The sequence below is a fragment of the Dunckerocampus dactyliophorus genome, chromosome 13, assembly GCF_027744805.1.
Source record: "Dunckerocampus dactyliophorus isolate RoL2022-P2 chromosome 13, RoL_Ddac_1.1, whole genome shotgun sequence".
NCBI classification, from domain to species: domain Eukaryota; kingdom Metazoa; phylum Chordata; class Actinopteri; order Syngnathiformes; family Syngnathidae; genus Dunckerocampus; species Dunckerocampus dactyliophorus.
The window spans coordinates 20096200-20384557 of record NC_072831.1 but is presented as its reverse complement, the minus strand read 5'-3'; the positions used below and the strand labels follow the sequence as shown (position 1 = coordinate 20384557).

Sequence of the window (288358 nt, the reverse complement as noted above, 5' to 3'; positions counted from 1 at the left end):
CACCGGCTTTTGCCAATATCAAGCACAGATCGTTTCAACGCGTGCAAACAAAGACGGCGGAGAGAAAGACAACCCTCCAGAGGATCTTAGCAGCATTCTTCATAATCCATTGTTGACAGAACACATCCTGTCTTCCCCTGCTTTCGCCATCCCCACAAGTATACTGTCCCACGTCTCACGCACACACAAAAGCATAGGCGAAATCACAGTGTCAGGATGAGGTCATTGTCTTGAGAGCGGGTATTATTCTCGATACCCTAAAGGGAGAAACCCTGTAACCCCCATCCTTTCAATAAGCACAAAAGACTGCCTTTGAGGGAGGAGGCAGACACCACTGGAATGTGTTGCCAGGGTTTCTATAACTGCTGGCCTCTGAATGCACACTCATTTCATCAGCGTGCATGTCCGCCTTACATGTTAAAACCCCAAAATATGGTCCATGGATTCACTCCAGCATCATGTGTGTCCTTGTGTTGCTTGGGAATGAAGGTAGACCATGCTAGCTGATAGAAATGGACTTTGTGTTCAATGCCTGTGTACACAACCTTTCTTAAGTGCTGCTGACAATAGAAAATATCCTGAGGACTCTTGAGATGTCAGATTTTTCCATCACAAAACTTTGCCTTTCCCAATGTTTAGTGGTGGGAACTGGCCACTTTGTTTGGATGAAGAGTGTCTGGGAGGAATGTGGGGTTTAGCTGAGGAGGAGGGGGTGCAGGGGGGGAAAGTATGATAACTCCCACTCCATTCAGATTTATGGTCAAGACGAGGGGCTCCTCTGGGTGCATGTCCGGGGACGAACAGAATACTCTGCGGCGGCCAAAGCAAATGTTTAGTCACTCAGCCTTTCCTTATTCTTTACCTCTGCTTTTCTCCTCCGTGCCATCATATGGGAAAGCCAGCAGAAGTTCCCTGGTGACAGTCTTTGTGCAGCTCAACATGTTTTCACATTTCAATCTTGGACTGGTGTGAGAAGAGCAGCTGTACAAAAAAAGAAGGCAATTTCTCCCTACGGCAAGGGAGACCAAAGTGTGGCAGCGACATCAACACGGACACCATCTTCATGTTTTGGCATCTTGAATTCAATAGTGTTTCCCACCTCAGGTTTTTGATCACGGCTGCAAAATAACCCAAAATGGAGCCAAAGAAAGTTGCAAGTGCCAGCATTTGATGAAGAAGGTGAATTCAAGAAACAACTCATGGCAAAACACGAAGGTGGTGTCTGTGTTGATCTCGCTGCCAAATCGTGTCTTTGGCAACAGTCACGTCTTCAGTGAAGGCAAAAGTAGCCTCTGCTGTTCATTTATCCCTGTATTCGTCTTTTTTATGCATTTACTATAGTTTTATGCATAGTTTTATGCATATAAACTGTAAAAACGGGTTTTGTGTTAACATTTTTAAGACTTGTGGCGCAAAACCGTGTTAGTTGGCCAAGAACTCCAATGTCAACCACTGGTGACGTTATACATGGGTGACAGAGCTGACTCCAGCTTCCTGTTTCTACAGTATGTACAGTAGTAGCAAGCTAATAGGATGCTTTGTGATAAAACTACATTAACAACACAGCTGGACTCATGCAGTATATTAATAACGCGGCAAGATGCGCGCCATATTGTATGCCAGTGGTTCCCAAACTTTTTACAGTCGCGTACCCCTTCAGACATTTGACGATGGCACGCATGAGTTCCTGAGGACCAGGCAGCTCTTGATTTGACAGGAGCCAATAATGAATTATGAAAAAACTCTGTCAACCGATTGGAAATTGCAGAAGGTCACTACTCAATGTAACAGTCTGACTCACGGTTTCATCTTACAAACAACATTAAACTCATCACACAGCAACTTAACACTCAAAAGTTACCTAGGAAATATACTTTAAATGTACCAATACGAGTTTAAAATAACAAACAACAGCATTTCAACATCTACCTGTAATGCATTACTGCAAGAAAAGCAGTTCATTGCGGGACAAGCAACACAGATGGATAGCGCTGCAATGCTGCCTCTGTCCACCAGACAGAGCTAGAGGAGCCCGGAGCACAGAGCCCAGAGGGAGGTTATTGTAGCCCCAATCAATGCGTTGCTCAGACGCAAATTGGAAAACTTGAAAATATTGTGTTTTTTAAAATTTTATTTTAAACTAGGTACCTGTTTGTATATTTCAGAGGAATACTTTTGGAGTGTTAAGTTGCTGTGTGATGAATTTAGCGTTGTTCTCAGTAGGATGACTCCGTGAATCAGACTGTTATGTTGTAATACTATTATATACAATGACCTCCTGTGGTTTCCAATTGATTGACACGCTTGTTGTGAGTGCACCGATAGCTCGTGATTGTCTCTGCCAAAGAAAGAGCTGCAGTTTCCTCACTGGCTCGCGAGTGGCACAGAATCGAAGTAAAGGAGCTGCCATGAGGTTAGAATTTAACCACAGATTAGCCGCACCGCTGTAAATGCCGCAGGGTTCAAAGTTTACGAAAAAAGTAGTGGTTTATACACCGGAATCTCTGGTAATTTTGGTCCGTAAACACTGGACTCGCTCAAGAACAGCACACACACATGTGAGACATGGTGTGTGCCTCATTCACAGATACACCGAGTGGATGACATCGCTTACCAGTGACCTCTCTGCATTTCATAATACGATGGCATTACCCGTTCTTTTTATTGTTTTTAGCCGTGTTTCTTTTAACATTCTCGCTCAGTGTGACTCCTTTCACAGACACACCAACAGTGCTTTTCTCAATTCCTTCAGCAGCAAATCAAACCCAATGTTATGTTTCCTTCCGTTCCCTTACCTCCTCTTTTCATTACTGTCCCATTCATGTATTCATTTATCCTCAGGCTTCTCCAGGACACCAGCAGTCCCATTCATCTGTCCCTAAGACCCCCCCTTCCCCTCTTCCAATAAGAGGACCACACATGTTCCCTTACATCGTCTAACAACTGAAGATGAGATTGTGTTGGGTGAATTACTGTCCAAACTTTCTGAAGAATTCGGTTACTCTGTGAAAAATCTGCCTCGTGAACAGTCGTGCCAAAAATCACTTCAAGAATGCAACCTAGAGATGAGATAAAGGGTCTGGTGAGGACTACTGTTGAACTTAGAGTGGTTGTGTTAAAACAGAGCAGCCTGTCAACGTGCTGCCAGTGCGTGATTTAACATTTGTGCCTGCTTCCACTGTTTTTATTCATCCTATTCTGCTGGTCGGTTTCCAAGTGTGATTCAACACTTTTTTTTTTGGAGCTGAGCTGCTATGCAGCTATTAAATGGGTTGCTAAGGTGGTTTTCACTTTGTCACAGCTGCTCTTTTTTTTTTTTTTAAACAAATTGAACTTGGACTGCTTTCCCACTAACGACTTTAGGTCCAATTTAATCCAAATCGTTCCCCCCCCTTTGTGCCATTTGTTTTGGGCTGTTTGAACAAAGTAATCAAACTCGGATGCAAAACAAATCGACTGGAACAAGACCGCATAGACGGGAAGAGAAGAAAGAAAAGTGCGCTTGGATATTTCTGCCGGTGTCGTGTAGCCTGATAGCCGTGACGGTGACGTTCATAGCTAGCTGCTCATTGAGAAGATAACAGCAAAAATAAAGAACAATAAAATAAATAATAATACTTCTTAGTCCCGTGTAGTCTGGTCACCTTCCAGTGAGTTTGGATCTGTACTCCTCCATCTTGGCTGTCAAATCCATTCATTCAGAAATGCATCAAAATATATTCAATGCATTTCACTTGCTGCTCTCCAGCTGGTGCTGGTGCTGTCAAAGAAAAAAAAAACCTTTTCCTCTCTATGGAAGAACGGCAGTAACAAACCCCTTCCAGCTCATGCATGCCCTCGCCCCTTCAAGATGAGGCGGAGTACTGCAGTGCCTCCCCAAATGACATTTCTGTGTACTTGACTGTCTGATAGCAAGAACGATGATGTCACACTTCCATTAAAGACATTGCACAGGCTGTAGGAAGTCATGGTGTATAATAAATGTTCTGCAACATTATATTGTTGGCGACATGCTGACAAACACAAACTGGCAGGTGCCATGAGTGAGCTTAGACAGCCGGCTGGGCTTGGTTTTTGCCCTGCATTTGATCCGAAAACGTGCAAATTCAGTGATTTTTACTAAAGAAAATGTTAAAAACGGTGGGAATCATACAGAAAATAAATTTTATAATACACTCCAATGGCCAAACATTAATATTTACTGTATTTTATGTTATTATTCATTTTTTTCTGCCTCACCCAACCACATGCCACTGCCTTTTACTCCATCATATACAATAATAACTGTCAGGGGGGCATGGGGACAGGAAAACATGTAAAAACCAGTGTTGTAAAGGTAACGGGTTTTGAAAATGCTGGGTTTGTTGTTTCCGTCTGAATACTGATAAATGCAGCTTCTCTAAATGTTGTTAAATTGATTAAACTGTGTTGTTTTGGCTGCTTGTTTATACAAGTATTCCAGTCACAAATACATGGTTCTTAAAGCTGAAGTGTTCGAAAATGCCTGTGTCATTGTTTTTGTCTAAATACTGAAATCTTTAAAAACAGAGAAGAAACAGAAAGTTCTGAGTTTCACAACATCGTTCTTGTGTAAACGTACCATAAAGCTTTCAACGAGGCCAATTTAGCTTCATTTTCATGAGCGCTGTTTCACTCGCCATTCCGTAGCCTTTCTTCCTGTTAATATTCTTAACAATAAAACCACAGGAAGGATCCACGCTCTTTGCTGAGATGCGTTTTGTTTTTTTTGGGGCGAGCAAAAATCAATCCAAGGGAAAATGGACCAAGTTTACTCACCCATCAACCAGTTTGGACGAGAGAAAAATGTAATCACCATCCTTTCGCGTTCACATTGTCAGTTCATTTCAACGAGGGCATACATGGGTCTGCAGGTCTAATGGGGATTCAAACAACGGCAACAAAAAAAAGAACCCTGGACCGCTTTTTGTTCACGCTGTGAACCCGTGTGCTTCAGGCGGAGCGTTTTAATCATTAAGGCTGCTATGCAGAGGCAGGAATCCACACAACAGCAGTATGATGACAATGCTCCAACAAACTAACGGAGCACCGGAACTAAATAGAAGGGAAACAGAAAGCAGCAACAGGTGCTAGTGATTAACGCGACGCAGGAGAATACCAAACACGGCAACTACAAAATAAGAGTACACCAACAGGAACTAAGGGAGCATAAATGAGCTGTCACGCAGGCAATAACGCAGATCGTGACATTTTTGCCTCTGCTGTGCTGATGTTCCCTCTCCCCAGCCAAACCTGCTGATTCTGACGCGGCGGCCCTTGGAGAACTCCACCGTCCCAATCCAGGCGATCCGATCCCTCTGTGACTGTGCCATCTGCCCCTGGACAAGATTACAGAGTTACAGCACGAGGCCAAGATATCCTCAGGCAGAGCAGATTAAATATGAAATATAGGGCAGGAATATTTGTGCCACTGCATGTCTAGATTTGTTCCTACCACAGCAGCCTGCTTTATTTGTGTCACTAGAGCATTTTCCAGGTGTGCATCGGAAGTTTGAATCTTTTTTGTGTTTTATGTGCATTCTCTACACGACAGAAACAAATACACGCCCCCCTTTCAATCCGAATGAATCAACTGTGTACTTATTAGCGGCTATATCCACAAGAGACCATCCCTAGCATCTACGATCTTCCAAAAATACACAAACAAGTTAAGCAACATTAACTCTGCGACTTCCAATATTACTAAGTATATGGCAAACGTCATGGCACCTGCGGTTGGCAAAACACCCAATCACATCCAAAACTCAATTGATTTCGTTCAACTCCTTTGGGAACGCACCAAGTCATTGCAAGCTGTTACCGAGCACATCAACTCGGTATAACATAACATCAAGTTCACATGTGAGGATGTCAAAGACATTTGGGCTGTGATGTCCACATTGGAGATGACAGGGGCCTCCATGTTGGGGTTCACACACACACTGACAAACACCCACTGGAACACAAACTGAGCGTTATCAGAGCTGATAATGTTCCTACCAGCCCACAGACTACAGAGAAAGGGCATAGGCGCCTAAGAGTTGCTTGACCTGTCGTTGCCCCAGCTGGGCGGAACAAAGAAAGAAGAGCAAGCTGGATGAAGAAGAACAGAGTAGCAGACGCAACAACGTTGTCATTCCGAACGTGTCAGGTCTGTCTGAGAAAATCATTTTTAACCAGCACAACATTCCGGTACACTTCAAACCTGGTAACACCCTGAGACAAAGGCTGGTACACCCCAAAAACCGAACACCCCATATCCAGAAAAACAATCTGCTGTATGCGGTCCAGTGCAGTGGGAATTGCACTGATTTACACAGTACTGTATATTGGAGAGACCAGGCAGTCACTCAGGAGGCGCATGTCACAACACAGATGGGCTCAGTCTCCAGGTCAAGACTCAATTGTCTACCTGCACCTCAACGTGAAACATTAGTCTTTGGAGGATAAAAATGCACATGTTCTGGACAGAGAAAACAGATCTGAAGGAGGAGTGAGGGAAGGAATTTCTGAACAGACTGAAAGGTCTGAGACACCACCCATCTCCCACATATAATACTGTCCTTCCATCTCTTCCGAAAAGATTCAATAATTTAGTCTCCAATAAATAACAAACACGACAAAAAGAGTGAAACCATTGTTGGTTGGTGGGTTACCTCTACCTTGGAGGAGATGCTACACCACCCTCACACTAGAGCCGTCCCGTCTAGTCGTGACCATGAACTGATGATGCCTGCTGAGATGATAGGCGAGACATTTCCTCAGACAACCTGACCAGGCCGGTTGCAATGGATTCTATGCCCTGAGAGTACAATGGCCAGCATAAATGAGAATATTCGCTGGCATTTTGAATCAATGTTCCCATCTTGGTGCTGCTTGTTTACTAACCTCGCCGGTGGGTGATTTGCTCCAAAAATAGGAAACAGTAAAGATGGTCGCAATGCGTCTGTGTAGGCTCTCAGTCGTACAGGAGTTGTCCATCGAGGAAAAGGCTTCTTGAGACGTCATCTGTACTTCTGTGTAGAAGGTGTCGGACGTTTCGCTCCTCATCCGAAGAGCTTCGTCAGCAAACTAATAAGTGCTGGTAGCTTAGGCCTTAAATACAGTAAGAGTGGGCGGAATTGGTGTGCCAACACCCTCCTCCTATTGGTTCGTTACACTAAGCCTGCATTCCTCATCTTTACAGTGGTATAATCCTATCCTGTTATTCACACCTACGATAAAAGGGAAGTGTCGCTCCCTGAATTGGGTATGAACGACTCTGATACTGGCTAGTTAGCATCTATTGTTCTGGCTCGGCCCTGCCTTCACCTCATTTGCAAGACTAAGAGCTGTGGGTTTTGGTCTCAGTAACCTGCTGAACACAGGGTCCAAATTGAACCTCAAACCACCATTCCGATTCAATGATGGGTTCTGTTGTTTGACAAAAATAGCTTCCTTTACTCCTCTTTCAAACCATCTGTTTTCTTTGGCCAAAATCTTTACCTCGCTGTCCTGAAAAGAGTGATTGGTAGCTTTCAGGTGTAGATGTACTGCTGATTGAGGACCACTAGCATTGTCCCTGCGATGTTGATAAAGCCTTTTTTGGAGCATTTGCTTAGTTTCCCCAATGTAGTGCTCTTTGCATTCCTCATCTTTACAGTGGATGGAATAGACCACATTGCTCTGTTTCTGGTTTGGAGCCTTGTCTTTAGGATGCACTAATTTTTGTCTCAGGGTATTTACTGGTTTGAAATAGGTAGGAATTTTGTGTTGCCATAAGATCCTCTGGAGTTTTTCGGAGACCCCCGCTACATAAGGGACTACCACTCCTCTCCTTTTAGCTTCTGTGGGCTTTTGGGTTTCTTTCCCTACTCTCTTCTTTTGACATTTGTTAAAAGCCCACCGTGGGTACCCACAGGTTGAGAGCGCTCTCTGGACATGTTGTGTCTCCTTTTTCTTTCCCTCAGCACTAGTTGGTATTTGTTCCGCTCTATGTTGGAGGGTCCTAATAACCCCTAGTTTATGTTGTAGTGGATGGTTTGATTCAAAAAGCAGGTATTGGTCAGTGTGTGTGGCCTTTCTAAAGACCTCTGTAAGTAGCTGTCTGTCCTTTCCTATAATTACCTTGCAGTCTAAGAAGGCTAGTTGGTTTTCTTTAGTGTCCTCGCGAGTAAATTTGATATTGGTGTCCACCGCATTGATGTGATCTGTGAAAGACTGAATTTCTTGTTTTTTGATTATGACAAAGGTGTCATCCACGTATCTAAACCAGTGCCTTGGTTTTGTCCCTGAGAAGGATGTGTCTGTAAAGATTTTGGCCAAAGAAAACAGATGGTTTGAAAGAGGAGTAAAGGAAGCTATTTTTGTCAAACAACAGAACCCATCATTGAATCGGAATGGTGGTTTGAGGTTCAATTTGGACCCTGTGTTCAGCAGGTTACTGAGACCAAAACCCACAGCTCTTAGTCTTGCAAATGAGGTGAAGGCAGGGCCGAGCCAGAACAATAGATGCTAACTAGCCAGTATCAGGGTCGTTCATACCCAATTCAGGGAGCGACACTTCCCTTTTATCGTAGGTGTGAATAACAGGATAGGATTATACCACTGTAAAGATGAGGAATGCAGGCTTAGTGTAACGAACCAATAGGAGGAGGGTGTTGGCACACCAATTCCGCCCACTCTTACTGTATTTAAGGCCTAAGCTACCAGCACTTATTAGTTTGCTGACGAAGCTCTTCGGATGAGGAGCGAAACGTCCGACACCTTCTACACAGAAGTACAGATGACGTCTCAAGAAGCCTTTTCCTCGAAACAGTAAAGAGAACTAACAGAAAAGGAACAAAGACAACCACTTAGTCTGAAAATGGTTTCTATGGAAACGCTGCCCTTCTTTCCTCTCCTTGGGTCCATTTTGACATTGCGTATTTGTGGTGCTGTTGCAAATTGGTACTACACATCCCCAACTGTCCCCATATAACCCTGGAGGTATCATTGTGAACGTGTTTTTAGACTTTTATATGCTGCAGACGGATGAGTCTGACATGAAACCAGACTGACATTCCAAAATGAAGCATCTGACTGGAATTCCATCAGCCAATGTGCTTGTATGAATGAAAGTCCTTGAGACTCTTGAATATGTGCGTACAGGGGTCGGGTAAGGGGGGTGTCATCTCTTGGCTCCATCTAAAAGAACTTTTCTCACTTTGCTTGAAACAACCCAGAGCTCCACACTTGGCCGACATCCAAGCAGAGAAAGAGTGTGTGTGTGTGTGTGTGCATGGTTCTTGTCAGTTACCATTTCTTGCTTTGTGTGTCTATTGTGACGGGATCTTCAGTGCGTAAGTGTTACACACGTAGAGACAATGCCAAACATGGCACGTTTTGCTCCGACCAGCATCATAAAAGCGCTTGCGCGGTTCCCACTTCCTGGCTGCACTGTTCTTGACTCATCTGGTTTTTCACTTTCTTTTTGACCGTCGTTCACATTCTTTTCGCATTCAGCTTGCCGCGCATCACATTTCCATCAATCTTTCAACCCTTCCCCCCAGGTCCATCGACCCCCCCCCCAACACCCGCGCCCCCACCCGCTACCTCTGGCTCATTAGGCCTGGATTCCAAGCTGTTTTCACTGAGTGCCCATTTGTGGATTACTCACCAAGAAATCATGTGGGACAATTGAATTACTAGTGGTTACAGAGGCTTCACTTACTGCTGAGGCATCTGGAAAATGCTCCTTTGAAAAAGCCATTCCCAGCCAAAATGTCCATGATCCCAGCACACAAAGAGACCCCTTCTCCTGCCCTCGTAACCCCTGAGGCGCTACTGCTAATGCTGCCTTTTGTCTGGTGATGACCTTCCCAGACGAGATTGTATATAACATGTAGAATATAGTCCTAGAGGGAGCTCACAAAGACACGCTGTGGCCATGTTGCTTTTTATTTGGTTTTATGATTAAATATTCTCTTATTTGATTTGTCCCTGGCTTGATGGCAGATGTAATTTATGGGACTGTTCCTTGCTTTACAGTACAGGATGTAATGATTATTGACTGGCCCCGATCCACGGCCGAGCAGATGTTCAGTCTAAAGGAATTCCACAAAACAATTTATCATCCAACTATGTGTAACTCATAACTTATGTCTTTAGAGTGTCTCCGATACAACCCTGCGTACACTCAGTGACCACTTAAATCGGTGCAGAATCTAAAGCGTTTGAGAGTGGAACAATTGTATTTCTTCTTCAGAAAACTAGAGGTAAAAGAGGTATAACTTTAACAATATGTCAATTGTTGTAGTTTGTTGTGGCATAACACTGCATCATACTGAGAAGAGTTCCTAAATACTCTGAACCCCTTATTTAAACAGAGGAATTGTAAGCTTTTCATTCAGCTTTTCTATTTCATGTTGTTAGAGAAGTGTTTGTAACATTCACCGATATTGTGCTGTGGCATCTACACTACACACGTTTTTATAGTTTTACAATGATATTTTTACATGTTTTACATGCCGGAAAAAAATTGAAATGCATGACACAAAGTGGCAGCAAGACCAACCACCACCCTCTTCCTGTTTTGACATGAGTTTTTGTTTTTTTAATCCACTAGTGCTTCTCACCGGGACCCAAAATGGAGCCAAAGAAAGCAGCAAGTGCCAGCATTGTGATAAAGAAGGTGAGAAACACAAATGAATTCAATTAATAGCTCATGACAAAACAGGAAGGTTGTGTCCGTGTGGTGTCTCGCTACCACATCATGTCTTTGGGAACAGTGGTCTCCAGTGACGGTGAAAGTACAGTAGTACCTCGCATAACGTAAACCTCCTTTTATGTAAATTCCACTGAACGTAAAGAATTTATGTCAAGTTTTTGCGTCGTATTAGGAAAGGAATTCCATATAACGTAAAGCGTCAAGTCGGTGCAAGCGACAGAGAGACTAACAGAGTACACTTGGTGACGCCTTCTGACGCTTCACGCTCTCATTGGCTGATTATCGGGGCACCGCCTACGCTCTCATGTCATTGGCTGATGATCCGGGGCACCGCCTACGCTCTCATCTCATTGGCGTCCAAGTTTGTGTGTGATAAACAGGCTGCTCCCTTCAAGCTCCCTTTGTCTTCGTAGTCGCCCTTAAACTAACTTAAACAATTAAGTTAAGTTATAAATAAAAATTTTGCACACAGCATTATCGTGTAGTGTGTGTGCGTTTGTCTGTGAGACCAGCTGACTCTTAGACTCTTTGAGTCGCGTTTCGACTCAGGCTAGTCCTCCTCCTCCTCCTCCTCTCCACTTGCGTTCTCCTGAACGATAAGATTGTTTTTGTTTTTCAGTTTTATTCATTTACAGTAGTTATTTATTACCTTATTTTATATTGGAATGTTACTCTACTATGTTTTGCTAACGTTTTCTTATATTTTCCCACCATATTTGGTGGACTCTGAATATTTTGAAGGCCCAAAGGGGTGAGTTTGGGAAGATCTTGGAACGGATTAGGCTATTTATATGTATTTTACGCTTCGTATAACATAAAAACCCTATAACATAAAGGTTCTCGGAACGGATTATTTACGTTGTAGGGGCGTCTACTGTACCTTGAATGTAACCTTGAATGTTCATTTAGCCCTTTCATTCAAAATGAATCTTTTTGTAGGTCTGACGTATTTATTGTAATTGATATTCTGATGACATCATAGACGGGCGACATAGCTTCCGGAGGCTATTTTGTTTGCTAGCTAATAGGATGCTAACAATGAAGGATGTTTTCTGATTTAAAACAATATACTAAGAATACACACGGACTCACGCAGCGTATTAATAACATGACAAGACGTGCACCATATCCGAGGCAAAATTGTGGCATAAATCTTCCATGCTAACCGGGGTGGATGCTAACCAAGGTTCGGCTGTATAGGACTTTAGAGGCATCGCTGCATATAGTGACATGCAGTAGAGCCATACAGCCAACGTAGCAAAGACATGCAGAGAGGGATAACAACAGAGAGAGATTCATCACATTCTTTATTACCAGGACCATTTCCTTTTTATAAAATGACTAATTTATATTCATAGTGCTGCTACTGAAATAAATACCAAGTTATTTAAAGGTTAATGAAATAGCTGTGGTTTTATCTTCCTGACATTGCCAGCACTGGCTACCATGGCAACACACCCATCATTGATTTATGCTCGAGGTAATTAAGAGCTACAATGAGGGAGCTCACAGGTGTGAACCTCAAAAAACACGCACACACACACACGCACACACACTTTCAATTTGTCACATCCACGATGCCATAAAACCTCATTATCAAGCAAATGCGCTTTCTGGTTTTAGCAACCCTCGATATTTGGCAGGTTCAGTCCGTCATTCAGAGTGGTGACTTACGCTATGAGTGCAGTATTGTGAACTATTTTGTCTCATTAACAAACACACGTACACGCCAACGTGTCTGTCGCTTCCAAGCATTTGGCCCCGCCTCCTTTCTTTGTCGGAGCCTAAAGTTGGTGTTTTGTTCATCACCTCACTATCTGAAGCTCTTTGCAGCTCACTAATCCTGATTGGATGGTCCTTTCACCTCAGGGTCCCAGTGAGAGTGTGAAACTAATCCAAGCAAAAGGCTTTCACCTTGTGAAATGGTGAGGTAACTATACCTCTGTCTTCTCCATTCTACTCCCCCCCTTTTTTTTTAACTCCTGCTGCGTTTGGAGAGGTTTCAGGTTCCTTGTGAGCATGGGTGGGGTCTCGGTTTGATAAGTGCTTCTTTTTACAGTGCCCCAGTGCGTTCAATGTGTGCGCGTGAGCGTGCAAACCCTGACACAAACAGCTTTGGGGCGGACGAGAGCTGCACATGCATCATCCTTCCACCTGACAGCCATATCCAGCCTCCTCGCTTCCCAAAGGTCGGCAGGGTCACTTTATAGACTGAAATTCCACACACGAGCAGAAAAGCAAGCATGTACGCATACACTGTATCTGTGACACACAACTGCAGGTGACATCACCAGATGGATGATGAGGGCCACGGCAAGGCCGGAGGCTCCTATTTCATTGGGCCAGTTTATCTTAAAACTGCCCACTGTGACACACACTTCTCTGGCAGTCCCACCCACTACACATTGTTAAAGACACAAACTCTGCAACCTGAACTATAAAATTGATTGATGGCAAAATGAAACAGGATCTTTCTCTTTGCATTTACTCGTCAATCTCCTTGTCCTCCTTCTTGCACCGTTGTTATGTTTTCTTATGTGCTCATGTGTACTCAGTGGCTACATTCACTACACATCCATCGAGATACAGAGGAACATTTCAAATTGACCAAAATTGCCAAAAGAAACTTTCCTAATGCTTCTGATTTGCATGATTTGGCTCACCAGAGGCACTTCCTGGTTAGGAAGCCGTACCGAAACTCGTGAATGGACCAAAAAGCAAAGTAGCTAACAGAGCCTCAGTTGGAATTAAGTAGCAGTGGAAGGAAGCAAAAATGAGGTACAGTTGACTTAATTGTCCCCAGCAACTAAGCGGAACTGCGTTCTTCATCACCAAAATCCAACCAGAACTGGACTTAGGAGACCAAGTGGGAGGGAAGTCGCTGTTAATGGACTACACTGCTGATGGGGATGTAGAGGTGACTATATGGGTGTTATATTTCACGTCTAGAGGGTTCTAATAATGTTAAAAACCATACTTAGAAGGTTACAAACAGGTTTTCTTTGCCAAAACTACAAAAATCTTCCATTTATAAAGCAGGAATCCTACTTCATGGAAATTCACTTATCACGGTTGGGTCTGGAACCAGTTACCCACGAAAAAGGAGGCGGGCACCCTTTCAAAAGTACCAATTTGGCACCCAACCATCCTGATACCTTGGGATTACACATGAACTATATGCTATATTTCCATAAGACTTTGTCAGGGTTCTGTGGGCCAAAGGGGCCAGAGCAGGGGTCTCAAACTCAATTTCACTGGGGGCCAGTGGAGGTAGAGTCTGGGTGAGGCTGGGCCGCATCAAGTATTGGGAGTAGGGCTGGGAATCTCAGGGTACCTCACGATACGATACGATTCACAATACATCCATGTGATAACACCACTGTTAGTTCAGTGTTGGTGTTTACTTGCTCCTGGAAGTATGGAAGTAACACTGAGCTTGCCCGGGCGTTGTGGGTTGCAGTTACACTACTCTTTGATGTCCAGTCGCGGGCCGCAAGATACGATTTGGTGGGTCGAGGGTTTGAGACCCCTGATCTAGAGTGAATCAAAGAATTTACTGTATGTTACTACAGTGGTACAGACCCCCAAAGAATGAAAATAGCTCCATTACATTCATCAATCCAGTAGGCTGGAAGTATCAATAAGTAGCCTGCTAACAAACAAAAAGATGAACAAAAGTAACAAAAATATAGAATAAAAAAATAATCATTAAAAAAAAGATGGACAAACAAAAACTTCTGCGGGTTATTATGCATGTGATTGTACAGTTTTTGATACACCTGCAGCACTGGATCTCATCAGATAGTGCAGGTGTACCGAATGTTATGGTTGGAGGTTGCATGTGTGTAGCAAAGGGACAACAGAAGGAAGAACCGGATCTTTAAATTTGCAGAGAGTACCATGGGTCAGCCACTAAATGAAACCACGTTACATCCCAGATGGACAATGGTGTCATAAAATAGGTGTCATTCACTTGATGCATTAGGGGGCCACGTTGAGGGGGATTTGACCAGATGTCCACCTGAAGTGAAATATTCCTGCTGTGTATTTTTCCAACATGGTCAGAATTTCTCCAGGCGCCACTAATGCGAATGCTAAAATTTCATGGAAGCAGAGAAACTCAGAGACTCATGCTGAAGAGTGATGAGAGTCGGGGTCATGTGAACCCCCCCACCCCTACAAGCCCCACATACCATACCGTCACACACATGACAGACACATTATACACAAACACATGTTGCCTCACTGCCGCACAAACCCGATTGTTGGACAGTTTCTGATTTCCAGCCACCATCCTTCTTCAGACAAACAGAAGTGGCAACATAGTCACATCAGTCAAACAAAAAGGTCAATAATGAAGTCAGCTCAGACGTGCTTATCGGCCACTTCTCACTTGAGTTCTGTCAAAAAGGGCAGGAAGCTTATTCAGATATCTAGAACACTCGGTAAGCCCTAAAACACACAGTCGACCCATTCAAGATTATATCATAGCTATGCGGTTTTATTTCATTAGTACACGTCAATTTTCGTTATATCATCACATAACCGTTTGAAAAAAGAATAGCACTCGCACACGGTCTCTCTCCTCTCGAATGCACACGAACATCCAGCTGTTACAGCTTGCTGATTCTCAACTCTCTTAACTTCTTTCATGCGCTCATAATGATAACCAGTCAGTCATTGTTTTCAAATCCAAAATACTGAAATTTGCTTTTTTGTATGCAGATCTTGTCAACAAGTCTACGGATCAACAACCTCAAATGTTTGTCAGTGTGAGTATTTGAGCTACAAAAATGAGATGTTGCCATGTTAGGTTGTGATTTTGTCATCAGCTTAAAAGCCATCAGGTATCAGGAAATAGTTTGCACCGTCGGACTAAAGGCGGAATGGATCTCCCACACCTATGAAATGATAACATTGGCCATAGAAAAAAAATGTCCTTGTTTGAAATGGAATCGGACAAAATGTCAGATGATTGGCTTCAGACAAAAGAAATGGAAAATGAGTCATGCTGAGTCCACCTGTGGCTTAATTGAATTTGGCTTGATTAGATTTATTGATGAGCGCTCCAGCACCCTTCTGATAAGACTCCAAGAAGGCTGGGCACTCTGAACTGCCTTTTGGCACGTACGCACAAACGACAGGTAAGACCCTTTCCCCAACCCCAAGGCATAGGGAAGTGACCCTCTTGTTCACCAGGGATGACTCCAACACGGAGGCACCGAGCCGGGGGGCTATTGATAAGTCCACACCAGCTCGCAACCTCTCCCCTGGGGAAGCTCCAGAGTAGAACACGGTCCAGCCCCTCTCAAGGAGTTTGGTTCCAGAACCCAAACTGTGGGTCGAGATGAGTCCGACTATGTCTAGTCGGAATGTCTCAGCCTCTCGCACAAGCTTGGCTCCTTCCCAGAGAAGTGATATTCTGTGTCCCAAGGACCAGATTTGGCCACCGAAGACCAGGTCACCCAGGCGCCTGCTCTAGACCGCCAGCCAAAGCACACTGCACCAGAACCTTATGCTCGCCCACAGGTGGTGAGTCTATGGGAGCTCCCGTGTGGGTTCGGGCCAGGTGAAGGCCCGACCACCAGGCACTTGCCTGCGAGCCCCTCTCCCCAGGCCAGGCTCCAGAGTGAGGCCCCAGTGTCCCATGTCCAGGAGAGGTGCAGTCTCTCCTCTTGTTTTTGTTCATAGGGTCATGTGTTTGCCTTGGGAGACCCCACCAGGAGCATATAGCCCCGCACAGCATAGCTCCAAGGATCACTCGGGCACACAAACCCCTTCACCACGATAAAGTGGTGATTCAGGGAGGATTATTTATTTCATTTTATTTATTTGTGCAGTAAAACTTGAAAAGAGAGCTATTATTTTCCTACAGGACAATTTTTGTAATATAGAAGAGATTCCAGAGATTTTATAGTAATAGTCATTCTTTTAGGCATAACTAAACAAACAAACCTCAGACAAGGCTAACTGAATTTGTCTCTTTGGTTATAGGTAGTATTTTGAAATATAGCAATTTTCCATTCACACAGCGCAGGCAGGCTATAAATGTATTGGAATTTAAGGCAGCTTTGAGTAAACTTTGAGTATCATTTGAGTACCTCATTCCCAGGCTGGGTGTCCTGGTTTTTGGTAATTAAAATATGGTCACCCTAACAGAACGCACGCATTTCCAGACTTTTGGTTTTATATTACTTTCTGTAATTCATGGTCTGTTGTACAAACGCTTTTTTACTACAAAGGTGTGGAAACCTCAGAGTAGTGAAGCAGCTGTGCAACAATGCATATCCTGAAGGCCAAGATGTTATGATTTTAGCCTAAAAAACCCCGAAATGAACCACAAGGTCATTTGATGACAAGTGAGAGGAGAGGGGCGGAATAGAGGCCAAAAAAATAACAAACGTGAGCTGCTGTTCTTTTCTCTTGTAGAAATCACTATTGATGTATTTTTTAAATCAGGATCACAGTCCTTGTCTATTCCAGGCCAGTAGTAATCATCGCATAACCCTAACTAAAAAGATCAAGGTTCTAATCAACCCTTCCAAAGCAATAATCCAATTAATTCCGAATGGATGACGTTGCCTATTTATGCTGGCATCTGATCAGAAATGAGCTGGCTTTTGGAGAGCTTTTGAAAAAAAAGGTTGAATTCATTTGTCAGACGGCCCAGAGACAGGAAGAAGCGTTGAGAGATCCAGACTGCATCCTTCTTACTTCCTGTCTTCTACAGCTTTGAGTTCACAGTGACAGCCTCAGTTCACCAGACAAAATATGCAACTTAACATTCCCTCCTGCCATGTTCATTCCATACAGCAACCACAACACGAACACAAAATTAGATCTGAGGTTTTACATTTACTCCAGCTCATTCTTTAGGGTCACCCCCCCTAAACACTTCATGGTCTCTGCGTCTCTGACCAGCTCACACCCAAGAGTAAAAGAGGGAGCGCTGGTGCTCTAAAGCAAATAGTATCACAATAAACTTCCCCACCCACAACTCTGGTTCCGGGCCAAGCCTCAGATATTTCACTTTTGTCGACAAGACACATTTCATTCCAGCACTCCCCCACTTACTGCACCCCTCGTTTTCTGCCTCTCCTCACTTCCAAACTATCCATCCCCATGAGTAAAGTACTGCATGCATAATGAAGAATCACAGATGTTTTGGTGGATATTCATTCTTTGGAGAATTGTGATTGCTTATTAGCTCCACATATGGAAGCGTTTACATGCAAATACTGTAACTGTTTTGGGTGCTAAGGCACTTAAGGCCACATGCGGGATCCAACGAGGGCCATTGGAAAACCAGCATCGTTGCAACACTCTGGCCAAAAATGATGTGCTCGTAAATACTAAGTCCCCCTCTGACCTTCTTTGTCAACTTGCATGTGTTCTGCATTACAGTCCCCCTTAATTTCTGTCTTCCTCTGTTTTTGCTTGCATTGCTCGCCACCTGGTATGCTCTCATCGATCGGCGTCAGCGTTGTGATAACAAACTTGTCGAGATGTATATCTGCATTTGACTTTTTCATCACCTTATTTCTTTTGCCTCCTTCCACTCCCTTTTCTCGGTTTTTGTCACTCCCCACGATCCCCCAACAAAAATTTGTCAAACAGGTTGGAGATAAGAGTCTGCGTAGGCTTGCTGTCATGTTAGCCAGCTGTGCTGCGGTAACATGAACCATCTGTGCACATGTTGCGAGTTGAACCTGTTTGTTGTGCCTTCATTCATCCCAGGCTTGACTGAGCTTTGCATCCTTCACTGTGACTCTGTGTGATCTCATTGCACAACTGGGACAATGAGTTGGTTCACCACAGTGTGGTCATCTAATAAGGTTCCGTTGATCTGGCTTGAGCTCCACCAACATGTGCTTTTTCATCAACCAATCAGCTTTACCAGTCATATCTATCACTGCAGTCGATACCCCAACCTATGTATGACAGAAGCTGATTTGTTTGATTGGCGACCAGTCCAGGGTGTACAAGTCAGCTGGGCTAGGCTCCAGCATACTTAGGATAAGCGGCATAGAAAATGGATGAATGGATGGATTGGTGAACCCTAAAATGCCCCCGTTGCCGCACTTTGGACATCCCTGGGTTAGGATTGAGAACCACTGACCCATAGCATCAGCATTCGGGTGGATGGTTCACATTGTGCTCTGAGACTGATTTATTTTCTCTGACCTGAGATCAGACTTGAGTGGGTATGTTTGATTGAAAACCTTGTCTCTTAGTTTCAAATTGCCACTTTTTATGAGCACAATCTCTGAGCATATAACTAGTTTTGTGCTTCCAGAGGGAAGAATGAACATACCTGTAGATGAGTCTGTCCATTTCAGGTTGAAAACACTGTCCACTTTTCTCTTCCTAGAGCGCCATGTGTATTTATTTTTTGTATTTATTTCACTCAGGGCCAGGGATGGTGTGGGGTGGCAAATCTCTCTTCTTTCCCCGTAACTTGTACTCGTCTCTCTGTCCTCTTTACTTGTTTCTTGTGTCTCTTTGTGCCGCACTCGTTCTTCCATGTCACTCGCTTCGATTCTGTCCTCTTTCATCTTTATTTGTTGTGTTTAAAGTTGCAATGTAGCACCAGTGCACAGAGCATCACATGGGAGGGCTTAACTTGTGTGCCATTGGTCAGTGGATTTCCTGAGTTAATCAACCGGTAGTCTAAAAAAGATACGAGGGTCAAAATAGAAGTGCCCCATCAAAACCTTAAATGCTTAAATCATTTATTGACTATAGGTCTTGGACAGCGCCTGAGTCCAGGCTCGGACTGTGGACCGCAACTTAGTGATCCCTGCATCATAGTATCCTTGTCAAAGCAATGCCATATGGTGCCTCAACAGAATTGATACTAGTGAACTGTACCGTATTTCCCACAGAAGCGTGCTGAAAAGTGGGAAGATCATCATTGGAAACAAGACTAAAGCTACCAAACTGAAACATACTGCACTGTTTGGATGACATGGTGCTTTTGGTACCCTTTGCAAATTTTGCAAAGCAAAAAGACAACATGCCAAAGTGCACAACATGCTTGCGGGGCTTGGTGGAAATTGAGCTTATTTTGCCCTGCAGTATTGGAGAGCAGCACTGGGGAGAACATATGAGAAACCCTTGAGCCATATTGATCGACCTTCAGCCCTCTGGATTCACACAGCCTTTATGAATCAATGTGATCCTACAAATCTACACACATCGGACAATGTCAATTATTCACGTATGATTTTCAGTGCAGCTGTTTCCTGGATACTTTACTGGCAGAAAGAATAATAATTTGTCAAGCAAACTCGAGCCAAGCTGACATATTGTTATTGTATTATTCTCCAAAGACTCACCACACCCTTAGCGTGGGCCAACATATGGAGTGGAGCGAAGTGGGCGGGACAGTCCATGGAGAGGGCAGAGGGTGGCTAAGATTGCTTTATCAATTATGTGTGATGATTTCTGTGTATAGAAAAGATTTCTGGGAGCACATCAACCCATCTTCTTGTTCTGTAAACAATGGCCCCTGAACCAGCTGTTCCCTTTAACATGCAGCTATTTACACTACAGAATGTGGACAAACGTTTCACACAACCATTGGTGTTAGAGTTGCTGTTGGGGCTTTAGGGTTTGGCTCTCACTTCTATCCATCCATGTATCCATTTTCTATGCCGCTTACCCTCATTAGGGTCGCGGGGGTATGCTGGAGCCTATTCCAGCTGCCTTTGGGCGAGAGGTGGGGTACACCCTGGACTGGTCACCAGCCAATCGCAAGGCACCTACAGATACATACAATGGGTTTTCTCCGGGTACTTCGGTTTCCTCCCACATTCCAAAAACATGATGTTAGGTTAACTGGAGACTCTAAATTGTCTAAAATGTGAGTGTGAATGTTGTTATCTATATGTGCCCTGCCATTGGCTGGCAACCAGCCCAGGGTGTGCCCCGCCTCTCTCTCCTCAAGTCAGCTGGGATAGGCTCCAGCGTACCCACGACCCTAGTGAGGATAAGCGGCTTAGAAATGGATGGATGGAGATCACCAGGCTCAGAATTTGTCAGATCACTGTCTCCACTATAACGATTCATCAACAGGCTCATCAAAAGGTCTGATCCAGAGTGATACTCCTCTCAAGCAATCCCAGACATCATCATCGCTATTTACGGCGGGATCTTGAACACCACTGCTGCCTCAACGGCTGTTATTACTGCTATTATTACATAGACAGATATAAAGGATCATACCGCGAATGTCGCTATTTCCAAGTGGTTTTTTACATTCCTGCAACCAACCGCACATTAGCGTGTTTTGACAAACCTTCACATACCCTCCTGCCACCCCGGTTTAGCAAAGCATCGGCTCAAGTATGCTGTGTGTGGACTGTCATGGTCGACTCGCTGTTGCACGCACAAGGGGCTTCAAAGTCTATAAACTTTGCATAGAAACGCCCACAAATGTTGCTCAGATTGAAGTTACAGATGTCCGCCATCTCCTGGTGTCAAGTATTAACTACATGAGGCACCATATTAGCAGAAATGCCATCCATCCATTTTCTATACCGCTTCTCCTCTTTAGGGTCGCGGGGGCATGCTGGAGCCTATCCCAGCTGACTGGCAATGTTGCTTGTCGCAATTTTTAGACTTTGGCGTTTAAAAGGGTTGAAATAATTTATGAAACCAAGAAAGAGGGCTTTTAACGTATATTGACGTATATTGCACATACATAGTAGAAATTGTTGTCTGATGCATACGATCTGTAACTGCTGTAAAATAGATTGACGGATGACGTAGATTACACATGCATTGTACAAATCAAGTTCCCTAACACGTGACTGCCGAAAAATAGGCCAACCGGCTGTAGACGCATTCTGCAATGTACAGAACCGAACGTGTTTCCGGTATAGATTGTGTAGTGACATGGCCAGGTACAGCTTGGCAATGTTGTGTAAACAAAGAATAGGCGTGTAAAGATGACTGTAGGGGTGTTATGTCATGTCTATAGGGCTCTAATTATGGTAAATGTATTTAGAAAGTCATAAACGGGTTTTCCTGAATGCTATTTCTTCAGAAATTCACTTATCGCGGTCGGGTCTGGAACCAATTAACCACGATAAACGAGGGACGGCTGTATTCCAAACAGCTCTCGGTGTGATCCAGTGCAGTTACACACCAATGCACAGTAAAACCACAGCAAAAGAAACCTCAATCAAGACAGAACATTATTATACTGACTGGATACAAATGGACTGAGCAGGTGCTTCTAGTATCGATATATAGCAGTTGTGCTATCTCATATATGTGACTCGAAAAGTGTAAATAACGGACATTATTTTGCACAAGCGTTATTATGACAGAGGATGGAAATTTAATCCTTGACAACATAGAATTAATTTGGCAAAAATATGACCAGATGGCATGACTAGACATTACGGGTGGTGCAACAGATGCCTGGCTTCAAGCCAGAGGTGGGGCACAGTGTTCATGCTGGACTAGAGTGGCACCCCATGGAGCAGAGGAATTTAGTGGCCTTTCTGCAACGTGAATGACAGAGACGTGCTAGCTAGAAAAGCAGAAGTGACACTTTGTATGTCTCAGAGGAACATCCCCAGACACACAATGACAGTTTTGAATGACACCTACCACGACGGTAATGTCAGGCTTATTGCTGTTGCCGCTGCAGTATATCATATTATTTGAGGCGTTTTGGTGGGTTCCAAAGCTGCAGTTTCTTGTTATTATGCGAGTCCTGCCTTAGTAAAAGAAAAGATATTTGACACCTGACCCACAGGGTTGGAGGGAAAACAGCAACCGGCTTCTCTTTTAGGTCACCCTGAGCCAAACACTATGCATTGAGCAAAACGCAACTGTTCAAGCAATGATGCTATTAGTCAATTTACGGCAGTGACGAATAGGAATAAGCTGTTTTGGATTGTATCATCCTCACATTTTTTTCTGCTGAGTTGTTGATTTATTTCACAGCAGCACTCGCTAATCCATCTGCATCATAAATAAAGACATTTTGCAATGTTGGACAGAAAGCTGAATTTTCCTTAATATGGGAGGTGGCGCCGGGTGTCTAACTAACTAAGATGGAGTGAATGGTCACAGGCCTGTAAATCGCACAATTATGTCCTCTGCCATCTCTCTTGACACGTAGGCGCGCGACAATGGAAAATGGAGTGTATTACTTGTGTGTCATGTGTCACTTTGACAATGCTGTCTCTCCCGTCCATTTGTTTAAGAGGCTGTCACGTCCGCAAATAAAGAAATGGTATGCGGAAATATGACACTCTATAATTATGTTTACTTATGTTACATTAAGACATAGTTGTTCTAGGATCAGTTTATTCCTTATTTCCTCGCCACATAAATTCCCTTAATAAGACATCTTGTGTTGAATATGACAGCTCTTTTGTGCATGCAAAGCTCATTTATCCCATCCTCCACTGTAAATAATCCAGGGTTGCTGGATTTGCTGTAATTTAAGAGTAGATGCGGAGAAGGTATGGTATCTGAGGGCAGCAGGCATGAGGGAGACAGGACTTAAGAGAAAAAGAACGAAGCAAGAAGGACAAAGGAAGAAGAATGAAGACGGAAAAATTGATGGATGAAGAACTCCTGTTTCAGTACACAAAACGAATCAGATCAAGATGAAAGAGACGCAAGGAAGCACAGATGGCGAACACTTCCTCATTCACCCATGATGAAATGTTTCATTTCTCTTTTAAAGACTGTGTAAATTGGACCATTCATACATCGCGTTTCTCCCACATGCTACACATGCCCACGGTGGCATCATCACAATCATCATCAAGTTCTGCAGTGTCACTCATGATTTAAGCATGTGAATAGTGAGGTGGATCAAATCCTTCTCCTTCCGAGGGCGGACGACGATGATGTAGTGAGGCTGAAGAAGACTCCGCTGGCACGAGGTTGCTGAACAAAGAGAACTTTATTACAACTAGTGAGCATCAGAACCTTGTGAGAAGGCCAAGTGGAACGGTAGCGCTTCTGATGAGTCGCAGCCCAGCTCCCAGTTTTATAGCCGAACCCGAGGTCCACGTTATTCTGTCAAGCCTTTGTCGACAACATTGAACTGTCACATGCTTCCGGACACAAAATCATATGTCCTGAGACCTAAATGGGGTCCAGGTGACTAAACTCCTGATGCCATTCCCATTAATAGGGCAAGAATCTCCACTAAGTAACCCTGACAAGGCACACCTGTGAAGTGAAAATCATTTCAGGTGACTACTTCATGAAGCTCATTGAGAGAACACCAAGGGTTTGCAGCGCTATCAACAAAATGATAAGACATAAAATATATGTCTTATGTCTATATATGAGTTATTTCACACTTTTTTGTTAAGTACATAATTCCATGTGTTCACGTCCAATCACAAAGTGATCATAATGCCCAAAAGGTGGCGCCCCTTCCCTCCATCCTTCAGTGTCTGTCTGCTCTTCATGAAAGGGGGGCCCACACACCCCAGTAACAGGTTTGATTGGAAAGCATCTAGCCCCTGGCAACCAATCCACTAGCAGTATGCACACATAAACCCAGACAGAGTTACCATGGCAACTGCGGTGCAAAGGGTAGTCTAAATGATTTGGTCTATGAAGCGAGCCAGACCATGGCGATGAGGAGACAAGGTCTCCACCAGAGAGTGGGGTGCTGAACCGCTGGCCCATGTTGAAGGGAAAACAAAAAAAGCAACTAGAGGGCACAAGTGTTAGGACGTCTGTAAGTGAAATGGGACGGCATCATCGTGATGGTTGGAGTGAATATGGACTTAGCAGCTATAACAGCTTCGACCCTCCTGGGAAGATGTTCTACAAGATTTTAAAGTATCTATGGGAATACGGAAGAACATTTGTGAGGTCAGAGGTCGCTGTTAGAGTGAATAAATAAGGGGCTCAGTTTAAAGCACTTTGAAGCGATGTATAAATCCAGTCCGTGGTCATTATTCCATTATTAGACAAGATTTCCTGGCTCACAATTACTGTTCTAGTTCATTCCTACACCAAACCTATGCAAGCATGCCTTTATGGACCATGCTTGGTGCACTGGGCACGTTCATGCTAGAACTGAAATAAGGTCAAACTGTTCCCGCCAAGTTGGAAAGCATAGAATTGTCCAAAATAAAAACCTAAAGAGGAAAATAAATAATTAAGGTAACTAAAACATCGAGTCCAAATTAAAGACTTGTATTCCAATTATTTAATCAGTTTAGAGCAGGGGTATCCAAAGTGCGGTCCGGTAGCCATTTGCCTGTTTTTTTATTGGCCCGCGGCACAGTCTAAAATTGTAATTTAACTAGAAAACAAAAAAAAAGCCCAGCAAAAATGGAAAAATCAGTACTAATTTTACAAGCATAAATTCGAAAAATACATGTATTAGGAGAAAAAAGTTGTAATCTAACAAGAAAAAGTTGTAACTGTATGAGAAAAATGCTGTAATATTATGAGGAAAAATAATGTCATTTTTGTTGCATAAAGTTGCAACATTAAAGAAAAAAGGCGTAAACAAATCAACTGAAAAAATTTAAATAGTTGGTGGTTGGAAAATTTCAGGAAAAAATGGGGAAAAAACAGCTGTAGTTTTCCAAGAACAAAAATATGAGGGGAAAGAAGTCAAATTCTAACAAGGAAAAAAGTCCCAATTTTACGACAATAAACGGGTAATATTATGAGGAAAAATAATGTCATTTTAGTAGCAAAGAATTTAAATTTTAAAAAAGAATATGTTGTTCAGACCATAGCTGAAAATCCATCCCCATATCTGATCTCAATTGGACTGAGATCAGGGCAACATGGTGGATGATCGAAAAGAAGGACGTTATTCCTCTGGAAGAAGTCCTTTATCAGGGGGGCAACTGCAGCGCTGTCCTGTTGAAAAACCCAATCATTACCACACAGACGGGCCATTTTTTCTCATCATTAATTAAACTTTCTTCCACCTTTCAATGTCCCATGTTTGGTACTGTCGTGCAAATTCCAAACGGTCAATTTTGTAACGTTGAAGGTGACGGGGCCTTCGAAGACATCTTTTCTTCTTAAAAACCTTCTCTCGCAGATGCCGTCTGATGGTCATTGGACTGCACTCGGCACCAGTAACAAACTTCATTTGGGCCAAGGATGGTCTCGTGTCTTCACAGACTGACAATTGGACCCTCCAGCTCACGACCAGTGACATTTTTTTGGGTCTACTACTTTACTTTTTTCGTTCCATAACTCTAAAGATCTTTGACGCAGTTTCAAATGTCTGTCTTACTGCGTCCAACCTCAGCAGCAAGGGCGTGCTGCGAAAGCCCTTGTTTATGCAACTCAACAATCCGACCGCGTTCAAAGAGAGAAAGCTTTTTTGCCTTTGCCGTCAAGAGATCATGACAGTGTGAATACCCGAGGGAAAATGACATTGAATCCACATTTTCCCCAAAAGTTGGGCTTTTAAAGACTGTGGTCTTAAACTTTTCATCAGCTGATGAACAGCCTGTTTCACTTTAATGCTTGTTTGCAATAAATTGCTTGCTCAAAATGTTTTTTCTCTCACTCCCATTTCTTTTTTTTTTGCATTTTGAAGCTCTACTTAGGACCTCCTTAAGATCCAACAGTGCAAAATGTAAAGGTTTTGATCAGGAGTGTGTAACTTCTTAGCATATCTACTGTATATCTATATCTCTATCTATATCACATGTTGCTTTACAAAATATCAAACTGGCCCTTTCATTTTTCAGTATGGTGGAAAATGTTTGGACACCCCTGATTTAAAGCTACTGTATGCGTCATGTTGTTTGTGTTCGTTTTTGAAACTATGTTATCTCCTAGCTTTAACTAACTAGCCTGTCATCTGTGCTGCTCTACTTGGAGCAGGATATCACACAGCTTCCAAAAACTGGGTTTTTCAGAGATTACTGATGCTGAACCAATTCTCTCTGGTTACTGGAATGGGATTAAAGGCGGTGTGTGCATGCGTGCCCTCATGTGTATGTTTATGCATCCGTGCACATATGTCTACTGAGGAGAATGAGGAAACGGGAGAGAGAACCCGTGTGTGCTTTCCATTCATCCATTGTTGTCTGTCCTGATAGCTGCGGCTTGTTTAATCTAGACGCCATTTTGTTGTCTGGTGTCTGTGGCTCCTCTCTATCTCTTTTCTCATTGCAGTCACAGGCTTAACTTCCCAGAATGGTTACCATGGCAACACAGACAGAGGTTTATCTGTGACCATGGCGACGGCTGATGCGCTGAGATGTGGCTTGCCAAGGTCTAGGGATGGAGAGGAGCTGCAGGAGATGGTGGGGACGGCAGCGATGACAGCTACACATTGATGATGAGGGAAACGTTGCGTTTGTGTGTGTGTGTGTGTGTGTGTGTGTGTGTGTGTGTGTCTGCAGCCCATTCTGGTCCTGAAGGCGATCGATTCTTCTGTTATTTTATTTCCACGTTTAATGCCTTTGATTTGAACTTCCATCCTCCACAGCTGAATAGCAATTTAAAAAGTGTAAATACAGCTATTGTTGGAGGCGTAATCAAACATTCATGAGAGAGGGATCTAGGGAGAAGTGGAGAATCTAGATCACAGAAGCGTTGGCAAAGGGGGCTGCTTTGTTGAGCACACCGATCTCTTCCTCAACCTCTCTTCTTTGTCTTCTCAGCTATCCATGCTTCCACCCTCACTTCATTTGTCTCATCTTGCTTCTTTCATCTTGTCTTCTCCCCCTCTCCTTCATCCCTCCTCTCCTCTTCACCGACTCCTCACCTCTCATTTGTATTCCTCTTCTCTCCTCATCATCTCTCCAGAGCTCTTCTCCCCTCTTCCCTGTCTTCACTTAATTAAAGATGAAGTATTATTTCAACCGCAGTATTAAACTTTGCCATCAACATTTGGGCACATGGGCCGCATGGTGGCATAGTGGTTAGTAGGGATGCGCGGGTACACCACCATCTGTATCTGTATCTGTACTCTGAGTGGGCGGGGCATAGACTGGAACTGGGCGTGGTTTAACCAGAAATGGGCAGGGCTCAAATCATACATGGTTTGAAGTCTGAAATACATCGATTGATCAGAAGTTGCTATATTTTTTGTTTATTATTCATGAGCCTTTACAACTCTGTCTTGTCAAATGCACCGCGTACGGAACGAAACAAGGTTACCACATAACTTCATATACGAGCTGAGCTGAGGAAAACCTAAAAAAAAACCCGTCAGGAGTGGAGGCAGTGACCAACGCGACACGAGCCGTTCTTGTCAAATGCACCGCGTACACCTCTCTCTGGCTGGAGGGAGTCTGTCTCGGGAGGGGCGGTGTGACTGGCCAATCACAGAGCTTGAAGAGTAAATACATAAGTACTTACCCAATGAGGGTCTCGATTACGGATAATGATGAACTGCACTTGTTTCATGCTCGTACTCTGCAAAAATGCATTATCGGTAATGGATACGCATCTAAAACGAGTATCCGCTCATCCCTACTGGTTAGCATGTTGGCCACACAGTCAGGAGATCTGGCAGATCTAGGTTCGAATCTCAGTTGGACATCTCTGTGTGGAGTTTGCATGTTCTCCCCGTGTGTGCGTGGGTTTTCTCTGGGTACTCAGGCTTCCTCCCACACTTCCAAAAACATGCACGTTAGGTTAATTGGAGACTCTAAATTGGTATAAAAAGGAGTGTGTGTCAAGTGTTTTTGCTTTTCGCCGTGCTCCCCACACTTGGAGGGGTGTACCAACGCTGAACAATTAGGCAGGACTTCACTCAATAAGCCCAGACTGTTTCCTTTTTTCCTTTTATTTTTCAGTAGGTGAAAAACCTTAAAATGACAAACACCACATGATTAACATTTCATACCCAAGTACTCACAAATCAAATAATTATCAAAACCCACAATAATGAACAATTAATACAACACAATTAATTATCAAACCCTTAAATATTAGCCATTACACAAGTACATGAAAATAGATTAAATTCTCTCCTTTTAAGTTAAAACAGATTTTAAATGAATTATTTCAGTGAATGCATAAAAATACATTTTTAAACCACAGGAAACAATGAATTAATGGAACAAATTAAAGCCAACACAACTTAATAAATACCGAATTAATTAACCACAAATTTTACAGGCACATATTTACAATCCATATCTGATATAAAATGATTATCTAGCAGTGAACCAAGTGACTCATTTCCCCCACACGCAACCATTTACTCAGCCAACATTACACAAAGCACCTTGCCCCACATTCCAATGCCACAGCAGCGCAACAAGTGCCGCACATCCACAAAGAAAATAGAAAGTGATCTTACCGGCTGTCTGTTCAGCTCTTGTTGGTAGTATTCTCACAGCTCTGTGGAGGAACTAAAACCTTTGTTCTGCTATATAGTGGCGTCTCTTTACTCTGCTTAATTTGACACAGCTGCGTAATTAGCGCGCTCGCGCACCAGCCGATTAGACGGGAGCGCTCACCGCTGTACCTTTCCATGAAAGTAAATTGGCTTTGATCATGTGACTTAACTGGCCGAACTAACGCCGAATTGTATAAAACCCCTCTCTAGTAACCTGGTTAAATACGGGAGTGGATGTGCGCTACCAAGTGCTCTCTTAAAGAAACCTGCGCTAATCTAAACAGGGTTCAGCCTGTTGCCGAACGCGTCACAGGGCCGCTGCACGCGCGGGCTCGCGCATCAGCCGGCAAAACAGCTGATCGCCGTAACACCTCCCACTCAAGCTTTCTGGACTTAGTCAGAAAGGTTGCAAAACTGAAAAGGCGAACAACTTACCAAACACCTTCCCCACTAGGGGCACTGCTCCTCTACAGGTAAAAGAACTACAAGCCGCCTGACATCTCTGCGCAATACTACACCATTAGACCTCTCTCTCCGGTCACTCAGAGCTGTGGAGTAGATCACTGCCTGCTGATGGTGGACTGAGGCACAGTTGCCTGGAGTGACAAGAACCTCAACATCCCTAACAACGCCCTTTGAATCGGGAGCTACAGTGACGACTCTACCAAGTCTAAACTGCCCCCGCAAAGCATTTTGATCACAAAGCCAAACAACATCACCGACGGAGACATTTCTTTCTGTAGCATGCCATTTTGATCTAACAAAAAGGTTTGGGCCAGCAAGCTGGGACCATGCTTTCCAGAACTCGTTGACTTGGACTTGGATTTCTCTGAGCCGCTTGTAGGGATAGCCCTGGAAATCAAAAGACTTGGAGTCACCACTGTGAGAGGCTCGGCCCATGAGGAGTGAGTTTGGTGTCACGTACTCCACGCGGTCCTCCCGACTCTGGACTCTCGCATCAATAGGGCGCTCGTTTGCCAGGTTAGCTGCCATTTGGAGGGCTGTGAGGAACTCACTGAAGGTAAGATTAGGCGACTTGCTCAAACTTTGAAGAGCTCTCTTGGCAACCTTCACGGCAGCTTCAGCAGCTCCATTCCGATGTGGTGAGTCGGCAGGGTGTACTTTCCAGGTCCAGTCTGTCCCATTTGTCGCTGCATACTCCTCGAGGCTAGCTCTGTCTTGGCTCTTCAGGAAGGCATACAAATCCCCCAACAAGGACTTTGCACCAATGAAGTTGGTCCCAGGATCTGACCAAACCTTGAGGGGGTGGCCTCTGATGGCAATGAATCTTTGGTAGGCCATTAGGAAGCTCTCTGTGGACATACTGTTGACCAGGTCTATGTGCAGGGCCCCGCTCGCCATATAGCAGAAGATGACCCCCCAGACCTTCATGGATACTCTTCTTTTGACATCGTCCTTCACCAGGTAAGGTCCAAACAGGTCAACTGACATGAACTGGAATGGCGCAGCAGGTCTTGATCTTTCCCCTGGCAGGTCACCCATCACCTGTTGACAGACTTGAGCTCTGGCCTTCCTGCAGTGGACGCACTGGTTAACGGCTTTCTGGGCCAGCCTTCTGGCTTGCACAACCCAAGCCCTCTTTCGCATCTTGAGTAGAGTCCCGGCAACTCCTTCATGCCCTTCTTGGTGACTCTGGCGTGCAAGCAAAGTCCCCAGCCAGGTGTCAAAGGGGATCAGAGGAACAGCCAAGCCGTCTTCTTTGAAATGCTGGATTCTGCCTCCGCATACCAATAGCCCACTTGCCTCGTCCCTGTACACGACCAGCCGGTCCGTTGTGGTGCTGGGAAAAGTAGCTCCTACTTGTGCCGCTAGACAGAGGTCTCGGAAGGCATCCTCTCTTTCTGCCACGGTGACTGTGCCATTGAACGGGACTGCCTCCCACTTTGATCTTCCTGTGCCACGAAAAAACTTCTTTGCTGCCCTCCAGACCAGTGCGAGTGACTTTTCCAGTCTGGTTAGGCTGCTGAATCGCTGAATATCCATCAGACTTGTGACAGCATCTCCGGCAGGAGGCCGGTGCAGATCAGTGGGGCTTAAGATTAGTTCAGGCCTGGGCTCCGCCTTCTCTCCAGCTCGGGTCAGGGCAGCAACAAACGTCTTTCTCTGGATGCGCATGAGGTTCTCTTTGGCCTTGACAGCAACATCTTTGGCGGACTTCACTGGCCACTCTGTCTCTGGGAGACTTAGGAACTTAGGACCCTGCTGCCACTCTGTGCCTTCGTCCAGCTCCTTGGGGCTCGCCCCTCTTGAAATAATGTCTGCAATATTGAGGGGCCCAGGGATCCACCACCAGTCTTGGACATTTGTACTGCCTTGGATCTCCCCAATTCTGTTGGCAAAAAATGTTTGATAGCCGTAGTTTTCACGTTGGATGGCTCCAAGGACTGTCTGGCTGTCGACCAGGTGGTGCCACTTCTCCACATGGATGCTGCATTGTTTCTGGAAGTGCTTTTCCAGACGAGCTGCATAGACTGCTCCGCAGACCTCAGCCTTGACAGCGTCCCCCTTGTGATCTAATGGCGTCAGTCTGGCTTTCGCTTCGACTAGTCGTATGGTCACGTCTTCTGGTACCTGCCACCGAAGGTACAATACGGCACCATAAGAGCGTTCGCTACCATCAGAGAAGGTGATACCACAGGGCTTGGTACATGGGTCAGGTGGCGTCAAGGCTCTGATGAACCTCACCTGGCTGAGCTCAGCGTAGTCTTCCAAGAGGCAGATGGCATCTTCACGGAGGCCCTCAGACAAAGGCGCATCCCACGTGTCTACTGCTGGACTGTAGTTGACCTTTGCCTCCTGGAAAGCTCTCCTCACCAAGATGGCTCCCTTTTGTTTGACAGGAGTTGCAAGGCCTAGGGGGTCGTATAGCCCAGAGACTTGGCTGAGGAGCTCTCTTCGGGTGAGTGGATCTGGCGCGCGAGCCCTGACTTCCTCTCTTGACAGGTTTTCTTCGAGTCTCATTTTCCTTTTCTTTTTGGAGAAGTTCACAGCTACCATCAAGTGAAGCTTGTCGCTCTCAGGATCATACCCAAGGCCCAGGGCTTTATTGTTCTCCTCAGAGAGTTGGTTTGGGAGGACCATCACTGGGGGTGCTTCCTTCTTTAAGTGCCTTGACTCTGACCTCCCACTTTGGCCGGAGTAAACCCATGGCTTCATGTAGAATCCTCCGGCTTTCAGGATGCGCTCAACATTGGTCGTTATTTGCTTGAGCTGGCACAGGTCATCATGCGAGGTCAAGATGTCGTCCACATAAGCGTCTTGCTCCAACACTCGACGCTCTCCTTCAAGATGGCGAAACATTGGCAGGTTGGCTGTCTCCCGCATGGCAACTTGAGCGATACAGCCGGCTGGCTTATCGCCTATGTTAACTCTAGTGATGGCGTATTCCTGGACGTCCTCTTCCTCAGAGTCTCTCCACAGGAAGCGATGCAGGTGTACTTCCCGGTCCTCAAGCCATACAGAATTATACATTTTACTGATGTCCCCAAGTGCTGCGAAGACACCTTGACGAAACCGGGTGAGGACAGCACGGATGTCATTGAGGACGTCTGGACCCTTCATGAGCAGGTCGTTCAGGCTCTGGCCTCTGAATTTCTGGCTACTGTTCCAGACGAGGCGGACTGGCGTAGTCACAGAGCGGGGGTTTGGGGCAATCAAGTGGCTGATGTACCATACAGGTCCAGACCAGCTTGCCAACTCTTCTTTGGACAGCTTGACAGCAGCGTTCCGCTCGACCATCTCATGGACTTGAGCTCTGTAGGCCGCCTTCCATCTTGGCTCCTTTGCCAACTGCCTTTCAGTCCTCAGGAATGCTGCTTCGACTGCTCTCCTGTTGTTTGGCAATGTTGCTGGATCCTGCACCCAAGGGTACTTTGCATGCCAGTGTGGTTTCTCGCTGTGGCGATCTCCACTGATGTAGGTCAGTCCACACTTTATTTGCTCCAGCTCTCTCTCCTCAGAGATTGTCATCTCCTTCCCTCCAGGTTGGCAATTTCCACATCTGCAGCCGCCACACCTGGGCTCACACGCAGCCCCGATGCTGTCCCACCTCCACCAGTCTATGAAGTCTCGGTTGGCAGCAGACGTGACTGCTTGGGTGAGTTGAAGGTGATGAACTGGGCTCCTGCTAGTGACCTCCTGGTATGCAACAGCTGCTGTGCGCATGGAGCGGGCAAAGTGGGTTCTAGATCCATGGGCTATGACTTTAACATCTTCCATGAGATCTGGATGAGAGCCACCCACTGCTTTCCCAAGGGGACCATCCCACAGGACAAGGTCACCAACAGAGCGCACTTTTTGGGGGACGAGTCGGCCTTCCTTATGGCTGATGAGGAGCTTGATTTTAGTAGGACGGACCAGTTCATGAAGAGGGACATCCGGGAATATTTTTTGCAGTGTCTTGGGTGGTACGTGGCGATTGACCTCTGCAATGCTGTCCAGTCCGTAACACACAAGCTGGTGAGACCTCAGGGTTCCCTTTGCAGTTGTGACCCGGATCTTCAGGAAGTAACGCTTGGTATCCACTGTCACTTGCATCCCGCCGACTCCATGGACTATGAGCGTCACATCCTCACTCCTCAGGTTTAGCTCCCCTGCAGCCGCATGAGTGATGTAGTTCGTGTCAGACGCCAAGTCAATCAGGGTCCCAATCCTCTGTCCAGCATTTGCAGTAACTTCCAGGATCATCATTATGACAGGGAACTCTTCGAATCCACTCTCTGCCAGCAAACTCCTCTCAGATACGGCTGAACTGAATGTCTTTGAGACTGAGTTGCAGAAGACATCACGACACCGCTGGGCTGAGTCAGGGGGCAGGCTTGTCAGGAACTCTTCCTGGGCCTCTGTGTACTTTTTCCATCCCCCTTTTGCTGGACTGAGCTTTGGCTTCCTTGGCCCATCTCCCTTACTTGTAGCCTTGGGACAGAGGTAGTAGTGATGACCCAGGCCTTGAGCATCATTACACCCCTCGCTTTTGCACAGAAAGGTGGTCTTGCACTCTGCGTCATCATCGTGGACCTCCAGGCACCTCCCACAAGCGCCAATTTTTTTAACTGCTTCCTTTTTCTCTGCTATTTTGAGAGCTTTGAACTTCTTGCAGTAATAGAGTCTCTTTCTATGGCCCCTCTCTCCACAGACAACACAGGATGCTTGGGAGCTTGAGGAGTTGGTGGTTTTTGTTCGGGCATGTTTTTGTGGGACTCTTGACTCCCTCCTGCTAGGGTCATCATCCCTGAGCTGGTCCAGCTGCTCATAAATCTTTTCCTGACTTCTCAGAAACTTAAGGAGCATGTCAAACCTCTCCTCAGGTGATGAGGCTTCCTCTCCTTCCGACACATGGACCAGCCACTCCTTCTTTAAGCCGTCTGGCAGCTTACTCTCCAGGGACTTGGTAACGAGTGGATTTTTCAGGGCCCCAGTGTTTCCTAGTTCACTGAGGTCATACAGGGCCTTTTCCACGACCTGTATTAAATCGACAATCTTCCTGGGTTGGTAACTTTTTACTGGTGACAGCGCCTGCAGCTCTTCAATGATTTCCAGGGCTATTGCTGTTTTATTTCCAAACCGATTCCCCAGCACACGAAATATTTCATCCGCCGTCCCATATGTTGACAGGCGAAGGTCCCTCACTACTTTGTCCTCCAGGCTGTCCAACAGCTGGATTTTCCTGACCTCCTTGGAGCCAGTTGGCTCACCTTGCCTTTGTAGTGCCTCCCACTCTTTCCTCCAGAGGTAGAAGTTCCGCTTGTTGCCGTCGAACTGTGGGAGTGCCGTTGGTTTCAGCTTGATGGTAGGTGACTGGTGTGGTGTCTCCTCAGAGGGCCGCTTGCTTTCCAGCTTCACCTGCAGCAAGGTAGCCTTGTCAGAAATTAACTCTTGCAGCGAAGTCTCCACATTCCTGACACGCTGCCGGAAGTCAGGCTGCTCTCCTTCTGGGACCCACCGCGTCCATTGGCGCATGGTCTGTTTTGCCATCTTCACCAGCCCCTCAAGGTTGCTGAGCATGAGATCGTATACCTCCAGCTTCAGGCTAGGTTTGTTGGCCACCACCCGCTTGCACTCTTTTTCAGCTGCTTCCACTGCAAGGGAGAGTTCGGAGCAGCCAAAGTTTTGCCATAGGACCCTCTGGACGGTGCCCTCCACTTCTTCAAGCCTCTGTTCACAGTCCTCTGCTGTTTTTCTCACATCTGCATTGATGTACTCTTTAGCAGCAGGTTCGAGCTCCACCTCCTCAGTCAAGGTCTCCACCTCCTCATTTGCCTCCAGTACCTTTTCGACCTCAAGTGTGACCTTGCCGAAGGCATCCACCAGTTCTTCTGCCGACATTTTCTTGCAAGACTTTAACAATACGTTTGCTTGTCGGGTAAACCGCTGTTTGGCAGTCGTTCTCTCCCTCTTCAGCTGCTGCAGGGATTTTGACTCGGCCATTTTGGGCTTTACTGAGAACTTTGGGACACTGGACTTGGACGCAGCAGCGGGCGGGGCCTGGACGCAGCAACGGGCTGCAGCGGTTTTTCACTGTCAAGTGTTTTTGCTTTTCGCCGTGCTCCCCACACTTGGAGGGGTGTACCAACGCTGAACAATTAGGCAGGACTTCACTCAATAAGCCCAGACTGTTTCCTTTTTTCCTTTTATTTTTCAGTAGGTGAAAAACCTTAAAATGACAAACACCACATGATTAACATTTCATACCCAAGTACTCACAAATCAAATAATTATCAAAACCCACAATAATGAACAATTAATACAACACAATTAATTATCAAACCCTTAAATATTAGCCATTACACAAGTACATGAAAATAGATTAAATTCTCTCCTTTTAAGTTAAAACAGATTTTAAATGAATTATTTCAGTGAATGCATAAAAATACATTTTTAAACCACAGGAAACAATGAATTAATGGAACAAATTAAAGCCAACACAACTTAATAAATACCGAATTAATTAACCACAAATTTTACAGGCACATATTTACAATCCATATCTGATATAAAATGATTATCTAGCAGTGAACCAAGTGACTCATTTCCCCCACACGCAACCATTTACTCAGCCAACATTACACAAAGCACCTTGCCCCACATTCCAATGCCACAGCAGCGCAACAAGTGCCGCACATCCACAAAGAAAATAGAAAGTGATCTTACCGGCTGTCTGTTCAGCTCTTGTTGGTAGTATTCTCACAGCTCTGTGGAGGAACTAAAACCTTTGTTCTGCTATATAGTGGCGTCTCTTTACTCTGCTTAATTTGACACAGCTGCGTAATTAGCGCGCTCGCGCACCAGCCGATTAGACGGGAGCGCTCACCGCTGTACCTTTCCATGAAAGTAAATTGGCTTTGATCATGTGACTTAACTGGCCGAACTAACGCCGAATTGTATAAAACCCCTCTCTAGTAACCTGGTTAAATACGGGAGTGGATGTGCGCTACCAAGTGCTCTCTTAAAGAAACCTGCGCTAATCTAAACAGGGTTCAGCCTGTTGCCGAACGCGTCACAGGGCCGCTGCACGCGCGGGCTCGCGCATCAGCCGGCAAAACAGCTGATCGCCGTAACAGTGTGAATGGTTGTTATATGGTTGTCTATATGCGGCCAGTCCAGGGTGTACACCGCCTCTCGCCCAAAGGCAGCTGGGATAGGCTCCAGCATATCCCTGCAACCCTAACGAGGATTAAGCGCCGCAGAAAATGAATGAACATGCAGACGTCTCAGACGGTAGCTCATAGTAACGGCCCTCTTGACCATCATCAGTCAAGGAGAAGGTCATGTTGTCAGTGCCTTAACAATCATCTCCAAGCCAACTGTGAAGCACTGAGCAACATGTTAGGAGAAGCTGACCTTGAGTGTCAACCAGGACAAGACAGACGTAGCAAAATGAATTCAAGGAAATGAGCGATGCACGTAAAGGGTCAGTTTGGCAGGGTTCAAATGAATTGTAATGTATTGAAAACCTGTATTTTTTCTGCACAGAGCAAACGAAAATGTGCAGTGGACCATCCAATGTCGAGTGCCCATAAAATACAATACAACTTAGAGTTCAACCCACATTTTCCAAAATATATGCCTCACAAGTCAAACAAAACTTGAATACAATGTCGGCAAGTCTCGTGAGACTTCAGCTCTGTGAGCAGCTAAGGCATAAAGACGAGGAATGGGTACCAGTGATGGTAAGGGGGAAAAGTGTGATGATAACCACAGAACCAGAAATGGGAACTGATATCAACAGTCTGGTCGCTTGTTATGATAGGGTTGTCCAAACTCTCGTTCACTCGGTGTCTCGTTTACTATTGTTGATACTAATAATTAATAACACAAGTTTTGGCTTTAAATATATTTGAATAGGGTTTTTGTATTTGTACTTTATTTATCCCATTACTATTTTAAGCCTTTTTATAAAATAAAAAATACAAATATCAACGTAGTCCACCGGATCCTTTGATTTTTCTGTATGTGGCCTCTGTGGAAAAAGTTTGGGCACTCCTGGTTTACGGGATATGCCTTTCCTGACACACCCCTCCCATTTATCTGGACTTAAAAGCTCCAATGATGAGATATTGAACTCACACTGGCTGCACCAAATGCAGCTGCTTGTACCACGACACTACTAGCACTGGCTGCATGAATACACTTTTGTACCCTAAACAGGGGCCTCCCCTACTTCCCAAAAAACTGAAAAAAACTTTCATGGAGCGTGTTTTGAAGTGTTTTCTGCTCACCACAGATTCCCGTGGTTCTCACCACAGGAAAACCATGTCAATTTGCCTTTAAAGATAAATGAAGTGAGCTTAGCAGGTTTGAAAAATAAGTTTTTCTTGATTTTTCTCAAGCTGCTGCACCTCACCTGAAATCTGCACTAAACAACACCTTCCAGCCACACCTGTAAAACGCCTGCAGGTGACAGTATCACTGGGCACACACTTTTCTGTTCCGTCTGCATTAGAAGTTTGTCAAGCGGCTTACTTCATTTTAGTTTTATTACTCAGCGGTTAACTTCTCTCCATACTTGTGTGGCAGTTAGTAAGAATGTTAAAATGTCACTTTAAATGTCGCCTGTAAAAACAATAATGGTTTTATGGTGGCTATGCAAGAGACCAAACAAGCCTTGTACAAACGCAAGGCACAACATTGGAGGGCAATTTCTTCGGGCTTAGTCAGCAGTTCATTTGCATCTCAAAAAGAAGGGACATTCCTTTCAGCACAATGAGGTCCAAGTTCTGGATAACCTCCCTAAACAGAGGAGGTCTGCGCTATCACCTATGGTCCGCTTACAACAACGTCTCACTCAACGGGAAGAGGGGCCACCAACGAACGACCTATTGTTTTGCAGGACGGTTGTTCACCAGCCACGCTGGGCCACAAAAACAACAACAACCTTATTGTGACCACCCCCAAGGAACACACTCATCAGGTGACAGAAACAGGGAAACTCCTCAACTAAAATGTTTGAACCGAAGAAGCCTTTTGGACCAAAATGTCTTTAACAAACAAGAAGAGTCCATTTGCCTGAATTCAACTATTGCAGATTACCATGATGTGGATGACTGAATCTACAATGGAGTTTCAGGTTGTGCAGGGGCGTCAAACAGCGGATGACTACGTTGAGATCCCTCATGACCGAAGGCCCTCGTCTGTGTGGTAATGATTGGGTCTTTCAACAGGATAACGCTGCAGTTCATGATGTCCGCCTAACAAAGGACTTCTCCCAGAGGAACAACCTTATTCCTAATGACCATCCTGCATGATCTAAATCTAATTGAGAACATTTGGAGATGGATGGCAAGGGAAGTTTTAAAAAATGGACATCAGTTCCAGACAGTGGATGCCCTCCGTGAAGCCATCTTCACCACATGGAGCACCAGTCCCACTAGCCTCCTGGAAACACTGGCATCAAGCACACCCAAAACAATTTTTGAGGTGATAACAAGAATGGTGCAGCTACTCATTACAGAGTCCTTTTTTTAACTTTTTATTTATATTTTTGGGTGGCATTTGTTTTTGTTTTTTTAGCTTTAGCTTTTTTTCTAATGCTTCTTTGTAAAAAATTGCTTACTCAACATTTTTTTTTGTTCCTCTCCCATTTATTTTTTGGGATCTTGAAGCTCTACTTAGAACCTCCTCAAGATCCAACAGTGCAAAATGCTAATTCTTGCAATTTTTCAACTGGTCTTAAAATGTTGATCAGGAGTGCATTTGATCATGTTAGGCCATTTTTAACTTCCCAGGCCAACAATGTTTAACACAACAGGTTTTGACATCTTTTTCTAGTCAATATGTGTGTTATATTATGAAATGTCTTCACATACTGGCAAATAAAATCAAATTATGCAAAATTATTCACATAAGCAATTCCGTGTGCATTTTTACACCCTCTCTCCTTCTGTGTGTTTGCATGTTGTCTTCCGAGCGCATGTCAGTTTTAATACTGGCTTCACCATGTTCCAGCTGATCAAGAGCCTAAATCCCTGGAACTGTCCATCATCCTTCCCTCTCGTCGCTGTCTTCCCATTCTGTAGAGGGCCCAAATCCACTGGCCACCCCAGACCTGACATGACCAATTGCACTCAACTTTCTCTTCAGCTAATCCATGTGTATGTTTTCAATTACATATGAGGGTCTGGAGAGCAAGTGGACAGTAAGCTCTCTGGCCCTGCCTGGAAATCACGTTTCCCCCCTGACCTAAATATCAACTAAAGAAGAGGGAGGAAAGGGAGGAGGAAACTACTGTATAGGTTAGGACTGAAACAAAGCAAAATAACAACAAAAATAGGTCATATATTCCACTTTTAAAAGCCACACAAGTAGATTTTTCCCAGGAGAAATAATCACAGTCATGTTTGAATGAGATAGGCAGATTGCTGCGCCATCGGGGACAGGCCAACTGGCAGAGAGGATGGCTCTGTTGTCTATGCTGTCACACGCTCCATCTTGGCTCCAAGTAAGCACAGATGAGAAAACAATCTGACGTGTTCTACAGAGTCAGCTGTTATTAAATTATTTTCTAAAATTAAATATGTGTCATAAAAAAAAAAACACCTGATGCACAGATGTCACCTTACCGTGACATTTGGACAATGCAACCAACTTTGTTTGATATTTTCTTTCATTTTCACTTCCTGTAGCTGTGACTGCCAAGTGTCCAACTACCTTGGCTATACCATGTATTCTATAGCTGTCTTAAGCATGCAAATTGTTAAAAGACGTGAGGAGCGGCCACCGCATCCTTGTTTTCTTTGAAGCCCTTCTTCTCTGTTCATCACTCCTTTTCCATTCTGTCTCCAGTTTTTTTGGCATCTTACACTTCCCCTCCTCTCTGCCTGTGTTCATTATTCACTGTTATCCAGGAAGCTGCTTTTAGCCTCCGAAGACCTTCAGTCGAACCCATCCTTTCACCCAAACACTCCCTTATTGCATTTCTCTTCACTTCTCCTCTTCATCCCTCCACCCACATGCTTCCCACAACCTGATGAAGAGCTGCCTTGACAGGCTCATCAATAACGCAAAGAATCTTAAACCAACCGCTAGCATCAGCCGAGAGCTTTTCATATTTCAAATGCTGATCTCTCGCTTCTCCACTTGTCTTCCTCCAAATGATTTCAACCTTGGCACCACAAAGCTTTTGTCTCATCTCATCTTTTCCACTTGGCATGGTCTGACACCAGTGACACCAGTGATGCTCCTTTTTCTTTTGTCATTTTGTCTTTCTCTTCTTTAGCAGCTAAATAAGGCGGGGAGGACTGGCTTGGTTATCATCGTCTCCTTTTTACTTACACTTCCTCTTCCTTCTCCCACTGCTCTCCCATCAGCTTCTCCTTCCATCAAGACGCACGCACTTCAAAAAATGTCTCACCACATCAAGTGGAGCAGCATCTGTGGCGCAGAGAGACACAAAGGGAACGAAAAAGAAAGCGCTGACACTGCAAATAATCCCCCTTGCCTCCTGTATTAAGTAACATCAGATGTATGGAAGACTTGGATAAGAACTAAACAACCATTCATTCCCCCAATTTAGAGGCACTTTATCTGTGTGCCAGAATACTTTATTTATTTATTTATTTTTTTTTTTTTTTACAAAAGTACTCTTTTCATGTTTAAAACACAATTTGATATTACTTTTTGAAGTGACCTTACAGTCTTTCTCCTCGTTCTTCCTGTTTGAAGAAGCGAGTGATGATGCAAAGCAAGTGATTTTGGAGGAGGTGAGGACATAATTATGGCAAGGTGATGAAGAAATACTAGAGAGGCTAGTAAAGAGGAAATGTGACGTACAATATTTAAATGATTATTAGCGTAAGGGCAGCACGGTGGAAATGTGGTAGCCAATGCTCATACATCTCTGTGTGGCGTTATGCTCTCCCTGAGCTTGCATGGATATTCTCCCACCTCCCAAAAACATGTTTTGGCTTTTTGGAAGAATTATTGAGTGTGAATGGTTGCTTGTTTAAATGTGCCCTGGACTGGTGACCAGGCCAGGGTGTACTCCCCTCTCGCCCGAAGTCAATAGACTTGTATAGACGTAACCGTAACCCCAGTGAGGATGCCTTTTGTCCCCTATAGATCACCATATGTTTTTCTTCAGGCACATATAGGCCGAAATTTTAATTATTCATCAAAATTCTGAACCACAGATTATATGTATATACAGTAAACCCTCCTTTAGCGCGGTTAATTGGTTGGGCTTCTTTATAAATTGAATATTTTTGTGGTAATGGCATAGAAAACCTGATTACGATCTTTTAACTGTGGTTTTTAACATTATGAGACACTCTAAACATGATATAACACCCCTATATTCACCATTACACTCGTATTACCCAATATAGCAGATATAACCCAAGAAAATAAGCCATTTAAGACATAAGTAAGACTCGTGCTTGTGTGTGTCGCAGTAAATGTGTTCCAGATGTGTGGAGGACAGGAAGTGACGACAGAGGTTCAGAGTTTTAGTTTTAGTTATGGCCACAACAGTAGCACGTGTTATTATGATGATGATGTTGATGATGATTATTATTCCTATTATTATGGTATTATTATTGTGCTTCTTGTGAGATCATTTAAACCTGCAAAAAAAAGAATTTTGTTCCAATTTACAATTTATAATGGCTGTAGAGTGCTGCGAGGGGGGAGTAAGGTGTCTTCATTCAATACTTCTACTCTGATATCACACAGGGAACGGCAGCTCGCATTCATGTAGCAAAATAACAAGCGGCCAGAGACATGCTGAATGACTGATGAATGAATACTGATAGTATTGGTCCGGAGTTTCATAAGTTTTACTTGACCTCTTTTATTATAGCTTTCCAAATTGTGTCATTGCCAGCATTATTTGAGTAGATTCTTATTTGTGAATGACGGTACCAAACATCTAACCAACATGTAATGTTTACAGAACACAATACATTTCTACGGCAACCAAGGAGCAACCAAAACGTAACCAAAAGCTAACATAATAAAAACGTTCTACGTTATAGGGAAATCTAACCTGTCTTACTTGTTGATAATAGGGAACATGTTATTGTATTTGACTGTTGGTCATGATGTTTTCATGACCAGTGACCTGCGAGGCGAGGCAGAACCTCTCATGATGAAAAGTAAAAAAAAAAAAAAGAAAAGAAAAAAAGAATACAATTGTCTCTTGCCACTTCGCGCTTCGAATTACATGGCTTCATTCTATCAGCAGCAAGTTGAATGCATTAAAGATGCTCTCATGAATGAATGAATTCCACCACTAAGATGGAAGATTATACAGTATATCCAAGCTCACCAGATGGTGATCAGACTTTTACAACAAAGCAGCACGAAAAGAACACGGTGCATGTACTTCATATACAAAAGGTAAGACCTTAAATGCTTTTCAGTTGATACAAAAATAAATACACGCGACTAAAAAATATTCCAAACAAAATGACACATTTTTTTGAACAAACCCTTTGTTTTCATGTTATCCTCTTAATTAGCAACCTGTATTAACATAGAAAAAACAAATCCAAAAGGAGTCAGTGCCTCACCAGCCATGAACCTCACCGCATATCATTATTGTTGTTGAGACAAAAGGGCACTTTTTGTATTAATTACATTGCATACAGTATTGCAGTATTTGTCTTATTTTGTGGCATCACAGTAAAAGAAGCATCATGTGTTCATTACACAACATGTGACCTGACTTGGTTTGAGGACAGAGTTGCTGCCAATATCGGTATTGGTTGACATCAGTATCGGTAATGAAGTGCTGGACAATATTGATATATTGGATATCGGTAAAAAGCCAATATGGAGCATCTGTAATTATAGGGACTGCTGGTATTACGTTACTATGGTATTTTTAGGGTTACTGAGATGATATCTAAAAAGTGTCTAAATACGTCCACGCTCACATGCGTCAGCATTGTTAAACACATTCCTTTCAACTGAGTACGTTTGAAAGCAGGCGTGTATAGCATATACAGGAAGTGCATGTTGCAGCATTTACTCACAGCTGACTCGGAGTTACAGACAACTTCCACTTTTTGCGCCTCACACAGCCAACCGCCCCCCCACTCCCCCCCGCCCCCACCAAAAAAGACAAGTTTACATCACGCTTCAGTGCCACTGTATTGAGTGCACTCGACTGAGCAGGGGAAAGGTTTTCACGTTTGGCATTATTTCAAAGTGTTCTTTTCGAAATAGCTCATGCATCAGTAATAGGAGGTCTTCAGAGCACATCTCTATGGCAGCAGCTCGTTTGACCATCCGTGGCCTGTGTAAATATGGTGTCTGCCATCAGGGAATCAAAGCATTTAAAAACACAATGCCTCGAATTCTGCAGCCTCACTGGTGTGTCTGACTCAAGACCTTCATCTTCAGTGCTGTCTAATAGTTGGCAAAACTCACGTTCTCTGCCCTAAGTCCACATGGCATCATGAGAGTGTCAAAACAAATCAGATAATATGGTTGGCGGCAGGCGGCGAGCTGTTACACATGTTTTACTCACGGGGCAAGGCAGAAGGAGTTCCTAAATTCAGCGCAAAGTGAAGGAAGGATGAATGCTTATCACCTTGGAAGAGCTGAGGAGCATCAGGGAGCAGGTAAGTAAGCTGTATCAGCACATTTTAAACTGCATACTTTCAGATGGCTAAGAAAGGCTAAGTGCTGATTATGTGAACATATTTACATAACAAATGTGAAGCAAAAAAAACATTACAATTTCAGCATAAACAGTGAAATAATAACAAAAAAGTCTGAAAGGTAATTCATTTCTCATAGGGCTGTAACGGTATGGGTATTTGTATCACACTGTTCGGTAGATATGCGACTTTAGGTTCAGCAAGGCCCTGTACCGTATTATTGGGCGCAGGATATTATTTTATGTTCATTATTATTATTATTATATATTATAATATATTATATTATCACTCAATTATTATTGAGTGATGGACCGGCAGATGTAAAGGTGAATCTCCGCTTCCACTTTGTGCAGCGTCTCATTCGCAACATGGCAAGGGAGCCCGATGAGCTAGAAGACCCCCCCATAAAGCTTACGTCTTACATTTTTAGTGTAAAATACGTAGATGGACACCAACAAGTGGACAAGACAAAAGCAGTTTGAACTAGTGATGTGTCGGTCGGGAACGAATCGGCTCTCGAATCGGAACAAATGAACAAAAGAAATGGTTCTTGAACAAACCAAGAACCATTTCTCTTTGAAATGAAAGACAGGAGCCGGCTTGCGTCGTTGGGAGCCAACTGGGAGCTAACTCGTTTTTTCCTCGTCTTTTTTTTCTGTTAAAGGCGAATGTCAGCGGTCAAGGCGTGTGGCGGCGTCTGTGTGTCCACACGGAGCAGCAGAGTGGCGGGGTTAAACACGCACTGTGTTGCCAACTTGGCGGCTTTGTCGGTAAATCTGGCAACATTCCAACCCCTCTTGGCGACATATCAAACGTGACTAGTATTTGGATGAAGTCATGGCCAGTTTTAAACGAACAAACCAAGATTCAAGTTTATTTATAGCCCTAAACATAAGGCGTTCTAACGCACTTCACATCACAACAGAAGGGAGAAACAGCATCAGCCTCTCAAAGCTGGGGCACTTGGTTTTTTTGAATCTTCAGTAAAGACACAACTGTTACCCTGATGGTGCTTTTTCTGTTTGTTTTGCATGTTTTATATTGTGTCGTTGTTGATGTTACGTTGTTCGATTGTAAGTAGTTAGAAATTTGCCTGCATAGATTTGACCTTGTCTATTGAGATGGGTCTTTGCTTTTGCATTTTATAATATATTATTATAATATATTTTTTACAGCTGTTCATTGAGGATTTAAAAAAATCTATTTAAATAGTAAACATTTGATGTATTTATTTACATTGGTAATGCATTTTACATAATACACATAATACACATCATTTGCTAATAAATTAAGATAAAAAAATCTGAGGAGCCGCTTGGGAGCTGAAAGAGACAGCGCTTTTTAGTGAGCCGAGCCCAAAGAACCGGCTCTCTACAAAGAGCCGGAATTAACATCACTATTTTGAAGGTTACCGGCATGACTACAAAGAGCAATTTGGTGCAAGCTACGATATCGTTGTAGTATAGAAAGAGAGTTTTTCTTGACCTTTCTGCTCGTGCCAAAGCCATTGGAGTTTTCACAGCAGCCAATCTACGACCTTCCTGTGTCTGTAAATTATTTTTTTATGGCTAAAAATATGAAAGTTGTTAAATGCAACTCTTAAAACTCAAAGTATGAAAGTATGACACATAGGATTGTGCTTCCTCTATATTTGTTGGCACCCTGTGGTGTTTGTGTTAATTGTGGTCAGTGATGAAGTTGTGAGTTTGAATCAGCCATTTTGTATTATGCTACACACAGGGAAGATAGTTGCGCTCAATCTTCCTCCCTCCTTCTATGCTTTGCTCTTCAAGAAGCACAAACCTTTTATATGGCTTCCACTAAAGTACCTAAAGTCAACTCCCGTCTCTTGTGCTTTTTGGGAGACTGTTTAGCTCGCTGCATAGCTACTGTATGTATAGGAACGCACAGTGAGGGCAGAAGAATACTCTAAAATGACATTTTACACATACAGTGGTATCTCAATTTATGTTATTACAGGTTAAAGACGTTTTAGAATTGTGCTTATACAGTACTGGCAGAAAAGTCAAATGTTCACACTTTTTGACATAGATTTACATTCTTTTAATAGTTTCAGTTATTATTTATTGTTATTATTATTAGATACAGTAGTTTTTACCATTTGAGCCACTATACAATGGAACATTTCATCCCCCATCATCATGGTGGCATCATCCTCAATTAGCTTTAACTTCTTTTGTACCTGAAAAAAGATGATTTGGATCAGTGATAGTATTCCGCTGGACAGGTAGGACTGAGCTGTGCCTCTCGGGTGGTGTGAGGGGTGGTCGGACGCAGGCCAGCTGCTTCTAATTAGTCTATCTCTGTGACAAGTGTATCTACAACCTTTTCAGGCCATGCCACGATGTGCCGAGCGCAGCGGAGCGGGAAATGGCCGTCCGTAGAGAGCTGTGTGACCTCACAGGCCCTCCCCTCTGGCGATGTAGCCAATTAGATGAACTCTGGCTAATGACTGAGTGGATTTGTTTATCTCAGAGTATGTGTGCTTGTAAAAGATGAAGTGATTTCTATTATATCTGTGTGTATGAGTCTGTGTGCATGTATGTGTGCGTGTGTGTGGGACTGAGACCAAACCTCTGCACAGGAAACATTTTGAGGGCAGCATGTGTCAAATGATGACATTAGCGCCTCTAACGGACACTGGCTGACACAGGAGGAACACAGGGTCTACTGACAGCGGGTGTGAACCGACTGTGTCAGCGAAATCAAATTTGACACACTGGATGGATCCGATCCTACAACAGGCTGTTCAAATAAAACGCACCTCCCACTATGACCAGCACTTTTATTGCAATAAGTCGCTTATGCCAGTGCCATTGCCGATTGGTGGGAGACACATGAAATGTACACCCATTCATACACACACACAAAAGCCCTCCATGGCAGCAAAGTAGCTAAGCAGGGTGCTTAACTGAACCAACAGCAGGGGTAGAGAAAACAAACAGAGAGGCCAGCAGTAAATCACCTCCATCCGCAGCAGCTCACTGGGGATTGGATGGCACCAGGAGGCCCTATGAGAACTGCAGGGAGGACCAACAGTGGTGGCTATCACGCTGAGAATGCTAAAAGTAGGTAAAGCCAGTCAGAGATGAGGAGGTGACAAAAGGCAGAAAGAGGATCCTCACAATAAGCCTTTTAGCTCACTCATGGCTTTGCGCCCATTTTTAGGCAGAGAGGAGTTAGATGGGTGGAGAAGAGGGGAAGATAGGAGCAGATATGTAACCAGTGTCCCACCCTTTTACGTTGCTGACTGTCCCCCTGTTAACCTCTTCCACTGGCGTCAGCCGGAAAACAGGAAGTGAAGCATTTGCCCTTTCACCCATTAGGAATGTTTTCTCTTAATATCTCCCTATGACTGTTCATCCTGATTTACATTTATTCATGTGGATCCTCTTACGTATCCTCTCTGCTCTAAATGTACTGAACATGTGAGTGTAATGCTGCCTTCCACCAAAATTGGGAGGATGCCATATCCAGCCCTCAGGCTAAGAAACATGCAATAAAAGTGAAGAAGAGCTGGAGCAAAAAGAGTGCAAGCGAAAGCCATCGGACATCACACAACAATGGCAGTGCCCACAGAGGTATGTTAAAAGACTACATTGTCCAGCTTTTCCACTGCATAGTACTGTCCTGGCTCAGCTCAACACCTACGATCAGCTTCAGCACATCTGCATTCACCGTCGCTCACGCAAACACTCATGCAACGCTCCTGACTTTATTTCAAATTGTTCTATTTATTTCTACTGTGCAAGGTGGCAAATATCATTGATAATTATTGGGAGGTATGACTGCATTAATTATATAACATGTTGAAGCCACTGATGAAGCCTGCTTGGATGAGAGGCGAAACGTCTTCTAAGACAACCTGAACAGTCCAGCTGTGATCAATTTAATGCCCTGAGAATACAATGCTGTATGCACGCAAGTGTGCCTGTGCATGAGCAAGCATACCTATATGGCTTATTTTTTATCTTTCCGTGTATTTTCATTATGGTGGTCTATGGTGGTCTAGTGGTTAGCATGTTGGCCACACAGTAACAGTCTGAAGATCGAGAAGACCTGTGTTCGATTCTCCCTTGGGCATTTCAATGTGGAGTTTGTGCACGTGCGTGTGTGGGTTTTCTCCGGGTACTCCGGTTTCCTCCCACATTCCAAAAACATGCATGTTAGGTTAATTGGATACTCTAAATTGTCCATAGGTATGAATGTGAGTGTGAATGGTTGTTTGTCTATATGTGCCCTGCTATTGGCTGGCGGCTCCAGCATGCCCCCGCGACCCTAATGAGGAGAAGCGGCATAGAAAATGGATGGATGGATGGTTCATTATGCAAAGTAGCTATTATCATGAATAGCTCATTTTATGACATGCACACATATAGCTGGATCATAAACAATAAATATAGCAACTTCTGATGAATCCATGTCAATTTCAGACTTAAAATAATGTACCAATTTCAGCCCCAGTTAAACCACGCCCATGTTTATGTGCTTTGATTACAGATACGGATCATTTAGATGGGTGAACAGATACAGATAGTGGTGTACTCGCTCATCCCTAGTGTTGTTGGCATTCCTAGTTGTGAATCTTTACTCATACTAATAAATCTAGCTCATAGTTCCTGGTTTTACCAGTGGGAAAGTGTCAACAACGAGTCTCGTTGATTTAACCCCCGTAGATAGCATGCAGTGGCTGTTTCAAATGAGTACATTTTACAAATAAATGTATAAATAAATGAATAATTTCGAGTGTATCCGTACATCCCAGTTTTCTTGAATGCAGCCTGAGATGGAGGATTCCTCTGCTATCATGTGACAACCAACGTGACAGTATCAGATAATAATAATTTGTCTCCCTTGCCAGTTACAGAGCGGGGTATGGCAACCTTGCTCCTAGAAGAGCTGCTGCTGATAATGACTGAGAATGGGCTTTAACTATGGGCCATTAATCTATGGACTCAGCTGAGGCAGCAGGGTAATACTAACAAATGGAGAGGAACTTTCCATGTGATTAATAGAATGCTCCGCTGATGAAGTGTTGCAATGGAACTTCTTCTGATTCACTGTTTTACATGTTCGTTCTTTTCCAATGCAATGATCAGTAAAAAAGTAATTTTCTCTGTAAAAAAGGTGATGTGAAGCTCAGGGTAACCAAAGCCATCATTTTGGTGAATGTAATCCACTGTAAATGTAAATGTTATTTCATTTGGAAGTCCAAGACAATACGATGCACAGATCAAAGTGTCTCCTTTTAATTACACTGACGTGCATCAAAGTAAACACTACCGCTACAATACCGAATGTGACTCTCTATTGTTTAATTTAGTTGTTGTAAAACTACCCTGTCCTCCCTCCTTGACCGTTTCTGGCATGAAGCCCTCAGGCACCCTCAGGACGGCTCAGCTTCCTCTTATCACATATTAGATCCAGATGAGACCTGAGTCTCTCCTTGAGACTGTGTCCAAAACTATTGGCGATTAGAAGCAGATGGCTGACACAAGCCCACTAAAGTTGCCGCTGGGTGTGCCAGAACATGATAGGGCAGTCACAAAAGTCTCTTAAATAGAGAGTCAATAAAAACAAAGTTGTTAGGGGCAGCAGAAGTTTTTAGAAGAGATTATTGGTCTGATATGAAGACAGTCGCTTCGAAGTAATAAATGTAGAACTGTAAGAGAGAAGCTTGGGAACATTCTGTATTATTAAACATCACTTAAAGCAGTAGGGACATGTACAACAAGTTAAGTATTATTGTATCTTTTCACTAGATTATTTCCCAACAATAAGACAATGTCACTGACCGTGCCATACAGGTGGTCCTCGGCTTACGGCGTTCCATGTTACGATGCTTCGTGGTTATTAATTAAAAATGTCATTTTGGTACGTAAATAGACTTGCTTGAGAACTGCTGTGATAGAGGCGGAAGAATTCACTATGTACGACGTACGTGCAGCTCCCAAACGCAAAGCAGGTGCTTCTGGTGGCAGTGTGCCGAAGAAAAGCAAAGCCTTTACCATGGAAGGGAAAATGAACATCATAAAAAGATCCAAGAGAGGAGAAATGCCCAGCAATACTCGACTGTCGTGAACCATCATTAAGGGCAAAGATCATATTGTAACATCTTCCTGGACATTGTAAGGATGAAGCTCAACAATCTCTTTATCGCCAAAACAAAACAGACTGCTGTTGGCTGCCACGGGCGCCAAAACAACCTCGGCAAACTCAACATTCCTCTCTGCATGCAGCCATGCTCCTCGGGCCGCACCCGCTCACACACAGTCAGGACTCAGCCTGTTACATTCAAGGCCTCACAGACAGTCCTAAATTACAGAACTCTTTAACACTACACATACAGGTACAGTAACTGCCAGGTTGCTACAGTATACTTGAGCGTGGGTCAAATGGATTAAAGGATCTGCTCCTATGAAAGCGACGGTAATAACTACGCAGCATAGTAGTGTTATTGAGATGGAAATGTTGCTAATGCTTTGACTGGAAGACAACAATCAACGCTTCTCCTGCAGTTTCTCCTGTCTCTTCTACGTCTTCAGACTTCAAGTGTGAAAGCACACTTAAACAGGTAAGCGGGGGAGAGCGAAGTGGAGCAGAGTCTGGTTAAAGACGGCTTCATCACGGTCGATGCATGGCTCAACAGTTCATCGTACAGAGCACATAAGAATGCTGTTTATTTCCTCTGTCCAAACACAGGTCCATCCACCCATCCTGTTGCTGTACAACACTCATGCTGCACAGGCCTGCACTGAGCTGGGAGCCATCCCAGTTGACTTTTGCACAGTACCGACCACTTCTATGTTTCCATTGGCAACACTCGGTACTGTTTCTACAGTTTGGTATGCCAGGGTGTGCCACGACAACATTGTCACATTAGAGAATGCTGCCTTATTATTATATAGTCTTCATGTCTTTTTTTCTTGGTGCCCTCAGTCTCCTCTTGTCTGAATGTGTCTCCTAATTGTGGCCAAATCTACAAATAGAGACGCTTCTTCTCCTCCATCGTCACAGTCAATGTACGCAGCGAGACTGCACACGTTCACCGATAAATGCAATAGAGTTTGCATTGCTAATGCCTGTGTTATTGGCCTACGAACAGCACAGGTGACCAGATGAAGAGACATCAACCTCTTCGTACCTCCCAAGCAAGATCATCGCCTAAGCTTGTTTCACTTCATTGCAAATGTCTCCCATTTTTTAGTTCGTAGGGGAAGTCAACTCCAGCGGATAAAGACTCTTAATGAGAATGCTGGCGGTACAACATTAATCCAATGCACCCTAATGGAGGAAGCTATTAAAACTGAAATTGTGTTTCCCTCACAATTACAACTTAATTGTTTGACGCAAACCAAACAAGTTCTCCTAACTGAAGTTATCACATATTCATTAATATGTCATTAATAGCCATTACTTTGTTATCAATTTACGCTACATTCATCCACTTATTACTCTGTTGTATTGAACAAAACTTCTAATTTGTATTGTTTATACATTTATCATCTTACTTGGCTGTCACTCACTACGATGACAAATACTAGCCCATTCATATTTTCTTCTCAAAACACAAAATATCAGCCAAGCCATTGATTATTCCCAGCCTCCCTTTGGCTTCCCAGAGGTCCAGGTCGGTTCTATTGCCGGTTCACTGCGGGTCCTTTCCTTCTCTAATCTGTTTATGCGCCGTCTGTTGAGAGCATTCATCTCACCCCGGTGGCCCCCAGCTTATAATGAAACAGGACTTCCTCTCTGACCTTTGCTGAATGGCTGATCTTTGACCTTGTGATTCCATATATGCATTCACACTTGTACATTAGCTGGCGCAAAGAATGTGTCGCGCGGTTCAGGAAGCAGCTGCACTCACAATGAAAGGGGAAATAATACTCCAATTGAAAGGAAATAGAGATTAAAGATTGGGCAATAGACATCTCGTCTAGTTTTATTGCTGATACAGTATGTTGTTATCTGTCTGCTTGTCTGCCCTTTTTATCTATTTACCCTCCTGGTTTGCTCTTCCAATCTATTTTAAAAGAGTTTCTCATCAAGACGGTCCCCAAACGGGAGGACTGTTAAAGGTTGTAGCTACACTCAGGACATAACATGATAATTGATGGATGTAGTGAATATATACTAATGACATCAAAGAAGGGACTATGTCATACATGTTCATGCTTTCAGAACTCTTCGGAGAACTTATATGATCATGTCTGGTGCCAAATGTTGTTTGATTAAAACTTGATTGCCTTGCTGACTTGATTTCCCAAAACCAGTAATGGCAGTCTTGAGGACGACTCGCCGTCATCTAAATCAAGTCAAATCTGTTTTGTTTAAAAAAAATTGTTTTAATAAAATTTAAATTTAATTTTAATTTTATTCACACCCATCAGTGACGTGTGGTCAGGGGGAGGCAGGTGGGGCAAAATGCAAAAAAAACTAAACAAAAAAGATAACATAAACAAAAAATAAAAATAAATATCTGTCCATTGAACTATGTTATAAATGTAGCAATGTTTTTTTTCACATGAGGCTGCCACGAGCACCTCCTCTCAGCTTAGCGCGCAAGCCCGTCCTCAGTGACTGAGTTGGCTCATGATGCCTGCCAGTTTGTGTTTGCCAGCATGTCACCAACAATATAATGTTGCAGAAACATTGATTCTACACCATGACTTTCTATAGCCTGTGTAATGTCTTTAATGGAAGTGATATACATCATTATTCTGGCTAATTGGACCATACTCGGAGTGCTGCAGTACTCTCTTCGTTCTGAAGAGGGCGGGGGCGTACGCTAGCTGGAAGAGGTGCTTGTCACTGCCGTCCTTCCATAGAGAGGAAAAGCCAGCTTTTTTGTTTGTTTGTTTTGTTTTTTTGACAGCAGCTGGGGTCATGTCCATTAAATATATTTGTATGCTCTGCTGAATGAATACATTTGAGTGCCAAGAGAGAGGATTATATACCCAAAGTCACCAGAACGTGATCAGACTTTTGCATCACAGTATCTTAACTTTGGACAGGGCATATGTACTTTATATACAAAGAAAAGGTTTTCTGTGCAACAACAGGAAATCTTCCACAGTTAAACTAATTGAAAGTGACTGTGCTTTTATTGTGGGTGCGTTTGAGAACAAATGGTGAAGAAATGCAGAGTCCACATGTGGGCCCAATTGTCATATCCATATGTTTAAAAAAAGTTAGATTCCATTTGGGCTGAATGATTTTCTAGCAACGTTTGTTTTGTACCTCTTAGCGTCTTCAGGATCTCAGGTGATCTCTCCCAGCTGACTTCGTGTGAGAGGTGGGGTACACCTAGTTACCATTCAATTACAGGCACATGCAGAACTGTAAAAATCAGATAGAAAACTGGATAGAAATGTCTGGACAAGCAGCAACAATGCAGGATGAGGTGAGACACGCTGTCACAGTCAAAACAATTTGCTTTATTAGCTGAAAAAAAGGCCGTAATGACCTAGTTTGAAGTGTTTTTTATCTCCTCCGTGAAAATACGAGTGGGCATGCACTAATGCATATGTTTAGCCAATTGACTGCGCTCTTAGCCCGGTGGCTGCAGCCAACACCGTAATGAATAATGCTGCCGTGCTATCTGAACCCGGTGACCTCAGCGATTTGACTGACAGAGCACTAACAGGATCAGAGAGTAGATAGAGAACACATAGCGTACATCTAAAGATAGCATATCAGGGCTTCGAAACAACAGACACCAGTTTAATTTACCGTAGCTGTTCTTCAAAGGTTGCGGGACACAGCTACTGCAGTAGGGGGTCAAAAACAGCAGGGGAAAGAGATAAATAATAAATAAATATAAATAAATAAGATAAATTACATCGCTATAATGTACGGATGTTTTGCTCATGTGTTGAAATCTTTCCCGGTGACTAGCTAGCACGCTGCTGAAGCTAGCGCTGCTAATGCTAGCGCTGCTAACGCTATTTACAGCCCTTCTTGTCTTCAGTCATGTCACACTGACACAAGCTCCCAAAAAGCTGTCCTCGGCTATGCCTACCGGTAACTAGCAGCTCGTAAGCCAAATTTTACCTCACGGTTCAAAGCAAAAAATCCACAGAGAGACGGCTCGCATCTAAAAAACTCTTGTTGGGACAGTCGTATGCCAATGTACCATTGTATGAATGACAATACCAGCGAGCCGCAAATGGACACCCATAGTTTACAATATTGTGGCTAATAGAGGAATATTGTGTGCATGTAAACGTTATGATTGAAGATCTCTCACGTAGTGCATTGTTTTGTAGCTCCATTCGCCTGTTTCATTCCACCCACTGGCCAGCACCGTGCAGCACAGCATCGTCTGAATGAAATCACGCATCGCGCTCCCTAACCATCCATTTCCTCCACCTCTCACCCCTTGTGAGAATTTTCCCATGACCAACCCCTCATTCTTTCATTTTCCTTTTTCCACATGCCCTCTGCACCGCGTGCACATGTGTGGAGGCTGGCATGTTGGTAACGCCCAGATGCTTTCTGTCATTTACGGTAGACGTGACGACTGTGTGATTACATTTGGATCCAACAACTTGCCCCGCTGTCGCGACATCGCCTGGGGATGACTTCCCACATGATGCTGGAGGTGCCTGTAAGGCAACACACGCCCGACTGGAGGTTTAAGGTATCCCAGATGTGACGGGAATAAATACATGCCCAAGGGAATGTTCTATGCGGTGGAAACACCGAAAGGACAATTAACCGTACATCTGCTGTAAATCTTTCAGAGGTTGTTCATCATTTTTTTAGCGCATACGTAGAATGTTTCCCCCCTCTGAGGACTATTACGATACAGCGTCTCCAACCACCACATAAACTCTTACTTTTCCACTGGTGCAGCCAGTCTTGGAGGAAATGAGAGAACCACATTTAGGTTTGCTGAGCTCACATTTTTTTTTATGCTTCCAAAGAGTAAAAGCGGTAACTCGGGACAAGGGGGAAGTGATGACAGCAATGTTGCTCCAGAGTAAACTTTCTTTATTTCACTCAGACGCTCAAGTCTTGAGGAAGAGGGTTTTCACTTTATGTTGCTCATGTGGAATGTCCCCATTTGGCATCTATGATCTCCTGTGATGGGTGGAAGTGAAAGATATTTATGGTAATGTTTCTAGTAATACCTGGCGTTGCAGGGAAATGCTGTCCTTTCCAGTTGTTTAAAATGCATTTCTTTCTTTGGCACATGCACACGACACACACACAAAGAAAAACAAACTAAAAACATCATTTAGAGAAATGCTAAAGAAGTCTTTCAGTTTTTGATTTGTTTATCTTTTTGTCTGTATTGTCATCAAATCAGATTAGACTCTCTCTGGATTAGATTTTGAGCAACGACTATAGTTTGTCGGCATTTTTCGGTGCATCAGCTAAAGTACATGATAGTTTTTTGGTTTCTATTCACACACAGTAACAGTGATCTTTGAACATGTTACAACAGAACACAATGTGTGCTTCCCCGCTGTGGTTCATTGTTGTTTCAGTTTTTATATGCAGCAGTGTAAGTACCGCTGTCTGATAACATTGGTACTATGTAGGTACGTCAGTGTTGGAATAACGTCTAGTCACACTACAACCTAGTTACCAACAACTGATGGGTTATCTACGAAAAATTACACAGAAGAGAATATTTGTAGATATTTATTTTGCATTATGTTCATTGTTCACATTCATTTTGGGAAACGCTGCCTGCGTTCTTCTCAAGCTTTCTTCCCTAGAAGGAGTTTTTCTTTGCCTCAGTGCCACCTAGTGCTTGCTCATGTGGGAATCAGTCGGTGTTCTTTAGTGAGGACTATGGCTCATTATTAGTCACAAAATGTTGAAAGACAAGTCATATGTCGTATCCTGGCCACTGGGCGTCAGCAATGACACAAAACACTGACGAGACGTAGCATTACATCACAGTACCTTCACACAGCATGGAGTCAGCCATGGCATGTCCGACATGATCGAGTGAAAATAAGTTCTCCTCAAGTTCAGTGTGGAAGTGGTTTGTTTTTTTGGCTTCTTACTCTGTTCTTCTTCCCCACTCCGTTTGAAACCTTTTCTTAAGTTTTGACTAAATAAATTGGAGGCTAACTAGTTTGCTCGCTAGCATGCTAATGCAGCCGTGGCCGTATCTTGTGTCCCTGCAGTGATCCCGTAGCCTGCGCATTAGCAACGGCGTGTAAGAAATAAAAGAATAAAAGGAGTGGAATGCAGTGGTGTTATTTCATGTCGACAGGGCTCTAAGAATGGTTTTGAAAAACATATTTAGAAATCATAAAGGTGACTATGCTGTAAGTATGAAAATATTCCATTTATTAACATTGAATCCTACTTTGTGTAAATTCACTTATCGCAGTCAGGTCTGGAACCAATTAAATGGCCTGAATGAGGGGCGACTGTATATCAATAAAAAAGAGGTGGACTGATCAACTTTTGCACTTCTGATACGATAAAGATATTGCAGGCTTCAGTATCAGCCGATACTGATATCGTTCCGGTTTCAGCACATATTATACATACTTTTATGACTTATTTTGTAGTGTGAAATGATAGAAAACAGGTGATATTACTCAAACAGAAAACAATAGTCAGCAACAGTAGGTATGAGAACAAATGACCCATTTATACTTCTTGGGGATCTGGCATCTGGAGTGTAGTTTTATCCACAATGTGGTGGGGGCGAGGCATAATGTAGCGAGGCTCGACGTGCTCAAATAAGAGTTTAAACCCGACATTACCACAGATGGGGGGGGGTGGCTCTTTTCGGTTCTAGCCAATGACTTTTTGCTGTCCGGTGGGAGTTTCTCACACTTACCAAACGTTTCGGACAGGGTTGGATGTTTAAGGTCGGTCGTTTTAAACTTCCCCGGTTCTGTGTCTTCAAGGGAAACTTGTTCACGACAAGTTTTTCACCTAGCTGCAACGTCTTTTTTGGACTTGAACGAAAAACATTGCCTTGCTATTTCGTTGCTATCGTTAACATGTTAGCACACACTGTTGTTGTGATGACACGGGCTCTATCTGAAAGTGCTGGAGCGGAGTCGGGAATAGACTGCTTGTATGGCAGCGCCAATATCGGAGATGTTCGATGCAGGCCAATATAATCCAATAATATCTTTTTTGCTGATATTGGACCGATATCCAAACAATATTGGATCGGGACACCGATAAAATACTCCAAAGCGCTCTGCTTGTAAAATACATTTATTTGCCAAATCTACAACCTCTCAATAAACGGACACTTTCAATAAATAAAGACAGTATAGTAAGTGAGACATTGCATTGTAAGTCAGACTGGACCTGTCCTATGTAGTCCTGAGGATCAAATGATGAAGGCTGCTCGGATGAGAGGCGAAACATCTTTTTAGACAACCTGAACAGTCCCGTTGTGATTGATTTGGTGCCCTGAGAATACAGTGACCTAGATGAATGACAATATTCACCAACTAGTCATCTTTACATGGTTTATTGTGAACTACTTTTTAATTAAATATCATTTACAATTCATCATTTGGAGAGCAACTGTATATATATCATGATAAACTAGGGTCTGTGCAAAGGAACAATTCAGAATGAACGATCACGGACTTGAATATACTAAACCTGTTTAAGACCCTTTGGCTAATGAAACCTGCGGCGAACTGTCATGTTCTGCTCGAGCTGCTCTGCTGCGGCCCGTCTGTTGTCTGTTGCAGTGCACTGCTGGTCCCGCCGGGTCGGAGCCACCTGTACCTGCCTGAGAATAATGAATCATCAGGACTTCATAAGCCATGCCGTGAGACTCACTCAGCAGCGTTTTCTGTCCCATGTTTTAGTGTGACTTCGCCCGCCTGTTTTAGTTGTACTTTGGCTTATTTTCTGTATGTTTTTCTTACTTCGTTGGAGACCTGTTTTTTGTATTAAAATTTTTACCTACGCCTGTTTTTTGTCCTCTCTGCATTGGGGTCCAACTACTGGCTTACACCAGTCGTAACACAAACACTCATAAGGTAGGTAACGTTACATATTGCTCTTCACTAATGACTCCATGTTATCTCTATTACAGATAATGCACTAATGAATTACAGGTTCAATTTGTACAAAGGAGCAATCCACCAAAAGTCTACTACAGTCGTCCCTCGTTTATAGCGGTTAATTGGTTCCGGTTCCAACCCAGCCATATTAAATTAATTTCCACGATATAGGACTCAATGTTGATAAATGGAATATTTTTGTAGTTAGAGCATAGAAAACCTATTTATGACTTTCTACATATGTTTTTTTTTTAACATTATTAGAGCCCTGTGGACATGAAATAACACCCCTATAGTCACCTTCACACTCCTATTATTCTTTGTTTACACCACATTGCTCAACTCTTATGCTGCAGGGACTTGAGATGGCCACTAGCTAGCATGCTAGCGAGCTAACTAGTTTGTTTCTTCTAAACTTAATAAGCCAATAACTTACCACTTCCACACGGAATGGGAAGAGAACCTTTTTTCACTCTATCACATCAGACATGCCATGGCTGACTTGTGACTTCATGCAGTGTTGAGGTAATGTAATGTAAGGTAATATCTCAGTGTTTTGTGTCATTACTGCCACTAGTAACCAGAATACTACATATCACGTGTATTTCAATATGCTTTGACTGATAATAGACCGTAGTCTACTATGAAATATCTTTTGCGTATTCAGGGCCGCAAGAACTAGCTGTGTAAAGTAAGCTAGCAAACTAGAATTTAGAGGAAACAACTGAGACATGAAAGAACGACCGCTTATCACTGGTTTAAACAAGCAACATGAGCGGCGACAGCTACATGACATCACAGCAACTGTGGCCGTGCATTGTGGGACTTGCGGTATCAGCGGTTTTGCTGTCCAAATAACGCAAAAGAACAGATTATACTGAGCACAAGAAGTATCACTCTGCCTTTTCCCCATCTGATCTTCAACTTTGTCAGTCGGAAAAAAAGCTTATAAAGCATTTTATAGAAGATGACGAGCGTAAGCGTGAGTGTATAAAGGCTTACACAAACTTCTCCAGCCTGTTTGTGGTCTGGTCCTGCCAAAGGTCACAATCGGGCACTCCGATCAGTCCATTGTCGCTTTCTGCTGCCGCTTTGGCTCACGTGAAAAGAAAGATGAAAAGAGGAGGAGGGAAGGAGAGACAGAGCGTCTTGTTTCCTCTCTGTCAGTAGAGGAAATACTCCTTGAGCAGGGGTGTGGGAAAGCCAAATCCAGAAGCTATAGGGGCTCAGCAGGGTGCAGAAGGCCTCCTTGGCAGGATGCAAGCAAAGGGGATTGTGGGAAATTACACGGGATTAGAGCATGCGTTTAATGCCCTCATCCAGCGGGACATTTTCATCAAGAAATAGGGCCGTCGGACAGCCACAAAGAGAAAGAGGGAAAAAGAGAGAAAGAAACCTCTGCCACGCAATTTTTTTTTTTACAGCTTCTTGGGATTAGATACTGCACAAACTGTTTTTTTTCTCTTATGTGCTGCTTTTGCAGACTGGCACCACCTTGAGCAATTGTCTCTGAAAGAGACGGAGAGGTTGCTGACGGCTGGAAACCCCATCGTTTCAGCTGTGGTGTGGCTGTCCGTCACTCCGCGGTGGGCTTTAAAGATGGCTGCACAAGAGCATCTCTGAATTGCTACTTTAGGCCTTGCACAGAATCTCCACATTTAAATCAGTGAGACGTAATTGCCCCCTCAGGACAGCATGAATTGCAGGTCAATTTAAGAGAATTCTGCCAAGTTTATACCACAGACGAGGTTTAGCGTGTGTTAGCTCAGCAGGTTGATGCTTACATGCCAAGGTCAGGGGCTGGTCTATTTGGAACCAAAACATTTACAAAATAAATACTGACAGGAAGGTCATTTGGAAGTGTATGTGCAGTATGAACTTATATTTTGCTGATGACCACGACCTAGCAGATCATAGAAACTGTAATCACGGTAATCAAGAGATGTTGTCATAACGTTAAATAGCAAATGGAGGCAGTGCATGACAAAATAAAGGGCCATGCATAGCCCTCGTTTATTGCCATTAATTGCTTTCAGATCAGATCGTAATAAGTGCATTTCCACAAAGTAGGATTCCGTTTTAATGAATAGAATATTTTCATAGTTATAGCATAGAAAACCTGTTTACCTTCTAAAGCTGTTTTTTTTAACATTATTAGAGCCCTCGAGACATGAAATAACCCCCATATATTCACCTTTACATTCGTATTACCCAATATAATAGATATCATTGGAGAAAATAAGCCATTTAAGACATCAATAAAACTTGTGCTTGTGTGTGTTGTGTTCAGAGTTCAGGGGTTCAGGGGTTCAGAGTTGAGTTTTAGCTTGTCACGGGTTATGGACGCAACAGTAGCCTGTTTTATTATTATCATGATTATCATGCTATTGTTGTTGTGCCTGTTATGAAACCTGCAATAAAAGTCTGTTGTTGCAGGGATCAAGTCACAGTTCCAATTACAACAACAATTACTGGCGCCTAGAGACCAATGTAGACCAATGTAGAATGCTACATTCACAATTTGAATGAATCTTAATTACTTGTATTTCTATTTTAGTTCATTTTGCCATTTTTAGGTTTGAAAATGCTTAATTTAGGCAAAAAAAAATGTAACATATGCATTTTTTTTTTTTTTACTAATAGGCCGTATTCAACCGTGAAACAGCATGATTTATGAGGTAATATAGGTTTGAAAAAACGGAACAGCGTGAAGCGGGGAAGTGGCGAGGGATGACTGGAATATGTAACTTTTTTTCCCGGCATTAAGATGTACAGGGTGTCCCTAAGGTCTGGACACAGAGGAAATGAGGAGTTATTGCATTGCGTTCATTAGAAAGTGCATCACAAATGTTAAAAATGTCATTTCTTGAAAATCCTTAGACTTTCGGAACACCCTGTAGTCCTTAACTACGAAAGACCATAAACATGAACGTTATATGAGCGTTTGTTGTCTATCCATGTGCCTCATGTCATAGCGGCCTTTCAACAAATTGACCATCAGTTATGTAAATGCTAAAATCATCAAGAACCGACATGCTTTCTTGGCACTGAACCCAGTTTAGACGCAGCAGAGTCATTTATATTGTGTAAAGTGCTTTTATTTGGAGGTTTGGGTACACATTTTTTCCCACACTCGACATTGTGTAAACATTCAGGCTCTTTCTTTGGATCTCTGTCTTTTAAAATTGTCTCTGTATTCGTAATGAACTTTGGAGAAAACAATAACTTCTGCGCATACGACCAGTCACCACGACTCTTCCCAATTTTGGAAATGTTTCCCTTTCATGCTGGAGAGTCCCTCCCCCTCTTCAAAATAAAATATTCAACAATTCAATATTTCATTTAACACTATTTCATCACATATTAAGCATTAAAAAAGCATGATTGCAGGAAGAAAATTAAAAAAAACTAACTTAATGTGCTCATGACACCAAAACATGTTAATCTTGTTATTTTTGCCATGCAAAAAAACATTGAAAGGCATATTTCCTGTGTTGGATGTGTGCCCGAATGTTGACAAAGTTACTATTTTTGTGTTGCCACTTCAAGTGCGCTCCCTCTCAGAACTGCCCATGGAATAAAGTGTTTTCATATTGCTGTGGTGCATTTTTGTTGTTGTTGAGAAAGCCTGTTCACATTTCCAAACGACGCCATTCGCCGCTTCAGATTCTTTGGTATTACGTTCGCCACATTTCGAGGACAATTTTGAGACTGTGCAAGGAAAGTCTGGGACTCTATTCTACGACTGTTAGATTAATAATATGGGTTTCATGCCAAATTTCAAGGTTGGCTAAACAGGGACTGGTGCTCACTCATCTTGCCAGGCAGACAACATACAGTACCTGTTGTGGCTGATTTTTTTTGCTCAGTGAACTGCTTTGCCTTCTTGGTATGACGTCACAGCCAAGACGACAGCAGCTCAGAAGACTGGCCGAGGGGCGTTCGATAATCACTGCTTTATTTTACTCTTATTTTATACTGTAGTTGTCTACTGGCGGATGACGGCAGTACAAAAACTTTCATTAAGTGAATACTATTATTTTTGTTACTGATTTCTTCAAACATTTTTTGGTGTCATTCATTCATTTATTTATTTTCTATGCCGTTTAATCCTCACTAGGGTCGCGGGGCTATGCTGGAGCCCATCACAACTGACCTTGGGCGAGAGGCAGGGTACACCCATGTATAGACAACCATTCACACTCACATTCATACCTACAGTATGGGCAATTTAGAGTCGCCAATTAACCTGACATGCATGTTTTTGGACTACGCACGGGGGAGAACAGAGATGTCCAATGGAGATTCAAACCCAGACACCCCAGTGTGCCAAACATGCTCACCACTTGGCCACCGTGCAGCCTTTTTTGGGTGCCATGAGCACTTGACATTGGACTGTAATGTTGAAGTATAAGGTGCAGATGAATTCACTAATGTATTAATTAGAGGTATTAAAGTGCCGTGTCAGATATATGGTGACAACTTTGGAATTGCTTAATATCTGGGAGCCCTGAGATGTCATGTCCTCCAAATGTACAACAGAAAAGTAAGAGTTCATAAAAGCGACACAACAAGTCCAGTACCTGCTAGTTGTCAGGGCAGAGTTGTAAAATCCGAGCCACTTTACTCATCCAAATTATCCAGGAGATTTATTACAAAATCATATGCATGCATTACTTTGACATGGTTGGGAAAAAAACAGATCTACTGTCTTCATGAAAGCACAATAAAATCTTAATTCCCTTTTTTAATAGTAGGGTTGCCGGGTGGCGCCTACTCTGGCCCACCCCCTTTCCTTTGACTTTGTTAGGTTTATTCTCATGAGCCTGGTGAATGCTTTTGGAGAAGCCGCTGAGAGGCCATTCACTCACGTTGTAGTGGTTTACATGGCCATTAAATCAGGCTTAAACAGAACTCATAGAGATGTGATGGCTTTGTCTAACTCATAGTAAGGGGATGATTGCAAGGTCATCGAGTGTAACTGTGCACAATCAAATAAAAAAGACTTCATTTCAGTACAGTTGCGACTAAAACAAGTTACGTTTTGGAAACAAGTCTAAAGCTGCCTCTTATTAAAGGGTTGTGCAGTTGTTCAGGACAGCATTACATGCAAACCCTTCCCACAGAAGATTCCGATTTTAATTTGGTTCATCTCCCCACCTCTTAACCAACTTGGATGCACGCGAGTGAAGCATGAAAGCTATGTTGTTTGATGTGTGCTCCACGGCAGAATATATCCTAAATTGTAACTCCAGATGACTACAAAGATCTGATACTCAAGGGGATTTTTCTTTTTCCAATTGCATTCCATCTCTGGGCTGACCCCTTTTCTCTGTACGATTCAATATTTCTTTCTAAGAACATGTTGAAATTACATTTATAATAGGAACAATTTCATTCGTGATATGAATAATACATACGCGCCAACAAAAGATATGCTCCACAGAACAAATGAGAGAAGTTCTGCAAAGCAAACTTGAGGCCACATGACTGTGGCTTACAATTCCATCCAAAAATAAAGAAAAATGCAGGCAGTAGCGCTTTTCAAAGCAGAACATCCCCGGTGTTTAATTGCCATAAAACACCACGGCATCTTCTGCCAAAACACCCTGTCTTGCAAAACTGCATGCGCTCACTAATGCAGTAATGGTTTTATTGGAGTGGGGCGAAGGCTGTCACACGACAGTGGCACAACCGTTTTATTAACAGTAAACTGAAACCACCCTTTCACCAACCATGTCCGATGTGTTTTTATTGCCTAAATCGAACCACACAAGGCTGACGGGATGTGAATTCCAGACCTAAAAACCATCATGCTTCAAGTCACCATCTGTGTGTGGGTGTGTGTGTGTGTGTGTGTGTGTGTGTGTGTGTGTGTGTGTGTGGCACATTTACTGTATGTTGCAGTGCAATAATTGGAAACACTTGGCTGGAACGTCTCACACATAGCTTGTCTAATCCTGGCTTGTTAAGTCTTTTGTATGAATACCTAGATTTTATTCTTTAAATTGAGGATTATAGTCTAAATATTCAAATGTACAAAATTATTGAGACACATTGCACTCTAATTAATGAATAAATTAATTAGACATCTTCATGCCGTAGTCCTGACGGTGCCACTTATCACTTAACACCTGAAAGTATTGTTTTCTTTGTGTAATTGCATTCATTTCATTTGGCGAAACACTGGTTCAACTCCGGCTCCAAAAGCTTGCAGTTCTGAGTGCTGAAGCGTTTGCATAATGAAGTGGGGGAGGTGTTATCTCCGTTTCACTTAATTCACTCATTTTTTGTACTGGAATTCTACCATCCTATTAAGCAAAGGTCTCGAAATATTTTGTCCCGCCGACCACAACGTTTGTCAAACAATTCAGTGGATGATGTGGAGGATTATTCAAATTGAAATCCGTTGGCACGTTTCTTCAGAAGCATATTCTACACTGGTCCCTAGGTGTCAGTGATGTCACATTGATGACACAATAGCCATCGCAGGAAGTACAGAACAGAACAGAAAGTTATGAAAGAACAATAAGGAACTCTCCCAATTCTAGCATGTGTGAGTCTAAATTGTGTCTTATATGTCCTATTTTCTCTTATTATGTCTACTATATTAAGTAATACAAGTGTAAAGGTATTATTTCATGTCTAGAGGGCTCTAATTATGTTAAAAACCGTATTTTAGATGATTGTAAACAGGTTTTCTAATACCATTGTATGTGAAGGGTCTTGCTTCCGAGCCCTAAGGATGTCTGAAACAAATAAACCATGTCGTACCATACCAAATAATATTGATGTTTGGGAATGTTTCTCAAAATGCTTTTTCTTCAGTTTTTCGGACTGCCTGTTGAGGAAAAACTAATTGGGCCAACTGCCCCTACAGACTGGTTGCTGCCATCCATTTACTGCAGTTACATTCCGCTGGGACTACAATGCCTCAATACAACACTCACCATGAAATATAACATTTTTAACTGATCTTATCAGTACCTTGTACCTTTTCATGACAATAGTGAGCAAAAATAACAATAAAAAGTGGAAAAGAAAGTGAAAATGAACTGTCTTTCAACACTCAGCTCAATGTGACTATTTTAGGAGAATTTGAAAGTCTGGAGGCTTTGGCAAATGTTGGCACAGTGACTTCACACACAGTCAGCAGTGAGTGGACTAAATATACAGCTTGTCCAGAGAAAAATCAACACGGTCACAGCTGGCGGGCTGTTTGTGCCTCCCCAGACAACCGCCACGCTCTTTAAACAGCATACTGTAGTGTGGCTACTGCGCCACCACTCACTCACACACGCATGCATGCACACACACACATACACATACACCTGCACACCAACACGACATAGGCCCACTTGTTTGCATTCCTGGTACATGACATCAGTACCCGGGGTCAAACTACACGAGCTGATTGGTTGGCTGCGGTAAAATTGCTGATGAAGTCCAAAGATCACTAAATCGTGCCAAGAGGTGACATCAGCATGTGGGCCTCATAGCCAGTGGCCGAGTGATGCCAGCATGCTTCATATTGACCCCTCCCCTTCCTTCCGCCAACACAGACATTGTGACTCAGAACAATTTCGTATCCATTCAGCTAATAACACGTGGCAGCTGAACGTGAAGTGCAACTGGGGTAATTTGAGCCTAGTTTTCGTATTGTGTTACTGTCTCTTTAAATAGGTGTATTATCTCAACTGCTGTTTAATCACACAAAAAAGTGATAGAAGTGATCATCTGACCCTTTCTAAGAGCCTATCCCCCCTGGTCTGCTTCGAGGCGTGCTGTTCAGAGGTCTCATGCATAAAGCTTGCGTGCGCACCAAACAGGGCAAAAAAGTTGCATACAGTGTTTTTCCTCGCAAAAATCACACATTCATTAGCAATAAGGGGAGCCTCTTGATGTGAAAGTGTTTTGTTCTTTGCATTTTGTGCTAGTGTTGTCACGTCTTGTTGTGGCGGCGAGCCCAGGATGCGAGAGATGAGACCCGGCAGGTAAAAATGAGTGCTTTCGAATGATATACTGTACATACTGTAATTTTCCACCGCTCACACTGTAACTAGTTCTACTATATACTCGTGGAACGTCGTAAAACGAGGACGGCCTGTATATGTGACCGGTTATTGAGTGATGACAAGTCCACTGTGTAATTCTCCTTTCGCCAAAGTCAGCTGGGATAGGCTCCAACTTTCCGACAAACCGGATAAGCAGGGATAAAAAAAAAAAATACAATGACGGATGGCAATGACTTCTTGTGTTGTCGTTGTAGGTCTACCTCAACACAGAGTAAACAAATATACACAACAACAAGGAGATATGACTTGTTGTCTTTGATTTGTTCGGCAGTTGTCAACCAGTTGTTAATGAGCACTGCTATGACCTATACTTTTCTAACTTCAATCCAAACTAAGCAATATAATTCTTGTTAAGGCAGAATATTCACTATAGCTGTTGCATTGAACGTCATTATAACATGGATGTTTGCCTCATGCTTGGCCAGTGAGCGTATGCTGGTCTCCTTGTGGATGCATGCTGTATTTGTAATGTGTGTACCATAAGAAGCAGAGGGAAATCATTCGCTCCTCAAAAGGCACTTCCCAGAAAAAAAGGCTTTTCATCAAAAGGACTGTTTTCCATTCTGCATTTGTTTTGTTTTTTTCATCAAGAGTCAAACAGCAGTGAACCATTTGTCTTTGAGATGGTGGTTAACAAACTTTGACTGAGCAGACTCCTGGAGAGCTTCCCACAAAAACTTCCAGGGAGAACAACAGGAGGCCACATCTAGTACTTCAGCGATGTGGATAAAAGCATGTCCCAGTGGCCCCTGCAGGACCTCACAAAGACATTTGGAGTTAAGCCTTCTCTAAACTTGACTGTCTGCAGAACAAAAGACATGGATGCTGCTCAGCACAACTGTTTTACTGACTCCTGGCAATGAACAACAAAGCTTCTTTAGACTCTGTAATCTACTGTCGGCTATATTAAGCTGCAACATGAATACAAAGAGAGGCTCATCATTTTTTCCATGGACAAGAATCTTTCCTATTTGAATTCATGACATCCTTGACCTTAAAGTGAAGAAATCCATAAGTCCTTCTAAACCAGGGCACCACTTTGTGGTCGAGACACATATTTAAAAAGTGGCATTTGGGGATTTTTTTTCCCTTTTAAGCTGCTGTGTGCTTTTTGACCTGCATTTGTCCTTTCCTTTGACACAACAAGGAAAGATTAAATTGCCCGCAAGCCTTTGGTCGCTTAGGGACTTTTTTACTCTCAGCTGTGCTGGATGTAAACCAAAGTATTTGTCAAAGCTGGGAAAACGGGGGATTTTTGTTGCACTGTGATCTGTCCAACAGAATCAAAATACCACTATTTGGCTATGAAAAAAAATGCACTTCCTGCTTCTGCTTTCATTTTGTCATTTTGCTCCATTGTTGCAAATAGCAGGGGTGTGAAAAGCAACAGAAACCTTAAACAGAAAGCAACTTTGCTCGTTAGCCAGCGAGAGACATTTCACCCCACATTGCACAACAGCTGCCATTGTTGCGGGCTGAGGGAAGCACAGTGTGTGGTAAGTCATGGATGGGTGAATGACAAGGCTTTAGAGTGGGCTTCTGTTAGTCATTGTACATTACCGTTAACACATCTGACTGCCTGGCACCGACTCCACTGTACAAGCGGGAGCGTAAAATCTCATCAGACAGTTACAATCATGTCTCACATACACTCACAAAAAAACACAGTCATGTCATAGTGACATACAACCCCCTGCCCTTCCCCCCTTCACACTGGCTTGCCTGCTGATAAATGGTTTGGTTGGCATTAACAGGAAGGGGGAGGGCTCCGCGTGCACCCTTGTTTGCATGGCGAATTGGCGCTGACTCAGCTTTCTGGCACTGAACTTGGTGGCTGCGGAGAAAGGATAAGTTCCTCTGAACCGAAGGAAGCAAAACACTAATCAATAAGAAGGCGGCAGCTCCACAACAGCTGGTGGTTCTCACAGACTCCTCGGCCTGAGGTCAAAGGCGATTACACTTCATTTACATGTCTATATAGTCAAGGTTTGCCATTGATACTATTCACAGGAAACTAACTAAGGGGCGTTTCAAGGGCCTGTTCACACGGGAACGTTTTTAGGTCGAAACGGTCAAGTATTTTATCGTTTCGGCCTTCCATCCACACGGCAACAGCGTTCTAGGTGCCCTGAAACTGTATTTTTTTTCAACGGCTAAGGTGACAATGGCACCTTGTCGTTGCCATATGGACAAGCAAAACACTACTTTCTAAGAACGATGACATCACTGCCCCGTTGCCATCATGTGACTAGAAGTGACCGGTCATGCACTGCTGCCGAAAAGCCAATATACAGTATGTGAATATTTTGATTGGCATGACTCCTAGTCGACATTCTCCTGATCATTTCGGTCTTAATCTCCAAAGTGACTCCACTTCCTTATGCTCATACGTTCTTTCTTCTTCTGTAGTTTTGGTGTGTCATGTGGTTTTGTCTGTGTGTCTGTTTAGAGCGCCACATGTAGGTATGCCTCCTGCCAGCTGGGCATGCCCACAGCACCTCACGAGGAAGGTGTTCAGGGGGCATCCGGGCTCGACGCCCAAGACGCCTCCACTGGCTCCTGTCGATGCAAAGCGGCTCTATTCTCAGCCCCTCCTGGGTGACCAGCCACCAGCCACCCTACGGAGGAAACAGATTTCGCCCGCTTACATCCACAATCTCGTTCTTTCGGCCACAACCCAAAGATCATGACCATAGTTAAGGGTGGGAACATAGATCGACTCGTAAATTGAGAGCTTTGCCTTCCGGCTCAGCTCTCTCTTCACCGCGACGGTCCGGCACAGCGACCGCAATACTGCAGACGCTACGCCAATCCGCCTGTTGACCTCGCGCTCCAACCTTCCCTCTCTCGTGAAGAAGACCTTGAGATACTTTAACTTCTCCACCTGGGCAAAACCTCACACCCAACCCAGGGGGTGCGATCCACTCTTTTCCGCCTGAGAACCATAGCCTCAGAAGCTTCACACTCAGCTGCAAACCGCCCCAGTAAACGCTGAAGGTCACAGCCTGATGAGAACATCAGGACCACATGGTCTGTGATTAGCAGAGACAAGATCCTAAGGCCCCCAAACTGGCTCCCTCGACACTGGCTTTCCCCCAGCACTGTGGAATAGACTTTCCCAGGGAGGCTGAGGCTGCTCCACTCCCTCCAAACCCTATCCCGCAGCTTGAAGTGCACCTCCAAAAAATTCTAACCTCGCGTCTGTGAGCTGTGTAGAGCTGTGATTGGTCGACTTTTCTTCGTACATAATTTCCGTATCTGAGCAAAAAGGCTCACAAACATTCCAACACAGTATGCATCCCTGCAGCTCAGCTCGTACACGCGTCGTCTCCTCTCCACACTCGCAACAACACTTATCCACAAATAGCATTCATAGCGCGGTACATTCACAAATAGCACAATTCAGAACATCAGTGTTACAACACCAGCAGGTCATTACAATATGTTAGTTTGATGTGGATGTCCCTTCAGTCGCCATTGTTTACTATTAAACCTGAAGCTAGCTGGTCAAAGAAGAAAAGAGTTTAGATTTCTCATGTCCACAAAAAGACTGCCCGTAACGTTTTGGTGGAAAACTGCATGTCAAGCGCTGACCCTATAAATGGAGCTATAAATGGATTAAAACGCCGTCAGAAGGTCGACCATAGTGACTTTCCTGTAGCATAATTATACTGCAAGTCAGCCTTTACATTACAATGTTTTCAATGAAAATGTTTTTTAAAAACAACTGCATTGCCAATTTGATCTAAACTCAAGAGAAATGCACCTCTTTGAAAACAGAATACATGACACCCTCGTAATGACTGAAAATGAAAAAGATCAAATAAGTTATTGCACTTCAGCTTAAGGGGAAGGTGCAAACATTACAGGACACCACACTGATAACAGCATTTCATTGAGTTGCGCTCATATTCCCTGCCGATATCCTTGACAGCAATATTATATGTGTAAGTACTTGTTCCATTTGGGTACCACCATGGAAACAAGTACAACACTTTCCTTGTGAAAATTAACAAGTGGGTGTCTCTATTAAGTGTGCTAAAACAATGCAAATGAATTAAATGTGTTTTTTCAAGAAAGTCAAGGTGCTCTCCACAGAGCTGTGTTTTTCCACTGTATGAAAGACGTAAAATGACGATGTAAAAAAAAGGCTCTTGGACAAGGTCGGACTGGACTGCGCATATTAAATTAGGAGTCAGCAGGAAACATTTATTGGAGACATTTTCAAAATGGAAAAATATGCCCCAGGTGTCCGTGTGTTTTTGTTCTCAGAGAGTTATGTTGCCACATATTTCTTTTTAGTATGAAGCTACAATCTTAGTCAGCGACGCGGAGAATATGTGTGACCTGATGTCAGGATGCAAACATTCCTTGGAATATTATCATATCCTAAATTCTAAGTGTCTGCTTTAGCATATTCTTAAGTTTTTCCACATCACACTCATCCAAGCATGTCTTTATGGAACATGTGGGAACAAAAAAACACATTCAGACAGTACTAAAGGATGTCCTACCACTTGATGAACTAATTGATTAGCTTGTGTCCCGCAAGACTTTTATCCAAATAGTGCACACTGTTATTAGTTGTTCTCCACTTACAGTGTGTAGGCACCACCAAGAGGGAGTTATTCCATCACTTGATGCAGCTGTAACGGCCTGCCTGCAGGTTGCGTCAGAAGCCATGACTTGACCTCAAAAATGTGCACAGCATTGCTCCATGCACACTCACATGCACACACTCCTACCAAACTTAGGCGAGTCATAGAATGACTGTAATGCGAACTTTTGCAGAGTTTTCATGATAACCTAAACATCTCATAATGGAAATAAGGGAAAGGGAAGGGTAATCATGCCCAAGTCCAGCAAGGTAAAAAAGGATGAGTGGGCGTACATCCTGAGAAGCACTTGCCAAGAAAATTTATTTCATTTTTGGAAAAAGGCGACAGTAAATTGGGAGTGAAAGGTGGGTTAGGATGAATTTCATAGCCACAAAGCCACACGGCCATCTGGATGGGTTCTGTGAACCCCTAGGGCACCATGCCGTGACTCTGGATTTTGGTAGCAGCCATTAAGCGTTATATATATAAAAATAATAATAAAAACTTTGGTACACTTTGCCCTGAAAATCCATCATCACGATATTATTTTTTTTAAAGCCAGATGGTAATGAGAATGAAGTCCTACCTATGAGAAAAAAATTAGGGTCGTCAAATGGTTAAACATTTTTAATCAGACTAATCACGGTTAATTAATCATGATTAATCACCATGTCACACTACGTCTGAAATATGTCATTTTTTACTGTATTTTATTGAAAGAAAGATGAATGACAGGGCAGGATTATATATATATATACTGTATAAAATAAAATGATCATTCCATCCACGTCCAATGGCGAGGCATCGATAGCACTGCCATTCATTGGTTGGCCATTGCAAATATAGTACCTAAGACGACCTAAAAATGGATTTGGCGCAAAATCCATGTTGGGTGCTTCCTCCATTTCCATTATACTTAATGAAAATGAGCACAGCAGCCGTTCATAGATGGGTGAGAAATATAATATTTAATGTTGCTCCTAGGAGAAATGCAAGATACTTTCAAGCCTTCCATGCGTCTTTATGTGGCCCTGCCGGCTGTCAGAACCCGTCTGCCTGTCTCACTGGTCCTCGCTCACGTCACACAACATTTTTTTTTTCTGCTCTTTTTCTCAACACGAACACTCCTCCGCCATCGCCCGTGTCATGAGGGCATGAATAAACTCCACCGGGAGTATGACATGACCGCGGAAGAGTGACAGCTTTTTATTTGTTTTGCAGTCGGAACACGACTACATGTTTCTGCCAATGCTGGAATTCAATCTCAACCACATTACACGGGCTTGTGTTTTTTCACTGGGCTTTGATATTGAGAAGGCAGCGGTGTGTTTTGACAGCTTACAGACTATGATGGAGGAGGGGAAAAAAATGGGGAGGAAAGGGGCAGAGATGGGACCAGAAAGGGGGAATGGGGGAAGGGGGGAGTGGGTGTGGCCGAGCTGGAATCCAAGGCTGCTCAATGTCATACTAGGGAGGACTGTTGGGAGAACAAATGGGGGATGGGGGATGTTGGATGGACAAGTTTATCAGTGTTTGTGAAGACTGCGGAGAGCCTCTGGAAGCACAACAGGATGGAAAAATGATGCGGACAGAAACACGTATAATGCATGCGATACGAGGAGGCGGATCAGAAATAAAAACACAACAAAAACATGCTTTTCTTGCCTCTCTCAAACATGCCCACATCATGTCGGGTAACACAGCAGAATGAATGGATATTTAATGAAACACCCCCACTCATCCTCCACCAAATCTGCTCCCAAGCAACTGAGACCAACGGAGGAGGAAGGGGGGGGGAAGTAGGGCACGTCTGCAGATTTAATGAGGCAAAAAAAGCGCTCTATGACAAGCTTATGTTTTCTACTTCATGCAGCGCAGCAGCTTGCTGAAAAAAAAACACTCCATTCTGTCCCATCAGCCACAGTTTTGCATTCTCCTCCAATTTTTTTTTCATATTTTGGTTGATACTTAACAGCATCCACACTGGTGGAAGCTGCCGGATTGAACGCCATCAACTGCATGTCACAGCAATCACATTTGATCGTTTTGAAAATGTAATCCCATTGAGTGGGCTTAGAGTGCATTAAATCTCAAGTCCCTTTTCATCTCTGATATGTTTTAGGTCTGGCCATTGTGCTCCACATTCCCAAAACTAGCTGGTTCGTCTTCTAAGGTCGAACACAATCCAATCTGGGATGCTCATTGGCCTTCGACTTCGGTCTTTGAACGCCACGCTTTTCGATTAAAATGTTTGCCTCAGTTCTCGTACAACATCGCACGTGACAAACTGTTGCATTTTCACGTTTGGTACGTTGATATCATTGCTTGTTTACTTAGCAATCTTGGATCACGCACACCACACATCAAATGTTGCGATACTTACTTTACACCATGGGTGTCCAAAGTGCCACCCGGGAGCCATTTTCAGCCTGTTGCTGTTTTTTCATTGGCCCGTGGCACATTTTAAGAATAAAATAAAATAAAAAAAACAGCAAAAATAGGGAAACATAGAGAAAAAGGCAACATGTAAAAAGAAGAAGCTGATACTAGCTAATAATCACACAAAGTTTTGTCTTTCAATCTATTAGGGTGTAACGAGTCATCTACTACATCGATGTATCGACTTATATTCCTATGATCTAACTACATCGATCTGTGTTGGGCAAATTGCCATTCCTGATGATATATATTGATCTAACATCCTTCAAAAGGTAATCAATTGATTGCAGCGATACTAGGAAATAAAGCACTGGATTTAAGCATGGCGGGCTTCATATGGATTTGTGTGTGTGTGTGTCTTTTTTTAGCACTTTTAACGCTAAAGAGGTTAAATTCAGTCTGCTTTTCTGTGACGTCATCGCCACGCGCCAGCAGACAACAAAACGTAGCATGGCAGATAGCAGAGGACAGAAATAATGAAGCCACCATTGCGGTCCAGTGTGTGGAAATCTATTTTTAGAAAAGGTGAACCTCCTGTGAATTCAACCTGAAGTGTTGGTTGCACTTTATTTAAATACAATGTGAGAGCATTTGCCATTACTTGTTGTTTACTTGTTTGTTAAAAATAACGGGAATCAGGGAAACTGTCCAGTATCCAGGTATTTATTTCACAGCCACACTGGTTGAAGTTTTGGCTAAAAAGTTACCGAATCGTTCTAAATGAACCAATGTCGTCCTTGAACCGTATCGGCAACCATCATGATATGAATCAATCGTTATTAAAACAAATCGTTACGCTCCTAAACGATATAACATTTTTTTTAGCCTTTTACAAATTTAAAGCATCAAAGTTGCCCGTCACTTCTTTTGATTTTCAGTACGCGACACCCCTGGTTCACGCAATACTAAAGTATCCTGTCAGGCTCGTTTATTTGGCAAACTCAAATGACAATGTTACACAAGCTAGTTGAAAGAAATAGACCACCCACAATACTGTTTCCACAATATGGGAGTCATGGAATATTTTTGTTGTTAGAGCATAGAAAACCTCTTGTTGACTTTGTAAATACACTTTTATTAGAGCCCTGCATGTTATGATCACCTGCTGCTGTGTCTTGTGGTGCTCACTCTCTTTCTCTCTTCCTGCAGTTCGGCTGGAGGCGGGACAACTGGGCACACTTGTTCCTCATCAGAGTGCAGAGTAGCGGCAGCTGGGAGATGCCGGTTCCTCTCCAACCATTCAAGCTGCTTCCCGACACGAAGCGGTTCGTCTGATCGCTCACTGGCATCTCCTGCCCTATCTGAGCCGGTGTCTCCCCGTCTTCGTATAGCCCGGTTGTCCCTGACCTCTTTTGCTAAAAGATTTTTGTATCGTTACCTTTTTCCTGGTGGGCAGCAACCTGCTGCCTCCAGCGCCCTCAGCTGTCCTTTTTACTGACCTTTGTTTAAGTGAGTCACCCTCGTGATTAAAGACTGTAAATTGCTCCATCTGCCTCTGCATTCTGTGGTCCACGCTACACGCACGCTAACACTATAGACATGAAATAACACGCCTACATTCACCTTTACACTTCTGTTATTCACTGTTTACACCACATTGCGCGACTTATGCTATGGGGACTCGAGACGGCCGCTAGCTAGCAGACTAGCAAGCTAACAAGCTTGCGAGCTAACCGGTTAGTCTCGAATTTATTTCATTATTTGGCACAAACTTTCCACTTGCACACGGAACGGGAAGATCACCAATCACCAATCTTATTTTCACTCTATCATGTCGGACATGCCATGGCTGACTTCATGCAGCGTTAAAGTGATGTAATGTAAGGTAATGTCTCGATGTTTTGCGTCATTACTGCTGCCTAGTGACCAGAATAGTACATATCGCTTGTACAGTATTTCAATATGTTTTGACTAATAATAGACCATAGTCAACCACGAAAAAGTGATCCTTTATTGATTAATGAATTTCTGAAAAACCACAACATAGCGAGGGACGACCGTACATCACATTGCTTTAATTAGCATGAAGTGAAAACAAATTGAAGCTTTTTATAGATGATAATCAGGCCTGGGGGCAAACCTTGAGGCTGACGTCCATAAATGGCATTCTCGGAAAGATCCACAGATGTCTATTTTCATTGAGATGTGCTCACACTTATTTCAACTGCTGAGACTCTGGTTGCTAAAACAAGCACACCGTCTTCTTGGTTTGGCTAAATGAGCCCCCCAAGACAAATCATCAAGGGCATGTACTGTATGTAAAGACATCCCGGCCAGAGAGCACATTTGAGAAGAAGCCTGCACCAGTTGTGTTAAGGATCACCATGACAAGCATGTATCCAGAAACAGCCGACTACGTGGCTAACTACATCTTGAGGTAGGTCACATCTCCTTTTTAGGCTCCTTGTTGGAATATTGAACATTTCTCCTCATGCTCCCCCCAGCCCTCACACACATTCATTATTTCAACAATGTCACCGTGAACTGACCCGGCTTGAAACAAGCGGCAGCGTGATTCACGTGCTTGTTCAATAGGTGTCAGCGGGACAGACTTTTCCAGCGTGCCTGTCGATGTGTTTGTCGACATTCTTGGTGCGCTCCAACCACAGCGCGACATTGTCATTTGTGGCCACACTGGATTGGAAACAACCAAACAATGCCTTCATTTGACATTTTTGGAACAATTACCTGCTTTATCTATCTGGCTAGTGAGGGTGTGCTATTATTTTACTGCATTCGTGTTTCCAGACGCTCTTTGAATGAAAACTAAGACTGTCACACAAACGCCTCATGTTTGTTCTACGCAGAGAAAAAAAGGTATTGTCAATTAGTGTGTGCGTTTCCCCTGTACTGCCTGAGATGAAAAATGCACCCCATCAACTTTTAAAGTGCCAGTCATTTCACGAAGATAGACGTATACGATGTATGAACAACGGATGCTGTTAGTTTTGATTGCTGTCTGATTACTCTTGGGGGTTCGCTGCGGTCCGACAGCTGAACAAGGCTAAGCCTTCACTCGGCAGCAGCAACAGCAGGGACCTAAATAATCTGATAAAAAAAATACATTATTTTACAAATATAAGCCCAAAAAACCAAAAACAAACAAATATAAGCCCAAAAAAATATTCAAATTTAGATTTAAAAGAATGATTATTATTATTATTATTATTATTAATTAACATGGAAAATAAGTATTCGCCATTTGACTCTTTTTACACTTTTGTGGGAACAAATATTTTACACCATTCCAAAATTTGAAGTAAGCATTAAGTAAAACTATTAAGTAAATCTGAATCAACAATATTTTTTTTTATTATGGCTACGCTCAGAAATGTTAGATTAGATATTTTTATAAAATTATTTTATCAAAATATAAAATTTAAATACATTAGTGAAGTGTGTGTGTGTAATCAATATCTCCTAACACTACTTTCATTTTGTTGCATCATCGATAATAAATTAATAATAAACGCACAGTAAACAAGTTTAAAAATATATTGTTAACTCAACATTTGGTCTGCGTATGAGTTTTTTTGGGCAGAACTGGTAAAACCCTGTCAAATAAGCTAAGCAAAATATGAAACACCTCGCTGCAAACTACCATCCCAACAATAAACACACAGTGGAACCTCATTTGTTGTTAATACATCACAAAAGGTCAGATAAAAAGCAAATCTTGCGAAAACCGAAGCAATTTTTCCCATAGAAAATCATGTAAATCCAATGAACTCGTTCCAGACACCCAAAAATATGAACAAAAAATACATTTCATAGAGGAACGATTATAGTTTTACATGCCAAATAATTACAAATGATGAATGAAATGGATGAATGAACATTTAACTTTTACACTTTCATCTTTATTGAGGACTTCGCTTGACTTGAGCCACACCAACGGCTTGTCAACATTATTATATCCAAGAACGCAACGACAATGAAACACTAATTTATTTACGTCAACTGCTGCAACCAAGGCCGCACGGTGGCCAAGTGGCCACACAGTCAGGAGATCGGGAAGACCTGGGTTTGAATCTCCGCTTGGACATCTCTGTGTGTCGTTTGCATGTTCTCACCGTGCGGGCGTTTTCTCTGGGTACTCCGGTTTCCTCCCACATTCCAAAAACATGCATGTTAGGTTAATTGGAGACTCTAAATTGTCCATAGGTATGAATGTGAGTGTGAATGGTTGTTTGTCTATATGTGCCCTGCCATTGGCTGGCCACCAGTCCAGGGTGTACCCCGCCTCTTGACCGAGGTCAGCTGGGATTGACTCCAGCATACCCGTGATCCTAATGAGGATAAGCGGCATAGAAAATGATTGCACTAAAATTGGAGATATTTTACTTGAAAAAAAATGTGTCAAAAGAACAAGAACATTTTACGCCCATTCGCTTGAGTTAGCTAACATTGAGTTATCTAAGTCATGTAGCTCAGATTTGAGTACATATCACTTAAGATAAGTAAAAAGTGTAAAAAGAAGTTAATCAGTTACGGTTAAGAGAAAAAAAAACTAAACCATGATGAATTAAATGATGAATGATGAGGGTGTGATTGACTGGTGACAAGTCCAGGGTGTACCCCGCCTCTCGACGAAGTCAGCTGGGATAGGCTCCAGCATACCCCCGCGACTAATTAGGATAGGCGGCATAGAAAATGGATGGCTGGATGCTGCTTTAGCTTTCTTGATTTCTCTATTCTTTGCCAGTGCGGTGACCTATAATAGTCATCACATCACGATGCTCATTAAAGTCTGACTACATTATTATTATTAGTTTAGCCTGTATGTGATCACTCTGTCATCAGCATCACATTGCAAGTCCTTCAACTATTTGTAACATCCTTTTACCACCTCTAATTCTCTCTCTTATAGCACAGAGAGGCCAGTTTATTACAGTGTCCATTGCAGCTAATAAGAGATGTGAGGAGCCAACAGCGCACAAATCACTTATCACTGGATTGAAATGGTACGGTGACAACACGGCTAATGCTGGCCTGTGTACATACTTGGTGATTTACTTCAAGTCAAACACGCTAAATATAGACGAAGGAAAAGAAGGGAGTTAATTTTGTTCAGCAGGCGAATGAGTCATCCTTTTTTGTTTCTTCTATTTACACTCAAAACACGAGCTTTTAAATACCTCTAGCTTTCAGTATCCTGGCCATTGCGTTTATGCTTGTGATTGAAAGGGCCACACAGCAAGGAAATTAGTACACTGAGTAATGCACTATACTGTGTATGTATTGATTTTCTGTCTCTACCACCCCCACATATGCAACCCATGAAGGAAGCCCCGCCTGAGCTTGTACGAGCCTCTGTATATAAGGCGGTACTGGAGGCCCGAGTTACCAAAGTTCTCCACTCCACATCAGGGGAAGGGCGGTTACTGGTGGAGCCCCCAGAGGTACCAGAATGTGGGAACAACATGGAGGGACACACACAGGCGGCGGGTCGTCTTTCCCGGGAACACCGGCTTCTCCGACGTGCCATCGAGTTTGAGCGCAGGCTACTGCCACCTGCGCCCTACCCTCATGTGAGTGTATGGATACACTACGTGAACTAACATATCAAGAGACACATCTCTCAATCTACATTGGGAATAGTTTGAAGCCACTGAGTGTAGTGGTTCACTTATACAACTTCTATGCAGGCCAGCGACATGTGGTCAGGGGAGGCAGGTGAGGCAGGTGAGGCAGGTGAGACAGAGCCATAGGAAATAATGTAAATCCAACCAATATGTTCCAGACACCCAAAAATATTTAAAAATAATACATTTTTATAGACAATCGTTATAGTGTTACATGCAGAAACAATGTGAAATAATATAAATGACAAATGGTTGGAACTCATTGCTAATGCAGACTTTTCGTACATCGTGACGAAATCGAATTCAATAGTGTTGCTCACCTTCTTTATTAAATTTCTGGTCCCCTTTCAAGTTATTTAGTAGTTGTACTCAATAACAGTGAGTCAGCAACACGTCGGATGCTTCGCTTGGGCACCTGATTTTGCGGAACGATACAGAACGTGGTAAACAGACTACGGTGGCGCCTTGGTTAGCGTCATTAATCCGTTCCAGAAGGTCCGACTCAAACCAAAACGGACTTTAACCAAGGAAAGTTTTCCCATAGAAAAGAACGTCAATCCATTTGATCCGTTGCAGACACCCCAACATTTTAACACGTTATAGACAATAATTACAGTTTTACACAAATAATTACAAATGACAAATGAATGGACAACTGAACATTTAACATCACTTTTACATAGTTTTTTTTTTTTTACACTTTTACTTTTCCATTCAAATAACAATGCCACAAACATGACATGAAATGGAGAAATTAACATTTTAAAATTTAACTTCATTGTCGTGGCAAAGTTTGGAGACGCGTTTGTCTGCACTTTCAAACTCGCCACACCTGACGACGGAGTGTACGCCTGTCCTTTTGCTTACATTTTAGAATCAGCCTCTCTGCTTGCTTTAAATTCATCAAAAGACTCACTCGTTGCAGACTTTTTCTGTGTCAGAGCCTCGCGAGCTCCCGCTAGCCTTTGCCCCGCATCAGCGCCAACTTCTTAACACCTTCCATGGTTTGTGGTCTCTGTTTTGTTAACACCGTTACTCCTTTCGCAACATTAGCTCACTTGATTACCTTGTTATTCTACCGGATTTGGACTCATAGCGACTTATTTTGAGTGTGCGCTCAATGAAAAGATGCACAGACAGGAGTCACCAACGCCGAGCGTCTATTGTTTGTCTGGATGCTGTACATGTTTGTGCATTACAGACTGCTGTTGTTAAGGATGAACTAAGTATTGCGAGATTTCGGTATTAACTGTGCCTCCAAACACGGCTAGTCAAGTTGATGCCAGAGGGCTCACTTTTGGTCTCAACTGACCACATCACATTCTCCCGAGTTTTTTGCTTTGCTTGTTATTTCGGTGTCCATTGGCAAACTCACTTGTACATGTAAATCTGGGCTGATCGCTCACCATTCTCACAATCATCATCATCCAAGGTTGTCTGTTTATGAAGATACACATACATATATTCACATACCCAACTCAGCACTAACAAGAGAACTATAGATTATTATTAAAAATACCAAAAATAGGTGAGATCTTGCATGGTGATGTAGATCGAGGGGGTTGCCTGTTCATATATGAGATACATTTTTTAGATTTTCTTTGTCATAAAGGTGCACTAAATTAATTTTTTTGTTCCACGCTTCTTACAGTACATTTTAGGCAAACCAGTAACAACATCTCACTTCATAATTCTTGTTTTGTCAGGTGTCTAATCTGCCCTGGTATTTTACACTGGTATCTATACGACATTGTGACCCCATCTGTACCTGCTAATGAATGGTTCCATCTCTTTGCAGTTTGTGCAGAGCAGCGAGGTGCATCAGGAGCGTAACATTAACAGCCTGAAACAGCTGTGTAAAAATGGTCTACTGTTGCACAAAATGGTAATGGCTCTTCTCCAGTTCTCTCTGCGGAGCTTGTTGCTGAGCGATGGGATGTCACTCTGGTGTAATGGAGCTGCATGCAGTGGCGTACTCCGTAGAACCTATATTTCAATCTAGTTCAATGGGATATTTGATACCGGTGCCAGGAATATAATGAGACTAAGACAATGCACTTAACGTTAAGTGGGCATATGAGATTTTATTGATTGAGAAGTGTTAGAGTTAAGGTAAACACAACCCTAACCTAACCCTGACAACTCACTTCCAATAACTAAATGCATTAAGTAATCAAAGGCACAAGGCGTATTCTTCAAAGCTGGGAAAGACAAAGAACAATGAACACAGCATGCAAGACACCAGGCCGAACAAGCAAAGAACCCAAACCAAGCCACTTCGCGCTTCGCTCTGTCACGGTACATATGAGGTACTCAGAAGATGCATTCAAAGACAAAGACAGCTAATGTAGCATCATCATCATCATCGAACAAGTTGCAGACTTTTCACAGGTTAGTGGTTTTGTGTGTGAACTGTGTGTGTGTGTGTGTGTAATTATAATGTACAAGTACGTAAGTATTGTTACTATACAGTCGTCCCTTGCTACACTGAGGTTCAAACATTGCTACCTCACTCTATGTCTATTTGAAAAAAAGAAATAATAATAATGGTCACTGTTTCGTGGTTTCGTGGCCCATTATTAGTTTAAAAAATATTGAAAAAAAAGCCATGTAGTATTTTGGTCACTAAACATTGATGAGACATGACATGACATGACAATACCTTCACACTGCATGGAGTCAGCCATGGTATGTCCGACATGATAAAGTGAAAAAAGGTTCTCCTCCCATTCCGTGTGGAAGTGGTACATTTTTTGCTTCTTACTTTGTCCTTCTTCCCCACTCCGATTGAAACCCTTTGTTAAGTTTAGAATAAATAAATTGGAGGCTAAATAGTTAGCTTACTGGCATACTATGCTTAAAGCCGTGGCTGTCTCTTGTGGCCTGCGCATTAGCAATGTGTTGTGAACAAAGAATAATAGGAGTGTAAATGTGACGACAGGTGTATTTCAACCAATTGACCGTGATAAATGAGGGACGACTGTAAGCGTACCAAACGAAACAAACCATAGGCTAGGTGTATGTCTGCCAGTGTTGCCAAGTCTTGTGAGAGAAAAAAGGCCATTAGCTATCTGAAAAGCCCCAAAAAACAGAGAACTTGGGAATTTGCAACCGACTTGACAAAAAAAACAAGCCCAAAGTCATGGGGCGGCATGGCTCAGGTGGTAGAGTAGTCGTCTCCCAACCTGAAGGTTGCAGGTTTGATCCTCCGTCTTCCTATGATCATGTCAGTATCCTTGGGCAACATACCGAACCCCCAGTTGCTCCCGATGCTGCGTCATCAGGAGAAACTAAAAATGTGGTAATCGTGTCAAAGTGCTTTGACTACCTTAAAGACAGAAAAGTGCTGTACAAGTGAAAGTCCATCCATTTATAATAAGGGGACCTGGCAACACTGGTGTGTGTGTTAGTCTATGTTATCTTATTTACAACAACTTATGTCTTATATGTCTTATTTTTTCTTACTTTAGGGGTGTTATTTCATGTCTAGAGCGCTTTAATAATGTTAATAATGTCAAAAACTGTACAGGAATCCTACTATGCAAAAATGCATTCATCACGGCCAGGTATGAAACTGATTAACCGCGATAAACGAGGAACAACTGTAAAATGATGCCCGAAATACCACTGAGACAATAAGACATAAGAGAAAGACCAAGATGCAGGCAGGCAGGCCATTGACTGCCTAAACAAAGACAACAAAAAAAGTTGAAAAAACCCTGCACAGGAAAAACAATCATTCAGAATGACAAGGCACAAAGACATTACCATAAAAGTAGAGTACAAAAATGACGGTTATAAAATATGTGCCTTTGTCCTCACAAATCCTGCTTCTACTGATACTGAACTTGATCATCCGTATACGCACGTCCGCCGTCCGTGAGCAAGTGGTTAAGTATAAATTATGGAAGCAGGCTTTGATAGTAATGGACTATTTGTGGGATCGATCCATCTTTCTTCACTTTATGTGCCTATTGCACACATATGTGAGTTATTCTACATCCCCACAAGCGTCTTGTGTCCCACCTCATCTTTACACTGATGACATGCCAATTTTTGCTATCCACCAGTAAACCAACTATTCCCAATGCTCCCATTACTAGCACACCATATATTAGCTACCTTACATCCCCCTTGGAAGCAAATAGCCCCAAGGAGGCTGACACGCTCTGTGTGAATGTGCAGAGTAATGGTCTCTCTGCCCCCAGAGCATCTTATTGTCATGAAAGCAGAGAATGGCCATGACCATTCTGTTGCACTGATCAGTTCTTTTTAATAGCTCTGTCGATTGAGGCAATTGGTATGAGCGAGAAGGAGTGATAAAAAAGTGGAATGTACCAAAAAAAAATTATATAAGTGAGGGCATACCACCCATTGACCAGAGCCATTTCCCCGCAAGAAGATTTGTCCGTGGAAGATGCCGATGGACAGAACGATAATAAAAAAGAGAAGAAGACCCTAGAGAGAGAAAAAGATGTTAGGCTTCGATAGAGCAGAACAGCAATGTGATCAAATGGATGGATGGATGGATGGATTAATGGATAGTAGTAAAATATAAAAGGGCACCAGGTTGCCCCAAAAGTGGGGAAAAATACTGAACAAAAGACAGCAGGAAATGGATCCAACTAGACAGTATGGGCTGGAAGTGGAAAGAGAAAAGCCAGGGGGCTAATGGGCTTGTGGCTAATCAATCCTGAGTGATGGCCACTTTAGAGTGGGCATGGCTGACAGATGGACACCATCCCTCTGCTTTAACACTCCCCTGACTCCCTGGCTCCTAACTCCCATCAGCAGGCACCCCAGTGATGTACCTCACCACAGGGCATCCAACATCATGCACATTCAACACACATATGGCGACAAACTTAGCTCATCCCACGTCCACATTTGGCAGAACGGTCAATACATTTGTCATGTGAGAAAGTCCATATCTGGGGTCCATACTGTTATTCCCGACATGGATGAGTTTGAATGACTGCGGCATCGGTTGTAGATTGATTCTCCGTGAGGATTGATTGGACTAAATGAGCACTGGGATCGATTCCAGTGCCTGGAGGGGTGAATGGTGAGTGAGTTACTACGGAGACAGCCACATGATTTGGTCTCTTGGACACTTACTCTTAGAAAAAGAGTGAAAATGTTCTCTTCATACAAAATCATAAATCAGAGATTTGCCACAGTAGCAGAAAAAAAACACACTTTTTCCACATCACTGTACAAACCAGGATGGCGGCTGAGTGCTGGATAATGATTGGAAAAAAAAGAAATAGGAAAATATTTGCCTTTTAAGGCATCTTAAGACGCGAAAGTTTGTTTTTTTTTCTGTGGACTGTGGAAGATTTTTGATCATTTTTAAAACCCTTTAACAATGTACAAACACAACTAAGAATGGATTAATTCTGTCTTATGCAGCATCACAAGACTTGTCTTGTGAGGCTTTTTATGATGCTTGTAACCAAGCCGAAATTCAAACAGGGCCAAGAAAGAAAGCAGTATCATAAATTGTTCTCTACTGGCCTGTTAAAAAAGATTAAATGGAGGAGAGTTCAATTCAGTGGCAGGCTGCTTGGATAACGGAGCTGGAATGGAGAGGCTGCTATCAGCTCTTTGTCGACAGCGGGAGGGATGACGACGACAACAAGGCTGAGACTTGATCATCTGGCGGAGAGTGGCTTCTTGCCTCGCACTATCAGCAGTGAAGCTGCCACTGCTTGCAGTTCCACAAGGCCGCTCGACAGCTGCCAGACTCTTGCAACTGTGTTTGCTGCTGGACTATAGTATGTGCATCTGTGCACACATGCAAGTGTCACTCTCATGGGGCCTTTTTGAACATGAAATCACTGCTTCATACAATCCAGCATTGTCTGTCCTGCCCTGTGCCAGTCTTCCTTCCCCTGGTGTCTTCCTGCCCCAGCTGTCGTGTCAACAGTCAGTCCGTCAGCCTGCAACACAATTCCTCCCCTAGACTTTGCTTGAGCTTAGAGCCATCACTTCCCGCGCCACAGAAAAGGGTCAGAGCACAAGGCACAGATGGCAGAATGTTGACGGAGTTTTGAAGAAACTCAACTCTGTTGGAGGGGAGGGGAGTGCTGCAAGGTCGAAAAGGCAGAGAGGGAAAAAAGAAATAGATCTGGCTTGAAATGAGGGGGGAAAGTGAGCTGGAGACAGGCCGTTTGTTTCCACAGCCTAGCACACACACCTGGAACGACTCCACTAATATCACGGCAGAAAGTGCGTTGCTGTAAAATATATGTCCATTCAAATATACTAATACATTTCACAGTTGTATTTTGTAAGTGTTGATTTTGCCACATGATTTATGTCAGGAGAATCTAATGTACTCATCTATAGCCTGAAAAAAGAGGCCTCCGAACCTCAGACATTGCAAAAAGTAAAGTCTGGCTTCTTGGTGCTGGGAGAAAATCACCTGCTGGGTTTCAGAATTGAATAGTACAGCTCTAACATGGTTACCCCGCTTCACCTCAGAGAAGCTGACATGCCCTGTAATTAAATCCTTGCTAATTACGTTTGGTGATCAGGGATGTAAAAAAATAAAAAAAATGTCATTATTCTGGCGAGGTGGAAATAAGAGATCTGCTGATAATTTCATGTTGGATAGTCACAATAGCAAATGCAAGCCTTGTATGAAATAATGCAAAGATAATCAGGCTCAGTTTGTTTGCCTCATTTACAGTACCCCTATAAGAGAGACAAAATATTAGAAACGATATCATGCAGTGCGGTTGTACACCACAGCAAATAATAAACATTGATGAATTCACACGCAAAATCAATGTCTTGGCAAAGGCAACATTTTATCCAGCTTTTGTATTGGTGTACCTACTGTTTTTTGCACAAGTGTCATAGCTACATTGCTTGTACTAATCATTTTGGCACAGTGTAACGGATGCCAGCCTGTGGGCTGTGCGAGTGTACGTTGGTAAACTTCACTCCCTCTGCCTCAAGAGCTGCGCTGAACACGTGGCCGACAGTCCGGGCTTTTAGTCGCATGGTCAGCGCCCTCGCCTCCCATTACGAAGGTCCTGTGTTCAAGCCCCGGTGCGGGCAGTGCGAAACAGGGTGGGTTACAACAGTCTATAACAGCCATCACCAAGTGGCACATCTCGGTCCAGATCCGGACCCAGTGATGGCCAATTAATGTGAAAGGGAAATATAATAACATACAATCATGCTCGCCGACCCATCGCAGCGGCAGTGTGGGGGCGTAATTACTTCAGTTATTACGGTGGCAGAAAATGCGGTGACGTCTCTCAAAATGAGCCAATGAAATTGTTTCTTGACGAACCGAAGTGTGTTCGTTCTTTCAGAATCCAGTGCCAAACCGCTGTTTGTCATGTGCTCTGAAACTCTCGTGCCCAGTATGAAAGAGTACGAGAGTCATAGCACAGTAATTTACAACACAGTAACGTGCAAATGGGTCTTCACTAAGGATTGCATGGAAAATGTGCGCAAAACAAAACATGTTTCGCTGTGTGCTTCTGCTGCAGAGATCTGACTCAAAGGTGAACAACGTACTGTTGCAACTTTTCTCAAGCCGGTGCCGTTATATTTCACTTCTTGTGTTCATTCATTGTTTGTACAGTCAAAATTTGTATTATTTATGTGAAATTTGGTCCTGTTTTCTTTTAAATGCAATTTTGGAGCCAAAATAAGTGTGTAAATATTTCCACACCCCCTCCAATTTAAAATACGATTGAGAAACTGATAATATCTATTTATTTATCTGTACTGCACAGGCTGAACTCGAAACTGAAACCAGCAAAATGCAACAAAATGGAGAGCAGCGACGCATACAAGCGTGTTCAAATTGCATGCCGAGTATGACAAATTCATACATGTTGGCAAGTCTGCACCAATATTCTTCTCACGCTCCTGTGAGAGTTCTCCGCCCTTCTGTACAAACCACTGAGTTGCAGGCACCAAAATGGTTCAAGCATTGATAAAAACACCAAAAGATCCGCCAACCGCCTCAACAATAAGTTTAATTTTGGTAAAGAAAGACGAAATCAAGGAATGTTGCGAAAGGGGTAAGGGTGTTAACAAAACACAGATCACACACGATGTTGAGAAGTTGTTGCTGGTCTGGATCCCCTCCTCCGTCTCCGCCCGTCGATATCTTCGCCGACAAAGGGTCTTCAATAAATATAAAAGTGATGTTAAAATGTTCACATATGCATTTCGTTTGTGACATATAATCATTTCACATTGTTTGAATGTAAAACTATAATTATTCTCCATACAATGTATTTTTTTGTTCATATTTTTGGGTGTCTGGAACTGATTAATTGTATTTACAGTAATTCCCGGACTATAGAGTGTGCCGGTATGTTAGCCGCACCCACTAAATTTAAAGAGAAAAAAAGATTTGTAGATATATAGGCCACACCTGTCTATAATCCGCAGGTACACGTCGTAACATGAGATATTTAGAACACAGAAAGATGTTAAACAGAAATATTGTTTCAACTTTTAATTCAATGAATGCTTTTTTCAAAACAGTGCCGAACAGTGCGTGTAACATGACTAGTTTAACAGCTGTCTACCAGAAAAGTCATTCATCGCCATCCTAGCGGGATAACTTCTTTACAAGATGAGATCAAAAACTTCCATCCATCCATCTATTTTCTATGCCGCTTATCCTCACAAGGGTGGCGGGGGTATGCTGGAGCCTATCCCAGCTGACTTCGGGCGAGAGGCGGGATACACCCTGGACGGTGTCCAGCCAATGGCAGGGCACATATAGACAAACAACCATTCACACTCACATTCATACCTATGGACAATTTAGAGTCACCAATTAACCTAACATGCATGTTTTTGGAATGTGGGAGGAAACCGGAGAAAACCCACGCACGCACGGGGAGAACATGCAAACTCCACAACAGAGATGCGATGAAAAACCTAAAGCTCTTTTGTTTTTTGAAAGAAAATGTCGGCTCACCATTTGTTACAAACTGTTGAAGAAACACGGTTTTAGTAGGATGAATAACTTGAGGTGTGAATTGTAATATTTTCCACACTGCTTCCGAACCGGAGGCATTTTAAGTCAAAGAGAACAAATGTGAGCCCTTGCAGAGGCGCCAAATAAAGAGGGCATCGTTTTAATTTGTCTTAATGCGGCTGCTCTCTCTCATGCGCAGACTAAACAATTGATTTCGCCTCCAAGACACACGTTACTCACTGAGGATTAAAAATCAGATAAGTGCTTATGCCTGACAAACACTCTTTTCGTTGGCCCGTGCTTTGCGTAGAGTGAAAGGCGATGCCGGTCAGCATAAGGCGGCGGGCTGAACAGGTGACAACACACACCCCGTCCCTCCCTGAGACGGCTCGCCAGGCTCAGTTTACTGTAGAAAGTCACACAGCAGATGGTGCCCAAGGAAGTGAATTAGCTTCGAGAGGCCACACGCGCCAGATGGGGTTAGAAGAGGAGACAAAAGAAACTGAGGGAGAAACACAATGACACAAAGGTGTAGAGTGTGCGTATATGTTGACGGGGGTGTGGGAGTCTTTGTATGGGTGCATTTGTTTGTTTGTGTCTTTGTTAAACCAAGTTCATGGCCTTTTATTTCAGGCCGTATCACAGAATGCAACTGGTAACAACAAATGGTGTTGTGTTGTGTGTATGGTGAAAAGCTGCTCAAACTTGTTGCCTTCTGTTTTAAAAAAGATGGCGGTATCGCTGGCAAAAACTGAGAGAGACGGTGCCCCAAGTTCTGAAAGGCAGAGAGTAAGCCTACTTTATCCTTCCCCACTATAACAAATCACTGTTGTTATGCTCCACATCCTGTTAATAAAGGGTGTTTTTTCTCTTTTTTCAGTAATGTTCTTGTCCTGTGAGCTTTCTCAGCTCTCCGTCGAGCCCTGACACTTGATATGTGCACATTGTGCGAAGGTGAGAACTCGCTCTTTCGAAAACATAATGACAGCTGCGATTTGTGTTGGGCTGAGAGGAAAACAGCCATGTTTTGGTGGTAATCTCACTGTGTCAGTGGTGCAGGAATGGGCTGTGGAATGTTAATAAGGGGGGGAGAAAGGGCAACATGATTTAAATGCCACACAGATGTGTGGCCAATGATGCAACCCAGCAAGAAAATCAGCAGAAGCACTCTTAGATGCTAAACTGGAAGCTTTGGAATGTATGTGTTGAATGAGGCTGGAACTAGAAATGTCCGAATAAAGTTGTGTTGTAACCTTACACTGAAAATGTCACACACTCTATCTTCTTTTTCAATCTAACCCTCTGACCACACCCCCTTCACGGCCCATCTGGCGGTGATTATTGGCCATGGCCTAATCCACCACCGTGTCCCTTCTGAAACAATAGGGAGTGCCAGCTCGCTGTCTCTTTTTCACTCTTTTCTTTCCCTCAGTTGCCCCCTTTCATCCCACCTCTCTTTCAGTCTGTCTCTTTTTTAACTAGTCTTTCTCCCCTCCTCTTCACCCAACCGTTGCTGCATTCGTCACCAGCGGAGCGATGGGCGCCTGTGTGGCTCTCTGCCAATGCTGACAGCTGGCAGGGAGGACAAGAGAGGAAAATAAACAGTAGAGGAGAGAGGGCAAAGTGAGGGAGGGAGAGCACTCAGTAAATATCAGCACGAGTTAAACATTCCGATATCACCTTTTCGACTACACACAATCAATGATGGTGAGGCTGATGGTAGGGTGACCATGTTTTGATCACCAAAAACCAGGACACTTGGCCCAGCAATGAGATACTCAAATGATATTCAAAGTTCCCTCAAAGATGCCTTGACTCATTAGCATGGATAGAAATTGTTATATTACAAAATACTATCAATAACCAAAAAAAAACAAATTACAAAGAAAGACCATTCAAAAACCAGCACGAAAATTATTTCAAAAACAGAATGCAACAAATATTTGTGGGGAAAAATGTGCTCTCTAATTTGGACCGCCGTGGCGCATGATGTGACCAATTTTCCCAGACTTCAATTGGGCAAGCATATGAGGATTAACAGTGTGCATATATTTTGCTAATTGTTTGGCTTTTTGCGACTTTCTGGCCACACTCATTCAAAAAGCTGCCCTCTCAGGGATTACGAGTGCCTAATGCCGCTCAATGTAATGGCCCGATGAAAAACAATGAAAACCAGCACATTTTCATCACATTCTGAAAACAAAACAAAACAAAAAAAAACAGGATGGCCAGAAAAGGACGTGTCCTGGAAAACAGGACGTTTGGTCACACCAGTGGATGGACAACATACTAGTAGAATAAAAAGTCGGGCCATGGACACTTTCAGATAAAAGCTATTTTGTGACTGAAAATGTCTCCACTTTCTTTTAAAAAGTGATCAACGAAACGTCTGTTGACACGATGATCAAGTGAAAACACACATAGCTGATCGCAGCTCCACTAGAGCTCCAGCTTAGGTTGTTGCCTGACAAGGACACACACCGAGTGACAACATAACCAGTCACCAGTTCTGTATATAAGCATCTTCACCTCTAATTAAATTTAAATTGCTCAACACAACTGCTATTTTTTTAATTGGGCATCTATTGCAAGTTTATAGATGAAATTAAATGCAGTTTACTATGAGGTTGATTACTTCTGAGTGTATTACCATTACTGCATTGCTAAAACAACACTTCTCTTGGTAGCCTTTTGCACAGTATTGTATATAAAAAAATAGCAATGTGTTGTCTTTGGAGTTTTTAGTCTCCAAACGCATCAATGTCTTGTAAGAGTCCATCACTCACTTTAATGGAAGAGTATTTGTTTACCACAAAGAATGAATAATTACCTGGTGGATTTTTTTTTTCCTTCAGCAGACTGTGGAATGTACCTTAACACTACAAGTCTGCTTCTCATCACAAAAAAAGAAGACAGACTTTTTGGGTAGACTCTGGTGGTGCATGTATCCCAGGATTCACTGCGTCACATGACAGCCTGCTGAAAGACAGACTGCAGGCCAATACCACGCAGGGGGGCTCACTGCGCTGAAGGGTGGTCTGATTGATATTTTGCTGTAATAAAATAAATACTCCAATGCTGACCTCTAAATCTCATCAATCGTGAAAAACAAGAAAATCTTCAAGACATGATGATGATGCCCAGCGGTACTTGAACGGCGCCAGATTAGTAAATGGTCCACTCTCCTATTGCAGCACCATTCCTGTGTTAGTACTTAATCCTACATGCAACGTCAATGGAACATACTGAGCCTCGTTTTTTGTAAATATGTGCTGTGCGTTTATTTGGCAGGATAATATTAGTCAAGGGTTCATATATACATGCTCATGTATGAGGGCTCCCGTGGAAAAACATTTTGCTATTTTGCAGGCTGGAATCCCAAGCATCGCAAGGGTCCTCACTTGGACTAAAGGAGAAGTGAGCTAAAGGGGAGATTTGGAGGGACGGGAAACAGAAAAAGCAACATTCCAATAGCAATGAACATGTGGCACTTTTGAACTGTGCCAAGATATTGAAAATAAATGTGCTTCTGGTAAGATATTCATTGAAAAAGTGACAAATGGGTCAGAAAAGAGACACACTAAAGACTATTTACGCTGTACAGAAAGGCTAAAACTCTCTCTCACACTTGGGATGAGCTGGTTGAATAAAGTCTGATTAAAGAGGGTGGGGGGTGGAATGCGAGAGAGAGCAAAGAGGAGCATTTTTTTTTTTTGTCCAAAGAATGTATGTCAGTGGGCTGCACTATCTGCCTGGCCCACATCGGAGTTTCTCAGCCTTCGCCAGCAATTCAAAGCACTTAAGTACTGTAGTCTCCTGCCAAAGCAGCCAATTCATATTCCAAGCATGTACTCGGCACTCACACAGCACACAGTGCACTCTGCCATTGACTGGCTAATGAACAGCATCAAGAGGTCTATATGGCCGATGTATTCACTCCATTAAAGCCACAGTGGCTCTACTGCAACATCTATTTCATTAAATACCAACTTGAAGCTCCGAACGACAAACACTGCAAATGTCAATGACTTAAACACTTAACACATCTTAAACACTGAACCACAAACAATATTTGTCATGTATTACCATCAAGTCTCGAAAGTAACATTGTTGGAATATTTTAGTGTGGAGGGCACTGTTTTCTTACATTAATGGCCTGTAACAAGACAAAAATGACAAAAACAAAACTATCTCAGTAATATTACTGTATAATATTGCTGGATTGCAACCATGTGATCTGGCTTCACTTGGAGGGGAAACATTCAATACGGCCAGATACATATGCTTCTTCCGCTTATCCGGGCCTGGGTCGCAGGGGTAGCAGTCTCAGTAGGGAAGTCCAGACTTACTGGTCTCAGGCCACCTCTTCCAGTTCCACTGGCAGGACATGAAGGCGTTCCCAGGCCAGCTGTGAGACATAATCTATTTAGCGTGTCCTAGGTCTGCCCCAGGGCCTTCTCCTGGCTGGGCATGCCCAGAACACCTCACCAGGGAGGCGTCCAGGAGGCATCTGGACTAGATGCCCGAGCCACGTCAAACTCCTCACCCTATCTCGTAGGGTGATTTCAGCCACCCTACGGAGGAAACTCATTTCAGCCGCTTGTATCCACGCTCTTGTTCTTTTGGTCACGCCCCAAAGCTCATGACCACAGGTGAGGGGTGGGAACATAGGCTGACCGGTAAATTGAGAGATTTGCCTTCTGGCTCAGCTCTCTCTTCACCACCACGGCCCGGTACAGCGACCACATTACTGCAGACGCTGTGCCAATCCGCCTGTCGACCTCACGCTCCAACCTTCCCTCACTCGTCAACAAGACCCGAGGTACTTGAACTCCTCCACCTGGGTGGGGCAAGACCTCACTCCCAACCCGAAAGGTTTGTATAGCAATACGGCTAATTTATGGCTAAAACTACTTCAGGAAGTAGTGACATGGACAAGGGAAGTGGAAGCTAATATCACATTCTGAAGTCTTATGCAGCGACCTCTGACACGTCTTAAGTAAGTTTGATCAAGTGTAGAATTACTAGAGCTTCTCTTTGGACTGCTCGGAACACAAACTGCCCACTATCACTTTGTAACATCTTTCTGTGTACTAAATATCCCATGTTACGACGTGGACACCTGCAGCTTGTGGACAGGTGCACATCTTTTTTTCTCTTTAAGTTTAGTGGGTGCAGCTTACATACCAGTGTCCTCTACAAATTATGGTAAGTTTTGGTTATCTGTTGGTTGCCCCTTGGTTGCAGATAGTTCTCCAAATGTTAGGTGTTGGGTCCCTGAACGTTACCCTAATGTTCCCCTACTACAACTTTACTTTCAAAAACACACATTTTCCACACTTGGATGTAAAAAAAACTGCATCCACACTAGTAGTTTTTTAAGAAAATTTTTGTTCACATAAAAGCACATTCACTTCATCAGAATCCTAAAAAAAACAGCAACAGCTGATTTGGTTGCAAATTCTGAGCTTGTCCGTCAATATAGGAAGATATTAACTAAACCCGAACTGTCATCTAGTGCGGCTCTTAAGGTGTCCGGAAGTGAGGTTTACCAACGTGCTTTTTGCACCAGCTGGCATCCGGTACACAAAAGCTGAAGCCAAAGGGACAAAACCTTGTTGGGTTAGGCCCAAATTAGGCCCAAACACATAGAAATGTATATGTTTTTAAATACCTGTGTTCATGTACACATAGCTTAAATCTTGCGGCTTCACAGACAATGTAGTGTGTCCACGTGTTGTTACTGTACCGCATCCATGATATGGACACCAACTCATCTGAGACCCTACATGACAAGTGGTATACAGAATGGATGGATGAATGTATCCCAACTCCTATGTGGTTTGTTTACTGCCCAAGATGTGTGTAGCAATGCTTTGTCCATATAGCTTTTATGTATATGTTACATCTTTATAGAAAAGGGTGACGCCACAAAATGTCCACAAGATCCAAAAAGAATTTTCCCAGCAGCTGAGAATGACAGCAAGTGCTGCAGAAATGTCAGAAGGAAGATTTATCTGCCCGGGCTTGCCCTTCACACGGCCCGTGGTCTTGAGCAATGAATAGGCCTATGTGTGTGTACGTGTGTGTCAGCATGTACAGCATGCAACTACATGGGAGCATGCATGAATAACATCTGCCCTGGGGGGTAATGGTAAGTTTCAAGGTATGAAAGGAAGTTTCTTGTCAGTGTGAAGAAATACAGCGGCCGAGTTCGCTCCACATTAACACGGTGACGACGTGGTGTCTAATCTCAGACAATACTGTAGTTTTATAAGCAGTTATGTCTTGGACTATTTTGCTGATATTTAGAAGAGCTACTGGATGAATTAAGATAGGTTTACACGGACACAGGAGAGCGTTGCGTCATTCCTTTTAATCTAGGATAAAAGTGATTCCTAGCAACAATATCCAAAAGTAAGATTAAAACTTAGCTTTGTAACTGAGGGTTTATATACTGTATATGTTTATATTACTAAACTCATACGATGGTTTCACTGAATAACACAAAGGATATGTTTGCTGATCATGTTAAAGTGAGTAACACATTACGTGCTCTCAACAAGGCCGTGACAAGCACTGTCTCCGTGGTCTTATCCATTATTTTCAGGGTCACTGTCCTCTCTGTCCACTTAACCTAGCCCTTTCTGACCTGTCCGGCCCAGGAGGCTCATCCTGTTTCCTACAGTTTCCTCTTCCCCACAGGCAGGAAATGGCTGGAGTCTACGGATGCACACACACACACGCACACACAGGGGAGCCAGCAGGAAGTGATCTCACTGCAGCACCTGCAACCAGGAAATAGATCAGACCCAGCAGGGAGGTGGAGGAACAAATTGTGTGTGTCTCTGTCTCTCTCACACACAAATACACACAAGCATATATTATGCATACAAACTAGCACAGAAGCCACAAATACCCTGTGACTTCCTTTACAGCTGTTGGCACAGACACAACGGCAAAGGAAACAGAATGTGAGACACTGAAGCACCATTTGTTTTTAAACATACTTACGCCCGTCTCTCTGGAAACACACGCAGACTACATTAAGAATACAACCGTAATTAACTCATCTGAGGCAAGAATTGGAAAACTACAAAAACATGTTTGTGTTAACATTTTTGTCTTTCTCGACAATAATTTATTTATTTTAAACCCTGAAGTATTTTGAGGTAGCAGGGTGTTTTACAATACAGCAAAGCTGATATACAACGACAGAGAAAACAGGACAAATCATATAAAATATGTGAAAGTGAGATTGCCATGATGGTGATCAGGATCCAGGAATTATGTATTGAAAACATGTCCTTGGCACACTTCTCAGCTATTGATTGACGATACAAAAGCAGTGGCGGAGCTCCCGTGTCACTCCCCGGCCACCCCACTGGCCACCTAGACAATTCAGGTGTCAACTCATTGCCACCCTTATGTGAGTAAGGGCCTCACCATGGCCACCCCAATGAAAAATGTCTGCCTCCACCACTGGTTGTGCAACTTTCCTATAAAAGTGAGTCAACCATGGGTTCACCTTATCTGTTTACATTGATGTAAGCAAACATCATCAACAGTCCATTCCGACAGCCATGCTCCTTCTTTTACTGTTCCTGGTATTTTCCATCATAATGATGCAGCACGAGTAGCGCACTGTTGGCCTTTCATATAATGGCTTTCTAACTGGACTTTAAAATAAAAAGAATGACCAAACCAATCATCTTATCTACATTTCTCAAGGAAATCCCTCCTCATTTAAGAGGTACTTCTACTTACACGGCATGATGGAGGATGATGCCAATCCTATTTTTTCATCCCTCACCACCACCATCACAAAAATCCACCCACACTTTAACCCAGCCTTCAGTTGACCTCCGACCGGTCCATATCCCGTCAGAGGTGTGCACATCCATGAGTGAGGCTGCATGAGCTTCATCTGCTCGGCTTCCTGGCTACGCTCTGTGCGTGTGTATGTTTATGTGTGCAAGATTTATGAATGAAACAGCGGGCCAAGTTGGCAGGGCTTCCTGACTGGGCTGGAGTGTGTGTGTGTGTGTGTGTGTGTGTGCGTGTGTGTGTGTGTGTGTGTCGATGAAACTTCCTGTCAAAAGACGTGCGATTTCCTGTGCTCTCACAGCTGCTTGGTTAAGCACCCCTGGGAAACACCCTTTTGCTATGGGGAGTGTTTAGACAAAACCTTATGAGCTAAGTATCCCCCGCGTACTGCACCATATGACTTCGATTAAGCAAAATGCTTTAAAGGAAAATATCAGCACTTTAAGGGGGGAAAACATTAGGATTTAAATAGCCAGTGTCATCCTTCACAAATGCTTTGTTTTTCCCCCCTGTAATTACAGGCTGGAAACACATGGACAGTAAAAATCCGTTTGGACTTCGATGTGTGCATCATCAGTCTATAGAGCATGTCAGGAATGTAAGGAAAGATGGGAAGGGAGGAGCACAAGGATGAATACACAACCATGCCCGCCACATAACTGATGAAGACTTGACATTGTTTTTGGTGAATCATTTACTTGTTTTCGACCCTGAAAAAGCAAACGTTTGAAAATGGTGTTCAAAGTGGGTATTTTTTTTTAAAACAAACCAAACCGATATCACATTCATGTACTCATCTGTGAAAACTGAGGATGTGTGTTCAGGGTTCAGTACAGGAATGCCCAAATACTGCATGTGACAACCACAAAAACAATGGACTGCAGTGTTGTTGTGTGATTATAAAGCTTCTCCAGCGACATAAATAACATTTTGGACACCTACACACACCGAGGAGTTTAAAAAACATGCTTTAGGAAAAGACGTAGGAGGATCGCAGACAACATGTGAACCTTTCAGACTGACAACTCTTTATTTTGGAAATTTAAATTTGGAAACTCAAAATGATATGCTTTAGCTGATTAAAAAGAAAAAAAATGTTTGTGTGACAAAATAGACTTTTGGGTGCACCATGCAAATCAATTTCTGTTTCTGGACAGTTTCCAGGCATGTCTTTAAACAAACTCAGTTAACGATCATGTTGCTCATGTAGTACTGTGGAGCCCTGCTTTTCACAGAAGATACGTTCCACACCGACCAGCCAATGTTAAAAATCCACAAGTAATTGATACGACCATAAAAATGTTTACATTTGCCAGAAAAGTGACCGTAATTATTACATTATTACAATTTCATGGAACAAATACCAGGATTTCAGTTTTAAATATAGGTTAGTGCTTCTGATCGTGTTTAGGCCAGCACAGAAGGGTTTGCAGGCCCTGATTGCACACCACTTGTGTATTCATCACTGACGAATGATAATGATAATCAATAGAATAGATTAATCGGATTCACGGACTGGCGCAACAACCGCACGTACGTCTGTCGCGATAGTACAAGGCGCCCCTGCTTTAGGGTCGTCCCGACCAGCTGGCGGAGAAGGCGTGTCTCTAAAATGGGTCCACATAATCCACACTGCTTGCCTGTTGTAATTCCAGTAACAATTTAAAATCATATAGTAGTTTGCGTTTACCTCGCTGCAAGTTTTGAGGTCATACTGTTATGTGAAGTTTCACTTCACACAGCAACTACAGTGCTTTCAAGGACTGACGAATAAAATGCGAAAACTCAACGCTTGACAAAAAAACATTATCAGTGAAGCATAAAGACATGAACGTATAACAGTTCTACAGTACAGGTGCATGTACGCTGTACATTGAAACATATTTCACATATTGTATCTGTGGAATAGCGTGACTGGGATGTGTTTTCTCAGGAAAAAAATGGCTATTTTTGGGGGAAAAAACATTTTTGATCAAAAATCTGTGTGTGGGGATTCAATGTATAAGCAACTATCGTGTCTAAGTTTGTTTTTCAAAGTTCCAACTCACTGCCTGCGGGGCATTGCAAGCTTGTTTTGCAACTCTAGGCTTTTAACGCAATTCAATAATGAATTGTTGCTGGTTCATACCTGGGTGAAATGTATGCTGTCCCTATTGGTTAAAGATTAATCTAGAAGTCAGACACACAATGGCGCATTCAGTCATTCAAAATATTATTATAAAATTTATCTGAGCAGAGTAGGAATTGTAAGACGGTTAAGTCATAACAAGAAATTGGAAGGATGTGTTTATATAAACTGTGGATTCCTCACAATGTCATCAAAAATAAATAGTTTCATGATGCCTTTGGCGCAAACTCAGACTTAAATCGTACACAGGCAATCCCATTCCATGCCTTCCCGTATCCCCAGTCACTTAAAACACTCTTCTGTGTATTTACGAGGTCCTAATTGGTGGATGGCTACCTTTAGGAGGCAGCTGGGATGGGGCCACGTTCAAGACATTCACGCCTCTGATCTCTCCTGGGGGTGTGTTAATGGGCCAGGATCGGGCAAACAGGCCGAGTGGTCAGCCAGTTCGCCTCAAGGACGAGTGTGTACGTCAAACGGCCATTAACACGTTGGCAAAAACGATCGTTTTATATGAGGTGTCAAAACCGGTGGGACAATTTCTAAAGCTCTAAATTGTGAAAAGCAAAACACACGAAAAGTAGCCAAACAGGAAGGCTTTCCTTCTTCAAGGTTTTTTGTTAAATGTCAGGGAGAGTTGAAGAACAACTAAATCTGACATCCAGTCAGTGGATTGTGTCGTTTGTCAAGTGGAAGCTCACTGGCTGCCTCCACCGAGGGGTTTCATCAAAGTTGAGCAACCCACGTGTTTGTTACTTTTTCTGAATTATTATTATTATTGATGCTATTGTCTTTTATTGTATTACCTCTGGTTATATACACTTTAATTGTATTTAATTAGCTTTTTATTACATTTTAGTTCAGAGCTATCATCGTTAATTTCTAGTGAATAAGGGATGAATCCAAATGACAAAATTCAGGAATGTGCAAACGTTTGGTATCTATGACGCTGAACCATTTTCTGCTCATCCACATTTGGTTTGGTTTACTTTGAACATGCATACAAGGTTACATTGGAGTACATCCTTACATCTTGTGTTTACAGGTTGGGATGCCAGGCGAAAACAAAAAAAGATGAACCCAACCCGACCCTCTCCAGACTCCCAAAGGCACGCACTGAAATGCCCAATACCCCAGCAACCCCTGCCCGATCCGCTGCCCCCCAACAAGGAGTCCAACGGCAAAACTCACAAGGGGGTTTGTGATCCATGAACGGACCGAAAAATCGGATGATTCCATTAGAACCGTCACTCAAACAGTCCTCTTCATCGTGCCACCACTATCAGTACCTCGACATTTGCAAGGCTCCAAACAGGATGGCCAGCATGCCCAGAGCGCCACTAGCAGACTGCTGTGGTCCTCTCAGCCCAGGCCCCCCCGGGGAACAACACAGAAATGTCGAACAGCCGGACACGAGCATCCAAAGCCAGAGAAGGCCAAGCCAAGCTCACCCACAAAGGCCATTTGAATCAGCCTTGGAGGTCTTTTCTTCACTGCATTCCATTTTAATGTTCTTTTTTTGAAACTATTGTGTCCAACTGTGCAATCCTCATATCTGATAATCCAGTGACTCCGCTTATCTAAGTGTCCCACTGGTCTACTACCAGTGTTTTGTCTGCAGTCTCAGTTTGTGACTCAAGCTCGGTGCAGCCTCCATTAAGCAACATCCTCTCATGCTCCTGCCTCTTGCAGATGTTGTAAATTCTTTGAACGTTTATCAGCCTGACTCCTTCAATCTCTCACTGTCTCGCTGTGACAATCCTTCGGAACGTGTCATCCCTCCATATCTCTGGGGAAAACACGCAAGGGCACTTCCTCTTCCTGTGGGATGAGTGACCCTGCATCCTGCATGTGCTCGGCCGCCCAGCCAGGCAAGGCAAGGCTGGGTTTTGTTTGACCTTGGGGCTGAGGGGGCACTCAGTGGGAGGGGGAACTGGAGTCATGTATATTGTATAGTTTAATGGCGTACTACATTTCTGAAAAGCACTCCTGCTTTTCTTCATTATGACGTCATAAGAGGCAACCCCAGGGAAGGTGAGATTTATGAGTGTGTGGTCACTCCACTTTCCCATACATGCTAGTTAGCACATTGAGTCTAACTCCGCATCCTTTCCAAGGCTTGTGTCCCACTTTTTTGCTGCCAGTAAGATATTTCAGTTTGAGCCCAATTGACACTTTGCTTGACACATGTGGGTGGTCCACAGCACTTCCCTGGCACTTGCATGGTTGGCCGAGGTGACAACCGCCCCCTTGTCCACAGTCCACAGCCCTGTCCACATGGAGACCAAACCTAAGAGTTTTTTTCTTTACCGTTCTTGAAAAGTTATCCATCCAAATATATTCCACACCAGAAAACAAAAATAACTCAAAGTGATGCAATACAGACGGTAGCTTGTATGAAACAATAAAAACCTTTGTGGATTGGCCCAAAAACATTTACGTGTGGACAGGGCCTAAAATAAATCACAGTCAGGAAAGCTGCAGTCATGCAGTGTTGTGTTATGAAGTAATGGCACACGTAACGAAGCTGCAGCACGATGCAAGATAACTGACAAAGTAAAAAAAAACTATTACTAGCTGGCAATGCTGTAATATGCATGCCACGCCATCGTTGGCAATGTCAGTTTGTAGAGAAATGCGGATGCACACCAAGTGCGTGAGCTCCGATGTCTTTTCTAAAAGCGGAGTGGGAAAACTCTGTCAGCGTTTATGTGGGTTTAAAATTGGACTTTGCAAGTAATGTGTGTCTCTGTTGGTCACAGCAGCAGTCCAGTGCGGGAGAAGAGTTTTCAAACTCATTATCTTGAGTAATAGCAAAGCTACAGAAGCACGGGGGCCTGCCATTGTTGTTTGGGATGCAGTGTCCTTCTGTTTGCTTCACTGAGCGCTTAACACGCATAGCTTTCATTTTCACAGACAGACTGTGTCTACACAAAAAATAGTATAAATGATAGTGTATAGCATAAGTAGTGGAAGAAAGAGTGTAATAATGTAACAGACTTCGAGACCTGTTTTCAGGTTTTTTTTTCAGGCTCTTAAACACCGCTGTCGTGACAAAAAATGGCCAAAACTACATGGAAAAGGCCTTCTAATGATTCCAAATCATAATAACAAGTCCAGAGTAATTACATTTCTGCTTTGGAATGGGAATTTAATAACAGTTAGCAGTTAGTGCTCCAGGCTTTTACAGCCATCGAGTACATTCGTGACAAAGGTCTTCTGCTTACGTCTTAATTCACATCCTCAAATTAGCACAGTGCAGGCATTTGGCGGGAAGTATGCTGAACATTATATCGGGTACAAAAAAAGCATGTGTTTGAGTTTTTAATAGTTGTTTACTCGAGATGCTCAGTATTAGCTTTTCACCGATACATTGTCCAGCACTTCATCGCTGATGCCGATGTCAGCCAATACCAATATCGGCAGCAACTCTTCCCTCAAACTAACATCAGGTCACATCTCGCGTAATGAATGAACGCATTATGCTTCTTTTTTTACTGCATTGTGATGATACAAATAAACACTGCAAAATAAGACAAATACTGCAATATTAAGTTATAGAAAAAGTATCATATTTATTTGAAACATTTTGTCTCCACGAATTAGTTATTTTAAAAAATTATAAGCAATACTCAACAAAAATAACATGTTCTCCTACTATCAAGTAAGACAGGTTATCAGTGATGGGTCGTACATGAACAAAAAGGCTCTTAGAGCCGGCTCTTTGAAGTGAACGATGGGACAGGTTCTTTGAAGTGAACAAGCAGGGGTTTTTTCGTGTCTTTTTTTTTCTGTTAAAGCCGCGCGTAGCTCTTTTTAGTGAGCTGAGCCAAAAGAGACGGTTCTAAAAGGAGACAAACTTCATAAATTCACAAGTAGGAATCCAATTAAATAATGCTGGCAACGATACAATTTGGAAAGCTATAAGAAAAAGTAAAGTATGAAACTATGGACTAATACAATCAGTGAAATAACCTAGTCTCCCGTCGCTTGTTATTTGTCTGCATGAACGCCAGCTGTGTGTGAGTCTGAGGTGTGTTATAACATGACATGGTCGTTCCCAGAGACACAGTGTGGCTATACTGTACTTATCAATACGGACACCACCTTTGTGTTTCGTCATTTTGTTATATTTTAAATTCAGTAGTGTTTCTCGCTTTCTTTATCAAATGCTGGCAACTTTCTTTGGCTCCATTTTGGGTTAATGAGGTGAGAAACCCTATTGAATGCAAGATGGCGTCCTCCGTGGCAGACGTCTCTGTTTCACTCTCCCGTTTTTTTTCTATTTTTTTGTTATTTTGTTGTTCATGTTGGACATTCAACGTGCTGCGTTGCATTGCGGCATAGAGACAACTTTTGAACGTCGGCGGGGTTCACCATAAGCTTTCGTTCAGCCTCTCGGATTGGCTTTCTTCTGCGTCGGGAGGACGCAGCAGCCTGGTGAGCCTGGTGAGCTAAATGCCAAGGAGCGTCCGGGGCGGAGGCGAGGCACAAGGGTCGGCCTGCGTGCTAGGCTAAAGGCTGTAGCGACTGGGCCACCGCTGCCGAGCCTGCTGCTGGCCAGCGTCCGCTCTCTCGAAGACAGGATGGACGAACTGAGAGCAAGGATTGCAGCTACGTGAGATTGGAGAGTGCTGTGTGTTCGCGGAGGCCTGGCTGGACGGTCCGGTTGGGGACATTTGCAGCTTGCCGGGGAGATCGGACTTCGGCGTCTTGTGGACACGAAGCCTCGGGACTGTTCTCCCTGAATGTTACCAGCATGTAGGCTTTCCCACGAGGGCAAATAGCATCCTGTACCAAGTCTACAGCAACATGAAAGGTGCTTTGAAGGCTCTTCCAAGTCCCCATTTTGAAAAAGCTAATGTCTCTTCTGTTGTTGTTGCTTAATTTATTGTTATTGATGTTTCTTCTGTTCTTATTCATTTTCTTGTGTTTTTCTTTCTTTCTTTCTGCTGGGAGAATGAACGGAACAAGAATTTCATTGCATAGCAGAACTACCTGTTCTACTGTGCATATGACAATAAAACTCTTGAATCTTGAATCTTGAAATAACTCAAGGCAAAACCTGAAGGTGGTGCGCGTCCTGATCTCGCTGCCACTTCATGTCTTTGTGACTTGTCTTCAGTGAAAGTAAAAGCAACCTTAAGTGTTCATTTATTCCATAAAAACATGTTTTGTGTTGTTTTTTTTCTTTTTGCTTTCTAGCCAAATGAATTGGATTTATATTTTTTCTCATGGGAGAAATAGATTCGGTTCGCGTCCGTTTTTGTGAGAGTCAAACCTTCTGGAGCGGATTAACGACACTAACGAATATTACACCGTACTTCCATAATGAACGTTGCACTTTTCAGGTGTTTTTGTGCTTTGAAAACTTTAATAATTTAATCTTACTGTAAATTTTTGCGGGTATTAGCCGTTACTTTGAGTTATTATAGTTTATTTAAGTTACTTCATGGCTTTTCTCTGGATGCTCCTTCCAAATATTGTGGTGCAACAAAAGACGGATTATAGAATCTTGACTTGTTTGCAAGGGAAAGAAACTGAAACAGGAACTTAAAAGTGTGATACTTCAACTGACTTCCCACCATTTACAACATAACAACAGTGATGTTTTTGTGCGCTCGTCCAAACTGCGGGGACTTGAAATCCAAAACAAAGAAAGAATGTACATACAAGAGCACTGAGTAATCACTACACTCTTCTCATTTTCTTTGTGACAGAAATTCCCCACAAAGTCACTCAAGATTACAGTTTTCCATTCTGAGCGAGGAAGTGCCACAAAAATGACACTTGGCCTGACATGAACATGAAAAAGAATGCAGTCAGGCACGCACATGCCCACTGCGAAAATTGGCACTCTTGAGATTGTGGATTGTGTTTGAGCTGAATTGTTATCTGTGTGTATGTCGCAGTGTGTTTGCATGCACGTGTAAACAGTACCTAAGCCATGGCTGGCTTTCATAGCTCGGATTCCTCTGGTTGTCTGTTTACAAGTCGTGAGTAGATTGCCCTGGTTGTCTTCTTCCATCATGAGCCAATGTTGGGGAACGTTAGGATATAGATAACGAAGACCTTCAGCGGGCGTGATGCCAATTAGTTATTTATCTCATGGCTGCCAAGGCTCATTTTCTCCAGGTGCTTAGTCTAGTGTTATTCTTCATCTTCCTCTCACACATTCTCTGACCCCCACCCCGGTGCTCCCCCCCGCTTTGTTTGTAGCTCTTTCAGCCTGGCTCTTCCACCGTCCACGGGGGAGCTTAATAGTATTTGAGCTGGAGCTCACGGGACTTTGATAAAACACACAACCAAAAAGAATTCCACTGAATGTCATGCACATTTATGTACACAGTCCAAAATATACAAGAAACATGACTGACTCTCTTTCAGTTTCTGATATTCGGCCTTAACTCCCCGTCATTGGCTGGAACAAAGAAAATATATATAGAAGAAATGAAAACACATAGAAAAGTTACCGTTCCCTTGTCCCTTGTCATCTGACTCGAATGAAATCATTACCTCTACCAGCATAGCGCTACCTGCTGACGTGTTGGGGAGCGTTCCATCCACAACAGGAAGCCATGCATTGACACATGGACACAAGGCATGCAAGAGGCTCAGGAATGTGCTGACACATGAATACAGTGCAACCTCGGTTTTCCATCATTAATCCATTTCGAAAGGTCTGACGAAAACCGAAACGGACAAAATCGAATCGATTAATCCCGTAACAAATATTGTAAATCCAATGAATCCGTTCCAGACACCCAAAAATATCTGTGATGAGTGGAGGGAGGAGGGGAGGGGACGAAAGAGGCACACAGACACTGTTTCACTCTCGTCCGTTACAAATATACCGCAATTTCCAGACTATAAGCCGCTACTTTTTCCACATGCTTTGAACCTTGCGGCTTAAACAATGATGCAGCTAAATTATTGATTTTTACGAGCTAACAAGCTGATTTATGGTGGCGTGTAAAAACATGTAAAATGCATTTCAGATTGCAGTAGATCAAGCTTATTTGTTTGAACAGAACTACGGTTCCCATAATGCTAAGAGTGCAGATTCAGTAAGTAGTGATGCTCATACCACATTTTGAAGTCGTGTTTTGATCTGACAAATCTTAAGTAAGTTTGATCGCGTGTGGGATTACTACAGCTTCTGCTTGGACCACGGCAGCTGTTGAACTCCGATGAAGAAAAGCGTCTCACGTCTCACCCACCCGAGCTCAGGAATGACGCTGGGAACACAGAGTGGCAGTAGGATTGCAAGGTTTAGTGTTCTAATCCTGCCCCGAGCACTGCCACTTCCATATGTTCCATATGCTATAATGTGGAAACCTGCGGCTTATAGACAAGTGCGGCCTATGGCCTATGACTTCATTTATCTAAATGGATTGTAAAAAACAACAGATCTGGTCCCTGCCTCAGATCAAATCTCTTTTTCCCTTCCTTCTCGAGCTGCAGCACAGACTTGCCCAAACTAAGCTCACGAGTTTCACGGGTTGACGAAAACTCGAGTTTCACTGACTCACGGGTGCTCAGTGGAAACTCGAGTTTTTCACTCACAAATGGTCGAGCTTCAAAGTCGCAAGTGTCTCATGGGTGCAATGTGTTGCACATGTGCAGTGAAAGGAATGGCGTTTCCAATCGCTGCTCTTTAGTGCTAATTTTGGGCCTGTACTCAGCAGGTTCCTCCGCAAGCTTTAAAAACGTGTCAACCCATATCGCTTGATCATCAAACATGTCCTTTCATTTGTAACTGTGTTTTCCAAAGTGTCGACTGTTTTTATGAGGCTGAGTTCAGCCTCCACGTTGGTCCCTGAGTGGTGTCGGTTTTTATTCTTTTAGAAGGCCGGAGTAGAGCTTAGAGTGGAGCCTGAAGGTCTTGGGTCTATTAAGAGGATCACGTTTCCTTCTCAAACTCACAAGGGGGTTGGGGGGACTACTTCCTGTTGCCATTCCGCATGCACCACAATACTTCAAAAGATAAGGTCAAACAGATGGAGAATTTACTTATTTCTATGCTTATTGTTTGCACCCTCTTTTTCTTTCAGGTGTTCACTTCACCACATTTCTGGTATGCTTCTTCTTCCTCATCTGATGAGGCTCATTTGTTTCCTGCATCGCACACCCCCGCCTTTCCTCCTCTTGTCCTCCTCAGCTATATTTTTCCTTTGAGCTCACACCTCATTTGCTTTGAACCTGCTCCAAAGTCTAAATCATAAATGCTCGCACTCTGTTGAGATACAGCCCTGACTCTCAGCTCCGACATGCAGCACAAGCCTCACATCTTTTGACTCTCTAAGGTACCGGACAGAGGCGTCACAGCTCTCCCACTATGACCATCTGGAGAGCGTTAATAGAATCACGGCACATCAGGACTCCTCGAGCAATCACTGGCAGGAGCTCAGGGTTTGGGGGGAGAAATGGAGCACAGAAGAGGGGATCAGAAGGGCAACAAAAGACGTGGCTTTCTATCTTGCAGATCAAAACAGAGGTGCTGTTAAAGAGGTGGCACATTATGTTGTTTTTTTTTTACTTCTCTCTGATGGTTTTGTCTGACTGTAGAGAAAACTTAGATGCTTAGAAAGTGAGGTCTCTTTGTACCGTATTTTCCGGAGTATAAGTATCTCTAGAGTATAAGTCGCATCAGTCAAAAAATGTCATAAAAAAAATAAAACATACAGTTTATATGTATATTATAGTTGCACATTACTTACAGACATGGTCTCCATGGCAAAGCCTATTAGAAAGTATTCAGTAACAAAAAGCTCTGTATCATTCTATTGGTGTGCCAAACTGTGTCACAAGCTCAAATCAATGAATTATTGCAGCCACTAGGTGTCGCCAAAAAACCAACAACCACACCGCTTTAACTTAAAGTGCTCATAACACCAAAACATGTTACTCTTGTTATTTCTGCGGTGAAAAATAACATTGAAAGTAGGCATGCTCATTTCAAGTGTCTATTGTTGTCATTACACTAGTTATATCTTGACCTCCAAACACTATTTGTGTGTAGCTATTTAATGAACATTACCTATTTACCAGGGGACCTCGTCTAATTGTCTAATGGCGACCCCTGGCCAATAGCATTCATCACAAATCAATTGAAAAATGTATCGGTGATTGGTAACGGAATCAGCAGCATAAAACCCTGATCGGAGCATCCCTACTTGAAAGGCATATTTTCTGTGTTAGATGTGTCCTCGAATATTGAAATATTTACCATTTTTCAAAATTTTCCTCACTTCCGGAAGAGGCGGCCCAAGTGACGTCTACACCAGACCGTCCCACACGGAGGATCCCCATCACTTCAATGCATTCCCTGCTATAATGCTCCAGTTCTTGGTGAATTTCTGTTGTTTGTTATGCTGTATATATTTTTACATTATGCCAAATGTCACGTATATATTTATATAATATGACAAATGATGATTAAATGTTGATTCCGCCTCGCAGATGGAAATAAAAAGTCAAAAACCCACAAGATGTTTGACCATGGAAAAGCGTGCCAACGTGGCAGTAAGTCAGTTCACATTTGTTCTGCTAATATGCTTCATAGTAGCCAGCCTCGTGCTGGCGGCTAATGCAGTGCTAATTCCTATCTGGCTTATGCGCTAGCTAGGTGGCTAATGTTGTATCTGTTGGGTCATGCAACAATAAATCCTCCAAAGGGTCGTCTTTGATTGCAGCGTCACTACGAAGCTTAGAATAGTGATATGGGTTTTCATGCCAAATTGCTTCAAGTGAAAACAATCGTTGTCTATGGGCAAAGAGGAAACTCATAGCGGTCAGTGGCTATCACTGCCAGTAAAACATATCACATTCCTCACAACACTGTATTAGCGAATGAATGTTATTATTGTTGGTAATATGTCACTGTCTTCGCATGTGTTCGTGGCTGTTCTTGTTTGCACCTGGTTGCCAGTTTCACCTATAAATGTTCTCGACGGGAATTGTTAGCAAAACATGGATTGCAGTCACTCGTCTTTCCAGCCTATCTTGCAGTCGATCTGTCAGTTTCAGTAAGTAAATCAATATTTTTTTTTTACTAGATCTATTCTAGGAACTCACTGGAAATGAAAACGTTTACTTTCTTACCTGAAAAATCATTTGTTGGCTTCCGAACAGTTTTCAACTCAGAGGCACGAGGCTTCACCAGTGAGCTCAATTTGCAAGTGGGCACCACAGCTCGCATCTGATTGATTGACCTGAGAGTGTTACAACTATCCCTTTGTTACAACCATCGCGGGTCTCCCCTAATCATAACAATGTCTCCGTAGCGTGGTTGATACGCACGTCACATTATACGTATTATCTATGCATTATACGTGCATTCCTAGCTAAGTCTTTTTAGCTGTTTTTACATCTTCAGAACACACGGAAAACAGAAAGACACGCGTGTTCATGTCTCACATAAGGATTGGGGATGACGGACAAAATTCCCCAAAAGTGCAATTTTCCTTTAAAAACTGTCATATTTAGAAAGTCACCTAACTACGAAAACGTTCAAGTTATTGTCATTGAATCAGATATTGCGGAAATTCATTTATCGCGGTCGGGTCTGGAACCAATCAACTGCTACGAACGAGGAACGACCGTACTTTCATTTTGGGACTGTTTTTTTTTTTCAAACTTGTTTTTCATGGTGTCATGAGCACTTTAAAGACGTGTGAGATGATATACGCAGTATATTTTCATGTACAAGTCACACCTTAGTATAAGTCACAGAAAAAAGTGTGACATGGGAGTGGACAGGGGTTCAGGGTCACTGTGGATGTGTGTGTGATTAGCCAATAGCCAAATGTGAGAGTGGGTCATTTATAACGGTAACCTTTGGCCTCTGGGTCCAAGAACGTCGTAACTGTGCTTCCTCTCCATCAAGTAGGCGTGTACGCGTGTTCTCGGGAGGGAAATCGGATGTATTTCCTAGTTCAGAGACCCCCCCCTCCTTAGTACGGCGACTGACTGGGAAAATAACGATGAGAGTGGAGCAATGAGGTCAGCTGGCCGTAGGACACCCCCCTCTCTCTTTCACTCTCTCAGTCTTGACTGACCCAGATTGCACCTACAGTATCTGGCTCCTATCACCCCTATGGCTATGAGTGCAGCCCCCCCCAGGCCTGACTGTGAGCCACACCCCCTTCGTTTTACTATATAAGGTCTAATGCTGTCAAACTGTCATTTAACACCACTGTCAACCCTGTGAGCCTTATGACACACACTCACACACTCCTACATGTGTTCGGCTTTCAGACACTACGACATGTCACGTGTGTATCCTTTGTCTACCTCTTTTGCTGAATACACTTTGAAAAGGAAAGGGGAGGAAATAAGAAGCGCGCCAAGGGAGGATGTCAAGGATAGGCTGAGGTACAGATACAAGAGTGTGTTTATGTCCTTGCGCCGGCAAAAGGGCACACAAGGAGGCAGACTAACAAGCATGCATCCAACTGCGAGGAGAAGCCATAAAGCCAGGTGGCTCAACCAGCCAGAATGCAATCAAGAGTAAAAATGGGGACTGCAAGGGTGAAATTTACAGCTGAGGGAACCTTTATGATCTGAAGCAAAGCCAGACATCATCTAACAGATATTAGCAGCAAAGGTCAGGTAAAGGCTGTCCCGTGCAGCCTGAAGGGACTCGATGATAATTAACACAAAGCGCTGGTTATTTTGAACGGCCCCGCGCATCCAGGTCCGAATAAGTTGAACTCCAATATTGAATCTAGTTTGTCTTTTCAAATTAAGCGTCATAAACACATAACCTAACATTCAGAATGAATGAATTAATGCTTGATGCCCCCTCATCTGCAAAAGAAGAAGAAACTTTGCGGGCCAGCCTGCTTATTTGTGGCTGATAAACTATTTACTTGCTTTGCTTCGAGACTAATCAGCAGTTTGGCAAATGGAATGAATACCTTATGAGCCACATACCAGCCGCAACCTGTGATTACGCACCACACTTTTGGCTTGTGCTGCTACAAAGTGTCTACAATTATGTGTCAAGGGCAACGCGTTGGCAGCATGAGTGGAAAATGGTTTTCCAACATGAACGGATGACACACCGCAGCAGCTCAGAGCCGTGCCATATTTTGGTTACAATTAACTACTCAAACACCTCATAGTATGATGTAGTTCAGTTCGACACCTCTGCAAACTACAACTACAACAATTAAATTCCCACTAGTGGGCTTTTTCTGCTATATTCATTCTTAGTTCCCAGTCAAACAATGACAGCACACAGGAATCCAAATTCAAGGACTAACATTAATGGTCAATGCAACCAAACCTACAGTATAAGTACAGTATCATGACAAAGTCTTTACAAAACAGTCATTTTGGCCATTTGCTGCTATTTTATTTCTGGTGGGTAGACCAGTTGATGCCACAGTAACTGAAATCATCCTGTAAATCCTGCATTTGCACCTTTCCTCTGACATTTACCAAAATGTAAAGGATTCCTGGTAAGCACACGCAGCTCTCTTTTACAACTTTTATAGAACTCCTGTTTGTTTGTTTTTTTTGTTGCAAAATCAACAAAGCTAGCGGTGTCCTAATACTCTGGCATGGTTGAATGTTATTTTTGTGATATGGGTCGAAGGCTCTTGGAGCCAGCTCTTTGAAGTGAATGACGGGAGACGGATCTTTGAAGTGAACGACTCGTGGTTTTCTTCTCGTTTTTTGCTCCGTTAAAGCCGCACGTGATTGGTCGAAGTGTGTGGCGCTGTGTGTGTCGACAGCAAGCAGAAAGGCGAAAGCTGGAAAGGCGAGGGAAATGAGCAGCAGGAAACAAAAGCTGAGGCACTTGGTGCCAGTCTTCACTCAGGACGAGCTAACTGTTACCTGCATGCGGCCTTTGATGTGGCCTTTATTTTTTAGTTTTGCACATTGAGTTTATATTTGCTTGTGTAATGTTTTGTTGACGTTGTTTTATTTCACTAAACATAAATAGTAGAAATAATAATAGACACAATCAAGACCTTTTTGTCTAATTTAAACGGGTCTTTGTTTTTGTGTTTTATAATTATTTTGTTGTTGTAGTCTATACCATGTTGAGCATATAAACGAAGCCATATAAACAATAAGCATTTAATATAATTATAAGTTCACATTATAAATGTTTTTTACACATATTTTGGTAAGAAATCAACTTTAAAAATATGTGGAGCCATTTGGGAGCCGTCAGAGCTGAGCCAATTCTGTAAAAACAACCAAACTTCCCACCAGTTTTTGGTATGACAATAATATATTGTGATATTTGGGTGTATGACTGAGAGAAGGGGGTCTTAAAATATAACAAAACTCGTAGCTGTAAATAATCACATTACCACTTTAAATCACACTCGTCTCTACCCGAAGAGAGGGTCTAAAAAAGCTATATTTTTGATTGTGAAAATGGGCCAAAATAAAGAGGAAAAAGCTGCAAATGTGTGTTACAAATTTGTATCCATTAGTATGAGCATGACCTGTGCAGCCCACAGTGTGGAGAAGGTCAAGCTAACGCTTTTCTGGCTGTAAGTTCTCCCACAGCTGCCACCACTATCCCAAACAATTACTGTCAAAATGCCCCAGCTACACACCACACACGCCGCTCTCCCAGATTATTGTGAGAATGGATGTTGGCTCACTACTGCTATCCTACTTCCATTAAGCACAAAGATAAAGTCTTGCAAAGACTACCAACCCAAAAGCAGCAACCAGGCTTGATTTAATGCGTGTTGGATGAAATTCATCACTTCTATCAGCGCAATATCTTAATGTCAGCGCTGTTTCCGCAGATGAACGCAAGGTGTGGCTTGACTGATAGACAGAGGCCAATTGCATTGACCCATAAACTTAGCGTAGGCCGAGGTAATCAGCTTAGAAGTTAACGACAGCTCCTGTGTTTTAGATACCAGTCCTCACTGTTAAAACCACGATGCATTATGAAATAAAGAGCTCAAGGCAGCACCCTAACGGAGTAATGTTATTGAGTTATCCCATAACTGGCTCAGCCAAATCCGCCTGCTGCACTTTGCTTAATGTACAACAGCTGGTGGCAGCTGGGGCCTGCGGGAGCCATGATGAATGTGATGTCACAAGTCCCGTATAACCTCACCTCCCAAGATTCCTCATTTGTTGCTGGCCCTATGATGAGTGGTGAGTGATTGCAATTCTGCGACAATGCTCCCCACAGTGGATCTCCATGCTGACCCTTTAAAATATTCATGTACACATTAACACCATGTAATATGACTAAGCAGCAGCTACTGTACAGTACTGTACATGTATCATAGAAAACACACAAAAGATGACGACATGTGCTTTAATCGTCGCAAAGTTCAAAAAATGTCCTTTACACTCATGATTTTTTGCAGTTTTACTACATATATATACATAATTCACACAGGAATGGCACCACAAAGCAAACTGGGGTGGTTTGGTGCCTTGCTCAAGGGCATTTCTGTGCCTATGTACAGTCGATGCCCACACATTCAGTCAGGCCCCACAATTCTCACATTTTTGATCAACAAAATATATATTTTTTTCTCTCTGAAAATAGGCCTTTTTTTATTCACTCTAAATGGGTAATAATGTATAAATACTGTACATGCTAATACAGGTCAAATGCACAGCATACATGTACCACTGTTGAAAAAAGCCCACAGCCTACAGTTTTTACATGTTTATGTCTTCATGCTTCACTGATCAGGTTTTTTCCTCAAGCGTTGTCTGGTGGTCCTTGAACGCACCATAGTTTAGGGTGGCAATGCTTTGATTACTGAAAACCAGAAGACTCGGCCTGGCGATGAGATACTCAAATAATACTTGACGTTTACGCAAAGATGTCTTATCATTTCGCAACATTTAAAGCAGGGGTCGCCAACGTGGAGCCCGCGGGCACCAGGTAGCCCCCCACGACCACATGAGGTGCCCGCAAGCCTGCTTTTCTTTCAAGTTTTCAGTTAATAATGTGAGAACGCTAGAAAGAAAAGTATTGTGAAACATAAAATGTGAGTTGTGGATGCCAGCATTTTGAAATAAGGTATGAAAATCATTTCTACAAAAATGAGTAGCTCGTGGCCATTTTCATTTTCTAAAAGTAGCTCTCGCAAGAAAAAACGCTGGTGACCCCTGATTTAAAGTATGCCTCCTCTGCATGGATAGAAAAATGTCATATTACAAAATACTGTCTACAGTTATGGCCAAAAATATTGGCATGCCAAAGATGCCAATGTTTTTGGCCATGGCTGTATAAATTAGGATGATTTGGTTGTATGCTGTACGGCATGTAGGTATATCTAGAACACAAATTTCAAGCGTTCAAAAAGGTTCAAAACCGGCACAAAAATGACTCCAAAAACAAAACCGCATAACAACCTGAGGTCAAATGCTAAGTTCTGGAATGGAACCAATATTTTTGGGAAAAATGTGCCCTGTAAAGTCACAAGAGCTGGATCTCTCCAGGATGTATAGGAAGTCTGCATCAACAATTTTTCTATTTTATTTTATTTTATTTTATTTTTTATTTATTTAATTAAATTTCATTTTTTATTTATTTATTTCTATTTATTTATTTTTTTTTATAATTTTCCTTGTTGTGTTTAAAAAAAAAAAAAAAAAAAAAAGGAAAGGAAAAAAAAAAAAAAAAAAAGCTTTGTTCTTATTTATTTATTTATTTATTTAGTATTGTCATCATTATTATCATTATTATGAATGTTCTCTCTTTTTTTGGGGGGAGGGTTATCTCACCGTTATCTATTATGTGTTATCCTGACTATCACTGAAAACATGACATGGAATCCAGGAAGTGAACTACATGTACTGTACTAGATGTAGAATGGATGGGGGGTAGGATTAAATAAGCTTTGCTTCTTCCTACTCCTTTTGGACATGTGGAACTGTCAAAAAATGATTCACGAGATGTATTCCATTGTAACCTTCATGTTCAAATAAACTAAACCAAACCAAACCAAACCAAACCAAACCAAACAATAAGTTCCATCCATCCGTCATTTACTGTATAACTATTTCACATATTTTTCTGCATGTACAACTATAATTATTCTCAATAAAATGCAATTTTGTGTTAATATTTTTGGCTGTCTGGAACAGATTAATTGGATTGACATCATTTCCTATAAAACCGCCTCGGTTTTCGCACGTTTCGGTTTTTGTCGAAACGTTTGGAAAGAATTAAACGCAAATATCTAGGTACCGCAGTAGATATAAACAACAAGGTGAGTTTTGATAATGAGCATATTTAGGCAACATGTTGTATTTAGACCTTTGAATAAGGAAACAATTGTCTGTGTCAGTATCACAACAACTACTCTACACTGGGATACCCTTATGTTATCTTTAGCATGAGCATCAATAATGTTCACCCAATGATAATGTTCAAAGCTGTAGGCATTGCTTTGTTAAAAATGACATGAAAACACAGACAACCTGACCTCCACCATACCCAATTTGAAATGGTGTTGCAATATTTCTTACGCCTGACGTGATATGAGTATTTACAGAAGACAATAAACACGCTTGTGCTTACTCACGCCTTACATACCACACATGAGGTTCCTCGGGTTCAAACTCCTCCATTCATAAAAGCGCATGCTGAAAGAGTTCCATTAGTGTTGTCATGGCATTGTCATGGCAACCACTTAAATCCCCGTCACTGATGTCAGCCATGAGTCAACAGGAGAACTGCGAGAGCGAGAGAAAAGCAATATAAGGGTATGAAGAGGACACGAAGAGGGATGTTTTGTGATTGAAAGTAAATATTTAACGGGAGGTGACCAGTGTTTTCAGCAACGGATGGAGGCTCACATAGTGAAAATTATGTCATGTTATGTAAAAAAAAAGCTACAGATGACTGCTGGCTCGAAAGAGATTCAGCTCTGTTACTCACTGCGACAAGCTTCTCTTTCCTGCCGGGATACGAGCAACAAGCTGGGATGCACAGCCGGTACATGCTTTATTAATGGATGGGGCTCTATTTTGGGACTGTGTGAGGCACATTTGCTTGAGAGTGCAAAAAATTACAGATGACATATTTGAGCTTTACACGTCTGCAAGAATGTGATCATGTCATGCCGTGGAGACAAACAGGATGCAGAAGAAATGACATGAACCTCACCGAGCCTCACCTTTGCTGTTGTTTATTTCAAATTGTGGTCACAGACATTCAAAATGAGATGCATTCATTCATTTTCCCGGGTGTCTTCACATTCTTTCCACTAACGGGCCACTTTATTTGGAACACCTGGAGAGTCTAGGAAAGCCAGACGACACAAGAGCAACATGAAATGTTTGCAATTACAAAGATAATAATGCCCAGTTTACATTGACACTGTGAGAAAGGTATTCATTCAACTAAATATTTATTCTTGTATCGCGCATGATGGTGTGTAAATGCGTCACTGGATGCCATCCATCCATCCATCCATCTTCTACCGCTTATACGAGATCGGATCGCGGGGGCAGCAGCCTAAGCAGGGAGGCTTCCTCTTCCTCTGGCATTCCCAGGCCAGTTGGGAGACATAGTCTCTCCAACGTGTCCTGGGTCTTCCTCGAGGCCTTCTACCGGTCGAACACCTCCCCAGAGGATGCCGTTTTTAATATTTTGACCGTGCTATCTGGCAAAGTCAAATACACACAAGACAGTAAAGGCAGCTTATTGATACAGGTGCTTGGGTTACGTATGAGTTCAGTTACTGTGATATTGAGTTTTGGTGTAAGTTGGTTCTTAGCTGTAATTTATACCTAATTAACTCAAAGTCCCTCCTACTGTACACAGACCGGGACACTGAATGCAGTAATAAAACACTAAATACAAGAATTAAGCAAAACAATAACAAAAAATAAAAGCCAAAGCAATAGCAACCTTTCCATTTCAATAATAAAATTACTACACTGCTTGGTTGTTACTGTCACTTTCATAGGATGAGCAACCTGGCAGTTACAGTATTTGCACTCTCGTGTTTTGTGCTTTCCAACTGTCTGTGAACGTGACATGTGTCCTGACTGTGTGTGTGAGAGGACAGTTGAGTTTGCTGATGTTGTTTTGGCGTGATTCGGCTCACGTTCTTGCAATAAAGATATTGTTGAGTGACCACCTCCTCGTTATCCTTACAACGTCCAGATCTTTATCGTCAATGACGATCACGAGAGTGAAGCGATTGAGGTATTGACCCCAATATTGACCGCGTGGTGTATTCTTCCGCAGCGCACCGCACCGCACTGTAAGTAGTTCTCAAACAACTCTTGTGTTTACAGACCAGAATTAAGTTTTTAATGAACTTATAACCATGAGGACCATCTCTACTTGGACTGGCATGGACTAAGAATGCTATCAAGTGTACCTCATAAAGTGGACAGAGTGGCAAGACTAGAGTTTATGTTTCACCCTCTCACATGCACAATACCTGGAAATACACACACATGCATATTTCACTGTAGCCCTGCACATGCACATCACTCCAGCCTCTCTTCAGGCAGGGAGCTACATGATTAATCCATTTGCACAGCAGCACAGGCGGGAGAGAGGGGCACCGCAGGGACCATCACACATACAGAAGGAGAGAGAGATGTGCTGTAAATTGAGTTTTGGTTTTATTTCAGCAGTTAAAGTAAAAAACAGAATCCTGAAATAACCCAGAGGAGCTGTGTACAAAGTGTGAGTAATACTGTATTCATATATTCAGTCAATGTTTCAATAAGGGAGATTACTGTCAGGAGGGGGCATTCTTTCCTGTGACTACCACTGCAAATTAAGATGAATAAATATACAATGGGCTAATCACAAAATGTCATTTGCAGCATCTTTTATTCATTCACCGTCACTTATCCTGTTTGGGGTTATAGTTAAGATGGACGTGTGGCTTTGTCATTTATGACCTGACACCTGCTGGTAAAAGTCCCAACCCATGTGTCACGACCACAAACCTGCAGACCCGCTGTGGTAATTTCTGATGATAAATATGTTTGTACAGTACAAACCCTGACAGCTTATCTAATGACTGACATACTTTGAGGTTCGATGTGGTTAGTCCGTTATCCAGTGTATGCACAGCTGGTGCTACCGTCACAATGTATAACCCACAACGCAGACATGCATACGCTCACCTATTCTCACTCATTTGTGTGTTCATGGCACTGCGTTGGTGCTGCTACTTGGTAACGACGAACACGTGACCTAACGCACATGATGCAAGCTGATGAAAAAACTGATTCTGTCTTTGCAAGAGAATGTAGATCATATCGGCGGGGTTCATTTATACTTCATGAGAGCTGCCGATTGCAGATGAACGCCTATCTCAACTGCATTCACAAGCCACAAAATTCTGACAAGATTCTGCCTTTCCAAAGGTACGTTTGGACTTAGGTCATGTTCAAACATCTCTCTGTATGATGCAATGTACTTCAATATACTACAATATAAAAATATTCATAAAGCATTGTTGTCTTTGTAAAGGTCTATATTAGACAGTGGAAACTCAGTGCATTTACTGTATTTTGTTTACATCAAAAATTCATGCTAAACTTTTGCCTCCGTTTGCGTACATGTTCCCGTTACATACACTGCGTGAGTCCAACTGTGTTTGGGATGTATTTTAGTCACAAAACGTCTTCATTAGCAGCCTATTAGCATGCTAACAAAATGAAAACCACAACCGGAAGTCAGTTCTGTCGCCCGTCTATGAGGTCATAAGCGGTTGACTCTAACGCAGTTAGCACACAAGTCTCTGCTTTTTTTTTTTTTATTGATCACGGCTGCAAAATAACCTACAATCGAGGCAAAAAAAAGCGTTTTGGTAAGGGGTGGGAAACACTACATGAATTCAAGAAACATTATTATTATTATTATTTGTAAAAATTGATTATTTTTTATGGGAAAACTTCATTAGGTTTGAGTACGTTTTGGTTTGGGTCGGACCTTGTGGAACAAATTGACACTAACCAAGGTTCCTGTAAACATTCATGAGAGGTTACGTTGCTTCCTTCCATTCTGAGAAAGACAAGGGAGTTAATATGTGGAACCGCAGGCTATGTAAGCAAATATGAAAAGCTGCCATGTCTGCATGCAGACCTGAACGCTGTTACTGAGACATGTTCTAAAACTTCAAGTCTGTTTGAAATCCTTCTACTCCACACTGAGCTGGGTTTTATCACTGGTCTGGCGTCACTCTTGGCCAAAGCAAAGACGTGTGTATTTCCATTGCAGTACATCCCTCCCATCCATTAACCGCGTGTGAGAGACGCAGCCTCCGATTGATTTTCTCCACCTGTCAAAGGCTTGGTGAACTGCAGCGCAGTTAGATATTCACATTTCTCATTTAGGACACTTAGTAGATATCGATAATCAGCTGTTTTCCTCTTCTCTTCCCAGTTGGAAGAGCAAAGCCATAAAACTGAACAGTATAAGCTTCCTGCCAAACTGCTCAAGGCTCCAAACTCCCGCAGTCCTTATTAGGAGGTTCTTTCTATTCCTGGTGAAGAGAAGATCTTTAGGTTGGGTCAGTATAATGTTTAGCTTTTTCTTTGGCTTTTTTGGGGGGGATTTTCACATTTTACCAGTGATGGCAATAGGGAAAAGTGTGATGATGACCATAGAACTGTAAATGGAACTTATTGCTGTTGGAAGCAGAATGACATTCCGTCATCTCCCTTACCACTGGGTTCATTCTATCGTCATCAAAGTTAACACTAGAAGTCCCACAGCTCAGCCATTTGGCTTTTCTACTTTCATGAGCAAAAGACAGCCAAGTGGCTGGATTAGCTTTGAACTAGTGTCCTCATATATTCAGAGAATCGGTCATCATCTGTGAACCGCTAATCTGGCAGGTAATGGCTGCGTTTACAAAAGAAAGGTGGGTAATTGTAGGCCATTGAGTTATTCATTTTAAACCACACAGCCTGTCATCAGGGCATGGTAGCAGGACTAAGAAAACCCTGGGATTTCTTTAAGGCTGAGTGCCAAATGTATTGCTTTTTTAAGTACATTTTCCAAATGGTTAACTGTTTTTTGCTTGTCTACGACAGAAGAAGACGAGAACTAAGTATTATGGCAGTCACACCCAGTCATAATGCATGCATCACAGGTGACCAATGTGTGTGTACACATTTGGGTTTTTATGCTTTATTTTAACAGCAGCTAACTTCTGTTTACACTTTAAATATCCATTTGCATTTGATTAAGATGTTGCAATCGCACCAATTAATGCAAATCCCACCAATTCCCGCAAACTAGGCATAACCTGGCAACCTTGTCCAGCCCCTGCACATTCCCCGCACATTTTTGGCCAATCGTCATTTTCACCAGTTGAATTTTTCCCTTAACAAAACTCACACGCGCATGTAAACTGTCTAACCAAGGGGTCGGCAACCCGCGGCTTCAGCCTGCTTTATGCTGTTCCCACCCCGAGCTCTAGGTTGTTTTAACACCGAAGAGGAAATGTTCTAAAACAGTTTGAAATATCCGACTTACCACAAGTGCCTGAATGCATCTACTGACGACTGATTGGACGAGTAAGGAAGGAAAAGGGGAGGGGGACCTGTGTGTGCCGTGAAATACGAAAAAGACATCTTATGAGTGTGCTACCCCCACGGTAATCTATCCAAAACCATAAAAAAATATATATCGGTAGAAAATACGGGGTTTATTTCTGAATTGACGTATTCCTTTGCCTTCACTGCCAATGGCACTGGTTTGCCCGTGCACTTGATATGTGGTGAGAAATTAGCAAACAACTGAAAATGTAACGTTGAAAGACAGTTTCGAAACAAGCACTCAGCTTTTTCTGAAAAGTACTCAACTGCAGATTTCGGAACTACTGTCCTCTGGAAGGTTGAGCAGAGCAAACATACTTTCAACAATTGGATGAACACCCCTAACTCAACTACACCTGACAGAATACATTAAAGAATCCTTCATAAAAATATCAGAGCAGCTTTTCTCCAAATTAAAAAAAAATAAACGGGAAATGATTCCGAAAATGAAAGAAACAACTTTCTCTGCAAAGACAGTAAAAGACCAGACCAACGGAATAGCAACAAACATCACCAAAAGGCAAACTGATGACGTTAATTCTGCGCAAGCATATTGAATTGCCTGTGATGGGTGAAGTGATATAAACGATATTGAGCAGACAGCACTGATATGCAGATTAATGAACTCTGATGGGCTTTTGGGTACGTCTTGTTTTCATTTTCCACAAATATGGGAACGACTCAAAAAGGCCTACATAGTTCAGTGTTTACATTATTTCAAAGTAGGCCTACAAATGCACTCTGCACTTGCTAGTTGAATTCTGTTCAATTTAAGCTGTGTAATGTTTTGCGGCTGAAGACCATTTCTTTTTACTGGAAGAGGAGGCAAAATGGCTCTTTTCATGGTAAAGGTTGCCGACCCCTGGTCTAACCAATCAAATGTGTCCCTGCATGGCCTACCAGGTCCTCACTTCCTTGTTTACATTGACAGCGATGTCAACATGTGATGATACTCTCATATCGCCTGTCATTAACAATATAAATCACAGCTATAGACCGCGGTCAACAGTTTCCCAATGTCCTCAACAAAAGCGAGGGTAAACTATGTGCAATGTGTTGGAACATAAACAAAGGTTTTCAATCAACAAGCAGTTCTGAACCACAAAACAACTGCTGCAAACGCTGCTGCGAATTCAGGCATTTGAGGCCGCAACAATCACAAAAAAAGCCTGCGAAATCCTGGAGGGACTGAAGTATTCAGTTGTTTATTATCATCCTGCCAGCGTGATCCCAGGCAGCTGAGGAGGCAGCAGAGTGAACACAGTGATATCCGACATCATCACTCGAAAGTACTGTATACAATCACAAAATCAGATATCGTCACATAACTGGAATTGGGTAATGAAACCTGAGATAAGCAGCTCAGATAAAGCTGGGATAGGCACTCGTCTTTGGGGTTAATTAGTCTGGATGACCCTTACCTTGAGGAAACAATGGTGAGTCAACACTGTAGGAGTGGCGACTTGGCACCACCCAAACCATTTTCTTATGTCATGCTCATAAATCTTCGCAACAATCCTGAAAATGACCTGCAGTGAGTGTAAAAGCAGATTGAGCATTGTTGCATTGAGAAGTCTGTTTTTTGGTATCATTCCCGATTGTTTAAAAATGAATGATTCAAACTTTTTCAGTTAGTGTCTATCAGAGTAGATATTCTTTTCCACCTGTTGTCACCCCCATTGAGGTGCACATACAGTACTGATGTATCGAGCGCCTTTTTCATTTTTATGCAGATGATACAGCCATCTATTGTTCCTCTCCTTCAACTGACCAAGCCTTCGATTTCTTACAGTTTGCATTTGATGTTGTTCAGTCACATCGGAGTCAGCTAAGGCCAGCGTTAAATGCAGACAAATCTACAGTTATGGTTTTCTCAAATGGAAAACGGCTGCCCTCTCAGCCCCCTAAAATCAAAACGACTGAAGGGAAAGAAATTCAAATGGTGTCATTGTACAAGTACTTAGGTTCTATTATCAATGAAAATGTGTCCTTTAAACAACGTATTGAGCGTCTTGGAATGTAAACTGAAGCTTTCCCACTCTTCCACTGCATGACGGGCTGTGGCCGTGGTGTTCAGCATTTACATTGTATGCTGCAGCTGAGTTTCCTTCCCTTTATGTTCGCAGGTGGACTCACTGGTTGACTTTCATTTATGAACGTGTTCTTTAACGGCTCCTACCATCTTACCTCTGCACATACATGCATAACTACCAACAACAGTATGCTCTGTGCGCTCAGAAAAACGCACTGACGGTTGTTCCTAGAGTCAGAACAGAGTTAGGTAAGACAGCATCCCAGTACGCTGCTTCCTTGGCATGGAATGATGTGCATAATGACTTAAACTTATCTCAACTTGTTACATTAGGAGAGTGTAAGGCTGTTTTAAAGGAACCTGAAATGAATGGGCTTGGCCAATGTAACTGTTCTGAAAGAGTGAGTTGGCGAAAACGTTTCTGCGTGGACAGGGCCTCACAGGGCAACCTACAATAGTCGGGGTTAGAAATCAAACCACCATCAGCAGGCACCGCAATGCTCAGGTTGCGTGCAACATAGGTGACATGCAAAGGTTACATGCCTATAGGTTCTAATCCTCCAGTGACAATTATAAAGAACCAACAATCTCATCAAATTCTCTACATTATAGATATCAAATATTATAATCAGCGGCTTCAAGGAGATTATCTCCCGCACTGTACGTTGTGCCTGATCGGCTTACCTGTAGTATATCTGAAGGTATTATGAAGGACTACCGGTAGCACCCGATCGTGGTGTATCCTTGTCCTGTGAAATGACACACTCCTAACCCTCCTCCTCCCTCAAGAATATCTTGTACGCTCCAAGCAGAACAGTTCAGTTTGGTTTTCTGTGAGTTTCCATTCTCAAAAGTCCAAATAACTGCTTTATACAAGTGCAGTGGAGCGGTATGGCGCAGTACACTAAAGGCACATTTCCACAAAGCAGTCAGTTTCAGTGAAATAGCCATGGTACAATTAGCACGCCATGGAGGCAAAATAGCCTTAGCTACATGAATACAGTGGCATCATAGCAACAGGACTGTGTGTGACGCCAATGCATGTAACAATTCTAAACGCAACACAGAGCAGTCCTGCTTGCTGGCATTATCTATAAACAAATGACGCAAATGGCATACATTTGTCTCCCCTTTGTAATCCACCGTGTAACGTGTGTTCTTCAGTGACGTGGCTGGTGAGGCACTGACTCCTTTGAAGTTTTTTTTTATGTTCATAAAAATTGCTCATTAAAAGGATACCAAAAAAAGAAGAGAATAATTCACTTTGGTCAAAAAATGTTTCAAATACTTCTTAGTCCCATGAATTTCTTATGTACATGAAGTACATAAGAAGAAAATCTCAGATACTTTGTCGTAAATGTCTGATCACCTTCTGGTGATCTTGAATACAGTATATAATCCTGAATATATTCATCTTGCCAGTCAAATTCATTCATTCATTCAGCAGTGCATTGCATTTGACTTGCTGATGTTGGTGCCAAAACCCCCCAAAAAACAAAAAAAAACACTGGCTTTTCCTCTCTGGAAGGACGGCAGTGACAAGCACCGTCCAGCTCACGCACCACTCCACACCTTCAGAATGAGGAGAGTACTGAAAGCGCCTCCACGCGTGATATTTCTCTGTATTAGTTTGTTGGATTAGCAAGAAAAATGATGTCACGCTTAAATTAACCCAGGTTGTAGAAAGCCATGGTGTATAATAAAGGTTTGTGCAACATTATATTATTGGCGGCATGCGCCAGGATCAGTGCACTGAGTCACTAAGCCAAGAGGAGAGACTCGTAGCAGCCTCATCTTAGGTATTTGACCTGTATTTCATCAGGAAATGTGCATATTCAGCGACTTTCACCCAAGAAAATGTTAAAAACTATAATACAGAAAATAGTTAGAATACAGTTCAGTGGACAAATGTTACTATTTATTCTATGTTGTAAGGCATCATTAGGCAGGTAAGGCAGACTGCACGTCACTGACTGTGTGTTCTTCCGATTGCACTGTTCTATTCTATTGACAACATGGAAGTGACGTGAAAGTGATCGATTAATCAATGGACAGCAGCGTGTCTAGCTGCAACCTACCCTACCGAGCCATTCATTATGTTGTGTTTGTAGCAAAAACATTTCTACGAGTTTCCCCTTCTTCATTTACATGAATATGGTGATGTATTACAGATTATTTTTTACAATATATTGATTATCTCATAATTACTGTATCGTGATGTTATGTTGCAAAATGTGACTCCGTGGCCACACTGTAGGTCCTCAAACTTCTTACTCATTGATCTACCGCTCCAGCTCATCACTGACCCAGGACAACCTTGTTAAAAAGCCCCAGGGGGAAGACAAACAATGGAAATTACACCACCGCACTAAGAGATTACGTTATTTCTCTCAGGAGCAGGTATCTTTCATGTTGTTCCTCTCAACAGGAAATATTCATCCCATCTTGTTTTTAATGTATCCATCCTTCAGGGCTGCATCTCGGGCGCTGACAAGGAGTGAATGTATGAGGGAATAATACGGACCATAACAATAAATCTTTGGTCAACCTGACGGCACTCATTTCCTGATGAGACACAAACATAAATAACTGCCCAGGGTGCCGCGGTACACCTCCCCTCCCCAAGCCTTGTTTCAACCAGTCTATCCCAAATCAATCACTTGCAATCACAGTTGGGCGGTATCAAGAGCGTCATAGCCAAACTAGCCCTGAAAGCAGGTTATTGCATCAGATGGAGCAGTCTCAGCAGACCAGTGGTGATGAGGTTGGTGCAACACTGCAGACACTCAGGCACAACTGGATCAATTTAGGCATGAGGAGCACCGTGGCCATCAATGCATGTTGCTTTCAAAGGAGTCAAAGGCAAAAACAATGTGCAGTACAATTGGTAATGTCTTCATGCAATCGCTCGCTGATTGACTGGTGAGCAGCCCAGTGTGTAGTTTGTCTTTTACCCTAAGTCACCTGTAATAGGCTGTAGCCTCTGAATAATATAAGTGCTACTGAAAATGAATGGATGGACAGGCTACCTTAGTCATATTTATCAGTCCCAATAACACTCTGACGATGTCGAGGTGACATATCTGCATGAAACCCCTTCCGAGCAAAGAAAATTGATGGAGCGTGAAATGCAAACAACACAGACACAAACCTCTATCTCATCTGTGGATTGATGGAGGAGCTCAGAGAGATTTCCATGTGATGAGACAGCACTGGTTCAAAGGGAGCTGCTTTTATGTAACCATGTGTGGATAAATTGGAGGAGGATAGATGGGGAATTGGGGGCAAGCAATAGTATGTGTTTGTGTGTGTTGGGGTGGTATAAATAGGTCACACACAAAAAACCACAACACACTGCATTGATGCTCCATGACAACACAGCTGCAATGGCAGATGGATGAAATGGAAAACTGGAGCAAAATGATGACCAAATAATGAATTACTGCAAAACTCCACAGAGCTGTGTTTTATACAGGCTAAGCTGAGTAGTACAGTGACAGTGAAAACAATAATAACGTAAAAATGAATGTTAATATTTGCCCATTGAACTGTAATTTTTATTTTTGTATGACTTTTCACACATTCATTCATCAATCATTTTCATGTAAAAATCGCTGAATTTACACATTTCCTGATCAAAAACAGGGCAGAAAGCTAAGAGGCTGCGGCCAGCGTCTCCTCTCCTCTTAAGTGCGCAGCCGAGCTTACCATCTCAGTGCACTTCACTGAGTGTACGAAATGGCGGATGGCGCGAGCGCTTTTCTATTAACAATATGTTTGCAGAAACATTTATTATACACCATGGCTTTCTATAGCCCGTACAATGTCTTTAATGTAAGTGTGACATCATTATTCTTGCTAATCGGCCAATGAAATACAGAGAAATATCATATCCGCAGGCACTGCAATACTCTCCTCAAACTGACCATTTACAATTATTATATATGTTTTAAGACTGTAAAACCCCTCACCATACACTTTATACACTTTTCTCAGACAGGCAATAACATTTTGTCACATTTCTCTCTTGTTTAAACATTCTCACAAAAGTTGACACATTCGTTTCAACCTACAGGTCGGACACTAGAAATTATGAAGCCACTCATGCGTATTTCACTCCTGCCTTTTTGTCCTGGCGCCGTTCAGCTATACTGTAGCGTTTTTGTATCCATAAGAAATCATATTGTTGCAGTCCTCCTCCTTCAAACCGATGATTCATTTACAAGCTAGCAAGCAAGCAAGCTAGCGATGACACAGGAGACACGGCAGGGCGGCAAGAAGGAGATTGATTGACAGTGGTCTACAGCCAATCAGGACGCAACGTATGTCTGTTTCACATATTTTATATTATATTGTCCTTTGTTTTTACTGTTGTTGTATATTAGCTTGGCAATATTGTAAATCCCCCCCCAAAAAAAATCAAATCACCTCAATATACTTTAAGTAAATAAATTACTCTGATGTCTACTATGCTATGTGATTATTTGAAATACGCTGCTTTTTAAAATGTACCCGACACATTAGGTGAATTTGCGCAAGGTATCAGATTTTTTCTCAGTATGGGCTCGGAAACTAAATAATGTGGTATAATGTGATATCGCACATCACTATTGAACAGTGAGTGGGAAAGCCATTTGCCAGGTGAAGAACTTTCCACCCCACTTAATGTACAAACGTACAGTATATGCCATTCAACAAGTCAATGTAATCGTCAAATAAATACAAAATATCACCCCAATATTCCTTACAAATTTCAGTTAATTGTTAAATTTCCAAAACAACAAGTTGCTGTGTGTTACTGGGAATGACAAGTGAACAACACAAGTGATCTTTTTTCAGTGCAATAAGAGGTGCCGAGTCAATGAATGGATCTGCAACACGGCTCATTAGAGCTCAATGGCCGACTATGCACTCTAGACTGTTATTTATTTTCGCCAGGGGCCTTTTGCTGCACCACCATTAGGGCTTTTGCACTGGCACTTTTGGCTGTAAAGAATATGCTACACTGATTGGCATTTCTATTAACTGTTTAAATGAACCAAGCTGTGATCAGCTGAAGGACAAGCCAAGCCGTAGCATACCAGACCCTGTGCATTGTTAAAAGACCGTTTACACAAAACCAATAGAGCAAAACAGGAAGTGTTTGGAAACGGTTGAAAAGTTAACAGATGAACACAAATAATTGCCTTGAGTAACTGAAATTAAGTAAGTCCAAGATGTAATCAACTGGGGTAGCCTCCAGCCCTGTGAGACCCTGGTATGTACAGTATGTATGGAAGACACGATGGTTGTATAAACAAACAACCAAAGCAACAGTTTTTCCCAATTTCAACAAAAGGCGGCTCTGTGTGAATAGCACTACAGCCAAGGTAATGAAATAATGGATAGTTTAAAGCATTTGTTGGGAAATTGTCCATTGTTTGAAGTGTAAGTCACAGGGGTGAGTCAGCCTGTTGCTCTGAAACATCAAGACTCAAGACAAGCGACTCATCAGTTTGAGATACTCTGAACAGAGAGGCTATTGACATGGAAATGTGTCGAACTGAGCTAAACCAGTATGGCTCAACCCCTACCTCCCTGTTGCTGTGTGAGTATTCACACCTTCAGAGTCGTCATTCCTGCTACGCAACCTTGGATCTGGAATCTTGAAATAACCCATGAAAAGGAGTCCAAAAAGTTCATTTACTCGAAGGGGGTCCCTGCCAAGTCAGTCTACTCTTCATGCTGCTTTTTCACCTGCAAGAAAGCACATGCAAGAATGGTTGTCTGACAGAAATAAGTGATCTCAGCTGTGCCACCGTGACTCAGCAAGGACATGCACAAAAGAAGTGATTGGCGGGCAGATCAGACACTCTGCTGTGGTCTGATCGATGTCGCAAATTCACATTGCGGAACAACGGTTTGTATTGTTTGAGGTTTGCCTTTGGAATCTCGTAGGCTGTCATTATACTGTATGACGGTTCACTGACTGATCCAGACATGTCTGTATCGGAGATGGTTCTGATGAGACTGTCCAACCCTGTCTGTTTTGGCAAAGTCTGTAACATGAGCTCACAAGAGATCAGGATAGACCAGTGGTGGGCAAACTACGGCCCGGGGGCCACATGCGTTTGGAATGTGGCCCGCCAGTTGCTTCCAAAGTATTTAAACCTTAATCATACAAGCTGGCAACATGACTTGCAAGCAGTCAGAGTCAGTCAGTCTGAGACAACCTTTTGATGGTTTAAATAGCTTTTCACATACAGCGATCCAGACAACTACCTCACCCCCGGTACCAAACAAACACAAGTCAAAAAATATGTGACACACAATTTAACCTACCCACTGCCATGTCTGGGAAGTAAAAAAGGAGGGACGTTCACATATTATTTAATAGTCAATGTTTCAGCGTTCATAGTTCACATTGTGTATCACATCCTTAATTCAGTAGAAAAAAAATGTAAAATTCAATTGCTGTTTGATATGGTCTGATGTTTAAAGTGCTCCTGAAAAAAGGGACACAAGCACATATAGCAGATTGTATGACACTGTAATTCCAGGTGGACTGTCAGAATTATAAGCGTAAAATAGTGTGCATGTATCAAATATATAGTCTGGCCCCCCGGCCAACTTTTTTTTAACTCAATGCGGCCCGCGAGTCAAAAAGTTTGCCCACCCCTGGGATAGGCCCTTCTGCTGTTCACATACTTACTACTGTTTTATATTGTGCTAGGAAATGGAATTGCAGAAAAAAGCCTACTATAAATGAGGACTAACTAAGTGAAGTGAAGGCTGTGTAGTTGTTGTTGAACAGGGGAAACAGCAGCAGCAGATGTTTACTTCAAAATATCTGGAAGGTTTAGCGAGAGGTAGACAACTGATTGACTCAACTTAAATCCCTGATTACTGTAGTGTTTTAGAGCTAGCCTCCCAAACAACAACAATCAGCCAAATTTTGCATTATTCAATATATCAAATTTCTCCACATTTGTATATTTTTGATGTGAGATTTCCAGCTTATCTTTTGGACTCTAACTTTGTCCCATCTATTTTTTTTTTTTTTACAATCTCTCTCTATTTGTTTTCAGCACACTATTACTATACTACTGTCACTATGCTGAGCCCACTGAAGTCAGCCCTGTGCTACACCACACAGCACTCCAGGACCATTCACAAGCTGCAATCCCAGTATAGAAAAGTAAAAAATGCAACAAAATGCCTTACTGGGCTTTCTTACAGAAGAATCTGCAAGAGATTACCAACGACAGCAGGAGACCAAGGCCAAAACAGGGAGGTTTTTAAACCTTGAAATAACGCTTGATACATTTGTTGACGTTGATAAAGTGTGTTATATTGATATTTCTATTTCATTTGGACATTTGATACATTTCCTATTGTTCTAAATGTTGTTACTGTGCTGGTTGTAAGTTGTTATTTATTACTGTAGAGTTGTTGGTTGTTTTGCAATAAATGTCACAGTTTGTAAAAAAGTGTTTCTTTGATTAAAAAAAGGTGTTAGGCTGTATAACATTGAAATAATGTAGAAATGTATGCACCTTACTTTATGGTAGGAAACATTTATTATGCATGGTTCAGCCGTTTCCGTATAGACGGCCAAACCGCTGTTTCACAGTAACAATGACGTCACAGACCCGGCGCCACCCTGTCGCCATCATGTGACCAGAAGTGAGCTTTGACGACAAGCCAACGTATTATCTGAATATTTCAACGGACACGGCTCACCCCAGTCGACATTCTCCTGATATTTTGTTGTGTTGTTCTCCAAAATGAATCATACAAGTAACTCCACTTCTTCGTAAGTCGAGATGAGCCTTGGAAACCGAAAGATGACGGATTTATGCGCATGCGTTCTTCCTTCTTCTGTATTTTGATGTGTCAGGCGGTTCTGTCTGCGTGTCTATTTACTGCGCCACACGTAGGTGTTCCTTATGTATTACATCGTTTTCACCCAGTGATCTGTTCTGGTCTGGATGCAACTATTTACTAATCCGGCACAGTGAGGACGCGACTTTTTTTCAACCCACCAAAATAAAAAATCCCAAGAACATTCCCGTGGACAGGGCCTTGGTTGTGATGTACACGCACATGCCTAAACAGAAGATGTATCATTGTGTCCAAAGATGAATTGGATGCTGGTTTGTCAAATGTTTACATTTTCAGGCTCCAAAACATCATGTTATGTAAATGGTCAGCCAAAATGACACAATTTTGGTCTTTACTTTGTGTAAATGTCCCCTGAAGACTGCAGTCAGAAGGCCAAGCTCTCATTTCCACTGTGCTCTGTGCTGAGACATGATTACATGACAGCTGGGATGAGAGCGTGGTTATGGTTTAAGCTGTAGACATAAGAACTAGACAGCCGGGCAGACAATCACACTGGTAATACACATGTTTGCACACACCCTGACACACTTATAGAAACTCTAAACTTACCACGATATAAACAGCACCATATAAGAGCCAGACAGATTGTGTTGGAAATGAGTGTTGGCTTTTTGTTTTAACGCAGATGAAAACAATGGCATTTGCAAATGATGGTTGCTCATTTGCATTTCGTAAGGTTGCAAGAGTATGTCTGGTTGGACATGACCATCGGGAGAGCTGTCAATTGCGTCTAGACAAACCGCAGCTCACACATTGTATAATCTGCTCTTTCATAAAACATGCATTATATTTCCAGAAGATACAAAGATGTTGATATGTAGAGCCTGAGTCATGCATTCATCGGTGGGGGGGGGGATTACCCTGGAATAGCTCTCTTTTCTCTGTCTTTTGGCTCCCCTCCCCCCTTCCACTCCCAGACAACGCCAGACTGCCCGCTGAGGCACAGCAGGGCCGCCAGGTCATACTTACCACAGAGTGGAGCTTCTCCACCATCTTCCTTGCTCCCCATCCCCCGCTGTACCCATCCCCCATTTGACCCTTACATCTGCATCACAATGAAGATGGTTCAGGGGGTGGCCATTTGAGGGGAGGGAGAGAAAAAAACTTGATAGGAGCTGGGAGAGAGTGAGCTCACAGATTTGGGGAGGGGGGAAAGCCCCAGCAAGCAGATAGGCCAGAACTGAGCTAATGTGTGTGTGGGTGTGTGTGTGTGGAAGAGGGTTAACACATTTTGATGGGGTTGCGTGCAAGGGGTTGTTTGTCATATTTGTGTGTACCAAACAAACAATAATGAGCCTACCGGGGGGGTGGTGGTGGTTGGTTGTCCTGCAGTACACCAGCCCACTATCTGTCCACTGTCTTATAGGTTTTTATAGTGGCACTCTTTTGCCAAGTGCCACACAGCAGAAGCATATCAAGTCCTGGTAAAACGACCACTTGCATGCCGCAGCACAGTTTGTGGCTCAGTGGCTACAACCGTTGCCACACACCAAGCTGTTTTCCTTCATCCACCCTAACAGCAAGTGAAGTGTTACCCCAATCAGAAGCCGCATGAACAGCGTCACCTGCTTGTCATCCCAGGTCTTATCTAAAATTGGCTTTCGAATACTCTTGGTTGGCACAACATTTTCAACTTATCAACAGATTCTGTTAACATGCTGGAAGCACGATACGGGTGGTCTTTAGTTTACGGCGTTTACAAGGTTTCATGGTTATGATACGTGCCCGTAAATTCACGTAAAACTTAATTTTGGTCCGTAAACAGGAGACTCGCTCGTGAAGTAGCTCCAATGTGCAGCAGCGGAAGAATGCAGCAGCACTTGTCTCAACCACTTGACTGTCGCAACCATCATTAAGGATGAACATCATACTGTAACGTCTACCCAGACACTGTGAGGATGACGAGGAGGTGGTCGATCAACAGTCCATCCATCCATGCATTTTCTATGCCGCTTATCCTCACTAGGGTCGTGGACATGCTGGAGCCTATCCCAGCTGACTCCAGGCGAGAGGCGGGCTACACCCTGGACTGGTCGCCAGCCAATGGCAGGGCACATATAGACAAACAACCATTCACACTCACATTCATACCTATGGACAATTTAGAGTCGCCAACAACAGTCGCTTCATTGCAAAAACAAAACAGGGTAGTGTCGGCCAAACCATGCCAAAACAACATCAAGGTCCTCTCTGCACACAGCTGTCCTCCTCGGCTCGCACCCACACACATGCAGTCAAGACTCATAGAGTGTCGAAAATTACAAAACGTCTTAACACTACACATAACTGCTAGAGCGTTACAGTATCCTTGAGCATGTTAAAGGATCTGCTCCTATGAAAGTGACAGTAATAACTAAGCAGCATAGTGTATTTTGTTGTCTTTGTTATGGCTGTTTCATTTAATTCCTTTTTAAGTGTTGTTATTATTGTATTTTATGGTGTTCATGTGCTCTGTACACAGTCGGAATGTTAATTTAGGTATGAGTTACCACTTACTGTACACAAAAATTTGCCGTAGGAATGGAACTCGTTTGTAACTCGAGGACCACCTGTACAGTAATCCCTCGCCACGTCGCACTTCGAATTACACGGCTTCACTCTGTCACGGTTTTTCAAAAATAGATGAGGTTGATAAGGTTGATAAACCATCTGCTTTGTGGTTGAATACAGCCTATTATTAGTCCAAAAATGTGAATATTAATGCACATTTTTAAATTTTTTTTTCCTAAATTAAGCATTTTCAAGCATAAAAATCAAAAAGTCAATGATATGTAGTATTTTTGGCCGCACGGTGGTCTAGGGGTTAGCATGTTGGCCACACAGTCACTGTCTGGAGATCGGATTCGATTCTCTCTTGGGCATGTCTGCGTGGAGGTTGCATGTTCTCCCCGTGCGTGCGTGGGTTTTCTCCGGTTTCCTACCACATTCCAAAAACATGCATGTTAGGTTAACTGGCGACTCTAAATTGCCCATAGGTATGAATGTGAGAGTGAATGGTTGTTTGTCTATATGTGCCCTGCCATTGGCTGGACACCAGTCCAGGGTGTACCCCGCGTGTCGCCCAAAGTCAGCTGGGATAGGCTCCAGCATGCCCCCGCGACCCTAATGAGGAGAAGCGGCATAGAAATGGTTGGATATGTAGTATTCTACAATGGCCACTAGGTGTCAGTAATGTTACATTGATGACACAATAGCGACGAATGGAAGTACTAAACAGAAACCCAAAGTAAAAAATGGTGTCGGGCTACCATTTTCAGCAATTAGATGAAAACGGTAATAGTTTGGTTAGTTTGGAGTTCTGAGACATGATTTCAAATGCTTTACTTTTCAGTTTCCAGAATGCAAAACAACTCACTTCTTGTACATTTCACTGACACTGTCACTGACACTGAAATTGCCCTCAATTCAATTTTATTTCTAAAAGTGACATTACACGTTATCCCAGGGCATTTTTCACATGGAACAGATTTTGTGGCACTTTCTCTGGTCTATTTGTAATTTTACATGCTCTGTGCTGTATTTTAACAATGCTCCGTGTCTTTGGTCCCTGTAGCATTCCTGTCTGAGTGTTTCTTTTCGTGAAAACCGCGCCAGGAAAAAAAAAAAATCGCAGAATATGAATATCACCAACATATTCAACCTAGCAGACAGCATTTTGTTTTGTATTGGAGTTTTCTCACGGAACAAATCACGTAAACTGCCCAATAATATCCTTACTTATACAGCTTGTCTATTTACTTCGCAGCTTTTGGTCCACTGATGATCTTTTTTTCATATTTGGTCCAAATCGACACAAGTGTGAACACAGCCGTATCGAACAACAGAGGAGGATTTCTGATGTTCATTTTAAGATAATGGAGCAGAGTCATCAAACTATCGAGTCGCTATGAAATATGATTCAAATTATATTCGAATTTCAGAAAAGATTATTTTTTCTTGAAAAAATGCCACTGTGGTATATTAATAAACACGTTTACATGTTTCACAGCCTCTCATAGGTTCCTACACTTCAGGACATCTGGTGTTTTGGACTGCTATTAGACATTCTCTTGAGGGTGCCCTCGTTGAACTCAAACACAAGCAATTCTGCAAATAGATTATAATATGGTGACATATTCTTTTTGAAATGTGACTAAAAACTAGATATATTATTGGGACGTGAGAACGGTCCATTAAAAACAGACCATGAAGTTACCAAATACCAAAATAAAATCACACCATATTTGCAGTACAAATCTAGAATGGAACTACGGATGAATGCAAAATGTCCAAATACTGTACTTCAGTCGTCCAGCTACTCCAAAAATGATCATTTTGGATCATTTTCAAAGTTTCGTTACGAGTTTGGTTTGTGCTTGATGGAAGAAAAGGACTGCGAGAAAAAGGAGGGCCAAAGAGGGAGAGTGGAGGAGGACGAGCAGGCTGGGATATTGATGAATGAGATGATGACACACTGACCTAGTAACGCTGCAGCGTTATTGCCAGTGGGAATGAGCTGCCCTACAACCGCACAACCTCCGTCTGGCGCGCACATATCAACTCTAGCCAGCGTCTATCTTCTCCTTCTCCTTCATTCATCAATGCTTGACGTACCTCTTAACCCCTCACCTTGTCTTTGTACTTGTGTCTCCATCTGCTTTCTCACCTGGAAGAAAACAAACACAGAGGGGCTGAGTTTGACACGAATGATGAGACAAATTGATGAGAATGATTAGAGATTATTACAAGGTTCTGGTTTCAGCAGAGATGATTAGACAAACAAAACAGCCTCTTTCATTTTGCCCTTGACTGCCTTCCCACCACATCACGTCTGCCCTTAACACCGGCAGAGGATAGAAGCAGCAGTTGCCATGGTAACTGGCTCCGTGGCATGTCGGTACTCATGCAGGAATGTTGGGAGGGGTGTGTAGCATCATGAGTGTGCCTGTTACCAAAGGGAGACGAGGCTAGTGAAAGGGAGGGGTGTGTGTGTGTTTGGTGTGGTGGGGGATGCGATACTAACACACATCAACACAATTGCTAGTCCTTTTCTGCCGTTTGTATAGTTTATATTTCCAAGCTACAATGTGAACAATTAGTTTATTAATAAGGCAAGCCAAAAACACAACATTGGCCAAGCATTGGACATCCTGCTAGGCTCCATCCTCTTCCTTCTTGTCCTGCCAGAGCCCGTCAGATACGTCTACACAAGCTCCTGCCAAGATGGCTGCCATGTGCAGCTTTGTGCTTGCCTGCTGGTGAGGGCCCTTTTGCAGTCAATATGCCACTTGATCGAATTAATTAGCATTACAAAGCCCTTTCTCTTAAGAGGACACACCCCTATTCGTGCCAGTGAAAGGAATTGTTTGTAATTAGGTGCTTGGCAATGCAAATGTCTAAATCACAAATATGAAAAAAACGAAAAGCTGCAGAATAAGATTTTTTGACATGAAGTTGTATGACACCCCCATCAGCAGTGGACTATATCAACAGCGACTTGCCTCCCCCATTTGGTCCCGCGAGTATGGATTTCCGTGACGAGGAACGTAGTTCTGCTTAGTTGCTGAGGTCATTTATGTAAAGAAAAAAATATGCGTTCAAAAGAGTAATATCATAAAAATGCCTCCTCAAAAAAATCAGACTTAACAAATCGCTCAGCGTTATATTTGCCCCCCGCCGTGCGCACTCCATTCGTGTGTATGTGATGAAGATCTTCCGCTGTGGGACACACGTAAATAAGATGGTAGCAGCGCTCCGTCGTGGATCACACACACACGAATGGACAGGCGGCAGTGCGCAGGGACTCTTTTGAACGCATATTGTTTTGAGAAGCCAAACTCTATACTTAAATGACCCAGCGACTAAGCAGAACTACGTTCCTCAACACGGGAATCCAACCAGAACTGGACTCGCGGGACCAAATGGGGGTAAGTCACTGTAGAAATAGTCCACTGCTGATGGGGGCGTCATACAACTTCATGTCAAAAAAATCCAAACTATCCCTTTAATTTGTCATCCATCACAAAGTAATGGAAAAACTTGATGATGACATTCTGTGGAAAATGAAAGTGATGCCCTCAGGTTATTTGATCAAATGTTCAAATCTTCAAAAAAAAGCTTTTTGCGTGCAAGAGAAACCCCTGAAGGCCTACTCCATGTTTCCTACTTGGGATGCGCATCCATTGGTAGGCTAATCACACAATGGAGGCTTTTTATCTGATTTTAGTGTTCATCTTGGGACAGGCCATGAAAAATGGGCAACAACACAAACAAAGCCGTTGACTGGCTCTGTGTGAAGGGAAACAAATATTGCGTGAAGAGAAGAAGAAACAGCATATGTGAGAGGACAAAAATAAGTTGGTAGACCAAGGCCGGAGGAAGTCCTCCAACCACAGCCGCATTTTTCTCAAGGAAATCAGGCCTTTTCATCAAAATGTGTGATGCAAGCGTGTGTAGTGAACGGATTTGAGACGCTCGGTGTCATTTCTCTTTGTACGTACTTCAGGTTGCACACTAATTTGTCCATTCTGATTTGTTTCCAACTGAATTGTGAATTATTCCAAGCCTTGATGTTACAGCACATCACATACTCGCTGACTGAAGGAACTGAACTTTACGCTGAAGCAAACAGCATAGCCCCGCAGAAAGTTTAGCACCTCGGCATCAGCCAGCATATAAAGCTAAATGTTGTTTAACGAGCATAAACAAAACTTTACCAGATACAGGAGTCTAGTCTCATAACCCTTTTGTGCAGATGATGCAGAATGAGCGCAAAGTGAGGCCCTGATATGCCAAGAGGCATTTAGGCTGTTTTGTGAGTGCGTTTGTATCCGTTTTTGTTTGTTTTCTTTTACAAGATTATAGTGATAAAAAGCCAATATTGAAGATGAAGATAAAAAGCCAATATTGAAGATGGTTATGACAAAGTGTAGAACAAAATGAGGAAGTCGGTGCCAAAAATCACATTTTGTAAGCTTTACTTGGCAATTACTTACATAATTACTTGCACTTGCACAAGCTAGTTTCCTTTTCCTTGAATTTTGTATTATTTCTTCATTAAATCCCCAAAAAGGTCCAACGGTGTTTGAGCTTGGAGTCAAAATCATTGGCACACTGCACATGTGTTTGTTAGTTAGCAGCCTGCTTGCGACACATGGTTTATGATTATTGGAAGGAGCCGTTCGATATGTTACCCACTCTTTGTGAAAATCTTCTTGTATGAAGCTTTCGTTGCTATTCCACACTGGATGACCATTTACAGTCGTTTCTAAACTTACGAAATGAACAGAAACTTGACACGTTTAAAGCAAAAAGAATCGAGGGATGCATGATAACACGGGTCAATATTGGCACAAAATTGAAATATCAGATCATATCGGTATCGTTGTTTTCGGTCCATAATGATATCGGCACGCGAGCGAGACCTCATCAAACTGCTCCGTGCGCCACAGAGCAACAAGCTCAGTATGTCCACGCCCTGGAATTATTTCGGGGTTGTAAAAAAAATGCAATTTGTAACGACTCTAAAACGCTGGTGGGGTGTTCCTTCAATACGCCTGACATGCTGCAGGAAGAATCACTCGGAGCCACACAGCGTTTTGTCACTTTTTCTGTAACTTCACTTCACACTACGACTTTCCGGGCTCCACTTGATCACGGTTTTCAAAAATATATGCTGGCTGAATACGACCTGTTATTTGTCCAAAAATATGCACGTTTAAGCAAATTTTACATATCTTTGCCTAAACTAAGCATTTTCTCATAAAAATGGCCAAATGAACTAAAACAGAAATGTAAGGCATTCAGAAGACGCACCCAAGGATGTTGTCATGACGTTCAATTCTACTCTGGTCACTACGTGTCAGTAATTAGGTGTCATTAATGGTAATTGTAATGACTTGATCGCTGCAACAACAGGCTTTTATTGCAGGTTTCAAGCGCCGATGTCACTTCCTGTCGTCCCCCCAATCAGCTCCCAGGGCACCGGAACACATTTACAGCAACGCACCCAAGCACGAGTCTTATTTATGTCTTAAATGGTGTATTTTCTCTTAATATGCGTACTACATTGGGTAATATGACTGTAAAAATGACTATAGGGGTGTTATTTAATGTCTAGAGGGCTCTAATAATGTTTTAAAAAAGCGAATTTAGAAGGTTTTCTATTCTTGTAATGACGGAAAAAATCGATCTATAAATAAGGAATCTTGCTTCATGGAAATTCACTTATCCCGGTTGGGTCTGGGACCAACTAACCGCGATAAATGAGGCATTACCGTATTTGTCTTATTTTGTTTATTTGTGAACCAGAAACTGATGGGATGGGATGAAAGATACAGCCATCCCATCAGTCGGCATCCCAGTGAGAGGGGACATTATCAGTGACTGTTTTATTATGCTCTTAATTTGTCAATGAAGGGTTTAGCACTATAGCTACGTGCTAACGCAGGGGTGTCCAAAGTACTGGCCCACGGGCGATCCATTTTTAACTGGCTTGTGTCTAAAAAGTCAAAAAATATAATGCACTCTGGTCCATATAAAACGTGTACTTAACTGTTTTGTACTTCTTAGTTTGAACACTAGGTGGACCTACTGTCTTGAACAAGGCAGTGTCTCCGCAAGGAAACCGATCACAGAATAAAAATTACAGAGGGTTACTAACCAGAAATGGCGGAAGTGAAGAGACGCAAGATCACAGGCTAGTGCTATATGGCTAGTGCTATATGGCTAGGGCACTATGATCGTCATTTTGTTAACGGAATCGACTGTTAAACACAGAATCTTGTGTAAATGCTGTCATCGTGAGGAGTTGTTTGTGTGGGGAAATATTTCCCCAGTGGACTCCTCATTCATGGTGGTATTTCCTCACTAACCCGCCCCTCCCTGAAGCAGCCACCTGAACCTTGGAAAGTCATTTCTTACCCGTCAGCGAGCGTGAGCAGAGCATGCTAGTGCGACTCAGGCTGTATGAATGTGTTTCCAACGTGTTGTGTGCCGCTTGTTAATAAAGCGACGGGAACTGCATCGCGTCTATGTCTGACTTAAGCACAAGCATGGCCATTACAGTTTGTTGATGATTTGTAGCGACGTGAGCACAGGCTGACATCTCATTAGACAAGCTAGCCACGCTACATTAGTACATTCTGTTTCCGTTCATCTCTTTTATAGACACAAAAAGCACACACTCTATGGTGGTAAAATAAGTGTAAAAAGAACCCTGCAGGCGTGGGGGTGCTTCTTTGAGGCTGAATTAGTTGAATTTCCACCGGGCTCAAGCCGGGAGAGGGTGTGCCGAGTACGGACGCAGGCTGGTGCGGCCCGTGGTACGAGCCTGCGACATCTTTGGAGCTAATTAGCTGAGCTAATGTTTTGCACACTGGCAACACACAACATTGACAAGTTGCATGCTTTGAGGAGCAGAAGCAACACGCGTCTACTTATTTATGTAAGTCGTACTTTCATAAGCAGTCAAGGCACGGATGCGGAACAGTTCAAAGACAATGCACAGTTTTTAGTAGAACACGTTTTTTCATTCTTCATTTAGTCCAAAGGTGTTCAAAGTGCAGTCTGGGGACCTGCGACTTCTTTTTATTGGGACGCAGCACACGGTCGGAAAAAAAAAAAGCAAAAATAATGCTAACATGGGGAAAATAGAGCTAAAGGCAGTATGTAAAGGAAAAAAGCTTGGATGATGACACTGTGACACAAAGCTTTGTCTTTTAATTATTACCTTGAATTGTTTGTGTCTTGCATAAAGTCCAAAAAAAGGGCAATTTTCCTTTAAATGGGGGCCGCAGGACGCCCAAGTACTTGTTTTTAAAGTCATCAAGGAATTGGACAATATAGATGACCACAAAGAAATAAAAGACACAACTCACAAAGACTTGATGCTGTTGGAAGTCAACAACAATCGACAATAACAACTCCACAACATAGATGATGCCAAATTATTCAAATATTATTTAACTCCTATTTGCTTTTACATTTGTTTTAAACACCATTCTTTCATTTCTTTTCACAAAGGAAGTGAACAAAATGGACGCAAGTGGAAAGTGTCAACATGTAAAGGTTATGGTGCAAATGAATGATTAGTAACAGACATGGAGAAGGCATAGGATTCAAAATAAGATCTGCTTCGTCCTACTCCTTTTCGGACATGTTGAATTGGGCCAACGCAACCACGTGACGTTCCTCAGTGTGACTTGTTATGCATGTGTGAAACAAACCATTCAATACCATAGAACACACTCAAAACATTGCGTTATTTCAATTGTTTAGCATTACAGAGTTAACTAGGCTATTAATCTGATGTTTTGTATTGAATGAATTCCACACTCAGCAAAAATATAAACGCAATACTTTTGTTTTTGCTCCCCTTTTTTTCTATATAAACTCAAAGATCTAAAACTTTTTCCACATCCACAATATCAGCATTTCTCTCAAATATTGTTGACAAATGTGTCTAAATGTGTGACAGTGATCACGTCTCTTTTGCTGAGATCATCCATCCCACCTCACAGGTGTGCCGTATCAAGATGCTGATTAGACGCCATGATTAGTGCACAGGTGTGCCTTAGACTGCCCACAATAAAAGGCCACTCTGAAATGTGTAGTTTCATCACACAGCCCAGTGCCACAGATGTGCGTGCGACTGTCATGCTGACAGCAGGAATGTCAAGCACAGCTGTTGCTCGTGTGTTGAATGTTCATTTCTCTACCATAAGTCGTCTCCAAACGCGTTTCAGAGAATTCGGCAGTACATCCTCTGCACAAACTGTCAGGAAGCGTCTCAGGGAAGCTCACGTGCATGCTCGCCGTCCTCATCGGGGTCTCCACCTGACTCCGGTTCGTTGCCGTAACCGACTTGAGTGGGAAAATACTCCCATTCGACGGTGTCTGGCACGTTGGAGAGGTGTTCTCTTCACAGATGAATCCCGGTTTACACTGTTCAGGGCAGATGGCAGACAGCGTGTGTGGCGTCGTGTGGGTGAGCGGTAACCCTAAGCCCCCCGATAAAACAAAACTGCAGATTTCAGAGTGGCCTTTTATTGTGGGCAGTCTAAGGCTAATCAGCATGTTGATACGGCACACCTGTGAGGTGGGATGGATGATCTCAGCAAAGGGGAAGTGCTCACTATCACACATTTAGACACATTTGTCAACAATATTTGAGAGAAATGCTGATATTGTGGATGTGGAAAAAGTTTTAGATCTTTGAGTTCATCTCATAAAAAATGGGAGCAAAAACAAATGTGTTGCGTTTATATTTTAGTTGAGTGTAGATGAGGAGTTCTAGGATACCAGAGACCAGGTCACCCCCAAGAAGTGTCCGTGGTGCCAGGGCTGGGGCTGTTCCTGGTTTGCGGTCCAGCCCTTTGAAATTCAACATCCTCAATGTATAGACCTAACCCTGGTCAATGCTCCACTCACAGACACCCCCCACATCAAAGGGAAATTCCAAACACATGATTAGACGCATGCTGGACGGAGGGATGGGGCTGAAAGATGGCTTTGAAACATGTTTTTTGTCTTGACTCATTTTGGGAGAATGTATGGTCGGGCGCAGGGTGGTAAGAAAGGATGGTGGTGGTGCAGGACGGGGTGGGGGTTGTAGATTTAAAACCCCTGAGGGTGTATTCCACTCTGGGAAGTTCAGCCCATTTTAAGGATGGCGATCATTCTCTGGGTGGCGTATGCATAGCTCGCATACCACGGTTGTGACATGCTTCTGTGAGGGTATGCATGGGTCCAGGGGGTGGATCCTCGCGCTTTTGGAATGTCAGACAGATGCTTCAGATAATGTGAAGGAACTCATAAATTCATTAAGTTGTGCAAACACTACAAGCAGATGGAGGGTCTTTATTAGCAGAACATTGCAGTACAACAGGGACTGGATGCTGGGAAAGAGGGGATCATTTGCGCCAGAAATAATCGTAAAGGCTTGAGATTGAGGCAAACCAACAAGATTGCACGAGGAACCTAATGACTCCAAAATGATGTGTCATTGTCTCATTTGTGTGATTCGTCTCGTTATGTCGGACAAGCCGATTCAGTGTCTTTCTGTCTGAGCTCATAAAGCAGCACCGGTGTCACTGAAGGTCTCCAATAAGTGACTGGCTGTTATGCAACCAGATTACTGCCATTTTGAACCCGTTAGTTTCTTCCAGAATCTGTCAAAAACGGTTTTGCTGTTCAGAAATGTCAGTTCATTGTTGGGGCATTTATTCAAGATAACGACAGAAGTCACCATTATCTCTCAGAAAAACAAGTACATCATCGGACCATTCGGGTTAACACAAGCCGGTGTACCTTTTTGGCACTGGAAAAGATTCACTGACCTCAACGTCCAATAAATACTGCAGACCTGTGCTACTTTATCCAAGAGGGAAATGCAGCAGACCCTCATTTATCACCATTGTTGTTACTTTTTAGTGTGTTTCCTTCCACCTGAGGACACACTGTTTCCTATAACTATTGAGGTCATACTATTTTGTAGTGAAAAACCGATAGCCGCGATGGAAAAGTGATGGAAACCCTCACTAATTCCCCTTTCATCTGACATGATAAACAATGCCAAGTAAAAGGTACACGATAGTACATTAAGGTTTGCAGTGAGTTCTAACTGGTGGGGTGTACCCTTGATAATGTTTACAGGTTTGAAATGTGCCGGGTTCCTCTGCGGCATAGGAAAAGCAGCCTCGTCCAGATTATGCTTTATAGGACTGTACATATTCACACCAGCAGTCATCTCATGGCACTTTACACATGAAGTACGTTCATAAATGAAAACAGAAAACCAACTGAAAGCCCACACGACCAAGCACAAGGAAAAACACCCTCTGTGGAAGAGACCTTGAACAGAACCCTTGCTCTGTGGGGCGGCCGTCTGTCTCGACTGGTTGGGGTACGATATAAAAGTAGAGTAGAGGGATCGCTGGTGGATCAAGCTAGAAGTCTTAGTTTTTAGTCCAAGAACATAGAGGAGTGTCTCTGATACATATCGGCGCTCAGCTGTAACTATATGCATTAGCAAAGACGTAGGTTTTGAGTTGACTTTAAACAGAGAGAGGGTCTGCCCCCCGGATTGACTGGGGGGAGATGATTCCACAGCAGAGGAGCCTGATAACTAAAGGCTCTACCTCCCATTCTACTTCTAAAAATCCTAGGAGTGGCAAGTGATTGTACATTCTGGGAGCGCAGTGTTCTCTGGGTTGATAAGGTTCTAGGAGCTCTTGATACATACTGTATATACAGTACACGAGTCGGTGCTGCTTGTCATTGGGGTGGTACCATCAAAGATTCTTCCTTTGTACCTTGATATTCATTTTTGAAAGCTCTGGACCTGTAGCTTTTCAATTCACAAAAAGGTATGAATAATTACTAGAAAGTCCAATTGGGGTACATTCGTGTAGATTGCACCTTAGACCACATAAATGTACTCATCCTGCATCCCTATTTCCATTTTATCCCTATCCCAAATGAAACTCCCTTCTGTGCTGCTGTGTTATTGCAATTCCCTGACTTTGTGGATTATTTAGAGTCTAATTTTGAGTTGTGCCATGTGGCAGCTGTCATTAACTCTTTCAACACCAAAGACGTATTTATACGTTTTTGGTACTGAAAGTGTAGACGTCTTTATACGTCTGTTCCGTTTTTTTGCACGACAGGCAAAAAGAGGTGATGATGCAACTGCACACTAAAGGATGTCACATTTACAGCAGTTTGAAGACATCAAAATTCAAGAGTTTTATTGTCATATACACAGTAAAACAGGTAGTTCTGCTATGCAATGAAATAAATGAATAATGAAATAAAGGTGGCAGAAGTGCATTTGAAAAGAGCTCGGCATGTGCCTTTGATTGGAAAAAACATACGTGACTGCAAGGAGGAAGGGGAAGAGCGTGGTTGAGTGTAGCGTGCAGAGGATTACGCATTTTAGGGAAATTGCATACAGACAGTTCAGTTCCAAATGTGGAGATTGGAAATAGTTTGTGGTGTTTTATTTGCAAATAAATTGTTATTTTGATGTAAAACAACCCTTTTTTGTGCTGTTCATGTTGTGGTACAGTCGTTTCGATTTTTCAGCTGTCGCAAAAGCCCGTGAGGCAGTGGGTTTTCTCCAGGTACTCCCACATTCCAAAATCTAGGTTAGTTGGCGACCATAAATTGTCCATGAGCGTGAAAGGTTGTTTGTCTATATGTACCCCGCCTCTCGCTCGAAGTCAGCTGGGATAGGCTCCAGCATATCCGCGACCCTTGTGAGGATAAGCGGCATGGAAGATGGAATGTGATCAGCAAGTGATAGGAACAAAAGTCGGAAAATCCAGAGCGCTGAAGCCATCAGGCATGCGTGACATGCTGTTGCAGAGGACCCATCCCCCGGCATCACATTGGATACGGCCCGGCTGACACGCCCATGGGAGGAGACTTTGGTCGATTTTGAGGCGCGGTTGAAATACACACAGTTGTGTCGCCAACATCCTTTAATTTGAGCTCAGCCGCCGTGGGTTCAACAGTTTTTGGCGTGGGGAACATTCTCGGTGTCTACAACTAGTCGGGGTGAAGTAAGGATTTTTCACCTCTTTAGCGAGATCTCACTCACATCCTTGAGCTGGATTGTTAATCCCAAAAGGCAACTTTGAGGTTTTTCTTTTTCGATTTCATTTTTTCGTTCAGAGCATCTAAAAGAAAAAAATGGGAGCCACCATGTCCAAGGGAGATTTAGCTGTCGAGGGGAAAGCCGCCGCTGCAGACCCTGCGGCAGCCAAAGCCAATGGCCAGGTGAGTGGATGGAATCGAACCTACGCGAGAGCGCAGCGGGGAGCCACATGGCACCCAACGCCCACTGCCAGTGTGCTTCAGCGGCAAAACCAAACTATTGCTCTAGATTACAATCTAAACGCCAGAAAACACAATTTCTAATGAAATGATCTGAGAAGTGAGCTTGCAAGCGGATCCGCCGTCGAGTGGAGAAGCTCATCCCCGAACCCTGCCTTTGTTCACTCTTGTTCCCCGGGGGATGACATTTCACTCAAAATCCTCGCGAATTTTGATGTGAACGAGTCAAATTCACGACCAGACGTCGATTTAAAGTGTGTTTTCTCTCATAATTTGGCTACAATTGTGGGGAATTTTCGCTTTCGGCCAGACAAAAGATGCGCAGTGCAAATGATGCAAATGCGCTCTGCTGGAGGCGCATTTTGCCAAGTTGCAAACAAAAGAGCGAGCGTGCGCCGTCTTTGATTTTACAAACACTTCTGTGATGTTTTAAAGTACAAAGCGACACGAGGCGTTGACGCAAAAGTGCTAAATGTGTGTCAAGTCAGTTTAAACTCCAAAAAATGATGTTTTTTTTTAAATAGTGATTTTTTGCGTTGGACAAAATAGAAATAATGCTTTATGATTGAAATCAGATGCGTCACATCCAGGCCACACTTGATGGGTAGAACAGTTGTGAGCAGTTACAAGGGAATTCCTTTGTTCTTTAATGTATAACTGTACACGCAGCACTACTGCCCCCGTGCGTATACTGAGGGTGGCGCACACAGCTGTCATCCCCCTCCCTTCTGAAACGCTGTCAATCAAGGCCAGCAGTGTCTCGTGTTGAGTGTATTTAGGACTAACAATCCCTTTGTTTTGCAGGAGAACGGCCATGTCAAAACCAATGGGGACGTGTCAGCCAAGCCTGATGGGGAAGTGGCTGCTGTAGACGGCAACGGAACAGCCGAGCCAGCCAAGGAAGGAGAGGCCGGCGCCGGAGACGCCATTGAGCCTGCCCCTGCGACTGATGGGGAGGCCGCTAAAACCGAGGGCGAGGCCCCCAAGGAAGGCAAGAAGAAAAAGAAGTTCTCTCTGAAGAACTCCTTCAAGTTCAAGGGTATTTCTCTGAAGAAAAACAAGAAGGGCAGCGAGGAGGCCAAGGAGGAGGCCACCTCCCCCGCAGGCGAGGAGAAGCCTGAGGAGAATGGCCATACTGCCAAGGAAACCAAAGAGGAGACGCCAGCTGCCGACGCCAAAGAAGGCGAGGCAGCCGCAGCCCCTGAGGAAGAGGCCAAGGTGGCCGAGGAGGCCCCGGTCACAGAGGCTGCCCCGGTTGAGGAGGCTGCTGCCCCCGCCGCCGCTGCCGCCCCAGCTGAGGACACGACACCTGCGGCCCCCGAGGGTGACGCCAGTGCAGAGTGACTGCAGCCCAGCAACTGAACTAATTTTCCAAGATTAAAGTATATAAATATATATAAGAGACTCATGCCACGTTCTTAAAGTTATACAACAAAACTACAAAAGAAGATAAAGGATATATCACGTTTTGCTGATTCAACCACCACTTCACTTGCCTTTTTAGTAGTTCTTTGACAGACGGAATCTCACCGGGCCCTCAAATTGATGTAAGGCTTGTGTCGCCCCCTCATGGTACACACAGGGACCAGCATGTGGATAAGGTAATGAACTGGATGAGGAGCGAAGCAGGAATACTGACTTTCCCCCCCTCCCCCTATGTATGGAGAAGCATTCTTTTTGACAGCGTGGCAGCCCTATAACATGTTTATTTTCTCTCATCTTTTTGGGATCTAACGATTGCACCGTTGCAAGAACGGGGCATACCATCTCCTTCACTCGAAATGACTGTTATATGGACACATGAAACCTTTCAAATGATCTTATTAATTTTTTAGAATTCTACATTCCTATGTTTTACCCCCAAATTTCAAGTATTTTGTCATGTATAGAAAAAAAAAACTACGAGGGGAGGTGGGAGAAGATCCATGTCTGTGTGCATTCTGGTTCTTTTCAGGCTAAAACCCCATTCAAGCTTCTGGAGAATTGCAGCGTTCACATTTCAGAATTTATGATGCAGGGGTTGGGATTGTGTACAAAATGTGAGCTTTTTATCTGCAAACTTTCTCTGTAAATATGTTTTGGCCAATGTTTTTGATTCTTTTTATTTTGCTATCGTTTGAAGATGTTCGTTTTATTGTAACTTTTAATAAGGGTAAATAAATGTTTGATCCCCTCGGTCTGTGTTATTCCTTGTGACTTAGTAAATTATTCATATGACTGGAGGATGATTGAGGTTGTTAGTCAACTGCATATTTATAATTATTCCATATTCACACTACAAAAAGTTAAAATGTTTCAGCAATTATTATAGATTAGTCAATGAAAACAATCAATGGAACGTCATCGCCAGTTTTCTATGACTATCACGTCGACAGCCCCAAATTATATGCATATTGATTATAAATGCAGTTCCAAAAATATGCATATATGGAATAAAAATGCTTTTAAATGCTTCCCGGACATACCTTATACCTGATTGGCTAATTTGTCCCTATCCTATCACTACGGAGGCGGCGAGAGACAAACCTGATTGGCTAATTTGTCACCGGGAGCAGAGTTTATAGGTACATAGTCTTTGATTGACATATAATAGGCCAAATCAATTTAAAGTATATTCCCTCTCTGACAGTGGCTACAGAAAACGCAGCCTTTGTTTGTCGTGCATCCGGGATAAATGCAGGCGTAATTTGCGCCTGAAATTCAGCATGTAAATACATGTCCCTCAGAAGGGACATTTCTTTCTCATTTGTTGTGGCTACTTTCAAGTCGTACTTTCCAAAAATACTAATGTGGTAAATGCAAACTCTCGAATGGAAACAAAAAAACACGAAAAACACTTTAGTCAGCTTTGATTTGAATTTAGTGTGGTATGAAATTAGAGGGTTAATAATTGTCGAAAACACATCAGGCGTGTATTTCGTTTCGCTTACGTAATAAAGGAGCATGAAGAAGTCAAATCTTTGTCAATTGAGCCAACTTATTAAGCATACGTTGGCCTTTGGCGCCTCCTCGCGGACAGGATGTGGAATAGTCGAAGTTTAGCACATTATTTATGAGAGAAATATATTGTTTAATCGTTTGGTTCCCGTCACAGCACTGATAAATGTCTTACAGCCCAAAACAAATGCAAGTAATTTTGAAAATGTCGTGATCGCAGATAACGGTTTTCATGAAAATGTGCCAGCGTTTATCGCTACATGACGAGGTGGCCGAGTGGTTAAGGCGATGGACTGCTAATCCATTGTGCTCTGCACGCGTGGGTTCGAATCCCATCCTCGTCGGAAACTTTATTTGTCACGCGTTAATTTCTTATTGTTCTCATCAACAAATAGTGATTGTAGTCAAAATAGGTTGCATGTTTGGCAGTGCTATCGCTCACCGTCCATCATCTGCCTGGAAATCACCGTGCGCATTTACGTGGTTACAAATAATTATTCATGACAAATACAACTTACTTTGAAATTAGACAAAACTAATGTTGCTATGCTACTAACAGCCTGTTTAGTTAAGGGCTATTTCTACCAGCATTCTATTTTGTTATGTTGTTAATCATGTTAGAATTTGAAAAGGAAAATCAACCGAGGGTACTTGAAGGCAACACTGTCCGCCATTGTGGCAGAACGAGCTGAACTTTTTGCTTGTTGTTGTTGTTGTTGTTGTTGTGGTGGTGGGTACTATTGGGCGTGTTGGAAGCATGGGGATAGAAGCCTGGTACATGGACACCTCTGATGAAGACCAGAGAAAACCGCACAAGCTTAACCCGAATCAGCCCGTTTCGTTGGAGACATTGAAAAACATCGGTGTTTGTCACTGGAAGGTAAAGTATACGTCTCATGTGTTTGCAAACTACATTTTCTGGTCCATAGTAGTGCTTTTCCGCAAGCAGCTGAGTACTTCACTGCTTGCTAACTGCGTGGCATCGGTGTGTTGCTAGTTATTTAGTAGACATTGTGGTTTCATGATCTCATAGCTATAGTGTTGCTGTTGCAGCTGAATGCAGACATCTATGATGACGACCCAGAGCTGCAGCTTATCAGGAAGGAGCAAGGCTACTCTTACATGGACATCGTCACGGTTGAGAAGAGCGCACTGCCAAATTATGAGGAGATGGTAAACTTGAAGATGTGTGTTAAAAAAAAAACACTTTTGAAAAGCGATTGACTTAAGAAATCATATTGCTGTCTTGGATCCATCTTCTCAGTTAAAGGTGTTCTATCAGGAACACATCCATTTGGATGATGAGATCCGCTACATCCTTGATGGCCAGGCGTATTTCGACGTCAGGGACAAAGACGATCGCTGGATAAGAATCGCCATGCGCAAGGGTGACCTGATTACCCTGCCAGCCGGCATATACCACCGCTTCACACTGGACGAGACAGTAAGTAGGGAAAATACGTATTTGATCTCCTGCTGAGTTCGTAAGTTTCCCCTCTCACCACAAAGCAGTTATGAGAACCTTCTGGCCTCAGGCTGAACACTGAAGATGGGTTATGCATGGGTCTCCCAGCATCACAATAACCCCAAATAAATTCTGTGGCGCAAGCAGAAACTTTTTTGAGATGCCAAGCGACAGCCTCAAAACCTTGCAACTTATGCAAGCCTGGTGACGACGCAACAAATGTCTGACCTCTGTGCTTAACTGTTGTTAATTTTACCCAAATACATTTCTAAACTTTAACTTGTTTCTGTATTTTTTGCTGATATTGTGCCGCTGTTAAAAGGACTACAAAACTATTAAACACTATTGTTAATTTGGCAATGTTTACCCGAACACAAATTTGCATAGAGGTCATATTAAAGGGTCATATTAAACCGCCGCCTTGTCTCCTGAAAGGGGGGGGGGGGACATGTTATTTTGAGTTTGATTAATTATTTAGCGCATTTCGTGACATTTGTTTTTGGATATGTATGGTTTTGCATATAAATATTGATTTAAACAGATATTGTGGAAACTCAATTGTTCATGTTCATGCAGCTTGGGGGGGACGTGCATTCCTGTGCCACCTCCGTCCTTCAGTTGGGGTACCAAATGCAGCAGATATAGACAAGGATGGAGCCAGACGAACTGCAGCTTGTTGATTGGTCACACAGTCATTGTAGTTTCTTGTCTCCACAGAACTACACTAAGGCCATGAGGCTGTTTGTGGGGAAGCCGATATGGAAATGCTACAACCGGCCAGCGGATGACCTCGAGATTCGAAAGAAGTATGTGTCTTCTCTGCAGGAACCGCTAGAAGAGGAAGATACCATATGACCACTGGTTGTACTAGATTCACATTGAAAATACAAAACAGTAACGTTTGCTGTCAAGTTGGTAAAAGGAAGGTATTAAAGATTAAGTCGCTATATTAAAAACCCTTTCCAAAAAATTAGAATATCACGGGAAAGTTTATTTCCGTAATTCCATTAAAAAAAATTAAACTTACATAATTATAGATTCAGGGCCCACAATTTAAACCAGGGGTCACCAACGTGGTGCCCGCGGGCACCAGGTAGCCCCCCACGACCACATGAGGTGCCCGCAGGCCTGCTTTTCATTCAGGTTTTCAGTTAATAATGAAAGAACAGTAGAAAGAAATGCATTCTGAAATACAAAGTGTGAGTTGTGGACACCAGCATTTTGTTACTGTTCTGGTAAAACAAGCATATTCGCTTTGTTTGGGTTTAAAACAAGCTCTGAAAATAAATGTTACAAAAATGAGTAGCTCTTGGCCATTTTCATTTTGTAAAAGTAGCTCTCACAAGGAAAAACGTTGGTGACAACTGATTAAAACAATGTCAAGTATTTGTTTATTTGTATATAATTTGGGCTTCCAGCTCATAAAACCTACAAAAACAGGAATAAAAAAGAAAATTAATTAAAAGGTCACCGCAACAGTCCACCAGAATGTTTTGGAGGACTTCATACCTTCTGCGGAGGATCTGTATGCACCAAAACCTGGTTTGATGCCCATGCCATCCCAGTGCTTGACTGGCCAGCCAACTCGCCGGACCTAAACCCCATTGAGAATTCATGGGGTATTATCAAGAGGAAAATGAGGGGCACCAGACCCCAAAACAAAAAAGAGCAGACAGCAAGCATCAAGGAAATCTGGGCTTCCATAACTCTCAGCCAATGCCGCAGGCTGATTGCTTCAATGCCACGGCGCATCGAGGCAGTGATTAAGGCAAAGGGATTCCCAACCAAGTATTGAAGATTGACATATCGTTTTGAAAGTGCTATACTTTGATTGTTTCGATGTGATCCTTCTTTCTTTTGGTAAATGGTGATTTCTTCACAGTATTCTAATTTTTTAAATTCCTGCTTTTGTGGGTTTTATGAGCTGGAAGCCCACATTATGTAAAAATAAACAAATCAATACTTGACAGCGTGTAAATTGTGGGCCCTGAATCTATAATCTATGAAAGTTGAACTTTTTGAAGGGAATTGTGTAAATAAACTTTCCCATGATATTCACATGTTCTGGAAAGTGTCTGTATCGTAACTACAAACTTTGCACCAATACATGGCAAACAGTGCCCTATTGTAGTCCAAGCCTTTCATCAGCTTGTTAATAAAGAAATGAATGCAATTAGCAGCCAGCGTTTCTACTGCTACTTTTATTTTAGACGTGTGCACATGGCAATGTATTGAGGCCGACAAATTTATGGAGTTCATTTTCATTTATTGTGTGATTAATTTATTTACCATCGTCCCTGGCCTGGTGCGCACAAGACATTTTTTTTCTGAACGAGAAATCTTGCGAGGTCTTGACACCCCTCCCATATTAAGTATATTTTTCATACTGTACTTTCTACTGATAACTTTAATGTACTTTATTGATGTTTCACTGTCATAGTATGCTGAGCTGCAACAATTAATTATCCAATTAATTGCCAACTATTTTGGTATTTGATTGTATGTAAATATCCTCTGATTTCAGCCTCTCAAATGTGACTATTTTTAAAAATGTCTTAGTCATCCATGAAAGCAGACCTATTATCTTTGTGTCAAACAAGATATTCACACACATCAGCTTTGACTTTGGAAAACAGCGATGGACATTTTTGCCTCTTCTTTCTGATAAGTTGCACAGCAAACCACTAATTGTGTTTGGTTCATATTGGTTTGGTCCATTTAGGGCCTAGCTAACTGTTTACTCGATTAATCGAGCTTCAGATTAATCGCTTTTCCTATCAAAACACGTTTTGTTTAAAATATTTCTTTTATTAAGGTTAAGACAGAATCTCTTAATATACAATAATCTATTATGATCAACACAATATGTAAACAGTGAAAGTTAAGATCTCAGACACAGCAAGTCATTTTAACTAGACTGTAATATATTCATGGGATCTTAAAAAATACAAAAACAAACAAACAAAAAAAAGCTTTTTGGACAGCTTGTTGCTTGAAGGTAAAAATGCAGTGGTTCATGAATATTGCCCGACTTAAACCCCAGCAAAAGAAAGCTGAATTTGAATGGCGTTACAGTTAATCCAGTACTACAAGTGTCCGCTCATGTGGAGAGGCTTTGTATGGTCCTGTGCATGTGTATTAGTCTTGAAGAATGCGTCTTAGCATAATGCCCACGTCAAGTCCCACATTGTGTACTTCTTTAAAACCACCACTAGTGGTGTGCTGCAACGTATCTATGATATTTGACAGAATAATATGACTGTAAATGAATATTTACCAACCACAGGCTGCTCTTAGCGTCAAGGGCAGGCTGGGAAATACTGTAGCCGTCCTTTTCTATGCCTTGTAACACATCTAAAGTATCATAATTGTAATAAATTAACCAGAACCTGCTGTGGGTGAGTTCCTGCAAATGGGCCTTGCATGCTTGCTGGGTGCTAGCAGCTTATTAGAAGGCAGTTCAAAACAATCAGCTACAGTATACGCTACAACAATTAAAATGCAAAATGATCAAACAATAAGTGACCCTTTTCCTTACTGGCTTGTTGAGATACAATAAAAGGTCTGTATTTCTAATGCATTATAGTGTATTTTGGTGTCCAGGCCAGTTTCATAGAAAACAAGTGGGACTTTTGTTTGGAAATGGTCTCGTTTAAGAAGAGCAGTATTGTAAATAACTGTCAACAGAGAAGTAGCACTAGCTTGGTTGACTCCAGCATGTGTCACCAGGTCCTCTTGTATTGTGTGGACAAAGTCAAGCTAAGCTTGCCAAATGTCAAAAGATTCCTAGCAGACTGAAGTTAACAATTCTTACGGATGGGTAAACCATACGCGTTTGCAATGAACATTGACTTTGTTCTTATAGGAGCAAGAACTTTTTTGGGGGTGGTGGTACTGTTAGAAGATGTGATATCATTATCCCCCAACCCCCCCACTCGTCAGGCCAGTTTCAAGCACTGAGTGTTGAAGCTGTCCCCCTCCCGGCAGGCCACAGCCTCCAAAAGTGCCTGCTTTTTCTGGGTGCTCCGTGATGATTCCAGCTCATACATAGTGGTCAGGTTGAAGAGCACGCTCTCATGGAGGTAGAGTGCTGGGTCCTGCTGAACCAGGCCCTCCAGCTTGCCCAGGGACTCCTTGAGCCGGCCCAGGTAGAGCAGGCACACAGCTGCGTTGTTGTTGGCCTTGTCATGAATTGAGTTGGGGGTTAAATTCTTGCATTTTAAGACGAGATGTACAAGCATGACACTTCACAAACATACACATGAAATCAGGTTCACTAACAATGTTAATTATTGAAAGAAAAAGTTGCAGTGTCAAGTAGGGTGACCAAACGTCCTGTTTCCCGAGGTTATGTCCTGTTTTTTTTGTTTAAGAACGTGATGAAAATGTCCTAGTTGTCATTGTTTTTCAACTAAATACTGTATATAGGTATTTTTCATTGAATAAATATCTTTATTATTTGTATTGTTTACATCATTCATTGAAAAGTGTATGGGAGCTATTTTTATTAAAACTAGATTTGCTGAAATAGATAACATGATTGTTTAGTTTATTTTTACAGTAAGACTTAAATAGAGAGCAATTATTTTCTTACTGGATGGTTTTTCTAAAACAGGAGAGACATTATTTCCATCATTTCATTTCAGAGATGTATTTAATTGAAATGTATTTATTATTTTAGCAGGGCATTTTAGTATTTATTATTTCAATATGAATTATTACTAGATAATTACAGTATATACTATTATAAAATGTAATAATTGAAATTACATTATTTCATTATTTTAATAAGAAAAATGTTGCGTAACCTCTGATAAGCCTTCGGTTATAGACAGTATTTTGTAACATAAGAATTTTCTATCCATACAGAGGACGCATACTTTAAATGAACTGAAATTCCAAGGCACGTGTCAAACTCGTGACCTGGAGGGCCGAGACGCTGCAGGTTTTCTCTCCAACCAGTTTCTTCAGCAGGTGATTTAATTGATGAGCTCCTTCCCTCAAACTGAAGGTGTTGATCATTAAAATCACCTGCTTTAGTGACCGGCTGGAAAGAAAACCTGCAGTGTCTCGGCCCTCCATGGCACGAGTTTGACACCCCTGTTCTAAGGCATCTTAAAGTCAACTTTGAGTATAATTTGAGTATCTCATTGACAGGCCGAGTGTCTTGGTTTCCGATAATTACAATATGGTCACCCTAGTCAAGTACGGTTAGAATGTAATTAAACGCAATGGCATGTTAAACATAGGTTAAAATCCTGTATTGGTGCAACCAGTGCCTAGTCAGTCCTAGCTTGTCAAAATGGAGGTGCACTGTTTTTGCACAGTGGCTGTAGGAGGACTTACCACAGGGTTTTTCGGGTCCATCCTTAGAACTTCAATAAAGGATGCATGAGCTTCAGCATAGTTGTTCTGACTGAGGTACACAAATGCCCTGCAAATCAACATAAACAAACAGTGCTTGATACTCATTAGGCATCAATATTTCTTCTATATTTATAAGCATCGTGTGCCAAAGTCAATATTTTCAGATCTTTTTATATAAAATATTATTTAACCAAATAACTAAAATTCATCATTTACTAGGGCATCTTGACAAACAGGTCTCGTGTTTGCTTTTTTAACAGGAATCTTTGTTTGTTCATTCAGATAAACACTTGTCAGGCCAAAAGTGAATGAGGTCAGAGCTCTCAAGTTCTTTCATATCAAACTCATTAAAGTACAGTGTTCCCTCGTTTATCACGGAGATCCGCAAAAGTAGCAGTCTTGGTAGGGAAATCCACACTTCCCGGTTTCCGGCCACCTCTTCCAGTTGGGGAGGACACGGGAGGTGGTTTGTTAAAAGCCAAACAATATTGTTGGTCTTGCTGTGTAAAAAAAGTAAATTCAGCACAACTTTGGTTCTATTATTTGTAATGCTTTGAAGAGCTCCTTTCATAACCATACTCAGTTCCATAAATTCATGTTTGTGATGAAAACTTATTATTATTAAAAAAATAAATAAATAAAAATAAAGATTGGTATCGGATCGGCAAGACTATTATAAAAATCGGATCAGAAGCCAAAAAATGTGGATTGGGACATCCCTAGTTTAAAAAATCATGTTGCACATTTCTTATGACAAAAAAAAAAATCTCAGTTTTACCTGTCCATACACAAAAGTATGTTTTGCATAATGGCGATATATGCAAATTAGACAATGATGTCATCTTAGTGAACTGTGTCTCAATATTTCTGTCCATATGGTGAACTCATGTTCTGTGTTGACTGTATGCTTTTTGTAAATGCTTGTTGTCAGTTTTGTGGAATGCATTTCAATATATTTATGAAAAGTAAAAAAGGACATGATTCGTACATGAGACTTCACCATAATCTGACACGCAAGAAGCAACTATGGCGTGATCCACCATCCCGGGCAGCTCAGTACACACGCGCGCGGACACACACCGTACAAAAGGTTCTAAACTAAAACATACCTGTTCATCAGAACACATGTCGCGAGGCTGGGCTCGATGTCTGTCATCTGACAGGCTTGCTCCACATCCTCGAAATACATCTCAGCAGTCTTAATATCTCCGATCTGAATGATTAAATGTCAATGTTTGTTGTTAGAATCATTGGCTTAAGTTACATTTTTGCCATACAAGACCTCCATATGCCCATTTTATGTCCGCTGTAGTATGTGTGTTAACCTGCAAAAAGATGCGTCCTATGCCGCTGAGCAGCTGCACTCTCTGCTGGGGTTCATACTGGATAATGGACTGGTAGACCTCCACAGCCAGAACATAATCCTGTGGTGGGACATAGACATTGTGTGACAGGTGAGAGCTAGAAAGTTAGAAGACTGAAGAAAAAAGAAAGCTTGAGTGAGAAATAGAAGGCAGGGCCACATTAAAATTAAGAGACTGATGAGGTAAAGGTGAAATACATAGCAGGAGGCAGAGACAGGTGGAGGACGAGCCAAGTGGAGGCGGAGTGCGGAGAGAGAGTGAGAGAGAGAGAGCATTAATCAAACATATGGAGTAATAGCAGGGCAAGGTGATTCTCCTCCCACCTTCACATTGCTCACTGGACTGCTGAGTAGGGCCAGGGAGCGAGGTCAGAAAGGTGTGTGTGTGAGAGAGTGTGAGAGTGTATGTGTGTACTGACATTGTCTACTAGGCTGGGATGCAGTACTGGGCTTTGAATTTGTGTGTGTTTGGAATCTACAAATTGGGACAGTGAAAAATACAGAAGCCAACAATCAACATTAGTATCCAAAACACCGCGGCTGCTTTCCGCCTGCATGTCAAAGATATTGCTTCTATACTATATGCAATCTAACAGGGCCAAGTAACAATCTTAATAATCAAGACAAATGTCGATGCCAAATGTTTAGCCTCCGTTCTGTTGAGCCTTTCAAATACAATATCTTATACAGTCGCCACTTCGCGCTTGGAATTGTGCGGCTTCACTCTCTCACGGTTTTTCAAAAAGAAATATAAATAAATCATGCTGTTTCATGGTTGAATACAGCCTATTACTAGTATAAAAAAAGCATATTTAAGCAAATTTTATGTTTTTTGCTTAAATTATGCATTTCCAAGACTAAAATATTGTACAAGGCATTCAAAATACACATTCAGAAGATGCATTCAAAGATGTTGTGATTGTTAGTAGTATTCTGCACTGGTCACTCGGTGTCAGGTATGTTACTGTAATGTTCGGGGAGACACACAAGCACCTGACTTGATCGCCGGAACAACAAGAGTTTTATTGCAGGTTTGAATTATCTCACAACATGCACAATAATCCCTAACATGAGCTACTATTGCGACCATAATCCATGCCAAGATAAAACTCAAATGCCGAAGTCACTTCCTGTCTTCCCTCCGCTATGCTGCCCTAGCACCAGAACACATTTACAGCACACACGAGCACAAGTCTTTTTTTAATGTCTTCAATGGCTTATTTTTTCTTATTGTGTCTACTATATTGGGTAATACTACCGTAAAGATGACTATAGGGGTGTTATTTAATGTCTAGAGGGCTCCAATAATGTTAAAAACCACATTTAGAAGGTCATCAGCAGGTTTTCTGTGCTGTAACTATGAAAATATTTGATTTATAAATTAGGAATCCTACTTCACCAAAACTCACTTATCAGTCGGGTCTGGAACTAATTAACCGCAAACATAAAAAAATCTATTGGTTTAGTGTTCTTCCCACTCCCTTGCTGTTGTTGCACGAGAGCGAAAACGCTCTGTTGTTGACCAAATAGCATAATGCACGGTCGAGCTCCACCTATTAGGTATTCGGTGTGCAGTTGTAGCCATATGTTTCAGGACTGACTTAAATTTGGTGTTTCAATTACTTTGCCGTCTCAGCATTTTTTGAGAAAACATTTTGTCTGTTATATACTGAAAAATAAGCAATTTTTATGGGTATCAGAATAATTAAAAATTAAGCAGCAAAGTTATTGAAGTATAAAATTTAAGTCATCCACAAAAATGTTTGGCCACGACTGTATACCTAACACGAGGGTATAAAAAGTGTTACAATATGCAATTATTTGAAACAGGTAATTAAACACCTACCCTAGCAGTAAGGCTTGTACGCAGATGTGTGACATTGACACTAGATGGCGCTGTGTTTCTCCCTAAAGTCTGAACCGCTTCCCCACCCTTCCCTTTCTCCCCTCCCACTTGCTGGCGCTCTCTCACTGACCAAGAATCCAATTAGTGGTCAGTCTGGGGGGATTTCACTGTGAATCCTCCACCAGCATGGCATCAGAGATCTCCCAGGCTCACACACACACACACACACAAACTCGCACACACCAGCATCACTCCCCTCCCACATAGACTCTAGACACTCATATAAGGACAGTAAACGCAGACGTACCTTCATCATGAGCAGACAGTTGGCCATGGAGTAGAGGACACGGCTGAGACGAGATCTCCACAGCTTTAGAGATTCTAAAATCATGAAGTCAGACAGTGCAGAGGTTTTATTGTCTGAGGTTGAATTCCTGTTTTCATGACATCTGTTGCCCTCTGCTCTGAACACACTCTTAACTCCCTGAAATCCACCTTTCTTTTTTAATTATCTCGCTTTACCCCACCACAACAGGGTTTATTTTAAGGTGAGGTGATGGGGAAGGAAGACACTGCGGCACTTTTCCTCTTTCCCTCAGACAGTACCCCCCGTGGAAGAGCTTCTGTGCAGGCCTATTATTATTCATTGCAGCACACCTGTGAGTGTGTGCCTGTCTGTGCATGTGTTGGGGAGGGGAGCTAATCACTCAGTAGGGGTCTGATGTGCGAAGGCATGGCCTTGTGTTATTGACTTGACTGTCGGCTGTCTGTGTGGGCAGGGAGAGGAGAGAAAGGGGGTAGAGCTATTACACTGCTTTTAGAGGAGGAGCAACTGGCAGCACTAGTGCACCATCACACATATACACACACACACACACACACACACACACACACACACACACACACACACACACACACACACACACACACACCATCCCGCCAGTGTTTTCCAATTATAAACAAGTGTCTTGGTACATTTAGCTCAGCTTTTGCAATCGGCTTGTTGTTTTTCATTGCTTTAAATTAACCTTACTCTATCGCTTCTTGTGCTCGTAAAAAAAGAAAGTGATCCAGAAAAGACTGACAGCAGCCCACATTGAGATTTATTGCTATGTTGAGCAATTTTGAAGGACGAGAGGTCTGCGTGGGGGTGATGATTGTGAAAAATTGGTGATTACAGTCTGTAACGTCTGTCTAGTTCCCCAACACATGTGCGGATGCAAGTGGCTTGGGTAAGACTGATGTGTATTGATCTGTTCTGTGTACAAGACTGGAGAGAGCGTTTTGATATTCAGCATGAGTGCAAAAGCAGTGAGGTGCTAAACACTTTGAGAGCCCGACATCGATGTGTTTGTGTGGTTGAAAATGAATGTGTGGTGGAGGTATGCCGCAGTCCTGCACCGGGTGTGCGTCAGTGCTGGTTTGTGTATAATTCCCCAGTTGTGATGCAGTCTGGGACTGAGGCCAGGTCTGCAGCCTTAAGTGTGTGTGAGTTACCTTGTCTATTCTCCTCTGTTAGGGTGATCATGCTGCCATCCTCAGCTAAGCATTTCTCCAAGTTGTCCAAGATCTGTTCAAGAAAAGGTTTCACTGCCAGAACAGTATTTCAGGATTTCGATATGAGTATACTGGAATCAGAATATTCAATAACTCTAAAATGTGACCATATGTGCTTGTTTGTATAGTTTGGCTTAAGTATTTATTTGGCTGATATGCATTTTTGTAAGTGCTATTTATTATGCAAATCTTAGTGTTCATCTAAAGGCTGTGTTTGTTCGTGCATGTACTAACTGTGAGGCAGACAGTTTTGAGGTTGTGCAGGCGGTCCAGAGCCTCCTGAGGCTTTGCCAGGTGCTGGGGAAGCTCAGCATGCAGTAACCGCATGGAGAACGGCACCATGGAGCCTGTTAGGGAGAGGAGAATACAGAGAAAATAGAAGACAGGGGAGCATGTTTGGGGATGGAGGGAGATGAGAAAAGGGGTGGGATGAGGACATTGCAGGAGAGAGGGGAGAGGAAACAAGGGTGCATGTAGAGAATACAAACCCATCCACCCACACACACACTGCACACAGCCCTGGAGGCAAGAGCGTACAGATGGCATTGAGCTATCTATGGCTGCTTATTAAACCCTCTCATCTTTCTCTCTGTGTGCTGCACAGCTCCATCACTCATCTCCATGCCTCATCCTTCTGTCTCTTGCCTCAACATCATTCACGAGACACACATAGTGTGGAAAAGGCTAAATAAAGGTGGCTCCTACAGTGGAACCTTGGTCAGCGTCATTAATCCCTTCCAGAAGGTCCATACCTAAGCGGAACGTACTCTAACCGTATCGATGTTTCCCTTAAGAATTACAGTGTTCCCTCGCTCTACCTTTCGTGGATTCGCTATTTCGCAGAATTTTTTCTTTTTCTTTATTCCTGGCCCTTTATGAAGAACTACATTATGGGAAGTTGAGTCTCTCTTCCCTCGCTCATCTGTCTGCACCGCCCATTGTTTTCTGCGTCCTAATTGGCTGTAGACCACTGTCAATCAATCTCCTTCGTGCTGCCCTGTGTGTCTCCTGTGTCATCGCTAGCTTACTTACTTGCTTGCTAGCTTGTAAATTAATCTTTGGTTCAAAGGAGTGCGGCAATATGTTTTAACAAGGATACAGAAATGCTACAGTACAGCGGAAAGGCGCCAGGACGAAAAGGCACGGTCGCAGGAGAAAAATACGCGTGAGCGACTCCATAATTTCTTGTGTCCTCTAGTTTGTCATTAAAATTCAAATGAAGGTTTGAACTTCTTGTGTTTAAACAAGAGAGAAACGTAATAAGATGTTAATGCCTGTCTGAGAAAAGTGTATAAAGTGTATCGTGAGGGGTTTTACAGCCTTAAAACATATATAAAATGTTAATGTCTGTCTGAGAAAAGTGTATAACATATATACAAATTGAAAAAAAAAAATGAAGTTGGCTACTTCGCAGATTTCACTTATTGCGGGCTATTTTGGGAACCTATCCCCTGCGATAAACAAGGGAACACTAATGTAAACCCAATTCATCCATTCCAGAAAGCCAAAAATGTTAAAACTAAATTTCTATCGTTTTATACGCAGAAAACAATTTGAAATGCATACAAATGACAAATTAAATAGAAATGAATATTTGAGGTTAGTTTTAGCTTCATTGAAGATGTGATTGTTGACAAAGGCACAGTGTGGCAGCGAGATCAACACTTGACACTACTTTTGTTTTTTACCATGAGTTATTTCTGAATTCAGTCGTGTTTCTCATCTTAAGCCTCTGCTTTTCTTTTGATCACGGCTGCAAAATAACCCAAAATGGAGCAAAAAAAACGTTGCAAGCAATTTGATAAAGAAGGAGAGAAACACTATTGAATTCCGGTTCCTGTTTCCATATCTTTGCAAGCTAGTAGAAGGACGTTTTGTGATTTAAAAAATACACGAAGAACACAGTTGGACTCACAGAGTGTATTAATAACAAGACGTGCACCATATTGTATGCTAACCGGAAAATGTACGCAGAGGCAAAATTTTGGCGAAGATTTTCAACATTAACCCAAAAACACACTTAGCGGGGCATATGCTAACCGAGGTTCCACTGTATCGCAAATTCCCTCTTGTTTTACTTTCTATCGCTACCTCCACCTCTACAATACAGCACCCATACTTTAACCTTAACAAGTGCAACTGCCCTCCAATTTTGTCTTTCTGCTGACCGGATGCAGCTCCCCCATTTGTGACTCAATCCTTAAGTCTGATGCTCTTGGGGGTGTCAGCCAGTTTCATCAGCTTAAAATTAAGACTCTCAACGCCTTTGATGTGTCTGTGCAATTTTGGAACTAAACAAATCATGACACTGCATTCAGTATTTAATATATACAGTATATGCTAGCAGAGATGTGTCAATATACAAAAATAATTGAGATGTGTAGAATATAGCAAGCTAACTACCAACATAATTGTTGGCGCCCACAACTGTACCTTCTCGTCAAAGCATTTGATGTAAAACTACAATGTATTATATTTGATGAACTGATCTAGAATTCAAGTTAACTGTGAAAATTAAGTTTAAAGGGATGCAAACAAATCACTGAAAGACAACATATCCAGGTTTGTCACAAAAATGATTAACAGACAAAAACACATTCTTTAGCAGTAGCACAAGGGCAGTCATCTCTCTTAAAGCTTTTAAAGAATTTGATCGTGATAATAGACAGTCAATATAAGGATTGGGCCCAAGAAGGCTCTACAGTACTTCTGATGTCAGAAATTAAAACTCGTGCCAGTTTGTCTGCAAGCAACTCGCAGGGTACAAAGCATTTAATATTGAGCAGAATAAAGTCAATCAGTGCTGTCTTTTTAAAGGTTGTGGCTTTGTGTTTGTGTGTGTGTGTGTGTGTGTGTGTGTGTGTGTGTGAGTGCAGCTGTGTCTCTGCAACTGCCTTCACTGTGGTAGCCCGAGGGGCGAAGCAGATACTAAGTAATGGGAATACATTAGAGAGTTATTCATGCAGTGTAAAAAGAGGACAAACTAAAGCAAAGAGCTGCTGCAGACAAGTGGAGTTGTTCAAGCTTCTCAACGATAAAAAACAAAAAAACCCAAAAGCAAATTCTGGTTTAAACTTTAACCCATTATATTTTTACTAGGACTGTCAATGTATATGATTTATACTGTAAAATAAAGGAAACTACAAACTACAACTAAGGTCTTACATCGCGGTAAGACCTTCGCATCGCATCTTTCCCTCACTCTATCGTGTTTTTTTCGAAAATGAATTCATTTATTAATGTCCGTTACATTAATGTATGTAGTCAGCCACAGCATGTCCGATAAAGTGGTAAAAAATGTTAGTGGAAAAAAAAAAATCCTCCCATTCTGTGTGGAAGTGGTTCTTACTTTGTCTTCTTCCCCACTCCATTTATAGGTGACTATAGGGGTGTTATTTCATGTCTACATGGCTATAATAATGGCAAAAAACATTTTAAAAAAGTCAAACAGGTTTTCTATGCTCCAACTATGAAAACATTCCATTTATTAATATTGAATCCTACTTTGCGGAAATTCACTTGTCGTGGTCGAATCTGGAACCAATTAACCGTGATACACGAGGGACGACTGTGTTGTCATCATGGGCTTGAATGTCTTCTTTTTTGGGGCACTTAATTTATTTTTCCAGGACGGAATGATAATGCACATCTTTAATAATAATGGATTTTATATAGCGTTGTTCGAGGCACCCAAAGCACTTTGCAATGAAGTGAACCCATTATTCATTCACCCCTCAGTCACACACAGGTGGTGTAAACTACAAAACTACACCAGTAGTCACAGCCCAGGGACACAACAACAGTGATTGGGTGGCGGGAGCGAGGAACAAATCGCCAACCTTCCGGTTTTTGAACGAGCTGCTCTACCTACTGAGCCACTGTCGCACTTCAGTGATTTCTAAAAACATTGTGAATTTACTTACCAGAATTATACGTAGAGGTTCAAATATATACATACTGTACACCTACATCTTACAATAGTGCTGAACGTTGCAGAAAGTCTTTTAACTTCACAAGGCTAAGACCTATTAACATGTCTACTGGAGCTGGTAGTCTCTTTGGCAACATAAAATAATTTGTTTGACAACACTCACTGGATCGACGGAGACAACGGGAAAGTCCAAGGAACTCAGTGAAGATCTGAGAAGGTTGTAGATTGTAGATGTACACAAGTTGTGAATGTCTTGAAGGGGCATTTCTAAACAACTGCAGATTGTAGGATGTTCAGGAACCACCAAGGCTCAAGCCTGCTAAGAACCAAAATTTGCAGGGGCCCACACAGACAAGCCAGATTCTTGTTTTTTCCCCAAAAATTGCAATAGAAGTTGCAGTGTTTAGGTAGGTGTATGTCTAGGTGTAAGTTGCCTCTGTACTGCTCTGAACGTCTCCGAGACTCTGGTCCCCCTGTCAGCCTTCTGGCAGTGAATGGCAGCCATCTGCATTGCCAGACTGTCTGCCTGAGAAAGTACTGTAAGTAATCCTCTCTGTCCTTTCTCAACTCCTCCACTACCTTGTCTTGAACAAAGTTCTTGTGCACAGAGGCAGTACAGAGGTGTGCACTGTGTACTGTGTACTGTGTAATGTAAATTTCCCTCTGTGTAATTAAAATAGGGAAATTGGAAGTAAGGACGTGGATGGGCGATGCTGGGACACATTTGGTTGCTCAGACAGTTGACGTGCCCATAGCTCCTCAGGGACAAATTTCATTGATGAAAATGACAATGATTGGCCCTGCAAGACAATTGCAGGGATTGAACAAAATTGACAGGCCGTACATAATTCACAGGGATTGGTTGAATTTGGGTGAATTGGCGTGATTGTAACATCGCAAAAACCTGAAGGACCTGAAAGCTTGAATAAAGTATGTTTAGAGGAGTCAAGGTGAGACTTTCGAACATGACAACACTATACCAACTGTTATGCACAGTGGTAGCATTATGCTTTGGTCATGCAATGCTGCCACTGGTACTGGTGCTTTGCACAATGTGGATGAAAACATGAAGGAGCAGGACTACCTCCAAATACCGTAGTTCAACTTCACCTCAGGTCAACAGCTCGATGGCAAAGCCTGGACACAATTGGGTGTTCCAAAAAGGATGATCCCAAACACAACACAACATTAAAAGTTTTTGTAATGGGGAGCAGGCTAAAATTAAACTTCTAGAATAGCCTTCTCCCCATTACAACATTTGCGGACTATAATTAAAAGGAGGTCCATACGAGAGGCCAAAAGACAGTACAGACAGAAGCTGGAGGGCTACTATTCCACCTCAGACCCCCGGCGCATGTGGGCGGGGCTCCAGCACATCACAGACTATCGACAGCGGAGTAGCGTTGCCACATCCAGCCAAACCACACTTCCAGATGAGCTGAATGAGTTCTATGCCCGCTTTGACACCCAAACTCCTGATGAGCAGAGAGGGTGGCTGGACTTGGGGAGCACACAGGACTCACCTCTCATGGTGACATCAGCTGATGTGATGTGAAAAGCAGCAGGCCCAGACAACATCTCAGGACGTGCACTTCGGGTTTGCTCATCAGAGCTAGCTGATGTGCTTGCTGACATATTTAACCTGTCGCTTGCACAAGCATCTGTACCGACCTGCTTTAAGTCCACCACCATAGTGCCCGTACCCAAGAAGAGCGTCACCTGCTTGAATGACTATCGCCCTATAACACTCACTCCTATTGTTATGAAGTGCTTTAAAAGAATAGTAATGACCCACATCAAAAAGAGCATCCCAGCAACTGTGGACCCTCTACAGTTTGCATATCGCCAGAACCGGTCCACGGATGATGCAGTCAACACTGCCATCCACACAGCCCTTTCTCACCTACAGGGCCAGAACACATATGTCAGAATGCTATTTATAGACTATAGCTCTGCATTTAACACAGTCAGCCCCCACAAACTCACAAATAAGCTCCTCACACTTGGCCTGTAACCCTCCCTCTGTAACTGGGTGTTTAACTTTCTAACAGGCAGGCCCCAGTCAGTCAGAGTCCACAATCGTACATCCAGATCAAGAATTGTGAGCATTGGGACCCCACAGGGGTGTGTGCTGAGTCCGCTCCTCTACACGCTCTTCACCTACGATTGCATGGCCTCCCAGAACAACACCAGCATCATTAAATTTGCGGATGACACTACAGTCATCGGACTGATCACTGGTGGTGTTGAAACATCATACAGAAGAGAGGTGGCGGACCTCATAGCTTGGTGTCGTGATAACAATCTCCTTCTCAATACAGATAAGACTAAAGAGATGATCATCGACCCAAGAACAAGGGAAAAGGAGCCGCATAGACCCCTGTTTATTGATGAGACTGAGGTGGAGAGGGTGAAAACCTTCAAGTTCCTTGGCACACACATCAGCGAGGACCTCACCTGGTCTCACAACACCCAACAAATTCTGAAGAAGTCCCAAAGGAGACTGTACTTCCTGAGAAGACTGAGGAAATTTGGCATGCCCACCACAATCCTGAGTTGCTTCTACAGATGCACTATCGAAAGTGTCCTTACCGCCTCCATCACTGTTTGGTACGGTAACTGTACAACACGTGATAGGAAGGCACTCCAGCGGGTGATCAAGACCTCACAGAACATTGTTGGGGCAGCCCTCCCCTCACTGCAAGACATTTATAAATCTAGAGTCCTATGCAGAACACACAACCTCATCAAGGACAGCACACATCCACAACACTCATTCTTCACACTCCTACCATCAGGCAGACGCTACAGGAGTTTGAAATCCAGGACCACAAGGCTGGCCAACAGCTTTTACCCACAGGCCATCAGGCTTCTCAACGAAGCACTCACACACGCAACACACGCACACACTCATAGCACTTTTTTATTTATTTATTTATTTGCTTGTATTAATGTCTCTTCTGTTGTTGTTGCTTAATTTATTGGTATATATGTTTATTTCTTATGTTCTTATTCTTTCTTGTGTTTTCTTTCTTTTCTTGGGAGAATGAACAGAATAAGATTTTCATTGCATAGTATAACTGCTGTTTTACCATGCACATGACAATAAAACTCTCTTGAATCTTGAATCTAAAAGTCAGGCCCCTTCCAGACGGGTGGGTTATGTTGTAATGATGTCATTTTTGAATTTGCACAATTGGCTACGATGCATTTGCAAAAAATGAGTAAAAAAAAACCCATTAAAAAAAAAATGTTTAGAACTACAAAGTAACTTTTCTTCTGTCCCTAAACAAACAAGACGGAGCCACCTGAGTGTGCTTCCAGATGAAGGAAGGGCCCACAGCAGCACTCGCTGCTTGTTGAGAAGAGCAATACGTGCTTTCACGTCACTTTACTAGATTGGTCGCTCGCTTTTTTGAAAAAGAGTATCTAGAGGGTTCTGACAACTCGGCCTCCTGCTTAGTCTTCTCTGGCAGGCCACGTGTGTTATAACGTGCTTATTAGCGACAGTGAACAGGTAGCGGCTAGGAGTGTCTTAGAATAGTTGGCTATTCGATGATTCGATGGAGTCTGATTCGACTAACAATCTTACCGTCAAATTATATAAAAATGTCATGTGATCAAGACTGTACCATTCTGACTACATGGGAGGTGCCCATGGTTGCTGCTGAGCATACATTTTTACAAAGAATACCTCTGTTTTTGTTATAGCCTATTTTGATACAAAATCATCCTTTTTATTAATAAAAAATTGAAAATGACGTGAGTTTAACAGAATACCTATACTTACCACGAATTAATAAAACCACCCGCTTCAGTGGCACAATCCAAAGGAGCTTAGGTGAGCGCTAGCTTTGAATGCGAGGAAGACAGAGCTTTTGGCTCATAATAGCTACAAAAAAAAATCATCCAAAGTATGGAAATATTTTTAAAAGGTTCAAGATGATTTCATAAAGTAAAATGCAACTTGTGTCAGCAGCTTCTTACATACCACATAACAACAACCACCGTGGTGTATCATTGAAAACAGGTACGGCTGTTCCGCCAACTACATTTTATATCCCAACAGTGAGTTTTAATGCAAGAAATAGGGCTACTAATAGAGTTTCTGCAGCTTGTTGTTTTTCATGCCATGTCGTTCCTATTTTATGTGCAGTTCACTGATGTGTGATACGCCCCACTTGCTGACAGTGACTGTGCTTCGGTTTTGTTTGTCTTGCTTTCTATGTCACTAAATAAATTAAGGTACTATTGTTGCATACCTACCATGTTTATTTGTTTATCTGAGTGTTTTAGCCTTTTTCTTTGAGGTGGAAAGAGTTGCAAATGAGATCAGTTTATTTGTCAAGATCGCCATTAGCTATGCTCTTAAAAAAAAAAAAAAAAACATTTGACTATTAGTCGACTATGGACAAAATCTAGCGAATCCCATTCGTCTACGAAAATCCTCAGTCGAAGACTGCCCCAGTAGGGGCAAATCTCCTGTATTTGTGGCGGTCCAAATGAATGTGTGGCAAACACTGCACCGTTTACAACGAGTGTCGGCATGATGCATTTCAGCTGAACCTACCCTGACGGACACAACGATACTGAAAAGTGTTTGACACAGTCACAATCTGTTCCCCTCCTGTGAAGATATTTTATGGCCAACTCAATCTCACTGGCGTCCGTCCGGGTGGTAAAAGCATCTCTGCTGCAACAGCAGCATCCACACAAGAAAAACGAATGGACAATTTTGCCCCAGTTAACGATTGAGGTGGGACTGTGTACCACTGAAGGGTGGCATTGTGTATAATCTTTAGTTGTAAAATAGTGTTTTTATTTTGTTGTAAGCAATGCAGCAATCTTTACAGGATGTGGTATACTGATGGAAATTGGAATCAAAATCAAGTCTGTCACTTTTGCAAGAGCCAGGTACAAAAGCAAGCTGCCATTGCAAAACAAGGACAGCAGCTCTTGATGGCCAATATATTAGGGGGCTTGGTTTTAATGTCATTGGAACACTCACTGAAAGCAGTGCACAGTACTTGAGTCAGACTAGGCTCATTATAATGACCTTGATAGGGAATTCACAGAAAAGTGCTACGGTACAGCAGTTATATAATGGTTCCGATAGATGCACTATAGTCCACTGACAGATACAACGTGCCACTTCTGTGTGACACTTGGTCATGCCAAGAAGAATAAAAATGCACCATTATGTACCATAAATCATGTGAAAGATGTTTTTTCTGAAAGCCATACTGTACCTAAGATGCAGTACTGTGTTGTACAACCCTCTTTTGTGTTACATGGCGGGTTAAACCAGTCTATACAGTTAGTTGTGAGAATATTATTACTATTAGATTCACTGTTCTCAACTATGTACGGCTTCATTGAACAAGTGTTATGACAATGCTCGATAAGACGGGTAATTATATTGATTTCCCGTGCAAGCATAATTGATAAATATGCATAAGTGTTGGAACTATCAAAATGGAAATCCTAAAGGAAGTCTGCAATGATTGTGATGTGTGATGTAGACCTGAACATCCTGTGTCTGTGTGTGTGTATGTGTATGTGTGTGTGTGTATACCTCTTCTTCCAGGGTAAAGACTGGGGTAGTATTCGTAGAAGAGGTCAGGTTGATCCAGATCGCCAAAAGGCTCAAATTCCAGTTCAGCGTTTTGGAAGAGGTTCAGCTTGGTAAGAAGGGCCAAACGCACAAACCAAAGCTGAAAGACATGCACACACAAGAGCACACTCGTCTTTCTGCAAGAGACATGAGAAGGTCATCGCTGTAGTGCATACAGTGGGGTCAAATAATTATTTGATCCCCTGCTGATTTTGTACGTTCACTCCTTTACAAAGACATGAACAGTGTGTGCTTTGTATGACAGGTTTATTTGGACACAAAGACAAAATGGAAAAAAAACACCCTATAAATTAACTTGGACTTCATTGCATGAAATAATTATTTGATCCCCTCTCAAACAGCAATAATTCTGAACCCCACAGACCGGTTATGTGCTCATGAAGCAGATTTACAAATTAGTCCTGTCCCATCTAGTGAGAGAGACACGACTGTTGCCGTTATAAGTTGAAAAATGAATAAATACAAGATAATGGGCAATTCCCCTCACTCTAACCCCCATGCAAGATCTCACTTTGTGGGGTTGGGATGATTCTTACAAGGTGAGGTTTCAGCCAAGAATTATAAGCTTGTTTGTAAGCCCTGATTTGGCTTAGTGATTAGCATGTTGGCCACACAGTCATGAGCTCTGGAAGATCTGGGACAGAATCTCTGTTTGGGCATCTCTGTGTGGAGTTTGCATGCTCGCCCCATGCGTGTGTTTTCTCAAAGAGTATTCCAGTCCCCCCCCCCCACATTCTAAAAATATACATGTTAGGTTAATTCAGCAGCAATTATTTTCTGCCACACTTTTCTGAATGTGAGTGTGAATGGTTGGTTGTCTCTATGTGCCCTGCGAAAGGCTGGCGACCAGTCCAGGGTGTACCCTGACTCTCGCCCAAAGTCAGCTGGGATCGGCTCCAGCATAACCCCGCGGCCATAGTGAGGACAAGCGGCATAGAAAATTGATAGGTTGAGATTCTGCAGTTCCCCCAAGGCCCCCTCTGCTGAAGAAGGCACATGTACAGGTTCATCTGTTTGTCAAAAAACACCTAAGAGGGATTGAGAGAATGTGATGTCCTCAAATAACACCAAAATTGAGCTCTTTGGCGTCAACTCGACTTTTGATGTTAGGAGGCAGAGAAATGCTGAATATTACCCCAACACCACCATACAGTAACTACTGTCAAACAATGGATGGTGTCCAAGACTTGATGAACGGGGCCATGTACCTGAGAATCCTGGATGAGAACCTGAGGGTCTCAATGAAAATGGGTCGTGGATGGGTCTTCCAGCATGACAATGACCCAAAACATAAACCCAAAGCAACAAAGTAGTGGCTCAAGAAGCAGCATTCAAAAGCTCATTTCACTCAAATACAAATAATTTTATAAACGTATTCGATTTTACATATTCAGTCTCTGCTAATATAAACCTACCGTAAAATCAAAACTGTTGTCATGGGGTGAACTTCCAAAATCAGCAGGGGATCAAATAATTATTTCCCCCACACATACTCTATAGGTTCTTTGTGTTTAACTGTCCAAAATCAATAGTTACAATAGTTGAAAAACAATACAAAATGTAAATCTTGCTTGATAATGTTTTTATCAATGTTAGACTGTGTAGCACAGTGCACAGGTCACGTCATTTAACAAAACCTACACACACAGTAACCCCTCGTTTATCGCAGTTAATTGGTCCCAGACCCGACTGTGATTAGTGAATTTCCACCAAGTAGGATTCCATATTTATAGATCAAATATTTTTGTACAGCATTGAAACCCTGTTTACGATCGTCTAAATACAGTTTTGAACATTAGAGCCCTGTAGACATGGCATAACACCCCTCTAGTCACCTTTACACTCATATTACCCAATATAGTAGACAGAATCAGAGAAAACAAGACATTTAAAATAATGTGTTCCGGACGTCTGGAGGACAGGAAGTGATGTCAGGGTTAAGAGCTGAGTTTAATCTTGGGAGTGGATTATGGCAGCAACAATAGCCCTTGTTGTTATGAATATAATGTGTGTTATTATTGTGTCTGTTGAGATAATTCAATCCTTCAATAAAAAGGTGTTGTTCCAGCGATCAAGCCTGACGCTTGTGTGCCTCACCAAACAAAGGAATATTACTGACACCTAGTGACCAGTGTAGAATACTACATAGCATCAGGTTTTTGACTGCATCTGCTGAATGTCTTATATTTGTATTTTAGTTCATTTACTATTTCTCATTCACTATTTTTATGCTTGAAAATGCTTAATTTAGGCAAAAAACACATAACATTTGCTTAAACATGCACATTTTTTTTACTATTAATAGGCTGTATTCACAAAACAGCATGATTTAGTCATATATTTTTGAAAAACAGTGATTGTGGATCCGTAAAATTCAAACCACGATGTGGCGAGCAACATCTGTACTCTTAATATATACACACCTTCTCACACACTTTCCATAAAATCAACACTATGTACTCTCAATCATATCCAATTGTATCATTTGTTGCTGTAATCTCAATTTTATCAGTCTTTGACTTCCAATTAATGGCTTCTCAAAATGTAAAGAATATTACTTTACAGTGCATTTAAACTTCATTGCATATCCAAATTGAGATCAGTAATAATTACTAGTTTCGTTGGATAAGTATGCTTATATCTTAGCGTTAAATTTATTTTGTGACATTTACACAAAAATAAAGTTAATAGAACTGCAAATCTCGAAAGAGTTGAGCAATTGTGACTAATGCACTGTGATGCTACAATAAGAAAGTAATCAGTATGTGACACTTTTGGCAAGTCGGGCAAATCAAGCTACATTTAGTCACATGAGCAAAATTAAGTAAGGCACTATGACGTAATGCATCCATTTGGAGCTTGTGGCCAAATATTGCTCGAAAACAACAGCGTCAGACTCAAAACATTTTATTGAGCAGCAATGTTTGCAGAAAGAAGTCAAATCAATACACTAATTGTCATATTCAATGTGCACATTTTTTGGACCCATCGAGTGTGACATTAACACTTGGACACATGTTGGACACAGTACAACAAATGCTCACAATCTTGTAAAGAAAGGTGACCTCTTCGCCCGTACATTGCAGAAACAAATTAGCCGGTATTCTGTTATGTAGCATTGCAGACTTATTGCGCACACCATCAATCACTCCTTTCACAAGATTCTTCAGCTTTGCCATTGCTGGTGTGTTTTCCACATTCTTGGGATCGAGTAGACAACGTTTTTTTGAGGGCAAATGGCTTTTGACCTCGGCACACCACAGGCCCTTGTTGTCTTTAATATCAAAGCCTCGATCAGACAAAACAATATCACCTGGTAGCAGTTCATCAAGGAGGCCGCAATTCTCTGTGACCTGTATGTCTGATGCACAACTCCCCCATTCCTTAGAAATAAACACTATTGCGCCTTGTGTCGTGATACCAAGGAGGTATTTCACTGAGTGTGTACTTTTGTTGGAAGACCATGACTGTCTATGTGTTTGAGTGGCCCTTGATTGCCTCTCTATATGCATTTGGAAGCAGTCAACAATAATGGCTACACGTTTCCCGAATGTTTCCAAAAACCAACGTGGCATCATCGCTTGTAAACGATGCCGTTTAGGCCACAGCACCAAGGAGTTAAGGTGTGAATATAACACATCTACAGTGTTGGTAAATGCAGTGTAAATAGTTTCAGATGAAACCTCGAGGAGCTGTGCTAGGTGCTCAACTGAAATGCCAAGCCTTAGACGAGCAAGTGTCAATAACACCATCTGAAAGGGGGACAGTTTGGACACTGGCAAGGAAGGCTTAACATCATCTAATACCAACATAAAAATAGCAAGGCTTGGCATTCCTGTGTAATATTCGATGGTATGTGCATTGTCTTTGAAGAAGCTTTCATCCATGTTATTTTTGTGTAGCTCACAACAAAGCTCCTTCATTGGCAACAAAAATCCAAGTTCTTCACAGCTGCTGAGCTTCAGAAATTGATACAAACTTTCTTGTCTCTGGGATGTCGATTCTTGTGCTGGTTCCACATCCTTAACCACTTCCTCGTCCTTTTCCACACCTCCAGACACTTCTATGGGATTTACCACTTGTACGCTGTCAACCACTAAAGCCTCTGTTCGGTCTTCCGCTTCCTTTTTTTGTGCTGCTTGTGTCTTGTTAACAAGTTTCTTGTCCACTGATGTGACATCTCCCAGTGTTTGGGATTCTGTCCGTTGTCCTGATGCCGACCTTTTCTTTTGCTGTTTTACAAATCTGCGATAGAATTGATGCGGTGACTCTATGGCGGGTGTGTCTTCATGTTGTAGGTGACGGCTTGGAACCCAGTCAGGATTCAATATGTCCATTGAATGTGCTGGTTTGCCTTCCAAAGGATATAGTGATTACTAAGCATCATAAAAACATACCTAAAATGAAAGTAGTACTTTGAAACAATTTGAAATCTACACTTCAAGGCCTTATATGCTGCATTAAGAGACTGCAAAGTCGAGAAAAAAAAAAAACAAAACATACTTGCACCTTAAGAGGTCTGAACTTACATGTTACAGTGACACTCTGCATGCTGGGTTTGAGCTAGCTTTTAGGAGAGTTCATATTAGAAGAGAACTAGGAAGTGTTTAACTGCCCATGCTGTGTTTTGAGCGTCTGTCTGTAAGACAAAGTGCCCTGTGTCTATTTCAAATAAAAAAGGTTGACTAATTTATAGCCATGCTGACGTGGTGTCATTCGTGCCATTAAATTACAACGATGAGACGATAGCCACCGCAGGAAGTACACTGTCCAGAAAAAACAAGGAACTTTCCTAATGCTATTGTGTGAGTTTGTTATCTTATTTATGTCTAATATGTCTTATTTTCTGTTATAATGTGTACTATATTGGGCATTATGAGTGTAAAGGTGACTGAAGGGGTGTCATTTCATGTCTAGAGGGCTCTAATCATGTTATAAAACATATTTAATAAGGTCATGAACAGGTTATCTATTTTGTAATTATGAAAATATTCCATTCATATATAGGAATCCTACTTCGCTGAAATTCACTTACCACGGTCTGGTCTGGAACCAATTGGCCTTGATAAACGAAGGATTGCTGTACTGATCAACATATATATATTTTCTGGCAACATTGATCATCGTTTATTAAGACATTCGACGACACTACTTTTTAGATGTATTCAAATACTATAACACTATATACAATACTAATACACTACAATACAAATATACGCTGAGCTGCCAACTATTTTACAAAAACAAGCTATGCAATAAAATTGAGTGTGTATGTCTGGGGGCCGAGAGGCAAGGTCACAAGAGTCAGTAGAATACAAGTAGACTAGACTAAATGAGGAAAACCCATCCTCCTCTTCAGGTTGGTTTATATCAGGAGAAAAACACACAAGTCATAGCCTGTAGATCGATCAGAGCAAATTATAAAAAATAAAACATTTTGATTATTTATTTCGCTGATGTTAGTTGCCGCTGTCAATTACTTTCAAGATGGGCAATTAATTAAATAACTCGCTGTGTGCTATTGTATTACTTCAATTTCTTTGAATGTGTGCACTATTCCCAATCTTATTTGGAGTCATTCTGATTGTAGTACAAATGTGCCACTGTATTAATTTTGGCGAGAGGAGCGCATTACGGTAATTAAATGACACATCTTTATTGCACATACGAATGTAGTCGCGGGTGAGTGAGCGTGCTACGGGTTACATTAGAAATTGTGTCATTATCATGAAACAATGTGCTTTAAGTAAAATGCAAAACGTTGTGCCGGGCCCTGGAGAACATCTTCCAATCGTGCCAAAAGAGGGGAAGCGTGATTCAGTGCACTCACACTATCCAACTGTACCGTGATAGGTGTTGCGGGCACAGGCACAGTTGGCCGAGTGCGAGTACGCCCTAACAGGAGGTGACAAGCCAACCTGAAGATTATTACAGATCCTCATTACTCTAGCGGTGCACCCTGTTATTACCTAAAATAATGTATATGTTCTAAACAGACGAAGGCACGTGGCCTTGTAACCTAGTGGTAAAGTGGGAGAAATGTAGGTGTAACTTTATTACAATTCCTCACGGGTTTGATTACAGCAGTTGAGATTACAATTCCCAAAATCTTGGATGTATGTTTTTGAGTTTGAACACTTACATATACAGTTGGATCATTGAGATCAAGGGTGTCCAAAGTGCTACCCATGGGCCATTTTGTCCCACAGCTAATTTTTTTAATTGGCTCGCGACACATAAAAAAAAATAATAATAATAATAATGGGGAAGGAGAAAAAGTTGCAATGTCGATGCTAATAACACAAACCTCAGAGGCAGACTGTTTTATTTTCCTTTTACACCCCTGATTTAGATGACACGGTATGGGGAAATGACGAATCTGCGGACAAGGGGGAGAAAATGAGATGACCTAGTCGGGAAAAAATGTCGTCAGTTGCCATTGCATAGAATAGCATAGGTGGAAATGATCCAATTCCACTTAATTTAGGTATTTGTTGTAAATACATCAACAAATAAGGTATTTTTGTTCATCTCTCTATGGCAGCGGCGAAAAATGACAATTACATTAAATGAACAATTAAATGTGCCTCTAGATTTTTCTAAAATAAATGTCAGGAAACAATGGCCTAGGTTTCACATTTGTGACTACCCAGTTCTCTGAAATGCAGCATAGCATACATCACACATTACGTCGTAATGCTTTGACACTCACCGGAATGAAAATGTCTGGAACACACTTTCAAATTTATATTTGTGGCGTATGTTATGTCTGTCTGTTGTACGGCTTCTAACCAGGCCATCCGTCTTTTCTTGGTTACCTCGGAGACATCCGTCCCTTCATTCTGATTCCAAACAGGAAAGCTGTAGTAGTATATTATCTCGAGTCGCCCTTGTTGGTGGCGGACACGGTCACTGCAACTACTAACGCAGCAAGTATCCATGGCCTAAGATATAGATAAACAACGAGCTAAGTTTCTTCGTGCTAACGTTTTCAAATATGCTACATGACAATAAAACTCCCATCAGCCACCACGGCTAATAGAGGCATGTCGTCACTTTGATGCTTTCACGTGAACTGGGACGTCGGAAAACTGGGTGTCAGGCGGTACAAAAATGACTACATATCGTTTGTAACCAAAATATTAGTATTTCAACAAATTTAAAGTATCTTCTGCTGCCTTTGTTAAACTTCATTTGGAATTACACCCAAATGCTCCATTTGCATCACAAATGGATGAAAGCTTTAGATTCACATAGCAAATGTTTCAAGAAGCTCACAGTATGTGGCATGAATGTGCAGGAATACCTAGTTTTATCTTATATGAACTTATATTAAAACAGATAATGTTAGTTGTACTGCTGTAGTATTTAAGCCATAATGACATTTAAAAAACAAACTTTGTCATCGCTGTCAGAGATGAACTATGTTCACAACAGGATAGAACAGAACTGAACACATGGACGATACTGATCTGATCATGAATGTGAGGACACCGAGAAACAAATTGACCGTATAATCAAGCAGTATTAATAAAAAAAAGGAGAACCAGTAAGTGGGGACCAGAACTGCACAAAAAAATGCATGTTTTTGGAAAAACGCATGAGGAGAACATGCAAACATTACACTCAGATGCCCAACGGAGATTCGAACCCAGATCTTCCAGATATCCTGACTGCGTGGCCAACATGCTAACCACTACGCCATCGTGCGGTCCCATTTGTAAATACCAACGATCAAAAAAATATGCTTAACAAGATGCATGCCAAACGCTGCCATTTTACACAATGTTAGCATGACAGCCGACATTTCCTCCTCCCTCACACCATCCCCAGCATGCCTCGCCAGCCAGTGCAGCATTCACTGACTCACTGGAGAAGCCATCCATCTATTTTCTATGCCGCTTATCCTCACTAGGGATATGGGGGTATGCTGGGGCCTATCCCAGCTGACTTTGGGCGAGAGGCGGGGTACACCCTGGCCTGGTCGCCAGCCAATGGCAGGGCACATATAGACAAACAACCATTCACACTCACATTCATACCTATGGACAATTTGGAGTCACCAATTAACCTAACATGCATGTTTTTGGAATGTGGGAGGAAACCGGAGTACCTGGAAAAAACCCACGCACACATGGGGAGCTCACTGGAGAAGCGATCACTTTAATAAATTTTCTTTTGACATGTGTTTATTATGTACATACATTTATTGAGAATTATGTCAAGCCATGTTTTTGACTTAATGTATTATTTTGTATTTTGATGAATTTTTGTTAAGAAAATCAATTTTAAAAATCCAGATGCTGTAAGCCACAAACTCTGCGTCTACCCGTTTCTATAAAAAGTAATCACACAGCAAATCAAACAATTATCAGTCAAAAATAAACAAAACAATATGACCCACTATCCTCCTAGTGAGAGATACTTGTAAAAGGACCTGCCATTCTTGGAACCTTAGTGTGGGTATTTCACTAGCATCAAAGTACAGAACAGTCAAATTGGTATTTTTAAATTCTTTATTACATCGATGACTGTTGCAGAAATTTTTTGAATTGATACACTAGGGCAGGGATTCCAAACCTTGAGGTCTAAACCTAAAATGCGTCACTGGTCATTTTTATTAGATCACCGTTTATTAGAGAAAAATGTTGTAAGCTATTTTATTGATCAGCAAACAGACACAGTTTTGTGACAAATGGGTTTTCATCCATTTTGTTTTGGTAAATATATTAATAGTTTATGTACAGTATATTTATTGAGTCATTCCTTCATTTCCAACAACTTACCCTGTTCAGAGTTACAGGTGAGCTGGAGCTTATCCCAGAGGACTTTGGGATTTACATTTATGATGCAAAATGAATAGAAGCAAGAATGTATGCATATACAGGCGTCCCTCGTTTATATCAAGGTTAACTGGTTCTGGACCCGACCGCGATAAGTGAATTTCCACGGAGTAGGAGTCAATATTAATACATGTAATATTTTCGTAGTTAGAGGACAGAAAACCTGTTTATGGCCTTCTAAATACAGTTTTTACCACTATAAGAGTCCTGTAAGCACAAAATAACACCCCTGTAGTCACCTCTACACTCCTATTACTCATATATGCTGGCAATGGGATCATTGCAGGGACGCAAGAGACGGCTGCTGCTTTAAGCATAGCATGCTACCAAGCTAAATAGTTAGCCTCCAATTTATTTATTCTAAACTTAAGAAAGGGTTTCAAACTGAGTGGGGGGGGGGGGGGGGGGGGGGGGGGGGGGGCAAAGTAAGAAGCCAAAACCTTACCAATGAGGGAGAACTTGTTTTCACTCTATCATGTCAGACATGCCAAGGCTGACTCTATGCGGTGTTAAGGTAATCTAATCTAAGGCAATGTCTCATCAGTGTAACATTACTGATGCTTAGTGACCAGAATTCTCCATCGGACTTTCAATATTTCTGACTAATGATAGTCCATAGGCAACCGCAAAACAGCGATCTTTTATCAATTAATACATTTTTGAAAAATGCAATAGAGTGAGGAAGCCATGTTCAAACCGCAAAATAGCGAGGGACGACTGTATCTAAATGCAAAATGCTCTCATCATAGTTCATCAATACAGTTGCTAAGACGTGTATGGTGAAGCCAAGCCACTCCTTCTATGAAGTCAAATGTTTGCATCCTACCTGCAGTGAGTTTGTGGTATGGGAAGTGGGCTGTCCGGCTTTTCCATATCCCTGGCCATGAGCAGTCAGAAGACGGCCTGTCAGATCCACTGCCGCTCGCCAGTTCTTGCTGCTCTGCACGGGAGAGGAAACAAGCTTCAGTATGACTGCAATCACATACAACAGGATTTCCATAAGAACATTATTAAACAACTTTGGTCGGCAAAAGCTTGACTAGCCTGCACTGAGCCCTGAACGATGGAGTCACTCCATCCCATAGTGGCACACATGAAAAGGCCGACCAATTTCCTAGTTGTTGACCATAAATCTAGACTGGAAGTCAATTAGAAGTGGGAGCAGAGAGAAACTTCATTATGTTCCTTATCCTGACTTAACCCTCTTTTTGCTTGTTTGAAGGTGGGAGACGAGGAAAAGAAACACCTATTGCACATGGCAATGTATTGAGGTTGGCAAATTATTGAGTTCATTTACATTTATTGCGTGATTAATTTATTTATTATCGTCTCAGGCCTAGTGGCCACGAGACGTTTTTTTTTTATGAATGAGAAATCGTGTCACGTTTTAATCTCGTGAGATCTTGTGACACCAGTACTATATACTGGACTGCATCTCAATAAATTAGACTATCATACAAAATGTATTTGATTTCACGAGTTCAGTTAAGACCACTTAAAGGCTCAGGAAGTTGTTTATTTTTTGATTCGAACATGAACCAGTAGTTTACAATATTGGCATTAACTTTTGACATTTTCTCAAACTTTATAAAGATACTGGATTTGGGATTTTTATTGGTTGTAAACTATTATCATCCTCTGACTCTTTATCATTAATGCCTTTTCCGGAGTATTCAAGTCCCAAATCCAACTTTCACCCTTTTCCATGTTGGCCTTTTTATGCCTCATCTCTCGTGACTCCTTCCTTATCTTCCCATCTTTTATTTCACTGCTGTCTTTACTGTACAGTAGTTCCTACCCCTCACCCTCCCTCTTCTGCAGCCCAGTGTCAGCTGCTAGGCTGCCTCTGAATCTTCATTAGGGTGGGAAATGAAGCTGAAAACAAGGAGGCTGAGAGGATGGCCAAAGCAGCTGCAGCCATTCTGAAATACAAAATATACACACCCGACAGTATGCTGGAGTATATCATCGCCTCGCTGCAAGGCATTTGTGTGCATTTCCTGGTGTTGGTGTAAAACAGATGGGGTGGGGGAAAAAAAAAGAGAATACTGACCATGTACATTTGCTGCATTCCTACAAAACAATACACAGGACAGGGATTTTTTTATAATGGAGTATATATATTCTTACTGTCACATTTACATGTTTTATTGATTTGTAATCCAAAGCCTTCCACAAATATATTTTAAATGCCATATATACATAATAGTGCCGGTACTGTTAAGTACAATAGTTCTAAATAATAATAAAAAAAAAACATAATTAACCATACAGCATTGTATGTACCGTAAATTCTGGATTATTGAGCGCAATATAAGTCGGACCCACAAAATCTAAAGAGGAAACTAGATTTGAACATATCTAGGTGTGTCTATGTTGATTTTTCGCTCTCAGTCGCTCTCAGTCCAGCCTTTCAAAACCCATTGGCAAGAGCGGATTTTTTTTTTTTTTTTACATTGTTCCAATCTGTGAGGATCCGCCGGCAGACTTGACCAAAGGTTGCTACATCGATCACCTTTAACTTGAAAGTTGCATCATATGCACTTCTTCGTGTGTTTTCCATGATAAGGGTGCGTGCATGAGGCGCAAAATAGCTGTTCTGTAGTATACGAGATGTCGCAAAAGTACGTGACCATAAATTAGCCGCATCGTCTAGGACAGCAAACAAATGTATACTGTCGTCATTAAAACGGTGACCTTAAAAGCTGGTTCATCCTTGCTCATTATGTCAATATAGTAGTGAATACAATGGTGGGAAAGTGTATTAGTGGCAACTGTAAAAAAATAACAAACATATAATGCACACGACTGCCACCTACACATCAAATGCAGGTTGAAGTGGAATGTGCTACCTTCCCAGCAATCAAAATCCTTTCACAAGTCCTCACAAACTGTCAGTGGGGAGTTGCACCATAAATAAACAATTTATTTCTCTACAGTGATAGTAAACTCATGGGCTCGATTACGGTGCAATGATACGTGCGTCAGTATATACTCACGCACATGGAATTACACAGTATGTGCAACACAAATGGGCACACACATTTATCAACACACACACACACACACACACACACACACACAATTACTAATTCTTGTCGCAGGTTTAAGAGGAATGAGGGTTTTTAATTGTGTTGAAAGTCACAAGTTCAGTGTGCCTTTGCTTTGATGAGTTGAAAAAAAAATCCCTGCATAACAATGCTTGATGAACAAACGAACGCCCACATATCCTCCCACCAGACAAAAAGCCTCCAGGCAAACCAAACTTAAAAAGACTTTCTCCACCCAGCTTTGGTTAATACAGAGCTCCCCTGCAACTTCAATAAAGCTCCAGCAATTCACAAAGAGGAGAAAAAGAACATTAGTCAATGCTACACTTGCAGGCCAGTGATTGCAACGAGGTCAACTTTGCTTTGAAGCATGTATAGATGGTGTGCAGACATTTGAACCAAGGGGACAGAACGCTGCCCTCAAGCTGCGGGATGGTTGCCTACTTGACTAATATGAACTTCACACATTAGCCATCTTTCCTCCCACAGGCCATGGCTGGACTTTTCCAACAGTACCACTAAGAGATGCGGAGACACAAAACTGGCGTAATATATTATGAGGAGTAGCTTGTGGCTTTTAAGAGAACTCCACATAACACTCCCTGAGATAGTTCAGCAGAGATTCAAAGTTGTAAGTGACACTCCGCTGGGTAATATGAACCGCTGATTGACTAGTGGGCTGTTAGATAGTTTTAATGTTGTGGTTGTCAACAATAACGGCCTCGGCCATTTCTTTTTGCCTCTGAGAGCACTATAGAAGACTGCGTTGAAGTTACGAGTACTCATTCGCATCCTCTGACTCCCACAACAGAGAGCACACACTGTTTTCCAATGCTGCAGAAATTACGGCAACAGAAGCTCGTTGGAATTCTAATTTTGATAATTTTTTTGTTAAACGGAACATTGTGCCTTTTCTTACTTGTACAGAAAAAGCTTGAATGGAACCACAAATTAACCTTCCAATTAATCCTGTGCTGTTGATTAATCATGTGCTCTGATTCCAGAGTGTTCTTCTGAGGTCCTCCAAGCAGTCCAGTGGAAAATAAACACAACACGATGGCTGATGACCTCAATGAGTGCATTGTTTAGCATTAAAGGTGCAATAAAGTCAACTTGGGTAATTGTAGTCATCTCTAGTGTCTTTTAATGTAGGTTTTATATTCATGATGGACACTACCATTCATGTGTGTGATTTCTTCATTGAATTCAACTCAAGGTATATCGATGTGTCACACCTCAAGCTTATGACTCTGGTCAGGGGAAAGCAGGCAGTCCAGAATACTTTCTACACAACACTACTAGTGTACTAGGAGTAGGGCCCTATTAAATCAGTTTTATTTTTTCCCAAATTTCATTTTTTTCTATTTTATTTTTTTAGAATTCAATTTTTTACATTTTACACTTACTTTTACCAGCGTACAGTGTGGGTTAGTGAATAAAATGACCGTTAATTAAATGCAAAAATACAAAATTTTTTTGACAAGTTTTTACGACAGTGCTTCTGCAACAGTTATTATAGTTATTATTTTTAAATGTATGAACATAAATGGTCAATAACCCATCCATCCATGTTCTATGCCGTTCATCCTCACTTGGGTCACGGGTATGCTGGAGCCTATCCCAGCTGACTTTGGGCGAGAGGCGGGGTACACCCTGGACAAACATTCATATTCGTAACTATGGACAATTTAGAGTCGCCAATTAACTTAAACATGCATGTTTTTTTGGAATGTGGGAGGAAACCGGAGTACCCGGAGAAAAGCCAGTGATATTTGAATGAAAACAACCATAATCAGAGTGCAATGATTGATTAATCTAGAGCAGTGGTTCCCAAACTTCGTCCAGTGGCGTACCCCTTCAGACAGTTGACCTGAAGCCATGTACCCCCTACTCCTGCACACTTAAAAAACATAAACCTTTTTATCTTAATTAACTTGAAATATTGCACATAATGAATTGGTTAATTAATTTTCTAGTAATTCCGGGTCAACGTGTATTATGAATGGTCACATTTTGATAAAGTCTCACATAAGCTATGATAAATAGATAAATAATCAGCCTACATATCTTTTATTGTAGTTTCATGTTGGCATCCTTCCGTTTGAATGGATTGAATTTGAGCTTCCATTCTTTTGTCCACTCACGATGGCTACGATTAAAGTCTGCATATTCATTTAATACCAAATTGAAGGGGAACCAATCACGATAAAGCAGTATCTGAAGTACAACAATACACACAACCAACGATAAATCTCCAATCACAGCAACCGGTTTTCACTGCTGTGCCGTACTGCTGTACCAATATCAACACAACATTCAAGATTAAACGCTATTAATGCACAACATTAGCATCAAACTTACTTATTTGTTCATATGATGCACAGAGAGCAATGGACAAGTTCACTGTCTGTCTCCTTGCTGCTCCGCTCTCATTGCGTATGAGGTATTCAGGCACATAAATGTTTAATAAATGTTTTAATATAAAATGATATTATAACAATTCTCATGAATTTAACTGTCTTGTTTAAACAACAGCCAAGGCGTAAGAGACAAAAGGGCATCAAGGCAGTGTCTCGGACTCTGTGCTAAACATCTTCATGTTCAAATGCAAAATACAACTGTAACAATATAGAGTAAATAAACTCCACCCTGCAATAAAAAAATATGAGAAATTCTGGCATAGTTTGCCATGTGAACATAGTCTAGTGACACTTAATACAGGTACTGAACTTGAGAAGATGGATAGATTAGTATTATTGGCACATTATCCACTCCAGTCACTTTCCACTAGTCTATGTTGTATGATACATTAAACAATACATTTACATAATAAATAATATTTAACAAGCTTTGTTTTTTTTATTCTAACCTATCTAATCTAATAATAGCACTCTTATTGCAAATGTTGATCTGAAATGGGAGGAGAATGTCAATGTGAAAACAGCAGGAAGGTTGGAGGGCAAGCCGTGTCAAAAATAGACGTTTTTATGGGTGTCTCAATTACTCACCATTCGTGAGTGGTCTAGGCACGTCTTTAGACAGATCAATTATCAATAAACCATATTGGATTGTCGTATGTACTGTCATACGTATGACCATAGTGACAGTTGTTTTATTTTTTTAGTGTTTCTCAATTTCAAATTTCACTTTCGAGTTTATTTTTTCCACTTCAACTTAAAAGTCTGTGTTTGGCGTGGAGTGGGATGTTTGAGGGGAGGGGCCAAGAGCGTATACAATATATATATATATATATATATATATATATATATATATATATATATATATATATATATATATATATATATATAGACACACACACACACACACACACAGGTATATATACTGTACACTCCTGATCAAAATCTTTTGGCTTGGATTTTGGGCTTTATAGCCTGTGGTCTTAAACTTTTGATCAGCTGATAAACAGCCTATTTAAGTGTAATTGTTGTTTTCAATAAATTACTTTTTCAAAATGCTTTTTGTCTCACTCCTCCTTCTTGTTTTTGCATGTTGTAGCTCTACTTAAAACCTCATTAAGATCCACCCCTGTGGGGTCCCAGTGCTCACAATTCTCGCACATCCAGCTCAAGAATTGTGAGCACTGGGACCCCACAGGGGTGTGTGCTGAGTCCACTCCTCTACACGCTCTTCACCTACGATTGCGTGGCCTCCCAGAACAACACCAGCATCATTAAATTTGCGGATGACACTACAGTCATCGGACTGATCACTGGTGGTGTTGAAACATCATACAGAAGAGAGGTGGCGGACCTCATAGCTTGGTGTCGTGATAACAATCTCCTTCTCAATACAGATAAGACTAAAGAGATGATCATTGACCCAAGAACAAGGGAAAAGGAGCCGCATAGACCCCTGTTTATTGATGAGACTGAGGTGGAGAGGGTGAAAACCTTCAAGTTCCTTGGCACACACATCAGCGAGGACCTCACCTGGTCTCACAACACCCAACAAATTATGAAGAAGTCCCAAAGGAGACTGTACTTCCTGAGAAGACTGAGGAAATTTGGCATGCCCACCACAATCCTGAGTTGCTTCTACAGATGCACTATCGAAAGTGTCCTTACCGCCTCCATCACTGTTTGGTACGGTAACTGTACAACACGTGATAGGAAGGCACTCCAGCGGGTGATCAAGACCTCACAGAACATTGTTGGGGCAGCCCTCCCCTCACTGCAAGACATTTATAAAACTAGAGTCCTACGAAGAACACACAACCTCATCAAGGACAGCACACATCCACAACACTCATTATTCACACTCCTACCGTCAGGCAGACGCTACAGGAGTTTGAAGTCCAGGACCACAAGGCTGGCAAACAGCTTTTACCCACAGGCCATCAGGCTCCTCAACGAAGCACTCGCACACGCCGCACGCAACACACGCACACACTCATAGCACTCTATTTATTTATTTATTTATTTGTATTATTTACTTGTATTAATGTCTCTTCTGTTGTTGTTGCTTAATTTATTGGTATATATGTTTATGTGTTTATGTTTCTTATGTTCTTATTCTTTCATTTGTTTTCTTTCTTTTCTTGGGAGAATGAACAGAATAAGATTTTCATTGCATGGTATAACTGCTGTTTTACTATGCACATGACAATAAAACTCTCTTGAATCTTGAATCTTGAATCTTGAAATGTGCAAAATGCAAATTCAAGCAATTTTTCAACTGGTCTTAAGATTTTGATCAGGAGTGTATATATACTGTATACACACACACACACACACACTATATATATATATACACACAGTACATATATATACATATGAACACAAAGCATCTGGAAAGTGACGTGCATGTGCAAAAGGACAACATCACTTGCATTTCCGTGTGTTTACGGAAGTAAAGATTGCTGCAGTGTGTGCTCTAGTGATGTGTGATACCACTGATTTAATTTCCCAGATGATACTGGGTAAAATTCAAGCTGGTATCGGCAATACAGATCCGACACTATTTGCAAATTCACCTTATGTGTCTGGTAAATTTTAAGAAGTAGTGTACGATATTTTAGATCATAGCATAAAGAATAGAAGACACCATAGTAATTTATTGATATATTTTAAACCCTGAAGTATACTGAGGTAGTGGGGTGATTTTAAATTTAGCCAAGCTAAAGCTATTTGCCTGTGTTTTCCTAATGGTAAGTCCGCCCCTGTGCCAGAGCCTGCTAATCTACTTTGTTAATGCGCATGCATGTGCTCCTAGCCCTCGCTTCAAACCTCGCCCACTCCACAACAAAGCATAAGTCCTAAGTGAAAATGAAAAATAAACTGAAACTGAAAGTTGAAACTGAAAAGCAATGACACTGAAAAAAGGTGGCGATGAAGGGTAAAAAAACTGAAGACTGACACTGAAAAACACATAATAAAAATATCCTAAAAAAGTATGTGTTGTATTGTTTTAATGTCTGTGTTCTATTTTTCAATGAGACATTTTTCAGTGCCAATACTTGTGTTCGTGTTGACTAGAATTATACCATAGAATTACTGTAGACTTACACAATGGTTGCACTGTTACCTGAATTTTGCACAGACAGGTTGCCTGGCAACCTTATCAAGCCAGCCGCCACCCTTCCACTCTAGAGCGCACATACACACCCTTGATTGACACGAGCTTGAGCCAGTTAAATGCTAACACATAGTCTGACACACTCATCCAGTGAGGACAGAGTAACACCCCTGCGTGGGTGGGACTCAAGCGTAGTATAACCAGGTAGGCACTTCCTAGTTCAAGATTTCCTGCTTCCTACTTTGAGAGGAGAGGACAGGCATGCTGTACTTTGTGACATCTTCCAGACAATTTTATCACTAAAAGATTGAAAAGACAGAAAAGTGTGTCCGCCTGATCTATTCTTGGGAAAAACAAACTAGGACGTTTCACTTGTTTTTCTACAATGCCAAAATGTAATGGCAGTGTCCAGACTCTGTAGATGCTTATTTAAAAAAAATATATGGCTACAACTAGCACAAAAAAAGAAGTGAAAACTACTATTATACATGACTCACCACTGGCTTGCCAGTGTTACTGAGGGTAGAGACGACAGCTGTGCAAAAAGGTTACGATAATGGTAAGTAAAGGTTAGAGCAATGATATCTAAGTCAGATCTAGCAGCTGGGTTGTTACAGCAATTATGAGAAGGGTGTGGGGTGTCTCTCTGCCCCAAGGTGGTCTGTTGCACTGGGACAAAAGTAGTTGCATCAGGAAAAGAAAAAGGAAGATTACATAGGAGAAGAGTAGGATGGGAGGAGATTAAGGTGACTTCTAATGAGAGAGACAGATGAAGTCAGCCCAGGTGAGTATGCAACCACACACTCATTCTGCTGACCACAACACAGATAGAGGTCACCAGGAAGACAAGGGCAGACAAAGGGAAGGTCAGACAAATTCTATGAATTAATTTTGATTTAATTGATACATATAAAGTAAATCTATTCTTGCCCATTGAGTATTGCAATTTTCATATAATCACTGACCAGTAAAAAACATGTATCTCCAAATGGTGTTAGTTTTTTGTTTTTATCTAAAACAAAACAAAAACAAAAGGTCCTTTGGATATTTGGAGGTAAATACTTTTGTATGAACAATGTTCTCTGTGGGACTTCAAAACACCGTAACCTGTTTTACCCTTTACCTCACAACAGTTCCATCAAGCATGTGCATATGATATTTTAATTACATCCTCTAATGCTCTTATGAGATTGGATAAATTTGATGTCGTCTTAAAATGACATACAGTAGGATCAGCCCAGTTATGCTTGTTAGTGCCGCCAGATAAGCCAATAACAACAACAACAAAATACATAAAGCCAATAAACCTTGTTTCCTTATGGCTCTAGGGACATTAATCTTATAGTTTCAACCTCTGATTAGAGAATAACTCAGTGGTATTCAAAAGCCAGAGCTGGGCGATATTGCATGTGTACAGACGCCAGCTCATTGTTATAATTGCTTTTACACCTTACTAATGGCAGCACAATGGGCACAATGGGTCTGCTGATTCTTCAGACACACACACACACACACACACACACACACACACACACACACACACACGCGCATTCTTACATTGCTTGTCATTTCTTGACATCTCTGCTGCGGGCCTATGCTACCTTTCTGGCTCATTGTCTTGCTCCATTATTTTGCCCCTAGCTTCCAGCATCCACCCACACCAGTTGGCAGACAGTGACTGACACACATACATGCCTGCACACACATTTACCTACACATTGTAATATAGGGTAGTGTTTGTGTGTGTGTGTGTGTGTGTGTGTGTGTGTCTGTAAGAGAGAGAGGCTGTATGTCCCAGTCCAGAAGGCCTGTGAAATATGCACAGCAGTCCCATGCATAATACATGAACACAGCAGGAGAAAAGAACTTGCGAGCCAAGTAGATTTCCACCTCTCTGTCGTCCTCCTTCACCCCTTCCTTTCTCTGTTGTGCTTACTGCTTTCTTCCTGCTCACATATGTTTTAAATAACTGTCTCTCAGAGTCATTAGCAGGTTAGACAATATGACGGAGGAAACGAATGATGGTTAGGGAGTTGAACACAAAGTCAAAGGAAAGGCATGTAGCGCACCGTAAATTGCAGGCTACTGAGCGCACCTGAATGTAAGCCGCACCCACCAAATTTTAACAGATTTTATTTTTTTATATACATGTCGTCCCTTAGTTCAAATAGCTCCCTCACTATATCATGGGTTTAAAAAAAATAATTAATTAATAAATGATCGCTGTTTTGTGGTTGACTATGGCCTTTTATTAGTCAACAAATATTGAAAGACACGTTATACTGTATGTGGCATTCTGGTCACCAGGCATCAATAATGTTATGAGACATGACGTTAGATTACATTACCTTTCACAGTGCATGGAGACTGGCTACTGAGCCAGCAGCGCCAAGCAGACGTGCCATGGCTGAGATCGAATGGAAAAAAAGGTTCTCCTCTCATTCTGTGTAGAAGTGGTAAGTTTTTGGCGTCTTTGCCCTTCTTCCCTAGCCCGTTTGAAGCACTTTAAGTTCAGAATAAGTAATTTGGAGAGGCTAGCTAGCTTGGTAGCTTGCTATGCTAGAGGCGGCCGTCATGTCCCTGCAGTGACCCCATAGCCTGCGCAATGTGATGTAAACAAAGGATAACAGGAGTGTAAAAGTGACTATTGGGGTGTTATTTCTTGTTTACAGGGCTCTAATAATGTTAAAACTCGTATTTACAAAGTCAAAAACAGGTTTTCTATGCTCTAACTACAAAAATACTAAGTTCTTAAATATTGAATCCTACATTGCCATCCACTTATTTGGTCCACTTATCGTGATTGGGTCTGGAACCAATTGACTGTCATAATTGAAGGGCGCACTTGTTTATAAGCCGCAGTTGTCCATCTTGTAACATGGGGTATTTACAACAGAAAGACACACTATAAACCGTGCAGTCGTATCTAACTCAGTGTTTCCAGCATCACTCGTTAGCTCCTATGAGTGAGGAGCTTTTATCATCGGAGTTTAACAGCTGCTGTGGTGCAAGCAGAAGCTATTGTAATTCTACACTTGATCAAACTTACTTAAAATGTGTCAGATCAAAAAACGATCGCTGCATAAGACTTCAAAATGCGCGTCCACTTGGCTACTCCAATTCAGTACTTCCTGAATCTGCACTCTAAGCATGATGGGAATTGTAGTACAATGACGTCAGCGGCCTTCGCCAACCAGTCGCTGTCACGTGACCAGAAGTGAACTTTGCGGACAAGCCAACGTAATCTGAATACTCTGACTGGCATGACTCACCCCAGTCGACATTTTCCTGATATTGTGTTGTCTTATACTCCAAAATGCCTCGCAGAAGTAAATCCACTTCGTCGGAAGTCTAGGCAAGCCGTGAAGAGGCTTATGCACATGCGTTCTTTCTTTTTCTATAGTTTGGTGTGTCACGTGATTCCGTATGTATGTCTGTTGTCTGTTTACAGCGCCACACGTAGGTATGCCTTGTGTAATACATCGTTTTCACCCAGTGATCTGTTCCCGTCTGGATGCAACTATTTACTAATCCGGCACAGTGTGGATGAGAATTCTTTTCAACCCGCTTACAAAAAAAAAACGAACGTTTCCGTGTGGACAGGGAATAAGCCGCAGGGTTCAAAGCGTGTGAAAAAAAGTAGTGGCTTATAGTCTGGAATTTCCTGTATTTTCGGAGAAGAAAAAAGGACAAATGTAACGTGAAGATGAATGCTATTTTGTTATTTTCATTCAGCTGAAGCCTAAGAAGCCACGGTTTCAGCTGTAATTAATGAGTGGTCAAGCAGAGGGTCAACAGGTAAAACCACAAGGTATTACGCTGTAGTAACCTATTGATGGTGTACACTAACTTCATGAAGTTAGTGTACCTGCGCTGCTGTGTTGCTGCACTGCACATCAGCAGTAATAAAATAAAATAAACAGCCAAGCATATATTTTAACCTTCCTTATCCTGTCTCGCTTAAGCCCGAACTATTAGCTACACCAGAAAATATACAAGTAAAGTGAAACACATTTGTCGGGAAATATCGTCACTGGTGTACTGGTCCTCAATTTCTTGGCATATATACTGTATATATAGATAAAAAAATAAGATAATGTATAGAGTAATTACATTTTTGTATTAAACTGGGGAATAATTATTCCCCAAGTAAATTTCCCCGCTGTGGGATAAATAAAGTACATACAAATTATTAAGATTTGCTGACAATTTCAACAATTTGGAAGATTACATAGCATGTTTTGTCACTGGTATCCAAAATAACACATTTATTACCACTCTACATGCGAACACGAGTCATGAACAAAAAGTAGAATGTTGAATAACTTACAATAAGCTGTTGTAGACCAACAAAGGACTGTTCCACAGAGCTGGCTGTGAGAACTTGACGCTTTACTGCCGCCTGCTCCCCCAAAAATCGAAGCATTAAATCTTTGACAGCATCACCCTGTGACAAAACAGAAAAAAAATATTGTTATTGTTACCTTTTTGTCTGTAAATGTATGTTTTCAAAAGGGAGCTTTAGTGCACGTTTAACCCGAGTATGTTGATGCAGTTACTGTATACTGTCAGGCCAGGTAGCGTTGGTCTGTTCCACTCAGCAATTACAGTAGAAAGCTTGACAATTCAACATTACTCCACGGATGATGCTATATAGCTGTAGAAGTTATTTTCTACATACTATAACTTTCTTTTAATCATAGTGGCAGTAGCTTCCCCATAAGTGGTTTAGGAGTTTGTTGTGAGTTGGCTTAACTTTTTTTTTTTTTAACAAAAAACAATTTCCCTGTAAATTGTGCATCCTACCTGGAGGTTGTCAAACTTGAGACCAGGCATGGTGAGTCTGTTGCTCTCTACATATACTGGGCTATACTGCTGGGTGGCCGCAGAGATCAGTGCCTTCCTGGTCTCCTCAGATGGCAGCCATGCATCATGGCGTCTGTCCACCTCGCTCAGGCACAGCGCTGTTGCAAATGCATCGTCACTTCCTGAGAACACAGCCTGGAGTTGGTTGAAGGGCTGCGGCTGAGTGGCCGGAGCTGAGGCCAGGGGTTGACTTGGAGCTGGGGCTGTTAGGGCCGAAGGAAGTTGAGACTTGGCTATGAACTCAGTAGGGACGGACCCTTGTACTGAATTTGCAGTGGGAACACTAGGAGTGAAGGAAGAGGAGGAGGTGGAAGAAACCTGGTGCTCGGGGGTAGTGGCTATGGGTGATTTAGGCGGGCCTGTAGGAATCTCTGCATTGGGGTTAGATACTGAAATGAAGGAGGAGGGGGCCATGAAGGAATCAAAAAAGTCAGAGGCTGGATTAGTCTGTCCATTGTCAGTAAAGAACTTGCTGAGGCTGGGGCTGGGTTGGCATACAAGCGGAGTGGTCAACTTGCTGGGGGTCACTGCCTCATCAGTGCCCCCACTGCTCCCCATACTGAAGCTGGGGGACTTGATAAGGGTGGGCTGGAAGCCATCGGGTATCAATGTATTTGGCTGTTTACCTTGGCTGAATATGGTGCACACTGGCACGGGTTCGTCTTTGAGACTTGTCCCTTTTTCTAAAGCTGGTTCCTCAGATTGAGGACTTGATGGACTCTGGCTGTCAGGGTGAGATGAAATACACGATGTGGGTGGCTCTTGGATGTTTGTCTCCTCTTTCCCTTTCAGCTCAGAATCTTCATTCTGCTGCACAGGTAACACTTTAATCTCAGTAGTAATCTGTAAAGAGTTGGCTTGTTCATCAGTGTCACACTGTGTATTTCCATAATTTTCTTCATTTAGGCCACCATCCAGAAATGAGTCCATGGGAGCGATATCATCCTCCTCACTGTTATTAGGTGAATCAGAGATCATGACGCTCTCCATCATCTGGTCATTGAGCTTGTCCATTAGGCTTTCTGAGGGAGAAGCACTGCTGTCTCCCTGGGGTGTTGCAAACTCTCCACCCAGGTCAACACTCTCTACCTGTGGCAGGACATAATCTTTGGTAGGTGCCTGCCTGGTTGGCTCTGGAAAGTCTTGAGATGGAGCCTCTCGGGTGACATCTTCCACTGTGATGTCCAAGGTGACTGGCCGCTGCGCTGGAGCCTCCTCACTATCCATTTTCACTGTTCCTCAAATGTTACACACTATTACATAGAATACCCCCCTGTAAAATGTTGTGAAAAAGCGTAAGTGCGTATAATAATAAGCAATAAAATCCTCCACTGTATCACACTGTACAGTAGATATATTAATTACGAAATGTACCATGCTACATAAGTATGGTAACAACAACAAATCAAGTCAAGTCAAGTCAAGTCAAGTCAATATGTACTAATTATGTAAGTACTGTGGCAATAACCAATTCTTTTTTTCTCGAGAAAGCGATTTGGAAAATGCATTTGTTGTCTTGTTATTTTTAGCGATGCTAACGCTGGCTTTAGCTACTACAAACACGGCTGCTCGCCAGTGGCAATTACATGCTTAAAATAGCATTACGGAGTTAGAACTGCGTCGAATAAGGTTATTTATCCAAGTTTGTAATGAAAGAAGGCAACTGTTGAAACACAAATACAACCCCTTACCTCCTCACAGCAGCCTGACAGATACAACTCTAATGCGCACGCGCGATTCCTCCTCCGGATACACGGAAGTAGAAAGTATGGCATGTCGGAGCTGCCAAACCTAACACTCACGACTGTTATGGTATTCCTGGTTGAAGTTACGTTCGATTTAAAGTGTATATAACGTTGAATAAGCACACTTACGCAATCTCTTTGCAGACTTGAGTGGTACAAATTTGCAATCGCGGAAGTTGCTGGATGTATCCTCGCCGCAGAATAGTGTACATTGTAGTTGTGGTAGAGTATTACTAATCTAACAAAACAGCTGATCAGTTAAAATGGAAGACGACGCGCCTGTAATTTATGGTCTTGAATTTCAGGTATGTATTTCTTCTGAACGGCAAAGGAGGTCCTTCCTACTAAGAGCCATCATTCTGTTTAATACACATATGCGCAAAATGCAGACAGCAGTGTAGTATTTGTACATAAATGTATTTGTGTATATATCGTGTATACGTGTGTGCAAGGTTATGAGTGTTGCGTACTAATGCTTATAAAAGTCTTGTACATTTGTGCACTATGTATGCATGTGTTCTTTATAGATATGCCTTCTGAGCACTGTTTCTTTTTAACATTTGCACATTTCAACCCTGCGCAAATTACTCATTTACTCACTGCTCATTTTTTGATTGCACATTATTGATACTCTACATCGTGTACATAGGGGGCTGTGTTTTGTTTTTATTTGTATTGTATATATTTTAATTAAATATATGGTTTTCTTGTGACTTAACATGTTGTTTTCTTATTTTGTTCTTATTTGTAATATTCAGTCTGTAAATGTGGTTACTGTAGCAAAGTCATTTCCTGATGAAAACCTGGATTATAGTCTTTTATGCCTTAGATTATTTGGCTTTTGATGCACTGTATTCCGTTTGCTGTCCTGTTATTTGCAGCCTACTGCATATTGTATTTGTGTTGTACAAGTGTTTTGATATACAGTCAACTGCAACCTTTGTGTCGTTATTGCAGGCCCGAGCATTAACTGCCCAGACAGCTGAAACTGATGCTATTCGTTTCCTTGTGGGCACACAGTCTCTGAGGTTCGACAACCAGGTAAAACACGTGTGTTAAGTTGTATTTGAGACTGTCAGATACTATAGGTGTTCTTTTAACAATACATCCACAGTTGAGGTTTAGGCTTTTAGGTTGTGTTGAACCACAGTGGTTCACGCCAAGGGGTGGGTTTTTTCACCCTTATTTACCTAAATAATCAAACTCAAATATGATTATGATTACATCTCTCAGTGTGATGGAATGCAATCCTACATCACTGGAAAGAACAACTACATAATGAAGTGGTGCATTAAACGGTCTCACTAACTTGCAGAATTAAGATTGGGCATCATTAGCTTTGAAAGGGCAATGCTTGTTACAGCTCTAATGTACTGTAGGATCTCATTAGATTCTGCAGGTGTACCTAATGAGGTGTCTGCTTAGTAAACTGTATGTACTGCTAGGTATGCAATGCTGACCCATTGCTAACGTCAGACATTAAACTTGCGATTCCTGTTTGGCTACACATTACACTTTTACTAAACCAAACATTATAAGAAGAATACCACCGGCGAGCATATTTTACCAATAACGGTCTAAAAGAACAGATCATTATCCATGTTTGTCACAATATGAAGTTAAACTTTGTAAAAAAAAAAAATTTGTCTGGCCTGAATAAAAAGAATGGTGTTTGTGGCCCTCACTCGCCGCAGTCTTGTATACACTAGAGTCCCTGAATGTAGAGAGTTACGACAACTGAGATTACGCCGCCATGTTGGGGCCAATTCAAGCGTGCACAGTACGACAATGCATGTAAATTGCAATGTGTCTGCACAAAAGGGACGGGCGGGTTGACCACATCAATCAGTCAACCACGTACAGTAACAGATCCAAGTATGGCCAGGGAACCTCATTTCGCGTGGCACCTCATTTCGCGCACTTAAAAATACACAAGATGGGGAAAATTCAGGCATGACCAAATTTCTATGTGGGGTTTAATAAATCTGATCTACACGAGGATTACCTTCTCAAAATCATGCAAAATGTCTGTTTTATAATTATTTATAGATCTATATTTTCTAATGTGTAATGTGGTATATTTTTGCCATCTTTTGTTAAAACATTGAGATTTTATAAGAGTCAAAATATTACCATGTTCACCTCATGATACTAGGATGAAAATAAATGACAGAGATATAAAAGCCCCAATATTTAAAATTCACAACACCAAATACAACACATGCGACCAAACACTCTGAATTGACCTACCTCGCACAGCTTTGAAGACGAGTTCGGCTTCCAGCCCAAACGGTTGATTTTACTCTCCCAAATTGTCCGTCTGTTGATATCTGAAGGGAATCTGTACAGCCTGAAACCCTTGTCGTGTCTATTTGTGCATCTAAATGCACAACAATCCAACATTTTTGATGAATAGACAACAATACGGCCATGAATACTATTGTATTCTGTTGTATAAAGGCGAACGCAAACGCAAATTTGGCCCCAAGATGGCTCCAGGAGTCACGTGACCGTATTTTTTTGACTCGTCATGTCGTAACTCTCTCTATGAAGGGACTCTAGTATACACACACACACACAAACGCAGTCTCAGAGAAGTGACAGACAATTTAGAATCATTATGTGGTAACGATAGGTTATGCATTCAATTATTATTAACATTTGCAGCTAAACTTTGCCAAATCTGTATCATTATCTGACAACAAACTTAAATACTGCATGTGTGTGTGTGTGTGTGTGTGTTAGGGCGGACGTGGCTTGCAATGTCGGAGCAGGAAGAGCTCGGCTTTACAATGCTTGCAGCACACTCAAATATTTGTGCCCCGATGCAATAATTAACTAAGGCAGACAGCACTTTAACTACATTTATTTAACTGTTACTGCATTATTATATTATTACTATAATAATAGTATATACTATATTTTACTATTTTTCTAACATTTTGAAATGCATCCTACAGTCATACCCAGAGTTATATTTGGCATTCAGTCATATAACTAAATATGATGTGAATATTTATTTAAGATTTAAGATTAAACTACAAATAATATATTCTTTAAACATAGTTTTAGCTGTTGATGTAATGAAGAATGGTGAATAACATTGATGAAATACAGGTCAGGTATCATTTAGTTTAGGTTAGGGCTTAAGGATATGGTTTATTTTGAGATATGTGGTATACTGCAGAAAGTAATGGCACTATACAGTATGTTGAGGTTTCGTCTTTATTTAAGATATCAGAAATACATTTATTGTTATGATTTACAGCTTCACAAAAGTTGTGTTAATTCAGTAGGATCTTTGAACCTGTGTGACAAAAGGCCATGTCTGTGACATTTTACACAACACCCACAAATTCAATAACAATACAAGTGGCACGTTCCCATCTAATAATGATACTAGCTGTATTGTTATCATACGATTTGCACTGATGCAATGAACGTCTACGTCACTGCAAAATACAATCAGAGTTGTATTTTTTGGTGCAGCTCTGTCCTTGTCCTGAGGTTGTGGGTAGGAAGTGTTTATTTTAATACGTATATTTATATATTACTTTAAAATGCAGTCGTCTCGTCACTTCATGGTTCGAATTTTGTGGCTTCACTCTATCATGTTTTTCAGAAATTTAGTAATTAATAAATCATGCTGTTTTGTGGTGGAATACGACCAATTATTAGTAAAAATATGCATATTGAAGCAGATTTTACTTTTGCTTTTGTCTAAATTAAGCATTTTCAAGTATCAAAATGGCTGAATTAAAGTGCAAATATAAAGCATTCAAAAGATTTACATTCAAATACGTTAAAGATATGTAGTATTATACACTCGTCACTCGGTGTCAGCACTGTAATTTTACTGTAACGTCTGGTGAGACACACAAACACCAGACTTGATCTCCGGAACAACAGGTTTTTTTTTAAATTATCTCACAACAAGCACAATAATCGCTAATACAAATCCCAATAAAAACAGGCTACTGTTGCGGCCATAACCCACTGCAAGTTGAAACTCAAATCTGAAGCCTTAATGTCACTTTCTGTCCACCCGCCGTTCGGGTCCCTTGGGGAACACATTTGCAGCAACACACATGAGCACAAGTTTTATTTATGTCTTAAATGGCTTATTTACTCTTGTTATGTTGTTACTATATTGGGTAATACGAGTGTAATGGTGACTATAGGGGTGTTATTTCATGTCTGGAGGGCTCTAATAATGTTAAAACCATATTTAGAAGGTCATAAAAAGGTTTTCTACTCTCTAACTACAAAAAACATTCTATTTATGAATAAGGAATGCTACTTTGCGGAAATTCACATATCACAGTCGGTTATGGAACCAATTAACCGCGATAAACGAGGGATTACAGTAGTAGACTTTTAGGTGTGATTTCACTTCTACTGTATACTTGTCTCAGCCTTTTCACACCAGTTGGGACTACAGGTGTAGTAGCTCTGTCAGTTTGGCATTCATATTCCAGTAACCAGACCTCAGTTATTTTTCTTACACAGAATTGTTGCATGCCCGCCCATTTTGTGTTTGAAACAAAGGTTTCCAGTAAATATGTGCATTCTATTGTATGTATATTTGTGTGTGTCATCTTGTAGAGGTCATTACAGAGACAGATGAGCGAAACAGTTGGCGCTAAACGTGGGGAGAAATAATTAGCTCTCTGAGAAACAGAGGAATGATGGAGAGAGAGAGAGAGAGAGAGAAATTGTCCGCCTCGAGAAAAATGAGCCTCTTTTCTGGCAGACTTGAACGTGAAAATGGTCTGGCACCAAATACAAATCTACTTCATTCCAAGTCTTGTGTAGCAAGTCAATAATGCCGCTTGTTGGAAGTGGTGACAATATGCACTTGATCTGTGTCATTTCTAGACTTGACACCCATCCGATTGGCATTGATTGTCCGATAATTAGCATAAATATGTAATAGGTGAAATCTGTTATCATACTACTGAAGAAGTTCAGGGTTTCCCCTAGGCTTTTTTGAAGCTGTGGTGGTGGTCTGCATTGGAGTGCAGACTGCCGTCGCTGTGTCGTGCTGCTGCTGCGTCTACAATGATTATTTTTTTAACTATGACAAAACAGTCAGGAGATCGGGAAACCCTGGGTTCGAATCTCCGTTGGGCATCTCTGTGTGGGGTTTGCATGTTCTCCCCGTGCGTGCGTGGGTTTTCTCCGGGTACTCTGGTTTCCTCCCACATTCCAAAAACATGCATGTTAGCTTAATTGGCGGGTTTGTGTGCCCGAGTGATCCTAGGAGCTATGTTGTCTGGGGCTATATGCCCCTGGTAGGGTCTCCCAAGGCAAACAGGTCCCAGGTGACAGGCCAGACCAAGAGTGGTTCAGAAGACCTTTATGAATAAACACAAGAAGAGAGGGGCTGCACCTCGCCCAGACATGGGATACCAGGGCCTCACCCTGGAGCCAGGCCTGGGGGAGGGGCTCGCAGGCGAGCGCCTGGTGAGCCGGGCCCAGCCCGACCAAGCCACAGGGGGATTCCCCCCCGTAGACCCACCTCTTGCGAGGGCAAGCAAAAGGGCCCGGTGCATTGTGCCTTGGGTGGCGGTCGAGGGCGGGCGCCTGTGCGACCTGGTCTTCGGCGGCCAAAGGTTAATTGGAGACTTTCAATTGTCCATAGTTATGAATGTGAGTGTGGTTGTTTGTCTATATGTGCCCTGCGATTGACTGGCGACCAGCCCAGGGTGTACCCCGCCCCTCAGATGGGATACGCTCCTGCATACCCCGGGGCAAGAAGCATAGTAAATGCATGCACAACAAAACATGATGGAAGTGGAACATATGTATGTAAAATAAATAACAAAAAAATAACAGAATTATTTCAAAATAAATAAATAAAATGCAGTTCTTAATGCAGTCTACGGTGGCTCATCCTGTGACTCGTGCCACAAAATAAATATTTTCTTACGATCAAAAAACAAAGCAAAAATAAATAAATGCAGTTACTGGCTCAACCAGTGCCTGAAAAAAGGTCACAACATCAATAATAATTTAAAAATGTATGTTATGTTATTTCATAGAGTGATGAATGTGCAGGTCCCAACTTGTCCACAAGCGTTTTGGAATTTTTGGATTGCGTATTTGCTGAGTTTTTGTTGATTTGTTAAATTTTCTTACATCACAAAGTTTCACTTCCGCTTCCGGGTCATGTGATTGTTGTCAGCAACTGTTGCTTGATCAGTGGAGAGTAAACAGTTTATACGTTTTAAGATGCAAGGTCTAGTGTCAATATGTGTTTGTTTACACCACAAGCGATTAAACGATGACATTTGCGACTTATTAGGTTATGATATTCACGTTCGAAAATGTACCTAAATAGTGTAATGTGCTTACACATTTGTTGGATAGCCGCAAAGCCACGTGAAATACACACTAAATCCACATGCTACGGGATGCAAAACTCTAAGACGGCGCACCCCTTGTCACACCGGCGCCGCTTGTTGCTAGCGAGGGATATGCCGAGACGGTTAAGTTGCCAACTTTTGGCAACACAGCTCATGCCCATGGTTTCAGCACGTTGTTGCCGAGTTCCAACTACGAGGAAGAACACAGGACGTGACTAAGTATTTCCACATAGTGGCAGCGCTGGACCTCCACTTTCTCTCATACCATAGGCGGTATGACGGAAGATTTTAGCGGTTTTGAAACAGTGAGTTTTTCATACCGTGGTATACCTTGAAACAGGTAACCAGCCTATGCCTAAATGGAGATTGAGTTGAAAGTTTTACTGCATTATCTGCAGTGTACCATGCAAATGCAGACATGGTTTCAGAACTTGTGAGTCTGTCTCTCAGATTAATGTAAAGCCACAAACACATGTGGATTCTCATAAATATCAGTTTTTGCAGGATGTTTTATTCATGGGACCAATTCTTTTTTGTAAGTTTGCAGGCTCAGTTCAGCTGAGTTTGAACTAACAGTGAGAAAAATGTTTTTTCGATTGGCATTTTAGCCCCAAGAGCTCCTTCTGTATCCATAAGCCTTCTGGCCTCTCCACCTCCCATTAAGCATAATGCAGGATGGAAATGTCTCTCTTAACTCGCAGAGCACCTCTCAAATCCCTCTGAGACCAATAGCTGGAATGACAGATCGGTGTGTGTGTCGGCATGGCATTTAAGGCTGCTAACGAGATAAAGTGCCCAAGCTTGGCACCTCTCACCCGCACACTACTCCTCAGTACCGCTTACTGTCATCTGTGCGGCTAAAGAGCTTTAGCACACAGGCCCCTGAAGTGGGGTCCAAGCCAGCTTGGTTTTATCCCTCTCTTACCTCCTCTTCCCTTCTCCCTCCTCTACATCTCCCTGCCTCCATTTCAACACATAATTAAAAGCGCTGGGCCGAGTGCCCAAGTGGTTCAAAGTTATGAGTCACTCCCCAGGCCTGCAAAAGTGAGGCATAAATCACCTGGGGGGAGGAGGGAGGTTGGAGCTTCTTTCCCCTCACACCTGGGTTTATTCAGGAGGACCCTATTACCAGGCCCTCCAATTACCCTGTCCCGTCAGCCTGAATTTATTTGTACCACTCCCCCACCACCATTAAATTATAACTTTGCTTAATAATTTTTTGCTTGGTGCAGTCCAACCCAAGGTTAATAGCTGCCTAGCTGACTTTGAGGTGGCTGAGGGACACTGCCGCTCCAATGCTTTTTCTCCTCCTCCTCTTCCTCATGCCAGTTTCTTTAATCCTCTTGTTCAGCCTGCAAATTGCAAACTGGCAATAGGAGTGAGAGAAGGAGTTACTGTCCAGGGCACCCCCATTAACAGTCCTCTGAGATGCTGAAAGTGTCTGGGGATACTGCTTTCAGTTGTTTGATCAAACCTTGAGACCCTGCTGTTTTACTGCATTGTGGGCCCTGAACTGAATTCAACAGAGGGCTCTCACTGAACAGTTTTCCATATAATGAAAATGCTCCAGTAAAAGGCGTAAGGCCTAAGGCTGGCTGAAATAAAAGTTTACCTTGTTAACTGAAGTTGCCTTTAAAAACTTTGGAAGGCGCTTGAATGTTTTTAACAGTTAGGCAAGGCCTAAGCAATACAACGGGTCAAGGATCTGACATCTAACTTGCACCAATATTAATAGTTGAAGAGTATCATCCCTTGTAAATCTTTACGGGCCCAGTTCACCATTTATTTAACTACTGTAGTGTACAAGTGTAGTCCAGGACCCAGATATACACCTAACAACATAACTATAGAAACCTGACAACAGTGCCTCTGCTTGACACCCCAATGTAAGAGTGGTAAGAGTTTTTTGTTTGAGAAACACAAACTGCATTGTTCAGTGATCTGTAATGTCTTCAAAAATGCCATCTCAGCAGTTCGAAGATGCAATAGCCTCTGATTTTTCACAAAACATAAACGTGATAGTCAGGTCCTGTTGTGAGCAGCCTGTTCGAACATTTTGAACAGCATCATGTTATTAATTAGCTCTTCAGCTAGTAGACATCTTGCTTCAAAACTAAATCAGATATCCTGCAGTGTGAACTACCAGTACGAGTTTGCAGTGCAATGGATTTGCATTACAGCTGAGATGTTACGGCTGGCGCAAGCCAGTAGATGGAGCCCAATGCAGAGAGGGCAGAACACGCGAATGTGAATGAAAGTTTTAATACAAAAACAGCTCTCTACCAGAGCAAGATAAGCATAGAAAAAGACAATGCAAAGTACAACCGAAATAGCCGGGCAAAGCCACACAAAAAACAAGAACAAAAAGCGCTGCTTAAAAGCCAAGCAGGAGAAAATGCTAACTAATGCTAGGAACAGAAAACGCTTCTGGAAAAAACAAATAGGGGAGAAAGCTGCTGGAATACACCAAGCAGAACTGGTACTCACGGACTGCCAAGGTAGCAAATGACTACTGATGGGTCCAAAGACACAGATGCGCCGATGCGTGCGCCGAGCTCCCAGGGCAAACCCCGTGTCGGTGCGCGTACCGCTTTGAGGTAGTCACGTGACCAATGCCGGAACTGTGTCGACACGGCAGTTGCGCGCCAAACTGTGTTTATAAGGAAGCGCATCTGTCAATAGGATGGAAGCGCAAAAGGAGCATCGTGTTATTGACGCGTTCATTGCTTGGCGAATATTGCGGTCAAAGATGGAGGACCTCCATGGAAAATGTACATTTTCTGCCGTGTGGGATCATTTTGACCTTCTGCCGGAAAATAAGGTATTTATATCGATCTCCTCATTTTACCCACTTCTTGTCATATTTTCCAAATATTCTGTTCTAGTGAAATTATTGTCAAAATAACTTAGTTTATTATTCATATTATTTTTTTGCAGGTGAACTGTCGCATTTGTGCTGCAGTTTCTATGCACACCAGCATCTTCTGTGCCTTGCGAACGCATATTCTCCAAAGCAGGAGAAAAAGCATCAAAGAAACTAAATAGACTGAATTACAAAACACTGGAGAAACTTATTTTTTTGAATAAAAATCTTTCAACAATGAGTCCATTGTCATTCACAGCACTTTCACTGAGGTTTTGACATTATGACAGATGTTCACTTAATTTACCAACTGTGTCTCAAATATCAAAGAGGATTTTTAATTAAATTACATATATGGAACAAGAAAATGTGAATGCAAATACGTAAATGACGGTATTGGATACAATAGGTCATCATATCAGTGTCAGTTGAGTCTGTCAACTATGTTTCCTGCAGTCCACCAAGTCCACCAGGTGTCAGTATTCAGCAACACAGTGTCAATACAGTGTCACTGTGTCGAAACAATACGTGATGCTTCGTCTACCCATTACTACAAATGACCAGAAGGTACAATATATGAAGAAGGCACAGCACACGAGGGGCGTTGAGCAGAGAGCGGGTGCAGTCCAAGGTAGCGATCTGTCAACGAGTGAGTCAGCATGGCTTAAGAAGGCCTGATGACTAATTGCTCTCAGGTGTGCACAGGTGGCAGCACCAGCAGTGCGCTGCAAAAGACAACAGGCAGGCGGCAGCAGAGCAGCACAAGCAGAACATGACATGAGAACCACTATTTATCCAAGGAGGGTATACACATAGGCTGTGACGCCATCATTGCTGAAATAATTGTGTCTGGAAACTTGTCCTTAATTGCCTCCACGACAACAGTTAGTATGCAGAAAAAGGCTTCTTCCCATACTAACATTCCCACGCCATTCTTCCAAAATAGCGACATGCTTGGGAAAGTTGTCCCACCAGAGGTCCGATTGGGTCTTGTCCCAAATCGATACATACATACATACATACATACATACATACATACATACATACTTTATTAATCTCCAAGAGAAATTCACAAAGTTTTTTGGCGGGGGTGTCGTAGCCGTAGAGAGCAAAACAGCTGCAGCGTCCTTCGAAGCATCTTTGTTTACTCTTATACACACAAAAAGTCATTTCAGCATGCTTGAAAGCAGCAACGTTGCACTAAATTATACTTATCTAATGTGGAAATAACAGCACATAATTGTTACGTCTTCTGTCAGCAACAAGCCAAAAGCTCCGTCTTCGCCATCCACACAAATATGCTAAAGCCGGAGTATTAAAAAATCTTCACCCTGGCCGGAGTTTTTCCAAAAGGTCAGTTTTTAAGTACAAAAACCTCAGTATGCGTGTGGATGAGAGGCCAAAACGCATAGAAGGGAAAAAGGAGAAAGAGATAGAACCAACACAACAACTGCATTAAAATGATTACAAAGAGGAACCTACTTTTAATTGGGAATGAGTGAATGGAACTATAAACTGCAGCTGTTGTGTGGCGAGAGGCACACAACGCTCTTTCTTACACTGGCACCGCGACTGTCATGGTTGGCTTTGTGTGCCCTGCATCTTTATTATTGTAATAGAACACACACTTCAGCCATTTGTGTACACGTGGGACTGCTTGTCTCATAGGATAATTGTGTATTCTTATCTCATGTATTCCTATTTCTGATCATTTTGTATTTGCATTGCTTTAAACATGGGAATATTCCAGAACACATTGTGAAGAGGCGCCATTTTACTGCTGATGTGGTAGATAATTTTATTGACTCTTAAGTGTCACTCCTGCAGACTTTTTACCCTCGTCTTGTGAGTTTCTTGTGGATGGGTTTGACAGTAAACTACAAATAGTTCTCACTGCAGTGGATCAAATCCAATCCCACCCTAAAGAGCTGAAATAATCGAGCAATTAAAAAGAAAATGCCAAGCCGTTGAAAGGAAATGGAAGAATAGGAAATTTGAAATTGACGTCCGATTTGTTTAAACATCACCAAAACACCGACAACAAAGCAATTCAAGATGCAAGTCGGGCACATTTCTCCAAACTAATCAATAATTGCAATAATCCCCAAATTATTTTTTCCACAAACAACCAATTACTTCCAAAAAAAAGTCCGAATGTGAGACGTTTGAGGCTCACTTCAACAGTAAAATAAAAAGGTAAGCTTTTAGTCCATCGCAGCTCTTAATATGACTTAATATAACCGAATTCTCGTTTTTATATGAGGAAGCCCTGGACAGTTTTGTTGTTTTTTTTTTCAAGCTAAGCTAATGGAGAAAGCTACCAACCTGCCTTTTAGATCCAATCCCAAGCCATGTTTTAAAAAATGTTTGGGACTTTTTGACTGAGCATGTCCTAAAAATTATTATATCATTTTTATTATTATTATTGTTTTTTTTTTCATTAATTATCCTCGTTTAATATTACTGCTACATCCAACCTCATATTTACATACATACGCATATATGTATACTGTATATGTATACAAGTATATGTATACACGTACATGTAGTACCTATATAATTGGTAAATTACCTTTTGTTGGACTTACGAACAAATCGACTTGTGAACGGTCATCTGGAACCAATTGTGTTCGTTAGTTGGGGACCTAGTGTATTATTTTACATTGGTCACTATAGGTGACTATATGGGTGTTATTTAATGTCTATATGGCTCTGATAATCCTAATGTATTTAGAAGATTGTAAACAGGTCTCCTATGCAATAGCTACGAAAATATTCCATTTATAAAGAAGGAAACCTACTTCTCGGAAATTCACTTTTGGGTTTGAGTCTGGAAACAATGAACCACGATAAATGAGGGATTACTGTATTCCCTTCTGTTTATTTTGTTTTTAAGTCATGTTGAGGCCCCTCCTGAAAATAAATAACTTAAACCAGTGCCGCTCAAATAGTTGGGCGTCCCCTACTGTCCATTTTAGTGCAAACTTGCCAACATGTACACATTTTGCTACTCGTCATGCACGCCTGTATGCTTCGCTGCTCTCCAGCTATGCATTTTTTGTTGCATCTTGTGTTTTCAGCTTTGACTTCACTCTGCAGTACTGATGAATACATGAATATTATCCGGTTCTAAACAGTATTTCAAATTGGGGTGCCACACTATGATCAGCGTCTCGGGTACTGTTTGCTTTGGGTGACGACTCCTCATCAAAGAGACAAAGAGGATCGTGGCGTTTCCCTAGGCTCAATTTTACATCCAGCAGTTTTTAATTTGTACATGCTGCCACTTAAACGCCAGAGCGGCTTATAGTATAAAAATACAGTATTCCTTTTTGAGTAATATTACTATTTGCAGAATGTATTTATTTACAGTGTAATTACATCATAGAATCTTGTACATGGCGTACATGGCCCTGCATGAAAACCTTATTAGAGGTACATTTATTAATAAGTGCATTATCTCAAAAGGTAGAGCTGCTAGAAATGGACATAATACTTGTATTCTTATTCAGTGGTTTGAAGAGACCTAGAATGAGGTCTGAAATCTGAGGCACCCTTTTTTGCTGTTGTTCCCGTGTTACGGCTGTGATATCAATCTCAAATATTCACCTCTAATGTTCTTTTAGATGACTACAAGTCTCTTTTTTCCTCCCTTCCAGATCCACATCATTGACTTTGATGATGAGAATAACATCATTAATAAGAATGTCCTTCTACACCAAGCTGGGGAAATATGGCACATCAGCGCAAGTCCTACAGATAAAGAAGTGCTTACCACCTGCTACAACAAGAGTGAGTCCCACTGTTTCTGCCTTGGTCTTGCTTCGTTCACTGCCTGTTGATGCATTTTGTTTTTCTCTTTCTGTTTTTTATATACAAGTATCATGTTTAGTTGCTGTTTAGGCAGGGCATAGCCACATCAATAGTAATAATCAGCACTTTTGTGGAAATTATACAGGATTGCTATCCTACAAGGTGCTCCACACCTCAAATAGCAAGATCCAGCGTAAACGCAGTCAAACACTTGCTAAGGAACAACAGGTAATATTTCTTCATCAAATTTATCAATGCTAATTGATACTTTGTTTTTCACTCAAGCACCATTTACTGATTCTGGTTGTGAAATTACCCACTTGCCTCAAAGGCAAAATCGTCACCGACCAAGCCTACGCGGTCAACAAAGGCTGGGTCCTTCGGTGAGTCCTCCAGCAGTGACTCGAGTGTTGTGAATTGGGGCGATCTAACGTCCGGAACACGACCTGGCTGTCTCACGTGTGCGCATCCTCACGCCACTTACGTGACTGCCGTCAGGTCCGCAAAGCAGAGGAAAAAAGAGATGCAAAGATGTCACACAATTTGAAAGTGTTGTTTTAAGATTTATTGATGGTTTGTGTGTTGCTGGAAAGAAAAACAAGCCATCCGTCGGCATTTATATCTTCAGCTCAGAGAGAACCAGCAGTAAACCATGTATTTTTAAACATAATGATATTATTAACTACAGTAGAACCATGTTTTTCACCAGCAATCCTTTTTGTAAAAGTTATGACGAAAACCCAAACATCAGAAAACCAAATACATTTTTCCCATAAGAAATCATGTAAATCCAATTGATCCATTTCAGACACCCATAAATATTAACACAAAACACTTTCTGCAAACACGCAAGATCGACAGGCAGATTGGTACGGCATCTGCAGCGATGTGGATTCTGCTTTGGTCCGTTGTGGTCAAGAGAAAGCTGAAGGCAAAGCTCTCAATCTACGTTCCAATCTTCCCCTATGGTCATGAGCTGTGGGTAGTGGCCGAAGGGACAAGATCGCAAGTACAAGCGGTCGAAATGAGTTTCCTCCGTAGGGTGGCTGGGCTCTCCCTTAGAGATAAGGTGAGAAGCTCTGTCATCCGGGAGAAACTCGGAGTAGAACTTCTGCTCCTTCGCATTGAGTGGAGCCTGATGAGGTGGCTCGGACATCTGGTCAGGATGCCTCTCGGACGCCTAGCTGGGGAGGTGTTCAAGGCACATCCGGCCGGTAGGAGGCCTCGGGGAAGACCCAGGACACTGGCCTGTGAACTCCTCGCGACCCGCAGGGAAGAGCTGGACGAAGTTGCTACGACTCGGCCTCAGATAAGCGGAAGAAGGTGGATGGACGGATGAACATTTTACAAAGAATCATTATAGCTTTACATGCAGAAAATGTCACACGGCAGTGCAGCTGTATGTTTGGACTCATAAAGCAGACAGACACAAATGTAAAGTACAAAGGTTTAATACATAAAACATACATTATACGTATAGGACGGGAAAACTGGAAGACAGTTCAGTGTCTGAGTGTGGTGAGGATCAGGCGTACTGTAAATTTGAAAAATCATCAGTATGACGCAAAGTTTGTGATGGGAGTAAATCTACTCATCTAATTTGCATATTATGACATCACCAGGCTCAGAATTTGTCAGATACTTGTCTCCATGATACCAGCTCATCAAAATGTCCGATCCACTTGTTGTGCTCTTCGTCATCTCTCAAGCAAACCCAGCCATCATCATCGTCACTTACAGCAGGATCTTGAACATCACTACTGTCTCAAACGCTATTAATACTGCTATTATTACATAGATATAAAGTATCTATCTATAAAGTGGACGGTTGCTCACTTGAACTTTAATGTAAAGTTTAGCAGAAGGTACATTCATCATTGCACACACTGGTCCAGCTCTCCAGATCTGTAATGTGTCCTGAACCCTTTGCAACCAGGGTTAACTAGGAACCTTTGTTACAATCCTATTGTCTGCACTGTTCTTATCAGGAGGAAGAAAGGTCACGAATACAAGTTGTTCATCGTTCTGTGTGCGTTCTATGAACAAATAAACCACACACACAATGAAGATGATTATTGGATTCCCTGGCCGGAATCGGTCTATAAAGTCCCGCCTCTAAAAAGAACCACTGTCTATTTTTCACAGAGGCCGAGTCATCAACGCATGGATGCTTTGTTTGGGTAAAACCGAGACCTATTTTCTTTAGCAGTAATTTTAGTCAAAAACCAAATTCTGTAAGAATAACTGTAAGAAAGTTTCAGCACTAGAAGTAAACACATGAAGATACTTATTAGTGCACCCTCACAATGGCACTCCAGTATGGGTTGAAATATGGGTTGAAGTGCAAGAAAAAACTTTTATTTAAAATGATTGCTTGCCTGCTTACTCCACCTGCAAGGTTGTCTGAAAGCACTCAGAGCTTGTTGACTCTCATCACATTGCTTTTTAATTTAACAAATAGATCGAGCGCTAGTGTTTCATTGCCCGATCCCTGCCCACACACTCAATATCTGCAACATTTTCTATCTTCTTTTGCTGCTTCAACTTTGAGCGCAGTTATTTGATCAGTTCTACACTTCACCAGATCCAATTAGCAGGTCTCAGTCATTGCTGTAGTTGTGCCAAGACAACTAATTTGTGAAGTGGATTAGAGTGTGTTTGCATCAGTGCACCAGCACCGATACCACAAAACAGCCTGCATTTAACAATCTGTGAATATCTCAACGTATCATCCGCAGCCAGTGACAGCAGGGTGGTGTCCTGTGCAGCAGTATGGCGAATGCCCTCCATTTGGGAGACGGGAAATCACGAGTCACCTGACGAGTCGGCCCACAACCCCCAAACACTGGAGCTGCTCTGTCACCTAGACAACAGTGCCCATGGCAACGCAGCATGGTAGGTATTTTGGAGGGAACAGTAACATTTGAACACATTATGTAACGTATCGATCTATCTGTCGAGCTGCCTGTCGAGCCATCTATCAATTTATCTACTGATCTTTCCGTGGATCTTTTGGGACTCCTCCCATGATTCTCCACTGCAGCATTTACTTCCATCGGAAATTCCATTTTGACAGCTAGCAATGGTTTACATGCGTGCATGCCATAGCTTACACTCCCCCTCCCGACAGGAAGCTAACCGCTATTGCGTCGGCCGCTGTATTATGTTATGCTAGTCTACTGTAGTATGCTAGAATGTGTTTGCCAACGTAACACAATAGCTAACCATTGCTTGTGATAGTTGTTGAAATAGTTTTGTACTGTTTGGTGCTGTTTTTCCATGTTTATCCTAAAGACAAGTCAATCGTCGTTAGCAATTCAATTGTTGAAGCACGAATCATCACGAACCAAGCAGAACCAGCCGCAATGGAAAAAAAGTTTCAAAATTCGCGCCACATTCGGGAGAAGATTTGAAATTTGTAAGCTCGGCTCCTTTTTTTCTTGGCGGCATGATGTGATGTGCCGGCGGCCTGTGATGGAGCTTGGCTCCTGTTATCCCTGGAGGCACGATGTCATTTGAATTGGCCACGCATAAACGGTGAGTGACATTTCAGCGGGCTTCTTGGGTTTCAACACCTCTGCACTGTCCACGCCGGAGGCCGCTGGTGAATTGACCTTGGCTCCGTTTTTCCTTGGCGGAGCGCCAGCTGGCTGCGTTTTTTTTTCTGAATACAATCAGAATGTTTGGAATACTGTTGGAATACTGTAAGAATATTTACAATGCAGAAGTGGAGTTAGAATACCTTTTTGAATGCTGTTCGATATTTTTCCACTTGGAATCCACCTCGAAAGTTTTTAGCATGCTCAGAACATTTAGGCCGGCCACAAGAAAGGGCCCTAATGTTTGGAATGCTTTCAGAATGCAGTCAGAATTTCTATAATGCACTTGGAATATCCAGGCATAAACAACAAATTTTCATTCAGACGGCATTCTGGCTCATTCTACCTCTAGTGTGACTCGGGTATTAAACTCAACCTTTACGAGTTCAGTTATCAGGTATATTGTAGACCAGAAGTTCTGAAACTTTTTGGGACCACGGAACCTTTACAGGAGAGAAAAAATGTCCTAGGACCCCCTGATAATACTCATGCCAGTTAAAAATTAATAAATGAACCCTGCCGTTTGTATCGGAATTATTTATATTTCAAGCATTTCAACCTAAATGCTTCAGACCTGTTTCACAGAAATGAACTTCAACAAATTCAAATGATGAAGCAACAATTCTTAAAGCTTCCAGAAAAGGATTGGTATAAATTTGAAATAGTCCAAATGAACCCACTATGTTTTGCAACCAGTATAAATCATATTTAATGGGTTCAACTTCATCATAATTACACTGTTATTAATTACTGCCTCTCATTTAAATTACTGGCAGAAATGTGAACATTGTAACAGTGTTGACGAAAGGTTATCCCAAACAGGGTTTTTTCTTTAAACACATACCGGGGATGTGTGGAGTGCCTCTCCACATGGATGGAGACAGGTTCCGAAACGTTGTACGCTGCGTGGAAGTTAATTTCAAAGTTGGTGGGTTTCATCAACTTGGTGTAGAGTTTTGACATCATACGAGGATTGATTCAATTAAAAAATGACTGATCATATTGACACAACATGCACAACGAGCACCAAAACAAGCAGTGATTATAGAGAGAACAGGTTTTTTTTTGGCCAAATATGAAGAAGAAATGTCTTGTTTGAAATGTATCTTTGTATTTGCAATCAATAATATTGTCAATGAACATGTTCTAAATATATATATATTAATATACTGTATATACATGAACTGTTTACATTTTAGCAACTATAGTTCTTCTAAATGCCACTAGCATAGCATAGCAAATGCCCTCCTCATACAAGTGCAACATTCATGAAGTAGTAACATAACAGTGTGTTTTATGTGAGTTAGAGGTTCTTTCTTCAGTGACTATTTTGTCAAAAATGTAAACAGTTACAGACTGACTGCAGCTGCCAATTACAACAACAATGCGTTGTTTCATTTAGCCAACATTTTACAGTTCGAAAAACAAAACAACACTGCTTAACTTATTCGAGATCTGTTTCGCTTTTCAACAGCATCTCAACTTTGTTTAGCCTTAGGCGTTGATTTCAAAGGTTCCGGGCTGGCTGTTGGACTCGGTCTCTCAAGCTATGGCGGTTGAAGTGACCGATTTTCCTTGTTGGACATACAAGTCACAGAGGGATATTTTATGCTAGGCACAGCGTAAGGCTTCAGTCTTGCCTTGTAGCCCAGCTCTGTGGCAACACTGCAAACTTCCTGGCAGGTCTGGAAGTCTTTATTCATGCCCAAACGATGCTGGTGACAGCAACTCATACAGTGCTCTGTACAGATAAATAAATAAAGTACAGTTGAACCTCGATTAGCATTCGCCCCGGTTAATGTGTTTTTCTGTTAACGTCGATAATTGACGGCGAGGTTTTGCCTCAGTATGCCTACATTTTCCGGTTAGCGTACAATATGGCGCACGTCTTTGCGAGTTATTAATACACTGCGTGAGTCCAACTGTGTTCTTAATGTGTTTTTATCACAAATGTTTCTTGTTAGTAGCCTTAGCTTGTTAAGAAAAATAGCAAACGGAAGCGGACGTCAGCCATGTAAATGATGAATGAAAGGGATAAATGAACATTAAAGGTTACTTTTATCTTAATTGAGAGACATGACTGTTCCCAAAGACATTATGAAGCAGTGAGATCAACACCTTCCTGTTCAACGCCACCTTTTGGTTTTGTCATGAGTTATTTATCTTTATCTATTTTAACCCTGCTTTCTCTCAGAACTGCACAAAACAGGTCGATTTTTCAAACATTTTTGAGTATTAAAGTCCATTAAAGTATTACTACCACTACAGATTTTACTGCATAACACTTGTGTGGATACCTGTACCCATAATTTCAAAATGTGAAAATCATTTTTTAAGTCATGAACGCTTCTGACCTGCCAGAAAACTTATTTTTAACATGTAAACATAATATTCCTATCTTTGGAACAAGGAAAACCTAATTCTTGCAGCGCTAGGAGAGAAGTTTCGGAGTTTGTTGTGTTTTCTCTTGCCACTGCCTCCCTGACATTTAAATATTATGTAGTTTGTTGGAGTCAGACTATTGATTGGTCCCCATTTCCAATTTTAGTCGCAGGTTGAGACTTTTGTCTTATCATCTGAGCTCCCGTGCACAATGCCCCCCCCCATAACTCACTACCTACGAGAAGGGAAATCGATGCTCATTTCACATTTTAGTCTACTGTTCATCAGCTTCCTGGTGATTGCGATCATTTTTAGAGATGCCAATCAGCTAAAGTGATGCGTACTGTAACGTGTCTGTGAGGCAGAGATAAAGATGGAGGAATAACAGAATCTCTGAAAGAAGTCGTGGAAATGGTGTGCTTGTGTGTGGGTGTGTGTCAGAGGTCAGGTCAAGCAATGCAGCTGGATAAAGATTGATGGTTGTGTGCTCAACCATCTGAACACCTTTGGAGCTGTGACTTACACAAGGGCATTGTGTGCATGTATTGGGGCATGTGCATCTATTGCCTATGCCGGGCACTATTGGCTTCCCTGGATGAATGGCTTTGCTCTGTTGCCCACCTTTCAATGATCCTAAACACATCAAAATTGGTTTTGGAATGGATAAAGCAGGCAAAAATTAAACTTCAGGACTGGCCTTCCCAAAGTCCGACCTCAGACCTTTTTTGGACTAAGCTTTAGAGCCAATACATGAAAATAATTTTAATAATCAAATCAATTTAAATGAACTGTGCATATTCTACCAAGCTGAATGGTCAAATATCTACTCGTGATTATACATACAGGTTTATACATTATATATACCATTGTACTGTATATACCACGACTACCTAAACGTCCATGAGCAAGTTTCACCTCAACAAGACAAGCTTCTGGCATAACTCTGACTAGCCATGTGTGATAATATCGGCTGACCAATATTATTGGTTAATGATATTGGGTGGTTGGTTAATGATATAACTGATCATATTAGTATCGTTTTTTTCTGTCTTAACGATATCAGCACGTGAGTGATGAAGTGCTCCACAGAGCAACAAGCTTGGTGTGTTCACAGTCTAGAATAATTTTGCCTTCCGATTGTAAATATTCAATTTACAAAAAGGACATGAAAACCAAAACTCCAACCTGTAATGCGAAACATGACATAAAACTCTGGTTATGTGAGAGGATAGTGTTCATTTAATCTACTACAGTGGAACCTTGGTTAACGTCTGCATGTTTTAGGTTACCGTAGAAAATGTATGCCGACGTGTTGCCTCGGTTCCGGTTAGCCTACAATGTGGTGCACATGTTGTTGTGTTATTTAAAAAAACACTGCATGAATCCGCCTGTCTTTTAATGTATTTTTGTCTATGATGTCATCAGTGGTTGACTCTCAAAAATATTAAATAACACCAAAGGCATTTTATAGTTTTACATGCATAAAACAATTCTAAATGCATAGAAATGGCGAATGAAAGGGAAACATGAACATTTAAGGTAACTTTTACCTTCATTGTAGACGTGACCGTCCCTAAAAGACACGATGGCAGTGAGACAGTACATGGACATCATCTTTCTGATTTGCCTATTTTTTTAATTCAGTAGTGTCTCTCACCATCTTTATCAAAATCCTCGCACTTGCAACTTTCTTTGGCTCCATTGTGGCTTATTGAGGTGAGAAACACTACTGAATTCAAGAAATAACTCACGGCAAAACAGGAAGGTGGTGACCGTGTGGCGTCTCGCTGCCACATCATGTCAACAAGCACCTCTTCAATGAAGATAAAAGTAACCTTAAATGTTAATTTATCCCTTTCATTCTTCATTTATATGTATTTATATGTATTTCAAATGGTTTTCTGCATGTAAAACTATAAACACGTGTTTTGTGTTAACATTTTTGGCTTTCTGGAACAGAGTAATTGGATTTACATTAGTTCTTTTAGAAAAAATGTATTCGGATAGTGTCCGTTTTGGTTAGAGTCAGACCGTCTGGAACTAAGTAATGGCTGTAACCAAGGTTCCACTGTATCACACCTCATCACACCTGATCATTCTGAGTCACACGTGTTGGCACTTCATAACTGGTTTTGCATATTGCAGTATTTGTCTTATTTTACACAAACTGCACCCCTTCTTGAGGAAATTGTGGAGACAGTCACCCTCTCAGACGCCACATGTCATAATAGAACCATTATATTTTAAACTAACACATGCAATTCAGTTTAATTGCAAACTTGAATTCTTTATTTTACCAAACACTGACAACCTTCTCTCAAACAAAACCATTCCCAATCTTGTAATGACACCTATGGTCCTAAGTATGGGCTGTTCCTCAGTGAAATTTTACATTGTTTAGTTCAAAAACGTTGTCCTGAATCTAAACTCAAACAAACACATTGCACATGTTCCATACCAGGCTGAGGTTTACCTGTCCTTGGCAGCGCAGACACAGTACGTTGAAAGTAGACACTTGAAAGCCCTTCTTTCTCGCTCAGGTTGTGTCCGCTTTCTTTGGTTTTATTTAGCCACCAATCTTAACCAGAAAAAGAGAACAAACAACTAAGTAGCAACCGCAAGGGAATTAAAGCAACAGCTTGAGATCCCTTGTTTCAGGTCTGCTCATCTCTGAGGCACAGTCACAAAATACAAACATTTAGTAAAGAGCAGTGAACGCACTCACACATGGGGTGTGGAATCATTCCTCTGCAGACCGAAGTGCGCAGGGAGGAGTCAAAGCTAAGTAAGCAGCAAAAGCAACCTTTTCCCCCCCAATACCAGTTGGGCAACTCAATTCCATTGCTATAATGACAGAATCAGGGTGTGGGTTTTACTGTTCTGTGTTAATCATGTAAAACACGGTTTATAGCTATTGTTAAGAGTTGTTGTTAAGATAATTATTATGAGTTGCTTATGTCCACTTCTCAATACCACATGCATTCATTCTTTTATGCAAGTGTTACCATTTATTCTGTTAGGGGCCATGTGAGCGAGAGCCAATGCTCAGTTTTCTACTCTATTCTTTATATACCAAAGTTATTGAATAGGCAAAAAAATGGCGCACACTTTCAGCTTTTCTGACTTTGTTTTGATGCCTTTGTTGTAGTTGCCGTAAAAAATATGGCTTGTGGGTATGTGTGCGTGTGTGCAGCAGCAGTAGTAGAAGACTAGTCACAGTATTTAGTTTGGGTGTTTCTGACAGTGCTCGAGATCTCAGCAAGGGCCAAGAACAGTTTCTCATTCTAGCAGTTTTATTGAATGGTTGTCTTACCAACTTCCCCACTAGGTGGAGTAAGGTCACCCATAATTGTGCTGTTATCCAGCTGTGTACTGGAATGCAAAGGAAATCTCCAAGATGTCATGTTGGATACATTGTTGTCCTCCAAAACAGCTTTCACTTACCTTATTTTTACAAAGGCATACTTTTTGAAACAGTTGTACTTATCTGTTCAGTATGAATTTGAAATTACAGTAACTGATGGCCCCCGTCGACCTACATACTGTCCTTTTCAAAATTGTGTTCATGTTAAAGAAATGTTTCAATTTAGTTTTGACTTGTAATTCTCCATGTATGTGTAATCAGTATTAGGACTGTAGTTGTTTGCGACTTAGTGTTGATTTGTATGTGTGTCCTTGTGAATTCACAGCGTGCTGTGGGAGCCAATGGGGGACGGCAAGCGTGTGATTTCATTGGCTGATAGCCATGTACTACTCTGGGACCTGAGTGAGAGCTCTACACAGGCCACAGTAAGACACACACGCACACACACACACACACACACATACCGTATCTTGCAGTAGTGAACTCATTATTTGATAACCACCATATCGTCTTGGTGTTATCAGACGCACACGTCCTCTCTCTTTGTGACAACAGCAGAGTGTCCACTAATCATTCTGTCTCTCTCGCTCGTTCATACTCAACCCTCCTAAGCTGCAATCACTCTGATACACTGTAATCACAAGTCTTAGACATTCCTCTTAATCAATTAGTTAATCATTTAGTAAGAAATTAGTATTACATTTGTGTAATAAGCTATTGTGTTGACGTGGTGGACCCTGGTATGAAGACATGGCTCTGCGTGGGACAGTAGCAAATTTGTCCAACTATATAACTTTGTGGAACTTGAAACAGAAAAGGGCCTCCCCCAAACGGGTCCCTTCCAGTTGGAAACGGAATTGTCCAAAAAAAAAAAAAAAACCTGGTAAACTGAAGAATTTGAATTCATTGTCACATGAGGAGTCCAGGCTAAAAATAAACTAGTGGTGTGTCTCAATATTTTTGTCCATATAGTGTGTTTTGCTGTGAGGTTAAGTGGTTCCACCGAAGGAGAACTGATGTGCTTATAATTTCTGTTTTTCTAATCCTAGATTTTCCAGTGCCTATGAAGGTTATACTTGGATAACTGCTTTGAGATTAACTGTGGGTGTGTGTGTAGCGAGTACAGTGACCCCAATGTGGGGTCGAGTGTGACCACAGGGGCATGCGAGGTCTTAATCCTATCTTCTGACACCAACACTGGACAGCAGAGGTATTAAATCCTATATCGAGGGAGAAAAGGAGAGCTGGAAAGTAATAGTGGGGAGGCCGTATAATGAGAAAAGGAAGATGGAAGGAGCAATGGATGGCCAAGCTTGATTGGAAAGATGTAGGCTAGAAGGCAGAGCGGGATGTATGGATGTGGGAAGAGAGTGGGCTTGATTAGGAGAAAGGGAATGAAAAAAGAGAAGAAAAAACTTGGCAGTGAAAACAAATTCCTCTCTTGCTGATGAGAATACTAGTATCTCTTCTTTCCTCCCTGCTCCTCCTCTCATCCCACTTTCTTCTCTCGCCTATTCCCTCTGTCACTGGGAGATGTTTTCATTTCAAACCGTGTCCCCTGCTTTCTCACAAGGCCTTCGCCTAGATTATTATGTCTTCAGTGTGGGTGTTTGGGCAAGTGTGTGTATGCATATAAAGGAGAGGATCATCTGCATACATGTACAAATGTGCATTATCCCAAGGAAGATGTATGTGTTTATGTGGCTCTGTGTGTGCATGGCTCATCAATTAGAGTTGGAGGTGAAAATGAGCGCAAACATCTCCGCTTCCTCGCCACGCTCCCACACACCATGTCCTTCATACCTGCTCAAGTACTTGCAAACATTGGCAAGCAAACTCACTCTTACATAGTATCATACAAATACAGGTATATAGTATATACGGCGTTCCGTGTAACGATGTTTTGCAGTAGGCGCTCCCTTGAATTGATTAAAAACTTTATTTCGGTTCACAAACTCCAGACTTGCTTGTGAACTATTTACAGCACGGTGCGGCGCAGAAGAATACACTATGTGCTCAATATTGGCCGCACTTGTCTCAGTCGCTCGACTGTCGCTATCATCATTAAGGATAAAGATCACTTCCTTGCTCTGCATCAATCCATTTTCTGGAATCACATTGCAGGGTATGATGCCCAATCAGATTTTTTAGGTGTTCATACCCATGACCAAAAAATGTGACTTGCTAAAATGACTGCAAAGCATTCAGAAAGTGACGCGCATGCGCAAAAACACGACGTCGCACTCATTTCCATGTGTTTACAGAATTAAAGATTGCTGCAGTGTGTGCTATCCTTAACACGTTTGTGGCAATTTAAAGCATTTTGTGCAACATGAGTCAATATTTTCTCAACCAAATGATTAAGACGAAAGGGGGCAAGAAGCTATGGCTGTGGCTTTAGCTATGGCTGTTTGTGGAGAACTTGCTGCGACGTCTGTTCCGAGGATCGTGTGGGTGGCAGGAGCAGTGGCAGGAGCCCTGTAGACAAGAAATTACACCCGTATAGTCACCTTTATACTCCTATTATTATTCTTTGTTTACACAAAATTGCCTGCAAATGGCTAGCGACCAGTCCAGGGTGCACCCCGCCTCTCGTCTGAAGTCAGCTGGGATAGGCTCCAGCATACCCCTGCGACCCTAATTAGGATAAGCGGCATAGAAAATGGATGGCTGGATACACCACATTACTTAGCTGTAATGTGCTAGTGAGCTAACTAGTTTGTCTTCAATTTGTTACCTGTATTGTAAACTTAAATGGTTTAAAATGGACATGGAAAAAGGACAAAGAAGCCAAAAACTTACCACTTCCACACGGATTGAGAACTTCTTTTCACTCTATCATGCCATGGCTGACACCATGCAGTATGACAGTAATCTAATGTCATGTCTCAATAATGGAACATTACTGACGCCTAGTGGCCAGAATACTACATATACCTTTGTCTTTCAATATTTCCATCCATCCATCCATCTTCTACCGCTTATCCGAGATCGGGTCACGGGGGCAGCAGCCTAAGCAGGGAGGCCCAGATTTTCCTCTCAATATTTTTTTACGCCGTAGGCCACCATGAAATAGCGATCATTTATTAGTGAATTAATTAAAAAAAAACATGATAGAACAAGGGAACGCTAATCGAACCGTGATATTGTGAGGGACAACTGTATTTAAAAATGTATTCATTTATTTCATTCTGTCCCATTTGATCCTCCATAATTATGTAGTTTGCAAGCCTTTAGTTCTGTCCCGTCGAAGTAAAGGCATATGAGTGATTATCTATTGTCAAAAATATAGCACAACAGTAATACAACTGGAAGCAGAAGTTAGAATTCCATTATAATTATTTATATGTAATAACACAGTCATTAAAAACTGTCTTGACTGAGAAAGCGTGATAAAAAGTCAATAGTGATAAATAGTTTCAAAATTTGCAACCGTGCAACAGTTACAAAGTGCATTATTAGGAATGTATTCGTAACTGCTTTTGTAGGAGAGAAATATTTGTGTCTGGATTATGTGAGTTGCGGCAGATATTTACCACCTAACACTGCAGTCAAAATGTCAATATAAGAATTGATAAGAGCAGTATAAGAGCTTTTTGGTCCACTTTGCCAATGTATTAATCCTCTAAACCAGTATTTCCCAACCTTTATTATGCCAAGACACATTTTACATTTAAAAAATCTTGTGGCACACCACCAATAAAAATGTCACAAAAACTATATATACCAAAATAACTATTAATAACAAAAATAAATATATAAATAACAATTTTTTTCTTAAACTTTGAACCCTGTGGCTTATACAGCGGTGTGGCTAACTTATGACCATGTTCTAATCTTCTGACATGTGCCGCTTGCGAGTCAGTGAGGAAACGTTAGTAGCTCTTTCTTTGGCAGGAGCCAATCACGAGCTATACGGGAACTCAACTCCCGAGCTCATGATCTCCCTCTGGTGGCCCGGCAGCCATTGGCCAATGAACTGTTCTGCCGGGAATAATGCAAGAAGTTAAAATAGTTGCTGTTTTTTATTTTAAATTTATACTGGCACTTGTTTTGTATATTTCTTAGCTACCTTTTGAGTGTTGAGTTGCTGTGTAATGATTTTAGCTTTCTAAGATGACACCCTGAGTCAGACTGTTATATTGAGTAATGACCTCCTGCAATTTCCGTTGGGTTGCTAAGCTAGTTGTGAGTTTTCTCATAGCTCATGATTGGCGCCCGTCAAATAAAGAACTGCCTTGTGCTCGCGGACTCTTGCATCCCACAGTGTCTTTTTATGACGTGGAGATGTGCGGCTTATTGTCAGATCTGTTTTTCTCCCTAAATTCAATGGGTGCGGCTTAAACAGCGGTGTGTCTTATACACCGGAAATGACAGTATCATCATTGTTAGACCAAGTAAGTAAAATTGGATGATTTCTCGCGGCACACCTGATGATCTCTCACGAGTGTGCCATGGCACAGTGGTTGGGGTTCACTGCTATAAATAATGGTGTACTGTGTAGGTGTTTTTCCAATAGCTGCTTAGATTGAACTTTGAGTTCTTCATTTCTTTAAATGTACCTGTATGCACAATGGTGAAGAGCTTCACCTGGTATTGGCAGGCCTATGCATCAATTTGCACTTCCCCTATTAAATCGACATCCTGTTTCATCTGACAGATGCCATACTACCATCACTTTTTGCCTTCAATGTGACAGACCCCCTGTGACCCTGAACAGGGCACGTGCTATGGAAAATGGATGCATCCTACATAAGTGATAAGATGCAACATGTCTTGTGCTTGGCAGTCAAATCCTGTGGGGAAAACACAAAACTCCCTCTCCTCTTCAGCACGCCTCTCTGTACCAATTCTGCTTCTCACTGACTCACTCACGCACATTCACTCACTCACTCACTCATTGACACAGCCTGTCTGCTATAGGAGAAATAATGACAGTGCTCCCATGAGTTGTGTGGTGACATCTTGATCAATGATTCCTGCTTCAACAGCCACAGTGCAGGGGAGGGTGACGTGAAGAGAGAAATACAGAAAAGACAATGATCAGGAGGCACACAGTCAGAAAAGAAGATACATTGCAAATGATGTTGTTGATGTTTATAGCAATTGCATACATCATTCACATGGCATGGAGGAAAGAATTATTTGATCCCCTGCCGATTTTGTAACATTACCCCCTTAATAAGACTAAGATTTTTTTTAATTGTAGGTTTATTTTAACAGAGACAGAATGTTTGATTTAGTAAAATAAGTATTTGACCAGCAAGAATTTTAACCCCCACAGACATGTTATGTGCCCATGAGTCACACAAATGAGTCCTTCCCTTTCCGCAAGAAGATTGGTGCAAATGAGACCACTGTTGGAAAATGGAAAAAATATAAGACACACAACAGTCGATCATTCTCGCATTCTTGCTCAGAATTACACAGGAAGTTGTTAATGGTCTCAAGGGAGCTGGGACCAAGAGAACCGTAGGTAACATGCCGTAATGGATTGAGATCCTTCCGTGCCAACAAGGTCCTTCTGCTCCACAAGGCACGTGCGCAGGCCTGTGTGAAGTTTGCCAATGAACACTTGAATGAGTCAGAGAAGGCTTGCGAGATGTGATGAATTCATGTCAGACCAAAATCGAGGTCTTTGGCATCATCTCAAGTCACTATGTTTGGAGGCAGACAAATGCTGAATATGACCCGAAGAACACCTTCACTACTGTCAAACATGGAGGTAGAAACATTCTGCTTTGGGACGGCATTGAGGAGCTGATGAACAGGGCCATGTACCTTTTAAAATCCTGAATGAGAACTGTCTTGCCTCAGCCAGAACCCTGAAGATGGGATGAACATATGGCCAAGGTTAAGATCCTTAAAACGAGCCAGTTTTCGAACTTTAATCCCATAGTAAATCTGTTACATCTGAAAATAAAATACTTATTTCACTCAAATACAAATACATTTCTAACCTTTATTTGTTTTGTTTTTGTTTCTTTGTGGATATTTTTTTGATATTCGGTATCATTTTTTGTTCAAATAAAGCTACCATAGAAATTCTGGTGTGTTCTGGGGCATCAGATAGTTTTTTTTAATCCCTTGTATTGTTTAAGTCAAAGTCAAAATAAATCTATTAATTAGCATTATTAAGACACAGTTATCTAGTGAGTTCTGTCACGGGACCTGGAAGAGGCAGGAGTCAGTGGGCCCTACTTGCTGAACAGCAAAATGTCATTGAAGTACCATAGTGTCCGGACTACAGGGCACACCGGTGTGTAAAAAAGATTTGTACTTATGTAGGGCGCACATGTCTATAAGCATAGTCATAACATGGGATATTTAGTACACAGAAAGATGTTACACACAAAAAGTTTTTAAAACTTTTCATTAAGTAAATGCTTTTTTTTTTCCAAACAGTGCTGAACAGTGCGTTGTAACATGGCTAGTTAAACTGTGCCCAACAGTGAGTGTAACATGGCTAGTTAATCAGTTAACCAGAAAAGTCATTCATCGCCATCCTCCTCCCCCTGGGAACTAAAACCACTCAGGTCATCTTGACAAGCATCACAGTTGAACTGCGTCATAATTCCTTCATCACACACTTTGTCAGTCTCTCTCCGTCTCTGTCTCTGTCTCTCTCTGTCTCTCTCGCTTTCTCTTGCTCTCACTCGTTGTAGCTCTTCGTTATCTGGAGGCAAATTAGCCATTTAGCTTGAGCTGTCCTCTTCATTCAGTCCAGCCTTTGAAACCCGTTGGTGATAGTGGAAGGTTGGCAATCCGAGTGGTCCAACCAGAAACTGTAGTAATTCTACACTTGATCAAACTTAAGATGTGTCACAGATCGCTGCATAAGACTTCAAAACATGATATTAGCTTCCACTTGACTCGTGCACGTCACTACTCCCTGAAGCTGCACTATAGTGTACATGTTATACTCTATACATACTGCATGTTTAAATCAATTTCACATGCCTGCTTATAAATGATAATGAGGTGGGTTGGGGATGTCTGCAGATCTCCAGCACTGCTACGCTGGAGGGCAAAGGTCAGCTGAAGTTCACTTCTGGCAAGTGGAGCCCTCACCATAACTGCAGCCAGCTTGCCACGGCCAGTGACACAGCCATAAGAGGCTGGGACCTTCGCACCATGAGGTAAGTTTCCTTTAATTGGACACAACTCTCATTCCACCAAACCAAATCTGAGCTCTTACATCTTTTGTGACGACAGCCTGTATGGCTGCTCAACAGCCTTTTCATGATCGTAGTCCAGTACTGAATGAAACAGCGGTTGCTGTTACAAACCTATGCGGTCAGAACTCTTTCAAAGAGCTGCCTGGAAAAGCCTGGATTATGCTTCTGCATAGTCACGACGCTGTCCCCTATGACACGGTCTTAATCCTTTTATATACTGTAGCCTTTCATCATGATGTGTAATTCTCTACCGAAATGCTCAGGACGGGGTTTTCCGGAGAGTCAACTCAGTGAGTGTTCAGTCTCCTGAGCAGAGCCTATGTTTTCTTGTGTAATGGCACCCCCTTGTGGACGTATTAAGCAATGGTCCCTATTGTACATACGGGTCATTTTCTCTTTTTTCTCAACATTACGTTAACGTGACTCGTCAGTTGTCTATTCCTATCGCTGCTCTCATTGACTTTTTCTCAGTGAATACTTCCACTCCTGCCCTTCATGTTCGGTTTCCAGTTACACTACCCTGTCTTTCCTTGTTCCTACAGCTAAAGCAACGTCTGTAAGTGCAGTTTGTGTTTTTTCATATTAAGTAGTCTTGTGCAATGGTAGCTGGTGTTCCCCTAGTAGGCTAAGCCAGCTTTCCCTTTGGTATCTTTGCCTATGGAGCTTTAACTTTATTCTTGTTGTTAATTCTACATGCGGCCAACCTTTGTGATTCAAGATTCAAGAGAGTTTTATTGTTCTGTTCTTATTTAAGTTCTGTATTGTATTACAGTTTCACAAAATCCTATAAAGGCTAAAGAAGAAAGACCTGCCTCTTTCATCTCCTTTCGGGAACTGTTTAACTGGTTGGCTAGCAAGGCCTGCACAGTGAAAAGACGGCTACTCAGCTAACGGTGAAGAAGACAGCCCTCCAACTACACCGCCAAGAAGAGCTAAGTGGCTAACCCCCTTATACCCACGTCATATTGACCCTTTGACTACCGATTTATTAAGGCAACATGGAAGGAACTAACACATCTAAAAATGAAGATGGGCAATCTACGAGCTCACATGCATCCCGTTCATCAAGCGGCTCAACAAAAGCTAATCTTGCCGTTGCCATAGCAAAAGCAAAAGCCGAAGCGGCACAGGCTAGAGTAGCTCATTCAAAAAAGGAAATTGAACTGAAAGTTGAGCAGGCTCGCATCCAAGCTACTCTTGATGCACTTAAAGAAGAGAAAGAAATGGACGCAGCCCTAGCAGAGGCAAACACATTGCAAGCAGGGTTAATGGACGTGGCATCAGATTTTGAAAAATTAGAAATATGCAGCGAAGCCAACAGTCAAGTTCTTTCAAACAGACAATATCAACGCACTGCCGCCTATGTGTCAGAGCAATCCAGCTTACACTCAGTGCCACTCAGCATGTGTGAGCTACCATTTGTTATTGACAGAAATAAAGCTGTTGAATCAACAAAATGTAACCCGAAGAACGAGCAAGCTGCCACCTCTACCTGCAATGTGCCTCATTACACATCTCAGGCTCCCTCTCCACAGAAGAGTGGCCCATCATCTCCCATTCAGCAGTTAGTAGATGGAATCTCCTACAAACCCAGCTGCCGGAACACTGATCGGCAGCCACTGACCCACATCCAGCAGTCACCGCATGAGATGCTCCATGAAACTAGACAGAGCAAACCTGAAATCACAAACGATCTTGCCAGATATCTTGCCCGCAGTAGGCTGGTGACCTCGGGGCTCACAACATATGACGAGCAGCCACTAAACTACTGGGCCTGGAAAATCTCTTTCCGAAGTGCAATCATCGACTTGGACCTAACTGAGAGGGAAGAACTAAACCTGCTAAGTAAGTACCTCGGAAAGGAGTCAGCCGAGCAGGTGAAAAGAATAGCAGCAGTAAACGTCAGAAATCCACCCCTTGGACTGGTGATGGCATGGGAACGGCTTGATGAAACGTTCGGCTCACCTGAGGCCGTCGAGCACGCTCTCTTCAGTAAACTAGAAAGCTTCCCTAGAATTACCATGAAGGATCCACAGAAGCTACGGGATCTTGCAGATCTGCTGTCAGAGATGGAAGCCGCGAAACGAGACGGACATCTCCCAGGCCTATCTTACCTGGACACCTCAAGAGGAATTAATCCTATCGTGGAGAAACTCCCACACAACATACAAGAGAAGTGGATATCACTCGGTTCAAAGTACAAGCGTGAACATCAAGTCAGCTTCCCACCCTTTTCTGTGTTTGTAGACCTCATCCGTACGGAGGCAAAAACTCGTACAGACCCCAGCTTCAACTTCAGCCATTACTCTACTGGAGGAAAGAATGCATGGGAGAGATCTCCGAAAACATCCGTGCATGTTCACAAGACTCAAGCTTCCCCAGCAGTAGATGGAGAAGACAACGAAAGTGGTGACCCAAACAAATATTGCCCCATTCACAACAAACCTCATCCTTTGGCGAAATGTAGAGGCTTTAGAGAAAGGAGTTTGGAAGAACGTCAACAGCTTCTAAAGGAACACTCCATCTGCTTCCGATGCTGCTCCTCCACTCAGCACCTTGCCAGGAACTGCTCAGCCGACATAAGGTGCTCAGAATGTGAGAGCATAAACCATGTTGCAGCCCTCCACCCTGGACTCTCTGCCCGGAGGTCTAAAATGTCAACCCCGACTTCAGAGCACTGGGAGGAAGAAGACAAAGTGGATGTACAGGATCACATTTCTAGGCAAGACATCACTTCAGCTTGCACTCAGGTGTGTGGCGAAGGACTCAGCGCGAGAGCATGTGCCAAAATATGCCTTGTCAACGTTTACCCAACTGGACACAGAGAGAAGTCCAGGAAAATGTATGCAGTACTCGACGAACAGAGCAACCGCTCCCTCGTACGCTCTCAGTTTTTTGACCTCTTCAAGGTTTCAGGGTGCTCCTACCCATACACACTAAAAACGTGCGCTGGGCTTAAAGAGACTGCGGGGAGGAGAGCCAAAGGTTACATGGTGGAGTCAATAGATCAAAGTTTGAGCATTCCCCTGCCAACGCTTCTCGAGTGCAACCAACTCCCCAACAACCGCTCTGAGATACCTACTCCAGATGCAGCCTACCACCACACCCACCTGAAGCGGATCGCCAACAAAATACCTCCACTTGATCCGAATGCCAACATACTCCTCTTGCTAGGCAGAGATATATTGAGGGTGCACAAAGTCCGCGACCAGATCAGCGGTCTAGGCAATGCTCCATTCGCCCAAAGGCTGGACCTAGGCTGGGTCATCATTGGTGATGTATGTCTCCGCGGTGCCCACAGACCATCTCAGGTGAGCAGCTACAAGACATGCATCCTAGAGAATGGTCGCACAAGCCATCTGCAGCCATGCACTAACCATATCAGGGTCAAGGAGAAGTTCAGTCACTCATCTACACCGCAATACCGACCCGCACCCACCTCCACACTGTTCAGCAGAAACAGCTTGGGGCAGAACGTCTTTGCACAAACAGCCAATGACCATCACCTCGCACCATCATTAGAAGACATCAGATTCCTCCAGATCATGGACAGTGAGTTCCATCAAGATAGCTCCAACAGCTGGGTGGGGCCCTTACCTTTCCGTTCTCCAAGACCACGGCTGCCTGACAATAGGAAACAAGCACAAGACCGCCTGCTCTCACTCAGACGCACCCTGGAAAAACGTCCTCAGATGAAGGCTCACTTTCTAGAGTTCATGGAGAACCTGTTCAGGAGAGAACATGCGGAGGCCGCACCGCCCCTACGAGACGGACAAGAGCGCTGGTATCTACCGCTCTTTGGAGTATACCATCCCAAAAAGCCTGACAGGATCCGTGTAGTCTTCGACTCAAGTGCACCATGTGAAGGGGTGTCACTCAACGACGTCCTGCTCAAAGGCCCCGACCTTAACAACAGTCTGCTGGGCGTACTCATAAGGTTCAGGAAAGAGCAGGTAGCCATCACTGCAGACATCGAGCACATGTTCCACTGCTTCATTGTGAGGGAAGACCACAGGGACTTTCTCCGCTTCCTATGGTTCAGGAACAATGACCTTAACTCCGACATTGTGGACTACAGAATGAGGGTCCACCTTTTTGGCAACAGCCCGTCCCCGGCCGTGGCTGTGTACGGCCTACGGAGAGCTGCCAAAAAAGCAGAAGCGGACTATGGCAGTGATGCAAGAGAACTGATCGACCGCGAGTTCTACGTGGATGATGCACTCAAGTCCTTCAACACTGAAGAAGAAGCTGTTAGTGTTCTCCGGCGAGCTCAGGAGATGCTTGCGGCCTCCAACCTCAGACTGCACAAAATTGCATCAAATCGCCCTGCTGTCATAGATGCATTCCCCCCAGAGGACCGCAGCAAGGATGTCGGAGACTTGGACCTCTTTGTCGATGACCTACCCGTCCAACGTAGCCTGGGTTTGTCGTGGAATATGTGCACAGACTCCTTCACCTTCCAGATTGCAGAGAGCCAGAAGCCATTTACTCGCAGAGGGGTGTTGTCCACAGTGAACAGTCTCTATGATCCCCTAGGCTTCCTCGCACCTGTCACTGTTCGAGGAAGACTGATACTGAGAGCCCTCACCACTCAAGCAGAAGATTGGGACTCGCCACTTCCAAGAGACATGGAGACTGAGTGGACCAGCTGGAGAGAGTCTCTCCACGACCTAACAAAATTACAGATACCACGCTGCTACACACCCTTCTCCACAGCAGGGGCCCAAACAAGAGAACTCTGTGTCTTTGCAGACGCATCAGTGAAAGCAATAGCAGCTGTAGCCTACATTAGGGTGACAAACAAAGATGAACAAACTGCGGTTGGCTTCGTGTTCGGCAAGACAAAGCTGGCTCCACAGCCCGATCTTACTATTCCCAGGCTCGAACTGTGTGCCGCTGTACTCGCAGTAGAGATAGCCGAGATGATAGTCGCAGAGATGGACGAGACATTTGACGACATAACATACTATACTGATAGCAAAGTTGTACTAGGGTACATCCACAACCAATCAAGGAGGTTCTATGTCTATGTCCACAATAGAGTCCAGCGAATCCTCCAGTCACCATGCTCTGGCCAGTGGAAGTATGTTCACACTGACCTCAACCCAGCCGATATTGGATCGAGATCTGTGACTCCAGCTGTCCTGAACAGCACGATATGGTTCACAGGACCCACTTTTCTACAAAATACTCCAGCGCACTCATCTGAACTACAACAGACTTTTGACCTAATCGATCCCGCGTCCGACTCGGAGATACGTCCCCAAGTGACCACAAGTCTCACCTGTGCCACTGGAAATGCGATCAACCCGCTACGCTTTGAACGCTTCTCTGAGTTCAACAACCTTGTCACCGCAGTAGCACACTTGATCCATGTGGCTCGGTCTTTCTCCCACTCCATCCAAGGCAAGTGCCAGGGCTGGCACTTCTGTCGCCCAACGGAGGAAGAGTTGTCTAGGGCGAAGGTGTGCATCTTGAAGAGTGTCCAGAATAACTGCTATGAAGAAGAGCTCGAGTGTGTGTATTCGGGACTTAACATCCCATCGTCCAGCAATCTAAAGAAGCTTCACCCTGTGATAGACCCAAACGGACTTTTGAGGGTCGGAGGCCGTATACGGCAGTCAGGCCTGAGCACTGACGAGACTCAACCCATCATCATCCCTGGGCGCAATCACCTGGCAACCCTGCTGGTGCGCCACTATCACAAAGTTGTGAAACATCAAGGAAGACACTTCACCGAAGGAGCTGTCCGAGCTGCTGGATTTTGGCTAGTCGGGGGAAGACGCTGCATCACCAGCATACTTTTCAAGTGTGTCATCTGTAGAAGGTTACGAGGAAACACAGAACTTCAACAAATGGCGAACTTACCAGCTGAACGTCTGCAGGTAGCACCTCCCTTCACCTATGTCGGCGTTGACATCTTCGGACCATGGGACGTCATCTCACGACGCACAAGAGGGGGACTTTCCAACTCCAAAAGATGGGCTGTAATGTTTTCATGCATGTCTTCAAGGGCAGTACATATTGAAGTGATCGAGGCCATGAGTTCCAGCAGCTTCATCAACGCCTTGCGGAGGTTCTTCGCTGTTAGGGGCCCCGTCAAACAAATACGGTCTGACCGTGGGACCAATTTCGTCGGTGCCTCTCGAGAACTGAATATGGACAAACCAATTCAGAGCGCCGATGCAGTAGAGAAATTCCTCAGCACCCAGAGCTGCTCCTGGGTCTTCAATACTCCCCACGCGTCTCACACGGGTGGCGCATGGGAGCGCATGATTGGCATCGCCCGCCGCATTCTAGACTTCATGCTGCTTGAACAGAAGAAATCTCAGCTTACCCATGAAGTCCTCACCACCCTCATGGCGGAGGTCATGGCAGTCATGAATGCAAGACCCCTCATCCCAGTGTCATCAGATCCCGAATATCCCCTCATCCTCACACCAGCAATGCTTTTGACCCAAAAAACAGGCTCCACTCCTCCTCCCCCTTGCAATCTTGAGGAAGCAGATCTTTTCAAAGAAGAGTGGAAGCAAGTGCAGAGCCTGGCCGACACCTTTTGGAACAGGTGGAAGTGCGAATACCTCAAAACGTTGCAGCTTCGCAACAAATGGCAAGACAAAAGGCCTAATATTCATGAAGGTGATGTCATCCTCCTGAAGGACAATCAGGCAAAGAGGAACGAATGGCCTGTGGGCATTGTCACTAAGACTTTTCCAGGAGAAGATGGATTGGTCCGGAAAGTCGAGGTAGCGGTCGTCAAAGATGGAATCAGAAAGACTTTCTTTCGACCTGTCGTCAACCTGGTGCTGCTTCTTTCCACAAAGACTGTTTAGTGTGGGATCTCTAAAGACCCCATGCGGGGAGTGTTCAGTCTCCTGAGCAGAGCCTATGTTTTCTTGTGTAATGGCACCCCCTTGTGGACGTATTAAGCAATGGTCCCTATTGTACATACGGGTCATTTTCTCTTTTTTCTCAACATTACGTTAACGTGACTCGTCAGTTGTCTATTCCTATCGCTGCTCTCATTGACTTTTTCTCAGTGAATACTTCCACTCCTGCCCTTCATGTTCGGTTTCCAGTTACACTACCCTGTCTTTCCTTGTTCCTACAGCTAAAGCAACGTCTGTAAGTGCAGTTTGTGTTTTTTCATATTAAGTAGTCTTGTGCAATGGTAGCTGGTGTTCCCCTAGTAGGCTAAGCCAGCTTTCCCTTTGGTATCTTTGCCTATGGAGCTTTAACTTTATTCTTGTTGTTAATTCTACATGCGGCCAACCTTTGTGATTCAAGATTCAAGAGAGTTTTATTGTTCTGTTCTTATTTAAGTTCTGTATTGTATTACAGTTTCACAAAATCCTATAAAGGCTAAAGAAGAAAGACCTGCCTCTTTCATCTCCTTTCGGGAACTGTTTAACTGGTTGGCTAGCAAGGCCTGCACAGTGAGCAACCACATCTCTCGTCGACCATTTAGCTTGGTAGTTTCCTTTGTCGCAAGCGGACAGTGACAAATAAGGAGATGGGATTGTCTCTTTTATTGCAAATGTTTATCAGAGGAGAAGGTGTTCACAAAGAACAAGTTGTATACACACAGGAAATAATGTAATAAAGGACGACCAATCACAGCCTGTACGGATGTTCGATTGTTTTGGAGATGCACATCAAGCTACACAGGAGGGTTTGGATGGGGAAGGAGCGAGCTGGTGTACGTTGTACGCGTGTACGTTGCAAGCGCATAAACGTCATCAGCTCCCTATAAAGGGAACAGAATCCGACTAACTCCACACTGTTTTTGATTGGATCTGGATAAATCAAGGCCGGCGGAAGTGATAGATAGCGAAGTGAATGTAAACAATAATAAAACATGCATTTTGCTGTATGAAAGAAGTAGCAACAGGCTCCAGTGTACCTGCGACCATAGCGAGGACAAGCTGTACAGAAAATGGATGGATGGAAGAAGTAGTAACACCACAACTGGTGTCATTATAAAGAATGGGAAATGTAAAACAACTGGACTGAAGCAGGGAAGTAATTTGAAAGAAACAAACATCTACATCTAGCAAAAACACAGTGCCTACATAGCCAAGAGAGCAAATAACCTAGGGAAGCGTGAGAAAATCCAACATACTTTTCAGGACATTGAATCGATCGCATCTGGACTGTCCCAGTTCTGTTCAGGTTCTAAGACAACCTGAACACTCCAGTTACGATCGATTAAATACCCTGAGAATTCAATGACCTGGTTGAGTGAGAATATTCACGGGCATCCAACATACTTGGACCACTATCTGTAAAATATTTGTCAAGTTAAACGGTGGACCGGAAGGAGGAGTATTTAGTATTTGCCATCAAAAATATATCAAGTAACTGGACATGTATAATGTACGGTATATTACTGAATGCAATAATCAATATTAATTAATAATTTTAATATATATTATATACAAGTTATTTATTATATTATAAAATTATATATATACTTAAAATAAACAATGAAAATATTCTATACAGTTTTGTAATATAAAATGATATGCTGTAGTACCGTAATATTAAAGATCAAAAGTCAACATACAAGTAGCATATAGAATGACGTGGTCTGATAAAACTCATTTTTATCCAAACTATATGGAAAGACACTACCATACAAAGGATTCCTCAACAAGGGGATCTGGAATTGACATGTAGAAGTGGCAGAATTAAATCAGCACCACTTCTTCCTACTCCTTTTTGGGCGTGTCAAATTGCGCAATATGTTATTATATTATGTTCCTCATTACGCATTTGTTAAGTACATTAAAAAATAAACAAAATCATTTCAACTATTTTTTGGTCGTATACCTAAACAGCCTGATATTTTTCAGCCTGATACTGGCTGCATTAAATGTGACAGAATGATCTCGCATAAGACTCTGGTTAGTTTGACTGTCAGAGCTTAGCATACTGTACCTGTGTACTGTACATGTTTTTAGAAGGTATCACATTGCCGCACAAACGTGCAGACAATCTGACTCATCCTGCTGAATTAAAATATTACTTATTCGTTTTGCCACAACATTCTTTATCCACATCATCCCTGTCATCTTCTGTTTGATTGATTTTTTTTTAATCCCTAAGAAACTACATTTTAGAGTAAGAAATCCGACCTCATTGCTTTTTTTTGTGCTGACCCAATTCAGGATCAATTAATTCCTGTCTTGTGGTTTTCTTTCCCGTTTTATTTGCTCTCTGCAGTGATGAAGTGCTTGGCTTTTGAGCACTAATGCTCCTGTTTGACATGGAGCACATGTACTACCACACATTAACCTTGTAACTGTAGGTTATCAGTAACACATCTTGCAACCTCTAGCTTATTGTGTGTGTGTGTGTGTGTGTGTGTGTGTGCATGCAAGTGTTGTGCTTGTTTCAGTACCCTGTGTTGGTGAGATACGTGATGATGTGTTAGGTCAGCACATGTGTACGTGTGGGGGCTCTGGTAGAGGAATAATAATCATCTTGCTATCGATCACCATGCTAACAGCAAAGTGCAGATGAGATTGAGAGGAGTGGTGGTGAAGGAGAGATAGACGAGGAGAGAATATATTTACAAGATGTGTATCGCAGCACCTAATCGGATGGATGAAAAATTGCTATCACTCCACCTTGTAATAAATTAAAGACTTCATGCACACTTAATTTGGGCTGTCCTCCTCCCGCCGTGTTTTTTGAAAGATGCAACAGTGCCGATTTGGCCGTGAGGACAAAGGGATGGGGGATGGATTTCTAATAGCAGAGGCCTGCGGAACGAAAACCACGGTCTCATCTTTAAAGATCATAATGTGTGGCACTCTTATTTCAGAGGGCAAATAAAGCCAAGAGAAGGACAGTTTGAGTACAGAGGTCATTTTATGGAGGGAAATCTGTGTATTTTTATCCAATCAAACAAAAAAAACAGTTTGCAAGCAAAAAACAGTTTTGCCAGTAAAAAAAAAATAAAAAAGAGTTGCAAACAAAAAGAATGGATTTGCAAGCAAAAAAATGCAACCGAAAACAAGTTTTGCAATTAAAAAAAACTATGTACAAGCAAAAAAACTGATTTGCAAACAAAAATAATGTATTTGCAAGCAAAAAAGAGCTTATATTTGCGTATCCGCAACATTTGTTTGCAACTCTCAACCTTTTGATGCAAATCTCATTTTTGGATTTGCAAATCTCATTTGCGGGTTTACGAATCGCATTCAATGTTGTGGGCAAGAGCCTCTTATGGGTGACGTTACAAGCCTTTTTATTGGTCAGTCTCGCTGGCTGACACCTTCCGCCCTCAGTAGTACGGCTGGTTGACTGACCTTTCAACACGGAGGTGCTACATGGAGAGGAAAGAGCGACTTTAAAATGTGAGTAAAGCTTTTTTTACTCCTGAGAACATTTGACGCCAGATATGTAAAGCTTAGTGTGACGTTTAAAACGTCAATTTTTTGCTAAAATACGACACCTCGACTATTCTGATGTTGATCACCACCGTGCACCTCCATGGGGGGCTTGTCCAGGCAGCTTCATTTATGGAGCTTTTTCAGTCCCAAGTATTTTTTTCAAGTTGTTGGACCTGGTGAATATGACTTATGTATGTCTTATTAATAGTACTACAATGGGATTGTAATGTGGATGTTTCCAGTTGGCACGGATTGCAGGGGCAACGTTTTGAGTGTGACAGACTACAATAAGACCTCCTGCTGCGGAAATTGTAAATAAAATTGAAATGGGCAAATATATAGCTCCTCCTGTCCATTCTTAATGGTTACGTATAAGTGAAGGTGAAACAACTATATGTGACTGTGGAATAGTTTACTGTTTGGAATATCATCGAGTGCCTTTCATTGTCATACACATACATTGGTGCGAAGTGTTTGCACCCTTCCTGATTTCTTTTTTTTTTTTTTTTTTTTTGCATGTTTGCCACACTTAAATGTTTCAGATCAGCAAACAAATTAAAATATTAGTCAATGACAACACAACTGAAAACAAAATGCAGTTTTTAAATTCAACTATATTACTAAGAGAGAAAAACAATCCAAACCCACACTTTGGACGCGGCTGGTTTACAGTGTTGCTCTTTAGGAAAGTGCGAGTGCAACAGTAAGAGTTTGAACAGCTGATGATTTTTTTTTGTTTTAGTAAAGTTCCTTACCTGAAGTGCTGCATTAATAGCGTTCTCATCTCTACTGAACAATGGCAGCACACTGCAGTCATCTTATGCTCTCATCTTTGTCCGTTTACAGAGGTGAAGTGTTCAAAAACAGCTGCACTGCGCTTCGAGGTCGGGGCCAGGAGGTGGAGGGGTTAGTGGGCATCCTAGCTGAGGAGATCCACCCGGTCTGAGCCGCCTCCGCGCATCGCTGACAGACAGGCGGGGCCGCGCCGCTGTTGTCGCTGATAGTCTCCGCTTTCATGCCGAATGCCTCACCTTTTTGTCTGATTTTAAGCAAACTGTCCCAAACTGTACAGTGTGGAAATGGGACATTACATCACAGGGTGGGCTTTTCGCCAGTCTGGACAGACATACACACACACACACACACACACACACACACACACACACAGTGCAAAATGCATAGCAAAACCGCAGTCCATGAGAGCAGATTGTACCGGGCAGGGTGGAACGCAGGGTCCGGTATTTTACCATGCACTGTCGCATCCATAGCGTTGAATGCCATCAATATTCTTAAGATATATTTTTTCATGCTGTCATTGCAAATGGCCGTTTGTCATCAAGTATTCTACCGAGCTTTGAGTGAAACAGACAGTGAGCAAGGCCATGCTCGGGATAAATTCACATTAGTTTCCTCGTTTGAAAGTACAAGCTCTATTCCTCTGTCCTAAAAATGCTCAAACATGATTGCAGTCATCGACTTTAGTTATCTAAGATCTGTGGTCTGCACCCTGTACTCCAGACACTTACTGTAGTACTTGAAAAAAAGACCATAATTCTTCCAATTAAACATACATGGATTCTCTTCTAGTTTGTACTGATGTAATATGCAACATTATGTTAATTATGGAATACCCCACTCATGTATGGGGGACAGAAGGTGGTGTGGAAATTTAAACACATTTTAAAGTTCTTTCCCAGTTCTTTTGAATAGAAATTATGCAAAGCTCAAAACTCCTTGATCGTTTTCCTCCTGTTCAGTGACCTCAGGTCAGACACCTGTTTCACTCAGACCACCACCTCCCTGCCCCGAATGCTTAATGCGCACTGGACTGTTAGTCTTGGTCTTAGTCTGTCAAGGTAATTTGTTCTGTGTACAACTTGACATTATGTGACTAAATATAACGTACAGTACACAGAATATTTAGCAAAAGGCAAGCTCCTGTTGAAGACATATGCAACTCCACCTTGTCTCAGTGTGTTTACGTGTTAGGAGCCCACAGTAGACAATAGCCGGCTAAATATAGAGCGACACAGTCCTTATTGGCTAAGGGGGAACCCGCCTATTGCGTTCTGCGTCCTGATTGGCTGGAGACCATTGTCAATCAATCTGCTTTGTGCCGTCGCAAGCTAACTGGGTGAGCTGCTTGCTAATTGCCAATAAACAATAGAAGAAGAAGAAGCTAACCGGCGACAGGAGCAATATCTTTTAATAAGGATACAAAAACACTACAGCCGAACGGTGCCAGGACGAAGCACTGTCACACGTGATCACTTCATAATTTATTGTGTCCAACCTTGTAGATTGATCATTAAAGTTCAAACGAAATTTGAACTTTGGGGGTGTTTAAAATGTGAGAAAATGTTAATGCCTTTCTGAGAAAAGTGTATAAAGTGTATTGTAAGGGGCTTTACAGCCTTAAAACATACATAATAACTGTAAACAAATAAAGTTGGCTACTTTGCGGATTTCACTTATTACAGACTATGTTGGGAACCTAACGAGGGGATATTGTTTGGTAGATGCTTGGCCTGCAGCCATACTATACACCGCAGGGTGCATCTTGAAAAGCGGTGCAGCGCTGCAGTGAAGCAGGAGCTCACTGCACCTCCCCTGGAAGTAGAAGACTGCATTAAAACTCTTCCAGACAAACAAAGCATCCTCCAGTCCATAATGCGCATCACCAACCAAACCATACTTTACACTCCTCTTGTTCTCTCCATCTGACAGTACTTCCACATGTCTGCATGATGGCATACCCATTCATGTTAAACCATCGTGCAAAATCTTTTCTTCATAATATATTATTTGCATATTCAAATATAGTAGCATTATGCAAAAAGGTTTCCTATCAGGACTATCACATTTCCTACTCAAAAGGGAGACCATTATGCAAAACCTAATCGCTGTTTTTGAAATGGCATTCCATAAGTTACAGCTGATTTGAGAATGACCTTTTGAACCTTGCTGCAGTCAAATCAATTACATGTAACCTTTTCATATGCTTCATATGCCGCCAGTCCTCTCGACTCCATTAGACATTATATTTTTACTTAAAAAAAAAATGTATTTATGACCTCACACAGTACACTGAATACAAATGGAAAGTAAGTTTAACTTAGAAGACATTGGTAGTGTAGTGGTTCACCTTTTGTGCAACCCGCCTCTTTTCAGTTCCCACTCAATGCAGAATTCTTCAGGACGTGACATGCACTTAAACATTGTACATCACGTTGCGGCAATGCAGACCGTAAGGGCAGCGCTTGGTTGGCTTTCGCTCGTTTCAGCAGAGAATTGAGCGTCACATGCTCAGCCCTGACGCAATAGGTTAGAAGGGACGGCGTGAGTACACCGAAATGTAAACCAAGCTTTAGCCGCACCGTGACAAAGAAATGTGTTTTTTTCATGCTCATATGTGCTGGACCTGACAGGCTAAATAAAAATTCAAACAATGTCTTGCCAATATTATTCAGAAGATAAAAACCACAAATCCAATTAATCCACCTTGTAAACAATAGATTTTACATTTACCTGTGTTGTTTTCATCAAACTCTATACTACTAGTCAACTTTCCCTACGTTTTTTTTGTTTTGGGTTTTTTTTTTCAGACCCAGAAAGAATAATCCAATTCTACAGCAAATTAGTAAACGTATAATTCTAACCATCCAACAAAAAAGGAATCAGCTGAAACTGTAAACCTGTAAAAAGGAAATGCAAGGAGGTTTTTTTCGACGTGAATCAAAAACCGTGCTCACCAAGGTTTATCCATCATTGCATGAAAACACGTTGACTTAAATACGTGTGTGGACAGCGTTGCTATTTTACAATAACTGTGGCGTTATCACTTCTCAATCAAATCTATTGTATGTGCTCTGCAAATAGATCGATAGCCATGGTATCAGTCCCACAGTATCATAAACACCATTACATACGAGTGCAGTATCCAGACTAAAAGGTACATAAAAAAAACACAACGCAGCACTGGAATAGTTCATTTTATTTTATAATCATGAGAATATTATGTGTTTTGGGTAATATTAATTATGACAAACATCAAGCTGTCAATGAATAATTCTATAGGGTTTAAGTTGACAAGAGACCGAGCTAATAAGTCCTCAGTGCTTCGTTACTTGCTTTTCTTTGGACAATTTATCAAAAAATAAGACAGTTCTTGGTTGCATATGTCATCAATAGCAATATTTATTTACCACGGCCTTTATTAGCATGTTGGTTAGCATGTTGGCCACACAGTCAGGAGATCGGGAAGACCCATGTACGAATCTCCTGTGAGGAATTTGCATGTTCTCCGGGTACTCTGGTTTCCTCCCACATTCTAAAAACGTGCATGTTATGTTGTCTCCATGTGCCCTGTGATTGGCTGGTGTCCGGTCCAGGGTGTGCCCTGCCTCCCACCCAAAGTCAGCTGGGATAGGCTCCAGGATACCCTAGTGAGGATAAGCGGCATAGAAAATGGATGGATGGATAGGATGGACGGATAAAATGTGGTATCAATTAGGAAAAAATGTAGAAGCATGCTCACGAAAAATGGCAACATGTGCCTTGATAGCTGACCTTTTTGTGTTTGTTTGTTTTGCCTCGGTTTGCCGTACCCCATTCATAGCGATGACAGCGGACATGCTGTCACTGTGTCCTCCAAATTTCATACTTTTGCCAGTATTTCCACCTCCATTTCCATGAAAGTCCTGCTTCTTCGTCCTCGTCGTCTTCCCATCAGCTGTGGTTCCAAATGACAGGGCCAGCGTAACAATGCAACCAGGGCTCTGTAAATATGGACGCCAAATTCATGAGTCACTTTGCACTGGCTATGGTGAAGTGGAGGCGTGGAAAGGGCGTAACTTGAGGCGGAGTTGCGTACGCATACGTCGACTCAAGGTGGAATTTATGAACCACAAATTGCGTGAATGTGTGCATACACCACTTTTTAGAACTGAATATTGTTTTCTGTACGCACCTTTTGGGTTTGTGGCGTACAGAGAATATACTCAAAATTCCACGCTAATTTTTGTAGATGAGATCCCTGATCTGAGACAACACCACCTGGTGGAAACATCAAGATCCATTAGAGTATCAAAACAGTGGGCAAAAACCAAATGCACATTCATACTCATCCATAATGAATTATCCATACCAAATCATTATTATGTATAGGATTATTATTTATAAATCACATTGTATATATTATAACATCATTATATAAATATAGGCTCCAGCATACCCCCGCAACCATAGTGAGGAAAAGCAGCATAGAAAATGAATGGATTATTATATAAATATATATTTTATGATAAATACCAAATCAATATCACTGGATCTCAATGTTTTTTTGTTTTTTTTTAAAGGAAGTGACTTCAGAAAGTAATGCGGAGAATCGCCTACTGGAGAAACCGCAAGCAGTGCACGAGTCATTTCCCCTTAGTGGCAGATGTCTGAGTGAACATGGACTCTTCTTTTGCAATCGTGACATACACGTACAGCAGAGAGAAGGAAAGCTGTTTAAAACGAGGAACGTAAAACCCAACAGTCAATCATCGAGGTGATCTATCACTCCACTTGGCCGCTGTCTATCTCCTGTCAGGAAGTTTCATATTCAGTCAAACATCCTAAAACCCTGTGGGATTAACAATCCTTCTGGGTGTGTTTTGGGCTCTTGATTATTTTCCATACATCCAACGGATTGTTCTCCATCTCTCTGCGTTAGTATACCCATCTATCCGTCATCATAATTCCCTCCTACCGCCTCACGCGCTCTCCTTCGCTCCCTCCGTAGCTTCCATCCTTTCATTCTTGTCTGCCAGCCCAATCTCAAAGCTGAGCTTTAATTTTCAACTGCAATGAAATGATTCTCTCCTCTTTCGATTTTTCTTTTCCCTTCTTCCCATCCTTCCACACAGCAGTTGTCATAGAAACAGAGACTGTGTGTGTGTGTGTGTGTGTCTATGTGACTGCGTTCTAGTCAATCCCCTCAGCAGAGAGGGCTAGACTAAGCCAAGAAGAGGGTGTGTGTGCACCAGGTAGTCCTTCTGAATTTGTTTACACAGTCACATGGTGGGAACAATGGGGACTGTTCTTTCCCATGAGACGGTAAAAATAAGTCACAACATTTGACTGATGAAAGTTTTAATGTGAGTTTAGGTACTTAAGGGCAGGGTCTCCAAATAAGCAATGCCCGTCATTGTAATCTGATTTTATGGAAACTCAGCTACAGCATGTAAGTGTTTGCTTCTGTACCCGTATTTACACAGAACAGTATGCATGCGTCTGTCCCCAGTTTCATGTTGTTATCTGCTTGTGCCTATCAGTGTGTGTAATAGGTCTCCAGTTCCCCCATCAACCCCCATCACACACACTCAGCCTTGCTGGCTGAATGACATTAGATTGAGTGTGTTTGGTGGCTTAGGCAGGACACAACTATAATCCCCCACACTCATACAAACACACACTCGCGCACATATAAAAAGTCACAGGTCTCTTCACTATTAACCGGAGCCATGGGAGTGGTGGATGTGTGAGCATGCTGCTTTGTGTTCATGTGTGTGTAGTGAGAATTGCTTAGTGACACTGGAGAGGGAAAAGGCGAACCTAACCCAATTTCCTGCTCCATTTCCTTTTCACATGGCAGGGCCGTCCCATTCCACGCTGGAACGGGTTAAACACTAGCCACCCTTGAGCCCCGGGTCACGGCTTTTACACAGGAGAGAGCAGAAGCCCTGTGAATAAATCATGCCTTAGCTTCCAAATTAAACATTAAATTGTTATTTTGAGTAAAACCGAAGTTTCAAGACAGCTCAAATTCAGGGTTGCATTTTGACGAAGGTATTGGATATTCAGAATGGGGCAAAATCACCTTACATTTAGTGTAACTGTAAAGTTTCAAAAGTATGACGGAGGATATACCGTATTTTATATAACAGGGGTGCAACAATACAGAAGTCAAAGTTTGATTTGGTTCGATACTTTAGTGCGGCCTGTGTAAAAAAAAATGTATTGCCCCGCAGCACATTCTAAAACTACAGTTACTAAAAAAGAAAACAACAGGACAAAAAGAGAAAAAGGGCGTATGGAGAAAAAGTATACATGTTGATGCTAAGCTGACAAAGCTAATCAACTTCCTAGCATGTAGGATTGGTATTAGCATTTTTGGAGAAAATTAAAAATATCAACATGGCCCCCCACATTCTTTAATTGTTTAGAGCATGCGGCCCGTGGTGGAAAAAGTTTGATGTCACAGTTGGGCATTTTTTTCGATACAAAAAAAGACACATTTTCATGCTTTTTACTTGTTTCAACACAGTACAGTTTATGAATTAAATGTATCTGGTGCAGCTAAATCTGCGTCATTTTCTGCTCTGCTTACTTAGAAATAGTATGTAATTAATATGTGTGAAAATAAACATGTAAAATAATTAATAAAAACATAATTCACAGCTCAGATCAACTTGGCAATAAAGATAATTGCGCATAATTCATCAATAGTTTTGTTGATAGATTCAGTAGTATTTCAGTCAAACCACGTAGCATTCATTTTTTCCACAGTTCATGTGCACATCCAGTTTGCTGTTAAACATTACATAAAATGAGCAACAGCCATTATCGAAATGACAATACAGTGTAACGCGGGGGTTAGGTTCCAAAAAATACCAGTGTTAAGTGTTTACAGGTTGTGTTTTTTCATTTATTATACTGTATATGCTTTTCTTTGTTTACAGTGCATGTTGTTTTGTTTACAGGATATGTTTTTCCGCTTATTATATATGTTTTAAGGCTGTAAAACCACTCACCACACACTTTATACACTTTTCTCAGACATGAGAAAATGTATATGTTGCGCATATAGAGGTCCTTGAAAGTGCGGATCACGCCTTGATCCATGGGCTGAATCAGGCATGTAGTGTTTCCAAAATAAGCCTGTCTCATCCATATTAAAAACTTCAGGCTTATATTCCTCTTCCTTAATGGTTGTTTTAAATTTGTTCACATATGCCTCTGCCCCGGCATCCGCAGAGGTGGCCTCTTCGTGGTGTTGTTGCGGACAGTTAAAGCCCTTTTTGCATCCTTGTTAAAATGTATTGCTACTGTCACCCTTATGTTATTTTCCTCCTTCTTTATGGTACAAACCAGAGATTAATTTATTCCGTAATGGCGCCCTACAGCTGCCTAAATTCTACCTTCCATCAGCATGTCCAGAATTCAACTTTTTTTGCATCTTCCTCTACCTTTTGGGTGCAACTGCAGCTGCCTTTGTCGGTGCAGAGCGTTTACTCGACATTGTGGGTTTTGTCGGGGACAAAACTACAGCACTAAAGAGCCACACTGCTAGCGATCGAACAATTATGTAAATGAGGCAACCGGAACGTATTCTGTACTGTACAGGACACATGGGATGGAGGAGATTGATTGACGGTCTACAGTCCCTTAGCCAATCGGGACGCGGAAGACGATGCAGGTTCTCCCTAAGCGAATCAGGACGCAGAACACAATGCGTTCATACGCTGTGAAAAAAAAAAGAAGCATGCTACACTGTAAAAAAATGCACACACAAAAAATCTGTGTACTAGCGAGGCCGCGAAAGTTCAACGGCGTTACAGCGAGGGAACGCTGTACAGCCGAAGTTAAGGCAACACATAAAAAATGTAAGCCGTAAAAATATTTTAAATTCATCAGAAATTACTAGCAACAATAACAAGTAGGGGGGAAAAAAACACATTTCCATAATGTAATGGGATGTAAATTATGAAGATGAAAAAATGCAGTTTTGCATGCCGCTTGAGACATGGGATTCCAGCTTTGCCGCGGGGGAGCAACAGCGAATCGAGAGGGGACTATGATGTCAGCTGACTGATGTCATATGGCATTTGTGACTTTGGTTACAGTATCATTCGATTCATAGTGGTATTGAATCGAGACCACAGTATCGAACGGTTTGGTGCAGATACATGTATCGTTGCACCCCAATATAAATATATTGCCCTCAAGTGCTTGACTTACAGATATTTTTATATAAAATATTGGACTTCTTTTAATACTTAAAAAACCAACATATTTCTGTGGTTGGTTAATTAATTTGATGAATACAGTATGCCCCAACCATAACAGCTTTACTCAACTGCTCTACAATCATGACAAAATGTCGTGTTTTCAGTGCAGTATTTCCTTGGCAAATACATTGGTGGTGTGCGACTTTGTTTGGTTTGTGCGTAACAGTGGAGGCTTGAGTATGTACTGGGAGTTTGTGCAGGTGCACGGGTGCTCATGTTGCTGGTACAATAAAACAGCACAGTGGGAATGGAATTCTCCTGTTCAATTCTCACGTGAACATGTGGCATCCAAAGAAAGAACATAAGCTACCAGCACATTGTCATCCATTCAGCTATTTGTTCTGTTAAAAACATTGATTATTGGCTCGTGTCTGCATGATTTTGCTTTCGACTAAAATGATTGCTAAAAATATGTTTGATTTCTGTACACCATCTTGGTTATTGTACAGCCAAACAGCGCGCCTAACAAACTAGTCTGTGGAATCAAGTGCCCAAACAAAATATCCTCGGATAAGCAGAGGAAGATGGATGGATGGAATGTGTTAGTTTAAAATTAAAGAGCACATTTTGAGAAACCTTTGCATAAATAATGCTGAATCCTCATATCTTCCTTTTTCCAAATCCAGCATACAGCAATGACTGATTATTGACAACCTCATTATGGTGCGAGATGAAAACGTTACAACATTCGATTACCAATCTGTATAATAATTTCTGCCACTCCATATTTGAGAACATGTATTATGTGTTCTTAGTAGGGGCGCCATGAGAAACCCAACTCACGAGACGAGACAATACACGAGATCGATGTCCATGAGTACGAAACGAGATTTTAACATTCATTTTAAGAAAAGTACAATGAACAAATATGACTGGACAAGCAAACTTTATTGAAGCAATTCACAAAACAATGCAGGTGCATTTTGAAATGATAATTGGCCCACAAATTGACGATAAATAATATTGTCTACATTTTTGAGACCAAATAAACCACTGGTTATGATAATATATAATAATAATATATCATAATACTGCAATGCAATATTTCCTTTAATATGTCATCTTTCACCTTGTAAAGTTGCGTAATTGCCATTTGTGACATGTATTTTCGTCTGTCAAACTTAAAGAGAAATCTTAGACCAAATCTTAGGCCATTTTAGGTTTTTCGAGTTACATTATGCCTATTTGCTCTATTTTTACACTTTTGCTGTTTTTTTTGTGTATTTTATTTCTGCAATGAGCCACGTTCCACAGATGGCCCCTGGGCCACACTTTGGACACCCATGCGTATATGGCAAGCAAAACTGACTTGGTTTTGTCAGGAAGACGAGTCTTTCCGAGGCGACGGAGGAATGTGTCCAAGCTTTGCCTTCTTGGTTCTGCAGCTGCAAGTGTTTGGGCTGCACTATGGAGGGCTTTATGCAGCTTCCAGACCGGCATCAAACTGGCATTGCACAACGGTACTTATGTACAATCTGAGGTGCACACGGTGGATCCTTCATGCAAGAAACTCTTCCTGACTCACTTTTAATGTGCACCCCTACTCGCTAAATGTAGCGACCACGTCGCTAAATTGTCAACACGAATCTCTTCTACGTATGAGGTGTGTTATGAAGTGAAACCGGTGATTGCTGGAGCTTGTAAAATTGGCGCTCAGACAATTGTAAACGACCATAAATAGAACTGCTCTGTGATTATAGGTTGAGACAATTCCGAACATCTACAGCGAACATCTACGTGGGTTGATTTGATCAATTTTAAGTAACTCTGACATTTGTTCAACTTTGATGGAAAAAAAACAGCCATGCGTCACTCACTGACCCTGACCCTGGCAAGACCAAGGCAGGTTGGATTGCAAGGTGTGTTTAAAGCACTTAATGTGCGGTTCCAATAATGCCTTGCAAACAGCTTATCCTGTATTATCATTCATACTGTAGTAGCGATGCCACAGTTCACACTCCGAGTGGCTTCTGGCTACCCCGTTCTCGCGATACATCTTCTTTCCAAACGAATAATCTCGTCACATTTTAATCTCACAGCTCTAGTCCTTAGTCTTTCAATATTGAGTTCATCTCTTTTTTTGTGTCACCCCTGTGCACCACTGCTTTCAAACGACACGTAACATCTATTGGGTTATCCATGGACAGAATATTGCAAAATCAACTTCTCTATGCTAGTGTCTCAGTTTTGAATACATTGAATGTTCAGCGCAAGCAGTAGAAATCCTGACAACTCGAACAACTCCTGTTTGGAAGTCAAAACACATTGCATGATCTACTGAGAAAAGCTAAGGAACAAGCATGATGTTTTGACAGGGATCATACGCCTTATTTATAGATATGTATGGCATAATCCATATCTTGCGTAATAAGGTATTGTGCTGTACATTCATTGTACCCTTGACTTGTTATTTTCTGTCAAGTTCCATGTGCACTCCTCATCTGATGACAGGGACTGCACACACAGTCACACAAAGGCCTCTAGCTGTCTTGACCTAATTGAAGCCCAGCAGTTTGCCCAGGGTCATTCGCTATACCTTCCTTATTTTAATGAGATTTTTAATTAGCATGTTAATTGCCTAATGTGATCAGAGGGGTGACTAGCTAGCTGGCTAGCTGCTGTTGGCATCCAGCTGGGCCATAACACTTGAGGCTTTCCACTCTGGTGAACAAAACTCAGCCAAGATGAGCTTTATTAGGTGGGCCTGGAGAGTAAATGGTTTTCAAGATATAAAGTTTGTTTTGTTGTTGTGCTTTTTTTGTTTTTTTCTTGTGCAGAATATAGAGAGAGTGTGAATATCGTTTGTTGATATTATGACCCACACTGAATATACAGTACTGCTGAGAATGTAACCTAACATTAATTAATCTAACATAAATTAGTTGCAAGTGACTTCATATCTCTTATTACTGTGTTTCCGTTTAATGAAAAACCAGATACAACCCACATGTGCACATGCCCACAACACAAAAGTAAACAGTAATAAATAAGCAATACAATAATTAAGCATAACACATCGTTTAATTGGTCTGGACTGAAGTAGATCTATGTACAGTTAATGTTTACTTCGCTGGCTGTTGTCTGATATTGTTAGCATATTTAATGCTCTGCTACCATATTGTATTAATTGGTGTATGCTTACGCTGTTGTTTGTTTACACACATGTGCGTATACTGTGCGTCATTGATCGGTGCCTTTCAATGACGTCAATCTCACTGTGACAGGGTTGATCCAATCTGTCTATGGTTTCATCCTACTTGGGGATATCCACTGTTTGCCAAATTTAGAGGCTAATCAGATCTGAGGCACTTCGATTCAGTGTGTGACCTCAGCAAAAAAAGTAAATTGTGTCATTTGAACTACGTCCAGCCTAAAACGGCTGCAAGGGAACAAAGTGGTTTTCATCAGAAGTATTTTATTGTTTGATAAACAGGATATAGCAGGAAATTACAGACAGTATATGCTGTACAGTAATGCAATACCTGGTGGACATCAACTGAGGATTGTATGACTAAAACTGTGATTACCATGTAATGAGTGTATTTCAAATGTCACACCTAGTAGTAGTTGTAGTTTAGTAGTGTACATGCTGAAATACACATAATTGACACAGGAACATGTGTAGCAGATGAAAGTGGGTGAATCTGACCAGAAAGATGGAAGAAGAATGCAGAGCGTCTCTCTTCTGTTGTCGTTTCATTGCATTAACTTACGGTTAGCAGCAGCTCAAAGCCTTTATAATAGACCACTGCTGGTGGCTGCTTTTTATTGGAACTGGCCTTGGCTGACAGACACATAGGATGCTTTGATTTAGCTCAGGAATGTTCTTGCTTGTATATCTGGACCTTGTGAATCATTCTTTCTCTCGTTATTTTTCATTCAAACCCACTATTTTATTTGTCTCTGTCTTTCACTCATAATTTATCTTCCTAGGTGTTCCCTCTCGTCCTTTCATGCTGAATCTTCCCCCACGCATTCTTACTCATCTGTTTTCCCAGCCAGATTTCTCGTCCCATTTCTCATCTTTCTCCCTTAACTCTGTCTGTCTTTCAGTCAGATTTACTGTATAGAGAACGCTCATGGCCAGCTGGTGCGAGACCTTGACTTCAACCCAAATCGACAGTACTATCTGGCCAGCTGTGGAGACGACTGCAAGGTTAAGTTCTGGGATGTCCGTAACATTCAGGAGCCCATCAAAACCCTGGAGGAGCATTCACATTGGTGGGTAGACGTGCGTGTGTGTGTATGTGTGAGATGGTATTGTCCTCGACCAAGAGGACTTGAGTTCATGTTATGTCAATAAGCATCTAGATAGATCCCAGTGAAGCGTTTCCTTCTCTTATAACAAACACTTTTGAAAGACCGTACCAATAATGTGCTGATATTCAGCTTTTAAGTCAACATAATTGGGGGGAGTCACTGTTTTTTGGGGGGGGGAGTTTGAACCTGTCCTGTTCGGTAGCTCATGCAGTATGGGTTGACTGTAAGTTTATTTTGCCTGACCAGATTCACTTCACTGTACAACACGTGAGTCTGGTCTACACCTCCTCTTCAGGTTGTATTGCAGCTTTATTGTTATTAAAGTCACCGAACAGCAAATGGTTTAAAAGGGGACAGACAAAGAAGAAACAGAGAAAACAACAATAGGCAACATCGGTCACATTGTTGACTGGAATTTGAATCTGGATGGGCGACATTGGGGATGGGTAGGAAGAGAGAGGGGAGTGAAATGCAACAACACAAAGTGAGGACGTTTGTGTAGTGCTAATTCAGTCAGCTAGGGTGCAGGAGTGCAGGAATAGCTTGTATCTGGTTATAGAACCTGCTTGGAGAACCTGGTGATGGACACGGTGACAGACGAGGGTGAAACAACCACTGTTAAAGGCTGTTGGAAGAGCCTTTTGTGTTTTCATTTTGAGTCACTTGCACCTGTTGCATGTAACAGTTATTTATAGTTATACTAACTAGTATTGGGAAGGATTGTTCAGAACTTGGTTATTTTAACCATTTTAACCCCAAACCACCGGTTACATTCTTACCCCGCCGTTAGCTAAGCGACCGTTAAATATGCGTTGTTCAAAACATGGTTAGTCACGTCATTAGTTCAGGGCACCGTCAAAGTGAACCGTGTGGTTGACGTCATTGGTCAGCGCCAATATATCCCACAATTCCTCATTTAGTTCACTTAGGGTTTAGCAAAAAAATGGAAAATATTATTCATTAAGGGCCGCACGGTGGTCTAGTGGTTAGTATGTTGGCCACACAGTCACAGTCAGGAGTTCGGGAAGACCTGGGTTCGAATCTCCGTTGGGCATTTCAGCTGGGATAGGCTCCAGCATGCCCCCGCGACCCTAATGAGGAGAAGCGGTATAGAAAATGGATGGATGGATCTTATTCATTAAAATAAACAATATTTAACATAGTTTCCAGCTTTACAGCAAAATCAACCTCGGGCCCTACGCTGGAACTACTTAACCAGCCTTCAAAGTAAGACCCCAGACGCGCTTAACTTAAAAAGGTTCAAATTGTATTCTGCAACAAATGAAGCTAACAAACGTTTTACGAATTACAACAAGCGAGCAATTCATGAACGACACAATTAAAAATTTAAAGTCTAGGCAGTTAAAAGCATGTTTTTCTGTCTTGCAAATATAAATAATTTGTCATGTGCTGAAAAGCTGCGATGTACAGTAAAGCGTGAAGTTATGCATAACCCAGACATCAGCAATGCGCGTAAGGAGATATGACAGTATGGTATCATGAAGGCAGCGTTTGCCGTGAACTCCATCTCGAGAGTTAACCACACTGTTAAAATGTTAGCGGTGGTTCTGTTCACTTTAGCGTCAAGTGAACAGGCGGTTAAAGTTAACAGAGTTTTGGACAACAAGATAACGGTGCCGTTAAAGTTAACGGTCGGTTAAGTTTGCTTAACCAGTGGTTAAAAAAAAATAACCGAGTTTTGAACAGCCCGGCCAATGTCTACTTTAACAAGACTAGCTGAATAGGTGTTGCACGGGCCAAGGGAAAAACACTTTTTCATATTGGCTCCCAGTTTTGAGTTGAAATATCCCACCAAACACTGTTCCAGAGTGAAAATACTGTATCAAGTAACTAGAGTAGAACCCTGGTTAGCATACACTCCGGGTAGCGTATTTTTTGGTTTACGCCAAACATTTTTTCCACGGCTCAAGTACGTTTCCTGATTAGCGTACAATATGGAACGTCATGTCGTTTTATTATTACGCTGCGTGAGTCCAACTGTGTTCGGAACGTATTTTTAGCACAAAACATTGTTAGCAGCCCGTTAGCATGCTCCAAACTGGGAACCGGAACCAGAAGTCATTGTCTCCCGTCTACAAGTTCTTTGTCTGTTAGTCTGCCTAAATTAAGCATTTTCAGGCATAAAAATGGCTAAATGAAGGAAAATACAAATATAAGGCATCCAGAAGACGCATTGAAAGCCGTAATATGTAGCATTCTACACTGGTCACTAGGTGTCAGAAATGTTACATTGATGAGACAGCAGCTACTGCAAGGGACTACGCTTTCCAGAAAACGTTCCCAGTGCTAACGTGTGAGTTTATATTATGCCTTATTTATGTCTAATATGTCTTATTTCCTGTTACTATATTGAGTAATATGAGTGTAAAGGTGACTATGGGGTGTTATGTCATGTCTAGAGTTAAAACCCGTATTTAGAAGGTCATAAACAGGTTTTCTATGCTCTACCTATGAAAATATTCTATTTATAAAGAAGGAATCTTTCTTTGCGGCAATGTACTTATCACGGTCGGGTCTGGAACCACCTAACTGCAAGAAACAAGGGATTACTATATTTGTAATGCAATCACCATTGGTGCCGGCCAGCAGACACGAATGTTTGATTCATTGAAACAGCTTACAAACACCAGGTTAATTGTTAATTACTCTGTTAATACAAAGGAAAATTTGTAAAAAGTATTTCCCTTTTATTTAAAGGGAAGTATTCAAGACTTTAAAAGCTATAAAACAATGTGAGTTATCGTTGTTTTTTTTAGAATATAGAAATGCGCTAACTTCACTGCTGAAAACAATGAAAACTCCTCTGCGCCATTGTTGATTGGTGTCTGATTTTAATAATGGCTTTATCTCCTAAATAATTGAATGCCCTAAGTACTTCTGGTGCAATAAAATGTAGTTATACCCTAATTACATTTTAAATAGGCAGTTACTCCTTTTGACTGTGAAGGTTTAACAACAGCGGTCCTCCTAATGCACCACAGTTCTGCTTCAGCGTCTCTTCTGCTCAGTGAAGCTGCAGGCAATGCCAAGAGCTGAACACGGTGTACTGCAGCAGTGTGTGTGCATATGTGTGCGTGCGTGTGTGTGTGTCGGTGTGCGTGAGAGAGACAGAGACAGCGAGAGAGAGAGAGACGCCCTCTCCTGTGTGAGCCCAATAGATGTGTGTCTGGGAACCAAACTGGGCTACTCTTGCAGGACACCACTCCGTACGTGATGAAGGCATATGCAAAACACACACATACTCAAAGGGGTTGCATCTCCAAAAGAAAGATAAGCTCGGCTGACATACTCACAGCTGTAGATGGCCGCAGATGGCATCTATTCTGATGGAGGCGATAGGCATGCGCCTCGTATGCGTGATCTACCAACCAATATTTATTTTCTCACACACTATCTTTCTGCAACCATCTCCATACTGTATGTATTAGTATCCATCAAGTACATGTATGTTTGTGTAAGTGTGCTGTTTGCACATTCTCATTTTAGGGACCACAAACAGGACATGACATCTGGGCTTCTACAGGTATTCGAGACTACTTTTTTTTTTTTTTTTTTTACCAAGGAAGCAGATTAGTGGAGCGCAGGGAACAGAATGGCTGTGGGTGATTTTATGTCAACTGTCTGGATATCCCTCAATCCCTCCCTGCGACGTTACTCATGGAACTGCACTCCGAGCTGCGCCCTGGCTCGCAGATAGAGCAAGTGTGGCACACATGCACAGAGAAAAGAAGAAAGAGGCGGAAAAGGCGCTCACAACCTGAGTGATCGAAGGATAAACAGAAACGGGTTGAGCCAGTGTCAGCGTAGAAAAGAATTGGATTAGAAGAGACTTGAAAGGAAACAGCGGGAAAGGAGAATTTATGATAATGATCATCAACACATACTGTAGGGGCTCAACTGCAATGTAGCAAACGTTCTTTTGAAGCAACTGAAAACATGTGCATATTTTGTTCTGAACCCTACTGTGAGAATGCTGCGTTTTCTGCATGATTTGTGTGGGCAGGAGGGTGTGAAACGGAGGTGGAAAAATAGCCCTTTCATGTGCCTTATTTGTGTGCTCTCCCTTGTACTTATGGATTTAAAAGAAGTGGATCAGAGTTTTCTCACACACACCATCTAGAACGGGGTCAGCAACCTTTACTATCAAAAGAGCCATTTTTCCCCCTCTTCCACTAAAGAAAAACAGTCTGGAGCAGCAAAACAGCACACTGCTTTTATCTTTCGGAATTTTACCCATTATAATAACAGAATTGAAGAAACGGAAATGCGATGTGCACGTGTACCAGCTACCTGGTGGGGTTGTGATAGAACGTATATGTGGTCGCCGGTTCAAGCTTTGGCGTGGGCAGGACTGTTGCGGGGATTACCACTGTTACACATGCTGGCTTACTTTCAAATGAATTACTGTACTACGTTCAGAAAATGTTGAGTGCTTGTTTTGAACATGTTTGTGTTGTTTACTAATACAGATAAGCCAGCGTCACTGGCAAAGAAGATAAAGGAATCTGTCCGTGCAGAATTCAACTATTTTCTACTGAGATGTTTCGTTTTTGGGATATATTCATGGTTATCTTACTGCGGGTGTGAGAAGACATCTCTCTCACGTCTCACCGAATGTAGGCAAGAACACACCAGCTCACCCTCCTTTTCCTTTGCTCAGCCAATCACCAGTCAGAACTCAGCTATGATGCTTTCATGACCTTACTGATAGTCGGGTATTTTAACTCTTGTAAAAAAAAATTGCATTTTCCCCACTCAGGTGTTAAAAATATATAAAACAAGGAGGCTACCAACCCCTGATCTAGCATTTGCACATTCATTTCTTCGATGCTGGTTTCCTCACCTGCATGGATCTTTTTCCACGTAATATATGCACACATACACATTTATTATGTTGAAAAATGGTTTCTAATTTATTGAAGTCTCCGTTTGGGAAACTAGGGACTCTTCCTAGAGGTGGTTGCTCAGCCAAATTGAACAATCAGGGAAAACAGGTTTTTGTCAGAGAGGGAACCAAGAACTTGATGGAAATGGCAGGAATCCACAGAAGGAACACCAGGAACTCCATATTTTCTTCTGTTTTCAGTTCCTGAACATAATAACGAGGGATGGGAACATCCCTCGCCATTATCTTATTATTAAAAACGGTTCTTATTAAAAACGGACTCACTGATCTCAACTAGTTTGCAGTCAAATTGATCTGCTCAATAGAACAATGGCATCAAATCAGAATATTATCAAATAATTCATTGTTAATTTTTCCCTATCATTGATCAAGGTGTTTTCCAGGGTATAAATTGCATCAGTGAAAAAAAATCTGTCATGTAAAGGAAATAAGCGTATACAGTATAAGTCACACTGTACTATTGTATGTATTTCACAAATTGCAAGACCAAGTACAGACATTTAACCTGGAAAGGCAAACTAACTACACAATAGCACACAAATAACATAACATAACATAACATAACAAGCCAGCGAGTCCAACAAGCAAGTTATCGGTAAGCAACTTCACCAAGCTCCCAATCTCATTCCACATCACGGAATCCATTGAATTCTTTGTCCTCGAGGCACTAGGCTGGAGTACGCTGTCACGCCTGTCGACGGTAATGTTAACTCCTTGGTTCTTCTAAGTCACTATGAATTAACAATTTAAAATAAATGAAATTAGATGTTGATACATTAGTCACACCTAGATATAAGTTGCAGGACCAACCAAACTATAAAAAAGTGTGACTTATTGGTAAGAAAAATGCCCATCCCAAGTAATAACTATATCGTTGTAGCATACTTGGCCTTTTTCAGTGGTTGTTCTCAGCTAGTTTTTGTTCTTTGATGAATGCTAAATTGTTATGTTTGATCCAAGGGTGTGGAGCGTCCGCTACAACCACAGCCACGACCAGCTGGTGTTGACCGCCAGCAGTGACAGTCGCCTCATCCTGTCCAATATGGTGTCCATCTCTTCTGAGCCATTTGGCCACTTGGTGGACGACGAGGAGCTCAGCGAAGGGGAGGACAACCACCAGGATGAAAAGTAGGAGATGAAGTCTGAAGATGTTTCTGTTTTTATCTTTACATTTTTGCTTAAATGCTGTCGACAGGTTGTTGTTGGCTTTACAAAATACCACCTTTATTGTACTTGGTGGATATTAAGTTATGTTTGTTTTCTAAGGGTGTCCCCATACAACTTTTTCACTTCTGATCTGATACAATGTTAATCTAATATCAGCACAAATGTTAAAATATTTTGTAGTGTGGGATGTTAGAAAATGCTTCATCGAGTGATGTTACTCAAACAGAGAACAGTAATCAGACCCATTTACTTCTTTAAGCATATTGGGTATAGTTGTATCCGCAATGTAATGGCGGCTGGGCATGACTTAGCAACGTTCCAGGTGCTCAATTAAGCCGAGTTCACTTTACTCACCACGAGTCGTATTAAACTTTGGGTTCTGTGCCACCACGGGAAACTTGTGCAAGATAAGTTTTGCACTCAGCTTCAATATCTTTTTCAGACTCTTAACGAAAAATAGACAAGGCCGACATCACTCCGACTCCATGCTTAACTTACACAACAGCACAAGCTGTTGCTGTGTTCACGTAGGCGCTGTCCGGGTGGAGTCTCGAATCGACTGCTTGTATCGTAGTGCCAATATCGGATATTTTAGATGCAGGCTGATATAATCCGGTACTCGTGTTTTTGCTGATATGGGCCCGATATCAATATCGGCTCAGTACACCCCTTTTATTGTCATCCGGGGCGTCTCATCTGAAGGCTACATACAGTACCAAGATAATGTGCTTAAAATCGCATGCTCAAAATTGTGACTGGATTGCAAGAAAATAAATTCAAAGAAAAAAGAAAAAACATAGCTTTTGACCTCATCTGATGTAATTACCCATAGTGTACCCAATCCTCGATGCTTCCACGTCCCTCTCTAGTATTTCTGTACTAGCAGCTCTTAACTCAATGACAGACCCTCACCTACAATTGTCAACCCTTCATAATGGCATATTTGCTGGAGCAGTGAGTTGTTAACCCTCTTCTATGGACAGTCCAGTCCACACTAACTGCAGAACTTCTATTCTCTGACGATGAGTCATCCCAGGCATTTCCAAAAATAGAGCTATTGCTTTATGCCTTGAGAGCTAGACTTTGGTTAGTGATAGATGGTTGACTATGTCTGCCTCAAGTAATATTTTTTGGCCATGTTGAATGCATTGACTGATTGTGTTTCCCAAGATATACTGAGGCACACATTCCAGCAACATGACTGTTAGTGGTTGTGTATTTAAAGTGTCTTAACTATACTGTAAATACATGATATGATGACAAAGTTTTTTAGCATCTGAATATGATTAGGAAATAAAATAAATCTGTCAGCTCCTCTTTAATTAATGCTATTAAAATACAAGTGTATTATACAGAATACTTTATCGAAGAGATGCAACGATTAATCAATTATCCAATTAATCTGCAACTATTTTGGAATTCGATTAATTGTTCTTTGCTTTAATATCCTTTAATATCCCAATATGCTTTGAGTTCAGCCTTCAAATATTTTTTAATTTCCCTTGTCATCCAAGAAAGCAGAGCTGTTATCTTTGTGTTTTAGGCAAAACAAGATATTCACAGCTTTGACTTTGGAAAACAGTGATCAACATTTTTGCGGACCAAACCACTAACTGTGTTTGGTTCCTATGGACTTGGTCCGTGTAGGGCCTAACGCGAATAATCAAAACAACAAGAATTCATTGACTGAGAAAATAATGGTTAGTTGCAGCCCTACTCTGTGGTGATATAGCAACTTCTATATGTTTATATTCACTTGTTTTGGTGTATTCTTAGTATAAAAGTACCTCACGTGTACAGTGCTGTGGAGTTCTTTAGTTTGACACATTTGTCCTGAACCACTGAAGCAGGAACGCAGCAAGGATCTGTCCTTGATGATAATTAATTATCCATTTGATTGTTAGCGATATTAAAGGAACATGAGTGTGAAGCTCCATAATAATGCCTAAAATATCAATCAGAAAGGGCGTGGTAACAAGAGTCAGACATTATAACCATTATTAGCTATCAATTTTTTTTTTTTAATTTGAACTAATTTGAAGTATGAAACCCAACTGCACCATAGACATTTTCTCTTACTGTATGTGCACACCTACACACCGAAAATAAGCTTTTAATATGCTACTAACATGTCAAAAATGAGTTTTCGTCAGCTCATTCACTTACTGCTTGCCATAATATGCAAGGTTCTCAATGATTTCTAGCATCAAATGATGATAATTACAGTATTGCCAGAACTGCACATGCTGTTTTGGACCTCAGCTCGCCTATTTTTCCTGTGTGTCATGTTCTTTGCAGGAGCAAGGAGCCTCTGAAGGACAGTGTAGTTTCCACCTATGAGGAGCATGAGGACAGCGTATACGCAGCTGAATGGTCATCTGCCGATCCGTGGCTCTTTGCGTCGCTCAGCTACGACGGGCGCCTCGTTATCAACAGGGTCCCCCGTGCCCTCAAATACCGGATACTGTTGTGAGGGAACCTGTATGTGAGACAAAGAGATGTTCAAACATTTTTGCTTTTACACCCATCAACTGCTGTAAAAGCCACACTAAAGGATGTTGCTGCAAAAACTGTAAGTACTGTAAATACAGTAAATGTCCCTAATACTGCAAACTAAGCATTCTTGGTGACTGTTAAGTTATTGTGCTTCTTTAACATCATCTTGTAAAAATGTCAACATAGGCCGACACAATCCTGTCGTGCATCCTCATCATATTTGTCCTTCAGATCTAACAATACTGTACAGAATTAGAAATGACAATGAATGACCTTAAAATGTTTAATATAATTAACGCATGCGCATCATGACGAGGCACACCTCTGTTATGACGGTGGGCGGAGGCGCAGTGCAGCGTCCCCCAGTGTCGCACTGAATCTGACACTATTTTAGAACTTGATTCTGATCTAACACGTCGACAGAAATGCAATTCCAACTCATTATATTCCCAAAAACGGCTTTATTATGCGTGTATGTGTGCTCTAAATAAGCACAAATGCAAAGAAAAACAGTAAGGGAAAATGATCATCACTCACTTGGTAACTCTTAATACAAAAGTACATTTGCTGCATTTAAAACATATCACTTCAAATTACGTGGTGTCTTTGAACACAACCCCTCATTTCTTTTCAACATTCAAATGTTCTGTTAAAATGAAAAAGACCAGTTGGCAAAGAGATTTTTCCGATTTTCAGACGTGTGGTATTTTTGTGTTTTGGATTAATACATACAAATATATATAATTGTGTCCTGTTTTTTGTCTGTCTGTTAGTAAAATACAGTAAAAATGGTGATTAATCATGATTAATTTAAAAACGGTGAATAATTTGATGACATTTTTTAATCATTTGACAGCCCTAATAAGTACATTTACTGTCTGTTAACTAGTGTAAATTGTTGTAAAGCGGTGTTGTGGGGCTGTCAGCAACAGTATTATATAGAAAACAACAGATATGTACGAGGTATGTCAGAAAAGGCGTCGTCCATTGCAAGTTATTGCCACAGGGTCAGACGATCCTGCGAGTCCGTCAGAAGAGGCGAGAGTTGTGGTGGGACAATGCGCCTGCTCTCAATGCCCTGAGCATCCGGTTCCCACTCACCCGACCTGGCTCCGTGTGATTTTTCTTTTTTCCTCTTTCCCAAGCTCAAGAGGGTCATGAAGATGGGCGTGACGATAGACCTCCACAATATTCCGCAAGAACCCTTGTTGGAGCGCGTGCAGGCATGGCAGAAAAGGCTGGGAATGTGTTTGGACTCCAGGGTTAGACTTCCAAGAGGAAAACATAGAGTTTGGATAAAGCATATAGTTTGGATTTAACTTACGGTGGCACCTTTTGGGAGCGTCATTAACCCATTGCAGACACCCAAAACTTGTAAGACACAACACATTTTATAGACAAGAATTATAGTTTTACATGCCGAAAATGATGCAAAAATCATTTAAAATGACAAAGGAATGGACACCTGAATATTTAAAATGACTTTTTTCTTCTTCTTTTTTTAACATGATATATGAAATGGAGAAATGAACATTTTACCTGTTGTGGACATCGTTGGCAAAGTTTGGAGGCACATTTGTTTGCACTTTCAAACTCGCCATGCCTGACGACGCTGTGTACGCCTGTTCTTTTTTTTTTTTTTTTTATTTTCGAACCAGCCTCTGCTTGCTTTAAATTCATCAGCAGACTCACTCGTTGCAGGCATTTCAGGTAGATCCTCATGCAGCAGCCTCGCATTGTCTCCCGCTAGAGCCCGCTAGCCGTTGATCCAGATCAGCTGCGACTTCTGAACACCTTCCACGGTTTGTGGTCTCTGGTTTGTTAACACTCCTACTCCTTTTGCAACATTTGCTCACTTGATTACGTTGTTATTCTTCAGGATGGTACTTATCGTTGATGAAGGCTTCCTGTACATCCTGCCGAGATCGGCGACATGGACGCCATCTTTGAACATTGCAATGACTTCTTTCTTGAATTCAAAACAAAACAAACTAAGCACAAACACAACGGTTTTATTATTGCACGCTAACCAAGCGGGTGAACGCAATCCAAGACAAAATTTTTGCCTAAATTTTGGATGTTAACCGAAAAATGCGCTAACTGGGGCGGATGTTAACCGAGGTACCACTGTGTATCTTTTGTGACACCAGTCCTTGAACTTTTCTGACACACAAACAAGCAAGCTCCCAATGGGCACTTTGTCATAAATGTATACCACAGCCACGTTTTGCTTGGGTTATTTAATCCCATGCTGGTTTTGTAAATGTACCCTTTCACAATTGTTATAGTAACTTCATTTTCATAGAGAGACATTTCATCAACAAAAATCCCCCAAAATACAAATTCTTTTGTATTTCATTGAGGGGAAAAAAGTATTTGATCCCACAGCAAACCGTGGCCGGAGTGCTGGACTCGGGCGCGTTCCCCACCCCACCTGGCCCCCGCTGGCCTGCACACACACTAAGCATTCGAGACACAGCCCGTTTGCTTGTTCCAGCACTTCTATTTTGCTCTTCTACTGCAGTTTCTCAAAATTTGTGAAATATTGTAATACTTATTTGGAGTGTTGGATTATTTATTTTGTGCAAGGTTGCCGCTGTCAATCACTTGCAAGAAGGCGATCACATTCATGAAATACATTTTATTTTGTTGTCATACTGCCGTTTCGCTTGACGTGTGGACTATTTTCACACTTGTATGGCGTCATTCTCATTATTTTTGTTGTGCCAGGTTCCCAAGTTGTCATAGCGTACATCTTGTTGTGGTTTTGGGGGTGACGTTCTAGAGGTGTGGTGGTGGCGACCTCAGTGATGGTCAGCAAGTTGGCAGACCATCATCGGATGAGGCTGGATTGTTGGGTTGATTCAAACTGTGGGCTACAGACAGGTGGAACCTTTTGAAAGACATCGGTTTCTGCTTCAGTAGGTCACAGCCCCTCTTGTAGACCAGCCAGGAATTAACGACGCACAGATCAAGGATGTATCAGAACTGGGGAATTCCGTGTACAGTATCTTTGGTTTGGCTAGGGTCTCGTACAGGTGTATCAGCATGTCAGAAAGATCAATTCCTTCCATGTTCTCAGTGTAGGCAGAGATGAGGCATTGCTCAAAAGGTTGACATATTTCTTGTCAAATCGTTTTCCTGCAATCACCCCTTCAGCACACCTGTAATCATTGGCTCAACGGCCCCCCTTCATCAGGTCTTTGTCTGCCATCAAGGCAGCTGCGCTAGTGTGGTTTGGTCGCACTGTACCAATGCCTTGACAGCATATGGGATGGTTACCAGACATTAGTAAATCGTACAGAGTGGTTCATCTGTATTCTGCATGGAAGTTTTGGGTCTGAAGGCTGAAAGTTAACACTTGAAAACTGGAGGTTTTTAACCAACATGAGTGTGGTGCCTTTGCCCAAATCAGGAGTGCAGCTACCGCCTTTTTGAGGGGTGTGCAGACACAATAAAGGCGCCACCCTTCCTTAATTTTGTAATTATTAAGGGTGTCACTATTTTCTCCCCAAAACGAGAAATCTCTCGAAAATCTGTCGCGCAAGAACAGGGCAGCCAGAAGCCAATCAGACTGTGAGTTATGGCATTGCTATTATAAATGATAAAAAGGTAATATGGACGTGGCAGTGCGCAAGGCATTAGCGGAAGCGCACATGAAGTGCTTTACACACACTTTCAACTCTGCAATCCAACCTACCTTGGTGGTCTCAGCGTCCGTGTCAGGGAGCGACGTGTGGCTGCTTCTTCCATCGGAGTTAAACAGCCGCTTGCTACTTGTTGATGTCCAAGCAGACACTGTAGTAAGTCTACACTTGATCAAAACACGTCAACAGTCGGACTTGCTTGCACCCTTAATCACCATTACCTGGGTGATAGCAGCGCTGGGTCTTCCAGGAGCAAGTGTCACACTATATGCACCATGTCGGCCACAGGAAGTGGCTCCCTCCACTCTGTACTCTGGTTCTGCTGACCTCCGGAGCGGCACCAGCTAATATGTGTCCGACATGAAGGCGTAATGTGGCGACCATAACTCCGCTTCATAAAACACCTCATACGTAGAGGAGATCCGTGGTGGCAATTTAGCTGCATGGACGCTATATTTAGCAAGTAGGGGTGTGCATTGAAAGTGAACGGCAGGAAGTGTTTCTTGCATCATGCAAAAGTGAATTATCCGCCACGCAGGATGTCCACCTCTGGCAGCACCTGCCTTCCTGGTGTCCAAAGTGTGGCCCACGGGCCATCTGTGGAATGTGGCTCTTTGTAGAAATAAAATAATAGACAGTATGAATCACCTTTGTGAAAACATATGTCACAAACGCTAATTCTGCCACTTTACAGAGTGAAAATAGTAGAATCCATCCATTTCTATACCGCTTCATCCTCATTAGGGTCGCGGGGGAATGCTGGAGCCTATCCCAGCGGACTTCGGGCGACAGGCGGGGTACACCCTGGACTGGTCGCCAGCCAATCACAGGGCAAAATAGTAGAATTCATTATTATTATTCTTATTATTATACATTGTCCTAACAGTGGTTTATTTGTTCTAAAAAAAATGTAAACAATAATAAAGTTTAGTGCCAATTTGTAAGCAATAAGCATTTCCAAACCCCCCCTGCATGGTTTTGCGACTCTGCTAAATAAAAAGGTTTGTTTGTCCAGTTTTTCATTGTACTTTTCTTAAAACCATTGCTGAAGTCCCGTCTCGTCTCATTCTCATGGACTCAATCTCATGTATCGTCTCATCTCACGAGTTGGGTGTCTCATGACACCCCTCGTAATTATTATTTATTCAATTTAAATATAATATTAAAATAATACATGTTTGTTGCAGTCTTTTAAGTTTCATAGGTGATCAGCTCGAAAAAAATCAAAATATAATGTATACGTTCTACGTAACTTGACGATTATTTAAAGTGAATTACATACATGAATAATATAATTCCAACTATAACGTATGACACGATTCAAATGAAAACACTCCGAGGCGTGCTCCAGGGTGGTGCGCACTGGGGTGCCCATAGTGTACGTGAGTGTGGCGAGTGGGAGAGGCGGCGAATCAGTGACGTACCTTATGCTGTTATTGATCATATCATTCACGCATGCACAAACAGCTGCTAAATCCACAAATACTCCAAATAATGTCCCTCCCCCCTCTAGCATGGTGCCCCTATGCATATGGTACATACCCACTTTTTGCGCCACTGGCCCAATAACAAATCTTGCCACAAAAATGCAAGATTTTAGTACTAATGGTTGGGGTTATACTATTTGAATAGTACCATTAAGAACTTGCAAGGAGTGATCACATCACAGTCATTCTGTGATGTGGCTGCGATGCGTGCGTGTGCGCCTGCACCTCTTCCAATCATGCCAAGTATGCGAGACTTCAGGTGTGAAGGGGGCCCAAGCATGGCATAATTACGTTTTGCCTTGCCTTTTAGTAAACAAGCCTCTCATGTCACATGTTTAAAAGATGAACGTAGGGCGAGAATGATGTAAGTATTGCGTAGAATACGGTCTGTTTTCGTGACCTCACGCGTTTATATGACAAGAGTAGGAGTAACTGTCGTGCAGATGTTACCCTCTGAGGGTGGAGGTGGACGTCGCAATGGGAAAAAATTCAAATAATGAGATTTCAGTCAATTATAGATGCAATATGAAGCCACTCTGGAAATGTGTGTGTGGTTGAACCTGTGAGCTTCAGGTTTCAGGTGATTATTCCTCGTGTGCGATTGAGTTGCATGGAGGAGATTCTGACCTGCTTGAAATGAAGATTATGCATTAACGCGCTTCTCTGCACAGTGGGTGGAGAGGGACAGACAAGGAGAAGAGAGTATCTGACAGCCAGAGAAGGGGAGTTAAGAGGTCTGCAGCTAACACCCATGGGAGGCGATGAGAGCAGCATGAAGATGTAGAGCTATGTTTGCATGAAGTGAAGGAGGGAAGCCTGGTCTACTGAGTGTTGTTCTCTCAGGGGATCATAGTGGGTTTAATGAATTCCACAACCATGTAGATCCAGCCCTTATATCGTGTTCTTTTGTGATTTTTGTTTTATTTCATAAACTCTATGACTCCTGAGTTGGTTTGGACTTGCTCAAGAACACTTTTGCTTGTGCAGAAAGTTCCTAATATGAGCCTGAAGACTTTCTTCCACCCACTGCATAGATGCTGTGGAGGACTGAAAAAAACAACAGTGCCAGGATTTACTGTGGAACCAAATATTCCTGTCGGAGAGAAAAAAAAAAGAAGTGAAATGTTAACCTATTTGCACCCAAACTGCAGTGTTGACTTTGTCAGGGCATTTCTCTGACTCTTAGCTCCGTGCCAGTGCAGCTCCTATATGAAACACGGTCTCATCACTTTTGATGTTAGCTGGGAGCGTGCAAGCAGAGCTGCTTAAGACTGACAAGCACCGTATAGTCTGGGTGGGAGGGCTCCTGTGTGCTGTAAGCTACTTATTGACGCTCGTATCGTTTCTGCAGAAGATAAACTATGGGGCAATCAGGGACTATTGGGCTATCTTTGACATTTTAGGGAGTGTGCATGGAGATTTGTCTAGGAAACCCCGACTTTACAGCATGTTTTTTGTTTCTGCTCTTTCTTTACTAGAGCCTGGGTATGGGCATCTCTCCCTTCTACCATCCTTGGGGTCAATTTGACCCAATTCAGTGTTTGTGACTCAAAAAATACTAGTTAACTTTTTATTTGTTGCATCATATTTCATGACTTTTCCTAATTTGACGCCGACTAGCGATTCAGCATAAAATTATCATGATATTTTTTCAATTTGCTAATCACATATTGCACGCATTGGTGTTCCTCTGCGTTCAGTTCGACCCGAGGCTGTTTGAGCTGTGACAAAACATGTCTTGTCTGTGTGCGACGCATGCGTGACCTCACATCCACACACCTGCAGGTGCAGAGTGGATACTTCTGAGTTGATACAGTCCAATATATAACGTAGTATTCACCAGGGTCCCCCCTTTCGGCTGCCACCCATCTCACGCTGCACGCGACCCCTTTGGCTGCTCCTAGGGGGTGGTGAACCCATTAGAGAGGGGACCCACAGCCGGGCCCCGATGGGTTCAGGCTCAGCCAACTGGCTTGGCTCCAAAGGGGGGCCCCGGTGATCTGCGTCCAAGCGAGGGAAAACTTTGTCCAACTTTGCCATTTTTCATTAGAGTCTGTTGAACTACACTTCGTCTGGTCTTTCCCCTTGGCCGTGTTCCTCTTTGGTTCTTCCACCTGGGCCATAAACATACCTGGCAACTTATGGGCCTAGGATCATTAGGACATACAAACTCCTCCATCATGGTAATGCTGAACAAGTCAAATCCATCATAGATACTTTAATGCTTTGCTGAATGAATGAATGAATGAATTTGACGGCAAAAATGGAGGCTTATATATCCAGGATCACCAGAAGATGATCGGACTTTTACAACAAAGTATCAGAGCTTTTCCTGGGGAAGGATAGGGTGCATGGACTTCATATGCAAAGAAAAGGTAAGACCACAAATGTTTTTCAGTGTATAAAAAAATAATAATAAATGGAACAACATTTTTAATGAAAGTGAACTATTCTTCTTTCATTATCCTTTTACCAAGCAACCTGTATTAACATAAAAAAAAAACCTCAATGGAGTCAGTGCCTCACCAGCCATGAACCTCACCACAAGTCACTGCAAAAAACCAAAATGAAACAATTAAATTCCAATGAACTGTACGACTAATAATGTTCAAAATGTGTGTACGTCGTATTTGTGTATTCATATTTACCGTGATTACCCCCACGTGAGTCATCCCAATGCTTTGAGGTCTTTAGGGTTTATTTCATGAATCAAACACCTTCTGTAAAGCAACACAAGGGTCTGACAAGCTCTTTGCCCCTGTTTTCGAAAACAATCATTGGCATTGGCCCGGGAGCCGATAGTCTTTCGTTTGGTCTGTCTGACCGACCTCCCTTTCTTCCAGGGTCAAAGAGACCACAATGGAGGCGCTATTGTGATGCAGCATACAGATCCAGAGTCATTGTCTGTTAATTAATGAACAAGCACATTGTGTGGATCCAGCATTATTTATGAGCCCTTGCCACTAACGCACACATAAGTACCTTTCAAAAGCTGTAATTGCGCTCATTTCTCATTTCCGGTGCTGACATCCACTCTAATGCGCTGGTGGCTGCCCTATGGAGGTACAATTGTTGGAATCGGACGTCAACGAATGAATTTGCAGCACAATTGTGTACAGTATATGTAAGCCGGACAATGAATACAGATGTAATAGGGGCACACTTGCTATTGACTTCCTTCGTATTTTTGCTTTATAAAATGGAGTGGAATGGTTGCAGGTGTTGGTTGAGTTTGTGAGTGCAGAACAGAACATGTACAAGTATGTGAGCCCGACTGACTAATGATGAAAGTGACGGGCAAGTCAATCAATGACGTCCGTGGGACACTGTGACAGTTTGGATGTGTTTGATCAATGGTGCGTAGCTTGGGGACATAGGGGTGGAGTAGAGGGGTTGTGGCAACACACAAACGTCTTTGTCAATCAAACGGCACCCCATGAAATCCATTGAAACCAATTTAGCCAAAACCGCAAAGCTCACAGCTCCGCGACGGCATAGGAAATTAGAGATAAACGTTTCTTTTTCTTGAGTACAGGGTGTCATGTCAAGAGTACGGCACAGTGGCGCTACCATTTACAAACATAACCCTTTAAGCGGCAAAGTCGCAAAATTGCGCCAAGCAACATTGCTGAATTTAACAAGGCATTTCAGCAAATGTGGTGCCTCATGGAGTTAGTAGTCAACGACATGCGATCAGAGGAGACGGGGGGCAGAAATAAAGAAAGTGGGGGACCTGAGACACACAACCATTCATAGCTACGGATGGAGTCTCCACTCAACCTAACATGCGTTGTTGGAATGTGGAAGGAAGCCAGAGTACACAGAGAATAGCCACGGGTTGAGTGTGCGGGTTCCGCGCGGGGGTGTTCCGACGGGGATTTGAATTGATTGCGGGGCCAACATGCCTTCCACTTGGCCACCGTGCAGATAACATCTCTTCTTGTGATGTTGGTTACGTCTTCACCGGTCTGAGCTTTTCAACGAGCATGAAGCAAATTACATGGATGGAACTTTTTTATTTCAAAATCTAAAATGTATTTAATTTAGGAAAACCTGTTGTCATAAACACTACCAGAATTCTTTTTTTGGCATGATTTGCATGGGAATTCACTAGTTTTTAGATTTATAGTCTCCATAAAAAGCGAGCAATATTTGCTTGAATCAAGTTGAATGATTTTACACATTTACGCAGATCGGTACGCTCTATGAAATTTGCTGGGCAGCTTTCACGTTGGTCCGAAATCAGCAAATCTTGAAGAAATGATTGCTTCAAGTGGGACTTTTTGACTGTCTTGAAATGTAGTTTTTGCAGCGTAGATATGTTTTCTGTGCGTGAGTCTGATCTTGAATTTAGAACCTTGCGATTGGCTGACTATGTTTTCTTAATATAAGGTTATTTTTCTCAACTGGAAATTGCTAGACAATATAATTTTTCTTTTTAGAAAAAAAATACGAAACGGTTGCTTAAAATTTTGCTTTTTTTACTTTCTTGAAATTCAGTTTTTGCATTGATTATACTTACAGTATATACGGTATATATTTTTCTGGGGCCGCACGGTGGTCTAGTGGTTACCATGTTGGCCAACACAGTAACAGTCTAGAGATCGGGTTCGATTCTCCCTTGAGCATTTCCCCCTGTGTGTGCGTGGGTTTTCTCCAGGTACTCCGGTTTCCTCCCACATTCCAAAAACATGCATGTTAGGTTAATTGAAGACTCTAAATTGTCCATAGGTATGAATGTGAGTGTGAATGGTTGTTTGTCTATATGTGCCCTGCCATTGGCTGGCCACCAGTCCAGGGTGTACCCCGCCTCTCGCCCGAAGTCAGCTGGGATAGACTTTGGCATTCCCCCGCGACCCTAATGACGAGAAGCGGTATAGAAAATGGATGGATGTATTTTTCTGTGAATTTCAGGGATACTGTGTTTGTGCCACCAAAATATGGCTTGTGTGATATGATTGGCCAGAGAGCTCAAGCTGAGGTTTAGTCATTCGTCTGTATTGGTCATCGAAAAAACGTTAAAACATTGCAGTTCTTAAGCATCCTGTGGATACTGTCGAATCTTTAAACACGATTTTATTTGTTGGGAAAACCAAAATAACTTATTTTCAGGGTTATTTGCTCAATTTTAACATTTCTGAACTAAACTAAACAAAAAGTAATTCCTCGTTCTAAAATGAAGGTTACGCTATAAAGCCAATGAGCAAATAGCCCTTCAAACTAGGGAAATCATCTAGCATGTCGACAAATAAGGTTTTAAATCTTGGCAAGTGGCACATAACTTGCAGTGCGGGTCTTCAAAAATAAAATGTAAGTCATGCTTCTATCATTATGAGTACCATGATGATGAAAAAATACATTCCAGATCTTTTTTTACCTGCAGTACGTTTCAAAATAAACCACAATAGTTGAATTGACATGTTGTGCATACACACAGTGTGATGTCATTGCCTGTTTTAACTCTTACGCAGACCCCTTTGCCGCATTTGTGCACTGATTCATGTGCACTAACAAACACGACACAGGACTGTGCGTGCGTGTGTGTGTGTGTGTGTGTGTGTGAGAGATCATGCGATGATGTCGTCCTCCTGTGACCCCTTGCCTGTTCTACTGTCTGGCTGCATGCTCACGCTCTCTCTCCCTCTGCTCCTTGCTTACTCGCGCACATCAGACATGTCATCCGCCGCGCAGCGCTGCGACACACTCAAGGGATCTGCCTGACCCAGATCTGTCTTCTCCTTTGCTCAGTTGACCACACACACACACACACGCACACACACACACGCACACAAAGTTGAACACAGATGCACTTGACATTTGGGTCACTGACAAGACATCAGGTGAGGACAGAGGAACCCAGGTGACAAGGAGAACCAGTGAACCTTTACTTTGATATTGGCCCTGTGAGCCTAAGAATACACACATACACACACGCACACGCACACACATGCTGCAGTGTTTACCTGTCAAGGCATGATATTCTCTTGCTCGCTTCTCTGCACTGAAAATCTGTGAAGGCCTCGCTTTTCAGGCTGTTCAGTGCTTCATTCAAAGGTGTGATAGTTTCTTGCTGCAAAAAATCAGGAGCATTTGTTACATCCTCACAAAATCTCATAGAACTTGAGCAGCCAATAGGAAAGGTTCTGTAACAATACAATACCGGTTGTTTGATTGCTTTTGATTATGAACTCAATGAAAAATAACCTTGGAGAGCCAACAGTGGGAGTCATTCAGTCGGGATATCTCCCCCCCATTTTGTGCTTAGGATGAGGGGGAGGATTTGTTTGTCAAGGTCTAGCTAGTGTAGCAATGTAATAAAATGTAAAGAAAAACATCTAAAACAACTGGACAAATAGAAGGCGTTGAGCTGAAGGAGTACAAAAGTGCTAAAGAGTTTTTAGCAACTGTGTGTTGGAGATGTTCCTGTTCTACCCGAATCAGCTCGTGGCCTGAAAGGAAAGTCTCATTTTATAGAATGTACAAGATGTCCATCCATTTATTTTCTATGCCGCTTATCCTCGTTAGGATGGAGCGGGGGTATGCTGGTATCCCAGCTGACTTCAGCCAATCACAGGGCACAAATAGACAAACAGACATTCACACCTATGGACAATTTACCTAAATTTACCCAGCGAGAAAACCTGTGCACGCACAAGAATAACATGTAAACTCCACACAGAGATGCCCAACGGGGATTCGAACACAGGTCTTCCCAATCTCCTGGCTGTGTGGCCAACATGCTAACCACTCGGCCACAGTGCAGCCCTATATATGCCTTTGTATTGCCTTTGCCTTGCCACATTGCGGTTCAAATTTTCCAGCTTTGTTTTTCAAAGATGTCTTAATTAATAAATTTTGCTGTTTCATGCTTGCTTAAAAACATATTTAAGCAAATTTTATGTATTTTCTGCATAAAATATAAATAGAAATATAAAGCATTCAAAAGTATCTGACTTGTTCTTGTGACGTGTGTTATGTGAGTTAGCTAGAGTTGACTGTTAGCTGAGTGCGAGCAGCAGGTTAGCACTGTAGAGAGTGGGCAACAGCAGCTCCTGTGTGAATGTTCCCTGCATGTGTTCTCTTCTTGTTAATAAAGCTATTGTGAGTCTCTCGTTAACCATAAGCAGCGACAGTAGAGTAGTATTAGAGTAGTATTCCACACTGGTCTCTACTTGTCATTAACGTAATAGCCACCAGGAAGTATGCTGTCAATGCCAACGTGTGAGGCTATCTTATCTTATATTTGTCTAAAATGGCTTATGTTCAATTATTCTGCCTACTTTATTGGATACTACAAGTGTAAAGGTGACTAGGGGTGTTATTTCATGTCTAGAGGGGGCTAATAATTGTAAAAAAAAAAAAAACAATTATCTTTATGGTATCTGTACTCGGAATGGGCGGGGCATACACCGGAAGTGGTCTAACTAAATAACTGGGAATTAAATCTGTACATTATTTTAAGTCTGAAATTGCCAAAGATTGATCAGAAATTATTGTTTATTATTCAGCTATATGTGCACTGTGTATGTGTATAAGTGACCTGTAAGACATTAATTTTTAGTAGGGCTGTCAACATTTTTTTTTTTTTGCGTATTTAACACACAGGCAACTCTAAACAAACTAAATAAACGTCTCCAGTCCATTCGTCATTGCAACGACACTTCCTCGTTGTCACCAGACAGACCACGAGATGCATTCAGGGACAATCCGAACATCGTAGCAACATCTTTATTATGCGTGTATGTGTGGTCTAAATCGGTCAACAGCACGGTGCCAGCGGGTACCAGGCGCCCCTTAAGGACCACATGAGTCGCTTGCCAGCCTGTTCTAACGACAGATCAAATAGTACCACTTACCTGGGAGCTGCATCCATTTTTTTTGTTTACTATTGTTGTTTAAATCACACTTACATGTAAACTGGAAAGACAATATATATTTATAAACACTGTTTTAGTAGTGCTCATTCTCTTTTGTTCCTTTAAGTCAACATGTGATTAAACGTTTCTCCCAATGACGACGCGAGATGGGCACATGAATGCACCATGGCAGCCGGGGAGCTTGAGAGTTGTCGTAACACGGACCTTGTTTTCAATGTTCAACTAACAGTTAGCGTCTATAAACGTGAGTAATCTGGTTATTTCTCATTCATTCAATGCTAGACGCTGTTTGCACTGTATTTGATATTGTATGTGTTGTGTGCTTTAGAGCATCCAGCCGCCGAGCTGGCCAACTGCTGAGCTAAGTTAGCCTCGTCAGCATTGCCACCAATTTATTATATTGTTAGCATGCTGTTTCAATGTGTTTAGTGCACTGCTGATAGAGGAGATGTTATGTTGCTGTGTATTTGTGGAAATGTCTAGGGAGGGGCGGGCGCTGTGTCTGACTGGCCAATCACAGAGCGTGAAGAGTGAATACATAATGAGGATTTTTCGACATCACGATTACGGATAATGACGAGCTGTACTCGTTTCATGCTCGGAGCCGGCAAAAATGCATTATCCGTGGATACTCGTTGTCTTCCCTAGTAAAAATTGCATTTAGAAGGTCATAAACAGGTTTCTATGCTCTAACTACTAAACTATTCAATTTATTAATATTGAATCCGACTTATCACGTATTGTGGTACGAGGGATGGCTGTACTTAAGTTTTCCTCTATTCTAAAGGCTTGCGTCACCATAAAGTTCTTTGTAAATTCACACCAGATTGATGGAAAGCACAACATATGGAGGATATGAACAGCTCAGGATCTAAAGTCAAGATGTTGATTAGAGAGTATAATTATTGCAGAGGTGTGCCTTAGGTTGGCCACAATAACTCCATAATGTGCGGTTTTGTATTGGGGCGGGGGAGGCCCGAAAACCAGTCAGCATCTTGTGTGACCACCATTTTCCTCAAATACTGTAAATGCCAATCCAGAGCGTTCCAGTGGGTGACATGTCTGGTGAGTATGCTGGCCACGCGAGAACTCGGCTGTTTTCAGCCTCCAGGAATTGTGTACAAATTCTTGCAACATGGCGCCGTGTATCATAGTGATGCAAAATGAGGTGATGCTTGTGGATGAATGGCACAACAATGGGCCTCAGGATTTCGCCGCGGTATCGCTGTGCATTCAAAATGCCAATAAATCAATAAAATGCACGTGTTTGTTTTCCGTAACATACGCCTGCCCGTACCATAACCCCACCAATCAAATGTAACAAACAATTTGGAGTGTATTTAACATTTTTCAACTCTTGGCTTGTATCACCGTGACAGTCAAAACGTCGGTGCGCTCTAAATCCGAGGAGTGCCCCAATTTGACCTTGGATGATTACTTGCCCGACCAGTCAATACACGGTTGTTCTGCAGCCGATCAGATGTGTAGCTATTTATTTTATAGCCGCTGTGATCGTGTCAACACAAGTGACTAATAAAAGTCAAGTTTACATCGTTTAGCAAGGGCTGAGTCAGTTTCAGCTGCAAGCGTCAATCGACCCATTCTGAGCTGTTTTGCACTAGAATCAAAATAGGAGAATGGTTTCTACATTTTTTTTTATTTAACATATTAACATCTTAACGCAGCAATATAGTGTATTTTGACCTGAGAATAACTTTACACGAGAGAGACAGGACAAGAAAATGAGTCAGTCATGCATTTTTGTTGCATTGCTTGTAGTACAAACAGCAGAGTGCAGAGAAGGCAAGGATAACATTTCGTATCCATCAGGCTGTACAAATAACTTCCACATGTACATCAGTACTACTACTCGATATTGAGTATAATAAGCCATATACAGTCATGGAAAAAAATGATTAGACCACCCTTGTTTCTTCAGTTTCTTGTTCATTTTAATGCCTGATACAACTAAAGGTACCGATGTTTGGACAACAAAAATAGCTAATAAGAGTTACATTGTTTGGCAGCACAATGCTATACAGTAGCTATTCATGTAAGAACTTAAGCGATTTTGGTTATTATCAAGAAAACCAAAGAAGTTGCTAGATATCAGCTCTTAAATTAAACTCTTATGAGCTATATTTGTTATCATCATTATATTTGTCCAAACAAATGTACCTTTAGTTGTACCAGGCATTACAATGGATCAATAAACCGAAGAAACAAGGGTGGTGTCATCATTTTTTCCATCACTGTAAATAATACAATTTGATATGAAATATTTTTTCGTTTTGTACATTAAGAAATAATTGTACACATAACTTTACATTATTGTTGGTAGTAAACAAATTTAAGCAACAAAAAAATCCAGAGGAGCCACTTGAGAGCCAAAAGAACTGACTCTTTTTAGTGTCTCGGGCATAAGAACTGTCTTAAAAGAGCCGCAAATTCTCATCATTAATTTCATGACATCTGATAATAAGAGGCAGGATGACTAATGTTAAAACCGCAGAGCTGAGGACTGAACCTTGTTGAACCCCACAAGTGATAGCAGGGGGCTACACCTTTGCACCTCACATGCAAACATTGTCTGTTTTGCTGGCCTGAAACCAGTTTAGTGCAGTGTCAGAAAGTCTAATGATATGGTGCAGCTACATCAGTAAAATCGAGTAGGAGTGACAGTAATGTCAGAGAATTGCAGGAAGATTAAAGGTGGTCGATCCTTGGGTTACAGTGTTTCGTGGTTACGAATGTAAACCTAGATTTGAGAACTAGTGACAGCACATGCAAGTGTGCGCATTGCAAGGTTGCGGTGTGGTCCTCAGTGTGTGCGTCTCATCACAGCTTCACGGAGTAAGCATAACATTGCATATTCGTTTACCTTTTGCACTTGTAAGGCAGGCTCTTCTGGGGGCAGTGCGTGAAAGAACGGACAGTCAAAATGAAGTGGAATTAGACATCAGTGGGGAAATCAACATTGGCTACATGTGCATTCCAAGCGCGTCAAACGCTGCGACACATCATGAAGGATAAAGATGGTATTCTTGAACAAGTTAAAGGACTTTCTACTGTGGAACAGACAGTGATAACTGAGCAGCGTCATGGTCTCATTATTATTATTATTCTCATATTATTATCACTATTATTAACAATATACATTTGATACAATAATATATAATAATAATTTATAATAATAATATATATATAATAATAGATTACATATTCTTATTTTATGAAGTTAGTTTCACGTTGGATGTTGGCTATTCAGCTCCGCAGCTACAGCGGTAGTTAACCCTCACTGTGCCCGTGCTGCTGTGTCATTGTGCGGGGAGCTCGCATGGGAAGTGCTGCTCTAACTATGCTCTAACTCTATTGTTTATACTAGGGACCGTGAATAAATTATTATTGCGTTGAAGAAAGTTTGTTAAAAAAGCAAATTCATATATTCTAAATCACGTCAAATGATATACTAAAAGTATTTTGCACGGCCATTTTTTCCAATTGTATCTTTTATTGGATTAGAGACCTGACTCACAGAGGTTTGTTACAAAAGCCAAACAATATTGTTGGTCATGCTGTGTAATAAAAAAGTAAATTCAGCAATACTTTAGTTGCATTATTTTTAATGCGTTGAAGAGCTGTTTTCATAGCCATATTCCAATCCACAAATTCATGTTTGTAACAAAAGCTTATTATTTAAAAAAACAAAAAAAAACCCCAAAAAGGATCAGTACCGGATTGGAAGCCAAAAAATGTGGGTCGGGACATCCCTACCGCTGATAATTAAACTTTACTAATCATAAGTATAAAACGTAACTAGCATTGCAGTCAGTCTAAATGTTTTTAGATGTACTCAAGGCACTTAGCATTCTCTCTTTCTTTCTATTGTTCCACTGTAATTGTGCATGTTTAACCCGTATTACATGTGATGAATATTTGATGGACTCTATGAATCTATAAATGTCCATTTTCATTTCAGTGGACATGCTCGGTGGTTAGGTTTTAACGTGAAGTCTTCCAGCGCATATGTGCAATCACATTCAAAAGCTGGGGAATTTGAATGATGGCACAACTAAATTGTTTTTTGTACATTCCACAATGTGAAGCTACCCTTGGTATACACACACTGTGCACACTGTTTCAGCAATTAATTACTAGTACCTGCATGCAAAACTCACTCATGCTTCATTCATAGTGATGACAGTCCTGTCTCTGAGGTGTACACACCTTTATCTGCTGGAGCCCCTCTCTCTCTCTCTCTCTCTCTCTCTCTCACTCTCTCTCTCTATATATATATATATACTGTATGTGTGTGTGTGTCTGCTATAATAAACCTCGCTCTCTGCCTCCATTGCTCCCTCTCTTCTGCCTTCCAGTTCCACTTTCAGTGTGATGTGGGTGGAGAAGGAAGTGACCTATATAGGCTCTGTATCTCCCTCCCTGCTTCAGTTTGCTGCATTTCAATGTGTGTCGATGCATATGTGTGAATGTGGTGTGTGTGTGTGTGTGTGGGAGAGAGAGAGAGAGTGGATATGAATAATTCAGAGGATGCCTCAACACGACCGCCTTCAATAAAACCATCCCCCTTAATGAGTCTTAATGACAGCGACGGCGTGGAGACAATCAAAGGATGTGTATGTGTGTGTGTGTGCGCACAACTGTGCATGCAGAGTGTGTGCGTGTATGTGTGTTGGCACAGGGAAATGATTGTGTGAATGCTAATGCGTCTGCGTGCAATAAGCTTTGCAATGAGCGTGTACCCGCCACACGGGTGTGTGTTTGCACAGGTGCCGAGCCGAGCCGAGCCGTTGCCTTTGCCCCAGGCTCTGTCAAGGTTGCCCGGGGTAATATTACCTGAGACTTTGAAAAGAACATGAAAGCTGACTTCACAGCAGGGGAGGGGAGAAGAGAAGCTTGCAGGGGTGGAGCAGGAGGCAGCAGCAGCATCCTTCCCTCCCATCAGCTTGTTTCGGGGCTTGAACTCCAAAATGACTTCCTTCCTCCTTTTTTTCAGTGTTTGCAGCATTTCATCCCCTTTTTCTTCCAACCACACCGACAGCTTTATCGTTCTGTCAGCACACTTCTTTATTTACGTTTACTGTAAATGATCATGTGACATATTTTACAATACATAGAAATGGGACATTTCGACTACACTTCTTTTAAAACAGTGAGCTGGGGCCTACCCCAGCTGACTTCGGGCGAGATGCGGGGTGCACCCTGGACTGGTCGCTAGTCAACCACACGATTCAACCACACGATTCAACCACATTAAAAACTTTAAAATATATATTTTTAAACATACACATTGTAGATAAAAAAATATATGTAATCTATCTGCAATTAATTATGAGTTAACTATGGACAGAATGTGATTAATCGTGATTAAATATCTCAATCCGTTGACAGTCCTAGTAAATAAATTTTCAGTGTGGTATCTTTTAGCTTGATTTAAATTTTCAGTTGATTTGGTGCTGTTAATACATACAAATATATATAAGCCTGTCATTGATCTTTCTGTTCATAACATACAATTAAAGTGGGCGCATTTCAACCACTGTTGCAAATGGTGATTAATCCTGGTTCATTCATTTGAAAACGGATTAATCTGATTACAATTTTTAATCATTTGACAGCCCTAGTTATAATACAAAATGTGAGTTGACAAAACAAGCGTATTCAGTTTGTTTGAGTTGAAATAAGCTATCGGAATAAATTGTAATGAATAAAAAGGAGCAGCTCTCAGCCATTTTCATTTAGTAAGCATTTAAGTAGCTCTCAGATGAAAAAAGGTTGGCGACCCCTGGTCTAAATTTTCCCTCAAAGTAAACAATGTTGAATTTGAATAACATTTCCTGGAAGAACATGCCTATAAAGTCACACAAAAAGCACTTACCATGTGACACGAGACCTCCGTGCACCTCACTTGACCTCAATTCAGTGAGCGTCAAATAATTAACTCTCCACTAGTGTTTTGCCTTTTCTTTGGCTTTTTGTGGCTGTTTTTGCAACCTTGAGCTTCGTGAGAATCGGTGGCCACAAAGATTATTGAACACAGTGAACATGACCGGAAAGTACAGGCACCGTAAGCATTACTTGCTATGAATGTTAACGGTTGTTGACTCTGCTTTACACTTGTGTGTCGCTTGCTTTTGGTTTTCAGTCACCATTAATTGGAACTTTGCTGCTGATTTTACACATTTTAGTTGAAGAATTTGGTGGTGATTATTTGGTTCAGACATACTCCACATTCTCTCAGCACCTCAGTTCTGTATACAATGCATACAATCCACACAGGTTTGCTGATGTAGTTGCTGAAACACCCACTTTGGCTGTACAAGTGCGATTCGTGCCGATTTGCAAACTACAAGACCATTTAGAGTAGCCAAGTGCTGATCCCAGACCCCGAAGCATCAGGCCTTATCTCCTTAGAAGCAAGCTGCTTTAAACAGGCTTCTGGAGACGGGTAACAGGCTTTTGAGAGGCTATGCAAACCAAATATCCATCCACAGCTTTCCCTTACCTCTGATCTCTTCATCTCTCTCTTTCCCATGAGGCCACAGTTAGAGCAGATAGGATAAGCTAAACAGCAGTGACAAACCCAAATGAGAGTGATGCCAATTTGTTTTTGTTGCGCGGCTCCATCTACATAACGTGGAATGAAAATCATTTGCTAACTAAAAGACTTGTACATCTCACCTCCCATTTAGTACTTTGCAGACGTGCAGCAAACTACCTCCATCGATAATCTTATCCCAAAAATGACCAAGAAACTGTTGTGGTAGGCAAAAAATATTTCAATCCATTCATTTTCTATGCCGCTTATCCTCACTATTGTCGCGGGTATGCTGGAGCCTATCCCAGCTGACTTTGGGAGAGGGGTGGGGTACACCCTGGACTGGTCGCCAGCCAATGGCAGGGCGCATATACACAAACATTCAAACTCACATTCATACCTGTGGACAATTCAGAGTCGCCAATTAACGAAACGTGCATGTTTTTGGAATGTGGGAGGAAACCGGAGTACCCGGAGAAAACCCACGCATGTACGTCCGTGTGGATTCTCGCTCCCCCAACTTGTCTTAGGGAATAGTCGCGTCTTCAATGAACTTAAAAGTAACCTTAACTGTTCATTTATCCCTTTCATTTGTCATTTATATGTATTTTTAATAGTTTTATGTATGAAAACTATAAAAATGTGTTTTGTGTTTACATTTTTGAGAATCAACCGCTGATGACATCATAGATGAGCGATGGAGCTGATTTTTGGTTCCTGTTTCATTAGCAAGCTAATAGGCTGCGAACAAGGACGTTTTGTGATTAAAAATAGATTAAGAACACAGTTGGACTCGCGCAGTGTATTAACAACGCGACAAAACGCTCCATATTGTACGCTCACGAGAAAATGTATGCAAACCAAGGCAATTTTTTTACAGTAACCAAAAAACAAGCTAACTGGTGTGTACGCTGAACTGAGGTTCCACTGTACAGTATATAAAGTTAAATGTGCTAGCCATTCTTGCATTCTTATCCCTGTTTTAGATCCAAGCACGCTCCAGATGCAAACACATATGAATGTTACTTTAAAGGCCTAAAAGAAACTAAAAGTTGTGTGCTGGCTGGGTTGGTGCAACTTGGCCAAAGTCATCCATCATTGCAAAGCCAGTCTACCCACTTGTGGTGTCAAAGCTGTTTGGGCCAGGCCACCAGCGGACAGTCGCAGCCTTTACATCTGCTGCTGGCTTGGTGTCGCCAGGGTCATCTGTGACTGCGTAAAACACACCGGCCAGTGCGGCGCCGTCTGCGGACCAAGATACACAAAACATCGGGTCAGAGGTTGTGAGACATATTTTGGGTGGAAATGAGTTTGAGATTGAAGGCGATTTCATATCCACCTTCTGCTATGCCTGCATTGAAGGAAAAAAGATGGCCAGTAGCAGGGAAAATGAAACAGTTCTTCCCAGGTAGATTTGACTTTTGCAAGTTCTTCCACAGCTCCAAATGTCTAAGAAGACTTACAGAATGGACAGTGGGAGAGTGCATGTTGTGTACTGCACACTGACTTGTATCATACCTGTCAACATTTATATTTGAAAATAAGGGAACATTTCCAGAAAATAAGAGGAATTCCTTCCTCCCCCAACACAAGAAATATTCTCCAGCTGGGGGTGAAAAGACCCAACTGCTCACTGCCAATGGACACCACTGTCCTCGCAGATTGCTGGAACTCAAGCGTGGATGCCGTCACCATTTTCACCTGCAGCAGGATTTCTTAGGGGGGATGAAAGCTAAAATACGGGACGAACAGGAGGGTTGACTGTAATTTAAAGTCCAGTGGCACCTCGGATTGCGTACGCCCCGGTTAGCATGTTTTCTGGTTTACGTAAAAAATGTATGCAAACATTTTCTTACATTTCCTGGTTAGTGTACAAGATCATGCGAGTCTTGTCGTGAGTCTATGTTCTTAAAAGGATAGTTCAAATTTTTTGACATCAAGTTGTATGACATCCCCATCAGCAGTGTAGTCCATCAACAGACACTTACCCCCCTGCTTGGTCCCCTAAGTCCAGTTCTGGTTGGATTTCGGTGATGAAGAACATAGTTCCAGGTAGACGCTGGGGTTACACAAGTAAGGAGTTTGGCTTCTCAAAACGTGCATTTTAAAAGAGTAATTGTCACGGTGCGGTTAGGTGCCGGTCTGGGAACCCCAAATGCAGAGGCTGGAGGCAGGTAGGTGAGTACAGAATTTATTCTGTTCCAGAACTCACAACGAAAAGCGATGGTGACAAAACAGATTCACCATGAAAAAATAAAACACAAATAATGCCGGTTGGAGGCAGAGTCTGCTGAGCGCTAGCAAGAGACTGGAAACAGTACGAGGCTGAGAGACACACACGGCTGGAACGTGGTGTAGCGAAGGAATAATCCGGCGTTCTCCAGCTGTCCGTAGTCAGCTTAAGTAGTGGCGTCGGCACTCAATAACAGGTGCGTTCAGCAGCTTCGCCTCCAGCCAGGAACTAAGGATCTGGACAGAAACACAGAAAAGGCACGGGAGACAGGGGCAACGAGAGAGAGCCCGTGAAACGTGACAGTAATACTTTTGCATCACAAAAATGCCTCCTTGACACTTTTGTGATGCAAATGTATTACTCTTTTGAACACATAGTGGATTCAGTTATTTTTTGTGTTATTAGCTTAGCCTTCTGACTGTCACGCACATATGGGCGAGTGTTGTCCAGCGTTTTGGCTGTGTTAGCGTTAACTGAAAACTCACCATACTCCATCATGTGTTTGTTCTTCAAAGGTTTTTAACATGCTACCCCCGCAAGATAGTTTTCGTGGCATGTGTTGGTAGTTATGATTGCCGTTCAAAGGCATTTAGCGGCATATGCCGATCACATGATTTTTCACGGAAACCGTCCGATACTGATCGGGGCAAATCGATCGGAGCATCCCTAATTCAAAACTATAGGAATGGTAACATGTTTATTTGCCACACATGTTGCCGCATGTCAGTCTCAACATTACTCTTATCCAACAATGTCAGTGGCTTTTCACTGTGGTATTAAGGCCTTTTGCTAATTCCATTTAATCAAAGGTGTGAGAACTTGCTGAACTTGTATACAGAAAAGATATTAATCTCCACGGCACTCTCAGAAGCCTTTTATAGGGACAATAAACTTTAAAAACACACCTAAAGCTGCAAACGTCTAATGATTTAGTGGATCTTGTCATTGTTTATGACTCTGTGTTTTGATGATTAAAAGGTGACTCGGAAGCGAAGGCAACCATAAATTAGTCATCCGCAAGGCAGGCGTCCATACTGAGGTGCATACTGAGCATGTGCCAATGAGACAGCGGTGATTTTGTTATTTTCTTATTGATTGTAATACATATTTCATATATAATGGATTATGGATTCAATTGCAAAGTTATGGTGTATCATCCATCCATCCATTTTACATATATGCCGCTAGTCCTCACTTCGGTCATGGGTGAGCTATCCCAGCTGACTTTGGTTGAGAGGAATAGCAATAGTGCAAAAACATATCTGAAAAAAGTGCCACTATTTTGAAGTCATTCCAAGAACATGACATCTTATGTCTCTCAGGTAGATCAAATCCAAAACACTCTCAAACTTGTGTTGTTAAGTATTGTCTGCCGTGCAACACCATCATATCACCCAAAGAACTCAAACTGTTGTGTTGAAATGCTTCATGGCGTGGGGGAGAAATGATATGCTTCGTCTTTCGTTGGAGCAGGGCAGTGATAGTAATCTGCCACTGAAACTGCTCTTTTGTCTATGATCCTGTGCATTGGATGATATTGGTTGTCCGTGATGGAAAGGAGCCTCCTCAGTGTCGTTTGTTCTACCACAGATGTCAGGCTGTCCAGCTCAGTGCCAATGACAGAGCCTGTCTTCTGCACCAGTTTGCCCAGGTGTGTGGCGCCCTTCTTCTTGAGGCTGCTCCCCCAGCACGCTACTGCATACAGGAGTGCACTCTACCACAGTCTGGTAGAAGATCTGTAGCAGCTTCTTGCATACGTTGAAGGACGCCAGCCTTCTGAGGAAGTACAGACGGCTCTGCCCTTTTCTGCTCAGAGCATCTATGTTGACACTCCAGCCCAGTTTATCATGCAGATGTACTCCCAAATTTGTAGGTGGCCTATGGCCTATTATTAGTAATAAAAAACAAACAAACATTGAAGCCAATTGTACTTATTCTTGGCCTAAAGCAGGGGTCAGGAACCTTTTTGACTAAGAGAGCCATGAAAGCCGCATTTTTTAAAATGTATTTCCGTGAGAGCCACATCATATTTTGTAACACTGAGTACAACTAAATGTGTGCATTTTTAAGCAAGACCAACAATTTCAGAATACAATATGTCATTGAATTGCTTATTTTTAATAACACAGTTCTACTGAAGCTAAACAATATTAAGTAAAATATTTCTAACCATGAATGCAACTTCTGGTTCTGCATGGTTTTACATCGTACTCCGCATCGGTCTTTCTTTTTGCCATCTTCTTCATCAAAAGGTTTTGCTGTGCAGAATTAGCTAGCTGACTGTTTAAAGGAGCGAAGCTTACTTCTTGACCTCTCAATGACCCGGGTAGGCTACCACATTATTCAATAATAATCAAGTTTTGGTGTTTGACCTGAAAAGTATGGGAAGGACGGCTGGCATGGGCTCTGGCCACCCGCATGCCTCTAGAACATGGATGGATAGATTAAAATGCATGTCAAAGTTTTATATTTTGAACGTTATTTTTAATACTGTGATTTCTATCATGTTTTACTTTAAAATGTCCGCAAAAAATAAAAAATAAAGACATTTGATGGTGTTAAGAAATGTCTGGGAGCCAGATGCAGTCATCAAAAGAGCCACATCTGGCTCCCGAGCCATAGGTTCCCTACCCCTGGCCTAAAGTAACCATTCTCAAGAATGAAAAAGGCTAAATGAACGAATTAAATGAACTAACCAAATACAAGGCAGATGAAACATTGTAATTGTGAATGTAGGACTGTATTCTACATTGGCCACTAGGTGTCGGTGTTCAGTGAGACAAGGGCCAGACGTGATCGCCAGAAAAGGCATTTATTGCAGGTTTAGATTATCTCACATGAGGCACCATAATATTAACATCCATCCATCCACTTTCTATGCCGCTTCTCCTCACATAATATTAACATAATTATCATAATTAAAACACAGGTTACTGTTGGGGCCGTAACCCACGACAAGACAAAAGTCAACTCCGAACCTCTGACATCACTTCCTGTCCTCTACACATCTGTACGTTAAAAATAATAAATATGTAAATAACTAAATCTAATTTTATGTAACTGCATATTCAGTTACAAATCCCATAGTATTTACCTGCATAGGTTGTTTGTTGCGAGCAGCGACCCGTTCCACTTTGTTTGACGGTCCTTGAACGGATCATTGTGTGTGTGCTAACTTTCTCTAACGCTGCACAGATAGACTACTATACTGTATTTCCCCCGTTTTTCTTTCACTTCATATTTGGTCCCAAATGCTGATACTTTGTATGAATGCATAAAGGTTAGTTTTGATGACGTTATTGATTGCTAATCTGTGCATATTTGTTGGCGCGCAACCTGAAGTTAATTCATGGTAGCACACCGCCTTTTACCACACACGTCAAACGTCATACTGGTGGATGGTCATTGTGTATTTATTTTGTGCTTTTAATTTGATGTTGTTACTGTCTTAGTTTTACACAATACATAATAAATAAGACACATTAGATTGCTATAATGTTGGACAACTTCGAGGCTAACTGGTTAGATCGCATGCCTGCTGGCTAGCGGCCGTCTAAAGTCCCTGCAGCATTAGAATTGCGCAATGTATTGTAAACAATGAATAACAGGAGTGTAAAGGTGACTATAGGCGTGTTATTTCATGTCTACAGGGCTCTAATAAGGTTAAAAACTGTCATAAACAGGTTTTCTAATCTTCGTGGAAATTGACTCACGGTTGAGTCTGGAACCAATTAACAGCGAGAGACCTAGGACGACTGTATTTGCAATGTCATCTGTGCCCTCCTTAGCTGGAATTCTGTTCAGAATCTACCACAGTATAGTGCTTCTTTTACTGCATGAGATGAAATCTCCCATACTGTATTCCAATTCTATGAAATTCCCTTAGTCTGCTAAAACTACCGGTCTCCATGCTGCTATAGGTGGTGTCCATTTGCAGATTGTATCATCGACCAGGTGCTAACCTCCGTTTTTCAAAGCGCACACACACATGCTTTAACCAGACAAGCACATAATGGTGTGATAAGTTCGGATGGTACAGCAGACGTTCTCTCGCAATGATGACCACATGGCTGGAGAGCAGAAGCCTAATGGTCCAAACACCCTGGTGTCCATTAAATCGTGTACATAGGAAGCAGCTACAGTCTATATCATAGTAATGACCGACAGACACTGCTGCTGCTCTTGTTCTTGTCTGTAATTGGAGTCCAGACAAACACATAGACACATTAACGGTCATGAACTCCTCTGACACACACACACACACACACACACACACACACTCACATACATTAGGGCAGCCTGCAGGTCACCATTAACACTCATCATTCCTCGTTGTCCTAGTAAATGCATGCATCCATCTATAGGTCCTTTTATAGCATGATGTGGGACTTTTTACCAGCCAAGGCAATCACCGTTGTGGCACTGTGTGTTGTATGTGCTAACCTCAGCAGTGGCCTATGCATTGTCATTGTGTGTGTGAGTTATTGGACAATCAGAGCCCACTCCCCATGATTACTGTACATTGCCAAATGGGTATAAGCAGGAATGTGGAGGTGATGTGCACTGTGCAGCTTTTGGGGTCATATGAAGCACCTTAAATGGGTTAACCTTTGTCTTACTATGGCCACTGATTTCTTCTCTTTGTCCCACCCTCCTGTGCACCACAAGACAAGCTCCTGTTGTTCTCTCGCTCTCTTATATGTCCCTTGTGAAAATGTTCCCTTTCCAGGCTTATCATCCCATATGGTAGAGATAGAAAGTTATGGTTCTGTTGGCTGCCAGCTGCCGTCTGTACAGGAAACCGGTGGGTTAACACAGACAGGGACGTTGAACCCTTTTGAATGCTACCGCCATCTGCGCAAGGGATCATATGATAGACGTGCCGCGTTCACCTGAATATAAATTAGTGTAAGTTTATTCACGGTGAGCTTCAAGTCGCGTCGGTGAGTCATGATAGAGAAGAAAGCTAATGGCGAAGACACTATAAGCGGGCAATAGCTGATACCAGTAGGAGACGACATCATGCATATTCACAGGCACGCACACACGAGTACGCCGCAACGCACGTCTGTCACAGTCACTGCAGGAAACTGCGGCTGGGTGGAGTAGAGTTCGGGATTTAATTGTTTTATGGGAAAGTGACAGACAGGCAGGGATGGAAAAATGTGGCCTTGACACACACACACACACACACACACACACACACACACGTGCCTCCCCTGAGTCCCTCCAGCAATGACAGAGACTGTGGAACTAAGAGAGTCTATTACAGGGACTGGAGACGGCCCTAAGGTACACATATGGGAGGAAGATAACACATTGAGGTGGCAGAGGAGCGTTGTTCATGCTTTCCAGCATGTGTATGTATGATAATAGCTATTATTGTCAATGTGTGTGTGTGTGTGTGTGTGTGTGTGTGTGTGTGTGTGTGTGTGTGTAGGTGTGTTCATCAATAGTGTATGTGTTGTACTCAGCTTACAGTATAAGTGTGTAGCGATATGAGTGTGCATCTGTGCATTCCGTTCTATAGCTGCCGAAACTCCACAACTGTAGAAATGCAATATAGGATTAAGTCTGTGTTATTACTACTGGGAGAAAGCTTGGTGTTTAAAGTCTTTTGACAAGACAAAAAACACCCATAGGCCAGTAATATTTATGGGTTATTGTCGTCACTTATTAGCATAACAAATGAACTACAATGGAAAATGCACATCATTGCAGCACTCTTTATATGTAATCAGTTGGTTTTCTCCAACCCCGCTGACAGACGGCACTCCTAGAGGGCATATCTAACAGATGAAGACAGAGACAATCAGGAAACAAACATTGTCAGCAGCAGTATAAACCTCATGGTGGAGGTAATAACTTACCTCATGATGAAATGGAAGCACTTTTAAGAATTCTACAAACACCTGTCAATATAATGCATGGCAGATTAGGATTTTTTCAGACCTATAAAGGTGGTTCACGGGTTACGGCCAAGAACTTGTGACAGCATGGGCAGAGGATGAAGATGCGCTGCATGCTGCTTGGAGGCAGAGTATGCATCGTCTCGCGTGTCGTAGATGAATACATTGTGAGCTACACAGAGTGGGTAACATTGCTTATTAATGAACTTTTTGCACTTAATTATGTCTCCCAAGCGTGAGGCTGGCTTTTCTGGTGGAAATGCGCAGAGGAAAAGAAAAGCCATCAGCATGGAAGAGAAAATGAACATCATAAAAAGCTCCCAGGGGAGGAGAAATACCGAGCAATAATGTTCCCACTTTTGGACTTAATTGCTTTGTATGTCGTGACCATATTTAAGAATATAGCTCGTATGCTTCAGAATGGAAAGAGAAAGGATCTGCTTCTATAAAAGAGACAGTAATAATGTTATGAGCAAAATTATGAGCAAATTATCCTCCTTCACACACTGAAAAGAAGACATGCCGCTATCACTCAACATGCTAACTGTATGCATGCTAAACTGAAGACTTCCTTGGTAAGTCTACTGTTTATGTCCTCTTTATGCCATTCAGGGTCAAACAACAGTGAGGATACAGATTAAAGGCACAAAAAATAGAGATTATAAAGTCAAACCGTCGAGTCACATTGTGGATTACTGCTTTTTCCAGGGATATACCTGTACAGTGGTGCGATATAGCGCTCTCTTCCTTATTTCTTATTTTTTACGTTTGTCACACCTAAATGTTTCAGATCATCAAACACATTTAAATATCAGTCAATCACAACGCAACTGAACACAAAATTCAGTTTTTAAATGAAACTTTTTATTATTAAGGGAGAAAAAAAAATCCAAACCTACATGGTCCTGTGTGAAAAAGTGATTGCCCCATAAACCTAATAATTGGTTGGTCCACCCTTAGCAGCAATAACTGCAATCAAGTATTTGCAATAACTTTCAATGAGTCTCTTACAGCGCTGTGGAGGAATTTTGGCCCACTCATCTTTGCAGAATTGTTGTAATTCAGCCACAGTATTTTCCCAAAGGTCATGGGGATCATCAGGATGTTTTCTGGAAAACTTGAGACAAGCCTTAATCTTCTTTTTGTTCAGCACTGGTTTTCGTCTTGCAACTCTGCCATGTAGGCCATTTTTACCCAATGTATTTCTTATGGTGGAGTCATGAACACTAACCTTAACTGAGGCAATTGATGCCTGCAGTTCTTTGGATGTTGTTGTGGGGTCTCTTGGATGAGTCGTTGCTGTGCTCTTGGGGTGATTTTGGTTGACCGGCCACTCCTGGGAAGGTTCGCTACTGTTCTATGTTTTCTCCATTTATGGATAATGGCTCTCACTGTGGTTCGCTGGAGTCCCAAAGCTTTAGAAATGGCTTTATAACCTTATCCAGACTGATAGATCTCAATTACTTTCTTTCTGGTGTGGGGCAACGGGGGGACAATTACTTTTTCACACTGGGCCATGTAGGTTTGGATTTTTTTTAGATCTCAATTACTTTCTTTCTGGGGTGGGGCAACAGGGGGGCCAATCAACTTTTTCACACAGAGCCATGTAGGTTTGGATTTTTTTTTCTCCATCAATAATAAAAAGTTTCATTTAAAAGCTGCATTTCGTGTTCAGCTGTGTTGTCATTGACTGATATTTAAATTTGTTTGATCTGATCTGAAACATTTAAGTGTGACAAATATGCAAAATATAAGAAATCAAGAAGGGTCAAACACTTTTTCACACCACTGTATATACACTGTTTTGCCAAATAATCAGAATCAGGAGTTCCAATCACTTCCATGGCCATAGGTATAAAATCAAGCAGCTAGGCATACAGACTGCTTTTACAAACATTTGTGAAAGAATGGGTTGCTTTCAGGAGCTCAGTGAATTCCAGCGTGGAACTGTGATAGGATGCCACTTATGCAACAAAGCCAGTCGTGAAATGTCCTCGCTCCTAAATATTCCACAGTCAACTGTCAGCTGTATTATAAGAAATTGGAAGTGTTTGGGAACGACAGCAACCCAGCCACGAAGTGGTTGGTCACATAAACTGACGGAGTAGGGTCAACCCGGGACCTCAACCAGATAGAACACCTTTGGGATGAATTAGAGCGGAGACTGAGAGCCAGGCCTTCTGTCAGTGTGTGTGACCTCACCAATGCGCTTTTGGAAGAACGTTCAAAAATTCCTAAACCTTGCAGACAACCTTCCCAGAAGAGTTGAAGCTGTTATAGCAACTCCTGAAGTCAGCTGGGATAGGCCTCAGCTCCCTTCGACCCTGAACTGGATAAGCAGTAGCAAATGGAGGGATATTTGTTAATAATGAGGCTCCTTCCTTAAGACAAGTCTAGTCTTGTCTGGGAAGCTCCGTTCCATTTACTTCATAGAGACAAGAGTAAATTCCTTGGTCGGCACATTTTTCAGGATGTACACCAAGATTTATGAGTTCTTTGTCATCACTTGTGCCAACTCTCTGCAAGGTTACAGTAGATATTCAATATATTTGCACAATCCTGACAACTAACCAACGGCCAAAGCAACACACAAATGTCTGTTTCCTGCTCATGCTTTTTTTTCTGTGGAAATAAAAATAAATACGTTAAATTAATATCTTATGACCTGTCCTTCCACCCTGGTTGACGGGGGCTCAAACACATGGCAGTCTACAGTTCATAGCAGATAGAATGTTTATTTTTAAAGCATACATCTGGCTATAAAAAAACACACGTACTGTGATTGACTATCTCATATAGATGGCCATGATGACCAGTAATCAACATTCTCATCGCGTCCACCGGCGCTAATGCATCCAGCCCCACCCACCGTGGCTCCCACTTGATCATTTACGGAGCCATTACGTGGAATGACTTCCACAGCTCCCAGCAGCTCTAAACATGCAATGCAGTCCACTTGCTGGCCTCGATGGCAGCCACAGCAAATGAACTTAGCCAACAATCTGAGGATCAATCCCATCACTTAGCCAATTAGACAATAGGGAGACAGATGCCCATTACCGTAAGAACCAATCGATAGCCGGAGCCACGGGTTGAGGCGGGCTGTCTGGCCCTGCTGAGACCGCCTGGGTTTTGGTGTTCAAGTAATGAAGGAAAGTGGGTGGAGCTAGGATTTTTTTTTTTTGATGGACACCTTAGACAGGAGGCTATTGGCAAGGATTGGAGGATGTTGACAGCTGGTGAAATGCTGTAAACATGACAAAAAGAGCACAATGTGGACTTGGACTGACAGACACTGCGATCAATGGCAGACATTGACAGCCCACTTGGCTCTGACACTATGACAGGCCTCCTTTTACACTTTGGACAGTTTAAGTGCCTGATTAAGTTTGCGCTGTCAAATTTGAATTTGCTCCAAAATGCCTCAATGTTTTGTTGCAAATCATATAGATGTTTTTAATTCTACTGAAATGACTTAATCATTGCAGTTTTCAGCTATTAGAATAAAACACATGGTAAAACTGGAAAACTAGCAGGCAGTATAAAAGCTCCACGAAATTATCACTCTTTTTCATTTCCAATTTCAGCTTTTGCCTTTCAGGATCGTCACAGCGAGTCAATGGCATTAATGGTTGGGCTTCATTTTTGCATCAGATACCCTTCCTGGCACAACCCTAGGAATCTAACCCATGTGCTCTGCCATGAAAGGCAGATGTGTGTACCATTGCACCACTAGAGATCAAGTTATCACCCATTAACAACATGAAAAAAATGGTTGGAAGAAACCGCAAACATGAGCTCAGTGGAGGCAGGACAGGAAGTGGCGTCGGGGTTTCAGAATTGAGTTTTTGCTTAGCGTGGGTTACGGCCGTAACAGTAGCCTTGTTTTATTTTGCCTGTTGTGAGATAACTCAAACCTGAAATAATTCAAATCTTCTGAATGCCTTGTATTCATATTGTAGTTAATTTAGCCATTTTTATGCATGAAAATGCTTAATTTAGGCAAAATATACATAGAACTTAAATATACACATTTGTTGACTAATAATTGGCTGTAAACCATGATCTGTCATTGTAAACAACAATGATTTATTAATTCATATAGTTTTTCATAACCGTGATAGAGTGAAGGCACGTGTGGCGAAGGATTACTGTACATCCAAGCTTGCATAACAGTCATGTGACAGTGAGACACCATTAGGCAAAATTGCTTCTTCTAATAGAAAGAATGAAGAAAGAATGAAAAAATCTGGAACCAGAAAGTACCAAAAGACGTCTATGATGGTGCATTTTATTCACTTTCCACTGTGCCCAGCCAGTTTTCCCCTTCAAAATAACAACGGCTCCTCCCCTTTCTCATTTCAGCTGCAGAGGGGAGGTGCAGCTAGACAGCGGAAGAGAGGGAAAGTGTCCATCAGAGGCAGGCCGAGTCGGGACAAGACCCATAAGGAGCAGTGTAAAGTCCCGCAAGTTATTACCCCTGCTACCCAGGCCCATTTTGTCTTCATCAATTCTTAAACTCATAAGACTGCCTGCCTCTCTCCTTTCCCAAATTGTACCATCTATCAAGCAAGTCACCGCTACTCCTGCTACCTCCTCCCTTTCTTCCTCTCTCTGCAGCTCTGTTTCTCGCTTGTTCTGTGGTTTGTCTCGCTATAGGGCAGAGAAGTAGTGGATTGTCAAAATTATCCCCAGGCACCAGAGAATACAAATACAGTACCCCTCTATATACCCACTACTCTTCTACTAAATTCTCTTTCCCTCCATCCACCTTTTTGCCCCTCATTTCTCTGTCTTTCTGCGCTTCTCTCTTTCAACCTCCTTCAGTTTCCCTCCATCTCTCTAATTATGTGCAGAGACAAAGGCGTCTCATTTTCCCTCCTCCCACTCAGAGCTGTCAGGCCTGGTGTAGGAGAGAGTTAATTTCACACCCGCTGCATGCTTTAATTAAAAAGGGGTGAGGCAGGGGAGTGGGGGGCATGAGAAAAACAAGGAGGGGTACATGCACACATCATACAGAAGGGAGGACTTAGTGGCATAGTGCAGCGGTTGTGAAGGCGCTAGTGCTGAGTGCCTACAGGTATGTGCACAGGGTTGCGTGCCAGGTGTGTGCTTTGTATTTGAAACAGTGTGGGGGCGTGCATGGCAACACGTGCAGAGTTCACAGCTCCGCTCTTCAGGTGGATGACACACGCACAGCCTCCCTCAATGGCAAAGCGAGGCTGTATTTTTAGCCGGGGGCTTTAATGAGGAATCAATAAGATCATAATGGCTTGTTAGGGGCAGTCTCGCTCAGACACACAAGCACGCACAAGTTGGCATCCTTTGCTATCTTCTCCGTTGGCAGCTAGAGTGTGATTCACACTCCGTGAAAATACACCCTAGAATACTCACTCCATGCCATGTGCAAAAAGAAATCACATTCAAATGACCACATATTCGTATATGGAACCACGAAGCCCATAGTGCCCCACCACCCCTCCCTTCTCATGCATTTGCAACAGCCCATGAGCACATTTTAAGATTTTGAGAAAATATCATGCTTAACTGAGACCATCAAATCGGGTAATTTATCATCCTCTCCACTACAGGTGGCAAAAAAATAATCACAAGGTTGAGCTCTGTTTTTTTGCAATATGTACAGTACATTATATTAAATATTAGAATGCAATATATATTATACCTATAAACATGCGTAACGGTGTATGTTACTATTGGATGTGAGGGTCAGTGTTCATTGGGCTGTGAGGATGGGGTACATCAGTCTTTGTTTGCAGTGCAGGAACAGTATGTTCTCCAAGCTGTTGATGCACAAGCGCAGGCTGGACAAAAGGAAGCAATGAAATGTTAGTTGCTGCTCACGGGAGAGGAAGAATATGTAATCGGATCCTCACCCAAGAAGACACAACAGAAAAGTGTGCTGTGTGGAAGTGTGTTATGAAGATCCAACATTAGATTCACTGGCAGCAAGGCTAATTCTCATTTAAATATGACAGAAAATACTAATACAGTGGTGCCTTGGTTAGTGTCATTAATCCGTTCCAGAAGGTCCGACTCAAACCAAAACGGACTCTAACCAAAGCAAATTTTTGGACAGAAAAACATGTAAATCTAATTAATCTGTCCAGACAGCAAAAAATGTTAACACAAAACACATTTTATAGACAATAATTATAGTTTTACAAGCTGAAAAATAATGCAAAAATAAATACAAATGACAAATGAATGGACAACTGAACATTTAACATCACTTTTACCTAGTTTTCCTGAAAGGGAGGGGGAGGAGAGGAGCTTATGCTTGGACGGCAATTCTTTTTTTGCACTGCCAAAAAAGACATTTTAGCATACTCAGTTTTACATTAAAAAAGCAATGACAAAAACATGGCATATGGCGTATTAACATTTAACATCAGTTTTACCTAGTTTTGCAAAGAGGCAAAGGGAGGAGAGGAGATTCTTGAATTCAAATGTGGCATTCACTCTCTTTGGAATGTTGCCGTCACTCGCAACCTCCTTTGGACTCATAGTGGCTTATTTAGAGTTTGTCGCACGGACAGTAGTCATCAACGC

The 288358-nt window shown here is 42.1% G+C and overlaps 6 protein-coding genes and 1 non-coding gene across 11 annotated transcripts; 5 read left to right on the top strand and 2 right to left on the bottom strand.

The window, feature by feature from the left end:
• Positions 1–143697: 143697 nt before the first annotated feature.
• marcksl1a (MARCKS-like 1a) lies at positions 143698–146244 on the top strand. The gene is made up of 2 exons (XM_054796513.1): positions 143698–144012; positions 144874–146244. The coding sequence occupies exons 1-2, from the start codon at positions 143926–143928 to the stop codon at positions 145411–145413; spliced, it is 627 nt and encodes a 208-aa protein (XP_054652488.1). The 5' UTR covers positions 143698–143925; the 3' UTR covers positions 145414–146244.
• Positions 146245–147268: 1024 nt separating this feature from the next.
• On the top strand, positions 147269–147350 carry trnas-gcu (transfer RNA serine (anticodon GCU)). The gene has a single exon. It is a non-coding gene; the product is annotated as a tRNA-Ser (tRNA).
• Positions 147351–147654: 304 nt separating this feature from the next.
• adi1 (acireductone dioxygenase 1) lies at positions 147655–151863 on the top strand. The gene is made up of 4 exons (XM_054796005.1): positions 147655–147886; positions 148060–148179; positions 148271–148450; positions 149189–151863. Exons 1-4 carry the CDS (start codon positions 147764–147766, stop codon positions 149324–149326), a joined length of 561 nt encoding a protein of 186 aa, XP_054651980.1. The 5' UTR covers positions 147655–147763; the 3' UTR covers positions 149327–151863.
• On the bottom strand, positions 150186–192211 carry trappc12 (trafficking protein particle complex subunit 12). 2 transcript variants are annotated; one of them, XM_054796000.1, is made up of 12 exons: positions 192156–192211; positions 190405–191737; positions 189929–190045; positions 177840–177953; positions 168111–168249; positions 158839–158951; positions 158545–158617; positions 157355–157428; positions 155164–155262; positions 154948–155051; positions 153818–153905; positions 150186–152652 (listed from the first exon to the last, which is right to left on the bottom strand). In XM_054796000.1, the coding sequence occupies exons 2-12, from the start codon at positions 191689–191691 to the stop codon at positions 152410–152412; spliced, it is 2451 nt and encodes an 816-aa protein (XP_054651975.1). In that variant the 5' UTR covers positions 191692–191737; positions 192156–192211; the 3' UTR covers positions 150186–152409. The 2 variants fall into 2 exon arrangements, with proteins under 2 accessions (XP_054651975.1, XP_054651976.1); XM_054796001.1 differs by lacking the exon at positions 192156–192211 and having other exon boundaries at positions 190405–192149.
• Positions 168262–177303, bottom strand: LOC129192222 (uncharacterized). Of its 3 annotated transcripts, XM_054796003.1 has the most exons (3): positions 174883–177303; positions 174478–174549; positions 168262–172524 (listed from the first exon to the last, which is right to left on the bottom strand). In XM_054796003.1, exon 3 carries the CDS (start codon positions 172505–172507, stop codon positions 171134–171136), a length of 1374 nt encoding a protein of 457 aa, XP_054651978.1. In that variant the 5' UTR covers positions 172508–172524; positions 174478–174549; positions 174883–177303; the 3' UTR covers positions 168262–171133. The 3 variants fall into 3 exon arrangements, with proteins under 3 accessions (XP_054651978.1, XP_054651977.1, XP_054651979.1); XM_054796002.1 differs by lacking the exon at positions 174478–174549 and having other exon boundaries at positions 174883–177301; XM_054796004.1 differs by lacking the exon at positions 174883–177303 and having other exon boundaries at positions 174478–174870.
• A 127-nt stretch (positions 192212–192338) lies between the features above and the next one.
• Positions 192339–263979, top strand: eipr1 (EARP complex and GARP complex interacting protein 1). The gene is made up of 9 exons (XM_054796048.1): positions 192339–192514; positions 193167–193250; positions 205100–205232; positions 207992–208148; positions 214924–215023; positions 221601–221737; positions 245283–245450; positions 251377–251544; positions 253882–263979. The coding sequence occupies exons 1-9, from the start codon at positions 192473–192475 to the stop codon at positions 254054–254056; spliced, it is 1164 nt and encodes a 387-aa protein (XP_054652023.1). The 5' UTR covers positions 192339–192472; the 3' UTR covers positions 254057–263979.
• Positions 221840–245273, top strand: LOC129192244 (uncharacterized). 2 transcript variants are annotated; one of them, XR_008573392.1, is made up of 3 exons: positions 221840–222332; positions 222549–228901; positions 229118–245273. XR_008573392.1 is itself a non-coding variant. In XM_054796046.1 (2 exons), the coding sequence occupies exon 2, from the start codon at positions 222775–222777 to the stop codon at positions 228607–228609; it is 5835 nt and encodes a 1944-aa protein (XP_054652021.1). In that variant the 5' UTR covers positions 221840–222332; positions 222549–222774; the 3' UTR covers positions 228610–245273. The 2 variants fall into 2 exon arrangements, 1 of the variants encoding a protein (XP_054652021.1); XM_054796046.1 differs by having other exon boundaries at positions 222549–245273.
• Positions 263980–288358: the final 24379 nt, after the last annotated feature.

Excerpts from the sequence above, each read along its gene's own strand:
- marcksl1a (XM_054796513.1), top strand. The coding sequence starts at position 143,926 with ATGGGAGCCACCATGTCCAAGGGAGATTTAGCTGTCGAGGGGAAAGCC. Across the intron at positions 144,013-144,873 it reads CAGCCAAAGCCAATGGCCAG|GAGAACGGCCATGTCAAAAC; the intron begins GTGAGTGGATGG and ends TTTGTTTTGCAG.
- adi1 (XM_054796005.1), top strand. The coding sequence starts at position 147,764 with ATGGGGATAGAAGCCTGGTACATGGACACCTCTGATGAAGACCAGAGA. Across the intron at positions 147,887-148,059 it reads TCGGTGTTTGTCACTGGAAG|CTGAATGCAGACATCTATGA; the intron begins GTAAAGTATACG and ends TTGCTGTTGCAG. Across the intron at positions 148,451-149,188 it reads GCTTCACACTGGACGAGACA|AACTACACTAAGGCCATGAG; the intron begins GTAAGTAGGGAA and ends TTGTCTCCACAG.
- LOC129192222 (XM_054796002.1), bottom strand. The coding sequence starts at position 175,111 with ATGGATACTTGCTGCGTTAGTAGTTGCAGTGACCGTGTCCGCCACCAA. Across the intron at positions 172,525-174,882 it reads TTCCAGACATTTTCATTCCG|GCAAACCAGCACATTCAATG; the intron begins GTGAGTGTCAAA and ends ATCCTTTGGAAG.
- trappc12 (XM_054796000.1), bottom strand. The coding sequence starts at position 191,691 with ATGGATAGTGAGGAGGCTCCAGCGCAGCGGCCAGTCACCTTGGACATC. Across the intron at positions 157,429-158,544 it reads AACAGAGGAGAATAGACAAG|AATCTCTAAAGCTGTGGAGA; the intron begins GTAACTCACACA and ends TCATGATTTTAG. Across the intron at positions 155,052-155,163 it reads TAGGACGCATCTTTTTGCAG|ATCGGAGATATTAAGACTGC; the intron begins GTTAACACACAT and ends TTAATCATTCAG.
- eipr1 (XM_054796048.1), top strand. The coding sequence starts at position 192,473 with ATGGAAGACGACGCGCCTGTAATTTATGGTCTTGAATTTCAG. Across the intron at positions 193,251-205,099 it reads CTCTGAGGTTCGACAACCAG|ATCCACATCATTGACTTTGA; the intron begins GTAAAACACGTG and ends CCTCCCTTCCAG. Across the intron at positions 215,024-221,600 it reads AGAGCTCTACACAGGCCACA|ATCTCCAGCACTGCTACGCT; the intron begins GTAAGACACACA and ends GGATGTCTGCAG.
- LOC129192244 (XM_054796046.1), top strand. The coding sequence starts at position 222,775 with ATGGAAGGAACTAACACATCTAAAAATGAAGATGGGCAATCTACGAGC.